A 288,358-nucleotide genomic window follows, 5' to 3' on the forward strand; every position below is an offset into this window, starting at 1 on the left:
GGCATCCCTTCTCTCCACTCCTGCTTCCTGACCAGATCTGTTTCTTCCCCAGGCAGCCCACTGTCCTCAGGAGCCGTAAGCAGTAACTTCTGCTAACGGCACCTGCATCTCCACGTCACCGCTCCGGGGCCTTTGTAAGTGGGATCCCGAGGCTGCAGTTGAGATGGACCAGCCCCCGGGGCCTTTTCAGTCCCTGTTCCCTTTGCCTGCAACGCTCCTCCCTCTACCCACACGGCTTCCTCTCTCGCACTGACGTCTTTGCTCAAATATCACTGCTTCCAAGAAGGTTCCCCTGACCATCCCACCTCACGAACACACCGATCCCTCCCAAATCTGGAAGTCTCTATCCCTTTGTTCTACATTATTTTTCTTAATAGCTCTTACCGCTTCCTGGCTCATTATGTATTTGTTTATTCTGTGTGTTCCCTCACTGTGTCCCAGATGATTTACATTCCATTAGAGTGAGGCATGGATTTTGTTTTAACAACAAAGTTCCTACCACTTAGAACAATGCCCAGCACACAGTGATTACAAAAATAGATATTTCTTAAATGAATACCTTTTCTTTTCGCAGAGCACCTGGTTGGTTAGTGAGTACATGAATGATCTAAATCCCTTCAGATTTACAAGTCTCATTGGGCCAGAGAGCCATGAGAAGCCAGTCCTCTGGGTCAATAGAATATGAATTTCTAAAAGGGAGTCACTGGCTCAAAACACAGCCTGGGTAACCCCAGGATAACACCCCAGGCAAAGGTTTGTGCAATTAATACTGGGGATTAGGAAAAGCGAGCAGTTCCCATTCCTGAATTACCTGGCCCCATGCCATTTCTCTGACGTTACGTTTTGGACTCCGTGACTCTGAGGGGAGAAGGACAATGGCTTTATCAGACAGTAATAGCACCTCGCCCTCTCCTGAGGCCGCGGCTGAGAGTAGGAAGCATCTTAGCAAGCGTTGGCCTGGCACCGTTCAGAGTGCGCTGGGCTCTTTCCCTGCAGACGGAGCCCGAATCGCTCCTCTCTGCGAATGCTGTTCATCGGTTGTACGTTTTGTAGGTTCCAGCTCAACACTAGTTCACACGGGATACGGGCCGTCTTTTTCTCCCAACGATCACAAACAACAGCCAATGCTTTTCAGAGGAAAGCTGCATGTCCACAGGGAGCTTATAGTGCTGTATCTCAAAAAGATACCATTTAAGACAAGACCAAGAGGATGTAACAAGAACGACCAAAACCACAGAAGCTCGGGGAGGAAGAAAGGAATGTCTGCTCTCTCCGAAAGGCCCAGGAACGCACATTCCTCATGGGTGTGCCCCTCGGCCTCTCTGAAAAACACCCCGAAGGATTTGCACGCAGGCTGGCTTGGAGCTGCTCAGCTGTTGGCTTTAAGACGTTTCCATTTACCTAACGCAGGTGCTATCCTTTAGGACTAACATCGGGTCCGTTTTTCTCAGAGTTCAAAGACATTATAAAAAATGACTGAAATGGAGAAAGTTAGAGAAGGGAGAGTCGGTCCTTGTCAGCCTCCCAGCCCGTCTGGCAGACAGTGCTAGCTACGCCCTGGTCTGCAGGTATCCAGGTCAAGTTCTGCCGGAGGCACAGCTCCCTCACGGGCCACCCAGGCTGCTCTGTAACAGCTGAGTCGACAAGGCTGAGGACATAGCTATCTTGCCCTTGACAGAAAGAGCTTGCTGGTCTCTGGTAGCTGTTAAAGGAGCAGGGTGAGTCACCCGGCCATCGTGGTCTGACTGAAGTATTTCTGAGGCCTGTATAAGGCCCTTCCCTTGGATTCCCTCTTTATCAAGCAGCCCTCTGAATGTAATGAGACTTCTCCATGTAAGTCTTCTCGAGTATGTTTCTCTATGAAGAAGGCAATGTGCATACTTGCTACCATAGTTTCCAATCATCCTTGACAGTTATCTTTCTCAGGGTAACTAGAATTGACCTCTGGCACAGTCTCGTATGTTACACGGGGCGCTCTAGTTTTCAGGGGGTGGGCATCCCTTTGATGTCAGGTCCAGACCTGCAGGGCTGGCAGGCCAGGCTCTGGACCTGAGCTGCCCCTCTGGCCTCATAGAGCAGCCTCGCTCTTACCCACTGCGCGAACAGGGAAGAATGTGGGCCAGGGATGTGTTTGGTGTTTGTGAACTTAGTAGGCTGTGTAATACATGAATAAAGTTTCAAAAAATCAAATAGAAGTACAGGGTTAAAACAAAAAATAGTGGTCACCTCCCCAACGCCTTCCTGATTGAAGAATTCCCACTACTAAGAAACAACCATTTACAAATCTTTTCATTGCATTTTTTTATATTTGACTTCATAATTCTAAATAACATGCTAAATGATACTCTTTGAAGTACAGTATAATAAGGAATTAATGAGGTCCTCTGCCCCTTTGGCCACTCTCTATAGTCCTCCCTTAGTTTTTTGGGGTTTTTTTTTAAATCCTCACCAGAGGATATTTTTATTGATTTTTAGAGAGAGAGGAAGGTGAGAGGATGGAGAAAGAGAAACATCCATGTGAGAGAGAAACATCGATTGGTTGCCACCCATAAACACCCTGACCGGGGATCGAACCCCCAACCTGGGTATGTGCCCTGACTGGGAATTAAACCTGTGACCTTTTGGTGGACGGGACCATGCTCCAACGAACTGAGCCACACCAGCCAGGGCCACCCTTGGCCTTGGATTTGAACCTTTTGTTTGAACAGAGGGAAGATCTGGTCATTGCCGCCCTGGACCTCACACTGCGAGCTGCAGGCAGAGCCCGGGCCTGAGCACCCAACCAGGAGGGAGCCCACACTCTAACGCGGTGACCCTGGGCACTGGGCCACTTCTCTGGGCCTGGTTTATAAAGTAAAAGTGGTTCACATAACTTATGTGGACCTTTCTAGCTCTACAATCACTAAATCTGTATCGATGCTTACTGAAGGCAACTATCCCCGGAGGGATGTAGAAACGCAATCTGCTTCTGTAGAGAAACGCCTTCTGGGGAGAGCTGGCCTCGCTCTCCCGACTCCTGTGTCACCCACGGGTGGCGTCCTGAGGGGTGTGATCACTGTCATGCTTCTGTAGGGTTGGTACAGATACCACTCCCTCTTCTCAGATGTCCCAGCCAACAGCTGCACAGTGCGCCTGTGTGCCTTGAGGCCAGCACCAAGCCCTGGCAGTTATGTCCTGGGGTTGTTTTCTCTAAATCCTCAAAAAAGCATCATGATTGTATTTGGACGTGGGGTCATGTTGAGGTCCTGGGACTCCCTCCTCTGAGAGGAAGAGGAAGTAAAGAGCCTGCCCCATAGACGGGTCCCATGAAGCTGCATAGACCAGCTGCAACCGGCTGGCTCCAGTTGATTGTAACGCACTGGACACACACTGTGCGAAATGGGAAATGCGTGCAGGATGTTATGGGTTGAACTGTGTCTCCAAAGAAGACATGTTAAGGTCCTAACCCCCAGTACCTCAGAGTGTGACCTTATTTGGAAATAGGGTCATTGTTGATATGAGTTAAGATGAGGTCGTCCTGGAGCAGGGTGGGCCCTTAATCAAACATGACTGACGGCCTTAAAAAAGGACCCGTGAGAAAACGCAAGGGAAGAAAGAACACCGTGTGGAGATGGAGGCAGAGTCGGAGCTCTACAGCTGCAAACCCACATTGGGAAACCGATGCGCAGGGTTTGCCTGTACAGAGAGCCAAGGTGAACATCGCCTTTGGCCATCCCTTGATTGAAAATGCATCAGAGAAATGTTTAAGCCCGGTAAACATTAGAACATAATTAAATGATCATCAATATTTAAACCCTCAAGATAGCCCAGTCAGTGAAATGGAAAATTCCAGACTCTCCTAGAATCCCTGCCATCAATCCATCTATATTTAACATGTTGGAGGTTGTTTCTCGGGCCTTGTTGACAATCTGACAACAAAATTGCTAGGAATTTATCGTGCGCTAAGAACGGCGCTAGGTGCTGGGAATACGAAGATCAATAGGGAGCAACAAGTGCCCCAGTGCCCCCCTCATAAACGTCACCTTCTGGTGAGAAACCAGACATGCAACACTATTTCAAATAATGAAAGATTACAAGCATGGAAAAAACAAACCGAAAAGTTCAGGGTGCTGAGCCAGCCTGTAATGGGAGACGTGATGGTGGTGTGCTGGAGAACGGTAACACCTGCTCAAAAACACCCTGTGTGGCCTTCGCTCAGTACTCCACCATGGCTGATTGTATCTCTGTCAGCAAAGCAAGAGCTGCTCTGAGATGCACAGTAGCAGACCAGGACATTGTGCTTACACATGGCCTCAAGAGCATGGATAATTGGACAATGTAATAAAATAATTAGGATGTAATGAGTGTCAGTGATAATTACATTTGTTTTTGTGTACTGTGTTTAATTGTGTTTTTATAATTTAATTTCTAATAATGGCTGGTTAACATCCAGCTTGTAAAAGTCCACCTCTCACAAGCTGGAAGGAGTTCGGGGCCAGGGGTTAAGGAAGGCTCCTAAGGAGGTGACACTTAACCTCAAGGATGAATTGAAATGAGCTAAACACAGAGGAGGTGAGGACGACCCTTCCAGGCAGGAACCATGACATGTAAGAAGGTCCTGGGATTAATGAGAGCTGGACATACTTGAGAAACTAAGAACAAAGAAAGTGAGGGAAATGAGACTAAAGAGAAAGATGGGGGCTAAATTATGCAGAGCCTTGTAGACCATGGAGAGGATTTTAGACTTTATTTTAAGTGCAATGGGAAAGTATTGGAGGTGGTAAGCAGGGGAGTGATAATCAGGGATACGTACTTAAATTATTCTGCTCTGCAAATGAATTAAACATGAATGCAAGCCCTGGCTGGCTTGGCTCAGTGGATAGAGTGTCAGCCTGGGGACTGAAGGGTCCCAGGTTCAATTCTAGTCAGGGGCACATGCCCGGGTTGTGCAGGAGGCAGCCAATAGGGGGCGTGCAGGAGGCAGCCAATCAATGATTCTCTCTCTTTAAAAAAAAATACATTTTATTGATTTTTTACAGAGAGGAAGGGAGAGGGATAGAGAGTTAGAAACATCAATGAGAGAGAAACATCGATCAGCTGCCTCTTACACACCTCCTACTGGGGATGTGTCCACAACCAAGGTACATGCCCTTAACCGGAATCAAACCTGGGTCCCTTGAGTTCACAGGCCGATGCTCTATCTACTGAGCTAAACCAGTCAGGGCCAATGATTCTCTCTCATCATTGATGTTTCTATCTCTCTCTCCCTCTCCCTTCCTCTCTGAAATCAATAAAAATATATTTTAAAAATAAATAAATAAACATGAATGCAAGATGACAAAAGTATATGCAACAAAAGAAAAAAATAGACAAATTGGATTTCCTCAAAATGAAAAATTTTGTGCATCAAAGGACACTACCAAGAGAGCAAAAAGATAACCCACAGAAGGAAAAAAAATATTTGCAAATCATATATCTGATATCAGACTCTAATATCCAGAACACATAAAGAACTACTCCAGCTCAGCAACAAGAAACCAAACAGTCAGTTAAACAATGGACAAAATATGTGAGTAGATATTTCTCCAAAGAAGGTATAAAAATGAACAACAAGCTCTTGAAAACATGCTCAATGTCATTAGTCCCTAGGGAAATCCAAGTCAGGACCACCGTGAGATACCACTTCACACTCATTAGGATGGCTACAATTAAAACACAATGACAAGGGTGATGAGGATGCAGAGAAATTCAAACCCTCCAATTTTGGGTGGGAATATAAAACTGTAAAGCTGCTGTTGAAAATTTTGGGCATTTCCTCAAGTTAAATATAGACTACCATATGGCCCAGCAATTACACACACTCATAAGTATCCCCCCCAAAAATGTTAAAAAAAAAAGTGTTCAAACAAAAACGTGTACACAAATGTTCATAGCAACACTATTCCCAGTAGCCAAAAGGTAGAAACAACTAAATATCTCTCAACTGATAAATAGATAAACTAAATGTGGTATATCCACATAATGGAATATTATCCAGCCATAAAAGGGAATGAAGTACTAATACATGCTACAACACGAATACACCTTGAAAATATCACATTATGTGAAAGAAGCCGGGCAGAAAAAGCCACATAGTATGTGAATTTGTTTATGTGAAATAACCAGCACAGACAAATTCATAGAGACAGACAAAAATAGTGGTTACCAGGAGGCAGGAGTAGGGAAGAATAGTAAATACTGCTTAATAGGCATCAGGTTTTCTTTCCGGGTGATAAAAATATTTTAGAACAAGAGAGTGGTGATGTTTGTACACATTATGAGTGTTCTGTCACCAAATTTACACAATAAAATGATAAGTTTTATCATGTGTATTTTGCTACAATAAGAAAAAAGGGAATGCAAGGGGTCTGTATGGAAATATTTGGTTGGTAGTATTGTGGGGACTTAGGAGTGAGGGCATAGCTTCCAAGATTTTTATGCCATTTACCAAAATAGAATATTATTATTTTTTGTATTTAAATTCTGTATTGTTTAAAGTATTACATAAGTCTCTTTTTCCCCCCATTGACCTCTCCCCGGCCACCCCCACCCCCCCAGCACATGCCCTCTTCTCCCCCACTTCCCCCCCTTCCCCCCCCCCCACGTCTGTGTCCATTGGTTATGCTCATATGCATGTATACAAGTCCTTTGGTTGATCTCTTACCCCCTCACCCGCCGCCTTCCCTCATAGGTCGGACAGTCTGTTCGATGCTTCAAAATAGAATATTTTTAAGGTAGAATATTCTTAAGATCCTGAGTTCCCTTCTGGACATGTGTGACAGAGATGCCTGAGAAACAAGCAGAATTTTAGGAATGTAGGTGGTTGCTTGGTATGTCTTCCTCCTGCTTGTTACCTATATTCCAGGTGGCTGATGCACCTCCAGGCCTCCTGTCCACGTGACAGAAAAGAAGAAGGTGTGGAGGAGGGGTTCAGGAAGACGCGGGGGTGGGGGGTGCGGGGAGAGGGGGGAGGAAAGGGAAGCTTTCCCAGAAACTCTTAGCTTCTGGCCCATCGATCAGATGAGTGGCAGTGGCCACCCTTTGCCGCAGGGAAGGAGGAAAAGGAATTTTGCTGGGCACACTGCCCCTTGTAAACAAAACTGTGGTCCTGTTAGTGGGGAAGAAACGGGACTGGCTCTATCGGAGAGGCAAATACCACTGTCTGCCAGGTGAGGTAATGAATGTCATGAACAATTCTAGCAGACTCTGGACAGAAAGGCTGGAAAATAATATCCTCTTAACTTGTCAATGAGGCTGAGCGATTTCAATTCCTTTCATCTCATAGTTCATTCACCTTTTTCAAAATCTCATCACATCCGCAGCTTTTCCCTAAGTTGCTTTGACTTTCCCACATCCCCCGTGGCCCCCGCAGAGGAAGAAGAGTAGACATCAGCCTCCTTCATCTGACAGTTCCGTAAGGTGTACGTGCTGGTGCCAGGCTCTAGAAAAATCAAGTTAAACAGCCACCCCGATGGAAGCTGCAGCCTGTTGTTTGGCACGTAGGCGTGGGGGCCAGTGAGGGTTTCAGTCACCCACGGCTTGGTGAGGCTTTCATTTTCTCATTTCACCTCAGATGGAATGTTCATTGTTTGGCCTTTGCTCAAAGATGAGAACCTTTTACAGAATAAAAGAAACCTCCAGCTCTTCATGACTAAGCCCAACCTAAAATAAATGTAGTTTTGTCACACACACAAATAGACATGCCATTTAAAAATATGTCCCAAGTGACTGCATTTTTACCCTTCAGCTTTAAGTCCCAATTACCCCTGGAAGCATCAGGATTGAAATGGCTGATGCTGTTCCAGGCTCGGGTGCTGGCAGGAGCAGTGGACAGAGGCGGAGGCGAACTCCTGGAAGTGAGTCTGCCTTGGAGAATTATTTAGGGCAGGAGGTATCGCTTTCCTGTGCTTGCCTCAAGAGACCGGTGTTTAATGTTTGCTTTGTGCCTCCAGGGGAAAATATCACCTTTCTCTCCTGCACTACAAGGCTCTGTTGCCTCATTTATAAAGCATGCAGTCGCTCCTCTCGGTAATTATACTTGTAAGCATAAGATTCCACTCTGCATTTTTTCTCCTGGTTGGTTTAAGGAAATATTGAACATTGAACATCGAAATGGCAGAGTGCAGTAGGCCACTCTGGGAAGAGCCTTGCTCTGGAGTCAGGACACTGGGGGTCTCGTGCTGGGCCTCCTAACAGACTGGGCGATCCCTCCACTTGTCTGGGTTTCTGTTTCCTGATCTGTTAAAAGGAAGAAGGAGAAAGTGGTAGGTCGGTGGAGGAGCCTTTGAACAGCTAATTCCCAAGGCCCCCTCAGGCTTAAATTTTCTGTGATTTTATTGTGTAAGCCAAGGTATCGGATAGAGGTAGCAGTACATTTTGTTTCCAGCTGCAAATATGGGGAAAAATAACTTCCTGTGGTGTCATTATTAGATTTTTTTTTCCATAATCAAGTATTTGAGATAGAAAGCTAGCCCACTGGTTAAGTGGTTCAACAATGTGAGAGAGAGCATTTTTTATTTTTTACAGATTTTATAGAGGTATAATGGACACCAACTAAACTTCACATAATTAGAGTGTACAGTGTGGTGAATTTTGACATTTGTACATACCCGTGAAACCATCACAACCTTCAAGACAGTGAACATGTCCGTCACCCTCAAAGGTTCTCTCATTCCCCTTTACCATCCTTCCCATCTCTCTCCACGCTCCTCAGGCAACCACTGACCTGCTTCCTGTCACTACTAGTATAGTTGCATTTTCCAGGTTTTTGTATAAATAGAATCAGTAGTATATACTCATTTTGTCTCGTTTTTTTTTCACTCAGTATAATTACTTTGAGATTCACCCATGATGTAGCATGTATCAATAGTTTATTCCTTTTTATTAGTAAGTAGTATTCCACTGTAGGGCTATCTCACAGGTTACCCATCCACATATTGAAGGGCATTTGGGTTGTTTCCAGTTTTTTACTATTATGACTAAAGTTGCTATAAACATTTGTGTGTAAAAATCTCTGTATGGCCAAAACCGGTTTGGCTCAGTGGATAGAGCGTCGGTCTGTGGACTGAAAGGTCCCAGGTTCGATTCCGGTCAAGGGCATGTACATTGGTTGCAGGCACATCCCCGGTGGGGGGTGTGCAGGAGGCGGCTGGTCGATGTTTCTCTCTCATCGATGTTTCTAGCTCTCTGTCCCTCTCCCTTCCTCCCTGTAAAAAATCAATAAAATATATTTTTTTAAAAAAATCTCTGTATGGACATATATTTCCTTTTCTCTTTGGTATGTATCCTGGGGATGGAATGGCTTGAGCATCTGGTAAATAAACGTTTTGTTTTTTTAAGGAAACTGCCGAACTGTTTCCAACATGGTTGCACCATTTTGCATTCCCACCAGCAGCATCGGAGAGTTCCAGTTTTCCTGCATTCCTGTCAACACTTGGTATGTCATTTCCCCCCTTTTTTTCCTTTAATCATTCTAATATGTCTATAGTGGTATCATATTGTTTTAATTTGTGCTTCCTGATGATTTTTCTTTATGTGCTTATTTACATACATTTTCTTGGAGAAGTGTCTGTCCAAAATGTTGTCCATTGCTTTATTGGGTTGTTTGTTTCCCCATTATCAAGTTTAGACAATTCTTTATGTATCCTGGAAACGCCTTGGATCAGATACATTATTTGCAAATATTTTCTTCCAGTAGGTGGCTTGTCTACTCATTCTCTTGACAGTGTCTTTCAAACAGCAGATGTTTTTTATCTTGATAAAATTCAACTTGTCAGTTATTTGATGGGCTATGCTTTTAGTATTGTGTCTAAGAAATCTCGGTGTAGCCTAAAGTCACAAAGGTTTTTTTACATTTTCTTCTAGAAGCTTTAAAAACAAATTGTTAAAGCCTGGCCAGTGGCTTGGCTGGTTGGAACATCATCCCATGTCCCGAAAGTTTGGGGGGTTTGATCCGCAGTCAGGAGTGTGTGTGAGGGAACTGATCAATGTTTCTCTGTCACATTGATGTTCCTCTCTCTTGCTCTTTCCTTTCCTCTCTCTCTCAAATCAATAAAAATATATCCTCTGTGAGGATTTAAAAAATGTTTTAGATTTTACATTTAGGTCTATGACCCATGTTGAGTTAAATTTTGTATATGGTATCAAGTATAAATCACTTTTTTTTGTATATGGATATTCAGTTGTTCAAATATCATTTGTTGAAAAGACTATCTCTACTAAATTCCTTTTGTAATTTTGTGAAAAATAAGTTGTCAATATATGTATGGGTTCATTTCTGGTCTTCCCATTCTGTTCCATTTATCGACTTGGTGAGCTATTCATTTGTCTTATTTTACCTCAGGTGGAATTTTGTGCCACCCTGTCTTGATTATTATAACTTTATGAGATTTGAAATTGGGTAATATATGTCCTACAATTTTTTTTCAAAGATGGTTGGCTGTTTGGGAGTGGTGGGTGGCATTACAATATGAATTTTAGAATCATTTAGTCAATTTCTATATAAAAGCCTTCTGGTGTTTTAGTTGAGATTCGTCAAATCTATAGATTGGGGAGGAATGGTGTTGCAACTATATTGAATTGAATCTTCAGACCCATGAGCGCAGTTTCTGTCCATTTATTTGGCATCTCTTAATTTTTCTTTCAATAATGTTTGCAGTATATAGATGTTGAACATTTCTGTTAGATTTATCCTTAAACATTTCATAGATTTTATGCTATTGTAATTGGTATTGTTTTAAAATTGTTAAATATCTGAGTGCACATTGCTAGTATAGAGAAATACAATTGATTTTTTTTATATGTTGTGCATGTCTTCAACCATGCCAAAATCACTTATTAATTCTAACAGCTTTTTTATAGATTTCACTGGACTTTCTACAGATCATATTGTCAGTGAATAGACATTTTAATTTATTTCTTTTCAATCTGGATGCTTTTTATGTTTGTCTGTTTGTTGTTGCCTGATTGCACTGGCTGGAACTTTAAAAGCAATGTTGAAGAGAGGTGTTGAGAATGGTCATCCTTGTCTTGTTCCTGATCTTAAGAGGAAAGCACTCAGTCTTTCATCATTATGAAGTTAGCTGTAAATTCTTATAAATGAATTTTATCAAGTTAAGGAAAATTCCTTCTATTCCTAGTTTGCTGAGAGTTTATGAGGACTAGATGGTGAATTTTGTTAAGTGTTTTTTTCTGCATTTATTGAGATGATTATATAGAGTTGTTTTGTTTTTAGTTTGTTTATATAGTGAATTACATTGATAGATTTTTCAAATATTAAACCAATCTCATGTCTATTATCTGTTTAGATTTTAGCATCTATATTTGTGAGGGATAATGGGCATCTCTTTCCTTGCGATGTCTTTGGCTGACTTTTGTCTCAGAATAATGATGGCCATATAGGATGAGTTAGGAAGGATTTTCCTCATCTTCACATTTTGGAGAAAGCATTTCTGTAGGATTGGAATTATTTCTTTCTTAAATATTGGGTAGAATTTGTGAGTAAAGCTATCTGGACTGAAGTTTTATTTATTGGGATATGTTTAACTTCAAATTAATTTCTTCAATAGACAAAGAGCTACTCAGGTTACTTATTATTATTATTATTATTATTTTTTTTTTTTTAGTGAGCTTTGGCAATTTGTGTCTTTCAAAGAATTTTTTTATTTCATCTAAGCTATCAAATTTATTGTATAAAAGTATTAATAATATTCCTTTATTATCTTAGAATCCATAGTGATATTACTTCTATTATTCCTGGTATTAATAATGTGTCTTCTTTCTTTTTCTCCTTAATAGGATTTATTAATTATCTTGTTCTTCCCAAAGAGCTGGCTTTTGGTTTCATTGATCTTCTCTATTTTTTTTTCTGTTTTCTATTTCATTGAGTTCTGCTTAGATGATTATTATTATTTCCTTTCTTCTGTTTACTTTGGGTTTCATTGGCTCTTTTTCTAATTTTTTAAGATGAAAGCTTATACCAAAGATCTCTCATCTTTGCTAATATAGATGTTTAGTGCTAATGATTTTCCCCCTAAGTATTGCCTTTGTGGCACCCCATAACATTTAATATGTTGTAATTTTTTTTATTCAGTTCAAACTCCTTTCTAATTTTCTTTTCTTGGCCCTAAGTAATTTTCATAAATTCATGTGCTGACCAGTACTTGGCTGAAACTCAAGGAGGACCCTCTGCAGGTCTCTGAATTTCTCTCTGTGTGTAGCTCTCTCTCCTCTGGTACTCTGTTCTACAAACTCTATCTGTGTGGTCTCCTCAGACACGTGGCTCTATCACCTCAGCTCAGAGAGTGCTGGGCTCTGCCTGGATTCCCCTCCCTGCTTCCCAGCCTGGGAACTCTGTCCAGCAAGTAATCTGGAGTAATCATAGGACTCAGTGTTGTTTTTTTCCCAAGCATCTTATATATCACTATTTTTCATTACCTGATGTTCTAGTGTCTTGATATCTGTCATTTCATTTTTTTTCTTATTTTATGATGTTCATTTCAGGTTAAAGGATAAATCTGATCCCTGTTACTCCATATAGCCAGAAGTCCGGGGGTGAGGGAGGATGTCCCTAGCATCTTAGTCTTTCTCTCGAAACTCTCCCTCATGGGGCCTAATGATCACAAAATGGCTCCTATATCACTAAGCATTATCTTTACATTTAATACAGGATTTAATCTCAGCCATGTTTGCCCATTTCATTACAAATGAAAAATATTTTCCCAAAAGTTCCCCTAGCAAACTTACCCTTATATCTCATTGGCCATAATGAGGCCATACTTTTCTGCAAGTGAGTCTGAGAAAACAGGAAACAGTATTTCATGATTGGCTTATATTTAGGTAGGATTTAGCACCAAACATTGCTACCCCAAAAGGCTTGAAGAAGGGAAGGGAATGGGACATAGGATACTGGATAGGTAACTAATAGGGTATGCCACTCAGGCAAGTTTTCTATAGAAGGTAAGATCAGCTTTGTGTCTGCCCTGGCACCTCTTTGCCTGCACACAATCCACAGAGGCTTTTCTGACATTAGCTGCTTTCCAACCTCTCTGTAGCTGATAAAGACTCTTGTGTACCCAGGGTAAGGGTGGGGGGATAACATTCTGGTGCTTTCTAAGGGCTACTTTACACCTCAGGGCGGTCTTTGAAGCTCTAACATATTTAGCCAAGGAGATTTTCTGTTATTTCCTTCTAATTAAGTTAAAATAACAAGTGGACATAGCATCCAAGTAACATCTACTTCACTAACTTCAAAAGTCACCTTGTTAGATTTCTGAAAGCACATCTAAGGATCCATTGTTTTGCTTATCTTGTTGGGCTCAGGTCAGAGGTAATTAGAGAGAAGGAAGATCCAGCTAGTTCCTAGCATTCTTCCCAGCGGTGGTGGCCTGGGAGTGGGAGTTTCGGACAGACTGATAGAGCAGGTCACAAGACAGCAAGCCTGGCTTCTAGGCCAAGGATACATTTTATTTGGCCATTTCTGTGCAAATGCTTGGCAGTACAAGTTTCGGTCAGTAGCAGAGCCTCTGGGCACTTAGATGTTAACTTTGCAGAAAAAGAAAAGGCAATCATGAGTTTTACACCAACATTTTTAGCCCTACGATTGACTTCTAGGTGTCAGGGAAAAGGGGAGAGTAGTTCTTATCTTCACCTAGTAAAAATAGACTTGACCTCCTTCACAATTGAGCCAGTTAAAGATACCTATTCAGTGAAGAGAGTCAAGTATTCCCTCTTCTCTGGTAAATAAAACTGTTAATGTAAAAACATTCGAACCTGTAAAGTATTTTTGTGACTTTATTTGAGCCAAAACTGTCGACAGTTGCCAGGAAGCAGTATCTCAACAGATTGGGATAGTGCTCTTGAGAATGGCGGGTTACATCTATTTTTATACATTGCAATCAAAGGAAGGGACATAGGTGGGTTACATGAAATCCATTGGTGATAGACCAGAGAGGCGGGAGAAAGCAAAGCGAGGAGGGGAAGGGGGCCTGGGATTGGATAAAAAGTAAAATGGTAGACACATACTTAGGTGGGTGCAGGATAGTTAACAGTCAACAATGAACATGATAATAATAATAATGAAGGAATTTGTGGTATCTGTCCTGGTGCCCAGGCATGTTAGGTTGTGCCCCAAGGGGTCCGGAAAAGGGCAAGTTACAAGTTACCCATGTGGACGAAAGGGGCCACATGCTAACCTGACAAGCTCAGGGAAGGCCTGTATGACGGTCTTGCAAACTCAGAGACCTAAAGTAACCACAAAGGATGGTCTGAAATTAAACTTTAACTAAAAGCAGTTATGGTGGGTAGTCACCTCCTAGGCTGGTATCTTCACTGACAAGGTCAACCTTTACCTTAACCGAGCCTATCTGTCTTTTTGCATCTACAATAACATTCCTTTGAAATGTCTGGGTAACTTGTAACTTCCCTTTTCCTGGACCCCTTGGGGCACAACCTAATGTGCCTGGGCACTAGGACAGATACCACAAATTCCTTCATTGTATATTAATTGTTCCTGCACCCACCTAAGTATGTGTCTATCATTTTACTTTTTATCCAATCTCAGGGGTTTTCCCTGCTTTGCTTTCTCCCGCCTCTCTAGTCTATCACCAATGGATTTCATGTAACCCTCCTATGTCCCTTCCTTTGATTGCAATGTATAAATATAGATGTAACCCGCCATTCTCGGAAGCATTATCTCAATCCGTTGAGGTTCTGCTTCCTGGCATGTGTGACAGTTTGGCTCAAATAAACTCACAAAAATTCTTTACAGATTTGAATGTTTTTATGTTAACACCCAGATATTTAAAGGATGTTATCATAGATGCAAAAAGACAGATAGGCTCAGTTAAGGTAAAGGTTGACCTGTCAGTGAAGATACCAGCCTAAGAGGTGACTACCTGCTGTAACTGCTTTTAGTTAAAGTTTAATTTCAGACCATCCTTTGTGGTTACTTTAGCTCTTTGAGTTTGCAAGACCGTCATACAGGCCTTCCCTGAGCTTGTCAGGTTAGCATGTGGCCCCTTTCGTCCACAAAACTAATTCTCCATGGGGCTTAAAATTTTTTGTTTCATGTAAATTTTCAGCAGTATTTCCTGTTTAGGCTAATGTGGCAGAGAAAAGCTTCTTGGGTCTGCAGTGTCCTCAGGTTTGAGTGGTTAAGCATGAACTCTACACTGAACAGGGTCTAAGCATGGTTTGGCTGTGGAAGAAAGGCCTGGGAGAGGCAGTGGGCTTGGACTGGACAGAACTGGAAGAGAGAGGTGTAGCTTGGAAGATAGTATTTGACTAAAAGAGGAGAAGGATAGGATCAGAAGAAAATTAAGTTGCTCTATGGAACATTACTTCTTATATTAGTAAGGATGGGTTAAGTTATGCTGCAGTAACAACCCCCCAAATCTTAGAGGCTGAATATAACAAAAGTTTATTTCTCTTTCCATGCAAAGTCCTTTGTGGGCCCAGGTACCTCTCTAGGGCAGTTGTCCTCTGCATGGTAACTGAGTTATCCAGGCTGCTTCAGTTTTGTGGGCCTCTCATCTCAGCATAAGGCTTTCTCCACAATTGCCTCACTGGAACAAGAATCTGGGCATTTCACTGTTTCAGCCTGGAAATGAAGTGGGTCGATACATTGGCCAGTACAACTAGTCACTCTGCCCTGTCCAACTGCAAGGAGACTGAGAAGTGTATTCTTTTATATGCCTGGAATAGGAAAAAAACAGATATTGGTATATACATTGATGCCAACATACTATGCTGGTTCATAAGACTTCTCTTGGGAAAGAATGCTATGTCAGTTTGCCCCCTGATTCAGGATTTTGTTCCAGGAAGTATTTATGGTTGGAAGAGGTGTTGAGGGATTTATTTTGTAGCCACATTTACATAGCAAAAAACAAGTGTTTATAGAAATTAAACGTTTGTTCCAGGAAGATTTGGAGGATGCTGGTGGAGACCATGAGTGAGCAATCCCACCTTTCTTCTTCTCCCCTGCCTTGTCACTTCTTTAAGTGCTTCAGGCATGATGCAGTAAGCACATGCACATTTGGTAGTAGCCAAAACCCAAAATGGGCAGGCCACCGATAGCAGGAAGGCTGGGGAGGTGGTAGGCACTGCTCCCCACAACATGGTACCTCACTCTGGGCGGATAGATTATTGCAACTTCTGTTTCCTGCAATGATCAGCAGCTTCCACACCTTGCAACACAGTAACATGTCTTCTCAGAAAAGGTAATCAGAAAATCACAATCAATAGACTAGATCAGTGATTTTCAACGGGTATGCTGTAAGAATTTTTAAAACATGCAATATCTGACTATTTAGTCAGGGACACTGACCTCTTTTCCCTTTATTGTCAAATAAAAAAATGACAACAGCCAACACAACAATAGCTGTCCAGTGTGAATAAATAAAAATTATACTTTTTTTTGTCAGATCAACAAAAGATATATTTATTGGTGTGGTGCAGAATTTTGGTAATTAGTTCATGTGTGCCATGAAATGAAAAAGGTTGAAAATCGCTGGATTAGATTCGTGCTATGACTCTTGGAGCTCATCTTTTATTTTTTTATTGATTTCAGAGAGGAAAGAAGAGGGAGAGAGAGAGAGAGAAACATCATGATGAGAGAGAATCATTGATTGGCTGCCTCCTGCACACCCCTACTAGGGATCGAGCCCACAACCTGGGCCTATGCCCTGACTGGGAATTGGACCATGATCTCCTGGTTCATAGGCTGATGCTCAACCACTAAGCCATGCCGGTCGGGCAGAGCTCATTTTTTAGAACTGAGTGAGTGCACTTGTGTCTGAAAGAGCAGGAGAGTAAAGAGCAGCACTTGCACAGTTGTCTCAGTGGGAATGTCAGGCTAAGCACTCAGGCCAATCAATGAACTGGGAAGAGGGTAGACAGGAAGCTGTGCAGCCAAATGATTCACAGCCCTCCATCCTGGGAGGCTCTTCTCAGGCTAGGGAATCAGAAATCAAATCATAGAGGGGCCAGGCACGGTGAGAGTTTTATCATCTGAAGCAGCCACATTGGCCCTTCAGGTGACATCGACAGCCATTTTCTGACCTGCCAAGCATGGTAACCAGATGCTGGTGTTGTGTTTTGTGTCTTCTCAAGGCTCAGTCCACCTTGCACACAAAACTGTAATACTTTACAGGTCTGCCTAAGGGAAATTAAGGGAAATAAACGTTTCTTTCTAAATTTCCCTTTGCTAAACGCTCCCTTTGTGCTAGTCCCCAGATAGGCAGGTCTTCCTTTCTCTGAGCTAAATCTCCCGGGACAGCTCTCTCTGATTATAACGCCCAGTCTTGCAATTCTTCTTTAAATGTTCCTGCCTTAGTTTCATCTCCTTAAATGATTCTCTGCTTTCTGAAAATGATTCTAGCAAATGGATAATTAACACATTTTCTGCATTATCAATTAATGAATTAATTATTCAAATCAATGAATTATTTTTAATTCTTCATGTGTATCACTCCAGCCACTTATCTGTGTTCTCCTTCTATGTAATAAATATCCTGTGACTGGTGAACGATGGCAGTGCCCACTTCGCCACGCTACATGGGCACCTGGGCCGCAGCGCCTTCTTGACGAGTTCCAGCCCTCCTGCTGTGGATGCCCTCGAGGGTAGTGGCCAAGGGGTGGTGGACGCTCATGGGAGTGGAAATATGCCTGGAAGTAGGGTCAGAGTTGGAGTCTAGCCACATTCCTAGCCTCTACCATAGGTCCTCAAGCTTTGTACACGGGCACTGATATGATCTCTAGGCAGCAGCACGTACCCCAACGAATTTCACATACAACCCGTAATTTCAGATGTGGTCAAAGTCTTGCTACCAAGATTGAAGGGAAAAGGTGATCTTCTGGTGTTTAATCCCACCTTGTAGCGACTCCATCCAAAGAGGCAGGAAGTCACGGGACGGAAGCAGCTTGAGCTGGTGGCAGGAATGGGCGTGAAAGTCATGCACAGGTGCTTCCCACTGGTTCCACAGCTCCTTCCACCAAGAGGGTTATTCTATTTAGTTATCATTAAAGAAAACAACCCAGAAGAAAATTTGAAAACAATAAAAATGGAAGATCTACAAGGGACTACTGCAATTTCCAGGCACAGGAGTCTCAAGGATGGTGGAAAACTGCCAAGCAGACAAAAGGAAAGGGGGGATCACATCCAAGACCCAGAGTTTCGAAGGAGCATAGCATCCGAAGAATAACATGGGGTTGAGTCTACTCAGAGCACTGGATGAAGTCATGACATACGGAGAAAAGGAAAAGAAGTATGAGTAAGAAGGCAGGGAGGTGGGCACAGGCTAGATGATAAAGGAATGTAAGTAACAAATGAAAGAGTTTTAAGTTTTTCCAGCAGGCCACAGAAAGGTGTGGAAAAGTCTAGCCAGGACAGGGGACTGGTCTGATTTGCACTTTAGAAGTCTGGTAGCCACGGCATGAAGGATGAATTGGAGGTGGGAGCCTGGGTAGGGAGGCTGTTCTAGGTTATTATCATGAGCAAGGAACACTCAATGGAGCTAAAGGAGTTTAGGACAGACCTTGTCTAATGTTTTGCTGAAATCAGTTTATTCTGGGTTGGACTCAAACCAGAGAATTTGTTACTATTTTTGCAAAATATTCACCAAGCCCGATTAAAATTGTCATAACTTCCCAAGTTTTGTAAGAACATATTTCCTTTTGATGATACAGGAGTCACCAAACTCAATCAGAGGGGCTGTGCCATTGCAAAAGAGTAGCCGGCTGAGAACCCTGGGGTCAAGGGCCCGTAGCTCCCTTCTGTCCACCAATTTTGACACATAAACAGCAGTGCACCTTCTCTTGACTAATAAAGACCCTGTTCTTCCTTATCCTCTGCCTAAGTGCATTCTCCTACTTAATTTTTGTTTTTAAATGTTACACTTCTAAACAGATCAATCTTAGCATCACTAAGCGTGGCACAAGTAGACATTATGTGTGTCATAACCTGATGCAATAGGAAATCCAGGCACCACCCATGACAGGTCTTATCTGATTCACTCTGGATCTAACCAGCAGTTTACAGGAAATATGGGAACTACAGGTAACCATAAGGGAGCAGTCAGCCAAATCTAGAATGTAGGACATTTTATAGGACAGGTTATCCGCTTCGTCAATGAATTGCTGACACGAAAGAGATGGGATATTGGTTATGGAATAAAAGACATTTAAAGGAATAACAATCCAATTCTGTGTCTGAACCTTGATTCAAGGAAGCTATTAAAGACATCTTTCCCAACTGGGGAAATCTGAATATGGACTGAATATTAGATGATATTAAACATAATAGACATGATAATGGTGTGGTGTTTCTGTGTTTTTTTTTAAAAATATCCTATGTATTATATTGGCATATTTTGGGTAAAATGGCATGACCTTTGGGATAAATGGAGTGAAAGAAATTTTATTCAATTAAAATGGAAAAAGATGGGCAAACCATTGATAATCATTGGTAAGTTATACTATTGTTGTGCATGTTTTATATTTTCCATAACGGAAAGGTGTGTGTGTGTGTATGTGTTTAATTAGTTCTACTTTAAAATTTCCACTATAAAAATAACATAAGCACTTTAAGGAGTGCAAAAAATATGTAAAGCAATTAATTACATTCCCACCACTCTTAACACCGTCAGTATTTATTGTATTTCGTGGCACCTTTTTCTTTGCACACACTTGATTTTTACATAGTCAGGACTCATTTGTATTTCTAATTTCATTCTTATTTTTCACATAATACCTCTATCATAGCATCTTTCATGTTATTACCTGGGCTTCATACCCAGTGATGTGCAGGTTCTTGAGAGCAATCAGCACTTCTTCCTAACTCTGTGTTCTTGAAATCATCCATGGTGGGAATATTTAAACCATGGAAATCAGCAAACATTACGAATACCAGGTTTGTCCCCATAGAGTGGTTTGTTAAACATTTACCAGCAATCACTGTTTATAACCATGATTTTTAATAGGTCCTCTAATAGCTCTTTGAGTAAATGCCTGATAGTAAACAGTTAGTGATACTTACTACATGCAAGGTACTAAGTACGTTACCCATCTCAGCTCATTTTATCCTAACAATGGCCCCTATGAGGTAGGTGCTATTATCATCCACATTTTGCAGATGAAGAAACGGAGGCAGAAAGCAGTGAAGTAAATTTCCCAGTGTCCCACAGGTAATAAGTGATAGAAGCTGGAGAGCTGGGATTTGAACTCAGGGAGTCTCCCTGCAGCATCTTAGCCTCTATCCCACTCCGCTGCTTTGTACCTCTACGCCAGCCAACACCTGGGCAGCCATCTTCTGAGGCCAGTGCTATTGCTCTGTGGATCATTCAGCAAGTGGAGTGGGCCAGCATCTGTCACCTTCTTCCTGCAGCCTGAGGGCATGCCCCCGGTTTAGATTACTCTCCTGGAACACCACTCCGCTCTCGGACAGAGCAAATGTTGCTTAACAGACACTGCCTTCTTTGATCAGTTTTGGAGCTGAGATGGGTTTGAGGAGGAGGATGGCATACCCAAGTTGCAAGGACCGTTATGACCCCAGGGGCCAGGTGAGCTTTTATATCTTATCAGGGGCAAGGACTCCATGGGTGACCTCTTTTCCTGCCCCAGGGGTCTGCAGAGTTTTATGCTCCTGTAGGGCAGTCAGGAGTACTGGGCAGAAGTCTATTTCTGGTGTAGCCGCTGAGTTGTTGAGTGATAACAAGGCCAGTCATCTGACCTTGGCAATGATCCTTTTGCAGAATAGAGGCATCATAAGACTAGAGAGTTGTCAGAGCACTCAGGAGCTCTTGCAGGCAACATGCTGTGTGTGCAATTTAGCTGCCAGCCCTGCTCTCTGAGGACCCAGCAATTACCTTCATAGGGGCTGAGAGCCCCAGGGTTCCTGGATCTGAGTCCTCATATCAGTGTGTTAAGTGGGAGATGGAGCCATGGGGTGGTTACTCACATGTCCCTGAAGCCTGTCAGCCCAGCTTTGGATAAGGAGCTCACATGAAGCCAAGCATAAACCATTTCATCAAGAAGAGGGAGAGAAGAAATACTGCCTTAGACAGTGTGGGGCTTTAATTATCACACAACAAAAATCATCATTGAAACAGAAAAAGTGTATGTTCTCTACATGCAAAGCCTTGCAACACCATAGGGACTCAACCAATATTTGTTTAATAAATGTCACTGTCTTTCTAAGACCAAGCAAGAGGGGTCTTATAAGCATCTAGGTTCTGTCTGGTTTAGGATTTTCTCCTGATCTTTCAAATGCTCTAACCCAGGGGTGGGGAATGTTTGGCCCGCAGGCCCTATAAGGCCCGCGAAATCATTTGGTCTGGCCCTGCCAAGTTAATTAAATGTTTGACCAAATATAGCAGGCTAATTTTTAAGTTGATAATTTTGTATGGCCTAAGAATGATGTTATAAATATCCAAATGGCCCTTGGCAAAAAAAAGGTTCCCCACCCCGGCCTAATCCAGTAAGTACCAAGTAGGAATCCAACCAGAATTAGAATGCAGCAGATGTCTGTCCATTTTCCGGCAGTGCTTCTGAGGAAGGAGTTCAGGCAGTGTAAATGTATGAGAGAGAGAGAGAGAGAGGAAGGGAGGAAGGGAAGGAAAGACAATCTGTACAGGACATGAAGGAATCATTTACATTTAGGATTCCCTCACCTCTGCATACCTTGATTCTCTTAAGTGCCTTTGATATAGGCTCTGGATGCTTCTGCAATTCCAGATTGCTCCCAGATGTGAAGGTACAGTGGAGGACTAAGACCTGGGTCCCTACACAGGTAGTTGAGGAGAAACAGAGCATCTGGGGAGTGAGAGGCAGCTGTTTTAGCTTCCCTGTGGCAACCATCAACTAATAGAAAGAAGATGTGTGTGGACAAGAGCCACACAACTAAGGTCTATATTGCCATGATTTGTTCTGTAGATGTTGGAAATTATGTGTGATCTCTCCAGTCAGATGCACTTTCTATTCTTTTATATCTCCTGTAGGTCTAATAGCATATGTAAGCACTTTAAAATTTTTTTTATTAAAACATAGTTGATATACAATGTTATATTAGTTTCAGGTGTACAACATCATGACTCTACATTTATATATATCATACTAGAGGCCCAGTGCATGAAATACATGCATGGGGGCAGGGCCCCTCAGCCTGGCCTGCACCCTCTTGCAATCTGGGACCCCTCAGGGGATGTCCGACTGCCGGTTTAGGCCCAATCCCACAGATAGGGCCTAAACCGGCAGTCGGACATCCCTCTCACAATCCAGGACTGCTGGCTCCTAACTGCTCACCTGCCTGCCTGCCTGATCGCCCCTAACCACTCTGCCTGCCTGCCTGATCGCCCCTAACCGCCTCTGCCTCGACCCCGCCACTGTGGCTTCGTTCAGAAGGACGTCCGGAATGATGTCCAGAAGGTCGTTTGGCTGTCTGGTCTAATTGCATATTATGCTTTTATTATTATAGATGATGTGATCACCATGATATGTCTAGTAAGCATCTGTCACCATACAAATTTATTACAATATTATTGACTATATTTTCTGTGATGTACATTATATCCCCGTGACTTATTTATTTTTGTAACTGGATGTTTTTACTTCTTTTTTTTTTTCAATTTTTTTATTAAGGTATTATATGTGTACATATCTTACCATTGCCCTCCCCACACCCCACTCCCATATATGCCCCCACCCCCCAGAGTTTTGCATCCATTGGTTATGCTTATATGCATGCATACAAGTCCTTTGATTGATCTCTTATCTCCCCCACCTCTCCCTAACCTTCCCCTTGTAATTTGACAGTCTGTTTGATGCTTTACTGTCTCTGTATCTATCTTTTTGTTCAAGTTTATAATGTTCTTTATTATCCATAAATGAGTGAGATCATGTGGTATTTTTCTTTCATTGACTGACTTATTTCACTTAACATAATGTTCTCCAATTCCTCCCAGGTTGCTGCAAATGATGAGAATTCCTTCTTTTTTATGGCAGCATAGTATTCCATTGTGTAGATGTACCACAGTTTTCTGATCCAGTCATCTGCTGACGGGCACCTAGGCTGTTTCCAAATCTTAGCTATGGTGAATTGCGCTGCTATGAACATAGGGGTGCATATATCCTTTCTAATTGGTGTTTCTAGTTTCTTCGGATATATTCCCAGGAGTGGGATTACTGGATCAAATGGGAGTTCCATTTTCAGTTTTTTGAGGAAACTCCATACTGTTCTCCACAGTGGCTGCACCAGTCTGCAATCCCACCAGCAGTGCACGAGGGTTCCTTTTTCTCCGCATCCTCGCCAACACTTGTCGTTTGTTGATTTGTTGATGATAGCCATTCTGACAGGTGTGAGATGGTACCGCATTGTTGTTTTGATTTGCATCTCTCGGATAATTAGTGACGTTGAGCATGTTTTCATGTGTCTCTTGGCCTTCCTTCTGTCTTCTTTTGAAAAGATTCTATTTAGGTCTGTTGCCCATTTTTTTATTGGATCATTTATCTTCCTTTTATTAAGTTGTATAAGCTGCCTGTAGATGTTGGAGATTAAACCTTTATCAGTGATGCCATTTGCAAATATGTTCTCCCATGCAGTGGGCCTTCTTGTTGTTTTGTTGATGGTTTCTTTTGCCGTGAAAAAGCTTTTTATTTTGATGTAGTCCCATTTGTTAATTTTCTCTTTAGCTTCCATTGCCCTAGGGGCAGTGTCAGTGAAGAATTTCTTTTGGCATATGTCTGAGATTTTGCTGCCTGTGGATTGCTCTAGTATTTTTATGGTTTCCCGTCTTATGTTTAAGTCCTGTATCCATTTTGAGTTTATTTTTGTGTATGGCGTAAGTTGGTGATCAAGCTTCATTTTTTTGCATGTATCTGTCCAATTTTCCCAACACCATTTATTGAAGAGACTGTCTTTATTCCATTGTATGTTCATGCCTCCTTTGTCAAATATTAATTGAGCATAGTGGTTTGGGTCAATATCTGGATTCTCTATTCTGTTCCATTGATCTATATGTCTGTTCTTGTGCCAGTACCAGGCTGTTTTGAGAACAGTGGCTTTGTAATACAGCTTGAAATCTGGTATTGAGATCCCTCCTACTTTATTCTTCTTTCTCAGGATTGCTGTGGCTATTTGGGGTCTTTTTTTATTCCAGATGAATTTTTGGAGAGTTCTTTCAAGGTCTGTGAAATATGCCGTTGGTATTTTAATGGGGAGTGCATTGAATCTATAGATTGCTTTGGGTAGTATGGACATTTTAATGATGTTGATTCTACCAATCCATGAACATGGTATGTTCTTCCATCTGTTTACGTCTTCCTCTATCTCTTTTTTCAGTGTCCTGTAGTTTTCCGTGTATAGGTCTTTTACCTCCTTAGTTAAGTTTATTCCTAGGTATCTTAATTTTTTTGGCGCGATGGTAAATGGGATTGCCTTTTTAGTCTCTCTGTCTGTAAGTTCACTATTGGTGTAGAGAAAGGCCATAGATTTCTTGGCGTTAATTTTGTATCCTGCTACATTGCCGAATTCATTTATTAAGTCTATTAGTTTTTTGACGGAGTCTTTCGGATTTTTTATGTACAATATCATGTCGTCTGCAAATAAAGACAGCTTTACTTGTTCTATTCCAATCTGGATGCCTTTTATTTCTTCTTCTTGTCTAATTGCAATGGTAATACTTCCAGTACTATGTCAAACAGGAGTGGTGAGAGTGGGCATCCCTGTCTTGTTCCTGTTCTTAGGGGAAATGTCTTTAGTTTTTGTCCATTGAGTATGATGTTTGCTGTGGGTTTATCATATATAGCTTTTATTATGTTGAGGTATGAGCCATCTATTCCCACCTTGTTGAGAGCTTTTATCAAGAAAGGGTGTTGGATTTTGTCAAATGCTTTTTCTGCATCAATTGATATGACTATGTGATTTTTATCTTTCAATTTGTTTATGTGATGTATCACGTTTATTGATTTGCGGATATTGTACCATCCTTGCATTCCTGGGATAAATCCTACTTGGTCATGGTGTATGATCTTTCTGATGTACTGCTGGAGCCGATTTGCTAGAATTTTGTTGAGGATTTTGGCATCTATGTTCATGAGGGATATTGGTCTGTAATTCTCTTTCATTGTGTTGTCTTTATCTGGTTTTGGTATTAGGGTGATGCTGGCTTCATAGAAGGAGCTTGGAAGTGTTCCTTCCACTTGAATTTTTTGGAATAGTCTGAGGAGGATAGGTTTTAGTTCTTCCTTGAATGTTTGGTAAAACTCTCCTGTGAAGCCATCAGGCCCCGGGCTTTTGTTTGCCGGAAGCTTTTTGATGACTGCTTCAATTTCGTCCATAGTTATTGGCCTATTGAGCTGTTTAGATTCTTCTTGATTGATTTTTGGAAGGTTATATTTTTCTAGGAATATGTCCATTTCCTCCAGATTGTCCAGTTTGTTGGAATAGAGTTGTTCGTAGTATTTTGTAACAATCCTTTGTATCTCAGCGGGGTCTGTTGTTATTTCACCTCTTTCATTTCTGATTTTGTTTATTTGGGTCCTCTCTCTTTGCTTCTTGGTGAGCCTGGCTAGAGGTCCATCAATCTTGTTTATCCTTTCAAAGAACCAGCTCTTGGTTTTGTTGATCTTATGTATTGTTTCTTTGGTCTCTATGTCATTTATCTCCGCTCTGATCTTTGTTATTTCCTTCCTTCTGGTTACACTGGGCTTTTCTTGCTGCTCTTTTTCTAGCTCTTTGAGTTGTAGGGTTAAGTAATTTATTACCATTGTTTCTTGTTTTTTTGCAATAGGCCTGTAGAGCTATGAACTTCCCTCTCAAGACTGCTTTCGCTGTGTCCCATAGATTTTGGATTGTTGTGTTTTCATTGTCATTTATTGCCATGATGTTTTTTATTTCTTCCTTGATCTCTCTGGTGACCCAGTCCTTGTTTAATAGCATACTGTTTAGTCTCCATGTGTTTGATTTCTTTGGATTGTATTTATTGTAGTTGATTTCCAGTTTTATGCCACTGTGATTTGAGACGATGCTTGATATAATTTCTATCTTCTTGAATTTGAAGAGACTTTGCCTGTGACCCAGCATATGGTCTATCTTTGAAAATGACCCATGTGCACTTGAGAAGAATGTATATTCTGTGGCTTTGGGGTGAAATGTTCTGAAGATGTCAATTAATTCCATCTGGTCTAGTGAGTCATTTAGGATTGCTGTTTCTTTGCTGATTTTTTGTTTAGAGAATTTGTCCAGTGGTGATAGTGCGGTATTAAAGTCTCCTACTATGATTGTGTTGCTATTAATCTCTCCCTTGATATCCTCCAGGAGTTTTTTTATGTATTTGGGTGCTCCTATATTGGGAGCGTATATGTTTACCAGAATTATTTCTTCTTGTTGGATTTCTCCCTTTAGTATTATGAAGTGGCCTTCCTTATCTCTTGTTATGGCATTTACTTTGAGGTCTATTTTGTCAGATATAAGTATTGCTACCCCAGCTTTTTTTTCATTTCCATTTGCCTGAAAGATATTTTTCCATCCCTTCACTTTCAATCTGTGTGAGTCTCTTGTTCTGAGGTGGGTCTCTTGTAGACAGCATATATATGGGTCGTGTTTTTTTATCCATTCAGCTACTCGATGTCTTTTGATTGGAGCATTTAGTCCGTTTACATTTAAAGTTATTACTGAAAGGTATTTGTTTGCAGTCATATCTATTTTTGTGTCTGTATTCCTTCTTACCTGTTTATTTCTTCTTTTTACAGTATTCCCTTTAGCAATTCTTGCATTGCTGGTTTGGTGGTGATAAACTCCCTGAGGCTTTTTTTGTCTGCAAAGCTCCTGATTTCCCCTTCAATTTTGATTGATAGTCTTGCTGGATATAGTATTCTTGGATTCAGTCCTTTGCTTTGCAACACTTTGTATACCTCCTTCCATTCACTTCTAGCTTGTTGTGTTTCTGATGAGTAATCATTTGACAATCTGATGGGTGTTCCTTTGTAGGTAACTCTCTGTCTCTCTCTTGCCGCCTTTAGGATTCTCTCTTTATCATTTATATTTGCCATTGAAATTATGACATGTCTTGGTGTGGGTCTTTTGGGGTTGATCCTGCTTGGGACTCTCTTTACTTGCGTAACTTTTATCTTTCCCATATCCGGGAAGTTTTCTGTCATTATTTCTTCAAATAGATTTTCTAATCCCTGCTGCTCTTCTTGTCCTTCTGGCAGCCCTATTATACGCATGTTACTTCGTTTCATGTTGTCCCGAAGCTCCCTTAGGCTTTCCTCCTGCTTTTTAATTTTTTTCTCCAATTGCTGTTCAGCTTGAGCTTGTTTCTGTACCTGATCTTCTAACTCACTAATTCGGTCCTCTGCTTCTTGTAATCTACTGTTGAAACTTTCCATGGTGTTTTTGATTGTAGCTATATCACTTTTCATTTCTTCCTGATTCTTGCATAAGTTGTTGATTTTCTCATCCATCCGATGTATAAATTCCAGGACCATTACTCTGAACTCCTTTTCGGTCATGTTGCAAGCTTCATTTTCACTAATTTCCTTTCTTGGCGACTCCACATTTTCTTTCCTCTGTGAGTTATTTCGTTTCCCCATTCTGGCTATTACCAGAAAGCTCAAGCTTCTGTTTGCGTGGACCTGGGCCGTGTGCTGTGGGGACTTCGCTCCACCCTAGTTTCACTGAAGTGCTCTGACACTAGGACGTGTGACTGTCTTTGGTTGGTGGGAACCAAACTTGCCCAGGATCAGTGTCCCCAGTGTTCCGTGTGGTCTCGTGTGCACATTTAGAATCAGGGGCCCTGTCTGCACCACACTGTTGGTATGTGCCAAGAATGAGATCCTTAGCATGTGCCAGGAGTCAGAGTTTCCCTGTGTCTGCACCAAGACTCGAGTGTCAAAGTCTCTGTTGCCTTGTGCGGTTTCTCGTTGAGAATCAGGGTCCCTGTGTGTGCACGCACCAACAATTGGGGTCGCTGGCTCTTAGTGTGAATGCGCTGTGAGTCAGGGATCCCAGGCAGCTGTGTCCGGCGTGCCAAATTCCCTGAAGTGGGGCTGCGTCCTGTGTGTGCTCTCTCTACTGAGCCAAACCGGCTAGAGCGCACATTCTTAAAAACCTGAAGGTGAGCCGGCTCAGTGCACTCTCCCAAAGTCCCAGAAGGGGGGCGGAGTCCGTCCTGCGCGCCAAATTCCCCAAAGGGACGCCCCTCTGTGCACGCTTTTAAGAATCTCCGAAGGGGGAGCTGTGACCCGCGAGCCAAATTCCCCCAAATTCCCCGAAGGGGAGCCCTCTGTGCGCACTGACAGATTTCCCCGACGGGGAGCTGCTTCTGTCCCGTGCGCGAGCGCGCGCCAAATTCCCTAAGAGGGAGCGCGTCCCTGCGCAAAGCTCAGCAGCTTGGGCCAGGGGCGGGTCTATCAGTTACTATGGCGCTGTCTGTGCGCGCGCCTGTGAGCAGCTTGGGCGAGGGGCGCGCCTATCAGTTACTATGGCGCTTTCCGCACGCCTGTGGGCGCTCAGCAGCTTGGGGGAGGGGTGGGTCTATCAGTTACTATGGCGCTATCAGCGCCTGCGAGGAGGGGGATAGGCTCTTTGACTCACGGAAATCTGCCGGGAAGTCTGGATTCTTGTTTGTTTGTCTGAAGCTGTGATAGCAGTTCTCTGTCCCCAGTGGCTGCAGGGTCCTGGTTTGTGTCAGAAGCCAGGATCCGAGTCTCAGGCAGCTCTGTTTCCCAAGATGGCGTGGTCTCTGCGTCCGCACCAGCCGCCGAGAAGTGTCCGCTTTGTGCGCGGGGCTCCGCCGTCTAGGGCTGCCCTGTTCGGGAGCCCCTTGGAAGACCTGCAGAATCTAACTGACCCTATCTCATACACACACACACACACCACACACATCTACACTCTCCTCTGTGGGTTCCTCACTCACACTCTCTCTCTCCCTACCTTCCTGCCGGTCGCCATCTTTTGCATATATCTGTTTTTACTTCTTAATCCCTTCATCTTTTTCATCCATCACATACCCCATCCCCTCTGGCAACCATCAATTTTTCCTCTGTATCTATTAGTCTGTTTCTGCTTTGTTTGTTCATTTGTTTTGATTTTTTTTATTTTAGATTCCAACATAGAAGTGAAATCATATAGTATTTCTCTTTTTCTGTCTGATTTATTTCACTTAGCATAATACCCCCTAGGTCCATCCAAGATTTTATTATTTTTTATTGCTGAATAATATTCCATTGTATATATAAATATACCCCATCACCTTTTTGAGGCTCATTTTTCCTTCCTGTGCTCTCACATGAAGAGGAAAAATTATGAAGACAATGACTTTGTATTTTCTCTTTCTTAATGCATAACTTAAAATAAAAATGATATTGAGCTCCCCTGTAATGCAGTGGTGAATTTCACAATGCAAGTGTGAACTCTGCCATTTGTTCCCCTCACATGGGCCCAGGCACCCAGTCCTCTCAACATGCCCACCAAATGATCCTTACAGCAGAAGGACGGCTGACCCATGGCAGAGGCCTGGGTCATCAATTAGTAGCAATTAGCAGGGCTGACATTTGACTACAGCTAATAGCCTGAGGTCTCCAGGACTCAGTGACTCATACCCTGACCCCTGCCCTATTTTGTCTTTGATGGCAGTACTTCTACCACTCACCCAGACAGCACATTGTACTTGCTCCCTGTGCATTTTGATAGCACACTGGGTTATGTTCCAAACCGGTGACAGTCTTCTCCCTCCCCAGCATTGCAGATCTTGCTATGATTTCATTTAACGTAGAACCACTGGCTCCAGGAGTGGCGCATTCAACCCCTTAAACCTAAGGGAGTTTTTAGTCAAGGCTGCAAGGTGTAGGCACACCAGCCAGAGGAAGCATCATCTTTCAACCGCTACAGGAGCAGGGAGCGAAGCATCAGAAGCATCCAGGAGTGCAGTTTTTTCATGTGAGGAGCCTCAGAAATATTAATGGTGCATCCAGCAGGTCAGCAGGTCAATCCATCTCCATTAGCTGGGCCCATCAGTTCGGCATCAGAGCATAAGGTTCTGATTGGATCCAATGATTTTCTCCTTTCTTATTCCCCTTTGGACTGGAGAGGATTATCATCTGGAGGTGGAATCCCTTCTCCACTTGCTCTTTGTTCTATAAGATTTCAGCCTAATACTGTGACATGTAAACATTTTTTACCTCAACTCAGAGTAGGAAGTGCATCATTCATGGCAACTCAGAGTGTATACACACATACACATGAGATAAACGTTTCAAAGCTGCACTGTGACGCCTCCAGTTTTATTCTGTTTTCTTCCTCCTCCTTTCTAACACTGGCCACGACCACTTAATTGCTTTTATGACTTGCAAATGGATCACCACGCACGTCATGAAAAGCACTCGTCACGTGCACACGTGGACCATTCACCCCCACCCGTTCTCTGTGATGTTTTCATTGTCCTCTAGGTTTTACTATTTCTTCTGCAAGTTTTTTACATTTATCAATTCTCTGAAAACAATTAAGCTTGCCAATTATTTATACATATCTCTAAAAAATCCTTGAACCATTCTCAAACCACCTCAATATTTTTCTTTCATCTCTGCTGCTTCATTTTTTTCCCCTCTCTGCCCCAAAGGCTATGACTATATAGGAAACGCTCTGAAAAGAAATACCCCAAAATGCTAACAGAGTCTCCCTGGGAGGTGACAGTACAAGTAATTTTTTGAAAAACTTTATTTTCTAATACCTGTATGCTATTTGTATAAAAATAGTGCAAGTAGTTAAGATGATCATTGCTATCTTTAATTAGCAGATAAGCTGCTGGAGCTTTTAATAATGCTAGTAAGTTCTCAGAGTCTTGTTCATTTTTTACTTACTGTTATTAATTCAGAAAGAAGTTTGCAAATAGAGCCCAATTAATGGCCTTTGAATAATATCACTGTTTGTAGTAGTTGTTTCCCTTACCGTCCTTTTCCTCTACTCTCTCATCTTTCAAGTCTCTTAGAATATTTATGTGAATATGTTTTTTATCAGGGTGCTAGTGTCAGTCCTCAAGAATGGTAGGAAACTACTGCTCTAAGTTTTATATTTAGGTAACATCATTTCTGTCTTCCCTGGGATTCATAATTCAGCAAAGTTGTCCAGTTTCCAACGTAGTATATTGTGCTTGCATGTATTCTTTGTCTGATCTAGGCTAATTTGCTGATTCTTGGTTAGAGATTAACAGTAATGTTTTTTAATTGGTTCCAAGCTATGTGGACTTTATATTCCACCTGTTACTCATTTCGGTTGTAGATAACAGTTGGTTATTATATGTGTATTTCTTTATAGTTTGAGGAAGTGATATTTACTCAGGGCCTCTGTCAAAATAAAGGCACGAACTACAACCTCTGGGGTATTATTTAGAGCAGATTAAATTGTCAGCCCACAAACATACCTGCTCTCTATCATTTCTGACCCTGCCTTGGAGACCTCCTCGGGAAGCAAGAATAGCGACCTAGGAAGGAAAAGAATAGGGCAATGCAATGCCTTCCCTTTCAGAGAGGGAAGGCAGCTTTTAGTCAAGGCTGCAAGGTGCAGGCACACCAGCCAGAGGAAGCATGATCTTCCAGGTGTTTTCTCATTCCCTCCCCTTCATGTTGAGCACACTCTTGTTACCCTTTAACCCTTTGAAGTTCTTGTTTGCCAAGGCGGTTCATGGAGTCTGCTCAGAGCCAGCCAACCAAAACCATCTGACAACCCATCCTTGCCAACATCAGAATTTATCAGCTGAAATATTAATTAAACTAAATAATAAACTAAATTTGGTAACAGAAGTAGAATATGAATGAAGACCTCCCAATGAAGGCTTCCTCTGTCCATGTAGAATTTTAAAATAGATAGGATTCGCCACTTTTTTATTAGAATCCCTCCCTCTTTGGCACGGCTCCTCTCCGAGGCTAGGCACACAGCACCTTAGTGCTCTTTGCTGTGCCTCATCTCAGTGTACTTCTCTCTCCTCTAGTTCTCAGGCTTTCAGGGGCTACTTCCCTCTTTCAATCATGTTTATCTGTCCAATTTACAGTTCTCAGCTTGTGTGAAGCAGATCTTGGGGTCTGAGTTGACCACACAGTTATCAGCTACCAGTGTGATGTGGCAGCAGTAAGAGTTCCATAGGAGTCCAGCAAGCTTGGGTCTCCCATGGCTGTCCTAGCGCTGTAGGGCCCTCCTCACAACTAAACCGTGACTTCAGAGGAGGCCTGACGATCAGAGCTGGGCTGTAGTAGGCGAGCACATGTGCCCCAAAGAAGCAAGAGGATGATGTCAGTCACTGGCAAGTCTGAAGGCTTCCCTTCTGTCCCATTTCCTAAAACCTCCAAACCACTCCACCTTTTGAGTCTTCCCACACGTGCATTAGATCCCTTCCCTTTTCCCTTACTTAAGACATCACATCAGACATTCTCCCTTCTCGACTGAATAATTTGTATTAACAAACAGGCTGCCATATCTCTCTTTTTAAAAATATATTTTATTGATTTTTTTACAGAGAGGAAGGGAGAGGGATAGAGAGTTAGAAACATCGATGAGAGAGAAACATCGATCAGCTGCCTCCTGCACACCCCCTACTGGGGGATGTGCCCGCAACCAAGGTACATGCCCTTGACCGGAATCGAACCTGGGACCCTTGAGTCCGCAGGCTGGTGCTCTATCCACTGAGCCAAACTGGTTAGGGCAGGCTGCCATATCTCTTATACTTTGAAACCCTCTCTTAATCTCACTTCCCCCTCCAAACATTGCCCCAATTTTCTCCTTTTCCTCGCAGCAAAGCTCCTTAAAGGATAAACCCGCAGTCTCTGATTTCTCTAGAACCCACTTCACCGAAGGTGCTTTTCTCAGTCACCAATGATCTGTACATTTCTAAATCCAACTGTTACTTCTCACTCTTCACCTTACATGCTCCATCGCTAGCATTTAGCACAGCTGATCATCTGAAATACTTGCCTCTTTTAGTTGTTTTTCCTTTTGTGATTCTTCTCAGCCTCCTTTGTTGATTTCTTCTCATCTTCCTGCTCTCAAAATGTTGGAGGGTCCAGAGCCACAACTTTGGTTCTCTGTTGCCATCTTCCTCCCTAGGTGATCTCAACTGGTCTCATTGCTTTACATATCAGCTATACGCAAAAGATTCCTGCATTTATATCTCCTGCCCAGAGCTCTGCTCTTAACTCCAGACCTCTGCATCTTTTGCCTACATATCTTACATTTGACACCGTGGAATGAGCTCCTGATATCCCTGCTGAACCACCTGCTCCTGCGGTCTTCTCTTTCTTGGCTAGTGGCGACACCATACTTGGAATTGCTCAGGTCAACAACCTTGGAGTTAGTCTGATGTTCCTTCTCTCACACCTCAGATTGGATCTTCCAGCAAATCCCATTAACACTACATTCAAAATATAGGTTGTAAATTTGATGACCCGCACGGTCACACCCTAAGGCATCATTTCTTGCCTAAATCATTTCGATCATTTTTTTAATTGTTCTTGGCTTGTTTGTTTCCGCTCTTGCTCCCACATAGTCACTTCTTCACCCCACAGCCAGAGATCCTAGTAAAGCCACTGACCCTAAACATCAGATGATGTCACTCCTGCAGTCAGATCTTCCAGTGGCTCCCATCTCATTTAGCATAGGAGCCAAAGTACTGACCATGACCTACAAGACCATATTTAGCATGACTGTTAACTCTCTGAATTTATCTCCTACTCTACTCCTCTCTCTTCCTCTCCACCTCCTCTCCATTTCAGTTCTACTTGCCACCTTTCTGTTTCTTGAACATGTAAGTCATTGTCTTACATCAGGGCCTTTGCACATGCTGTTCTCTCTACCTATTCCCTTCCCCCAAATAGTTACATGGCTCACTCCTTACTTCCTTAAGGTCCTCACTTAAAACTCACCTTCTCAATGAGACCTCCGTGGCCATCCTACCTAAAATGTTATACAATTCACCTCCTCTGACCCTGCTGTACAACATTTGCTATCCCCCTTTCTTATTTTTGTCTTTTTCCTCTTTGGCACAATTCATTCTAATTTACTTTTTTGTTGTGTTCATAGTCTGTCTTCCACACTGGAATGTAAGATCCAGGAAGGCAGAAATTTCTGTTAATTTTAGTTTCTACTGTCACAAGTGTCTTGGACACTGCCTGAGGGTGCTCAATAGATATATCTGTTGAATGAATAAATGAATCTTGCACAAAAGGGAAAGCCAAGTGTAAATGAATTTTACAGAAAATGTTTTGAAAACTAAGCTGAGATAATAATGACCAAGAAAAGCTTATTGTGTGCCCTACTCAGGTTTTTACAACATAATGGGCTGATCTTTAAGGAGAGTGAGTGGTAAAACTTAAAGAACTCTAAAGGCCAGTGGGAGGCTTCTTTTAGAATAAATAACACAGCATTGGAGCATCTATACCTTCATAGCCTAGTTACTAAAACACATATGCTTAAATTGATGTAATTAAGCACATTTAGTTATTGTTTTTCACACACCTATTCTGTGCCCAGTACTGATTATCACCTAGTTTGTCTCCTCTGTTAGAAGCCCTAGGCAGCGAATCTCCGTTAGTCTGGTTAGAGAGGTTATGAAGCATTATGGATAAAGCTGCTTACTAGATATATAATCTTAGCCATTACTTAAGGTCTCCATGCATTAGTATTCTGTGAAATAGGCATATGAAGGATGGCAGGATATGCCAACCAGAATAGGCCACTTTGTCATTAAGATTATTTTGAGCCAAAGGCACCTGAAAAACAGCAGATTCCAGAAGGGCGTTCTGATCTCCCGCTTTGTTCCTGAAAACAGGAGATAAAAACTCCCCGGTGAAAATGCCCTCCCTGTACAGAAGGAAAGTAGCATTCTTATCGTCAAGGACAAGTGGTGACTAAGAGGAACAAACGGGCCTTGTTAATAATTCCTCTCTTTCATTAGCCTTTCCATGTTAGCCTCCCCACGTAGTTACTTCTCCACAATTACCCTCTTTGTGCATCCTAATATGAAAACATACAGGTTTCAGCCTTTCCTTGGGTCTGCAGTTCCTTATGAGGGCTCCTGGTCACTTAAAACTCTAGGAGGATGGAGGTAAATTTCGCCTCTCTACTCGGAACAGCAGTGCCTCCCTCGGAGAGTTGTGCCACTTAGGAGGTGCCGCTCAGACCCCCTTCAAGAAAGGACTTGCTCCTCAGCCGTGAAGAATACAGACCAGAGAGATGACGACCTCCAGTTCCAGGGACCTGCCACATCATGTGAGACAAGGCCAGGCTCCTCCTGTGTAGAGCTCAGCCAGTGACCAAACAGCAGAGCACTAGAGCTGGCCATGTCTGTCCAAAGTCTCCTGAGCACGCCCACCCCCACCCCTGCTGGCTTGGCCTAGATTTATCAGCTCTGCATGGTGGCCTGGGCCTCTCTCCCTGCCAGTCCATTCCTTTTTTTTTTTTTTTAATGGTTCACAGGTGTTACTTCCCTGATAAACCAGCATCTGGTTATCAGAAGACCCAAACGCAATTATCCTGTAGATTAAATAAGACATCTGGCAGAATGCTTACCCAGAGTTCAGTTTTCATTAAAGATCATTTTGCAACCTTTCTACCGATGAAATACTAGAAATGCAGATAATCCCAAACAGTGCACAATCTGGGAAACTACTGAGATCCAGCTCTAGGGCCCTGATTGCACACAGCCACATGAGGAGAGTTCGCTTCCTCACAGTATGCCAGCACATTGGAGGGGCTCAGAGGATATGTTGAAAGGAATGCAGATTCTAGTCCTATCAGTAAGATGGAAACGCCAAAAATCTCTCTCATATCTTCTTCTGGCGACTTGATTGACTAATTTGATGTGAAATTCTGAAATTCTGACAAGCCTTAGCAAATCACTTGCAGTGCTTGAAGCAGGAATGCCTTCTTTGGGACTTAGCCGGAATGTGGGGCATTGCATCAACACCCATTAAGGGAAATGAAATGCAGCCTTTAACCAATGGATGGGAGACCCTCACTGGTGTTCACAGAGGAGACAGCCCAGAGCACAGAGGGGAGCAAGAGCCTGGAAGTGGCCTGACACCTGCACCAGAGCCACATAGGATTGAGGGGGACCTGGCCCCCAGAAGCGCTGGCAAATTGCAGCCCTCTTGGAGGGATCCCGGGTTTAACCAGCTAGAACCGGTTGGCTCTTTCCGACTTCCACAGAGGATGTTCCGGAGGAGTGGGCAGAAATCAATTGAATTTGTTTTGTGGTCTAAGTTTCTACCAGGAAATGGCTGCTTTGGGTTCCCACTAGCTTCAGTAGGAAGGTTCATGAAATCGTTATCCTGCTGGTTGGCATTTCGCCGGTTGATGCCTTTAATCAGCAGGGCACTTTCAAAAGTGTTCCGCTGAAAGCAGAGTTAAGATGCACTTTGCCCCACTCTTTAATGGCGTCCCACCCCAGGGTCATTAACCGGCCACACCTTCAGACCAGACGGCAGCAGCTTTGAGGAGCTTGCATTCGCTGCCCAGTTTCCTTCCGAGCCTGCTGAGAAGTCATTGACTTTTGGCTCCTTGGTTCCTGTAGCCTTGGAAGAGTTCCGTCAGCAATAGCTGACTCAGGAAACTGGGGGGTGGGGGAGAGGGTGTCCCAGTGCTGATAGGGCATGCTTTGTTTTCCAAGAGCACAAGCAGGAAATGGACACGTGACATCTATTAGTTACATTGTCACTGTTTGTATTTATTATACCTCAGCGTAAGAAAGAGGACATGCAGGGGTCTCGGTGGTCTCCCCGAAATGGTTTTGATCTATAAAGACTTCTTGTCTTATCAGTATGGACGAGATTGTTACAAAAATAGTCACAGGGATGTAAAGTACAGCATAGGGATTATAGCCAATAATATTGCAATGACTTTGTACGGTGCTAGGTGGGTCCTGGAAATATCAGGGGAAACACTTTGTGAAGTATATGACTGTCTAACCACTATGCTGTACACCTGAAACCAATACAGAATAATGTTGAAAGTAAAATGTAATTTAAAAAGAAAAAATATGAAACAGGATTTGTTAAGCTCATTTTTCCAAGAGACTGTTACAGTAATAAAGTGGTACACCAGACATAATATGCCATACTGCCTCTTGTGTGAGAAAAGTTTAAATGGCTGGGTCACCAGTTGGCACAGAGTTTCCGACAGGGTGCTTAATGGCCAACTGCATAAATGATTGAGCAGAGAAATGTAGAGAGTATCCCATTGTACTAGTTTCCCATTGCTACTTGGTGCCTCAACGCAACACAAATGCATTATCCTACAGTTCTGGAGCTCAGAGTCTGAAATGAGTCTCACTGGGCTAAAATGCAGGTGTTGGCAGAGCTTTGTTGCATCTGGGGGCTCTAAAGAAGCATCTGTTTCCTTCCTGTTTCCACCCATCACTCCTCTGCTTCTGTTGTCAAATCTTCTCTGACCCTTCTGCCTCCCTCTTTCCCTGGCCAGGACCCAGTGATGACATTGGGCCACCAGATAACCCAGGATAATGTCCTGTGCTGCAATATCCTTAATTTCATCCCCTCTGAGGACGCCCTTTGCCCTGTAAGGTAACATATTCACAGGCTCCAGGAAGAAGAACATGGACGTCTTTGGGGAGCCATTGTTCTGCCTACTACACCTATTAAGGGAATTGCTGCTTTTCCCTCTCAGTGTTAGAGTTTGTTTTAAACTCCTTTTGCCATAGAAAGACAAAATGCAACGTAGATATGGTCCCTCCGAGAGCCAGAATCCCATCTTCCATCATCAAATTCAATTTCTATTACTCAGGCAATGGCCATTTTAAAGAACCATAAAGATAATGGCACCTCCTGGTTGAACAGATGGCCTCTTGGCACAGCTCTGAGATAGGTACAATAACAGTTTCATAGCTTGGTTGGTGTGTGTGTGTGTGTGTGTGTGTGTGTGTAGGGGTGGAGAGGAGGGTAAACCTCCAAGTAGAATTCTCAGCCTACATGTGCCCTGAATTTCTAGGTTATTTGTGAACCATCCCGCCCTTGGAGAAGTCAGTCAGCCTTGAAAACAAGAACCTCCTATTCCTTAACTGCCCTCCCCACCCTGAAAACCTGAGACAGGGCAGGTCCTCAAAGAGAGGTAACAAAATAGAAGGAGAATGAGCTTTGCAAGACAGAAGGGGCTCCAGTCTTGTTCTGTGTGACTTGGAGCACATTTCTTAATCTCTCTGAACTTTATTATTGTCAGCTGTAAAACAAAAATAGTATCTATATCTAGGGCTGATGTAAAGATCAAAAACAATGCATGTAAAGCTTATAGTACAACTAGAGGCCTGATGCACGAAATTCCTGCAAGGGCCTTGGCCCCGGCCCCCGCCTGCCGTGGCCGTGGGCCCCTGCCACCTCTGCCTCAGCCCCCGCCCGCTGCGGCTTTGTCCGGAAGGAAGGATATCCAGAAGGACGTCTGATCTAATTAGCATATTATGCTTTTATTATTATAGATGGTTGGCTCAAAAATAGCAAGTGCTGCCCGGCCAGTGTGGCTCAGTGGTTGAGCGCTGACCCATGAACCAGGAGGTCATGGTTCGATTCCCGGTCAGGGCACATGCCCAGGTTGGGGGCTCGATCCCCAGTAGGGAGTCTATAGAAGACAGCTGATCAATGATTCTCTCTCATCATTGATGTTTCTATCTCTCTCTCCCTCTTCCTTCCTCTCTCTGAAATCCATAAAAATACCTTTTAAAAAAATCAAGTGTTACTATTACAACAACTACTACTCCTACTACTATTACTACTACTACTAGAGGAAGTAGAGATTGAGGTCCACAAGAAAAATTGTAATTAGTTGGTGTTTCTCACATTGTTACAACCACTAAACATTTGACCAAACCAGATGAGAGAACTTGAGGGCAAGAAAGATGAAGAAAAATGACTCTTTCCCACTCCCTGGGCCCTCCCTACTGAGACCCTGCCCTGGAAGAAGCCTTAGGCTCGAAGGAAAAGAACTGAGCACAGTAACACCCTAAGCCTTGAGGTGTTAAAATGTAGCCAGCAGAGAAGCAATTTAGTGCATCAAATAACTGGCTGGATTACTCTAATTTATTCTCTTCCAGCAAATTTTGAGGCTTGAAGAGGCCCTATCTTCCCCTCCAGCGCTCAGAAGTAGGCAATATGAAAGTCATGTCGATGGCGCTCACAGTACCACTGGAAATGCTGATGGGAGATCATGACTTCGCATCTACAGCCATGTGGGCTTACCGTCATTTCGCCCCAATGAGATGGACGTACCCACCCAGTCACTGGCATAGCTGGACAAGTCACGGACTTCCCAGAGAGCTGGCCCTCTACTCTGGGCCAAACACAGACTAGAATGCCTGCACCCTGGGAAAATGATTGCTCCAAAATAAAACAACTCCTAAGAAACGGACCCCAAATTCACCAACTGGAAACTCCTTTTCCTCCCATGGGCAAGAGTGAGTGGGAAGTAGGCCAGGAGAATTGCTCTAGCAGGAACTCCTTTCATTGCATCAAAACCTGAGGCCAGATCACTTGCTCCGGGGGAAGCCAGGGAGCCCCAGGGAGAGGTCCTTGCGGTGAGGAACTGAAGACTCCTGCCAACAACCAGCACTAACTTGCCAGGCTTGCGTGTGAGCCACTTTGGAAGTGGATCCGTCCCCCAGTCAAGCCTTCAAATGCAGGAGCCTATAGTGAATGACAGGGCCTGTCAGTTAAATCAGATCCCACTTGATGAGAGCCAATCAATGAAACAGATACCTACACTATTGAAAATGGAGGAAGAAGGTACTTTGATATGTTGGGCAGCAAAAACAAGGGGTCTGATAAAAAGAGTACTTTCTTCTTGACCCCAGAACTCAGATGTACAGACAAGGATACATTCTCAGTTAGAAAATAAGAATTTGTTCCCACCATATCCAAATAATCAGAGTTTTGTTTTCTCTAGTCTTTAATTGTCTCTTTCCCATTCATTTATGTGTCTGTGTACCAGTATATCGTGTTTGCTTTTTGTTTTTTAATTTTTTTGTACTAAATGGCCAGTGGTATATTTTTATCAGCATCAAATGGAGATGGGGTGAGAGAAAGCTGTTATTGTTAAAACACCACTTTCTCCATTAATAGCATTCTAATTCAACTTTTATGTCCCCCAAATGTCACCATCTCAGAGGCCTCCCTGACTATCTCAAATAAGAAAATCCCTGTGCACTATCTCCTTTCCTTGCTTGCTTTTTTTTTTTCTTTTCTCTGCATCCATGGTTAACCATAGGCTTGTTCTCGGCATCTATGGGTATTTTGTTTATTTATTTCCATGTGTATGTTTTTAAGATTCCACATGTAAGTAAAATCATATAGTATTTGTCTTTCTCTGTCTGACTTACTTCACTTAGCATAATGCCCTCTAGGTCCATCCATGTTGTAGCAAATGGCAAGACTGCATTCTTTTTTATGGCTGAGTAATATTCCATTATCTGTATTCCATTATATATATGTCATGTCTTCTTTATCCATTCACATATCAATGGACACCTAATTTGCTTTCATATCTTAGTGATGTGTCTTTTTTCCAGATAAATACACTGAGTTTTATGGCAGCTCTGTTTTTAATTTTTTGAGAAATCTTCATACTGTTTTCCGTAGTGGCTGCACCAATTTATAATTCTAGCAGCAGTGCATTTGAGTTCCCTTTTCTCTACATCCTCGCCTGCACTTGTTATTTGTTGACTTTTTTTATGACAGCCATTCCAACAGGTGTAAAGTGTTATCTCATTTTGGTTTTGATTTGTATTTCCCTAATTATTAGTAGTGTTGAGCATCTTTTCCTGTCTGTTGGCTGCCTGAATATCCTCTTTGGAAAAATGTCTATTCAGGTCCTCTGCCCATTTTTTAAAAAAAACCCAAGTAACTAACTTTCATTTTGTTGCTTGTATATATCCAATATTCCCAACACCACTTACTGAAGGGACTGTCTTTACCCCATTGTACATTCTTGCCTCCTTTGTCATGATTAATTGGTCATATAAACCAGGGTTTGTTTCTGGGTTCTTTGTTCTATCCCATTGATTTATACGTATATCTGTTTTTTTGTGTGTTTTTTTTAAAAATATATTTTATTGATTTTTTACAGAGAGGAAGGGAGAGGGATAGAGAGTTAGAAACATCGATGAGAGAGAAACATCAATCAGCTGCCTCCTGCACACCACCCACTGGGGACGTGCCCGCAACCAAGGTACATGCCCTTGACTGGAATCGAACCCGGGACCCTTGAGTCCGCAGGCCGACGCTCTATCCACTGAGCCAAACCGGTCTCGGCTATACATATATCTGTTTTTATGCCAGTACCATATTGCTTTGGTTATCATAATTTTGTAGTCCAGTTGAAATCAGGGGTGGTGATACCTCCCACTTTGTTCTTTCTCAAGATTGCTTTGGCTATTTGGGTCTTTTATGGTTCCATATAAAGTTCAGGGTTATTTCTAGTTCTGAGGAGAATAGGGGTTGCATTAAATCTGTATATTGCTTTACATAGTAAGGATATTTAACAGTATTAATCCTTCCAATCTATTAGCATGTTATTTCCTTTCATTTATTTCTATCCTCTTCAATTTCTTTCCTCAGTATCTTATAATTTTCAGAGTACAGGTTTTCACCTATTTGGTTAAAATTATTTCTAGGTATTTTATGCTTATGACGCAATTGCAAATGGGATTGTTAATTTCTCCTGTTTTTTTGTAATCAGTGTATAAAATGCAACAGATTTCTCATCTTCCTGATATGCCAAGGTTGCATGTTCAATCTCTGATCAGGGCACATACAAGAAGCAACCTATGAATGCATCAACAAGTAGAACAATAAATCGATGTTTCTCTCCCTCTCTCTGAAATAAATAAATTAAAAATAAATAAATAAAATAAGATGCAACAAATTTCTGTATATTGATTTTGTATCCTGAAACTTTACTAAATTCATTTATTAGTTCAAGTAGTTTGGGGTGGAATCATTAGGGTTCTCTATATATAGCATCATGTTTTCTGCAAATAATGAAAGTTTTACTTCTGTCTTTTGACTTGGATACCTTTTATTTCTTTTTCTTGTCTTCTTACTGTGGCTGGGACTTCCAATAGTAAATTGAATAGAAGTGGTGATAGTGGGTGTCCTTGTCTTATTCCTGATTTTAGAGAAAATGTTTTCAGCTTTTCACCATTGAGTATATTAGCTGGGGGATTGTCATATGTGGCCTTTATTATGTTGAAGCATGTGCCTTCTGTACCCATTTTTTGAGAGTTTTTATCATAAAAGGATGTTCAATTTTGCCAAATGCTTTTCTGAATCTATTGAAATGATAATATAACTTTTATCCCTTTTTTTGATGTGATGTATCATGTTCATTAATTTACAAATGTAATTAGTAAAATAGCCCTCCTCTCCATTAATGTGGCATGCTAATTCACCTTTATCTTTACATTATTTGCATTTTTACTAAAGAAAGTAAGGATTTAGGATAAGCTCTGACCCCTGCAGGATTACAGTGCCTTAAGTCCCAAAGATGAAAATTCAAAGAGAAAAACTAATAATAATAAATTATGCTATTTCTTGTGATTTGAGTTTATGTGTGTCAGTTTCTTAGGGAATGAACCCATCATTCTCAAGACACTGGTAGCTAAGATTCACATAATGTTGAATGTCTAGACCTGGAAGGAAACAAAAACAGCAAACAATAACAAAAAACTCAACATGGAGAAAATGCCATCACTCTGGAGGCCTCCTAACATTATAAGTGAAGGGACTCTGTGTGAAACAGAGAAATGGTGAAAGGCAAAACAGGATATACAGAAAAGAAAAACAATAATGATAGAAGAAGATGGGTAGGGAAATAGCTCCTGACTATATGACACATGCCAGACAAACTTTCCTGGGATCATTTTTGGGGGAAAATCTGATTATGAGAACCAGCCACAAAGCACCATTGTTATTGAGCAGGAATGTCATTGGTAGCTCAGGTGGGAGGAAGTGTACTAAACCTTTGATACCTATAGATGGAGTTTACGTATCACCAACAATGTTATCAAGCCAAAAGAGTTGTGGTTTGACTAGAAAATATCAAATCATGGCTTAAAATGCACCTTCTCGTTGTCCACACTTTTATTCCAAGGGAAGAAGACAGTAGCCTTAGCTGGTTTGGCTTAGTGGATAGAGCGTTGGCCTGGGGACTGAAGGGTCCTGGGTTCGATTCTAATCAAGGGCACATGCCTGTGTTGTGGGCTCAGTCCCCAGCAGGGATCACGTAGGAAGCAGCCGATCAATGATTCTCTCATCATTGATGTTTCTATCTCTCTTTCCCTCTCCCTTCCTCTCTGAAATAAATAATAATATTAAATAAAATAAAGACAATTGCTATGGGACTGTGGGAGAGAAATAAACTTTCCACTAATAATCAAATCAATAGGAGAGAGTCAGAGACCCCCATAAATAAATGAGGTTCAGAGACAGAAATTTAAAATGAGGTGTATATGGCATTCTGCGCTAAGGATGAGGAAAGGTATCTTGGGGCCTCAGGGGAGAGAAAGGTCATTTGCAGAATGGTAAAAAGAACAGATATTCAGTACTTAGATGTTTGCCCTGCCCATAGCTAGGTCATAAAAACTTATTTCTGGTAATAACTCTTATTAAGAGCAAAGCCCCAAATTTAAGTTCTTTAAGGGAGAGGTGAAAGTTTCTCACGAGCCACCAGAGTCTTAACTGCCTTCAACTCAAAATAATTCACATGCCAAAGTGGCACATCTTGGGGAGGCCTGCTCTGACCTCTTTCAGAACCAATAATAACAATCAGTCCTGGATGTTGTAGTCCACTTTTATGAAACCCAGAAAAGTCTTGTTTCTTTAAATAGAAGCACACTCTAACAGCACTATCCCGCGTTTCATCTACTCCCTTGTGAATCTGTACACACAGGAAAGCCACTCGGAGGTGGTGGTTCAGGGAGGTACCGTTACATTTTGTGTACAGAGCCTGCGGGCCTCACTGGAGTGAGGAATGACAAGCAGAGTGGGCATTTCCACGAGTTAGAGTTTCCCACCTGCAAGTCCACATCAGTGAATGGGAATTCGCAGTGTCTGCCTTTCCTCAGATAGTCTTATAAAGGTAATTTGGATGATTTCCTAGATTTCCTATTTCCTGTGTCAAGTCAGCGCTAGTGCTTATCAACAACTTGACCGATTTCTCCCTTCACAAAAGAGAAAGACAAAGCCCTGGCTGCTTTCCCTAGTGCTCCTGGTTCACACACAGAAGGTATTTTCATGTTCAGTCTTGGGGCTTGCGGCCGCCCAGAGCAGCTCAGATCACAGGTGGGGCTTCACTAAAACAAGGTGCAACCACTCGGCTCTGTTAGAGCCCAGCAGCCCCCTGAGGCCACATGCCCTCCAGAGCCCTGAACCCTCCAGAGCCCCGAACCCCTCTTTTAATGTCGAGAGGGTGTTCTAGTGCTTCACTGGGTTGCTCCTTCGTTAGCAGAGGAAGGACGACTGTTGAAGGGGGAGGGATGCCCTAGGAGGCAAATCTCCTGCTGGGCCCACCTGGGTGGTGTGCATGCGTCCCTTCAGGAGAGGTGACTCTTCAACCCTCTAGACCCCTGCAGGGTACTGGCCTCCAGGGGGCCCTGCCTTTCACACAGACTCCATGCCACCTCTTCAGATGGAGTAGAAGAAAGAGAACAAGTTTCTCCTGCTGACAAAACAAAAGGCCAAGCCTGTAGGAAGCTTTATACGAATTTATGAGCCAAAGTTTTGAGGACATGCCTGAACGCAAGATCTCAACCGACAGAGAAAATGCTCCTGAGAGTGGCAGTTTTGCAGCCTATTTTATACATTTAGAATCAAAGAAGATGTCATGAATGTTACCTGGATTCTATTGGTGGTGGGAGGCCAGAGAAAGTGAAGAGATGTCTAGGGTTGGTTAAAACACTAAGTGAAGAAACATACTTCTTACATTGGTGGGTGCAGGGTAGTTAGCATTTGACATTTATAGCACATGGAGATGGTATGCAGGTGATAAGATAACAATGGGGAGTTTCGTGGTCTTGTGCTCCCGTGACCATGGTTGTACCTTGGAGGGGCAGGAAAAGAGAACTACTCTGACATTCTAAGATATGCTATCCTAGATGCATGAGGACAATGGACAGAGCTCACTTAAGGTAAAGATTGACCTTTGCTAAGGAAGCAATAGGCCTGGGATGTGACTATCGGCCATGACCTGCCCAGTTAGGAATTTATGACCAGAACATCCTGTGTGGTTACTTTCAGTAACTTGCCAGGCCTGCTATGTAGCTCCAGGAGCTCATTGGTTCTACTATGTTGCCCTGTTTGTTCACACTTCCCCTGAAACCGAACAACCAATGGGTCCGAGCTGCCTGTCACTACTTGAGCCAATAAAGCAGAGACAAGGTTGAATCACATATGAGGGGTTTATTCCAGTACTGCCAGCAGGAAGGGAGAGCAGCAGGTCATACACGAAAATCTGCTCTGCACCCCACCCCCCATAAGCCAGCTGCTTATGTTGGGTAGAAGGACAAAGATTACATGAGGAAGTAGGCAAAAGGAATAAGGATGGGCATGCGAAAGGAATTAAAATGAGTGTAATGGTTACAGATTACAGGCAATGCGGGCTAATCTTTCCATGATGATAGGCAGTTCTTGGGTGAGAATGGGCTGCATTCCAAGGTTAACTCAGGTCCCACTTACAACTCCCAGCCAGATCACAATATGCTTTCTTTAATCAGAACAAAACAGCCTGTTAACAGAGCACGATTAATATTTCTTATAACTATAGCTAGTCTCTACCCCATTTCTTTCTTTCTGTCTCTCTCCTTATCTCTCCTCCTCTCTCTCTCTCTCTCTCTCTCTCTCTCTCTCTCTCTCTCTCTCTCTCACACACACACACACACATAAACTGTGATGTTATAATAAGAAATATATATATATATATATTTGCTTTTCATCCTCAGTTCCTGGCACAGAGCTTCTAAAAGCCTTATAACTTCCTGAGTGGCAAGGGTAAAAGGAGCATATTTTGTTATTCATAATAATCCCCCTTCACCATACCTGAGTTTATGCTAATGATGTGTCTTGGAGGATGTGGGCTGGTGTCAGAGGCACCTACACTTTTGATTAAAAGGTTGGGCTGGGCCCTGGCGTGGCTCAGTGGTTAAGCGTCGGTCCATGAACTAGAAGGTCACAGTTTGATTCCTGTTCAAGGCACATGCCTGGGTTGCAGGTTGCGAGCTCGATCCCCAGTGGCGGGCATGCAGGAGGTGGCCGATCCAGGATTCTCTCTCATCATTGATGTTTCTGTTTCTCTCTCCCTCTCCCTTCCTCTATGAAATCAATAAAAAAAAAAAAATTTTTTAAAAATCAATATCCCAAAAGGCACATTTTGGGGTGGCAAAACTTGGATTCCCTTCAAAGTCTTTTATGGGTTATGGGAGCTGCTGGAAGCTAGATTTCCAGTCGCTTGGAAGAAGCTGACTTGACACAGTGAGGCATCATGATGCAAAAAGAGAAGCAGAGATGGGAAGCGAGGGAGAGTTCCAGCTGCATATAAGTCTCTGGTTCTGAGGGTCACCGAGGCTCATTTTCCCCACTCTCCATTTACATGTACAAATCAACGAGTTTCTTCTTGTATCAAGCAATCAAACTGGGTTTCCATAACTTACAACCAGAAAAGTCTTACCACTTTTGAGCCACCCCATTTCCAAAAAGTATCTATTCCTCCAATCAGCCATACTTCTAACAGAGACTCCACTTGAATTAAAACATCAGGAGCCCACAGCTTTATACAAATACCCCCTATACATTTAACTTCAAAAACCCAGAGGGAAAAATCAGGCAACCTAACATCTTTATAAAACAAAACCAAGTTTAGATTGGTAATGTATGAACTGGCAGATGGTTCTAAGGGCATTGATTAAATCTCAAACCCAAGGCGTTTTATCATACTCTTATAAAACCTTCAGACTTCTAAGAAGATGGACACTTAATTTAAAAACCAAGTAGTGATATAACTTGATATCTGGCATTGTGATTCCTCCAACTTTGCTCTTCTTTCTCAAGATTGCTGTGGCTATTTGAGGTACTTTTGGGTTCCATATAAATTTTTGGAGTGTTTTTTCTAGGTCTGTGAAATATGCCATTGGTATTATAATAGGAATTGCATTGAATCTATAAATTTCATTGGTAGTATGGACATTGTAATGATGTTGATTCTACCAACCCATGAGCACACTATATTTTTCCACTTGTTTATATCTTCCTCTATCTCTTTTTTCAACGTCCTGTAGTTTTCTGAGTACAGGTCTTTTACCTCCTTAGTTAAGTTTATTCCTAAGTATCTTAATTTTTTTGTTGGAATGGTGAATGGGATTTATTTTCTAGAATATATATTAGACCATTTAATATAATTGTTTTGCATTAGAAGTTTAATCAATTGAATCTGATAGAAAATGATTATTAGGAATATTTAGTGAAATATCTCTTCCATATTTATTAGGACTCCTATAGCTTATAGATAACTGTATTAAGAAATGAACTAAGCAAATTATAATAAGTTCAAAAATCCTTTAAATATGGTTATGCAGAAAAAGTAAATCCCAAGGTATTACAAATCATCTCACAGAGCCTAAACCTTGAAAATGAGAAATTACTTTCAGCTTGCACCATCTAGAGGTGGAAACAAATAATTTCCCATGTATCTTAGAAATCTCTCAGATCTTTCTCTTTATCTCATGAAGCTGCTAAAGGTCTTAGACACGTGTATAATCCTATTAACATGCTGCTGAATTCTGCTTCCTGGCATTTTTGTTCAGAATATTTGTAGCAATGATTATGAGATACTAGAGGCCCGGTGCACGAAATTCATGCATGGGGGGCGGGGGTAGTTTCTCAGCCTGGCCTGCACCCTCTCACAATTGGGGACCTTTCGGGGGATGTTCAACTGCCAGTTTAGGCCTGATCCCGCAGGGATCCCTGAGGATTGAGCCTAAACTGGCAGTCAGACATCCCTCTTGCAATCTTGGATTGCTGGCTTCTAACTGCTTGCCTGCCTGCCTGATTGCCCCTAAAGCCCCAGCTTCTTCTTTTTTTATTTTTAATATTTATATTTCTTCTTTATTTTTTATTTTAAAATTCAAGCTTCTTGAGAACATGAGGCATTTAACATTATTCTATATTCCTTAGAGAGTTGAGCATGGTAAACACAGCAAATACTTAATATTTACGGGCTTCTATACAAACACTTTCCAACCAGGAATGTTTTAATAGGCAGTTTCCAAAAACTTGAACTGGAAAATCTAATAGTAGAGTGCTCAGATTTCAGGCATTGGGTGCTATTAGCAGGATTTCTATCCCAATTAAACTCTAATACTGAGCTCTCAACAGTCTGGACAAACTGCCCTTCACTATCTCCCAAGTTTCTTATTTGTCACTATCCCATTTTCCTCCGATGAAACCTTTAATTCTGATCTTCCTCACCACAAGGGAACAGCAAACCTCAATCGAAATAATTTCCCGCCAGAAGTCACGTCCAAATCCTGTGAGACTGAGGACTATAGGGCTGACTATGTACATGCGCAATAACTGGCTCACGTTCTATCGGCAGGCACCCAGGTGTCCTCCACAATCCCACATACTTCCGGTTTTTCTAGCTCCTCCTTAAGTGGTGTTTCCTTCTGTCCCATTGCAACGTCCAGGGCCTCTAGTTGGAGAGGATTTGCTGTTCTTTGACATTGATAGCTGTTTACTATTTGGAATCAGTGAAGTTTCGGGAGGACTGCCGCTGCCATGAACATGTCAGTCCCAAGTCACTCATGAAACAACCGCCCGTTCAGTCCATGGCTGGCGCCATCCCGGTTCGCAGTGAGGAATGTGCTGTGCTGAGCCGTTTTCCATTCGGATCTTCCTCTTCCTTCCCCAGCACAATCCAAACCTACTTGGGGCTGACCACCCCAACCCTGCACACCCTTAAGACCTTCCCCCCTATTTCTTCAACTTTCCCCCATCAAACTTGCACCCTATTGCATTGCCTAGGGGTGCCCCTAACCGCTCCCTGGGGGGCGGGGCCAGCCTGGGCGAGGGTCCATGGTGTTCTGGTCTCTGGTCATTCTGGTCCTTCCACCATTTTGGTCGCTGGGCTTTTATTATATAGGATTGGTCTGTAGTCCTCTTTGCTGGTAATGTCTTTATCTGGCTTTGTATCAGGGTAAGGCTGGCCTCATAGATTGAGTTTAGAAATGTTCCCTCTCTTCAATGTTTTTGAAAAGTTTGGGAAAAATTGGTATCCTTTAAATTTTTGGTGGAATTCACCAGTGAAGCCATCAGGTACAGGCATTTAATTAATTAATTTGTTTGTTTGTTTGTTTATTTATTTATTTATTTATATAGGGATATTTTTGATTACTGATTCAATCTCCTTACTAATTATAGACTATTTAGGTTTCCTACTTCTTTATGAGTTAGTCTAGGTAGATTTTGTGTTTCTAGGAATTTGTCCATTTCATCTATGTTATCTAATCTGTTGGCATATAATTGTTCATGGTACTCTCTTATAATCCTCTTTATTTCTGTAGAATTACTGTAATGAGTCTTTTACATCTGGTTTTAGTAATATGGCTTCTTTTGTTTTTCTTAGTCCACTTACCTAAAGGTTTGTTGACTTTGTTGATCTTCTCAATGAATTAACTTATGGTTTCATTGATTTTTCTCTTCTCTGTTTTGTTTATCTCTAATCTTTTACTTCCTTTTGCTAGCATTGAGTTTAGTTGTTCTTTTCTAGTTCCTTAATGTATAAAGTTAGGTTGTTGATTTGACATCTTTCTTATTCTTTTTTTTTTTTTTTTAGTTTTCCATTACAATTTGCATTCAGCATTTTTTGTTTGTTTGTTTCAAGTGTATAGCACAATGATAGACATTCATACAGGTTACAAAGTGTTCCCTTCAATAATTCAAGTGCCCACCTGGTACCAATCATAGCTATTACGGTATTTATTTACTATATTTCCTATGCTATACTTTACATCCCCATGCCTATTTTGTAACTACCAATTAGTACTTCTTAATCCCATCACCTTGTTTTTACCCCATCCCCCAACACTCCTCCCCTCTGGTCTCCATGAGTTTGATCTCTGAATCTATAAGTCTGTTTCTATTTTATTAGTTCATTTATTTTGTTCTTTAGATTCCACGTATAAGTGATATCATATGCTATTTGTCTTTCTCTGTCCGGTTTATTTTATTTAGCATAATACCCTCTAGATCCATCTATCCTGTCGCAAATGGTAAGGTTTCATTCCTTTTTTATGGCTCAGTAATATTCCATAGTATATATGTACCATTGCTTTTTTATCCACTTGTCTATTGATAGACACTTGTGTTGCTTCCATATCTTTGTTATAGTAAATAATACTGCAATGAACATGGGGGTGTATATATTCTTCCAAATTAGTGTTTTGGGTTTCTTTGGATAAATCCCCAGAAGTGAAATCACTGGGCCATAAGGTAGTTTCATTTTTAACTTTTTGAGGAATCTCCACACTGTTTTCCATAATGACTGCACCATTTCCATTCCCACCAACAGTGCACTAAAGTTCACTTTTATCCATATCCTCTCTAATACTTGTTGTTTATTGATTTATTGAAAAATTTTTTGACACTTGTGAAGTGGTATCTCATTGTGGTTTTGAATTACATTTCTCTGATGATTAGTGATGTGGAGCATATTTTCATATATCTATTGGCCTTCTGTATGTCCTCCTCGGAAATGTGTCTATTCAGGTCTTTTGCCCATTTTTTAATTGGGTTGTTTGCTTTTCTGGTGTTGAATTGTCTGAGTTCTTTATAAATTTTTGATATTAACCCATTCTCAGATGTATCATTGTCAAATATCTTCTCCCATTCAGTAGGTTGTTTTTATTTTGTTGATGGTTTCCCTTGCTGTGCGAAACCCTTTTAGTTTGATATAGTCCCATTTGTTTATTTTTTCTTTTATTTCCTGTGCCCAAGGAGATGTGTCAGAAAAAGTATTGCTATGAGAAATGTGTGAGATTTTACTGTCCATGTTTTCTTCTAGGCCTTTTATGATTTTGAGTCTAACATTTGAGTCTTTAATCCATTTTTAGTTTATTCTTGTATATGGTGTAGAAGGTGTAATTTGCATATATCTGTCCAATTTTCCCATTGAATAGATTGTCTTTACCCCATTGTAAGTTCTTGCTTTCTTTATTATAGATTAACTAGAGGCCCGTTGCATGAAAACTCATGCACTGGAGGGAGGGTTCCTCAGCCGGGCCTGCCCCCTCTCACAGTCTCGGAGCCCTCAGGGGTGGGAGGCGACCCGGTGATCAGGGGAAGGTGACGCCCCATCACACCCCTGCTGCTGCCACTGCCTGCAGCACAAGCCTCGGCTGGCCCTGGTTACCTGAGCCTCAGGTGGCCCTGGGCGGCTGGGCAGCTGCCATCCAAGGCTTGCCTGCATCTCAAGCTGGCCCTGGGCGGCTGGGGGGCTGAGGGCGGGTCTGGCTGCACCATGCGCCTGCCGCCCCCCTGGCTGGGCTGAAAGGACTGGGGGACTCCAGTGGGGCTGAGGGGACTGGGCACTGCCATCTTGTGGCTATGGGTGCCGGCATCTTTGTGACGGCGTGATGGTCAATTTGCATATTCCCTCTTTATTAGATAGTATTGACCATATAGGTATGGGTTTATTTCTGAGCTATTCTATTCCATTGATCTATGTGTCTGTTTTTATGTCAATTTCATGTGTTTTGATTATATGGCCTTGTAGTATAGTTTGATATCAGATAGTGTGATACCTCCTTCTTTGTTCTTTTTCAAGATTGCTGTTCCTATTTGGGGTTATTTATGTTTTCATACAAATTTTTGGTCTATTTCTTCTAGTTCTGTGAAAAACTCACTGGTATTTTGATAGGAATTGCATTGAATCTATAGATTGCTTTGCGTTGTATGGACATTTTAATAATGTTAATTCTTCTTATCCATAAACATGGTACATGCTTCCATTTATTAGTATCTTCATTTTCTTTCATCCATGTGTTATAATTTTCTGAGATTTTTACTTACTTGGTTAAATTTATTTGTAGGTTGTTTTTTTTGATGCAATTATAAATGGGATTTTCTTTTTTAAATATTTTTTTATTGAGTTCAGAGAGGGAGAGAGAAATAGAAACATCAATGATGAGAGAGAATCATTGATTGGCTGCCCCCTGCAGGCCCCCTGCTGGGGATTGAGCAGAAACCTGGGCCCCAACCGGGAATCAAGCCATGACCTTAGGATAATGCTGGTTAATAGGTCAACACTCAACCACTGAGCCACACCTACTGGCCTGGGATTGTTTTCTTAGTTTCTCTGAAGAAAATATACAGATGCCCAATAAGATACTTAACAGAATTAATCATGGGGGAAATGCAAATCAAAATCACAATGAGATATCACTTTACACCCTCTGGGATAGCTATTGTTTTTACACTTGATCTTAGCTAAAAGGCCGAAAAGCAATGACTATTATTTTAAAAAATGCAAAAATGAACATAACAAATGTTGACAGATATGGAGAAATTGAAACCCTTGTGTACTTCTGGTTAGAATGTAAACTGCTATAGTAAAAAAAATTGGCAGTTCCTCAAAAGGTAAACATAGACTTTTCATATGACTCCACAGTTCCACTCCCAGGTACATACCCCAAAGATTTGAAAACATGGACTTAAAAAGATGCTTGTATGCCAATGTTTGTAGCAGCATTATTCACAAAAGCCAAAATATAGAAACAGCTGCCGAAACCGGTTTGGCTCAGTGGATAGAGCGTCGGCCTGCGGACTGAAAGGTCCCGGGTTAGATTCCGGTCAAGGGCATGTACCTTGGTTGCAGGCACATCCCCAGTGGGGGCTGTGCAGGAGGCAGCTGATCAATGTATCTCTCTCATCGATGTTTCTAACTCTCTATCTCTCTCCCTTCCTCTCTGTAAAAAGTCAATAAAATATATTTTTTTAAAAAAACACAAACACACACACACACACACACACACACACACACACACACAAAAAAAAAAATAGAAACAGCCAAAATATCTATCAACACATGAATGGATAAACAAAATGTGGTTCACATGTACAATGGAATATAACTTAGCCATAAAAAGGACTGACGTTCTGTACATGCCACAATATGAATGAATCTTGCTTCATCATGGACAAATACATAGCTAATACATGCTATGAGGATAAATATTCTGATAAGTGAAAAAAGCCAGACATACAAGAACTAAGATTGTATGATTCCACTTATATGAGGTAGCTAGAATGGACAAATTCATAGAGTCAGGGGCTATGAGCAGAGAGGAATGGGGACCTATTTCTTAATGGTTACAATTTATGTTTTAGGTGCTACAGTTTAGGAAATAGTGGTGATAGTTACATAACATTGTGAATGTACTTAATCCCATTGAGTTGTTCCGGAAGCCAGTTCTAGCATGTCATAATTGCAAGAGTTTCATCAAAAGGTTGATGGAACTTGAGGACTCAACAAGGGCTGAGTCACATATGTTGTCACCTGTTGGGAATGGCTAAAGGCATTTCCCCAAAACCTGAATAGGATGATTGTTTGCTGCCAGACAGCTCAGGGCATCTTAATCTACATGTTATTGCCTCCTACTGGCCAAACACCTGAACAGCCATAGGCTATTCCCCAATCTAACAACCTACCCTTTGGAGTTGTATATCTCAACCTTGCCTTAGGACAAATTGTGTTAATAAAAAGAAAGGGGTCCTGAGACAAGGAGAACTTAGCTCCTTTAGCTAAAGCTCCTCTGACCCCCAATGCCTTTCAAAATTATCTTTCGTCTCTGGACTCTTACTTCAGTTACACACAGCCTTTCTCCAGATTGCTGAAACCTTCTTAATGCTGGAACAAGAACCCCGGCAAGTTGTAAATTAAAAATTGTAAAATGGTACATTTTGTGTTATATATATTTTACCACAATTAAAAACAAAACCAAACAAAACAGGCATTCTGTGGTACAGGGATGAGCAGACGCCTTCACTAGAGCCTCCAGCTTCACCACTCACTCGTTTCTCAGGATTCCTACCCTTGTTTCATTTCCCTCACTTTTACCTGTTAAGCATGCATTAAGAATTTGTTTGTATTTTATTTACCATCCATAAGTATTCTATAGCAGAAGTATTTTTAATATATCTATAAATTTGCCAGAAATGTCGTTTTCCAACTTATATTTTCAAATTCTACTAAAGTCCCATTATGTTTTTTCAAAACATGTACACACATATACACACTGTATGTTCAGATGTATACATATATGTATATAAATACATATACCGGGTGAGGGCAAAAGTAGGTTTATAGTTGTGAGGTACAGGAAAGAGTTTATTTTGTATTATTATTTATTAATGATTGTATTATTTTCCATACAAACAACTGTAAATTTACTTTTGCCCCACCATTTATATATATATATACCTAGTATTGATATTATATATATATACCTAGTATTGATAATATATATATATATACACATAATATATATATATATAATATCAATACTAGGTATACTGTTTGATTTTTTTTTAAAATCACATGGTGTCAAAGAATATGTATACATGTGGTATACTTTCACTTGTGTTTTAGTAAAGAGGGACAGATACGTGCGTGTTCATGTTCACTACTTTTATACAAGTAACATACTTCTGGAATAATGCATCAATAACTGCTAACTCCCTCTGGAGAGAGAGAGCATGGGACTAGGGTTCTGAGGTAGGAGGGCAACATTTTTGTGTTGCTTGAATATTTTACTGTGTGTGTGTGGTTTTTAATTTTTAAAATCTACCTAAAATTTTTGAGGAGCTCCTACTTCTAGTTTCCACTGAAAATGCATTAAATTACATATATTTTATAATATATATATATAGTTACCAGTTGCAACCATACTGCTGTGGACAAAAGGGGCCACATGCTAACCTGACAAGCTCAGGGGAGGCCTGCATGGCAGTCTTACAAACTCAGAGACCTAAAATAACCACAAAAGATGGTTTGAAAATGAACTATTAATTACAAACAGGTTATGGTGGGTAGTCATGTCCTAGGCCAGTATTTTCCCTGACAAAGGTCAACTTAGATCTTTCCTGAGCCCATTTGTCTTTTTGCCCCTAAGATAACATATCTGTGAAATGTATGGGTAACTTGTAACTTCCCTTTTTTTCTGGACTCCTCAGAGCACAACAAACATTCCCTCATTGTTATTGTTATCAAGTTAATTGTCAACTGTTAATTATGTAAAACTATCCTGTATTCATCTATGTAAAAGAAGCATATGTCTATCATTTCACTTTTTATCCAATCCCAGAGGTTTCCCCGCTTTGCTTTATCCCACCTCCTTAATCTATCACCAATGGATTTCATGTAACCCACCCACGTCCCTTTCCTTTGATTGCAATGTATAAATACAGATGTAACCCGCCATTCTCCGGAGCATTATCTCAATTCGTTGAGGTTCTGCTTCCCCGGCATATGTCGACAGTTTGGCTCAAATAAAACTCGCAAAATTCTTTACAGGTTTCAATGGCTTTTTTACGTTAACACTGCTTTGGGTTTATACAACCTTCTCCTTTAAGGAACTCGTTTAACTGCTGAACTCTAACCTTGAAGCTTCCTGAAGGTGAGCCTAAACAAGGTGCCTGAGGATTTATCAGAGCCAGGGCAGCTATAGGCAGAAGCAACCTGCTCTCCAGGTCTTTATCTGCTCATTCTTGCTAACAGCTTTCTAAGATGTAATCTTAGATTCTCATTACAGAGGAAATGGCTGACTCATCCAACATCTCATATCCTCTTTGGTGGAACTAGATATTTCCCTGAAAGGATGTATCTGAACTGATAACAACAAATACGTTTTCAGTTTAAAATGGTCTTTTTTCTTCAAATAAAATGTACATTCGTTTGAGTGAGTTTAAACTATCAGGGTTACAGGCCGTGGGGAACAGCACCAGGTAGGTGTCTGACCGGTGGAGTCAGATTAAACCTGAGTTCAGCAACCTCGGTACTTGGGTTCTGGCTAGGAAATAATTCAAGCAAGACCCAAACGGTAAGAGAACAATTACTGGGTAAATTACGGAGGTAGAAGAAATGGGCTAAGGAATCCAGTTATGGTGGCAAAGGAAGGGCCCTTTGGGGCTTGGGAGTGAGGAAGCTAAAGGTGAATGTGCCTGGGGAGGAGGAAGGGAAAGGCGAGAGTGTGCTCCCTGGAGGGAGCGTGCACTGGCCTTCCGTCCTAAGGGTTTTAGAGGAGGTCCCAGGAGAAGATCTTAATAGAATATTCAGTCGCTTTCCAGGTGTGTCCTTTCAGGGTTGTGGTTTCCACTGGTTGATTGGCCGACATCAGGGCAGGTGGTCGTTATTCAATGCAGCTGGTCCTGACAGTCAACCATGGCTGGTTTTGTTGTTTATCGGGCCTGGAGCTGAAATACAACGGAGGCCTAGATGCTATCTCTAGGGAGGAAAGGTTAGGGGTATGCTAGGGGAGGAAAAGTCACCCTGAGAGCAAGGTCCCACCCTACAATTGATTGTCTATTGGTAGGCACCTGGGGCTTTCCACCCTGATGACCTTCGTACCTGGCCCATCGTCCTTGCTCTGCTCATGTCTAACTGCCTATGCAGTGGTCGGCAAACTCATTAGTCAACAGAGCCAAATATCAACAGTACAACGATTGAAATTTCTTTTGAGAGCCAAATTTTTTAAACTTAAACTTCTTCTAACACCACTTCTTCAAAATAGACTTGCCCAGGCTGTGGTATTTTGTGGAAGAGCCACACTCAAGGGGCCAAAGAGCTGCATGTGGCTCGAGAGCTGCAGTTTGCCGACCATTGGCCTATAGCATAAGTCTAAGTCTAAGTCTAAGTCTAAGTCTAAGTAAGTATAAGTACAGCATAAGTCTAAGTACTAGCATAGAAATATATCCAAAACATACAATGGAAAAGCTAGTTTTAGAACAATATATAAATGTGTATATATAATATATATATATATATATATATACACATAGATATAGATATAGATATAGATATAGATATAGATATAGATATAGATATAGATATAGATATAGATATAGATATAATATTGGGTTGTGGCTAGATAAAAAATTTAAAGTCCAAGATAATGTTTTATAGTAAATATATAACTATATTATTTGTCTAATTTTTTAAAATAATGTTCATTGTCTAAATTTATGGTAAATACACAAAACTTTAGGAAGAAGAACTGAAAATTAATCATAGCACTTCTTCACAGAAATAATTCAGATAGTTACTATATTGGTAGATTTCCTTTCAGCCTTTCTCTCTTTTTCTTGTTCTTTTCTTTTTTTTTTCCTTTCTTACTTTCATCTGTCTTTCATACTGTTATGTATATATAAATAAATAGATAGCTATGTATTACTCTGCTTTACTCTTACCATTATATTATAAGCATTCTTCCATGTCAATAAATAGTACTTGAAAACACACAATTTTAAATGTTAGGTAATATTCCTTTATATGGAAATAGTATAATTTATTTAGCTATCTTCCTATTTTTGCACATTTCCTTTTTCTGGTATACAACTTGATGAAAATCCTAATATGCAAAATTTGTCTGTTATCTTCAACTATTTCTGTTGGATTTTCTAGACGTAGAATTATTGAGTCAGGAAATGTGGACATTTTAAAGCAACTTTAACGTGTAATTTCTCTCCAAAAAGTGGTTGTACTAATTGTTGTGTCAATGTCCACTCTCACCAAGCTTACAGGAATACCTATTTTTCTCATCCTGAAATTGGGTATAACTCTCTTTAAAACTTTGTAGTAAACATACGCACACACACAAACACATACATATTCTTTAAATGTCTTAATTTACCGTAATGTCTTTTAAAATAAAAACTATTAGTATTTAAAATTACTTAAACACTAAAATTAGATATTTATTGGCCATCCGTATTTCTACATTTTTAACATTTAACATTAGTACTTATTCTCCAAATAGCATGCGTGAATGTGTGTGTGTGTGTGTGTGTGTGTGTGTGTGTGTGTGTGTGTGTGTTTTAGGTGCTGAGGGATCAAGTACACAGAGTTTACCACAAGAGGTCGCTAGCACATAAATTACATCAAAATCTGAAAAGTATTGGGCTTAAATTCCAACAAATCAGATTTTCATTAATTCTCATTTTAGGGCTTTCAAACGATCGCTGGCCTCATAAGAACAGGCTTCTGAAATTGACAAAAAATATTGAAGAGAGCAAGCGACAGTAGCTCCATAATTCAGAAAGCTAGGCATTGAAGAGTTGAACTCCTCTGCACTCCACCCCCCACCTTCCTTCACTTTTTTGACAAAATCTCCTAAAACTTGATTCTTCTTGTTAGATATATTCACAAGAAGAATATATGGAATGGTATATGTTATGGAATATATTACATTGCAAAAAATACATATAACGAACTTAAATCTGAGATGCTCTTTTATCATTCATTTTGATAGTTCAGCATATATTTATTACTCTCTTCATACATAATACATGGACCCCCTCTCTACACTGATCTACTCTACAAAGAAGCAACAATTCCAGGTGGGGCTGGTTCATTCAGAATGCATTTACTGGTGATTCACCCTGCTGAGAACAGAGAGTTGAGTGAAACATGGCCTCTACCCTTGAGGACTCATGGCCCAGTAAACCAGTGACAACAGTTTAGAGTGAGAAGTTTACTTCTATTAGAAGGAAACTGGGGGAGAGAAAAGAGGACCCAGAAAGGCTTCCGGGAAGAAATTATACCCCCTTGAAGTCTGAAGAAAACTAGGATTGAGCTTGGAAGGAAGGGGGAAAGGCAATTCAGAAAGACAACACATTGAGTGTGTGGGTTTGTAACAGCATCACCGATTCAGGGACCTGAAGGGGTGGCAGGAGCAGTGGGGTGTACAGGACAGAGAGGGGAGGCAGATGCAATGAGAAAGAGGCGGGGCCAGTGCCTGAGGGCCCTGGTGCTAAGTCAGGAGTTGGATTTCTGTCCTGAAAGCCATGGATGACCATGGGTGACCACTGAGGTACTGAGCAAGAGAGGAACACCATCTGAGTTTAGAATGAGGGCTCTGGCAGTCACGGGGGGAAGGCAGGATCAGCAACAGTAAAACCAGTCAGGATGGTGGCAGATCCTACCAGTGACCTACCCTTTATCTACCCTCCAGGTCTTCCTTCTTTTAAAGAAAATAAAGTCTGTTCCTGTCTCTGCCCCAGACAATCATGAACATACTTTTTAAAAATATATATACACTAGAGGCCTGGTGCATGAAAATTCATGCACTGGAGGTGGGGAGTCTCTCAGCCCAGCCTGAACCCTCTCACAGTCCGGGAGCCCTCAGGAGTAGGAGGCAACCCGACTATCAGGGGAAGGCGACGCCCCCATTACACCCCTGCTGCTGCCACTGCTGGCAGTGCAAGCCTCGGCCGGCCCTGGTTACCTGAGCCTTGGGCTGGCCCTGGGCGGCTGGACAGCTGCCATCAGAGGCTTGCCTGCGCCTTGGGCGTCAGCTGGGCAGCTGACATCCAAAGCTTGCCTGCGCCTCAGGCTGGCCCTGGGCGGCTCGGGGGCTGAGGGGCTGGGGGACTCTGGAGGCAGGCGCGAAGCGGCCAGACCCACCTCGGGGCAGGCCCAGCTGTGCCGCCCACCAGCCGCCTCGGCGGGGCTGAGGGGACTGAGCACCGCCATCTTGTGGCTGTGGGCACTGCTATCTTTGAAGGTGTGGCAGTCAATTAGCATATTCCCTCTTTATTAGATAGGATTGTTTTTTCTGTACATTTGTATAAAAGGAATCATGCTGTATGTGATCTTTCATGCCTGGCTTTTTTTACTTAGCATAATTATTTTTAAGTTTGTCTGTGTCTTAGCATCTATCAGTGTTTCAAACCTTTTTTACTTCTGAATACGTATTCCATTATATGATTATAACACATTTTGTGCTTCCATTCATCAGTTGATAAACATTTGGGTTGTTTCCACTTTTTGACTATTATTATTAGTAATAATGCTGCTGTGAACATTCATGTGCAAATCTTTTTTAAAAATATATTTTTATTGATTTCAGAGAGGAAGGGAGAAGGAGAGAGAGATAGGAACATCAATGATGAAAGACAATCATTGATTGGCTGCCTCCTGCACACCCCCTACTGCGGACTGAGTCCACAACCTGGGCATGTGCCCTGACCGGGAATCAAACTGTGACCTAGACTCTCGATTCCAATAATTACAGGCTGTTGTTGTTCCTTGTGATTAAGCCCCCTAGTTTATAGGTCAATGCTCAACCACTGAGCCATGCTGGTTGGGCTCATGTACAAATCTTTGTGGGGAAATAGTTTCACTTCACTTGGGTAAATACAGAGGAATGAAATTGTTGGGTCATATGGCAAGCTTATTGTTTTAAAAAGTTGGATTTTCTGTATTCATGATCAAGAGGTGATTTCCATTGGAAAGATGGACTGTTACAGTTCCCAGGAGAAAGGGTCACGTCACACCATGCAGGGCCACATAGGCAAGCACCGTGTTGGTCAGGAGGCAGAGAGGGGAAACGTGGGCAAGAGCCTTTACTGTGGTTTCTGAGGAAGGAACAGGAGAGGCCAGGTAAGCAGGTTCAGGATGGGCTAGTTCAGTGGTCGGCAAACAGCGGCTCGAAGCCGCGGTCTGCAGCTCTGTTGACTAATGAGTTTGCCAACCACTGGGCTAGTTGAAGTCATTTTGGCGGGCTCTGGGGCCTAGGGGCTGTCTCTGGCTGTGTGGCAGCTGGCGTTGGGGTCATTAGAGCAGGAGGGTACCGGCTCTGCATGTGAGAGCTCCATAAAGGAGGGCAATGCTTTAGATTGGTTGGTTTTCATATGGAAAAGTTGTTTACTCTCCTCAGGAATTGCTGGACCTGGGAAGGGAAGACTCCCTAAGGTCTAATAAGCCGAGGATGTCCAAACGTAAGGGGGAAAAACATGCTTAGTGCACATTTCACTTTTTAAGAGTCTGCCCTACTGTTTTCCAATGTGGTGAATACCATTTTACCTTTACTAGTATTTCAGCCCCTGACCAGAATCGAACCTGGGACCCTTCAGTCCACAAGCCAATGCTCTATCCACTGAGCCAAACCGGTCAGGGCAATACATTGACTATATTGATTTATGTAGGATTTAAAAAATATATATTTCTTTATTGACTTCAGAGAGGAAGGGAGAAGGAGAGAGAGACAGAAACATCAATGATGAGAGAGAATCATTGATCGGCCACCTTCTGCACGACTCCCACCGGGGATTGAGCCCCCAACCCAGGCATGCGCCCTTGGCCGGAATCGAACCCGGGACCCTTGAGTTGGCAGGCTGACGCTCTATCCACTGAGCCAAGCCAGCTAGGGCTGTAGGATTTTTTTTATCCTGGAGGACAGGGGAAGTAGGTGGTACGAACAGACTAAATCATCATCTACCTGATAGGAAGTTAATAGTTTCAAATTGACAAATCCAGAAATAGCAGTATAAACATATTGCTTAGAAATGTGAAGATAAATGCCAGGTTTAAAAAAGAAAAAAAGCTGAATTAGTTCAAAGGGGTTTCCTCCAGGGAATAGGGGACAGATAGTTTCATTAAGACCTTAAGACCTTTCAATACTGTTTTATCACCTACTCTATCCTAGGCATATACCTCCTTCTCCCCAATACCTCAATCATCAGCATAGCCCTCCCTCAAAGAGCCATTTGGTGATCCCTTTTATTGACCCTGCTCCATCTATTACTATTTCTTTCATTTCCATCATCAGTCAATCTCTCCCTCTTCACTGGCTTCTTTCCCTTTGCTTGTAACTTTGGCCAAGAACTCCCAGCCTTGCTAACTGACTGGCCAATGTTGGCTTCATTCCCTGGATTCTGATCTCATTTCTTGGCACAGAATATTGTTGGAATGATATCCACGGCTAATGAGCCCTCGTTGGGCCCAGCTCCAGGACCTCCCACGTATGGGTACTTGTCAGGTACTCTGTACCCTGCAGCTTGGAGCACATAAAGCCAGCCCTACCTGCAGCAAAGGGCATTAGAAGTCTGAAGTAAAATAACTGTGGAAATTACTAAACATGAAACAGAAAGAAGAGTCCGGGGTGACGCCAAAAGATGTTGAGGCCATGATTGATATTAGGAACTCAAGAACAGGACATTTGGTAAGGGTGGTAAAAAAGATGATAAATTTGGCTTTAAACGAATTGAGTTTGAAGCTAATAGAATTGGGAAGTAATCAGGGTAAAGCAAACAGATCAGTCATCATCTAGAAACAGTGAAATATATGGGAAAGGTTTTGGACTTAATATGTACTAGATTTATATCCTGGCTCTACCAGCTACTAACTGAAAGACCATTTGCAAGTTACTAATTTCTCTGAGGCTCAGTTTTCTCATCTGCAAAGTGGGGATTGTACCTTGATTAGAAAGGAGGTGTGACAAATTTGAGATGTCTCCAGGCAAAGGCCACTTGACTCAGGACAATCTGGCTGTAGTATGAAGACTAGATTAGAGATGTCAAGGCTGCAATTCAGTATCCTGATTGTGCAGAAGATCAAGGGTGATGGGATCAAGGGGTACCTGAGCGGGTGGGCAACTAGGGGTAGAGAGAAATAGGACAATCTGGGGACTATTTGGGAGATAGAAGTTGTAGGATGCTCTAATTTACTAGTTTGTGGGGGCGGGGGGCGGGGAGGCAGATGTCAATGCTCCACCTTTAGGCTTCTGGATCCCTCTACCATTCTCATGTTGTGTTTTCTTTTTAATATATTTTTATTGATTTTAGAGAGGAAGGAAGAGAGAGAGAGAAATAGAAACATCAATGCTGAGAATCATTGATTGGCTGCCTCCTACACGCCCCCCAATGGGGATGGAGCCTGCAATCTGGGCATGTGCCCTGGCTGGGAATCGAACTCTGACCTCCTGGTTCATAGGTTCATGCTCAGTCACTGAGCCATGCCGGCCGGGCTCATGTTGTGTTTTCACTTCCAACAGCCAACACCTGCAAGGAGAGCCAGAAATACCCAGGATTCACATCTCCCTGGGGAGAGTCCTGGCAAAGGACTCCTGGTGCGGAAGTAGAGGGACGCCAGCCTCCTTGCCCTGGTCCAGACCGCTCTGAGGTCTGACTGTCTCCAGAAGCCTCATGGAGAGGAGCCTAAATTGCCCTCCATGGGGCTTTGATGTCCAATACTTGCTTTGCTTCCTTCTCTTCCCTGTATCTCTTCCACACACCCTCACTGTGTTTTCCTCACTAATCCAGTTTCCTATGAATCCTCATCTCAGAATCTGCTTCTGGGGAGTCTATCCTATGACAGTATGGTAGTTATTAATGCTACTTATTCATTTTTCTACTCTGTCTTGTGAGCACATGGTAGGGTTGTGCTTCCTGCCCTCTGTGGTTGGGTGATGGGGCTAAGTTCTCAGCTCTAGCAAAGGTGATGTGTATCAAATTGCCAGGATGGTACCCTTCCGAGCTCTTTTCCCTGGGTTGTGACCAAAAATGTTCCAGATAGTGGCTGCTCTGTCAGCCTGGGACCTAGAGTCATTGTGACCCAGTGGAGCAGAACCCCAGCCCTGACTCGGTAGACAGAGTGAGCAGTAAACTTGTTACATTAAGCCATGGCGAGTTGGGGATCCTTAACTCTGTTGCAATATATCCTGGCATATCCAGACAGATACAGAGGGTGAAAAAAGGAGCCGAATCCAGGACCGCTAAGAGTTCTGATGTGGGATATTGGATGGATGGGGTTAACAGTCTTTGGGGTTGTGGGTGGCAAGGACACAGAGCTGGGTTTTGGTTTGTTTTGTTATTGAAGAATAAAGTGCAGTTTTAGACATTTTGAGTTTGAGATTCTTGTGGGAATCTAAATCGAGGTATTGATAAGATGATTAATTCTGAATCTCTGTAGAGTGATCTGGGCTGGAGACAGGCATCTGAGACATAAGTAGTAAATTAGGAAAATAGGAATAAATCAGGGCCAAGGGAAAAATAGAATGCATATGTGCTAATGGTAATCTTTAGCACAGATCCTATGATTGTAATTTAAATTGGGCGTTGAGCTTCCTGGCAGGGAAACAAGGAACACATGTTCTATTATACGGCTCTCACCATTGGGAAGAAATAAGGATATCAGTTCCTTCAAGAAATGAAAAGTTCTCAATGTCCTCCTCCCACTTCAACCAGAGTCGTTTATGAATAGTATTGTCTCAGAGTAAGAACTTCGTGACCAATAAGTAAATAAAAATTGGAGAACTAGAGGTGATCTTCCCTGAGTATCATTTCTTTGGGCTAGATTTCTGACACAAACTGAAGGGCAGAAAATTCAGCATACATTTTCGGAGGCGCTCCAAATGGAAGGGAGTCCTGGGGGCATCTAGGCAAAGCAGACTTTTCCCCACGAAGAAGCTTTGGAGCCTTTCCAGCGTTTACTTTACAATCGACGCTGTCCCGGCCTGTGAAGTCCAGTTCTGTGGCTGAGGGCCCATCTTGATCTCTAGACTTGGGACAGTGCAGCTCTGTGTTTGCCAGCATCTTCCCTGAATAGCGACTGCTACTGCTTTTGTAGCCACAAAAATTTCCCAACAAGTATTATAATGTCGTCAGTAGAGCAGAAGGGAATAAGCGGCCACAGAGGAGCCTGGAAGTGATTTTAATCGTCGTGAATGACACTGCAGGAAGACTATCATAGTTCGCTAATGTGATGCGTAAGGTTTCATTTCACAGGACAGCAGATCAGCTCAGTTCACTGCACAGACATTGTTTTTGCTAAACATTCATGTGTTTGTTGGGGCCTCGTACATTTCATGAGAGTAAAGGAAGAATAATTCTGGAATATATGTAAAATATCAGAATTTGAAAAATAAGTAACCATTGGAAAGAAAATGCAAGGGGGGGATGGGGAGGAATCACTACAAATTTAAAGTTAAAATACCTACAAGAACCACCAATATATGCTCAATAAGATGCCATGATAAATCTTGTTTTATAGAGTGTATTAAATTAAGTGAACTAAGGCATATGTTTGCCATTCATGATAATGTCTAGAAAAGCAACCACCATCCTCGCAAACACACAGGCAATGGTGTAAGTGTTCTCCTTATTCTCCCAAATATAATGGGTTCCAGCACAAGAATAACAAACCAGTGTTGGGCACAAAAAGCACAAACCAAGCAGGAAAAGATTAATACATTTAGACAATAAAACTAAAACTTTCTATTCATTTAAAGACACTATAGTCCCACTAGTGTGGCTCAGTGGTTGAGCATTGACCTGTGAATCACAGGTTTGATTCCTGGTCAGGGCATATGCCTGGGTTGTGGGCTCAAACCCCAGTAGGGGGCATCCAGGAGGTAGCCAATTGATGATTCTCTTCCATCATTGATGTTTCTATCTCTCTCTCCTTCTCCCTTCCTCTCTGAAATCAATAAAAATATATTTTAAAAATAAAATAAAGACATTATAAAATAATTAAAATGTCCTTTCATCAAAAGACACTGAAAAATAATAACAAATATTTATATTGTGCTTCCTATATGCTAAACATTGTTATAAGTATATTACATACATTAATTTGCTTATTGATACTATCTTTGTTTTCTAGATAAATTGAGGCACAGATAGTTTTTTTAAAGTGAAAATACAAGCTGTGGATCAAGAGAATATATCCAACACACACACACACACACACACACACACACACACACACACAGAGAGAGAGAGAGAGAGAGAGAGAGAGAGAGAGAGAGAGAGAGAATAAATAGGATAAAAATAACTCTATAGAAAAATGGGAAAAGGATATGAACAGAAGAGGAGACCTGTGTTTAAAATATGTAAAAAGATGTGTAATCTCAGTAGTAATCAGAGAAATGCATAGAATAATAATGAGACAGCATTTCCATTGCATCCAACTGGGAAACATTTAAGATTGACAATACCAAGGGTTGGTGAGAATGTAGAACTGGAACATTATTACACTGGTGGTGGCAGCATATCTGAGCACTGCCCTTTGAAGACCAATTTGACCTTGTGTAGTAAAATCACCCATTATGATTCAATAATTCCACTCTTAAACATGTACCCTAGAAAATACAAGCTTATGGAGACATGGACAAGGTTGCCCATTGAGCAGAGTTTACAATGACTAGCTATTGGAAACCATCTGAATTTCTACCAATAGAAGACAAATTGTAACTGATTCATATGCTAGACCAGTGGTCGGCAAACTCATTAGTCAACAGAACGGCAAACCGCAGCTTGCGAGCCGCATGTGGCTCGCGAGCCGCAGTTTGCCAACCACTGTGACTAATAGTCATCAGTGAAAGTTATGGTGTGTACCGGCCAGTCTATCTCTGGGCACCTCCTCTCCTTCTCTCCATGGCTTCCTGGGTTTACCAGACCCTTCTCTTCCCATGATCTTACTGTGAACAAGGCAAACACAGTTGTGTTTGTATTTATTAAATTACAGTTATTTTCATATTTTCTACCTGAAATTACCCAACATTACTTTCTCCTTTTTTTGAAATTGGAGTTTCCAAATTCTTCAGTCACACATTTATACACAATTGCTTGTTTTTCTCTTCCAGAAGGTTAATCACACCCATGGTGGGCACTGTTTGCTTGTTTTATCCTGTGGTAGCCTTATTTCTAAATCATCCCATATAATAAAAGGCTAATATGCAAATTGTCCCCTCGGGAGTTCAACTGACAGGGAGTTCGACCACTCACTATGATGTGCGCTGACCACCAGGGGGCAGTGCAAAACAAAGGAAGGCCCCAGCCAGCACCTGGCAGCCAGGGGAAGGAAGGCCCCGGTCAGCAGCCAGAAGGCCCCCATGGGCCCTGATTGCCAGCCAGGCCTAGGGACCCTACCTGTGCATGAATTTCGTGCACCAGGCCTCTAGTTGCATATAAAAAGACAACCTCACACATGCTGAGTTTTGGAAGATGATTAGAGTTGGGCTAGTGAACTGTGGCGGCGAAGGGCATTCCAGCTTGAAGAATGAAAATGTGTGAAAGCACACAAATGTGAACCAGCTGGGCTCGATGAGGTACAATGAGTGGTTTATAAAGCCTTCAGTGTGACTGCAGCAGTGTCAGGGCCACGTCCTGACCTGGGGGTATCAGTCTGGGATGAGCAAGGTCTTGTCTCTTGGGAGTGGGTTAGGGAGCACATAGCACAGGCACTGACTTCCTCTCTGCATATTCACTGTCTTGCTCTCACACTGCTTTCCCAATGGTCTTATCATTATCACCATAACAAGTCATGCCAACATGTTAATCTTGAAAATAACTGCTATAAGGACCCTGGCACGCTTCCTTTTGCTCTCCCACTGTAGATCCCTCTGAAAAGTGGCCAAAGAAATGGAGGAGGAAACTGGAGATGGAGATAGGCAGTGAACTGGCCACAAAGGACTTGGGACAACATGCCAAGAGCTTGGACTTAACTTGGTATGTGATGGGCAGTCAGCAAAAGGAGCACTTAATTTTTGAATTAAAAAATCCACACACATTTGAGAGTAAACACACATGCCCACATGCATACAAACCTATATGCACATGTGTAGAGAAATAGACACACTCTGTTTAGAGACATTGAGATAAATTCTCTATAAATATGTCAAATATATATGTAAGTATATACAAACAATTGCTTAGTTTACAATACTCACATATACGGTGTGTATAAGCACACATATATATGTATGCACATAAATATATATGTATGTACATATAAACAGTCTGGTATGTGTATAAATATAAAGACTATAATAGACATGTATGTACATATGTATTATACACATGTACTAGATGCAGAGAGAAGCAAATAGACAGACAGACAGAGATGGATATCTACCCAACAATTAACAGTGCTTACCTTTGGGATTTGGATTGGAGAGGGTCTTTCACTTCCTAAATTCTTTTTTGAATTTGATACAAAAGCATATATTGGTTTTGTAATAAAAAATCTTATAAAATTTTAGGGAATATTATGTAGATACAGCTTAGTCAATATTAAAATCTCAGCGAAATGCCCAGTGTTCTATGAAAATAAGAGAACTGTGGCAGACGTATGTGGTGGGAGGTGCTGGCGAGAGGCCTGGGCTGCAGGAGGGGTGCGGTGGGTACAGGCTGGAGATCAGCCAGGCGATTGCTGCAGTGACCCAGGAGAAAATGAATTACGTGCACTTTCACTGCTAAGGCTTTGCTCCTCTTTCAAAACCTGGAGTCTGCCCTCACCCCAACTTCCCCACCTACTGAAATTCTGCTCGTCCTCCAAAGCTGAGCGCAAACCCCGGTTTCTCTGTAAAAGCCTCCTATTCCTGGTCTCTCCAGCCACCTTCTCAGGGTTCCCTTGACATTTCTTCCTGCCTTGTTCTGTTATTTGCTATTTATGTTTCTCAACTGGACAGTGACAACTTTGAGGCTAAGAGCCATTTCTCTAGCGAGTAAAAAGAAATCTCATAATTCTAGGATAAGGTTTTGCATGTCATAGTGTCTCAATAAATGCTTTTGGAATGAAAATTGTTCAAAATAACCATATTTTGAGATACAAACCATTCAAAGCTATACTTTCCTTTTGTCTCTGTTGATGTCACTTATCATAAATCAACTTTTCCCTAATTTCATCACATTTACATTTTTAAAAACTGATTATAACAGTACACCCTAAAATAAAAGGTATTTCTCTAAACCATGTAACTTGATGTTCTCCATATCAGCATCTACTTTATGGGATTTTATTCTTGTCCGCCAGAGGAATTTTGTTCATTAAATATAGTTCCCATGCATCATATATTTGAAAGTTGCTAAGAGAGCAGATCTTAAAAGTTCTCATAACAAGAAAAAAAAAAGTGTAACTATGTATGGTGATGGATGTTAACTAGAGTTATTGTGGTGATTACTTCCCAATATATACAAATATTGAATCATTATGTTGTATACCTGAAACTAATCTACTATAATATGTCAATTATATTCTCATTAAGAAAACACCACAGTTCCCCGAGCCACTTCCAGATACTTTGGTTCAATTGGTCTGAGATGGAGCCTAGGCCCTTATCTTAAAGCTTCTCAGGTGATGCTGGCGCGCTCAGGGTTGAAGTTTTACTGGTTTAGTCCATTGACTTATACCCCAAGGGCATTTCCTTTGAAACCCTTTACCAGACAGAGATCAAAGAGTTCATATGAATCCGCTTGAGAGTGATCTCATTTGGCCATCTGACTGACTCTCTGAGTTCCTCTTATTTCCACCAGAATTCTAGCAACCTTTAAACATCCCCACCCACCATTCCTCCACTCCCCCTCATCACACACGCAAGTCAAGAGCTTTATGCTTATTTCAGTAAAAAAAATTTCCCTCAATATGTTTGACAAATTATAATGAATTTTGTCATTTTGGCTTTACAGTTCACTATAACTGTCTTTTAAATAATTCTTCCAACTTTATTTCATGTTCTTTTCAAAAAATAACTTATGCCTATAAAAACATATAGATATGGGTGTATTACATATATGTAAGCATACACACGTGTGCTTATCCCTATATTCACTGTCTTGCACCTTGCTTTTCTTTTTAAACTTGTTCTGGGATCTTTCAAACACGTAGAAGAATATTTATTTGTAAGAAATGAACAGTCAATAAATAGAAGCATAAATCCAAAAGGCCAATAAATATGAAAATATTCTCAGTCTTATGTAATTAGAAAAATGCACATTCAAATCATAGTAACAACACATTTTATATTTATCAGCCTGTAAAAAGCTTAAAAGTGTGAGAAGGGGGGAATAAGGAGCAATGGAATGCTTAAATACTGCTGATTTGAATATGAGTACAACCACTTTGGAGAACAAGTTGGCAGTGTGTAATATATTAGTCAGTCATTGCCGTAATAAAGTTGTGTAACAAAACAAAACATTGCAAGTAAGCAAAGATTTCTTAAACAGTACACAAAAGAAAAATGAAAGAAAACTTTGATAAATTGAACTTCACTTACTATTCACTAGCACTATTAAAAATGTAAAAAGAGCCCTGGTTGGTTTGGCTCAATGGATAGAGAGTCAGCCTTCGGGGGTCCCAGGATTGATTCCAGGCAAGGGCACATGCCTGGGTTGCAGGCTTGATCCCCAGTAGGGGGCATGCAGGAGGCAGCCAATCAATGATTCTCTCTCATTGTTGATGCTTCTATCTCTCTCTCCTCCCTTCCTCTCTAAAATCAATAAAATATATATTTTTAAAAAGTGTAAAAGAGAATCTACAGATTAGGAAAAGACATTTACCATAATATATCCTACAAAGAACTTGTACCCAGAACATATAAAGAACTACAAATGAATAAGAAAAAGACAAAAATTTTAAAAATAGGCAAAGACTTGAACAGGCACAGAAAAAAAGATATTCAGGTGGCCAATAAGCATATAAAAAGATTTTGTTCCTCAAACACATAAGTGGGTTGAAATTAAAAGGATGGAAAAAGATATACCATGCAAACAGCAAAAGAAAACTGGAGTGGCTATACTAATATCAAAGTAGACTTTGATACAAAGAAAGTTACTGGGGCTAAACAGGACATTTTATAATTATAAAAGGATCACTTAGATATAATAAATATGCACATGTTTTCCCTAAAACTGACTCCCAAAGTATAATGAAGCAAAACTTGACAGAAATGAGTGGAGAAATAGGCAATTTAATGATATGTATTGTAAGACTTAATATTGTTAAGATGGCAATACCTCCCAAACTGATCTACAGAGTCAATGTAATCACTATCAAGAATTCAGCTAACTTCCTTTTTTTCAGAAATGGACATGATGATGCTAAAATTTATATGGAAATATCAAAGAATCTTGAAATGATTGATGTCCCTCAATAGGAGAAGGGGCAAAAAAATCATGGAATTTTTATACAATGCGATACTACACAGAAATAAAAAAGAACCTACTTCTATACTCAACAACATAAGTCTCAGACACGTAATGTTTTTTTTTAATTATATTTTATTGATTTTTTACAGAGAGGAAGGGAGAGGGATAGAGAGTTAGAAACATCGATGAGAGAGAAACATGGATCAGCTGCCTCCTGCACACTCCCTACTGGGGATGTGCCCGCAACCAAGGTACACACCCTTGACCGGAATCGAACCTGGGACCCTTCAGTCCGCAGGCCGACGCTCTATCCACTGAGCCAAACCGGTTAGGGCTTAGACACATAATGTTAAGCGAAGGAGGCCAGACACAGAGTTCACACTATATTATTCCATTTACATGAAATTCAAAAACAGGCAAATCAATGATGTCAGAATAACGGTTACCTCTGGGGAGGAGGAAGGGGGGAGCCTGCTGGTGTTTGGGAAATGTTCCATATCTTGATTTGGGTGGTGGTTATCTAGGTGTCTACTCATTAAAAATTCATTGAAGTGTGCGATTACTATTAGAGACCATATGAACTTTCCTGCAAATGTTAAGCCTTAATATAAAATTAAAAATCAGAAGTTTGAATGCCTTTATTTTGCCATAGCTGTATGACACTCTTTGTTGTCTCACCTCAGTTTCTCAGTTGTGTTCATTAATAATCTCACTGTTTATCAAGAGTTTTGATAAAGATAGTACCTTTGGTGCTGATTCAAAATGCAGATTCTTTGGTCCCATTCTAGATCTCCTGGATTGGAATCTTCAGAGGGAAGAGTGCCAGGACTCTGCATTAAAAAACAAAACAAAACAAAACAAAAAACACAAACTCTGAAGCTGGAGAAGCGCTGCAATAGGGAGGCACAGGGAGCCTGCACCACACGGAAGACCTCATTCCACCCATCCCCCACCCCCACCCCGGCTCTAATCAGTTCCACTGTAGCATTTTCAAACCAAGGCCAGGCTGTAAAATCGAGAGACATTGTGCATTGTTTCAGCCTGATGTGGGGGAGGCAGAAGACTGTCCCTCTTCTAAGCCTTGGCAGGACATGCCTTTCAAAGCCGGATGTGGACTGAAAGTTCATCTCTTTTTTGGTTTTTCAATATAAAAGAAATCTTGATCTTTTTTTTTAATATAAAAGAAATCTTGATCTTTTTTAAAAAAATCTAGTTATCCTAGTGGAGCTGGAGTATTTAGAGTTTCACAGAATTTTGTTTGTTTATTTGATTTTTGGTTTTGAAGGTGACGTAAAGGAGTCTTTGCTTTATGTTTGTTTTCTTCATTACAACGTCTATTGCTCCCATATGCTTATTTTTACTTTGAAAGCATTTTTAATTCTAGCATTATCTGCGGGACAGAATTTAGCTGTTCATCAAATCCCTTGTTCAGGTAACTAAGCGGACATGAAGAAAGCCAATGGGTAATGTTGCTGCCTTCAGCTTTGTGGTATTTTTCTAAATCAGCAAATGAAGCTGGCGGTAGGGTTGGGGGTGTTGGACTGGTGCATAGGAAGGTGAATGAGGATGAGAATATGTGTGTGTGACTATAATGCCTCTCTATCTTTATTTTTAAAATATATCTTTATCAATATCAGGAAGGGAGAGGGAGAGATAGAAACATCAATGGTGAGCGACAAACATTGATTGGTTGCCTCCTGCATGCCCCCTACTGAGGTCCGAGCCCGCAACCCAGGCATGTGCCCTGACCAGGAATCAAACTGTGACCTCCTGGTTCATAGGTCGACGTCAACTACTGAGCCACGCTGGCGGGGCATGCCTCTCTGTCTTTAGTAAACACAAGTGGAAGCACTGTGTACAATTTTCGTTTAAAATGTGTTATGTCTTCTTATAGGGCCCCAGAAAGAATGATCTCAAATGATGCTGGGTCTGCTTTTCAGTGTTAAAGATCCCTTACCTAACGTGGTTAGGACACCTTAGCGCAGAAGGGCACTTTGCTTGGTTAAATAGACAGATTAGAAAAAGGTGCCCTCCCTCTGGCTGATGAAGCCTAGAGCTATGGTGCTTGACGTGCGCACAGAGCCCAGGCAGGATCTCAGCCTTTTCTTACGGTCCCCATTGGTGAGTGGCCTGGGGCAAGGTCCGTCTGGGTGTAGGGACCAGCAACAAGGACACCGTGGGCGTGTGACCAGGCCCTCCCTTCCTCCATGAATTGACTCCGTCCAGGCAGTGGGCAGGGATTAAAGTACAGGCACCCCTTTATTAGGAGACTACAGAGGCAGCCGTCTTCACGCAGTTGTGCAGGAAGAGGGCCTACTCAGCATCTCCTGTTTCCGTTCCCACTGGTTGAACTTGGACATGTTGGCCCTGAGAACGGCAGAATCCCCTTCACTGAGAGGCTTGGCAAAACTCTAGCATGGCTTCTAGCAACCTGAGGCCCTGGAAGGACCTAGCCTCCTTATGTTTCTGTCTGGAAAAGCTCAAGGCTGCCAAAATGATTGCCATACGTTCCAGCAACACCAGACCGAAGGCTCTTGACCCCTCCCATTTTTATTTAAAAAAACTTACAACTGTAAATTCTTCCTCTGTCCCTTTAGAATTAGTCAGTATCGCTGACAACCCAGAAGTGTCTCTCAAAGACCTGAAAGCCATTCCTTTGAGGAATAGGGACTCTGTCTCCCAGTCTCTGTGGGAAGGTGGAAACCTAACTGATACATTCCAGTTGGCAGACATTAAACCAACCCTCTTACCTGCTTTTGGTAACTTTTCGCTTTCCTAATTCTGCTCAAATCCCCTCCTGTTGTTCCCCCACCCCACTCCCTCAATCTACTTTTACAACACCCAGTCTCCACTGCACAAATCAGAATTGAGCTCAGTTCTTTCCCCTACCGTGGTAGTTACTTAATATCTGTCTCTACCCATTTTAACTAGTGTGTGGCTTTGTTTAGCTTTGATAGTTCTTATTTCCATTTCTTAACCTGATTCTTTCTAAAAAGTAATATAATGTGTTATAACTTAATGTTCTAGCACACATATTTTTCCATGTTGTTATCTAGTTCCCATAAGTATAATCCTTAATCACTGCATATTATGGGTTATATGCCATAAATTTCTTAACCAAAAAAACACTCCCCTCTGGCTAGTTTGGCTCAGTGGATAGAGTGTTGGCCTGTGGACTGAAGGGTTCCGGGTTCGATTCTGGCCAGGGGCACATGCCCCAGTTGCAGGCTCAATCCCCAGTGTGGGGCATGCAGGAGACAGCCAATCAATGATTCTCTCTCATCATTGATGTTTCTATCTCTCTCTCCCTCTCCCTTCCTCTCTTAAATCAATAAAGAAATATATATAACTGTCTAAACCTTCAATCTAGACAGCTCCCTTAAACACCAATTTGTAAACATCTCACTATTTCAGATGTCCCCACGTGGGTGTCTCCCAGCACATACAGCTCAAAATAGTCAAAATGGAATTCATGATTTTACCTCCCAAATCCTCACTCTGTAGTGATTCTTATTTCAGTGAGCAGCACCCGCCATCTACCCCGTGGTTCAAGCCAGAAACGAGTCTTGCTTGACTTCTCCATCACATTGCACATTTTGCCAAATCCCGTTGATTCTACTTCCACCTTTGAGCTTTAGAATTTATTTATTTCTCTTCATCCTCACTGTGACCTCTAGACCAGATTGTCATCTCTCACCTAGATTCATTAATCAGTTCCATAATTGGCTCGCTGCCTCCAGTCTTATTTTTCCTCAATTCATTTTCCACATGGCAGCCTGAGAAAATTTGCTGATATGCAAATGTGGTCATGCCACTCTGAAACGTAACCTCCTTAAATGGCTCTCCATTGCGTTTGGGATTGAGCCCATACTCCTTACCATGGCTGATCAGTACTTTTTTAAAAGAATAACTTTTAGAAACAGGTGCTGCCTGTTTCTCTAGCTTCTCCAGCCTCCTTTCTTGACCCTCCACACACTGCTGAAAAGCCCTAATTGTCTTCTCAGTTTTGCCAGTAAGCCATTGTTCTAGAGTCCATATCCACGTTTCTTGTTATCTCTGCCTGTCCCATTCTTCCCATTATCACATCACAGGGTCTGTCTAGCACAGTGCCTGGCATAACCAACATTTCAAAAGATGTATGCGAAGCTGGTTATATATTAATTGAGAAGCAGTAAAGTTAAGTCTGTAGACCAGTTTCTAAAGTCTAGAGTAATTCAAAACAATGGTCAAATTCCTGCTTCAACACTTTGGGTCAATTTCTTCACCTCTTTAAACCTTAGTTTGCTCATCTTTGGAATGAGGACATAGTATTTACCTCAAATAGATACTGTGAGGATTAAAGCAGGTAACTTAAGTAAAATATTTAGTACAATGTCTGGCATATAAATGTTTAATAAATCTAATCCAGCAGCAGTGACAACAGTGACCATGATACACTGCCTCTGGATGGGTGTCTCGTGCCAACCTATGAGAGAGTGTGTAGCTGTTTCAGTAAGTCTGGCCAGTTGCTATTAGCAATGAAAAAAGAACACCTCTGACTGCCTGCCATAAGATATGCAAAAATGTTTTATTTCTTTAGTTACTCATACCTATTAGACATTCATAGAATTTATACATTTTGGCTTTCTTTAAAAAAATGCTTCAGTGCCATTCTCACACGCATAACTTTTTTCTTCTTCCTAAAAGTTTCCTTCAGAAAATTCCCAGTAGTAGTATTGTGGGTAACATATTCACATTTTCATCACTTTTGATGTGTCTTGGCAGGTTGCTTTCTATACAGTACATACGATTTATTCTAATTTTAGAATTCCTATCTAAAACCTGATTCTCCTATTTGTTTTTCATTAAAAGTGAAAAACAGAATTCTACTTTTCTGTGTATTCTTTATGTACTTGGCATGGTGATAACTCTGGCCAGTAACTTGTTTCTAGATGACTACTGCTACTTATTATCCTTCCTCACAATGATGTTAGAGACTTACTGAGGTGATATGTAAAATGTGTACAATCAAATGCACTATATGACTAAATATAAGATATTCTTTTCAGAGTCAGGAATTGCTGTGTTTTCTTCACCAAATACTAGGAGGCAAGTCACAGAGAGCACTGATTTCTGCGAAGTGCAATTACTTAAGACAGCAGCATAATTAAAGAATACCACTTTTATAGTATAGTATATTACAAGAGTATATACACTAGCTATATCAAGGAGACAGTGTTTAACTTTGAATTTTAGTTAGGGCTGCATTTGATAGCATGTAACGGAGAGGACTAGAGGGAGGCAGCCTGGAACTGATGTGGCAGCTCCATAAAGTCATGGTTGTCCCAGGTTCCTAATCTTGGCTCTGGTATACTTCATACTACATGGACTTCATTCTCATTACCAGCTCATGGTCACAAGATGGCTGATCCCAAACTTAAGTCTTCCTTCCAGGCAGAAAGAACGAAAACAGTACAAGTGGCAAAAGGCAAAGGGATAGCCAAGCGTCTCCTTAAGCTTTCTTGGAAGTCATATATCTCATTGGCCAAATGATCTTATGCTGGCTACCCATTTGCAAGAGTAACCTGGCAGGAAACAGTTTTAACTCAGCACATTGCCACCCTGAGCAAATGTGGGTCTGTCAAACAGGGTAGAGTGGACATTGACTAGGCAACTTGCTGTATCTGCCATCGATGTAATATGTATGTTATTTTTCATTAGTAATATGAAAAAATACAATGCTATTTCTCTTAAACCCAAACTAAACTTACTGAATACTGTGTCCTTAAACTTCTACCTCATAGGAAACCAAACCAAACCAAACCAAACCAGAGGAAACAAATGTAACTGGCTTCTCAAACCTGTTATTTCTCTTGTTCTTTGGGTCCAATTCTTAGTGCGTAGTATCACACAGAAATCTGCAAAGAAAACCCCGCTAATACTGCTTTTAATCCCCAAAGCATTTATATCCCAGAGGAAGAAATAAAGCATTCTAGGACATGGAGTCCCTTTTCTTTGTCTAGTGCAAGTCGAAAAGATTGCCTTCTCATTTCTCCATTGCTACGGCTGACATTATTAGCTAATTAGTTAACTAATTGGCTAATAGTGCAGATCTAGTTAGAAGTACCTGGGCTGCCTCAGACATTAAAACATTCTCACTGTGATTTTATGAATTTAAAACATATACTGTATATATTGGATCCTAGTTCTACCCTTTTAAGTATAATGGAGGGTCAACGAAGGAAATGTGTTTCTTCCATTCACTAAATAAAACTTCTAACTGCTCCGGAACCTAAAAAAAACCTTGGAGAGCAATTACCCTTATATGATGTGAAAAGTGCCCTCACTTTTGCTCAGTGGTTAGAGTGTTGGCCCACAGATCGAAGGGGTTCAATTCCTGGTCAAGGGCTCCATTGCAGGGTCATCCCTGCCCAGGTGGGGGCACATGCGGGAGGCAACCAATCAATGTGTCTCTCTCACTTAGATGGTTTTCTCTCTCTCTCCTCCTTCCCTCCTACTCTCTCTAAAAGTCAATAGAAAAAAATATCCTCGGGTGAGGATTAAAAAAAAAAAAAAAAGATGTGAAAGGTTGTGGTTTTTTTTTTTAGTTTTCAAAAACTAACAGATTATACAATTTTGCTTATTATATATATCAAAGTCTTACAAGTTTTCTTTCTTAGAGTTTAATTCTCTCTTCATGTCCAGGAAAATAATACTAAATATAAGAAATCTTTTCAACATGAAGACACTGGGTATTTAGTATGTTTTGGGACTTTGAAAGTACAATTCAATCATATGGCAGGCGATTTTGTGCCCATGAAAGGTGGCATTGTATACTGGTTAAGGGAGTGTGCCCTTGAGCCAAACTGCCAGGTTATTAGCTATGTGACTACGGGCAAATTGCTTAGTTTCTCTGTGTGCCTCCGTCTCCTCTTAGGTAAACTGGGGATAACATTAGTAAGTACCTCGAAGGATGGTTATAAAGATTAAATGAATTAACTTCCACAAAGAAGTTAACAAAGTGCTTGGTAATGTGTTAGCAGTCAAAAACAGCCCTTATTTAGCCATTAGGAATTCCTCTTTCCATTGCAATTTAAGGGCTTTCTTCTGGGTCATTTGTACCAGCGACCTCCAAATCTAGTGTTGTGGCAAGCTTCTCTTAAGATGGTCCCAATCTCCTTAAAACATATATTTAAAAAATGCAAGAACTCTTAACATGTTTCCTTCTACTTGTAAGCTAACAAAATAATAAAGCAAGCATATGAAACAAAGCCAAGCAATAATCTTTTACTCTGTGAGAAATTGGCATTAATGGGTCCATTTCAAAAAGGAGTGGGGGGCAGCCATTCCAGAGGAAATGCATTGCATCTCTAACTCCTTGAACCTTTGGAATGCTTGAACTGGGCCTAAAGCAACATTGTATCCCAAACAATGGTTTGCAAATAACAAGAAAGCAGACCTCCTGACTATGCGGACTGATAATTAAAGACATTTTTCAGAATCAGTAAACAGCCATGTACAGCTAAAGAATGACAGCTTATTAGCACAAATAGAAATTCCTTTTTTCTATTCATGTAATTATTTCTCTTCCTTTTCTCATAAAAATCCTTTGCCTTCTTCACCCCATAATTGAAACACTATTTGGGTTTCTCCCTGAATCAGTTCTTCTGGAGTAGCTATTCTTTGATTTCAAATAAAAGCTTGTTGCCTCTCACTTCGCCTTTTTTGTTTTTTGTTTTTTCCTTTTTTTTTCCTTTTAAGTTTAACAACTTTCTGCAAAACTTTTTGGTCATGATTTACAGCATGTATCAATCCGATAAAGACTTTTTTTTTTTTTTTTTTTAGTTCTTTGTCCACTAAGAGCTCATGGATTCTGAGTATGGGTAAACACACAAGCAAGATTTAATGTACCTTAGACAAAGAGGGAAGTGCATGGTTTTTCTTTCTTTAACATGTAAAGCCGCATCCTGTAACACGTGAGATTAATTCTGATGAGTAACTTGAGGCAGAAAAGCCTATTGGATTTTTAAAAAATATCTGAGTCAAATAAACCTCCATCAACAAGTATTGTCTGAGGTAAATTCGTAAAAGGTTGGTATTGTGATTGCTAAATATTGCTTAGGAATGAAAGGAGCAATTTCAATTTACTGGAGGAGCTGTTTATTTCCCAGAGTTTATGCACTAGGAAAGGAAGTCTTAAAATTCTTACATACAATACTCTTCCTCAATGCATTTATGAAACATATGTAAACCCATAGCACTTGTGTTTGTTTTTGTAATTTGTGGACAAAAACTACATACAGGTGCTAAAAATAAAGCCTCTTTTGCAACCCAGAACTCACTTGTTCAGTATGAGTGTTGATACATATAAGAAGGAACATGATAAAAAAACAAACATATTTAAACCTGTGACATGCATTCCTTCTAAGAAATCCACCATGCTTTAAATACTGAAGAGCTTATGGGGCGTCCTCAGCAAAGGGCCTTGGGCGCTCAGGCTGGCGAGGGGCCTTGGAGAAAGGGGAGGGAAGGGAGGTGGGGCCGGCGTCCTCCCGGGTGCGGGTTAGCTCGCGTGGACTAGACGGTGGAAGAGGAAAGGTGGACACAGGAATGTGGTGGGTCCTCGTTTTCTCAAGATGGAAGTCGAGGCTCTCGGGCTCGTCCAGCCTGTGAATGGAGCGCTCTGCTTCCCTCCCGTGCACCCTCCGGGGTGGCAGTGGGTTAGGGAGGCGGTGGCGGGCTGAAGGCCGCATCCCGGACCCGAGGCCGGGATGGTCCCGCCCATCCCGGGCACATCCCCGGAGGGCGGCGCCGGGCTGGGGGCGCTCCCGGGGCTCCGCACCGGTTGACGTTAAAGGGGTACGCAAACCCAGCGCCCAGTCCCCGCAGCTGACCGCACCTATTTCTGTCTCTAAGCCAAGGTCACTCTAACACCGAGCCCTTGCCCTGGGTGGGGGCGTCGCGCTCAGCCCCGGGACGGCGGCCGGGGCGGGGAGAGGGGGCGAGGCGGGGGCAGCTCGAGCCCGCACCTGCCCGCGGCCGGGCCCGGAGGGAGGCCGGGCGGCGTCCCCGGCGCCGAGGAGGGGCCGCGCGGGCGGGCGGGCGGGGGGATTCGCGGTGGGCGCGGCGCCGCGCGGCGGCGAAGGCTCGAGGCGCTGCGGCGCGAGTGCGTCACGCCCGCGGAGGGCTCGGTGGGCTGCGGCCGACCCGCCGACCAGGAGCCGGGCGTCCCGGGCGGAGGGGAGGCGGCCGCACCCTCCCTGGCAGCCGCGAGCGCCGCGGCCAGGGCCCGGCCGGGGGTCGCCGGCGAGCAGGCTCCGGCTCCATTCATTCCCGCGGCTCCGCCTCCTCTCCCGGGCTCCGCGGGCGCGTCCGAGGTGAGTGTGCCGCCCGTGCCCGGCGGGGGCCGCGGGCTGAGGCCGAGGCCGCCCCGTCTGGCCCCGGCCCCCGCCGGCCCCGCGCCCCCGCAGACAGCGACGCCGGCCGTCCTGTGCGGGCTCGGCCTGGCGCAGGCCCACGCCGGCCTCCGGGGCCCGGGACGCGCGTCCTGCTGCCCGCGGCGGGCCGGGCCCCGGGGGAGGGGGGCGCGGGGGGAGGAGGGGGCGTGGGGCGCCCCAGGTGCGTCGGCGCCACCATTTTGTGGGGGATGCCTCCTCCTCCTTCCTTCGCTCGCCCCGGATGCGTTCCGGTCGCGGCTGTGCCTGCTGAGCCCCCTCCCCTCCAGCCTCCCCACCTGGAGCCTCTCCGCTCGCGGGAATCCTCGGCTTGGGGGGAGCCCGACCTGGTCAGGTGTGGAGCTTAAGCTTTCGGCGCTGTGCACCCGCGGAGGTGGTCTCCGGGGATGCGCTGACCCCCTCCCAGACCCTTCACCACTGCTGGCCTAGGTATCGTATAGATTCACTTGTAGAATGCAGCTCTTTGCAATTTTGTTCTAATGCTTAGCTGCCCGTATGCAATTTTTCGAGGCCTGTGCCCCAGGAGATCCGATGGATGGTTTGTGGCCCCGGGATCTGCATACACTCACTCCCGTTATTATCCTTTGGGAGAAATGATGAAGCATCGTACTCGCTTTTCAGCTTCTGGAAATTGGGATGGGTCCCTTACGAGGAGTAGATTTTAGGATAGCCACCTGATGCCTGCCCCTCCCCCCCTCTTAGGGAGATCCTTGCAAAACCTCAATTGAAATGCTCACGTGTGAGGGTTTTTTTTTTAGGGCATTGGGCTACCAGAAAGGAGAAGTTGTAGTTATGATTCTGAACTGTCACACCGTTTGTCATTTTCAAGGTTCCTGAGAATTTGGTAATTCTTGTTTTAATTTATGTCGTAAATGTACGTAAGTACCTAAGCGGATTATAGTCATGCCATTTGTATTTTACCACAGCATCACAGACAGGGATTAAAATCTGGAATGGTGGCTGTTGCATAATACACGTATTTGGGCCCTGGAAGGAATTCACCAAAATGGATCTAGGTTTGATGAGTGTATCCTCTGCTTGCACAGATTTATTTATTGCACGTAAGATGTACAGGTTATATTTGCAAACAATATTTTGTTTTCCTCCTACAAGAGGAAATATTTTTAGTGACTAATATGTACCAGGCTGAGGTGTTTTGTGTGTGTGTGTGTTTTAGTGGAGGGTAAGGGGGAGAGGACAAGGAAATGAGATGGTGAGAGGAACCTGGGAAGTCCATTTGTGAAGACTTCTGTGCAAACAAAGATAAACATCACAGTCTTTCACAGAAAGCTTGTAGCTGACACATTGTACTACTCTCTTGGAATTTATGACGAGGATTGGCTTAGGGAATTTGGAAATATCTTCTAGGAGTAGCAACATTATCCTGCTGCATGAGTAATTATAACGTAAAATGCTTTACCTGTGGACTTTAGATTCTAAAAAGTTCTGAATTAGTCTGACCTTTGAAATAGGATTCGAATCATTATAAATTGTATCATTTCTGTAATAAAGGTACAATATGCATCAAACATAGGGCTTAACTGACTTGGAGAAAACAAAATATTTTATAAGTAGATGCTTTTGAGCGTAAAATTTTAATGTTACCCTCCTAATTAAATTACTGTAAACTTTTCTGATTCGTTGAAGACTCTTCCACTAATTCTTCTACAAAGTGATTCATGTCATGTACCATCCTTCGAAGAAATGTTATGCCTCTCATTAATGACATGTTTGTTCTGTGGGAAGAATTATGGAGGTGAAAGGGACCTTGCACATTGAGAGATGAGTCATGTTTTAGGGAATTTAAGTAAGCAAAGATTGTCTGCTACAGATGGAAGGTGCTATGGTAGGTCGATGGGGAATGAGATCGTTCTGTCCGGCAAGTTCACCGCTGAGTCAAACACACTTTACATTGATTCTGTTAATACACACATCAGAGAGGTTTATAGAATTGGTACTGTTGTATTTAATTGAGTTTGTAAGTGATCTTGGTGTGTTTTTTATCTTTACCATAGCTTGAAATTTTGAGCATTGTTTTACCAGTGATTGAGAAATTGAAAAGAAAAAAATCTTAACATTTTTATCCATTAGCTCCTACCTACGTAACCCTTTTAAAGTCTTATGTGTGTTATGTTCAGTCATCTGCCTAAAAATGCAAAAAGATTTACTTTTTAAAGGTAACGAGAACATAAGAGGATTGAGTATTAGGGCAGATGTTCAAAAAATAGTAAGGATTCTGTAGAAAGGACTGTTGGTTAGGTAAGGAAGTAAACAACACCTTCATGTTTCTTTTCATTTCTAAGATTTTTTAAAATTCTAAATTGAAAAAAGAAGTTGCACGATTGTATTTAAGGTGATTTTCTTTTTACAGGTCGTTAGGCTTCTGATCCTTTGTATATTTAAGCCTGAAATTAAATTCTAAATTTGGTGTGCTTCATTGATAGCAAAGGTATTTCACAATTCTTTCCGACAACAATGAAATTACTGAGGGTTGAATTTATTAAGGAAAAGGTGTGATGATTTAAAAAGAATCAGGGAAAAGCTGATCATTTGCTAGAGACATCATACCATAATTATTAGACGCGTTGAATTTTAGAGCTGCTATGTGAGACTTTATACCAGATACTAGAGGCCCGGTGCACGAAATTCGTGCACTGGAGGGAGGGGCCTCAGCCCGGCCTGCACCCTCTCGCAGTCCAGGACCCCTCGCTCCTTACTGCCCACCTGCTAGCAGCTCCTCACCGCTCTGTTCGCTGCTCCTTATCACTGCCACATATGTGGGAGAGGCTCCTGTCACCACCGCTGCGCTCGCAGCCATGAGCCCAGCTTATGGCTGAGCAGCGCTCCCCCTTTGGGAGCACACTGACCACCAGAGGGCAGCCCCTGCACTGAGCATCTGCCCCTGGTGGTCAGTGCGCATCATAGTGACCAGTCATTCTGGTTGCTTAGGCTTTTATTATATAGACTAGGGACCCATTGCAGGAATATTCCTGCAAGACTTCTGGCGGGCTTCCCTCCTGCCATGGCCACCTCTCCTGCCCCCCCACCTCTCCCGCTGCGGCGGGCAGGGCGGGGCAGGGTGGGGCGGGCAGAATGGGCGGGGCGCCCCCCGCCCGTCCTGCCCACCCAACCCAGCCCGCGGCCACCTCCGCCTCCGCGCGGGGGACACAGCCGCTGCCGCTGCATGCCTCGCCCCGCACTCCTGACCCTCCGTGCCCGCTGACGCAGCTGCCTCTGTGGCTGCGCGCTGCTGCCTCCTCTGAGCACCCCGACCCGTCGCGAGTGCTGCTGTTGCGCGCCCCACCCCGCCCACCCGCCCCTCGCACGCTGCGGCTTCGCACGCCGCTGCCGCCACCACTGCTGCCGCCACCACTGCTGCGGCCGCGCGCAGTCGCTGCCGCGCACACTGCCCGCCACCGCCTCCAAGGCCGCTGCGGCCACGCACACCACCCGCCACACCCCGCCCACTGCCACCACCGCCTCAGAGGCCACCATGGCCGCGTGCTCCACAGCCGCGCCGCTGCCCGCCCGTGCAGCCGCCTTGCTTTCTGCTTTCTTCACTCCTCCCTCCCTCAGCGTATGCAAATTAACCGCCATCTTGTTTGCTCTGATTGGCTGTGGGCGTGGCGAAGGTATGGTCAATTTGCATATTACTCTTTTATTAGTGAAGATTATATAGGTATCTGCTCTGTAGGAGGGATCTACTCATCTAGCCCAACCCATTCTTTGGGCCAGAAAGTTTGTGACTTACCATATACTTTGTTTTTGAAAAAAGAATGTCACTTTAGTTACTACTTCCACCAATGAAATGTTAGTTTTAGGCTACGCAAAAGGTAGCTTTCATTTATTCAACAAACATGGAGTGTCTGTAGTATGTTATGGGGCACAAAAACAAATACACCCCACCCTCATGGAGGTTATAGTTTAGTAAAGTATTGTGGATTAAAATGTTAAAGATTCCATAAAACATAAATGCACAAAGACTTTTATAAATATGAATTGGGAACAAATTCATTTAGTAAATTTCATTTATTTAAAAAGTGCCAGGTTGCATTGTTGAGGGGCTGGGGGCTACATTTATGGCTTGTGCAGAGGAGAGGGTTCAGTTGCTGAAAGAAACTGAGGGGGAAAAAACTACTAAGAAGTAGAATTGGGAGAGAGTGTTGGCCAAGGAAGGAGAGGAACTTGGAAGCAGCAGAAAGTGGTCAGTTTGTCTGGCCTGTCAAGATAAAGGGGGGTGAGAATGAAAATAATCCACTGAATTAGGGAGTTGAGAGGTTATTGGAGGCCTGATGAGGAGTGATATCAGTATAGTGATTGGGGAAGAATCCCATTCAGAAATGAATAGAAGCAGAGCAAAAGTCAATAAATTTTGACTTTTTGTTCCGCTGTGATTGATAAAGTAGTAAGTGGCACTAATGAGGAATTTGAGAGTCTAAAATCTTTTACACATACGAGAGCCAGTGCTTTCAAGGTTGGATCGGCTCCTGATATTCCTGATGGACTAATTCGGATTCTTAAATTAACAGTAGTTATGCGAAGTCAGAGTAGTTCCCCAATTCAAGCCAAATAGACATAACATAGGTTTGAACCCTGGCTTTGCTGTTTCTAGCTGCCTGACTTCTAAGGTAATTAATCTCTCTGGGCCTCAGTTCCCTTCCTCCTTTGTACAAGAGTACAGGCGATCCTTGAACAACACAGGTTTGAACTAAGAGAATCCACTTTTTCTTTTTTTTTGTAAATACCTGTACTGTTTTTGATTGGCATTTGGGAATCAAGGATGCAAATCAAGATTGTATACATTGTCTACACCAATTTACTAGTATATAGGGGACTGCTCATGGTTCATATCAAATCTAGTATCATCTGAATTTCAAGGTTTCCTTTGTCTCTGTCCTGCAGTAATGGATAATGAAACAACTGTAATGCAATTTAGTGGATTCATTTTTCCCCCCTTAGCTGCATTTTATAGTAATTTCTCCAATAAATATTTGGTAGGCATTTTACTTTGTCAGTTTTTATGTTTCTCTTTTATTTTTTAACTTTAAAACAATCAGCTTTGTATTTATTGTGTAGTAACCATTTAACAATGCTGAAGAAAATGGATCATAGTGATTAGAACAGGCATCTAAAGTCTGGAGAGAAGATATTGCAAAATATTTTTTTAATGTACTTTATTGATTTGTAGAAAGAGAGGAAGGGAAAGAGAGATAGAAACATCTATCGGCTGCCTCCTGCACACTTCCTACTGGGGATCGAGCCTCCATATGCCCTGACCGGGAATCGAACCATGTCTTCTTGGTTCATGGGTTGACGCTCAACCACTGAGCCACACCCGTCAGGCACAAAATATTTTTTAAAATATGTTTTTATTGACTTTAGAGAGAGAGAGGAAGAGAGTGGGAGAGAGATAGAAACATTGATGAGAGAGAAACATCGATCACGGTGCTTCCTTCATGCCCCCTATTGGGGATTGAGCCCCAAACCCGAGCACATGTCCTGAACTGGAATCAAACCAGTGGTGACCTCTTGGTGCATGGGACGACTCTCAAACAACTGAGCACACTGGCCGGATGGACATTGCAAGACTTAAAAATCTAACTCCTAAGGTTGATATATTCTATGATAATTGTATAATCAGATGCATCATGGATTTCCTGACCTGGGAAACTGACCACCAGGTGAAATCCCTCGCTAGACAGATTGGTTAGGGGTGGGGCCTGACTGCCACATCCTTGCTGGGTGAACTTGGGTAACTCACTTAACCTCTCCACACCCAAGGCTCCTCATTGAGAATGTGTTTAGGAATGCCTGCCTCAGCCCTGCCGTGGTGCTTGGTTGGTTGAGCATCGTCCCATGCACTGAAAGGTTGTGAGTTTAATTCCTGGTCAGGTTGCATGCCCAGGTTGCAGGCTCAATCCCCAGTAGGGGGTGTGCAGGAGGCAGCCAGTCAATGTTTCTCCCATATCGATGTTTCTCTCTTTCTCTAAAAATCAATCCTATTCTATATAATAAAACTCTAATATGCAGATCGACTGAACAGTGGAACAACTGGTCGCTATGACGCGCACTGACCACCAGGGGGCAGACGCTCAATGCAGGAGCTGCCCCCTGGTGGTCAGTGCACTTCCACAGGGGGAGCACCACTTAGCCAGAAGTCGGGCTAACGGCTGGCGAGCACAGTAGTGGTGGTGGGAGCCTCTCCTACCTCCACTGCAGGCGGGCAGTAAGGAGCGAGGGGTCCCGGACTGTGAGAGCCCCAGACTACAAGAGGGATGTCTGACTGCCAGCTTAGGCCTGAGGGAATCGGGACTAAGCAGGCAGGCGGACATCCCCCGAGGGGTCCCGGACTGTGAGAGGGCGCAGGCTGGGCTGAGAGCCCCCCTCACCCCCCACCCAGTGAATGAATCCATGCCCCGGGCCTCTAGTAAAAATATAAGAAAAAAAAGAATACTTGCCTCATTGAGTCATTTTGAAGAATAAATGAGATAATATTGTAGAATGCTGAGCATAATACCTGGTGCAACTTAATCCAGCAATAAATGGTAGGTGTGTTGTCATAAAACATTCTGAGTTTTAAAAAACAATTATAAATTAATTTCTGATGATACCACCTCTTTGTAAATTACTTCTTCAAGTGTAGACACATAAGTTATTAGTTAGGAGAGACATCAGAGATCTTTTGACACATCCCTACTTTTTATATGTTTGGAAAAAATGGATTATGCTTCCCTGGAGTCTGAGCCTGGTAGGATAGAAAGATGAAGACAAATGCCCTAACCGGTTTGGCTCAGTGGATAGAGCGTCGGCCTGCGGACTCAAGGGATCCAGGTTCGATTCCAGTCAAGGGCATGTACCTTAGTTGCGGGCACATCCCCAGTATGGGGCGTGCAGGAGGCAGCTGATGGATGTTTCTCTCTCATTGATGTTTCCAACTCTCTATCCCTCTCCCTTCCTCTCTGTAAAAAATCAAATATATATATATATATATATATACATATATATATATGTTGTATTGTCATGATAAGTATATTAAAAGAAGTACGCATAAGGTATTTATCATAAGAGTTTCTCAGCTTGTCTCCTTTCAGTTCTTCCTATTAATACATCCTACACACTGTTGGTTAAATTGTCTTAAAACATAGCCTTGAAAGTCTCTTTCCTTAAATTGAATCCTACTTGAGTATCAAAGTCCCGACTCTTAGTTTGTATTCTTGACCTTTTTAATTGAATTTATTGGAGTGACATTGGTTCGTAAAACCATACTGTTTTCTTGGCCTTTAATGTTCTGTTCTCAGTTTATTTTCCTAGCATCCTTTCCACTACTTATCTTCGCACACTTCTCTTAATTCTTTTGGTAAATCCAACTACTTGCCATTCTCAGCATGCTTTCTGGCTTATGTTTAGCATATTCTTTATTTTTAGAGGGCCTTCCCCTCTATCTCTGCCTGTTGAAAGACAGCCTATTGCTTTTCATCTAGCAGCAGAACTTCACACATCTTTCATCTGTGGCAGTGCTTCCTTTTGTTTATTTCCCATCACCATTTATCCCCCCTATACCCTCAGCCACCAAATCCCCACCCTCACCCATCAATCACCATACTGTTGCCAGGTCCATGAGTAATTTCTCTCTTTTTTTTTTTCTCTTCTGCTCAATCACTCCACCCACTCCCAACCCCCACCGTACAAATTTTTGTTCAGTCATGAATTATTTATTCATTTGCTTAGTAAATATGTATTGAAGTCAGATAGGAAGGCCACTGCTGCTGCCAATGAGAGGTAAGAAAAGAATTTTAATTGATCTGGGTAAGCAAACCCACCTGAGTTTGCAAGAGCAAGTGCATGGGCCACAGCTGGAAGTGCAGAGTTGGAGTGGGCCTGAAAGGAAAGAGAATGGCTAGCCTGTGGCTCAGAGGCTGCTGTTTTTCCAGTTGATGTGATACTGGCGGCCGTTGGTTACATGTCTTAGTTGTGTAGTGAGAATATTAGGGAATGTTTCCTAAACATTATGTGAAAATTAAGCACCAAGTTTTGTTTTGTTTTTGCTTTGTTTTGAGCTAGATGTATTTCCTTTAAAACAAAAACATCAGTTTTTCTTCAGGGTTCTAAAAGAGGTAAGCCTCTGTGATACTGTGTGTTAAAGTTATCTGTAATAATGTGCATATTGTTTAGACTGCTGTATCCTTGAAGTTTACTGTACCAAACCCATGTTAACTTGAATAAAGCACTATAAAATCAGATCTATTACATCATGAACCAAGTAAAAAAAAAAAACAACAACGAATTTTAGATTGTCTAATGTTGAAATGGACAAAATTTTATGGTGTATTCATTTAAATAATTCTTAGTTTGTAAACTGCTTTCCTGAGTTTGTAAACTGCTTCTGTGGGATTATGAACAGTATTCAGTAAGCTGGGTCATGAAGTACATATAGCATTGTTGGCTCAGTGTTGGTAACTTCAAAAGATGATTTGGGCTTCTACTTGAAATAAAAACAGGCAGCAGGTATGAACTCCATTTAACTTTTTGCTCCATTACCCATAAACTTGTGGGCAGTCCTTAACCATATGTAATCAAATCTTTTTCATTTACCAGAAGACCAAAAGGATTTTTGAGCAGTGTTGAGCCCACCTGAGATTTGATCATCGTAGCAGTCTGTTCAGTGGTTTCATTTTTGTTGTACTAAAAAACTCAGCTGTGAATGGGGAGAAGGATTAATCTAGGATTTAGGGCCTTGTGTAGGACAGGGATAGAGGAAGTAAGAAGCTAAGTAAGATAGAGATCAGTTGAACTGATGTAGTACAGGAGCTAGGTTAGTTAAGGAAGGAAATGATGTTAGGGAGAAAAGAAAAGAGGAATCAGGAGAAGAATCATAATAAGGTTCAGAAACAGGCTTTTTGTGTACAAGGTTGAGAGCATTGACGATTATGTTGCCTGGATACCTAACCTATATTTTCTGTGTTGGGGAAGCAATCAGGAGAGGTAAGATCATGACTTGGATTGGTTGAGATAATTATTTGTTTTCTAAGAACTTTTTCAGCTCCAACATTTCCAGATTTTTAAAATCTAACCTTTCCCCTAAAACCCTTAAATAATAGCAGTAATGTATAAGAATCTTGAAATAATTTAGGAACTGAACTTATAAAATATGTTCCCCCTTTTTAAGAGTAGTGTTGACATCTAGTAATTAACATCACATAGGGAATAAATCACAATGATAGGAATTATTTTTCTAATTTGTTTTCATATTTTCTTGTTAAGTGTAGTCATTCTGTCCTGGCCCATTTGGCTCAGTTGGAGCGTCGGCCTGTGGACCTAAGGGTCTCGGGTTCAATTCCTGGTCAAGGGCACATACCTTGTACCTCCGTTGCAGGTTCCCCATCCCTGGTGAGGGCTCATGCAGGAGGCAACCAATCAGTGTATCTCTCTCCCATCGATGTTTCTCTTTCTCTCCCACCTTCTCTTTCTCTTCCACTCTCTTTGGAAATCAGTGGAAAAAATATCTTCTGGTGAGGATTAGAGAGAGAGAGAGAGAGAGAGAGAGAGAGAGAGAAGTCATTCTTTCAAATAGTTACATAATTTTTCAGGAAAAGTGAATTTATGAAAAGATGGATGTAAAATAGCTGATGGATATCTGAGAACTCTTACATAAGGAAGCGGTCTGAGTATGTTTTTATATAAGTTAGCCAGGATTGATGAGCTGACCCTTTGCTTAATTTATTAATTAATTTGGACACTTTTTACACTTCATTGTCCATTCTGTGTACATTTTTGATGAGTTCACTGAAGGCAACATTAAGCTTTCTCATTCATGTAGAATCTAGTTAGGCCTTTTGGTTTATCTCATGGGCAGAGAATAAAGTGCTTGACAAAATTTGACCTGACAGCTTTACAGTTATGTAACATAGAATACAAGCTTAAAAACAACAAAAAAGAGGGAGAAGTGCATGATTTACCATAGCAACATAATTTTTCTCCAGAACTTGACCACCCTTCTCTGGCCTCTCTAAACTAGCAGAATCACCATAGGGCTAGTAATTTAGGCACTCTTAAGTTAACCAATATTTTATTGTATTTATTTATTGTCTAAAGTTTTACATACCAGTATGTCTCCTTTTCCCCCCATTGACCACCCCCCCCCCCAGCCATTCCCACGCTGGGCAGGCCCCCACCGCCCCAGTGTCTGTGTCCATTGGTTATGCTAATATGCATGCATACAAGTCCTTTGGTTGCTCTCTAAACACCCCTCCCCCCTGCCATTTGTCTCTGGATCTATTCTTGTCCATCAAATTATGTTGATCATTATATCCCATATATAAGTGAGATGATGTGATATTTATCTTTCTCAAACTGGCTTCTTTCACTTAGCATAATGCTCTCCAGTTCCATCCATGCTGTTGTAAATGGTAAAAGCTCCTTCTTTTTTGTAGCAGCCTAGTATTCCATTGTGTAGATGTACCACAGTTTTTTAATCTACTCATCTGCTGATGGGCACTTAGGTTGTTTCCAAATCTTAGCTATGGTAAATTGTGCTGCTATGAACATAGGGGTGCATATGTCCTTTCTGATTGGTGTTGCTGGTTTCTTGGGATATAGTCCTAGAAGTGGGATTACTGGGAGAGGGAGAGGGAGAGAGAAAGAGATATCAGTTTCCTCCCATATGCGCCCCGACCAGGGATCAAACCTGAAACCTAGGCATGTGCTCTGACCAGGAAACAAACTTGGTGTACTGGAGGATGCCCCAGCCAACTGAACCACCCAGCCAGGGCAGTTGTCAAACTGTATTCAGAAATCACAACTTCTAACTAAAGTGAAGTCCCCCCTGCCCCATAATGTTCTTTATGCAAATTTCAGAATATTTAAATTGTTGGACTTCAGGAACGCAGGATGTGGTTTCATTTTGTTTATATATATGTGTATATACACTGAGTGGCCAGATTATTATGACCACCTGACGTTTGTAGGCAAATTAGCCGCACACTGCATCGTATGGGATATGGAAGCCGAAGGCCTGTTCGAACACCTTTGCTGTCTGCAGTTACCAAGATAAAACGTCTCCATTTCGCACAGGAACACAAGGATTGGACAGTCGAGCATTGGAAAAAAGTCATGTGATCTGATGAATCACGTTTCCAGTTGCATCATGCAGATGGCAGAGTGAGAATTTTGCGGAAACAGCATGGAAGCATGCACCCCACATGCATGAGTACAACCCTTCAAGCTGGTGGGGGCAGTGTTATGGTTTGGGGCATGTTTTACTGTCATGATTTGGGCCCTTTAATTCGTGTGGAACAACGTCTGAATAGCACAACATACCTAAGTATCGTTGCTGATCAAGTTCATCTTACGTTGATGGCATATCCCAATGGAGATGGCTTCTTCCAACAAGACAGTGCGCCATGCCACCATGCTTGTATTGTGCAGGAGTGGTTTCAAGAACATGAGGGAGACTTTACCTTGCTTAGGTGGCCCCCACAATCACCTGATCTCAATCCAATTGAGCATTTGTGGGATGAAGTTAAAAGAGCCATCAGGCAGCTGGTTCCACAACCATCAAATCTCACAGAACTGGACAGTGCTATTTATCAGGCATGGTGTCAGATTCCTCGCATCACCTTTCAACTCTCGTGGAGTCAATGCCAAGAAGAATCGCCGCAGTATTGAAGGCAAAGGTGGCCCAATGAAGTACTGATGGGGTGGTCATAATAATCTGGCCACTCAGTGTATGTATGTGTGTGTGTGTGTGTGTGTGTGTGTGTGTATGAATAATCTTTGACTAGTAATAAACCTAGAAGTGATTATTTCTATTGAAAAATCTCAATATAAGAATGTTTAAGAATGAAAGATAATGAATTTTTGTTTTACACTTTAGTCATACTGTATTTGCCTTTGATCTGCAGAAGTGTCTTATGGTAAGCAATCCCATAGGTAGTAATGTTTTCTAAAGTGTGCAGACATACTACTGGTGATTTAGGAGAGGTCTTTAATTTGTATTCAGGTGAACATTTTAATAATACTTAGAAATCATAAGGCTGATTAGGGAAATGTATAATCTAATATACCAAATTGGTGGTTTTGTAGGTTTTATAGTTTAAAGTGAATGAAATTTTTTTTAAGGTGAGTTTTGCGATTCTGATACAGGCTACAACATGGATGAAGTTTGAAATAAGTGAAATAAGGCAGTCTTTGTTGAGACCAGTAAAAAAGACAATTATTGTGATAACACTTATGAGATTCCTAGAATAGGCAAATTCATAGAGACAGAAAGAATGGTGGTTATCAGGGACTAGGGGGAATAGGAATGGGGAATTATTTAATGGGTACATGGTTCTGGAAAGGGAGAGTGGTGAAGGTTGTACAACAGTGTGAATATTCTTACTGCCGCTGAACTATAAATTTAGAAAGGGTTAAAATGGTAAATGCTATGTGTATACTAGGGGACTGGTGCATGAAATTTGTGCACTCGGGGTGGGGAGGGGTCCCTCAGCCAGGCCTGTACCCTCTCGCAGTCAGTCGGACATCCTTGGCGCTGCTACGGAGGCAGGAGAGGCTCCTGCCACCACCGCGAGCTCGGCTTCTGGCTGAGTGACGTTCCCCCTGTGGGAGTACACTGACCACCAGGGGCAGCTCCTGTGTTGAGCGTCTGCCCCCTGGTGGTCAGTGTGCGTCATAGGTGACCGGTCGTTCCACCGTTTGTTCGATTTGCATATTAGCCTTTTATTATATAGGATTTTACCAAATTAAAAAGGGGGGGATGGGATGAGAGGTGTGGTTTTAAAAAAGTGAGTTGAGGAACATACATATTAAGTAATGATATAGACACTTGACACACTGGAAACATTTTGATGGTGGTATGCAGATAATTGAAGTTCAGCCCACACTAGGACAGAGGAAGGATCAATGGCTTAGGGCCGTGGTTGGCAAACTGCGGCTCACGAGCCACATGCAGCTCTTTGGCCCCTTGAGTGTGGCTCTTCCACAAAATACCACGGCCTGGGCGAGTCTATTTTGAAGAAGTGGCATTAGAAGAAGTTTAAGTTTAAAAAATTTGGCTCTCAAAAGAAATTTCAATCGTTGTACTGTTGATATTTGGCTCTGTTGACTAATGAGTTTGCTGACCACTGGCTTAGGGACACCTGGCCTGTGTTCCAGTCTCGAATTGCCACAAACTAGCAGGACCGGTCAGACATAGTTAAAGCATGTTAGATAAAGAACCATGATACCTCTGACTATTCACAACCATTCTCTCATTCTGGGCTATACTGCTAGGTTCTTTATTCAATATGAATAAAACTAAAACTAAAAAATAAATAAGACTAAAAAAAAAAGAAAATACTATTTAAACATGATAATATTTAAAATCTTTTAAGGACCAGGTTGTAGTAACAGTGGGTGAAAAAGAAAATGACCCATCAATTGCTATTCCATCAGGCTCCTTTTCCTTATATGTCCATTTTGTATTCTTTGTCTAGAATGCCATATTATCTTTATGTGATTGTAATCAACAGTGCTTTTGTATACCAAATTTTTGGCAGCATATGTTAATTTGTATTTCACCCTCATATGTTAATTTGTATTTCACCCTTCATGTCATGGGTATATGGCCCTTGAAATCATTTGGTCTGGCCCTGCCAAGGCATTAGGGGTGAGTTAATTAAATGTTTGACCAAAGATAGCAGGCTAATTTTTAAGTTGATAACTTTGTATGATCCAGGAATGACGTTATAAATATCCACATGGCCCTTGGCAGAAAAAAGGTTCCCCACCTCTGCTTTAGGTCATGATTACTCTTAGCAAATGAAATGCTTAAATGTGTTTCATTCATACCTCATATTCAAGAGAGCCTTTCGAGTTGGTTTAAGGAGAATACTGTGATATTAATCCTTCTTGAGCTTCATCTAGTCAATAGTAAGGGTATATTTAATGCTCTTAATATTTTACTTAGACACAAAGCTGGGATCTTGTCTATAAGAGAGGAAAATAGTTAACTAGTGTCCTAATTATGCTTTTTTCATCGGCTGTTGACCATTTGTTTTTGTTTTTGGTTTCATCTAAAATTTTAATCTTCATTAGAATTGTTGGATCTGACTAGAACATAATGTTCTATTTCCTTAGTTTGCTTTTGAATATTGACTTCGATAGAGATATAAAGATTTGTCCAAAATAACAAATAAGCTTACTTCATAATAGAGCTCTGCTGTTTCGTTTTGATACTTTTCTAACTATAACATCTGATTTACATAAGCTCCTGGTTGATCTCTCTTGAAATTCATAGTTGTTGTTTTCTTTTTATGAGTTGCCTGGAAATCCTGTGGTATTGCTTTTATAAATGTTTCACAATTTTTTCTTGTTTCTCCTTTTATTTAGACATTTATATTTACTAATAGATGGGCTGTTTTTGTGTGTTCTATTTCCAGGTTTTTATTTTATAAAATTTTAAAATCAATTTGATTAAATATATATTTGTATAAAATTAGGTTCCCAATCATATACACCACATTTTAAAGTCCTTAGGACCAGGATTTCAGATTATGGTAAAAAATAAGTTTCTCATTATCATCATATCTTAAAAATTCAGAAAAATATATTTAACCCTAGCCAGGTAGTTCAGTTGTTTGGAGCATTGTCCTGCATACCAAAAAGTTGTGGATTCAATCCTTGGTCGGGGCATGTACAGGAAGCAACTGATCAATGTTTGTCTCACACATCAATGTTTCTCTCCCCCCCCCTTCCTCGCTCTCTAAAAATCAGTAAAAATATCTTTGTGTGAGGATTTAAAAAATAAAAAATATATATTTAACTATATGTAGCTGTCATTATACATCCTGTCTTTTACATGTTTATCTCATATTTCCATTAGATTTTCAGTTTTTTTATCTACTAATATATTTGTTGTGATAAAATAGATTTGATGTGATAAAATGCTTCTCTGAAGAATTACTTCAGAGAAAAATAATTTTTATTTTCTCAGTTTTCTTCTCCCTTTCCCCTTTATTATTTTTTAAATCAAGATTGAAGAGATTATTGACAAATATAGCAGTTGGGCTCTGCAGTTTTGATTTTGGGAAAATGTGAAATAGGGAATTTTTATAACAAGATCATCTATTTTACTTTATATCTCCTTTAAGAAGTAAGTAGCTCAGACTTTGATATAGAGCATATGTTTATTTTTTATTTAACTTTTTATCATGGAAATTTTCAAGAGTACACAAATCAGAATCCTCTCTACAATGCATCTGATTGCTATGTCTCTTAAATGTCTTTAAAAATATATATATTTTATTGATTTTTTAAGAGAGGAAGGGAGAGGGATGGAGAGTCAGAAACATCGATGAGAGAGAAACATCGATCAGCTGCCTCCTGCACACCTCCCACTGGGGATGTGCCCGCAACCAAGGTACATGCCCTTGACCGGAATCGAACCTGGGACCCTTCAGTCCCCAGGCCAACGCTCTATCCACTGAGCCAAACCGGTTAGGGCTTAAATGTCTTTTAATTTACAATAGTTCCCACTCTTTAAACTCCATGCTATATACTTATTGAAGAAACTGGGTTATTCTAAATTTGACTGGCTGTATACTTAAGATGTCATTTCACATGTTTGATGGTTTCATTATGGTAGATTTGGGTTTGATTTCCAAGATACACATGTCTGCTTTGCTTACTTTTTTAAAAAAAATCCTCACCCAAGGACATTTTCCATTGATTTTTAGAGAGTGGAAGAGAGAGGGAAAGACAGAGAAACATTGATGTGAGAGAAACACATTGATTGGTTGCCTCCTGTATGAGCCTGCAAATGAGGTACATGCCCTTGACCAGAATTGAACCTTGGACCCTTTGGTCCCCAGGCTGATGCTTTATCCACTGTAAATGGGGTCTTCTTACCTATTTTTATTTCATTTTTTACATTCCTGATTTCTTTTCACTGATTATTATTGTATATATGAGGGCTGAATTTCTGTGTGTAACTATATCCTGTTTTAGTATATTTTCTTATTGTTTGGAATAGTTTTTCCATTGATTCTTTTGGGTTTTCCAATTAAATATATTATTTGCAAATTGAGGTAAAGAAAGTTCCTTCCACATACACCCATACCCAGTTGTTATGCCTCTAGGCTAATTGCATTGGCAAGTACCTATATAATGTTATACAGTGTGGAGTCATTTTTCCTGACGTTAGTGGGAAAGTGTTTAGTGTTTTACCACTAAAGTGCTGGCTTTTTTTTTTTAAACAGCTTTATGTATGAGAGGTATAATTTACATACTGCAACATTTACCCATTGGAATTGTACAATTCAATGATTTTTTTTTAGTAAATTTATATAGTGGAGCAACCATCACTACAATGCAGTTATAGAACATTTCTATTCCAAAAAGTTCCCTTTTGTCCTTTTATAGTGACTTATAATGTTGGCAAGTATATGAGGATATATTTATGTGTGTGTACTTACTTATATGCAAATATGTATATCCTACACCTGTATAAATATATTTATATCCTTTAAAGAATTACCATTAATTCCTATTTTATTTTTAATTCAAATGAATAATGTTTAAAAGTTTTCTTTTCACGTACATTGTTAAATCAGCAGGCCAAGTTGTAGTCTGACATGGTATAGTGAAGAACTCTTTATAGTAAAACTAGAGGTCTGGTGCACAAAATTTGTGCACTGAGGAGGGGTGTCCCTCAGCCCAGCCTGCACCCTCTTCAATCTGGGACCCCTCGGGATCGGGCCTAAACCACCAGTCAGACATCCCTCTCACAATCTGGGACTGCTGGCTCCCAACCGCTCACCTGCCTGCCAGCCTGATCACTCCCTAACCACTCACCTGCCAGCCTGATCGATGCCTAACTGCTTCCCTGCCAGCCCGATTGCCCCCAATTGCCCTCCCCTGCCAGCCTGGTCGCTCCCAACTGCCCCCCCTGCCGGCCTGGTTGCCCCTCACGGCCTCCCCTGCCAGCCTGGTCGCCCCCAACTCCCCCGCCTCTGCCGGCCTGGTCGCCCCTCACTGCCCCCCTGCCGGCCTGGTCGCCCCATGCAACCTGCTGTTCAGTCTTTTGGTCGTCCCTTACTAACCCTCCTGCCGGCCTGTCGCCCCACCGCAGCCTGCTGCTCCTTCTTTCCTGTGAGGGCGTCTTGACCAATTTGCATATTACCCTTTTATTAGTATAGATATTCCAATATAAAGTTTTTCTATGTGAAAAGGAAGCTAGCATTTCATATTCTGAAACATTTTTGTCCCATGTTGTTTGTTAAAGAGGATGGCATTCCCTGTGGATATGCTGGATAATTGCAGTCACGAGGAATTGGAAAATTCTGCTGAAGATTATATGTCAGATCTAAGGTGTGGGGACCCTGAAAATCCTGAGTGTTTTTCTCTTCTCAATGTAACGGTAAGGTATTCTGCAGTGATTTTTATGAGTCTTTTCAGTTGAGTTCATACATGGAACTAATATCCCTTTATTTTTTATCATTTTAAAGTGCTAACTAAACTTTTGAAATTTGTATGAGAAGACATCAGTAAAATGCATAAATATTAATTGGTTAGTTCAGTAACATGATCAGGTTTTAAAAAGAAACTATAGGTTATTGCTTAATATTTGTGTTGTGTCTTTAAAATTAAGTAGTTTACCAGTTTTGCTAAGACTGGTTTCCATATTTGAGCTAACTCAAATTTTCTTTAGATTTAGAGTTTGTGATATAAGAATTTTTTTTAAATAAAAAGATCAGCAAACCACTAAATTACAAATTTTTGTGTAACAAACCTCCCCTTTTCTAAAATATTAAAATAAAACTTTCAAATTAGTAAGCTGTGATCTGTTGTTAGAATTCCACTGTGAACTAGATGGTAGGCAAAATCTCTAACATCTAGGCCTGAGATTTTTCTTCTGGAAAATTATGTTGATTTAAAGGATTCTTTAAGTCTCCTCTAGTACAATATTTTATAATTCTCTGAATTGTAATATTTTCTGTAAGTGAGGAATTAGCATTGTACTAATGAAGGCAGAAAAAATTTAAAGTATTGTATGTTTCTCCAATTACCTATCTGGTGTCTTTTACTAGAAAATAGAATCCCATCCCCTCCAATAGTTTAAATAACAGATGTAAACTATAGTTGTTTTTTAGTGACTTTATGGACCATAGCTTTATTTTGTTTTTATTTAGACTTTTGGCTAGAACACAGAAATATTTATTGAAATAAACTTTTGTTTTTCCCCTGCAAGGTAATAAACTTCCTACAAAAGGGAATTCTGATTTACTTTTTTCTTTTTTAAAATATATTTTTATTGTTTCAGGGAGGAAGGGAGAAGGAGAGAGAGATAGAAACATCAATGATGAGAGAGAATCATTGATTGGCTGCCTCCTGCTCGCCCCCTACTGGGGATCGAGCCCACAACCTAGTCATGTGCCCTTGACCGGATTTGAACCCGGGACCCTTCAGTCTGCAGGCTGACGCTCTATCCACTGAGCCAAACCAGCTAGGGCTACTTTTTCTCTTTTTTTCTTTTTTTTTTTTTTGAGACTAGAAATATTGTCTGTGAAATGAAGGTATATAATTAGCATTAATGTAGGAAAAGTTAATATTTTGGTAGAATCATGGTGTTTTTGTCCTATATTTTCTTCACAGATTCTTCACTAATGTTTAATCAATTGTCATTTCAGATTCCTATTAGCCTGTCAAATGTAGGCTTTGTACCTCTTTATGGTGGAGATCAGACCCAGAAAATTCTTGCTCTTTTTTCACCTGAGGACTCACTCACAGGTCTCTTTTTTGCTTAATCTTTAAAATTGAGGAGTTTTTCTCCAAACAATTAGAAATTTATTAAAACATAGTTACATGAAGGTATTAAAAAAAAAGAAAACGTGTTTCAAACTTAAATTTAGGAAAATATAATTCTTAATTGCTTACTATTAAATGTTTAATGAGTGAAATAAAAATAGTATAAATGGGGCCACATTGTATTTTAAAAGTATGGGTATACTCAAGGGTATCTATATAACCTTACCAAATAGTAATGCTATACACTTTAAGACTTAAGACTTAAATGTTGATCATTTATTCTATTTTAGCTGTGGCACTTTACCTGGCTGATCAGTGGTGGGCTATTGATGATATTGTGAAAACATCTGTCCCTTCTAGAGAGGGGCTTAAGCAGGTAATACGATCTTATAATTTTAAAAGTTTCTTTCTTAGGCCATTTCACAGTGATGTTTCCTATAAACAGTGATAGTTTTTGAAGTTATTGAGCTCTTCTCCATTTTATTGTAACCAGGTTTTATAAAGCCCTTAGAGTTTCATTGTGCTAAAGGTATGTGAGAATTGGGGGAGGAAGATTGAATGCTTATGGGTTAGTTGAACTGTAGTGATTCATACCAACTTCAGCTTCTGATTTCCTTGTTAGGTAGAGAAAAAGCTAGTTCTTCTCTGTGTGTGGTTGCTTAGGTTCTCTGTCTCTAGGAGACACTGACCAGGAAGGAAACTTGCTTATCAATAGGGTCATTTTGGGAGGTTCTCAGCAGCATACTGCAAAACTTTGTCTTTTTTTTTTTTTTCTGTCCTAATCACTAAGTTTCATAAAATACTTAGAGGAAGACACAGATGGCATGCATGTCCATTCTGCATGCCACAGTGCTGAAGGGGAGAACCAATCTGTGAAAGGCAGAATTAAGAAAAAAAGGAAAGATCTTACATGATGAAAGTAAATAGAGATAAATGTAGAGTAGTACCCATAGGTTCAAAAAATTAACTGCACCATGTATACCATGAGGACTAAACTGAAAGAGCAGCACATAGGAGAAAGAGTGGGTGTTAATTAGAAGCAAATGAAGGTAGGCAAAAAAGCTAACTTAAAAACCTTAAGTTTATGCAGAAAAGCCCCACTCTCTTAGCAATATCTTTAATGTTTATATCTGTAATATCTGCATGCCCATCATGAAGACAGATGTTAGGTGATCTGGAGCAATTTCAAGGAAGAGGACAGGAATGGCAAAAGCACCCAAAGTTGCATTAGTCTTTTCCTTCAATTGTTTAGAATTGGTATGGAATGTAGGGGAATCTTACGGTTGTCTTCAGATATTTGTAGGCTCTGTGGATCCAGAATATCTTTGGGAAATAAATTTTAGCTCAGTATAAGGAATAATTTTATGCTGATCAGAGCTGTTCAAGGGAGTAAAAGATTGCCTTAAAGGCCTGTGAAATCATGTGGTCTGGCCCTGCCAAGGCATTAGGAGTGAGTTAATTAAATGGTTGACCAAATATAGCAGTCCAGTTTTTAAGTTGATAATTTTGTATGGCCCTCGAATGATGTTATAAATAACCAAATGGCCTGTGGCAGAAAAAAGGTTCCCTGCTTTGCAAGCTAACAAGCTTTGTCATTTCATGTGTTTGGTATTGGAAATCTCCCACTAGGGATGTTTTTGAGAGTAGAGTGTATGTTAATGTTTTCTTTCTCCACTTATCTAATTAGAAGGCACTCCTATTTTTCTTTAAGGAGTCTTTATGGATAGAATTCTTGTTTTTAGCAATGAAAGGTGTCTGTTGGGGCAAACCCCACTGTTCGATGCCTGGAAGTTGGTAAGGGGGGTCCTGGTGACCATGTAGCCCTGCCTGTAAGAAGTGAGGCTCAGTTTCCATTCTATGGTTACCCCAAGTATGTTTTCACTAGACTTCCCTGGTGCCACTAACATCCCTCATCTGGTCTGTATATGTGTGTGTGTGGCCGAAGGAGCAGGGGGGTATTCCTTATAGTTAGACAACAAAAACACAACTGTTAAATGAACATTTTACCTGGAAAGGGTGAGACAAATTCCTTTCCCCAGGAGCATTATTATGTCTTTGCTCATCAAATGAGGTAATTGATCTTAAAATCTTCAGGGGATAACATGAAGCCTCCCCCCACCCCTCCTTATTATTACTATTTTTTAATGTGGAAGCTGAAATGGGGTGAAAACGGTTGAAGCAGTAGAAGTGGTGGAGGCAGCAATTAGGGTGGCTGAGCCCCCTGGTATGGGCAGCTGGAAGCAGAAAGAAAACACTGCTAAATAGGAGATGCTGGGGATTGGTGCACTGGAAACTCGTTTTGCCAGTTTTAGAATTTTGTTGAGAGGCAGTATTCATGCATAATATGTGTGTGTAGAAATGGATTGTTATTGGTATGAATGATTAGCCTTGCCTTTGTGATAATAAAATGTTTTACAGATCATTTTGAATGCATTCAAAGTGCTTCGAATGCAGGTAAGAAGCAGGGAGCAAGGTAAATAGCATCTCTGAATTGATGCATATTATAACTGTTGTGCCTGGTGTTTGACTCTCTTTGTAGGTGAGAACTCTTGGGGAGAGAGTGGTTCTGTATGTTCTGAATCGAATTATTTATAGAAAACAGGAAATGGAGAGAAATGAGATCCCATTCCTGTGTCATAGCAGTACTGATTATGCTAAGATTCTGTGGAAGAAAGGAGAGGCCATTGGGTTTTATTCAGTTAAGCCTACAGGTGAGTCTTTAAAAGTTATTTAAACTGTGTATAATAGAAACCTCCTTTTTAGACCCCAACTGTATCAATATTCCTTTTAAATGAATCTTGAGTGCAAATTGAGGTGATTTTACTTAGTATTTTTAGGGGAATATTTAACTCTTTGTTACCTGTGGATCAAATGCATAGCCCTTTTCTGCTCAGTGCTGCTGATTTAGCCTGACATATTAAAGGCAGCTTTGTTAATTACCATGAAAAACTAAGTACTTCAGTATACAGTATTTAGAGAATCCAAACAGCTTTGAAATTGTGAAATCTTCTAAAGTTTGGATTTCTGATCCTAAGACCCAAATATACCCTCCTCTTAAGTGACTAGAGAAACTTCATCTTGTTTTACCTGTTTTCCTGTTCATTTGCTCTCTAATTGTACTGGAGCCAGAAAGATCTAACCTGCTTACTCCATGTAAATAAATAACCAAATAGCGAAGTTGGTCTTGTTCTGTTCTTTGACCAAAAGACCTTTCACTGAGAACGCTCATATTATTTTTCTGTCATTTTTGCATTTCATACCTTCCAGACTTAGCTCATCTGGTCCGGTCCAGTGTAATGATCATATCAAATTCACTGCTGATTTGAAGAACAGTTGTGACCAATATCTTAATCACATAGTTAATACATATTTATCATGAGATTATGCATACCATCAATAAAAGGAAGGTCACTTTTCCTCAAGAATAAAATACTGTGATCTAGAGTTTAAAATGGTTTTGTTGTTTAGTAAATACTCTGGTTCTCCTTTAATATTGTATTTTATTCTTGTATAAATTTGAAATAGAATCAATGATTCATTTAACTCCAGAAAGATATCATTATATAGGGGCAGAATAATAATGTCTGTTAAATGGAAGCTTACTGCTGCATTGCATAAAAGGCTCCATGTTGTTTTTAAAATGTTTTAAAATGGCTGAGGTGTGGTTTAATTTCTTTATGCTTTATTTTATACAAGATAATTCCTATGGGAATTGGAGGCTTTTTGCTTTTCACACTGGCTTCAGGGGATTTTCCTATCTGAAATTAGCTCATAGATATTTTGATCACATATTAGTTTATACTTTTTTGTTTAGAGCTTGCTTTAGATTAAAGACACACAGTTAACGGGCATAGCATTCCCCTTTTAGTATTTCTGATCAGTATTTGATTCCAGGAGTGTGTTCCTCTTCATTTTATGTGCATTTGGGGTTCCTCCTCTCCTGTGAGACTTGGCCTTTATTTTTGCTTGTTCTGGTAGTTAAGTTTTTTAGTTTTATTTTTTGGTTATTCCTCATCCAAAGATTATTTTCCATTGATTTTTATTTTAATTTAATTTAATTTTTTATTGATTTCAGAGAGGAAGGGAGAAGGAGAGAGAGATAGAAACATTAATGATGAGAGAGAACCATTGATTTAGCTGCTTCCTGCACGCCCCACCGTGGGATCAAGCCCACAACCCGGATATGTGTCCTGACTGGACATCAAACCATGACCTCTTGGTTCATAGAGTGACGCTCAACCACTGAGCCACTCTGGCTAGGCTCCATTGAATTTTAGAGAGAGTGGAAGGGAGGGGGGAGACAAAGAGAGACTGAGGAGGTAGAACCTGCAACCCAGGTACGTGCCCTTGACTGGAAATTGAACCCATGATCCTCTGGTGCTTCTCTGCTAATTGCCTTACACCCTATTAATTTTTGTTCTTTCTTGCTTATGCTCTGGCTCCCCTCTCCCAGATAATAATGGAATTAGTTGTGCTTATACTGTACTAGCCTTTGAATCAGTAACCAGTTAATTTAGTCTGGAACTATTTTTTTTTATACAAAGGAAACTCAAACATAAAATATTTTGGAAAAACTGCCCATAACATATACTAAAACACTTTGTGATAGAAATATTTTCTACATACATATCAGGAAAAAGAACTGTACCAGCAAAATGATAAAATCTTTATTAAATAAAGTTCTAGTTGAGTGAAAGCCTTATGCGATTACTTATGATCTTTTAATTAAATAGCAAATCAGTATATGGGGATAATAGTTGGGATATAAAAATAGCCTTGGTATATAAAAGGAGACTTTGTTTATGAGGTTAAATCTTATTACAGTACAGTGAAATTTAAGAAACTATAAATTCTTTTTTGCTTGAAGTAAGAAATCACTGTGAGGAACTTATTTATTTTTTGGATTAGATAGATGTCAGATTATTAAAAAATAGTTTTATACTCTAGTCTATTGTGTGATATTTGGCATATATGTATTGTATTCTGAAGTCAATGAAAAGAGCTGTTTTAGTACTCCAGTGCAAAGAAGTACTTCTGTTAGGAAAGTGGCAGTAGTGATAGAGAAGGAAGCAGATTTGAGGGAGATTTTTGTGTGGTGACTCCGTTGCCTGTGTGGGAAGGGATAGAAGAGTAACCAGTGATGAATCTTGAGGGTTTTGGCTTGGATGCTTAGGTGGGAAACTGTGAACTAAGATTGGGAATACAGAAGGAGTGGACTTGGTAATACTTGAGTTCAGTTTGACATGTGAAGTTCATTGTGCCCGAGGAACATAAAAGTAGGGATAGTACACAGTTAGAAATGTAAGTCGGATCACCTGGGGGAGGTGTGGATGTTTATGTGGGCCACAGAAGTCAACACATTTTTAAACTAAGGATAAGATCTGTCAAAACTGTATAAAGTGAGTATGTGTGTTTGTGAATATTGGCATGGGGATATAAGTAAGTTACTGAAGTCAGCCTGAGGTAACCAAACAAAATAACTGTGGAGGAAGTCTGCCAGCGAAAGGAACTACCTGCTCAAATGTATCATTGATTTCCTAAAAGTTAAAAAGGAGGTGTGTTCACTTCTGCAGCACATATATTAAGTTAAAAAGGAAGTGTTAGTCTGTTGGGAGATAAAAAAGAGGAAAGTTAGCTGAGGCTGCTAGCTAACAAATATTTGTGCTTCCTCTTCTATATTCTAGTCATTGGTCCGCAGCGGCCCAGTCAGAGATTATATTTTCTAGTCACTTGCACAGTTGGGTGGGGCTGTGTGATTAATTCTCCCCAAAGTAATTAAAGAAATTATATGTATGACATCAGGTCAAAGTGGTTAAGATGCATTCTTTTTCCTAATTTGTCTGCTGAATGCAAAGGATTCTGAGGACCTAGGGGACCGGGAAGCCGCAGATAGAAAGAACCTGAGTTCCTGAGGTAGTCCTTTGCATTTCCATATCAATTTTAGGATCCCTTCTCGGTTTCAGGAAAAAAAATCCAGCTGGGATTTTGAGTCTGTAGGTCAATTTGGGGAGTATTGACATCTTAACAATGTTATGTATTCAGATTCATGAACATGAGATGTTTTGCCGTTTATTTAGGTGTTCATTCTTTTAACAATGTTTATACTTCTCAGTTTACAAGTTTTGCACTTCTTTTGTTGAATATACTCATGAGAATTTTATCGTTGCTGCTGTTGTAAATAGAATTATTTTTTAAAAAATATATTTTTATTGATGTCAGAGAGAGGGAAGAGAGGGATAGAAACATCAATGATGAGAGAGAATCATTGATCGGCTGCTCCCTATTGGAGATCAAGCCCTCTACCATGGCATGTGCCCTGACCTGGAATCGAGCCATTACTTCCTGGTCATGGGTGAATACTCAACCACTAAGCTATACCAGTGGGCAGGGATTGTTATCTTAATTTCATTTTTAGATTGTTCATTGTTGGTGTATAGAAATATAGTTGATTTTTGTATGTTGATCCTGCAACCTTACTAAACTTATATGTCAGTTTTAATAAATTTTTAGTGGATTCCTTAAGGTTTTCTAGATATAAGGTTGTGTCATCTGCAAAAATAATTGTACTTTTTTTTTTTCCAACCTGGTGCCTTCTATTTTATTTTCTTGACTAATTACCCAACCTCTAGTACAATGTTGAATAGAAGTGGTGAGAGTAAACATTTTTGTCTTGTTCCTAATCTTACAGGGGAAACATCCAGTGTTTCACCATTAAGTGTGTTGTTAGCTGTGGGTTTTTCATAGATCTCTTTATCAGGTTGAGTATTTTTATCATGAAAGGCGTTGGATTTTATCAAATACTTTTTTCTCCACTTATTGAGATGATCATGTGGTTTTTGTAATATTTACATTTACATGAGGTCTTCCATTGGAGTAAATCTCAGGAATTACCGAAATTAAAGATTAGTGGACATCAGTTTTGGATAAATGGTAGAAGCCCTGGGAGTAGGTGAAATTACCCAGAGAGAGAATGTAGAAAGTGAAGGTGGTCAAAGAGGAAACTTTGAGGAATATAAATATTTAATTACCATGTGCAATAAATTTAATGTAATGAAGACTTCACCTAAGGTAGCAGTTGTGGTTTTGCTCCACTAGGTAATTGTGCTATTGTCTACAGCTGTTGACGTGTCTGAAGATCTCCGGTAACATGACATTTTTCTGCCCTTTATTTGATTGCCTTTGTATAACCCTTATACAAAGTATAACTATTTAAGGTGTAGGCAAAGAAGAGAATCAGCATGGTTTTTTGAAATGAATATGTACAGGTGGAGCCAAAGTAGGTTTACAGTTGTGAGTACATGAAACAGTTTATTCTTGTATTATAATTTACTAATTATTGCATTATTTTCCAAACTGATGACAGTGCTGGGAAGCAAGATCTCAACAGAGAATAATGCTTCCCAGAATGATAGTTTTCAGCTTCTGTATGCATTTGGAATTAAGGAGGGAATGTAAGGAAGATTACATGAAAAGCAAGTTGGGGATTGGGTTATAGGCTAGTTAAGACTACGTCTTCTCTTGAGGGTAGCGAGGCTTCTAAGGGTTCTGAAAATGAGCATTTCAAAGGTATGTTAATATAGATGCGCAAAAACGATGGACAGAGCTTGGTTAAGGCAAAGATAGACCTCTCACTAAAGAAGTTATATGCCTGGGGTGTGACTACCCACCATGACCTGCCCAGTTTGGAATTTTTGATTAGATCACCTTGTGAGGTTACTTTTTGTTAGTTTTATTATAGCACCCCCTTTAAAAATGTTTTAAAAGAGATTATCAAAACAGCTTTATTTATAACCCCCAAATTGTAAACAACACAAATGGCAGGAGCCAGGCCAAGGTGGGCAAAAGGAGAGGAAATGGGGGACATCTGTAATAACCTCAACAACAAAAATAAATTTTAAAAATAGTAAATAGATAAATGTATTTCAGTTAACCCATATCATGCATACTATTAAGTACTGATAGACATAGCATGTACTAGATTTCAGAATCATTGTGTTGGGAGAAAGAAACCAGGCACTAAGAAAACATACTGTATAATTCCATTTATGTTATTCTAGAAAAGTAAAAGCAAATTTGTAGTGGCAGGAATCAAACAGAGACCCGGGAGGGATGGATTGGCCATAAAAGGAGGGAACTTTTGGGATAGCACTCCTTTTTTATCCACTGAAAAACCATTTTTAGAAAGACAGTTAACTCATGTTTTCTAAAAGTATATACATATAGGTCTTTCAATGTGAAAAATTATTGGCTTTCCTTTCTGTTCTTATGATTGCAGGAAGCATATGTGCCTCATTTCTTACCCAAAGCTACCAACTGCCCGTTCTTGATACAATGTTTATAAGAAAAAAATATCGAGGCAAAGATTTTGGGCTTCATATGCTGGAGGACTTTGTTGATTCCTTTACAGAAGATGTACTTGGCTTGCGGTACCCACTGTCCTCTATAATGTACGCAGGTAAATGGAATAAGTGAAAAATGTTAAACTTGTCTCTGACTAGTTTCTGCAGAATATTGTAAATGTGCATATAACAATATTAAATAAATTTTGATTCTTTGATACCCTAGGGCAGTGGTCGGCAAACTGCGGCTCGCGAGCTGCGGTTTGCCACTCTGTTGACTAATGAGTTTGCCGACCACTGCCCTAGGACTTAATTTTGCAAATGTGTCCTTATCTCACATTATATATTTTGTGTTTTTTTTTTTTTTTTGGCTGGGGTGTGTGTGGGGGGGGGTAATGGTAGCTTTTTAAAAGATATGAGCTTTAATTTTTAAAAACTTTTGTTTTTGTTTGTTTTAAATATTTTTTTTGTATTGATTTCTGAGAGGAAGGGAGAGGGAGAGAAAGAGAGAAACATCAATGATGAGTGAGAATCATTGATCAACTGCCTCCTGCACACCCCTTACTGGGGATTGAGCCCACAACTCGGGCATGTGCCCTCACTGGGAATGGAACCATGACTTCCTGGTTCATAGGTCAACACTCAATCACTAAGCCACATGGTCAGGTAGAGCTTTAATTTATATAATAAGTTAAAAATTCACCTTTTAAAAATGTTAATCCTCACCCGAGGATATTTTTTACATTGATTTTTAGAGAGAGTGGAAGGGAGGGTGGGAAGAGAGAGGAGAAAGAGAGAGAGAGAGAGAGAAGGAGAAACATTGATGTGAGAGAGACACATGGATTAGTTGTTTCCTGCATGCACCCCGATGGGGGCTGGGGATTGAACCTCCAACCTAGGCATGTGCCCTTGACCAGTAATCAAACCCAGTCACCATCCATTCCCCCATTTCTCCATTACCTAGTAACCACTAATCTATTTTCTGTCTTTTTGGATTTACCTATTTTGGACATTTCATGTAAATGGAATCATGTGATATCTTCTATAATAATAAAAGATTAATATGCTAATTAAACCAGATGTATCTTCCGGACTTCTTTCTGGACGAAGCTGGGGCTGCGAGGGAAGCCCAGGTGTGGGGTGCCTGCTGGCGGCCGCAGGGAAACCCGGAGGGAAGCCGGTGCCAGCAGCCAGGGGAAGGGAGGCCTACTCTTGCACGAATTTCATGCACCGGGCCTCTAGTGAATATATAATTCCTTTGTGTCTGGCTTCTTTCATTTTGCGCAAATGTTTTCAAGATTCATCTATGCTGTAGCTTGAATCAGTGCTTAATTCCTTTTTATACGTAAATAACGTTTCACTGTATGATATACCACATTTTGTTTATCCATCATCATTGATGGACTTTTAGGTTATTTCTGTATTTTAGCTATTATGAATAATGTTGCTTTGAACATTTGTGTACTTTTTGTTGGGCATTTCTCTTGTGTATGTATCTAGATGTGGATGGAATTCTTGGGTCATATGGTGACTCTAAGTTTAACATTTTGAGGAACTGCCAAACTATTTTCCAAAGCAACTGCACCATTTTACATTCCCATAAACAATGTATGAGGATTACAATTTCTCCCCATCCTTGCCAACACTTATTATTTGCTCTTTATAAGAAATATATTTTTTAATTGATTTCAGAGAGGAAGGGAGAAGGAGAGAGAGATAAAAACATCAATGGTAAGAGATAATCATTTTCTGGTTGCCTCCTGCACGCCCCCTGTTGGGGATCAAGCCCACAACCCGGGCATGTGCCCTTGACTGGAATCGAAACCGGGACCCTTCAGTCCCCAGGCCAACGTTTTATCCACTGAGCCAAACCAGCTAGGGCTCATCTGCCCTTTTTATAATAGTCATCTGAGTGGGTACGAAGTGGCCTCTAGTAGTTTTGGTTTGCATTTGATGTTGAACATCTTTTCATGTGCTTATTGGACATTTGTATGTCTTCTTTGGAGAAATGTCTATTTAGATTATTTGACCACATTTTTTTTGGGGGGGTGTTATTTGTCTGTGGTAGCTTTTATTTTTTATTTTTATTAAATCTTTATTGTTCAATTTATTACAATTGTTCCTCTTTACCCCCCCCCATAGCTCCCCTCCACCCGGTTCCCACCCCACCCTCTGCCCTTACCCCCCCTACTGTCTTCATCCATAGGTGTACAATTTTTGTCCAGTCTCTTCCCGCACCTCCCACACTCCTTTCCCCCCAAGCATTGTCAGTCCACTCCCTTTCTATGCCCCTGATTCTATTATATTCACCAGTTTATTCTGTTCATCAGATTTTTTATTCACTTGATTTTTAGATGCACTTGTTGATAGATATGTATTAGTTCATAATTTTTATCTTTACCTTTTTCTTCTTCTTCCTCTTCTTAAAGAATACCTTTCAGCATTTCATATAATACTTGTTTGGCGGTGATGAACTCCTTTAGCTTTTTCTTATCTGTGAAGCTCTTTATCTGACCTTCAATTCTGAATGATAGCTTTGCTGGGTAGAGTAATCTTGGTTGTAGGTTCTTGCTGTTCATCACTTTGAATATTTCTTGCCACTCCCTTCTGGCCTGCATAGTTTCTGTTGAGAAATCAGCTGACAATCTTATGGGTGCTCCCTTGTAGGTAATTAACTCTTTTTCTCTTGCTGCTTTTAATATTCTCTCTTTGTCCTTTGCTCTTGGCATTTTAATTATGATGTGTCTTGGTGTGGTCCTCTTTGGATTCCTTTTGTTTGGGGTTCTGTGCGCTTCCTGGACTTGTAAGTCTATTTCTTTCACCAGGTGGGGGAAGTTTTCTGTCATTATTTCTTCAAATAGGTTTTCAGTATCTTGCTCTCTCTCTTCTTCTGGAACCCCATAATTCGGATGTTGGTACGCTTGAAGTTGTCCCAGAGGCTCCTTACACTCTCTTCATATTTTTGGATTCTTTTTTCATTTTGCTCTTCCGGTTGGGTGTTTTTTGCTTCTTTGTATTTCAAATCTTTGACTTGATTCTTGTGATCCTCTAGTCTGCTGTTGGATCTCTGTATAATATTTTTTATTCAGTCAGTGTATGCTTAATTTCTAGTTGGTCCTTTTTCATATCCTCGAGGGTCTCGCTAAATTTATCGGCCTTTTCTAGAAAATTCTTGAAAAACCTTATAACCGTGGTTTTGAACTCTATATTCAGTTGTTTGTTTTCCTCCATTTCTTTCGTTTGTGATCTGTTTCTTTGTCTCCGCATTTTGGCTGCTTCCCTGAGTTGATAGAGTGGCTTTGTGTGTTGGTGTCCTATAGGGTCCAGTGGCTCAGCCTCTCCAGTTACCTGAGGTGGACACTCCTGGTGCACCCCTTTGTGGGCTGTATGCACAGTCTTGTTGTAGTTAAGCCTTGATTGTTGTTGGTATCACTGGGAGGAATTGACCTCCAGGCCAATTGGCTGTGAGGATCAGCTGTGTCTACGCTGGGAGAACTTCTGTGCTGGAGATACCCTTATGAGACAAGACTTGCAAAAGCCTCTATGCTCAGCTTGGATGGGGCGAAGTCTCAGGGCAGAGCAGACAGCAATGGCTTCCCGTCAGCCCTGCCCTAAGATGCCCCCAGGTCTCAGTGTCCCACGGTAATCGCTGCATGCACCTCTGAAAGAAAGCCACCCTTGAGTTTCGCCCGCTGCCAGATTGTCCAGTTTCTCCTCGTATGAGTCTGGGTCCCCAGAGTCTCACCCGGAACTGGAGTTCAGAGCCATCAGGAGCTTTTGTCTCCCTTCCGATTGAGAAAGCCCGCCATGTACAGAGCCGTTGGGAGCTTTTGTCTCCCTCCTAATTGATAAGGCCAGCCATGTACTCAGTTGCCAGCCCTCTCCGTGCGCGTGCCTCCGTATCTCTGCCTTCTGCAGCTCCTGTGAGTCTCAGTGTGCTTTTCTCTTCTAGTTGTAGAATTTCCACTCAGCCAGCCTTCCTGTGGTTCTGGATGATGTCCGTTTTGTCTTTTAGTTGTAGTTTTGAAATTGTTGTGCGAGGCAGCAGTTTAGGTGTTTACCTATGCTGCCGTCTTTGTTTCTCTGTGGTAGCTTTTAAATTAAGGAAGGAAGGGAGGGAGGGAAGGAGGGACCTCAGCCATATAAGAAAGTATAAAAAGTAAGGTAAATACTTATGTACCACTAGCATGTACCATCCATGAGAAATGGATCCATTGCCAACGCAGTTGTACTCCTACCCAATTAGCTTACTCCCTTCCCTATAATAAGCATTGTCCTCAATTTGGCATTTTTCTTCATGCATTTCTTAGACTGTTATGACATATGTATATATCCTCCAATAATATGTCATATTATTTTAAATATTTTAAAATTTTATATAAATGAAAGGTACTGTATGAATTCTTCTGTAGTTTGCTTTCTTTACTCATCTTTGTGTTTATTAGATTCATTAATGTGGATTCACATAGCTCTATTCATTTTCAATGCTGTTTAGCATTCTATTGTATGGTTATACTATGTGGTGATGTTTTAAAAACTATTAGTGGATTTATATTTGCATTTATATAAAGCCCAAACAACTATTTTTTCTTAATGTAGAAAGATTTAATCCTGGAAAGTAATTTATTTGAAAACTTTAATAAAATATAATTTACCATCAGATGTTTATTTTCACTAAAAATATATTTTCTAGGTTTCCTCTCTCTCTTTATATTAAAAATCTAGAAAACAAGACCCAAATGTTGCATCCACATTTTGAATTATAGTTTTTCTCTAGACCCATACATGAGAATGGAATGAAACCTTGTATACCCTTTGATAATTTGAACATAGATTATTGCTTTACTAAATTTGGGGAGGAGTGCAGACACATTCTCTATAGGAAGAATCCCTTAATACTTACTCTTTGTTCTTTCATTTCGCATTTGGGACCATGTTTTGTAAAATTCCATTAAAAAGAAACTCTGTTGGGATTTTGTTTAGGATTGCATCAAGTTTACAAAATAATATAGAGATAATTGGTGTTTTTATACTATTGAATCTAACAATCCTTTTATTTAGTTCTTCTTTTATGTCCCTCAATAAAATTTAATAATTTTCTTTTTAAAGGTTAAGCACATCTTTTATTTGAATTTTTATTGCTTGATCACATTAAAACTTTAATATGGAATTTAATTTAGAATTTTTATGTAAATGAGACGACTGTATAATTTTTTAGAGTTGCTTTGGTGTTTTGCTATCAAAAAATTATGCTAGCCCATTAAGTGATTTGGCAGCTTTCTATCTGTTTTCTAAAATAGTTGGTATTTGGGATTTCTAGAAAATTCTAAACATGTTTTTCAGCTTGCAAGCAATACTGTGAAAAGTATCCAGGAGACCATGAACTCCTTTGGGAAGTTGAAGGTGTTGGACACTGGTACCAGAGAATACCTGTCACCAGAGCATTACAGAGAGAAACACTTAAAATTACAGGTAAGAATGTTTTTAGTTTGAACACATGTCCCACTTAAAAATAGCAGTGCCTGATGGTGATGGTGTCTTATACTCCAGAGTAGTAGTGTGCTGTGATGTGATCACTCTAGTAACAGACCCTCTTTCCTAAAGTATGATTTTTTGTTCAGTATTAATATTAACATTTGAGTCACTAAAAATAGCCTAGCAGAATGTAATAATTGGTGTGTAAGAAATACACAGAGATACTGAAACAGTATAGAATAGGCATCAGGAGATCAAAGATAGTCCACAGTCTCATGTATCTCTCCTCAAAGTCACAAAATACAGATGATTATTTAAGACTCTTTATAATTGTAAGGTTTTATTGTAAGATATGGGTGAAGGGGATATATCCTACACCTAGATTTCCAACACCCTTCTATTCATGCTGCTCTATAGGGCTTTTGTGAAAGTCAAAACAATGTTATCAAAACCAAATACTGATTGGGTTACAATTTGTAAAATTCTTCTACACACAGCAGTTCCTCCAAATGAAGCTAAAAGAACTACATCTGGAGAATATGGTCTTGCATCTGTTCCCGAATATGAAGCAGGAACTGAAGACAGTCCGTCTAGTGAGATGCAGCTAACTGTAGGTACACTGTATATTTATTGTAGGAAATAGTTTTTGTTTCTTTAAAATAGATTCAGTGAATATTTAATTTTTTAAATGTTATTGTTCATTCAACAGATTTATGTAATTTCTACTGTATTAGTTTTCTGGCATCTTTTAATTGGTTACTAAGGACTTAATTTTCTTTGAAAAATAATTTGGAATTCACATACAATAATGTAGAAGAAAATAAAAATCTGTAATCCCACTTCTCCAGAGTATAGCAACTGTTAATATCTTGCATATAATATACATGTATCTGCATACATTTATTTTTGTTTTCTTTTATGTTAATTCTAACTGCTTTTCTCACTAACATAACATTTTTTTGGAATCTACAAGGGTGCATAACATAACATTTTAAGCATTTTTCACGGCATTACTGTTTTTCTACTATTTTTAAATATGATTGTTAAACAGCAGCACACTAGCCTTTTATATATAAACTAGAGGCTCAGTGCATGAAATTCATGCAAGGGGCTCAGCCCTTGCAGCCACGGTGGCTTGCCTTAGCCCTTGCAGCCCTGCTTTGTCTGGAAGGTCGTCCGGAAGGTCATTTGGCTGTCTGGTCTAATTAGCATATTACCCTTTTATTATTATAGAAGATTATTATTATAGATGCCATCATTTATTTTCTTAACGTATTATTAACCTTTTGCACTTGGATGTCGAGTGTGACTCAACACGGTTAGCATCGGTAGCAGCTCATATGTCGAATTGTATTGAATGTATCAATAATTTGAAATATAAAAAAATCCAAATAAATAAGTTTGTATGAAAAGAAACTCCAGTTTTTTATTCTACTGCCGCGCTTTGTAAAATCTGGGGTATTTAAAAAATTAAATCCCGAGTAGAATAAAGAAATCAAGAAAAAAGCAAGCGAGTGCAAAGGGTTAAGTTTTACATTTATAATGTAACTAGAGGCCCGGTGCACAACATTCGTGCACTGGGGGTGGGGGGGGGGTGTCCCTCAGCCCGGCCTGTGCTCTCTTGCAGTAAAGTGGGTACCTTGCCAAGTGCTGGGCATACAAATTACGGGTCTGTTAAGCATGGGAAAAGTAGATGGTCCACTCTTGGAACAGATAAGTGAACAATTATACTATCTGTACTAATAAAAGGGTAATATGCTAATTAGACCGGGACATCCTTCCAGACAAAGCCATGATGGTGGGGCTGAGGCAGAGGCGGTTAGGGGCAATCAGGCTGGCAGGGGGGGCAATTGGGGGCGAGCAGGCCAGTAGGGGGGGACAGTTGGGGGCGAGCAGGTTGGCGGGGGGCAGTTGGGGGACATCAGGCTGGCAGGAGGGGCAGTTGGGGGGAGCAGGCTGGCAGGGGGGGGGAGTTAGGGGCGAGCAGGCTGGCAGGGAGGGACAGGTGGGGGTGAGCAGGCCGTCAGGGGGGTCATGTGGGGACAAGTAGGCCTGCAGGTGGGGGCGACCAGGCTGGCTTGGGGGGGCAGATGGGGGCAATCAGGCCAGTGGGGGGGGCAGTTGGGGGCAAGCAGGCCGGCGGGGGGTCAGTTGGGGGCGATCAGGCTGGAAGGGGAGGCAGTGGGGTTGATCAGGCTGGCAGGCAGAGTGGTTAGGGGCGATCAGGCAAGCAGGCAGGTGAGCAGTTAGGAGCCTGTGGTCCTGGATTGCGAAAGGGATGTCCAACTGCCGGTTTAGGCCCGATCACACAGGGATCGGGCCTAAACCAGCAGTTGGACATCCCCCGAGGGGTCCCAGATTGGAGAGGGTGTAGGCTGGGCTGAGGGACACCCCCCTCCTCCATGCACGAATTTTGTGCACTGGGCCACTAGTAGGATAATAATTGTCTTAATAGAGCATACATACAGCAAGTGATTACAGGTACATAAAAGAGTATATATGACTAACTCTATGCAGGGACTGGAATTGGTGAAGTAGTAACTGAGCTGAAATGGCCATTAAAAGGTGTGTGGGAGTTCTGTGTTAGGGCATTCCAAGGGATGACATGTATAAAACACAGAGGTGGAAAGAAAATGGCATGTTGAGTTTGGAAAAATTGAGTTTATATTTTAGGTAGTGATAAGCTATTAAATTTTATTTTTTGTAATGTAAAGGAGTAGCACAATTTGCAGATGGGAAGCATCACTGTCATCAGGGTGGAAAGGATTATGGGGCGTGTGGCTAGAGTGAGGGATGCCAGTGAGGAGGCTATTAGAACAGTTCATGGTGAAGATGAGAAAGGCCTGAACTAAAGCATTGGCAATACAAAGGAGGGGGCAGTTGAGAGATTCTGAAAGTCAGATTTTGACAGGCTTTGTGGTTGATTGAATGCGGCATAGGAAGAAGTCATTACTGTCTCACAGCCATTCTGGTTAGACTGAATTGTTACTATCACTTAACCAAGATAGGGAATGCTATTGGGAAAATATTATTAAAATGATATTGTTCCGTTTGAGACAGGTTGGATGTGAAATTAGATGGAACATCCACTGGGGAGATATTTTATTAGAAATAGAGCTTTGGAAGTTGGGGGAATTAACTTGTATACTAGTAGATGTTGAAGTGAAGATAGGAGATAAAATGACAAAGGGAATGCATGGATTGAAAAGAGAAGGTAGCTGAAGACAGAATACTGGAAACTCCAGTGTTTACCACTATAAGACATGAGATGGCTTGATAAGTTCTTAGGCTCATAATAAACTGGGCTGTACCATAGCCTTTTTATTTCTTAAGTAAGTTTTAACTGATGAATAGTGAGTACAAAAAGTGCTATTTGAAAAATGTTTTAAAAGATTTTCTTTGACACTGAATAAAGTAGATCCACAGGGAGAAAAAATAATCTAAAGCATTTGGTTTTAATTTGTATCTCTATTTTAGATTGATTCTCTAAAAGATGCCTTTGCAAGCACTTCTGAAGGTAAGAAATTCAGCTGATCTATTAGAACGTATTTGAAACACTTAGAATTAGGGTGTGTGTGTGTGTGTGTGTGTGTGTGTGTGTGTGTGTGTGAGCAAGTGAAGACTTATCCAGCTCTAAAGTCTAGTTCTGGGTTCTAATGCAGTGGTCGGCAAACTCATTAGTCAACAGAGCGGCAAACAGCGGCTCGCTAGCCGCATGTGGCTCGCAAGCCACAGTTTGCCGACCACTGTTCTAATGCCACCACTACCACTGATGTTGCTGTGTGAACAGAGTGAGCTAGGGTACCTCTCTTCCTCATTTTCTTACATGTAAAATACGGACAGTAACATCTGCCTTGTTTATTTCCCAAGATTTAACAAGCCCCATTTCTATTATATTGCAGTCCAAATTCCCCAGTCATATTCAGATTCATTTAGTTTGGTCAGATATCATGAAACCAGGAAAAGTAGAAAAATCTAATCTTCCCACATATGCAGTGCAACTAATGTTTTATTTTAATATTAAGCCAAATAATTTTCCCTGTATCATTTAGGGAGAATATATTAAAATTACACTATGTCATAAGGTTGACAGATTATTGGGAGAGAATATAAGTGAAAATGCAAAAACACTTTGTAAAGCTCAAGATAACATGGAAATGTGAGGAATGAATATTGCAAAGTCTGATATGAGAGAAAGGAAGTGTGTAATGGTGGGGATATATATAAACTAGCATAGTTCTTGCATGTCTGCTATTTTTTCTTAGGTCATGATAAAACACCAGTTTCCACTCGTACTCGAAGTAGTCATCTGAAGCGGCCAAAGATTGGAAAGCGGTTTCAGGATTCTGAATTTAGTAGTTCTCAAGGGGAAGATGAAAAGACACCTCAGACTTTACCCACAGCTTCAGTAATTAAGTAAAGTATTGTTTATTATACCCTCATTCTTTTGTTTATTCTTATTTTCATATTATTAATATTTAGTATTATTATATTGTTCATGTAGCAAATGACCTTGGTATAGGAGTTTGTATTTGAAGTTTTCTACAAGATAATTGGTTACACTTACCAGTGGTGTCACTTTGACAATGTTATAGGGAGAATTTGCTAGTAAGAGAGTGGAATAAACTCATAATTTAATCTCATAGGCATGAAAATCCAGGAGAATATTCTATTGATTATCCCAAATGTGTCATTATCACCAACTTTGAATTTGACAGTAGCTGTAATTTTTAGTAATGCTGAGGTGTGGTCAATTGAAAAAACCCTCAATTTTATATTATAACGTATTCATTTCACAGGGGTATTGGATATAACATAAATTAGTGATAACTGTAATGATGCAGTCAACTCCTCTTAATCAACAGAACACTTGGGTCAAAACTTTTCCTCTATCTTCCTTTGAATCTTAAGAAAACAAGATTTTTAATTTTATATTAAAACTACACTCTGCCCTACTAGTCCTACCAACTGTTCCTGAATCAACCATTCATAGTTTTGCCATTTTAGCTATGAAATTATTTTACTCATGTAGAAAATTTTGTATCTATACTAATTTCATTATGTAAATAATTTTTCATTTGTGTAATTGTGTCAATATGTAAATGTTTTATTTTAGTAAGAAATTCATGTTAAAGGCAATATAAATAGATATTTAAATCGAGTAATTTGTGAATAGAATAAGTTTAGATAATTATGGTTTTCTCACTGAGCCACATTTTGATGTAATACACTTTTTAGAAGGAAATGTAACAATGTATTTTAAATTGCACATCTCAGAATTCAGTTTGCTTTTCATAAACTACAGTAACACTAAGGCTATATGCTTGAATGTTTACTCAGACACTACAAAGAACATAATTTTATCTTTGCCCTTGAAGAATACCTAGTGGTTTCTAATACATGTGTCTGTTTGTGGCACAGGTTAAGAGCATTGCAAAGTAGATGGTGATGGTATAATAATAGAAGTGCAAAACACTGTGATGCAGAGGAGAGCGTGACTGACTCTAATTGAGGGGATGGAGACATTTGGTATTTGGGCCAGGGCTTCAGAAATAAGTGGTGACTTAACAAGCAGAGTTGGGAGAGAATTTCTAGTCCAAGGGTTCACAAACTATTGTCCATAGGTCAAATCTGGCTCGCCAACCATTGTAAATAAAATTTTATTGTAACACATCCATTAGTCTACATGTTTATTATTATTGCTTTTGAGTTAAGTGGCAGAGTTGAGTAGTTATTCAGAGATCATGTGGCCCACAAAACATAAAGGAAAAGTTTGCTGAGCCTGGCTCTATACCATGGATGTCCAAAGAACTTCCTGTAATGAAGGAAATGTCCTGTGTCTGCCCTGTCCAGTATGGCAGCCACTACCCAATGTGCCATTTGAGCACTTGAAGTATGGCTAGTGCAATTGAGGAACTGAACTTTTCATTTCATTTACTTTTAATTAACATAAATAGGAACACATGTCTTATGGCTACTGTATTGCATTGTGCAGATCTAGACTACAGGAATAACATGAACGAAGGCACAAAACTAAAGGGAATGTTGATAAGGATATATAAAGTAAATGGTAGTATAACTGAAACCAAGTTTCAACTGCCTGCCGCCACAGAAGCCAAACTTGTGATACAGATGTTGGTGAAAAGGAAAGAGGTTTATTCAAGTGCTGGTCACCTGAGAAGATAGGGGACTCTTTGTCAAAAGCCCATCTCAACATCTCAATGCAGACAGAGGTTTTTATAAGGAGGAACAGGGGAAGCAGAACAAAGAAATCACGATGAGGGAGTTGAGTAATTCTGTACATGCAGGCTATCACAGTCCATTCCGATAAGGATCTCAAAACTGGTGAAGTGATGGTCTGGTGTGCGTCACCCTGGTCTTCATCGTTCTTGTTCTGCATCATCCTTGGTTCTATGGTTAAAGATTAGCATGTTTCCCAGAACTAGGATGACTGAAGGTCAGAGTCTGCATCTTCCGAAGTTAGTTCCTAGGATTCTTATACAAACACTAGAGGCCCGGTGCATGAAATTCGTGCACGGGGGTGGGGGTCCCTCAGCCCAGCTTGCACCCTCTCCAATCTAGGACCCCTCGGGGGATGTCCGACTGCCGGTGCAGCTGCCAAGGTGTTTTCATCAACACGGACTCCAGTCCCTTTACCATGAAAAAATAACTTTCTTTAGGCATTTTCAAGATGTGTCTTCCATAGGATATGACATTTCTTTCTTTCTTTTTTTTATCCTCACCTAAGGATGTTTCCATTGATTTTTAGAGAGTGTGAAAGAGAGAGGGAAAGACAGAGAGAAATATCAGTGTGAGAGGGACACTTTGATTGGTTGCCTCCTGCATAAGCCCTGACCTGGGCCCCGGCCAGGGAGGAGCCTGTAACCTAGGTACATGCCCTTGATCAGAATCAAACCCGGACCCTGCGGTTGGCAGGCTGAGGCTCTATCCACTAAGCCAAACCGGCTAGGGCAGGATATGACATTTCTTAGCCCCTCCAGCAGCGGACCTTCGTTTTTTTCCTCCAGGAGTGTGGTGGAAAAACCCTAGATCACCTTCTTGGATTCTTATTACCCAAGTTACCAAGAACACTGTGAGAGGCAGCTTACAGGGAGCTTAGGCAATGAGCGGTCAGAAAAGGTGTTTATGCTCGAACTGGTTTGGCTCAGTGGATAGAGCGTTGGCCTGCAGACTGAAGGGTCCCAGGTTTGATTCCTGTTAAGGGCATGTACCTTGGTTGGGGACACATCCCCAGTGGGGAGTGTGCAGGAAGCAGCTGATCGATGTTTCTCTCTCATCGATGTTTCCGAGTGTCTATCCCTCTCCCCTCTTCTCTGTAAAAAAATCAATAAAATATATTTTTTAAAAAAGAAAAGGTGTTTCCTCTGCAGCGCATGCACAGAGGACCCCCTGCATTGTGTCCACTGGGCTAGTGGTGTGTCCCCGCCACCCAGGGGGTGGGAGGATGGGGCATGCCCCCGAGGCCGGCAGCCAGCCCCTTGTTGTGGGTGCCGGGCTTGGGGGCATGTGGAGATCCCGGGCCACATGTGCGGCAGCCGCCCGGTCTCCGCATGCCCCTGAGACCGGCAGCCAGCCCTGCGTTTTTGGCGCCAGGCTTGGGGGCGTGTGGAGACCCTAGGCCACCCATGCGACAGCCGCCAGGTCTCCGCACACCCCCAAGGCCGGCAGCCATCCCCGTGTTGTGAGCGCCGGGCTGGGGGCGTGGACCTGGCCGCTGCTTGGCGCCAGCGCAAGTGGTCGCGGGGTGGGAACATCCTCCACATCGCCATGGTGACACGGGGATGTTCCCGCCCCACCCCCAGCTGCTTGGCACCTGCACCCGTAGGCCTGGAGTGGCTGGGGGCGTTCTGGGACCCCAGCAGCTCAGGGCCTATGTGTGGGCCTACAGGCTAGGAATGGCCTGGATCCGAGGATGTTCCTGGGACCCAGGCCACTCAGTGCCTGAGTATTCAAATTAATCTGCCATCTTTGTTGGGTTAATTTGCATACTCACTCCTGATTGGCTGGTGAGCATAGCAGAGGTACGATCAATTTACCTGTTTCTCTTTTATTATATAGGATTCTCTAAGCCATAGAAAACTATCAATTTTCTGAGTGGGGCTGTCACAGGTACAGATATGTATATGAGAAACACAGCTGTGAAAACCATACTAAAGAATAAGTATTAAGATGAATTGGGTGCCCTGGTTGGTGTGGCTAAGTTGGTTGAGTGTTGTCCTGAGCTCCGAAAAGTTGCCGGTTTGATTCCCAGTCAGGGCACATGCCCAGGTTGTGGGTTCAATACTGGTCGAGGTATGAATGAGAGGCAACTGATCGATGTTTCTTTCACATCACTATTTTCCCCAACTCTTTCTCTGTCTGTCTGTCTGTCTGTCTGTCTATCTATCTATCTATCTATCTATCTATCAATACTGGTCGAGGTGTGAATGAGAGGCAACTGATCGATGTTTCTTTCACATCACTATTTTCCCCAACTCTTTCTCTGTCTGTCTGTCTATCTATCTATCTATCTATCTATCTATCTAGAAAAGATAAATTGGGAGAAGTTACTGTGAGAATTCTCCAGAGAGAATTGGGGCCTGAAAATGGTAATAGTAAGTTAGGGATATGTTTGAAAGGCATTTCGGAAGTAGAACTAAACCATATCATATATGGTCCAAACTGATATTTTTGAGAAAGAAAGGGACATTATAATATGCCAATGCTGGGATAAAAGCTTTAAACTCCATGGTCCCAGGTATACTAGGATGTATGTTTACTTTAATAGAATAAGATATTATCAGATATGAATAAAGGGATGGTCTTGTTTACATTTGAAAACATGGTGATGTTATTAATTGAACTGGAGAACAAGATAGGAAGGAGAACCAATTTACAGGATGAAGAGATTGGACTTGGACCTATAAAATTTGAAATTGTTGACTGAACAACACTTAGCTCATTCTCTAAAGTGTTACTTTATTAACAGATTCCTGAAATTCATATTCATCCTTAAGAAAGCATGTAAGAATGGTGTTTTTTTGTTTGTTTGTTTTTAGATTGGAATCTACTGCACACACATCAGAGAGCTCAGAAGAATTACTAGAAGAACATGCACAGAGTGTGATTGAATTTGACGACGGAAGTAGTGATAAAGATGCTCATTCAGCACCTGAAACCCAGTCACATCTGGAGAAGCAAGATGGTGAAAAGGTAGGAGATCACTTAATAAAATGAATGGAAGTATATGAAATTTTAACTTTCTTTATATATATATATTTTATTGATTTTTTACAGAGAGGAAGAGAGAGGGATAGAGAGTTAGAAACATCGATCAGCTGCCTCTTGCACACCCCCTACTGGGGATGTGCCCGCAACCAAGGTACATGCCCTTGACCGGAATCGAACCTGGGACCCTTGAGTCCGCAGGCCGACACTCTATCCACTGAGCCAAACCGGTTTCGGCCGAAATTTTAACTTTCTTAATCTACCTTATAGAACCAGTTAGAATGCTTTAAGGTCCAACAGGTCTTTAATTGCAATCCTATTTTGGTTAGGAGGATATGAATGAGTTTCCCAGAAAAATATATATGACTACAAATTCCTGCTAAAATAACAAAATTCATTTTTTTTTAAACACCAGAAAACATACAGGAAAGTCCTTTGTGACTAAACTCTTTATCTGGCTTGATTTCTTCAGTTCCTCAAATATTTATCCATATCTTCTTTTTTCTTCTCTATTAATTTCCTGTCCTTTTTCTTAAATATCTTTAATCTTCTCCTCTCTACAGATTCCTTATTTCTTCTTTTATATGTGCTGAAGTTTCTTTAAAAATCTTTTACCTGCTTGCTTAATCCAACGCGCAGGTAAACTGGTGAAACTACATTACCAATTTTATTTTCTTAACTTACACCAATTTAGCTTTCTCTGTTTCTTGAAACTCTATTTTTAAATAACTTTTTTTCTTGTAAAAAATTTAGAAAACAAAGTACATATTTTAAAAAGAGACTTAAGGGTTGCTTCCATATCATGGCTCTTGTAAATAATGCTGCAGTGAACATAGGGGTGCATGTATTCTTTCAAATCAATGTTTCAGGTTTCTTCAGATACATTCCCAGAAGTGGGATTGCTGGGTCAATTCCATTTTTAATTTTTTGTTTTGTTAATTCTTACCTGAGGATATTTTTCCATTGATTTTTAGAGAGTGAAAGGAAGGGGGAGAGACAGAGAGAGAGAGAGAAACATTGAAGTTACAGAGACACATCGCTTGGTTGCCTCTCGCATGTGCCTTGACCAGGGCTGGGGATCGAGCCTGCAAGCAAGGTACGTGCCTTGACCAGAATTGAACCCATGACCCTTCAGACTGTGGGCAAACACTCTATTCACAGAGCCAAACTGCATAGGGCTCATTTTTAATTTTTTGAGGAACCTCCACACTCTTTTGCATAGTGGTTGCACCAATCTGCATTCCCACCAACAGTGCATGAGGTTCCTTTTTCTCCACGTGCTCTCTAAGACTTGTTGTTTATTGATTTATTGATAACTTTTTTGATAGGTGTGAGGTGGCATCTCATTGTGGTTTTGATTTGCATTTCTCTGATGATTAGTGATGTTGAGCATCTTTTTATATATCTATTGGCTTTCTGTATGTCCTCTTTGGAGAAGTGTCTAGTCAGGTCTTTTGCTTACTTTTTAATTGGGTTATTTGCTTTTCTGGTGTTGAGTTATCTGTGTTCTTTATAAGTTTTGGATATTAACCAGTTATCAGATATATCACTGTCAAATATCTCCTCCCATTCAGTTGGTTGTCTTTTTTTTCTTGATAGTTTCCCTTACTGTGCAAAACCTTTTTAATTCGATGTAGTCCCATTTATTTTTTTCTCGTGTTTCCCTTACCCAAGAAGATATATCAGAAAACATATTGCTAAGATAAATGTGCGATATTTTACTGCCTATGTTTTCTTATAGTAGTTTTATGGTCTTGGGTCTTACATTTAAGTCTTTAATCCACTTTGAGTTTATTCTTATATATGGTTAAGAAGGTGGTCTAGCAACCCAAATGCTCATCAATAAGTGAGTGGATAAAAAAAGCTGTGGTACATATACATTCACAATAGAATACTATTCAGCCATAAAAAAGAACAAAATTGTACTTTTTGTGACAGCATGAATGGACCTAGGTGGTATTGTATTAAGTGAAATAAGTCAGGCAGAGAAAGATAAATACCATATAATTGCATTTATATGCAGAATCTAATGAACAAAATAAACAAAATTAAAACATACACATAGATAGAGAGAACAAACTGACAGTTGTCAGAGGAGAGGGGGGTAAGGAGGCTGGGTGAAAAAGGTGATGGGATCATACAAACCATACAAATTGGTAGTTACAAATAGTCACAGAGATGTATATTATAGCATAGGGCATATAGTCAGTAATATTGTGATAAACACGTGTGGGGCCAGGTGGGTACTTGAAGCAGTGGGAGGACCACTCTGTAAAGTACATGATTTTTAAAACTACTTTGCTGTACATCTGAAACTAATACAGAATAATATTGAATGTAAATGATATTTGAAAAATAAAAAAGATTTACGTGCACCTAGATCAGTGATGGGCAACCTTTTGAGCTTGGTGTGTCAAACTTCGCCAAAAAACTGAGCATAACTCGGGTAGTGTGTCACTTTGAGGAAAAAACATTATTTCGCGATATTTATAGTTTAAATAACATAAATGTATAATTGTTATATATAATTATATTTAATAAACCAAAAACTAAATATTTAACTTACCTGCTTAGTGACTTCTTTGTTCATCCGTCAGTCGGTTTCTTTTGTTGGTCTTGATATTATTTAGCTTGTGTGGGGTGTCGTGAACTAAGATAAGTGCGGGGGAGGGGGAATTCTTTAACCTGCCTATTAGTGACTTTTTTGTTGCTGAATTTCATTGGCTAAATCTTCAATTGAAGGTTGGTATTTTGTACACTTCAGGCCCAAGCAAGCGCTACTAACTTCATCTGTCAATCTGTTTCATTAGTTGGTTTTGTTATTATTTAACGCTGAGAATAAGGCCTCACAAAAGTATGTAGAGGGAAAAATTGTGAGTAAAGCCATTGCTATATTTTTCAGGGTGCTAAAAGTGTCTGGTAGTCGGTTCCAGGCACTCCAAATTTCCTGTTCGTAGTGGCACGCCTCTTGATTCTCCAAGCGGCACCTTTCCAGATTCTCAAGCTTTGACCTCAAGTCGACAAACACCTGAGCCTAGATACTGTCTTGAAATTTTGCAAGATGCATCTCCAAATCCTCAATTTGCATCCATTGGAAACCATTTAATTCCAAACTACTGTAGACTACTACATCAGGATACTTAATTATTTTCATGGTCTGTTCTAGACTTTTAAATTGACTAAACCTATCACTAAACTGGTCAAGTAACGAGTCTAAAACATGCTGGTACTTCATATGCAAGAGTTCCATTTCATTTTGTACAGCTGCACTGGCCTTCTCAAAATACTTTGTTACTCAAGGAAAATACTTATAAGTTTTAGTTTCTACATCTCGCTTGAAAATTTTAACTTTACTTTCAAAAGCTTTTATGTATCCAAACATAACGTCAATACTTTTGCCAAAACCTTGTAACTTTAAGTTCAGTTCATTAATATGAACAGAGAGATCTGTAAAAAACATCAGGGTGTTGACCCACTTATCATCATTAAGCTGAGGGAAGTTTCCCAGATCCTTATCGTCAAGAATACCTTAATTTCTTCAAAGCACTCCACAAAGCGCTCAAGAACTTTGCCTCGGCTCAGCCATCTTACATTATTGTACATCAGCAGTCCACTGTAGGTGGAATCAACCTCTAGTAAAAGTGCCGAAAATTCTCGCTTGTGAAGGGGGCGAGCAGCTATTAACTATTTTTGTAACAACTGACATTAAGTTGTTTAAGTCGGTGAATCCTGCCTTGGCACATAAAGCCTCCTGATGGATAATACAATGAAAAGGCACAATCGGATGTCCAATAGCTTCTGTAAACAATTTAACAAATCCGACTTTTTTCCCCACCATATTTGGTGCCCCATCTGTCGTCACTGACACAACTTTAGAGATATCAATGCTTAGGTCACGAAATGTTTGTATAACAACCTTACATATTTCGCTTCCTGATTTACTTGTTGACACTGATACTAACTTTATCAATTCTTCTCTCATTGTGAGACCATCAGAATATTGACCAATAATGGCCAACTGAGCATGTGATGTGACATCAGTAGTTTCATCAAGAGAGATCGAAAAATATTTACACTTCCTTATGTCTCTCTTTAATTGATGTTGTACATTTGTGTTCAGTCTCATTATTCGGTCTTTTATGATATTTCTATTGAGTGGTAACTCAGATATTCTCTTAATAATTGCATCTTTATTCTGCATATCGTGAAATAGAACTGGTGCACATCTTAGGAGAGTTTCTTTAATAAATTCTCCCTCACTGAGCGCTTTTCCATGCTGAGCTATAGAGTGAACAATGCTCAAACTTGCAGATGTTAAATTTGTAGAGCCTTTCATAAATTTAAGGATGGAATTAGATTGGCTCTTATACAGGTGTAGCTGCCTGGATATGTATTCCTTTCTGTCATCCTCACTTTTTTCCAAGAGCTGGGAATGATTAGTCTCAAAATGTCTATTTATATTCCACGTTCTGCTTACTACCGTTTCAGTACATAGAACGCAAAATGATCTGCCATTTTTTTCTATAAAGCCATATATCTCGGTCCATGTCTCTTGAAAGAGTCAGCCACTGCTACTACCACTTCCTTTACTTAACCTTAGTTTTTTATTTTTTGGGTTCTCCATCAGGGGGGCAGTGACAGAAGATAGAATTATAGATAGCTTGTTAGGCCTGCAGGCAATTAGGGGTTAACTAGCCTAACTAACCACAAAATGGTGCATATAACTGTCTTTTAGGAAAGGGCAGGATTAATAAGCAGAAATAGGGGTTAATAAGGATGCACAACAGTAATAGTGGTGAAATGGAGTCTGCACTATGGAGCAAGATGGTGTTCCTTATGTGAATTAAAATGGCTGCTGCTATTTCTAATGGCGGGAAACGGCACCCATAGCATGCCACAAACCCTCGCCTCTCCCAGCCTCCCCCTCACTTATCTCAGTAATGATGGATTAGAAATCCATGACACCCCAGAACAGTAGATAATGGTTGCTGTGGTTAACTGTTATTTGGTTACTGGTAATGGCAGGGCCCCCAGAGATGTGTCCCCCGCTGCGTTCCGCTGCTCCCTGCTCTGCCGGTAGAAGTGAGTGCAAAGATCCCGGCTTAACCGGAAGTCCCAGAACTAGATGCTCTGTGCCGGACTTCTGTTGTTTTGGCCTACAGACCTCTGGCACAGAGTGTCTAATAGGGGAGGATGAAACATTTGCGACTAGACTATAGTCGCAAATGTTTCATCCTCAGGAGCAGCAAATGTTTCATCCTCAGCATGCGGCCGCCTCAGCGGCCGCGTGTCATCAGAAATGGCTACACGTGTCAGTGCTGACATGCGTGTCATAGGTTCACCATCACTGACCTAGATGCTTATGGGCATATATATATTTGTGCTTTTTTTCTCTTTTAAAAACTTAATATTAACTGTACATACTTTATTTAACCAGTTTCATTTGTCCAACAATACATTGAGCACATACTATTATAGGTCACCAGTGACACTTTCATTCAATTCCAGTGGATTTCCTGACCTAGATTGACTACTCTCTCTTCAAGATTCTCTAGCTCCCTTGCTTTTTAACACTACTGTATTTTAGTTTCTTGGTTTTCCTGTCTCTTAAATTTTGTTTTATTTATTTTTTGACTGTTCTGCTTTTTCATCTTTGTGGACATTCTAAAAGACTCAGTTCTTGACTTTCTGCTCTTTGGTTCATGCTCTCTCTTTTGAAAATGCATCCAGTCTCATGGCTCAATAAGGGGATGACCAATAACTGTAGACTTTCAATATTGATCCAGAGTGTAGTCTCATAATGTTACTTGCCTTCTGAATATTTCTGTTTAGACAGATGTCTTTTATCATCTTAAATTTAACACAATCTCTATTCTTTCTTATCACTTCTGTATTGAGCCTTTTAAAAAAAATTTTTTTATATCTTTTTTTCTGTTCCCAAAACTAAAACTGGCTGGACTGAGTTGTTCTCTTATGTTGCTTCTCACTTTTAGTTACCAGAATTCTGTTTTTTAAAGCTTTTGTTCTATTTTTCTCATTTTCTTCCTTTTGATATGTCTTCTGCCCTATTGGTCCTTTTATGAGTTTTATTATAATTGCCTTCTTTGTGCAAGTTATTTTGTATATCTAAGCCCCTGATTCCAATAGTCCTATGGAAAATATTCTTTATCTGATTTCAAGGGTTCTATATAATTCAGCCAAATCTATTTCTGAACATTTGAGCGCATCAGTTTTCTTATTTTTAAAATGGTAATAAAATACCTTCTAATCATGAGAATATCAGTAGGATTAGAAATATTAGACTTTAAATAGAAGTCTTTTAAATTGATAAACATTGGAAGATTTTTAGAAATTGCAGGGTTTGTGTTAACAGATCACTTTTTTATATTTTAATGTGAGGTAAGGAGGATTGTTCAGAAATGACCCTAAGTTAACTAGACAGGGAACTGAGATTGGGGGCTCATTTATCCCTGCAGGAACCTGCAGCCAAACTCAGCTTCCCACAGGATTGCTAGTGTTCCTTCCCCTGGCAGGGAAAACTCACTTCCTACAGGCGCCAAAGCTAAGTGCTGAGTAGCTGGCGTTCTGTAAAGAGGTGGCACCACATCTAGACTCTCTCTGGTGCCTTTTTACTGAAAAGGTTCCTCCCATGATTGCCCTTTGAGAAGGAAGAGCAAGAAGGGGCAGGTTCTCATTATTGAATCTCAGACCCACACTGTGTCCATAGCGCATCCAGTTCCTGTCCTCTCTCTCCATGAGAACAGGAGGAGTTTGGGGAACTTATGGATTCTTTTCTTTTATTGACCCTGCCTCATACGTTTCCCCTTTCCCCCAATAACACTATTCTTTAACCCCTGCCCTATAACGTGGTAGAATTTATCTTGAGTCCTGGTACCTGACAGATAGGACTGAGAATGGATCCACATTACATGACAAATAAGTGAGTCTGTAATTATGTCCTGATTTATCCCCCTCCACCTCTGTGTAGGAATCTGAATTAGAGCCTATGAATGGTGAAGTAATGGATGATACTATTAAGACCTCTCCTATAACTGAAGAGGATGACTCTACTAGCGAAGTTTTAGATGAAGAATTTAAATTGCAGTCTTTTAATTCCAGTGAAGACTCTACAAATCTTGTTCCACTGGTGGTAGAATCTTCAAAACCCCCTGAGGCTATTGCACAGGATAAGGTAAGAGGGAAATAACCTAATATTTATTTTGTTTTATTAATCCTCACCCGAGGATATTTTTTCCATTGACTTTTTTAGATAGAGTAGAAGGGAGGGGGGAGAGACAGAAAGAGAGAAACATCGATGTGAGAGAGACAAATTGATTGGTTGCCTCCTGCATGAGCCCCTGGGATTGAGCCTGCAACTGAGGCTGTGCCCTTAACCAGAATTGAACCCTGGACCCTTCAATCCGTGGGCTGACGCTCTAACCACTGAGAAAACTGGCTAGAGCTAACCTAATATTTTATAGTTAACATATTCCAGTGTTGGTGACATGGCAGGGGCAGTGTAGTATGTATATTTTCCTCCTTTAACATGTACAGTCCTTTAGGAAAATTAAATTTTATATTAGAGTTAGTATTTTACAGAGATGCAATCAGTAATATTTCATAAATTAAAATCTTAATAACCTAATTCATTCTTACAAAAGTGAGTTTTACTTTGTAGAGGGAAAAGCTTAGAAAAATGGATAAAAATTTTTTGTCAAATATTTGAGTACCTATTTGCTTACATGATCATTTTAATTTGTTTTAATTGGGAAAACATTAGATTAGTGGGAAAAACTTGGACTATTTTAAAAGAAATGTAATTTTTTATTTTGAATATTTTAATGTAAAGCTAAAAAACTATCGTATAGTATTATTTTATTAGCATCTCGGATAAATAAATGAATAAAATTTCCATTGCCCTCACCTGTCATCTAACAAAACTGTAGTCAAATTTAGTGGGGTGGCACAGTGTCACATCCCAAGGGACTCTTGGTTCTGGCTCCAGTAACACCAAGAAAATAAAAACTTTCGAGCTGAATCATTGCTTTGAAAAATCTTGATATGAAGTTTAAAATATCTTAAGTACTTTTTTGAGTTAAAATTATTCTTTTTATCATATCATTAAAGCAAGAACTTAATGTATGCAAATTATCAAAGACAATTTTAAAGAAATTGACTTGTACTCAGAATATGTACACATGGTTAATGAATACTTTAAAATGCAGTTTAGTGTCATTACATATTGGTTTCTAAGAATAATTTATATAAGGACTATATTGGAAAAGTTTGCTCACCAGGTTTTTATTTTTAGACATCACATGTAACTGACTCAGAAGTGTTGTTAAACGAAGGCCCATCTGATGGAAAGGGGCACACAGAAGAGAAACTGCCACAAGTTCCAAGAAAGAAGGCACATTTTGGGAGTTCAGACAATGTTGCCACTATCCCACATGAAGAACGATCTGACAGTGGTTTTCCAAACTCTGTGGTAGCTGAATTTTCTGAAGAACCGATCTCTGAAAATTTGTCACCCAATACTACTTCCTCATTGGAAGACCAGGTTGAAGAGGGGGTGTCCGAGCCCCAGGAAACATCTCCAGCTCTTCCTCAGAGTTCTTTGATCGAGGTTGAACTTGAAGATGTGCCATTTTCACAGAATGCAGGACAGAAGAACCAGTCAGAGGAGCAGTCGGAAGCATCTTCTGAGCAACTGGATCAGTTTACACAGTCAATAGAAAAAACTGTGGATAGCAGCTCAGAGGAAATAGAAGTGGAAGTGCCTGTTGTAGACAGGCGGAATTTAAGAAGAAAGGCCAAAGGATATAAAGGACCCGCTAAGAAGAAAGCCAAGCTGACCTGAATTGAAGAAATGCGGATCACAAATCCTCTTCTTTGTAACATGATTGTTTTTAAGATACGGTAATAAATAGCACGGGGCACAGGACAAAAATTCCAGAACTTCACTTTGAGCTTATTTATGATGTTGTTTTCCCCTCCTCCTTAGGACTTAGGATTCATCATTGTTTTAATTTTTAGGCTACTTTGTGTAAGTACAGTTTTTTAATTTTTACTAACCATGTTTCAATTTTGGGAAACCAGATCATACTGTATTTTCTTTAGTAGTCGGGGCCATCTCACCATTAATATTTCAGGATATATAAATTAAAAAACTGGAAGTAGTAGGCTTTTCATTGTGAGGATGACAGAAATCTTTTACACTGAGTTTTAAATAGTAAACTTGGGGAGTGTTCTGGAAGTTTTAGCTTAAATATCAAAACTAATCACCATTTAAAAAAATGTAGACATGCCTAAACAAAAATGGCAGTAAATTAGAATAATTTCAACTGAATGAGAGCAAAAATACCAGAAATTTATGGTGAAAGGTTTATGAGGGCGGTATTTTGGCCTCTTAATTCATTGTTGTATAGATGCAGTTTCTTCATTTGACTTTTCTGAATAGGTACAAACTTTCCAACTCCTTATAACATCTAATAGTAACAGTAGTGCTAGGGATTTAACTCTGGCATGTAGGTACTAATAAAGTTGGGGACTATACTTTTGTTTTCACCTAGTTAACATGTATACATTAGAAGTAAGAGGTCCCTTCCTAAGAGTTCTTCTTAATCTTGCTACTGCCCTTATTCTAGAATCTTATTTATATTTCTCTCAGCGTCCATCCATTTCCCTAACTCACGGAGTGAATCCTGTCAAAAGATCTGCCTGCCTGCCAGCTTATGCCCTTGGCATCATTTCTGGGTAGGTATGAAACTGCGCCCCACAACCTTAGATCTGGATGACAGCAATAATGCTGCCCTAGGAGCTGTAGTTACCAGAGCTTAAATCAAATTGGAGGCTTTCTCCCTTTGGTCTTGCTTTTTACTCTTGATTTGTTGTTCTGTGAGGACAGGTTACAAGCCAGCCTGTTCATTGTGTTGCCATAGCAAAGGCCTTTGCCCAGGAAAACTTAAAAAACAACAAAACCCTCAATTGTTAATTTTTGTAATTTATTTAGAAACGAACAAAATGGTTATTCTTAGGATCCAAATAGAATCTCAAAACAATACTGCTCTTTGGAAGAATTATGTATACTCAGATGTGTACTCAGATGTGTACTTAAGTTGAAGAATGCTTTGAGACCACTTGGATTGTTTTTAAAACAGGCTTGGTTCTTTATGAAAAAACGAGTTAGGGCTTTATGTCATTATTTGACGAATAATGCTAAAGATTGATGTTAAATGTTTTTTTAGTCCACAGTCAAGTTATGTCGTTACATTTTTCAGGGGGATGTTGGTATTTTAGAAAGATCTAAGTTCTTTAAGCAGGCAAAAGTGGAAAACCTTTCTATTCATTGTAAAATTTTGAGTACTTGTATCCCCAGATTTTCTTTCATTATTGGTTGGGATAAGCCAGATTTCACACTAAATGAAAATTACAGCACTTTGGCAGTTTTCTCAAAAAATGTAAATAAGTGAAAGAAAAAAGTATGAGTAGTACGAATTCCCTATCAAATGTTTATGTTGTCTTACATGTTTTATGAAAAACATTTGTTAAAACCACAAATAGGGAACTAAAGATTAAGATTTAGTGAGTTCTTATTCTTAACCTTTTCATTTTAAATTTCTTATAATAAAAATCTAACACTTATTTTACTTGGGATTATTCATTTTCTCTTTAAAATACTTTAAAAAGGTGGAATTTAAGAAGGTTGAATGCATTGACAACTCTTGATGTGTGAATATGGTTACTGAGTTTACAAAAAGAAGTGGTTAGTTATTCATGTATGATTGCTAGGGACAAACAGTATAAACTTGTTAAACTTGTTTGGTTTATTCTTAAACAAGATGTGCGTTTTAGGCGATTTTAAAACTTTTTGTTCAGCACACAAGAAAACTTGTTACACGTTGTCTTGCAGAAAATGTTATTTTGGCACTTACAGATAGGAGAAAAAGTAGTCACATGAAAAACACTAATATTCACGTTCAGTAACATGTTCATTTTCAGTAAAGGATGTAACAAAATATATCAACCAGGAAACTAAATAAAACTTAATCAGATACTTGTTTTTGCAAGTCATTAGTAAAACTTTCAGAACTAGAGGACAGAAATTTGATTTCAAACAGCTAGTCCAGTTGTTGAGTATCCAGTCACATTCTGTAATCCTTTGTGGATAGTTTTGTTTAGAAGTCTTATTCGTGGAGAAGGAAGTTCACTTTAGTTTGTGTAAATACATATGTATTTCCTTGTGTAATATAGAGCAGTTAACAAAATTTTAGTTCTACTTTTAAGTTTATTCAATTGCTAGACATCACAGAAATAAGTATATTTAAGAATTTATTATAAAGCTCCTCTGCAGCTTTTAAAGGTTGAGAGGGTCTATTATGATCCTAATATATAAAAACCCGGGTCATAACTACCAGAGGCTGACCAACGGGAAGTCAGTTCTGGCCCTGCCCCCAAGCAAGTGGTAAGGGGCAATCAGGCAGGCAGTCAGAGTGATTAGGGGTGATCAGGTAGGCAGGCCAGCAGTTAAGGGTGATCAGGCAGGTAGGCGAGCGGTTAGGGGAGATCAGGTAGGCAGACGCCCCTTGTAGGGCTGGCCCCGCCCCCTAGCAAAGAAAGAAGGAGGCCCAGGCCAGCCAAGCCATTGCACCCCAGCCTGTCGCCTGCAGAGGGAGGCCACTGGTGGCAGGGGAGGGGGGACAGCGTTGCACAGGTGGCAAGCAGTAGCAGCGGCGGGGGTGGGCCAGCTGCCTGCAGCCAGAGAAAGGAAAGCCCCGATAGGCCCTGATCTCAGTCCAGGCCTAGGGACCCTACCTGAGGGGTCCCGGATTATGAGAGGGTGCAGGCCAGGCTGAGGGATCCCCCCCAAGTGCATGAATTTTCATGCACCAGGCCTCTAGTTTTTTATAAAATCAAATAGCATGACAGAATATCAGTCACTTGCTTAAATTGTGTCTATATTCATGGTGTTTTCCATTAAGTACAGAGAATTATCACAGGAAGGATAACAACTACTAGTGATTAATGGTTCACTTTTTGCTGACCACCAGAACACTATACTACCTAAAATGGATTCAGTGACTTTAGAAAATTATCTTGGTGGGTTATGACTGCATCAAATTGAGTTTACCTAGTATCTGATATCTGCTCTTATGTTCTGCTTTACCCTTAGGGATTACCTTCTAAATTTGGTCACACCAGCAAACAAACAGATTCTTAAAGTGTAAATAAAGAATTTATACTAACATTACTCATCTGTGTAACAGTATTTTACAAATATATTTCTGCCTGGTATGTCCATTAACATCAATATTGTTTAAGGTGTTGCCTGATATTTCATGGATGTGATTAGTTATGTTTGTTAATATCAAGCTTTCTTTGTATAATTTGCTTATTTAAAAAAAATCTGTTCTGTAGCATCATGTACTTACCTTTAGTCAGTGTTTTCTTTCACCTTCCAAAACTTAAGTCATTCATTTCTATTTGTGGCAAAATCATGTTAAAACTAATTGTAAGAAAGGTTAAGCTTCTGTCATTGTGAAGTAATTGTATTATCCTGGATAGTCATTCCCAAGGACTAGCCAGCCTTTCTTTTCCTGTTTGTGTTCTAAACCTTCTATTGTTTTTAGAACTTAGAAAAGATATTGCAATATTTAGAATAGCAAGTCTTAACTGAAATTTTCTTGGTAGGTTTTTTTTTTTAAGTTTAAAAGTAGTAATTAAACATATATTTTGTGATTGTTCTTGGTCTGTGTTTTGAAATTCTTTTCTTTTCCCTAATTTCACTGATGATGTGTTTAGATACTGAATTTGTTCATACGGGTTGTACCTTCAAAACAGATTTTTAAAAATAAACAATTTAAAACTAGGGGCCCGTTGCTGGAAGATTCCTGTAAGCGGCCGCCCCGCCCGCACTTTCCCTCCCTCTTCCTTCTATGCTGTATTCAGTCTTCACTCCTCCCTTCCTCAGTGTATGCAAATTAACCGCCATCTTTGTTGGGTTAATTTGCATACTTGCTCTGATTGCCTGTGGATGTAGTGAAGGTACAGTCAATTAGCATTTTTTCTTTTATTAGTGTAGATATATAGACACCCTAAAGCTCAAAGCCACAAACATAATTTATATCACAAAGGTGCTTTGATAGTTACCTTAAAACATCTTTTTTTAATATTATGTGATTACAAATATATTTGTCTTTTAAGGTTATCAGTGCAGTCTTTTTTTTTTAAAACCATTTTCCTGGAATTATTTATCAAATTTTCAGATTCTAAAAATATAAATATACTACCCTGAATTCAGAATACAGAAAATGCTAAAAGTATAAACATTTTGGTGTTTTTCATGTTGCAAGTAGAAAGCACAGTTCCAAGTAGGTGTGACCATATATGATGAGGAAAAAAAATGTTTAAAATACTAACTACTGACTTACTGTCTGAAGAAATTAAGGATTAAGTATGGGAGAAAAGATTTATCTAAATTCCTTCTGAATTCGACTTACTGTAGTGTACCTTTTGTGGTATGCCTTTAATGTGAATACTTTATAAACTTAACAAACATTACTAGGTGTGTTAATGCTACATTTTTAGGACTAATGATGACTAAATAATGAGGTGAGGTTTTAGATATGATAGTTTTATAGCTTAGGCCCCATATTAAGTGTGCATTAACTCTTAGGATAAAAGGTGTTATCAACTACCGTGGCTTTTCCAGAAATGTTAGATCTGCATTCTGAATACCCACTTACTAATACAGATATTGATGAAGTAGGAAACTGTTATAATTGCTTTTTTTAATCATTCAATTTCATGATAAACAGACCCCAAAATAAAGACCAATTTATAAAACTGGGCCATTTTAATGTTCTTTACAATAGAATAAATAATTCTCTTGATGACTGCAGACATGTAAGCTGTTTGATAGCACTCAGAAACATAGTAAAGGAGTTTTCCTGATTGGTGTATAGTCTTCAACAATTACAAAGTTACTTGAATGAAACGCCTGTCAAACCAGTAAGACTGCATTTATGCACCCATCATTTTCAGGATTGTTGGTAACCTGGGCATATTTTCCTAAGGAAACAAAATGAAGAAAAAGAGGGATGTTAGCTAATAAAAACTTTAAAAAAAGCTTTTAAGAGTTATAGAAGATACTAGAGGCTCAGTGCACAAATTTGTGCATGGGTGGGATCTGGCCGCTGGCCCCGCCCCCCTGGTTGAACTCCCGGTAGAAGGCATATTATATAGGATTATATAGGATTCTTCCCTTTCAAAGAACATTCAAGTTTAGGACTATCTGGGCACTAAAAGCAGAAAAGAAAATGAGGAAAAGGAATTTATAATTACATGACATTTTAGTTTTTCATTACCACTGAAAGAGTGTGACTGTTTGATATATGCCTTCCTTCTCGCACTCATGGTTAATTTATTGTATTTCTTCCAATATTTTTTAGTTATAATCATCTTCCCTGGTAATTAATTTCTTTTTAAATACAGTATGAAAGTCTAACAATGTAGTACATCTCATATAACTAAAACTATTAATAAGTTAAATTATATTCATAACTACCTTTTCTACAAAAAGTATTCTTCCTAAAGATTTAAATCTGATTGATTTACATCAAGTATGAACTTATCTATCTCTTCCACATTACAATTTGCTGTGTACTTTATGTCAATTAGAAAATTTCTGTTTTGAGGATTCCAAGAGCAGCATCCCCAGACTAACCAATTTACTTACCCCAAATAACCTTGCCTCCTTGTGTCACAAGGCCCAACTCACTCACGTTCACCTCGATGACAGTACCTTTGGTAATAACACCCAAGGTTGTATAAAGTGGGGAGGAGGGATTCTTCTTTACACCAAGTATTGGCAGGCAAAAGGTCGCTTTCAGTTCAGGATGTGTTACATGGGCCTTCTTGAAACGTAAGCCCTAGTAAGATAAACACAAGAATGTTTGAGTCCAAAATGTTAACAATGGTCTTTTTTTGCTTATCTTTTCCAAGTCTCAAAAACAAAAAACAAGAGTTGAAAGTAAAATCTTAATGCATCAAATAAAAATATAATTAATTCTACAGACTAAAAATCTCAGTTACAGGATAAATACAATTACTCCTATTTTTTTAAAACAAAGATTAGCAGGCTAAATGACTTGTTCACAGGTTAAACGGTGAATGGCTGGAATCATATTTAAGCATTCTGATTCCAAGTCTTTAAGTACCTCAGCTAACTTCCATGATGGAATTTGTTAGCTTTCTTTGCACTGATGGTGACACTGGTCAAGGACTGGAAGAGACCCCAGTCACCCAGTCACCTCGATGTGGTCTTTAGGAATGTTGCGTGTTAAAAAGCCACAACACTTTGCAGTCTCTTGAATGCGATAATTACCTAAATAGAGGTAGGCAGCAAATTATACTAAATCAAGTTTTAGTAAAGGACTCATTAATCAAGGTGGCAAGAAACCATTCAGAATGCCATCTGATTCACAATAAAATATATATCTGCCAAACAAATGAAAGTCTCTAGAACAACCTGACTGGCATGTTCTCTCCCTGTAGAACTGATAAGATCACCAAAATGTATTTAGAAGATTATGAATATGAAATCAAATAAGGGGAGTCCATAATGTAATCTAGAGATGGGTGGATAGGATGTTTTCCATAAATGACCTAAATGAGTATTTTAGGCTTTGCAGGCCATATTGGTCTCTGTTGAAACTACTCAAATTCTGCAGAAAAAAAATAGCCATGGACAATATGAACAGGCATGACTGTGTTCCAATAGAACTTTATTTATAGAAACAGGCTGTTTGACATTTTAATCCATTGAAAATTATTCAGGTTGAGAGCTAGAGCACACTGCCAACTTTCCTCTGATTCTTTGTTTTTCTAAGCAGGCTGGATACCCAGTTGGGAGAATAATTCAGTCTGTTTAAAATCTTTTGTAAAAATGTATCTTCAATTATATTTGGTTGTGGCAGGGGGGGGAGGGGAGGAATAGGCCGACTGGTTTTGACCATTACTGCTGTCAACAGAAAGTAAAGTCCCACTTTTACATTCAACTTTCTTTATGCAATGTTTGCATACTGAAGGTTTTCAAAGCATTAAGCTACTCCCCTTAGTAAACCAGAATTGACTCTTGAAAACAGCCCTACTCAAGTTTTTTAACTGCTCTCAAACAAGAATCAGGCACACAGTAGATCACTTACTGAATGAGTAAAATTACTTCATATGGAAAATGAAGATCCTAATAAGCCATTTTTAAAAGTGAAGATTCACTGACAATGTAATGAAAATTCTTTTCCATCTCAAATCTCTTATGAAACTGAAGACAAGATTTTGATGATAGTGGGAAAGTCCTAAGCAATCCTTTATCACTAATTTAAAATAACAAAAATAATCTTAAAATGTCTTTCAACCTATATTTTGTATCAATTTAGGAATTTCAGGAAACTGTAATGTACTTTATCTAGTTTAATACAGGAACTAATATTTAGCCACTGCACTCTTGCAAGGGACTTACCATTGGCCTAATGAATCTTTCATATTTAGGTGGTTTTCGAGTAAAGCCATCTCCAACAAAGCAGACTTTAGTAACCATCCTCTTCCATGCTTTTTTCTTTCTCTTTCCCGTTCGAATAACTTTTAATACCTCTGTTTCTCCCTGGGCACGAACTTTGGGCAGAGGGACTTCCCATTTTCCCTAAAAATAGACCACAGTTAAAACTTACATTGTTAGTAAAAGACAATGGGAATAAGAAGTCACGCATGTTTTAGTTGTACAAAGCAGTAATTCACCTTTTTCCTTAACCAACAAGATCATGGCTCCAATGTTTTCTAGAGGTCTGCACCGTTTCCTCACAACCCCCCGAATAATTGAAACTAGTTTATGTATCATAGGTACATCTATATAATAGGTACATCATAGGCCACTATATAATAAAGACGTAATATGCAAATTAAACCAAACGCCCTCGCATCACAAGATGGCCATCCCCATGTCATCACAAGATGGATGCCCCCAAATTGTCACAAGATGGCCTGCAGGGGAGGGCAGTTGGGAGCAATCGGGCCAGCAGGGGAGGGCAGTTGGGGGCAATCGGGCTGGCAGGGGAGCAGTTAGGTGTCAATTGGGCTGGCAGGGGAGCGGTTAGATGTCAATCAGGCTGGCAGGGGAGTGGTTAGGGGGTGATCAGGCTGGCAGGCAGAAGCGGTTAAGGGTAATCAGGCAGGTAAGTGGTTAGGATCCAGTAGTCCCGGATTGTAAGAAGGATCCCAGATTGGAGAGGGTGCAGGCTAGGCTGAGGTGACCTCCCCCCAGTTCATGAATTTCGTGCATGAGGCCTATAGTTATTAAATAAAATCGTTTGCTTAAGCTAAATATCTTAAAGCTTTGTTATGGATGAAAAATACCACCTGTACTAAGGCAATGACTTCTCTAGGCAGTATGTGTGCTTATTACTAAAAGTGTAAAACTGGAAGAGTGTCTTTTAATATCTTTGTATTGCTACCTCAAATGGATTTTTAGAATGCATTACTAGACAAAATCATCACCAGATATTTTGTACTTCCCTAGAATGCACATTAAATCCTATGAAAAAACTGAAGCAGTGCAAGACAGTAGAAAGAATTCTGGACTTCCTACTAACACAAAAGGTCCTAAAGGCTACTCTACCAATTCATAGACACGTGACCATGCAGATGATTTACAAACTCCTAGACGCCAATCTCTTCATCTGTAAAATAAGGAGGGTAGCTAGATAACCTCTAAAGTTTCTTTTGGTGCTAAGTTCTACCATTCTAATTTTGGATAATTCCATAACAAAAAAACCAGCAGTAACATCTTAAAAATGAAATTGGAGAATGTTAGGTTCTTTAAATACAGTTACCACATATCCTACTGTTTCCTGGACTTCTATCAATCTATCACCAGGTGAGTAAAAATTGTATATATGCCTTTTCCTCTGTTTTCAGCAGAATTTAACACTAAGCACAATCCAGAAAAAAAATTGTAACTGCTGAATTTTTATTTGTGTTCAATCACTTGGGGATGTTTCCCACTATCCAACCTTTTTTTTTTTTTAATAAATATATTTTTATTGATTTCAGAGAGGAAGGGAGAGGAGACAGAAATATCAATGATGAAAGAGAATCACTAATCAGCTGCCTCCTGCACGCCCCTCACTGGGAATCGAGCCCGCAACCCGGGCATGACTGGAATCGAACCCGGGACCCTTCAGTCCACAGGCCAATGCTCTATCCACTGAGCCAAACCAGCTAGGGCTCCACTATCTAACTTTTAAACCAATTTTGACACACTGCAGGGCAGCATAAACAAGCAGCAGTTGTATGCTTCACAATAGCACAGTATTAGGAGCTGTCAAGTACAGGAGGCTGTTAAAATACTAAATTTGAGATTCACTGCTTACTCACTTTTTGTTTTTAAATAATTTTTTAAAAACTAAAGATATGTTATTTTCTAATAAATTTTCAAGAAAACTATTTAATACTAAAATGTGCTTGCTGGCTGATGAGAAAGCAATTATATTATTTAAACATTTTACATAAAATGAAATTTACAAAGACTTCAACATCTAAATGAGAATAGTTGGACTTCATGTTTCCAATTAAACTGAAAAAAAAAAAACACACACACACAAAAAAACCCCCCCAAGTCCCTCAAATTTGATTTTAAGTAATTCTCCTGAACAAAAAAGAAGACTTAATTTTTTTATTGCTTACCGCTTTCTCTTTTCGTTTTTGTTTAATCATATTGGAAAGTACTTTAGCTCGGGACTGTCCCTCTCTGTCCAGCAGATATGCAGGTACTGCTCCTTGTGGAGTCTTTTCATCATTCTTTTGTTTGGTGTTTCGTTTTTCATGCATCTTGATACTACCAAAAAGGGAAAAGATTCAAGATTATCTTTTTTAATAACTATTACTCAAAAGTTATTAACTTGCTACAACCAATGATCACTTACGTCTTTTTCATTTGTATTTTCTCAGCATGGCGCTGTTTATGGTAGAGCTTAGCCTTCAGACCAATCATCTTTTTTGCCTTCTTTGAACGTTCGTGAGCCTCTCGACCTTCCTTCTTTCTCTTTTTCTCATGGTAATCCAAACGGTATCCATAGCGCTTCCGGTGTAACTCAATATACTCGTTTTGTGGCTATAACGATACAAAAAATGTTAACTTTAATTTCTTTTGAGCAACATATGAAATATAGAATATTCTATTTCACCCAAACGTTCTCTTCCTTAAATAACACTTGCAGTATTAAGTCTATTGACATGATGTACGTTAAATAAATTTTGATCCTGGATGATATGAGGCATCAGGATATACATCTAATGTGAAAGTTACTGTTCACTGAAGGGAACTGTCCAAAATCCACCTAACTATACAAAAAGGATGATCTGATTCAGGAGCTCACAGTCGTCAGTTTTGACAAACTATATACACTTGTTTAAGCACCAAAATCAAGATAGAAAATATTTCCAACCCCCAGAAAGTTGCCTTGTGCCACTTGGAGGTCATTCCTCTTTTACTGCCTCCAATCTGGTTTCTTTTGCTCTCGTTTTGCCTTTCCCAGAATGAAATGCAAATGGAATCTACAATATTTAGCTTTTGCATCTAGCTTCTTTCACTTAGCATAAGGCTTTTGGGATTCCCCACATTGCATTAGCACTTCCTTTTCTTTGCTGCCAAACAGTATCCATTGTATGGACAGACCACCATTGGTTTATCCATGGACCAGTGACGGGTATGTTTCCTCCTAGTTTTTCCTTTGTTTGGACATATGTCAAATGTTTTGAAGTGGCTGTACTATTTTGCATTTCACCAGCAATGTCTGAGATCCCCTTTGCCTAGTTTATATGCCAATTTTGTTGAAATATGCAGCCCCAGTCCATTTGTATTTTAATACTGCAAAAATAAAATGATACAAAGCCAACTCCACGGAGAATAATGCTAAGTAACAAGGTACTATGCATCAGGTGTGGTGTTTTCAACTGCTATCACGTCAACTTTGTGCAAGGTATGTGGAATGCCATGTTGCACAGAAACAGATTACAGTTGTAGTGGGGTCTGGCAGTCAGGTTTGGCTGTAAGCCGGACTGCGCCACTCATCTGATGCTTGGCCAGGGCCAAGGTATGCCCTCAGTTTCCTCAGCAGTACAATGAGGTGGTGGCGGGATTAATGCCTACACTCTAGGGCAGTGATGGTGAACCTATGACACGCGTGTCAGCACTGACACGCGTAGCCATTTCTGATGACACGCAGCCGAATGCCGAGGATGAAACATTTGCTGCTCCTGAGGATGAAACATTTGCGACTAGAGTCTTGGAGTTAGTTTTTTCCTCAAAGTGACACACTACCCGAGTTATGCTCAGTTTTTTGTCGAAGTTTGACACACCAAGCTCAAAAGGTTGCCCATCACTGCTCTAGGGTTATCGCTAGGTTCTGGCACCTATGGCCACGCCACATGTGGTGAAACCAGGAATTTGACAGCGTGAATCCTGTCTTGCTCTCAAGCTTGTGCTCTGTCTGGCAAATACCCCATCTGTGTCCCCAGTGGTAAGGTTTCTTTTCCTTCCACGGAGCCGACCCCTCGAAGTCTACCCTATTCCCTTCAGCTGAATCTCACTTCCGCCTACCACCTCTTACCCCCAGCCCCAGCGCCCCGGGGACCCTAGACCCCACCAACTCTGACGCCCCACGTCGCGAGGCCCCCTCCTCACCATGGTGACGGCCGCCGGGCCGCCGGGTGCAGTCCCCCGGGCGCGAAGAAGCTCTCAATTCCCGGCTCTCAGAGACTCGCGAACCAACTCTTCGCAACTCGCGACAGGAAAGGGACACTTCTAAAACGACCGACTCCAGCGAAAGCTCCACGCATTCGTTCCGAGCTTCTGTTCTCCGCTTTTGGCGAGAAGAGCGGAAGTTGTTGGTCGGGGGCATTTGAGGGTGACACCACCGGAAGTAGTGTGCTGCCGCGGTCGGGGCCAGTGCGGGCAGAAGCGGGAGGCTGTAGGTTCGGTGCTGGAGGTACCAAGGCGTTCCCCGAGGTAGGCGGACGTTGCGACGTGCGGTCTGTGCAGGCTTTTGCGCGGCCCGGACCCCCGCTCACAACAGCCTGGAGGGAAAAGCTGGCCTCCGGGATGCGCCTGAATGCCAGGTGGGTACCGAACCGCTCGGTGCGACTCCCGCGTGCCTAAGACCTTGCCCGCCTCGGGCACCGCTGACCTTCAAGGATGCAGCGGCCCTAATCATACCATCGGGTGTTAAACAACTTTTGGTGAGCACTTAAGTATTCTCCAAGATCTAAGGATGAATGAATACCTCGATGATATAGAATGAATAACTCAATTGTTAACGCTGGTAAGATACCATTCTTCTTCCCACAGGGAGGAAGAAAATCACTGAGGTGCCGTAAATGACTCTAGGTCAAAAAAATGAGGCATTGTGCGAGGCACCGCTGGTAGAAGATCCCTCCTTTTGGGGAGCTCACAGTAGTGGAGAGAACTTGTAAATATCATATTTGTCATGAATAAATATAAATCCCAAGTGTTATAAAAACACCGAGACGGTAGTATTAAAAACTTTCTGGGAAATTGGGAAAGGCTTCCAGGTTGGAGCTTGGAGATTGAGCAGGAATTGGCCAGGGAGGGGCTTTGGGAATTCCAGGATGCTTTCAGGCAGCGGCAGCGCGCACAGGTGTGAAGGTGTCGGAGCATGGTGTGTCTGGGGAATTGTGGCTAAAGCCCCCCACTACAGAGTAGGGAATCGGAGAGTACGAAGCTGTGAAGGTAGTTGGGGATAGACTTATCATGTTAAAAACCTTAAGGAAGGAGGTGACAAGATGTTGTTTATTTGAAGGTATGTGTTAATGGATTAAAACAGCATTTCCCACTTTAGTGATTTGAGGACTACCTTTTAAGACTGGTCCTAGATGAATGTCACCTGTGCTATTTACTTAATATTTATTATATTATTTACTTAACATTTCCCCATAAATTAATTGTTTTATGTAAATTAATTTAACTTCACATCATCTTAAACAACACTGTCTATAAAATCACAGGATTTGTTGGGTATTTTTTCTAATATTTATTTAGTAAACAATTGTGTGTGTATGTGTGTGTCTATAACCTAAAATAATGATGGGCATTCTCTTCGGGAAGCATGGTGTTGGAATAAGTGCCTCAAAATTTTTGGTCTATAGGAACCCTTCACACTCTTAAAAATGATTCAGAACTCCAGAGAGGTTTGTTTATGTGGGTTATAATTGATATTCAAATATTATAAATTAAAGCAAAACGTTAAAATATTTCAGTCACTCATTAAAAAGTTATACGTCCATTAAATGTTAAGGTAAGTAATAAGTTTTATGAAAAATGCCCATTTTTCAAAACAAAAATAGTTTGAAGAGTGTTTTACATTGGTTTACAATTTTGTAAGTCTCTTTAATGTCTGATTTAGTAGAAAACAGCTGGCATCTCATTCCTGCTTCTGTATTTATGTTACTATACATCTTTTAAAAATTTTTTTTGGTTGAAGTGTAAGAAGATTCAGCCTTATCCTTACATGTATATATGATTGGGAAAGGAAAGATTATTTTAATTATCTTTTCAGAAAATTGTGGACGCTGTAGTAGGCTTGGGCAAGTGATAGTTTCTTTAAGGTTAGTTGCAATGTGAAATCAAATCATATTAGTGAACTTTTTCTGTTCTGTTATGTTAGAATCCATTGTTCTATTTTAGAGATCTAACATACATGATTTTGCAAACATTCTGCACTTTGGTGTTAGAAATGAAGAAGAGGGAATGGATTCAAGATATATTTAGGAAATAAAATCAAAAGGATTTGGTGACTTCCTGAATATGGATAGTGAATATTTCTGTATTAAGATACAGAAAACAGCAAATTTAAGAGGAATAATAGTCATTTAACATGGCTTCTTACATAACATTGGGCACTGGTTTAACCCTATCTGTTTTTGTCTCTCCATCCAATCAGATGTTTCCATGCATTTCTCATAGCTTTGATAGTGTACTCAAAAATAGTGAATATTTAGTAAAAGTTTTAAAACTAAAGATGCTTGGTTTCTATAATTACAGAAGAGGACTTGCTAGAAGAGGACTTGCTTTTGTATATTTTTTACATATTTATGGTAGAAAAATCAGAATATACGGATAAATAAAAAAGTTGTATTACCAATGAGAAATCACCAGCATGCAGGTAGATGCTTAACCTTTCTATACTTAATGCTATACATTTTACATAAAATCTTTGGTTGATAGTATATATTTTTATAATTTCAATAAATCTTTTTCTATACTATCTTTATATATTTTTTTGAAGAATTAAAAGCATGTTGAAAAGAACAAGGAACATTTTAAGCTTGGGACCGTATTCCTCATGTTTAGTCAGAATTTCCATTTTCTGAAAAATGCATTGTTTTTGATAGCTAAAAATATTGTTCCTACTTTTTCAAAGTAATACATTTTTACCACATATCTACATATGCCTTACTTACATATGTATTACTGACATGTAATATGTAAACTTAGTTTTATAATCTTGTATATTTATTTTTCAGAGGATAACAGTTTAGAGGGCCAAGATGTCCAACTTGAGGATATTTGCAGTGAATCGTAAGAAAATATCCAGCTTGCACATTTGTGTAAGTTTTTCTTGTAAAATTAAATATACTGAAACAACTTCATTTACTTCATTTCCCAAAGGCCCCCCATATATATATATATCTTTTTACAGGTATGGGAGAGCCTGTAACCAAGAAGAAGCATGCCTTATCGTTAGTTTATAAATTCATTTTACTGCTTTAAAATCACCTTTGCAGCATTTTGAAGAATATATATTTCTGTATTCCATTTTGAGGTCATTAGTGGCACAAACAATTACAGTTTTTCTTCAGTGTTTTCATTGCTGATGCTTTCAGACTACACACCCTGTCTTACCTTGATCATTACCTTGGTGAAAATGAGTTTCTTCTCAAAAAAGCTTTGAGTTTCTTCTTTACTTTTAAAATATTTTCTTAGGATAATAGTGCTTTATTGCTAGAAACTTGGTAACTAATGAAGAAATAATATAGAAGGCACAAGCTTTTATATTCTATCCTATCTAATAAAGAGGGAATATGCTAATTGACCATCACTCCATCACAAAGATGGCTGAATCCACAGCTGAGGCCAAGTTCCCTTAAGGAGTTTTAATGAGCATTCAGCAGGGACCTGAGGCTACACCCTCCCCCACCCCTGTGGAGCTTGACAGGGGACCTCAGGCCGCGCCCCCCACCCGGAAGGGCTTGACAGGGAACCTCAGGCCTCGCCCCCTGTGCTGGCGCCAGGCCAAGGCACCTGAGGCCACATCCCCCACCTGGCGGAGCTTGACGGTGGACCTCAAGGTGTGCTTCCCATCCTGGTGCTGGGCTAGGGGACCTCTGTCTGCTACCCCCGTCCCAGCGCCAGGCTGGGGGACTTCAGGCCGCGCCCCCCACCCCAGCACCAGGCCAGGGGACCTGAGGCTGTGCCCCCCTGCCTGGTGGGGCTTGACAGGGGACGTCAGGCTGTGCTCCCCACACAGCAAGGCTTGACGGGGGACTTGAGGCTGTGCCCCCCTGCCTGGTGGGGCTTGACGGGGACCTGAGGCTGCGCCCCCTGCCAGTTGGGGCTTGACAAGGGTGGGACTGGCTGGGCCTGGATCTAGCCCAGTGTGGGGGGTGGCCGGGTCTGGGTCTCACACGATTTTGAGGTGCATGTGGGTGGGCGGGGACTTGACTCTGGGTCCCCCTTTTAATGTGCACGAATTTCGTGCACCGAGCCACTAGTGATTATATAAAAGGCAGTTTGTGGCAGCCCCAAATCATTACATACTCTAACTGTAACAATTCCAAATATATTGTCAACCATTAAATGTGTATCTAGTGGTCTAAGTATAAATTGGGATGGAGAATATTCAGTATCTATGTGGGACCATTCAAAGATACCTGGGCAACTTTTTAAAATGCCAGCCCCTTCTTCCCCAACCTCCATTTTTTTAAATTTAATTTTTTTAAATTGATTTCAGAGAGGAAGGGAGAGGGAGAGAGAGATAGAAAACATCAATGATGAGAGAGAATCCTGCACACCCCCCACTCGGGATGGAGCCCGCAACCCGGGCATGTACCCTTGACCGGATTTGAACCTGGGACCCTTCAGTCCACAGGTGGATGCTCTATCCACTGAACCAAACCAGCTAGGGCTCAAATGTTTTTTTAAAAGCTTTCCAGGTAATTCTAATGTGTAGGCATTCTTATAAATCCTGAAAACAGCCAATAGTTTTAGAGTTCATGACCCCCACCAGCTCTTAGCAGTTGTAGAGAAGAACTAAGGAGTAGCCAGGGTGAGAGACCTTTTTAACATTAATGAGTCTCTGGAAACTTCAGGATCTTGGTTCTCAAACTGTAGCTATCAGAATCACCTGGAGAGCTTGTTACAGCACAGGTTGAGTCTGCCCCATCTCCACAGCTTCTGATTTCCTTGTTTGGAGTGGGTCCTGAGAGCTCGTCTTTCTGTCACGTTCTCTGTGATGATAATGCTGCAGGTCTAGGAGAACTGGCGTCTAAGGTCAGCTTAAAATAGCCAACTAGTATTAATTTTATTCTTTGTCTTTCCTGTAGTATAATTTGGGTTGTCACTTTTAAAAAGAATTGGAGTTAATAAATTGGGACTGCTTTAAGGAGATTCAAAGTATTTTGTCCTGTGACAAAGCGTAGTTATAATGTTAAAACTACTGTAATGAGTCATGCTAACAAAGGTAATGTCGTTTCTTTTTCTCCTCACTAGAATATGTATTGCTCTAGAATAAGAGCAAGTTTAAAAAGAATAAAGCCACTTGTGACTCTTGGAAGAAGTTACAGTTCCCTGCCAGGTAATACTGTTAGATTCTTCTCATTTTACTTAAATTGCTTGCTTGCTTTCTTCTCTCTACCTCTCCCCTCATCTTCTCCTTTCTCCCCTCCTTCTCTCGCTGTCCCTCCTTGTCCTCTCTCCCTTCCCCTCTCTTTCTTCTCCTTTCTCCTTTCCCCAGTCTCTCTCTCATTTGTAAGCATCTCCCTTATTAGGGGGCTCCAACCATTTTGGAAATAGTGGCTCCTTTTACTTCTTGGCAATTTCCTTGAGATTATTAGGAGCGGAGAGTATTCCGATAGGTGTCAGGAGGGAATACCAATAGACTTATTCATGCTCTTCATCTGTTGGCCATCCTAATGAAGGGAAAGGCTGAGTCAGCTTTAGTAGGTGGCTCAAAAGTTTAGCAGGTGAGTCTACTTGTAGAGTGATTTTTCTAGTACTTTTCTGGTTAAACATAGAGTTAAACATAGAGTAAGACATTATGGACTTTTTTATTCCAGAAATGCTACTTGGCCTTTTAGAAGTATTAGATTATTATAGCTTCTGTTCAGTAGTGCCTTCCAGCCTGACTCTAAAAGATATTTTGTCCTTGGGATTACTGAAGGAAGGTAGTTCCAAGTTGTACAGAAATTCATCATCAGCTGTTAGGAGGATCACTCTTAGCTTTTCAAGTCTTAACAATGCAGGCTTATAGGACTGCATTTTATATTTTTCTTTAGTTCAAGATATACTGCCTTAAGGTTATTTTTATGAGCATTAATTCTTAATCTACAGCTCTATTATGGAATTGTAGGTGTGGCAGAGATTGGGGTAAATCTGTATTTTTCTAAGGATGTGATTTAGAAATTAATGTTTAAAAACTTTACGTTGTTTTATTTGCATATATAGCCTTTCTTTAGAAGTTTCAGGAAAATAAATTTTAGGTAAAGGAGACTTCTGTTTAGCTTAGGTTTTACTTTAATTAGAATTACAGTATTTGCTTAAAATTATTGTAATTTCATCTGTAAATTAAAGGGAAATTTCCTAAACAGTTTAATTTTAAACCTTTTTTCATTAGGTTTACTAGGAAATGATATCAAATCTCTTCGTTCCATCATCAATCCTCCTATAGCTAAGTAAGTATTGTCTTTTCATTGATATTGTCTTCTCCATAGGCTGCCATGAAAAGTTACAGGTTTCTCTCATGGGCTTAATCAGCATTGTTAGTAAATGCTCTAATTTCTGTTACTTTTGCCCTACCTTATTATAAATACATGTTATGTATCTTAAAAGCTATTTTCACAATTGAAAGATAAAAATTTTAATGTAGGAAGAGCACACTTTTCATAGAAACAAATATAAGATATTCATAAGATTGTAGTTAGCTCTTTGACACGTATTTTGTCAGAATACCGTGGTTGTGATATGTTTTCTATTTTTCTAGTTTTTACACCAGCTTCAAAATTTGCACAGCATATTTGGGTTTTACAGTTTTAGTAATGTCCATCTGATAACACATGTCTTTTTTTTCTCCCTTTTAAACAGAATCCGTAACATTGGAATTATGGCTCATATTGATGCCGGCAAAACTACCACCACAGAAAGAATATTGTACTATTCTGGATACACAAGATCACTGGGAGGTTAGAATGGATTCCTCCTCTCCCTATCCCCCTTTAGTAAAAACATCATTGGAAAATATTTTGATTAAGATGTCAACCTAGAAATCTTGAATATGGCATGGAGGCACTATTATCTAAAGCACAACATAAAAATAAGGTAGTTGCTACACCCACAAAAGGGTCTTTCTAGGTTCAACTAAATATTTAGACTCATGAGACTATCTTAGGCCACAGTGTGGGCAACTGGCCTATTCAAGCTATAGGGCAGAAACCATCACTTACCAGCAGACCAGCAAAAGGTGTTTCTTTTGTAGGAGTTCTTAAAGCAGCCCACATGGCTATCTGGGAACTGTCATCTTTGGCCAGAAGTGATTGCTTAATTGCAAGGTAACAAGATTCATAGGAGGCACTCTGGCTTCGAAGACTTATGCTCTCTAGAAATGAATCTCTCTTCTTCCAGCTCCATGGACTACCTTCAGGGTTTCCCACAAGGGACATGCCGTGCCCTACTCAGGGAAACCTAAAGCTCTGTATCTCCATCAGGTATATATAATTCATTTATAGTTCTTCCCAATTCAGGTGTAGCTTACCAATCAAAATGTTTCCAATAAGTTGTGTTGCCTAGCTACATAGTTGACATACTTCTGTTTTCTAGAAGAAAAGAACCAGAAAGTTAACCAGAGGTCAAATTATCATGCAGAGAAATAAAGGATTTTGTTAATTTTTACCCCACAGTAGTAGTAGTAGTATTTACCTAAGTTTTGGATTTATTTTTTAATTATAACATGTCAAAAACTGTTGTTCTTGACCAGGCATTCACATTTGAAACCCCATGTAGCTTTTTTGTTGTTTTTTTGTTTTTAAATAACCATGACCTTACTCCACTCTGGAAATTAAGCTTCAACAAGTCTGGTATGGCTTGGATGTTCAGCAAGTCTGAGGTATGATGCTTGGATGGTGTATTTGACTCATACACATTTATGATGGTTATATTTCTCTGATGAATCAACCCTTTTATCATTATGAAGTGCCTTTCTTTATCACTGGTAAAATAATTTGTTTTGAAATTTACAAATTATGGTCATTAGGTCCATAATACCAGAAGTGGAAATGAGTATCTTTTTCCAAAGCCCTCCAGTGATTTTGAGGTACACTGTATTGAGAACCATTTCTCTGGACTCTTGTAAATCTTTTCTCAGTAGAGTGCATTTCAAATGAAGATTCTAATCCTCCTCAGTGTTCTTCTCCAACCACTGAGCCAAAGGGTGGTTTGTCAATTTTATTAATCTTTTCAAAGAACCATCTCTTTGCTACATTAATATTTCTATTGTCTTTTTGTTCTCTGTTTCATTTACTTCTCTAGTTTTTATTATTTCCCTCTGACATTGGGCTTTTTTTTTTTTTTTTTTACATTGGTCTTCGTTGTTCTTTTTCTAGTTCTTTTAGGTGAAATGTTAGTGGGGCTCTGGTGAAGGCCGAGTCCACCCTTCTTGTGTGTTGTGTGTGGAGCTGGTTGGGTGGTGCTCCCTTGTGTTCTGAAGCTGGCCACCAGATGTGTGTTTCTTGAAGCTCTTGGGAGAGACTTTGGTGCTGGACAAGGTCAGCTGCAGTTTGTGCCCAGGTTGGATCTACCTGGTAGGAGCTACAAACTAATCTGTGGTTGGTTGGCATTTGTGCTGGGCTTAGAGGCATTTTGGAGAGGCTATGCTGTGAACCTAGGCTAGTGATGGGCAACCTTTTGAGCACGGTGTGTCATACTTCGCCAAAAAACTGAGCATAACTCGGGTAGTGTGTCACTTTGAGGAAAAAACATTATTTCGCAAATGTTTCATCCTCGGCATGCGGCCGCCTTAGCGGCCGCGTGTCATCAGAAATGGCTACACGTGTCAGTGCTGACACGCGTGTCATAGGTTCGCCATCACTGACCTAGGCTGTCTGCCACAAGGCTGGGCTTGGGGCCCTTTGGTGGCACTACGACGTGAGCTGAGGCCAGCTCCACTTGTGCTGGGCTGAGGTCACTTAGTTGAAGCTGTGGTCACTTCTAAAGCAAGACTGGTCACTGTTTATGCCAGACTGTGGTCACCGGATGGGAGTTACAACACAAGCTGAGAACAGTCACCATTTGTGCAGGGCTTGGGGCCACTTAGCCAGGGGTTTCAGGCACACCAAGGCCAGCTGCTGCTTGTTTGGGTTTCTGGACCTTCGAGAGATTTTAGGAAAGTCTGCGGGTCGAACCAAGACAGAACCACTTGTTTAAAAAAGCTGCTGGAAGAGGTTTGGTTGGGTGCACAAGTCAGGTGAGGCAGGTCTCAGGTAATCACCAGGGCAGGGCGAGCAGTGTTAGCCAGGTTGATGGAGAGCACAGATATGGTTCCTGCCTGGGCTATACCTGCTGGTTGGGGGTGGGCTCAACAAAGACACAGTGCGCCTGCCAGCACTTGCATCTCCAAGAGCTTTCCAGACCCCTGCTCCTTCAGCCCTCACCCTAAAGCTAGTCAATTCAGTTCCTCCCAGGTGTTCCTGATGCTTTTTGAGCTGCTGCCCCTGTGTTGGAGCCCAGGGCAAATGCGTTTGTGAGTGAGTGAGTGGAAGTGGGCCCTTCGAGAGGGCGCCTCGGTCTCCAGCTGTCCTCCATCCCACCAGGACACAGTCCCTGCTGGTTTTCACACTGTATGTGATGGGGCCTCCTATTACTGGCGCTGGAGCCCTGGGCTAGGGAGTCTGGTGCTGAGCTGGGACTCCTTGCTCCTCAGGGGGAACCACTTTGGGTGTGGGACCTGCCTATGCTGTGTCTTTCCCCACCCACTAGTCTCAACATGGCTTTATATCCTTAGTTGTAGGGCTTCTGTTTAGCTAGTCTTCAGGTACTTCTCAATGATGGTTATTCTAGAATTTAATTGTAATTTTGATGTCATGGAAAGAGGCAAACAGAGTATTTACCTACTATGCCATCTTGACTGGAAGTCCTTTTATCCATTTATTTTACTGTATAAATTTAATCAGGATAAAATATATGTTAAGAATTTTAGGGCAGGGGCTTGGGGGGCTGGGTGAAAAAGGTGAAGGGATTAAGAAGTACAAATTGGTACTTACAAAATAATCACAGGATGTAAAGTATAGCATAGGGAATATAGCTGGTCATATTGTAATGACTGTGTATGGTGCCAGGTGGTACTGGGAATAACGAGGGGGAACACTGTGAAGTATATGATTGTCTAATCATTATGCTGTACACCTGAAACTAATACAAAAATAATATTGAATATAACTATAATTTAAAAAATAAATTAATCAATGTTGAAAAAGAGTTTACTGCAAATTAATTTTAGTGGCCTCTTCAATTGTCAGGATGAACTTTATTCATGACTATGCTATAGAAGTTCTACCAAGACTTTATTTGGATTTGTATAATTAAATTCCTCCCACCCATCCCCACTCCCCTTTTTTGAAAATTTAGTAATAAGAAGGGTTTATAAAGGATCACTTGGGAGGAATTTTTCTACAGTGTTCCATTTACTTAACACTTACTGAGCTAGGTACTTTATGTATATATAGTCTCATTTCATTCTTGTAATAACCCAGCAAGGTTGTCTTTATTAGCCTGATTTCACAAAGTAGGTTAAGCAACTTGCTCAAGATCACAGAGTAGTAAGTGGTAAAGTTGGGATTTAAATCTGGGTCTGTCTGTGCTCTTTCATTGCACTGCTCTGCCTTGGGTGGGCATCAGATAAAAAAACTAAACGTTAAAAGTTAAACTTAAATAATGTTAAAAAAGAAAAAGTTTAAAAAAAGCTAAACAAGGAAAAAATGAAAAAAGTATGTGGTATATGGTTCAGTAAAATTAAAATATTTAATATATTTTAATCCCAATTGTTACAGAAAAATTATTTTTATGGGAAAGTTGCTAATCATGCTGAAAGAGCTTTTTCTAGAATAAAGATTTGTTTAGAGAATGATTAAGGATTCTTAATATTAAACCAAATATTTTATGAACAATTTTTTAAAGCAAAATTAAATTGTTAGGTAGACATCAGATACCAAGAAAATGCTCTTGTGATTAAGCATAAGTATGTCATCTTTTTCCTTATTAGATGTTGATGACGGAGACACAGTGACAGATTTCATGGCTCAAGAGCGAGAAAGAGGCATAACTATTCAATCAGCTGCTGTTACATTTGATTGGAAGGGGTACAGAGTCAATCTAATTGATACACCAGGTATGGTGCTGTTCTAGCAGTGATGCTGTATCATTTCAGTGTTTTGTTTGTGTATGTGTTTTCTTAAATTGTGGTAAAAAAATATCATAAAATTTATCATCTTAATCATTTTTTAAGTGTATGATTAAGTAGTGTCAAGTGTATTGTGAAACAGATCTTCAGAACTTTTTCATCTTTTAGAACTGAAACTCTGTACCCTTTAAACAATTATTCTTTTTTGTCTCCTACCACTCCTGGTAACCACCATTCTAATTCTGTAGCTATGGAATTGACTACTTTTACATACCTCATATTAGTAGAATCATACAATATCTGCTGTTTTGTGAGTGGCTTACGTTACTTAGCATAAAGTCCTTCAAGGTTCATTTATGCTATAGCATATGATAGTATATCCTTTCTTTTTAAGACTGCATAGTATTCCATTGTACATGGATAACACATTTCATATATATACACAACATTTTGTATATGTACCATTTATCCATCAGTGGACATTAAGGTTGCTGCCACCTCTGGCTATTGTGAATAGTGCTGCTATGAACATAGGTGTGCAGGTAATCTTTTTTATACTCTCAACTAGAGGCCCGTTGCACGAAGATTCGTGCAAGAATAGGCCTTCCTTTCCCTGGCTGCCGGCACCCATTTTCCTCTGGCACCTGAGACCCAGGCCTTCACTCCGGCTGCCACCTTCCGCCTTCGCTCTGGCCGGAGTCTTCGCTCCGGCTGGAGCCTTCAGTCTTCACTCCAGCTGGAGCCTTCAGTCTTCGCTCCAGCCAGAGTGCAGCTCTTGTAGCTCCCTCCGCCCTCTGCCCTCCCCTCATAGCAGGCGTCCTGCCCTGCCCGGCCGCTCCGCACCTGCATATGCAAATTAACCTGCCATCTTTGTTGGGTTAATTTGCATACTCCTGATTGTCTTGTGGGTATTGCAGAGGTACGGTCAATTTGCATATTTCTCTTTTATCAGTGTAGATTCTTTTAATATACTTTTTTTTAATATATATATTTTATTGATTTTTTACAGAGAGGAAGGGAGAGGGATAGAGAGCTAGAAATATCGATGAGAGAGAAACATCGACCAGCTGCCTCCTGCACACCCCCTACTGGGGATGTGCCCGCAATCAATGTACATGCCCCTGACCGGAATCGAACCTGGGACCCTTCAGTCCGCAGACCGACGCTCTACCCACTGAGCCAAACCGGTTTCAGCCTTTTAATATACTTTATTGATTTTTTTACAGAGAGGAAGGGAGAGGGATAGAGAGTTAGAAACATTGATGAGAGAGAAACATCCATCAGCTGCCTCCTGCACACTCCCTACTGGGTATGTGTCTGTAACCAAGGTACATGCCCTTGACCAGAATCGAACCTGGGACCCTTGAGTCCGCAGGCTGACACTCTATCCATTGAGCCAAACCCGTTAGGGCAATACTCTCAATTCTTTTAGATATATCCCAAAAGTGGGATTGCTGAGTAACACATTTTTTTCTTTGTTTTCGTTTTAAGATTTTAAGTGTTATATTTTCCATCTCTTTCTTAGGTCATGTGGACTTTACCTTGGAGGTTGAGCGTTGCCTAAGAGTGCTGGATGGTGCTGTGGCTGTATTTGATGCCTCTGCCGGTGTAGAGGTAAAAAATATGCCGAAGTAAAATAAAAATAGAACAGCATGATTTTTTTTAAATAGTAGAATGTATCAGATTTAGTTTACTATAACCCTTTATTTGGTAAGCTGATGTAAATCAAATTATAATTAAAGGAAGCTGGAATTTAATACTGAGATGTGACCTCAGATATTTCATAAAAAGGAAAGTATGTTTGCTTTTCTATAAGAAATATCAAAGTCAATGTTGAATTGTGATAGGTCTGAGATTCTACCTTATTTTTATGCTAACAAGTTAGCCTGCCATAGTTTTATGGATTTTGGCAGAATATAAAAGACTCCTGAGTTAGAGACAAAAAAAACTTTATTAGTCACAGAAATAGCAATAGCCAGAATATCAGCACTTTCTTGTGCTGGTACCCCAAGCTCTAAGTTCCAGAGGGTGACCAGAGGGAGTCAGGTGACAGCTGCACACAACAATGGAACCTGTGCTTAGAAAAGGCAGGTATGTTACAGTGGGCAATAAGCACACCTGCTCTTAGCTCTGGAGAGAGACATTCCTTCCAGGGTTGTAAGCAAACCTGCCTTTTGCTCTGGAGGGAGACACTGTTTCTGTCTTTCTAATGTTCATTACACAAACATCCCTGAAAATCTAGTTCAGAACAAAAACAGTAAGTGCCGCTCCTAACAAAACATGCAGAAATGTCAGGGGCCCATGAAGAATTGTCTCCCAAAAGTTAATATAAAACTTCTTGAATAAATCCTGAAAATGGACTTAAAATAAATTATTGCTACTGGGATCAGTTATGCTATCTTTAGCTGGTACCTCATTTGTCTTGTAATCTCAAGAATGGTTATATGTTGAATATAGAACTCATGTTAGTTTTTCTAATCTTAAAGTTACTAAAAATAGTATCAATGAAGTGATCAAAATTAACATCCCTAAAAATTGGACAAATTGCTCAGTGGTTGAGCATCAACCTATAAACCGGGAGGCCAGGGTTCGATTCCCAGTCAGGGCACATGCCTGGGTTGCAGGATCATTCCCCTGTGTGGGGCGTATATGAGGCAGCCAATCAATGATTCTCTCTCATCATTGATATTTCTATCTCTCTCTCCCTCTCCCTACCTCTCTGAAATCATTAAAAATATATTTTTAAAAACTGGACAAATTGACACCAAGGGATCGAGCTTGATCTTTAGCTTGATGCTGGATCAAAAAAAAAAAAAAAGTTACAAAGAACATCATTTAGAAATTTGAATATTGAGTGTATGTATTGTGTCAACTTAAATTCTTCTGAATGTGATCATTATAATTGGTTATGTTAGAGAATGTCTTATCTTAGGAAATATATGCTAAAGTATTAGAAATGAAGTGCCATGACACCTACAACTTGCTCTCGTGGTTCAGCTCCCATTCTCTCTCTCTCTCTCTCTCTCTCTCTCTCTCTCTCTCTCGCTCTCTCGCTCTCTCGCTCTCTCACTCTCTCTCGTTAACTCCTAGTTATTAATTCTCTTTGTGTGGTAACCTAGGTCACCCAAAGCATTATTCTAAGTTTGAAGCTTACTTTTTTTCATCACACTTGCTTACATTCTTAGCTATGTTAACCGGATAGCAAAAAAAATAAATAAATAAAAATAAATAAATAAAAAATAAAAATCTAGAAGTGTAAGTGCAGTGGCAACAATTCCATGCTAGAATAGGCCCAATTCCTTGTTATAATAGAGTCTTGGATCTCTTTATTCCATGTGTAGTAACAGTTATTTTTCCCCACATGTGCTCTTTGCTTTAGGCACAAACCCTCACAGTATGGAGGCAAGCTGATAAACACAAAATACCTCGAATCTGTTTTTTAAACAAGATGGACAAAACTGGAGCAAGGTATTTGTTTAAAATTTGTTTAAAGTATATTTCTTTGGCTTATTAAAGTAAGAATTCAATTTGAGCTTCTAATGGACTATAACTTAAATTTAGAAATACCTATTCCCTATAGAGTATAAATATCCCATGAAATCTATTCAGTCTCATTAAAAAGGAGTGAAAGCAGCTAATTCATAGGTTAAGTAATACTGTGAGATTAATAGAGAGCTCATAGATGACAAACCATCCTGATTCTAATGTAGGGAGACTATTTTCTAGGATCCTGACAGTGATTCTTGCTGATTCCATTGGTTCTATTTAGAGCTGTATGGTGTAGTCCCTGTATGTATTGCCGAAGGTTATGGTGCTCCCTATCATTGCTAAAGGTAGAGGTTAGCAAATTGTTTCTTGTAGTTGCCTCAGAGAACAACATTCTTCCTTGTCCCCTGATTTTCTTTGGCTCCTACTGGGTAATATGCTCTCCATTGAAGGGAACTGGAGAGGAGAATGTAGATGTTTAAGACCTGTATATAGTGCAAAGAGTGAATGCTGAAATGTTGTGATAATGCTCGGAGACTTACAGACTTACAGTAATCCAAAATGATACATTATTCTTAGAACATAATTCAGAATTCAGAGAATCAAGAATATATGAAGGATTTGGAGAAATTGTAAAAGGGAGACAATCAAGATTATAAAGGATTCTAGGGAAATCTGACAGGGAGAGGTGCTGGTCTGTGGTGTGAGAATGGCAGAAACAAAACAAACTATTTCTTCCTAAAACCACACAGTATGCTCTCTTTATGTAACTCTTGACAGTAATTCTAAAGGCTGTTGGTTTAAAGGACTTTTGTCTTGATTGGTAAAAGTACAACCTTCAAAATGTGTGAGGCTTAAGTTCTGACCCATTTCTATTTGGAGTTCCTTGAGGTAGATGTAAGTACTACCTCAACTGACTTATAGCAGCTGTGATGATGAGGAGGAAAGTGACTGGATACTAGGCTGGTTGTCAAAGACATTGGTGCCAGAATAAGTCAGCCCATGTGCCAAAGATGACATGTATGCCATAGGTAGCCGACTCCATTGTTAGCACAGAAATGAACCGCATAGCAGCTAACATTAAGAATGCCTGAGATAAAAGTATAGAAAGGCTGGCTCTTGGAAGAAAGCTGGTAGCCGTGTGTAATAGCAAATGCAGTTATTAGAAGAATTCTTGATGTGTAATACCAAATCTTGCATTTGAATCCTAACTGTAATTTATTATCTGTGATCTTGATCAATTCAGGTAACCTTAACTTCAAATTTTAGTTAAGGTGAAGTTAACAAAAATAATACCTTAAATACCTATGTGGCAGGATTCTGGTAGATATTCACTTACTATTTATCTGAAATTGACATTAAAATTTTTTTTCAAAATGTCTTGTGGAAACTGAAGTGGTGAACATTAGAAGCCACGAAAAGGGTTATACTTTTAGAGAACATTCTTAAACTTGTTTTTAAAACTTTAACATTTTTAACTGCTGAATAATTATTTTGCTTTCTACAGTTTTAATTATGCAGTTGAAAGCATCAGAGAGAAGTTGAAGGCAAAGCCTTTGCTTTTACAGGTTGGTTGATTAATATTTGGTTAATCAATAGTAACAACTCAGTTTCCTCATCAGTTTATTTTATTGTGACATACACATTTCTGAAGCTACTTCAAATCATTTTTGGAAGAAGTTGGAATATAAATTTAAAAAATAGGTAAGATTGTGGTAATAATAATGGACATTTGGGGGAAAGTGGGGAAAGATAAGATTTATCACCAATGCCATTCTAATTGAGTGATCATTTAATAATGTTAATCTTACTCTGATTTATAGTTACCAATTGGTGAAGCCAAAACTTTCAAAGGAGTGGTGGATGTAGTAAATAAAGAAAAACTTCTTTGGAATCCCAATTCAGATGATGGAAAAGACTTTGAGAGAAAACCCCTCTTGGAAAAGAGTGATCCTAAATTGCTGAAGGAGGCTACTGAAGCAAGGAATGCCTTAATTGAACAAGTAAAATAATACTTTGAGTTTAAAGTTGCATAAATATTTATAAACTTTCAAAAATATTTTATTGTGAAATTTAATATAAAATTACATATGGAAAATACAAGATATAAGAATAATGAAATGAACACCACCCGGCTTAAGAAATAGAACAATAGCAATACTCTTGAATCTCCATGTGCACTTCCTATTCATCTCTCTCCCTTCCACTAATTATCTATTTTCCCAACCACTGTATTGATTGTAGAGTTTATCTTTCATTTGCTTTTTTTTAATGGTTTACCACAAATGTATATATCCTTAAAGAACGTAGTACAGCTGGTGTAGCTTAGTAGTTGAGTATTGAACTATGATCAGGAGGTTTGATTCCCGATCAGGGCACATGCCTGGGCTGTGGGCTCCATCCCCAAGTAGAAGGTATGCAGGAGGCAGCCAATCAGTGATTTTCTCTCATCATTGATGCTTTTATCTCTATCTCTCTCCCTTCCTCTCTGAAATCAATAAAAATATAAAACAAAAGAACATAGTTTTTCATGGTTTTAAACTTCATATAAATGGAATGATACTTTTTGTATTTTATTACATTGTTCAACATTGTGTTGGAGATTCTTCCATGTTGTTATGTGTGATTATACTTCACTCATTTTCAGTCTTACATAGTGTGCCAATATATGATTATACCATAATTTATTGTCTGTTTTCCTGTGGATAAGCTTTGAGGTTGTTACCTCTTTTTTTTTTTTTTGCTGTTACAAACAGTGTTGCTGTGAACATCTTTGTATGTATGTCCTTGTGCACATATGTAAGAATTTGTTTAGAGTGAAACCTAGGAGTGGAATTGCCAGGTCAAAAGGTATGTCTGTCTTTTACTTGACCAGATGTCAAATTATTTAGAAAATTTTAAAACCATCAATTTTATAGTTGATATATAATTTTAGATCTCATTTCACCCTCAAAATTTTAATAGAAAATAGAAATGTTATTATTTATAATATTTATATGATATTGTTAGTTTAGAGAACAATAAGTAAAACATATCTTAAATAAACTCCCTGAATTTTATGGTAAAGAAGAACATTTGAGTCTGAACTCTGATTTTCTTCTAAATTATAATTAATTATTTTCATTCATCTTTTGTATGAAGTTATTTTTGAAGTAATTCTTTCCCATTATATAGTAATTTTCAACTTTATTATGCACATGATAATGGTCCTTATTAATTTTATTATTGGATAATATTTATTGAAGACTTATGATCTTAAGTGCTTTACATATATTATTTAATCCTCAGAACAGCATATATTATCCCCATTTTACAGATGAGGAAACAGAGGCTTACAATGGTAAAATAAGTTGTCATATAGCTAATAAATAGCAGAGCTGGGATTTGAACCCAGATCTATCTGTTTAGAGCTAGAGTTCATACTGGTTCTCTAATTTGGGGGGGTGGCACATAAAAAGGAAAAAAGTAGAATTGACATTTATTAATCAATAATTGGGTACATAATCGGTTTTCCTTTGAGGTTTTATTTTGTTTTATCATAAAAGGGCTACCAGAATAAACCTAAGGAGGATTTTATAATCTAATTGAGATGTCAACATAAACTTGCATATGCTCTAGGACATTAAAGGCTCAAATTTTCTTTATTTTCATTATATACTATCAGTAGGTAATAAGAGCTAATTATAAGGAATACATACGTATGTGTAGAATTAGAGAGTTAACACCACATCACACCTGTTAGGATGGCTTCTATCAAAAAACGAAATAACTGTTGTAAGAATGTGGAGAAGTTTTAACCCCAGGCATTGCTGGTGGGAATGAAAATGGTGCAGCCATTGTGAAAAACAGTATAGTGGTTCCTCAGAAAATTGAAAATAGAATTAACCTATGACCTAGCAATTCCACTTCTGGGTTTATATCCGAAAGAATTGAAAGCAGGGTTTCAAAGAGATATTTGCACATCCTTGTTCATAGCAGCATTATTTATAATAGCCAAAAGGTAGAAGGTATTTATCAATGGATGGATAAATAAAATGTGGTATATATATACAGTGGGATAGTAGTCAGTGTTATAATGGAAGGAAATTCTGACATGATACATTATTAATGAAACTTGAGGACATTAAACTTGCTAATTGAAATAAGCCAATCACAAAAGGACAAATACTGTATGATTCCATTTATATGAGATAGCTCTAGTAGTTTGGTACATTTTTACAGTAGTTGGCTATTAAAAGTCTGCTTTTCTCCTCAAATTTGCAAGTTTTATTTCTTTATACTATTATAATCTTTTTAAACTGTTTTATTTTATTGTCAGCTGAGTTCTATTTTATAATGGCAAATGATTATGAAAAGGACATTAATTAGATAAATGCATTTTTATTATTGAAATTATGTCTACTACCCCAACTTAAATGTATTTCCTTAGCGCAGGATTAGTTACAATAAGATTAGTCCTTTTAGTTTGACTTTCTCAGAAGATCTTATGAACATTCAGAATATTAGAGGAGTACCAGATAAAACTTTGTTATGAACTAAGACCCCCAAATTTAGCTAAAAACAGCAATCCATTGTATATGTTATCATTGACTATAAATTGTGCATTTTCTTTTGAACACTCTTGAGTAGATAGCAATTTAATGTTATGCTTAATCTGGCTCAGGCTTCCCATGAACTTAGGAAACTCATAATAACATGTCTTCAATTTTCAGTCTCCTTTCCTTTGAAAGAAAAACTCTCTTTTAGGAGATAGGAAGAAGTCCTTGGCCTGGATAAGTTAGATAGATCATGGAGCTGTCTTAAAATATTTGGATAATGTATATTTAGAGTATTTAACTTAAGTTAATAGTTGGACAACAAATACAAGTTATAGAACTAAAGCCTTTCTTTATAGATTGCAGATTTGGATGATGAATTTGCTGACTTGGTTTTAGGAGAATTTAGTGAAAATTTTGATTTGCTCCCAGCTGAAAAGGTAAATTTTATTATTCATTTACTTTGACCAAGTTTTACTAATTGGATGTACTTTGCTTTCTGTGTTTTGTGTTGTTTTTGTTTTTCTAACTTTGCATAGCATTGGAAACTATGCTGGCTTAAACAAAAATTAGAAGAACATTGAGATAAAGCCACTACTAATACAGCTACTTAATAATGGCGTGATTAACTATTTTTTATTATATTTTACAAAATTAGAAATGGAATCTTTTTTACTTGTATTGAATCAGGAGAAGTTAATTGTTCAGTCTCAATCTTTTCTCTTCATTGTAACCATTTCTCTAAGTATTTTTAGGGAAATCAGAGGTTGAAATTTTTTATTTAAAATTCCTGGTTTTTCAAACTACAATCATCATTTTAATCGGAATATTTTTTCTGAATCTCCTTTAATTTTTAGTGGAAACTCATTGCAGATCTTTTTTTGTTTTGTTTTCTTTTGAAAAACATTAAACTAGGCAAGTAAAGTATAGTAATAATTGAATTATGACAGATTTCTTTAAGGCATTCCTGTTTTTTTATTTCCTGCCAGGACCCTTCTCCCATGAATTTGGCAAGCTTACTCTTTTTTTTTTTTTTTCCAACTTTTTAAAAAAATTTCTTTATTGATTAAGGTATCACATATTTGTCCTCTTCCCCCCATCCCCATCCCACACCCCTCCCCACACATGCCCCCACACCCCTGTTGTCCTTAACCGCTGGTCAGGCTCATATGCTTGCACACAAGTCCTTTGGTTGATCTCTCCCCTTTACCCCCACCCTCCCCTACCCTCCCTCTGAGGCCCGACAGTCTGATCCATGCCTCCTTGTTTCTGGGTCTGTTCTTGTTCATCAGTCTATGTTGTTCATTATTTCCCCTAGATGAGTGAGATCATGTGCTATTAGAAATACACTTATAAGAACCGAAAATGAGACAAGCAATAATGGTTATGGTGACAGGCAAATGAATCAGTCTGTAGTGAGTTTCTTTCTGGGCCAACAGTTCTTTTGAGACCCAATTTCAATGTCCAACAGTTCCTTATGTGTACATGTCAGCACTGACATTACAGTTCTGGATGGTGGATAAATGGTGGTAATGCAGGTCCGACTCTCTCTGGTTTGGTCCTGGGCAACCTGCAGTGATGCACAGCTGCTACCTGCTAGTATGGGAAGGCCACGCCAGCATCTTCCATCTCTGGACTGCTTCTCTTCTGTCTTCATGGCTGGAGTAGTCCTGTAGGTTCCTCTCTGTTGCTGGAATCCACATGGTCTCGGAGTTGTTTTCTGAAAATATACGAACATATTCTTGACCAAAAGTTAATAAAGGAATATTTTCTATAAATTTGACTTGGGATCCTATTTCATTTTTTGCCCAAATAATTTTCCTCTGGCTTGTTTTGACAACTTAAAACTTACTCTTTATTTTCCTTGATGAAACATAAGAGTTACCAAAAAAAGTGTTTTTAAGTGGTAATATGTATAATGGGATCCAAGATGAGCCCAGCAAATTCACTTAGTTATTTCCCCAAAAAATAATTAAAGAAAAACACAAGATCTGTAGGTTAATTTTGAGCCATTTGAAATTACTTGAGGTAGAAAAAAAAATATTTTTCTTTTGAATGAAATGCCATAACTTTGACAATATTTTATTGGTTAGTATTTGAGTGCTTAAGTGTGTTGCTTATTATGCCCTACAGTCACATAACATGACTTCTGTTTTCAAAGAGTTTACAGTCTAAAGTAGAACTGACCTACCATTTCTCTTACCAGTAGCTTGGAGGTAAACCCAAGCTTTTCGTGGTTTTTGAGGTCTTTCAAAAATTTCTTTCTACTTTGATTTCTCATTTTCTTTTGGATTTTGTTTAATATGGATCTATGTCATTTGAAGAAATTGTAACTCATATTTATATTTTTAATTCTTACCAGCTTATTAGATTATCAAGGTAAAAATAACAAATATATGAGCTCATCTATTCAATAAATATTTTTAAATACCTACTTTATTTTAAACACTTTTCTAGTTTCTGGGATTTAGCAGTGTTTTCATTGGACCTTACTGTAATTCTTATAAATTTTACATTTAATAGAAGGGGAGATGGACAATAAACTAATAAATATGTATCTAATATACCAGGTAGTAATTAATGTTATAAAGAAAAACAAAGAATAAGGCCATAAAGAATGATGGAAGTATGTTTTACGTGGTTGGTTAGGAAAGACATCTAATTCTGAGCTATTTTGGTTGAGACAAGTATAGTGCATATATGGGACCATCTTATGGTCACATAAAATGCTTATTTATACCTTTGCTTTCTAGCTACAGACTGCAATACACAGAGTCACACTTGCTCAGACAGCAGTACCTGTGCTTTGTGGAAGTGCCCTGAAAAACAAAGGGGTCCAGCCCTTGTTAGATGCTATTACTCTGTACCTGCCTTCACCTGAAGAGCGCAACTATGAATTCCTGTAAGTATGCACGTGCATAGACTAAAATGTTACAGCCTCCAGTCACCATTTTTTAATAACATTGGTGAAAAATGTCATTGTGAATCATATAATACAGTGCCATAGTAATTTTCACTTGGAAGGGACATCTGTTATCTCTTGTAACCTGCTGTGTTTACAGATGGAGCTAAGAATGTGGATTTATTGCTGTGTGAACATATGTTGGCCCTGACATCTTAGTTTTTTTAAAAAAAGGAACGTCTGATAAATATATTTATATCTATTCTAGCTTTCAAGATTTTTTATAAGCTCAAAATACTTTGTGGCTATAAAGAAAGGTCATTGTTTGACTCCTGTTGCCACTAGCAACTTTGAACTTACTATAAATCCTCTAAAATCTGAGTGTTGTGCAAAATGGCAGGTGAAACTGGACTTTAATACTTTTAACTGGGAAATTAACCACTTTTCATATCTCTCAATTGTAGAGGCATTACAATGAAGTGATTGTGAGCATGGACTGTGTTCTACCTGGATTTAAATTCTACCTCTTCCAATTTGCTTGAGCTCTTATCTGTGAAATGCAAAGAGTAGGGCCTATCTCAGAGGATTGTTACAAGAATCAAATGAGTTAATGTTTAAAAAGCACATGGAACAGTGCCTAGTTTAAGCTTTCTATCTAAGGATTTATTGAATAAAGTTAAAAACTGGAGGAATCAGATTGGAGAATTTCTGTAATAGAAATGTCTAACCTACTTTAAAGTAATGAAAATAGAGAGCTTTTCCTAAGAAAAATGTGCTTGTACACAAAATCCTATCAATGAATACCAATTTAAGGACATTATTCTGTAAGAATGTTGGCTTATAAACAAGTTCAAATTTGTAGTGTATATTTATATGGTTACTAGAGGCCTTGGTGCACGAAATTTGTGCACTGGGGGAGGGGAGGGTGTCCTCTCAGCCTGGCCTGCACCCTCTCCAATCTGGGACCTCTTGGGGGACATCCCTCTCACAATCCTGGACCACTGGCTCCTAATTGCTCACCTGCCTGGTCGCCCCTAACTGCCACTGCCCCCCGCCCCCCGCTGGCCTGATTGCCTCTCACTGCCTCTGTGTGCCGGCCTGGTTGCCCCTAACTGCCCCCCACTGCTGGCCAGGTCGCCCCCAACTGCCCCCTCCCTGATGGCCTGGTCACTCCTTACTGCCCCTCCCCTGCCGGCCTGGTTGCCCCCAACTGCCCCCCTCTGCTGGCCTGGTTGCCCCTAACTGCCCCCCCCACCAGCCTGGTCGCCCCTAACTGCCCCCCCCCCGCTGGCCTGGTCGCCCCTAATTGCCCCCCCCCCACTGGCCTAGTCACCCCTCACTGCCCCCCCTGCCAGCCTAATCACCCCCAACTGCTCCCCCCCCCCCACCGGCTTGGTTGCCTCTTACTGCCCGCCCCCTGCTGGCCTGGTCACCCCCAACTGCCCCCGCCTGCTGGCCTGGTCACCCCCAACTGCCGGCCCTGCTGGCCTGGTTGCCCCCAACTGCCCCCGACCCCCCCCCCCCTCCCCCCCCGCCTGCCTGGTCGCCCCATGCAGCCTGCTTGTTTTTTTCAGTTGTTTGGTCAATTTGCATATTACCTCTTTATTATATTGGGTATGACTGGAGAGAAAGTGGGTGGAGAGTGTAAAAACCGTAATTGGAAAGTACTTATTTATTTACCCTGTACAGGTTTTTTTTGAGAAAGTGCTGTGATGTTCCTAGGAATATCTTTTTGAGGAGGAAACTCTCGGTTATGCAATTATTTGCAAATTGAGGTAATATTTGAAAGAGACTCCATTGTTTTTAGTTTTGAGGAATTAATAATTCAGTGGAGGTAGTGGGCTACTGACATTGTTTAATCAGTCTGGGTAGCTAAACTAGAAGATATGAAGGCTCTTTGGAGGACGTCAAGATTAAGTTTGTGCAGTGATTATGATCTGATCTGGATAAATATATTGGAAGTGTATTTTAAAGGCTTTTTTGGAATGTCTCCTTACCTTTTATAGGCAGTGGTATAAGGGTGACTTATGTGCACTGGCATTTAAAGTTCTCCATGACAAGCAGCGGGGACCACTGGTGTTTATGCGCATTTACTCAGGCATGATAAAACCCCAGTTGGCCATCCATAATATTAATGGAAACTGCACGTAAGTAGAAGCTTAGATTATTTTCTGAAACTGTACTTGTTTCTTTAAAAATACTTCTACTAATATAAATCATGCTATTACAGGGAGAGAATAAGTCGTCTGCTTTTGCCATTTGCTGACCAACATGTAGAAATCCCTTCACTGACTGCTGGTAACATTGCTTTGACTGTTGGACTTAAACATGTAAGTGATGAAATGGTTTCTCTAGGAATTGGGTGGAGGGGGACTATGGGGGAAAAAGGGGGACATCTGTAATATTCTCAACAATAAAGATTTTTGAAGTAGGTATTTTACAATAGCAAAAACCCATAAATAATCTAAATGTCCATCAGTAGTAGTGGAATAATGAATATTGTGTAGCATAGTCATTAAATGATTGAATCCAAGTAAAATAATATACTATCCATGTATGCATACATACATTTTACGATTATATAAAACATTGTTATTGCCATTGGATTTTTTTTTTTATTTTGCTCACTGCACACAATTTTTTTTTTTAATATATATTTTATTGATTTTTTTACAGAGAGGAAGGGAGAGGGATAGAGAGCTAGAAACATCGATGAGAGAGAAACATCGATCAGCTGCCTCCTGCACACTCCCTACTGGGTATGTGCCTGCAACCAAGGTACATGCCCTTGACTGGAATCGAACCTGGGACCCTTGAGTCCACAGGCCGATGCTCTATCCACTGAGCCAAACCGGTTAGGGCACTGCACACAATTTCATCTAACCTTATAACAGATGAGGTATTAACTTAGGATATTTTGGCAATGAAGTCTCCATGAGGGCAAGGATTTTTGTCTCTTTCTCTATTCTTAGTCCTTAGACCAGTGAATTTAGGCACTCCATGACTTTTATAGGATGAAAATACGTGATGCTATCTGTATATGCTTTTGATGGGTTAAAACTAAGGACATTCCACTTTTATATGTATTAAATCAAGTACAGTTACTCATTAAACTTTGGTATATTTGGCATTTAGGATAAACATTGTTACTTTTAACATTTTAAACCCTTTATGAAATTGCAAGATTTAAAATCCTTTACAGAAAAATCCCATGGTCCGGAAATTGGACTTCTAGCATCACAGTGGCTTCTCTTTCTGTCTGAAGGCAGAACTCCTTGTATGTATTTGAGAGAGTTACAGAAATCTGAGCTAGTGTTCAGTAAGAATATCTTTACAGAGACAAAAACTGGCACAGAACTCCATAATAGGTAAGTTTTAAAAGTAAAATTACAGTTTTTAAAAATAACTGAAGTCTACAAGGAAGCTACTGTCACTTTTGCATGGTCAGGGTATGTTTAATTGCATACTTTAGTTAATAAAGGATTTTTTTAAAATAGTAATAATTTTTACTGGTGACAAAACACTGTAATGGACTTCTACCTCACTTGTCTTTATATGATTGAAAATTTAGGAAAGTACATTTGTCAAATGAATTTTGGATATGTATTGTGGGTGTGTTGTGTTATTGTTAGACTTATTACAGCAGTATTTTGGATAGAGTTCTTATACAGGTTAAATTAGATTTACCTGTGCAAAGTTATGAGCTTTAGGAATTTGTCTCTTAAGAACTGATGAAAAGAAAGTGTCACATTAAATTTTTTCTTATTTCATGAATCTTGGTGGAAGCTGAGTGCTTGCCTACAGCATGTTTTATTCCAAGGCATCTTCCTTGTTTGCAGACAGCCACTGGAGATACCATTGTTTCCTCCAAGTCCAGCGCAGTAGCTGCAGCTCGTCGAGCCGAAAGGGAGGGAGAAAAGAAGCAGAGACACAACAGTGAAGCAGAGAGACTTTTATTGGCGGGCGTGGAGATTCCAGAACCTGTTTTCTTCTGTACCATAGAACCCCCTTCGGTAGCTAAGCAGCCAGGTACAAATAGTCTTGGTGTATTAATTAATGCCCTGATGATTTAGATAAAATAGTTTAATTTTATCAGAATTTATTGGTAAGTATTTCTTGTGATTGGCCTCGCTTTTTATTTAAGATGTTTTGATTTTTACAAACTCCTTATATTTTTTCTTTTCTTATATCTTGGCCATTTTTTTTAATATCATATTCTTAGTCCTTAGTCTTGTTCTTGTAGTGCTACCTATGGGACTCTAAGTAATTGACCTCAGGACTGCCCTTCCAGTATATTAAATTAGTAGCCAATTCATGATCACAAGATGGCTGCCCTCACGTCATCACAAGATGGCCACCACAAGATGGCCGACAGGGGAGGGCAATTGGGGGCAACCAGGCTGACAGGGGAGGACGGTTGGGGCCACCAAGTTGGCAGGGGAGGGCAGTTGGGGGCAACCAGGCCTGCAGGGGAGGGCAGTTGGGGGTGACTAGGCCTTCAGGGGAGGGTAGTTGGGGTGAAATCAGGCCAGCAGGGGAGGGCAGTTGGGGGCGAAATCAGGCCAGAAGGAGAGGGCAGTTGGGGGTGATCGGGCCGGCAGGGGAGGGCAGTTGAGGGCCATCGGGCCTGCAGGGGAGGGCAATTGGGGGTGATCAGGCTGGCAGGGGAGCAGTTAGGTGTCAATCAGGCTGGCAGGGGAGCGGTTAGGGGGTGATCAGGCTGGCAGGCAAGCAAGTGGTTAGGAGTCAGAAGTCCCAGATTGTGAGAGGGATGTCTGACTGCCTGTTTAGGCCCGATCCCTGAATAGGCAGTCAGACATCCCCCAAGGGGTCCCAGATTGGAGAAGGTGCAGGCCGGGCTGAGGGACACACCCCCTCTGTGCACGAATTTCATGCACCGGGCCTCTAGTCTATAAAGAGGTTAGGATATATGTATCATTTAATATTTGTTTTAAAGTATCACTTTTGATAGTGTATTTAATGAAAATAGTATGTTCTTATTTCAACTCTTTGGCTGTGATTATCATAGAGTGATTACCTTACTACATCTTTATTCATTATGTAATTTAGCTTCCTTTTATCTACTTCTCATTATTGCCTATGTTTCTGAAGGTATTTTGCTTCTGAAGGTATTTTGTCAGCTCTTTGATTGATCTTTTAGAGTATAATCAGATGATGCTACTGTCCACTTAAACCCTTCAGTGGCTGGCTTCTTATTGCAAATCCAAACTCTTCACCATGGCCTCCAGCTGTCCACCCGTGTCACACTACACTGGCCTTCTTGTTGTTTTTCCAATAGCCAGTTATTCCTTGCATAGCCATTTCCTCCGTCTGGAAGTCTTTTTCTTCACCATTTTTTAATGTCACTTTTTTTTTTATGTCTTTACCCAAATCATCCTGGAGAGGCCTTCCCAGATCACCCAATCTCAAGTAACCTCCCATCTCTATCTTATCACCTTATTTTATTCTCTACAAAACATTTATGGCTGTTGGAAACTTTCTTTTTTCAAAATTTGTTTGTTTGTTCATCTATTTTCCTCACTATAATGTTTCCTCACTAGATATTTCATTATCTAAAAAATGAAATGTAAAGACAACCATGTTGTTTTTTTTATCCACCAGATTTGGATCATGCATTGAAATGCCTTCAGCGTGAAGATCCCAGTTTAAAAGTGAGGCTTGATCCTGATTCTGGACAGGTAGGCATATTGTTACTTAATCCCAGATATCTGTCAATAATGTAGCATGCGTGTTGAAGTATGTATATCTGAAACATTGATAGGTCTATGCCCCTGAAAAAGAAACTTTCTTTTTTGGTTCTCATTATAATAAACTTCTAATTATTATGTTGACTATCAACCTAAATAGACAAGTTTTCCTTAATTCCTTAAAATAATTATACCTCACTTATATAAACTACTCTGCAACATTTAGACCATCCAGAAGAGAGCCTTTTGTGAAATTTTCAAATGAGGTTCAACCCCAAGACAAAGCCTTGAATCTCTTATGCTAAGGCTGATAGAAGCAGCAAACTAAAGGGAGGGTATAAAGGGACTTTTAATGATAATGACACACATCAGATGGGTGAGAAGTGATATATTACAACCCAGCAATGTGGGAGGAAATAGAGTTCTAAAGTAGGTACAGAATTGGGCTGTATATGGAGAAGAACAGATGTTTATTCTGTATCTTTTTAGGCAGGCAAGGTAAAGTTTACGTAAGATTTTGGAAAACGTTGCTTAAAACGATAAAAAATGCCAATAGATATATTTTTAAAATATCAGATGACACACAAGTATACAGGTTAAAGAATTAGAGTTTTCCTGTTTCTCAATCCTGTTCTGCACAGGTAACCACTAAAAACTTGAATACCTGTATATCCTTTTACACTTTTTTAAACATCCATTGGTTTGTTGTGCTGTGTTATAAAGCATAGCATATTTTTTCTAAATACATATGTACATACACATAACAAGTAATTCTATTTGTATTATTCTTCAGCTTGCTTTTTTCCAAATAATTTACCTCTTTAACTTTACATTAAAGTATAACAGTCACGTACTGTCTTTTTTGTTGTTGTTCTTTACAATTGAAGTTTTATTATAGCAAAAGGATACAAATTAGAATCAACTAAAGGAAGAGATACAAAGTCTGGGACAGTTCTTTTTTTTTCTCCCTTACCTTAGCTATTAGCTTTTATTATTTATTTATTTATTTTAAGTCTTTATTGTTGAAAGTCCCCTTTTTCCCTCATTGACCTGTCCCAGCCTGCCCCCACCCTCTACCCCAGGCCTTCACCACCCTATTAACTGTGTCCATGGGTTATGTATATATGCATACAAGTTCATTGGTTGATCTCTTCCCACCCTCCCCTGCCTTCCCTCTGAAGTTTGATAGTCTGTTCGATGATTCTGTATCTCTGGATCTATTTTTTTTTCATCAGTTTATGTTGTTCATTAGATTCCACATATGAGTGAGGTCGTGTGATACTTACTTTTCTCTGACTGGCTTATTTCGCTTAGCATAATGTTCTCCAGGTCCATCCATGATGTTGCAAATGGTAAGAGTTCTTTCTTTTTAAGTATTCTATTGTGTAGATGTACCACAGTTTTTTGTTTTTTTTAAATATATTTTATTGATTTTTTACAGAGAGGAAGGGAGAGGGATAGAGAGTTAGAAACATCTATGAGAGAGAAACATCAACCAGCTGCCTCCTGCACACCCCCTACTGGGGATATGCCCACAACCAAGATACATGCCCTTGACCAGAATCGAACCTGGGACCCTTCAGTCCGCAGGCTGACGCTCTATCCACTGAGCCAAATCGGTTAGGGCATGTACCACAGTTTTTAATCCACTCATCTGCTGATGGGCTGTTTCTAAATCTTAGCTATTATAAATTGTGTTGCTATGAACATAGGAGTGCATGTATTCTTTCTGGTTGATGTTTCTGGTTTCTTAGGACATATTCCTAGAAGTGAGATCACTAGGTCAAATGGGAGTTCCATTTTTAATTTGTTTAGGAAACTCCATACTGTTTTCCACAGAGGCTGCACCAGTCTGCATTCCCACCAGCAGTGTATGAGAGGGTTCCCTTTTCTCCACATCCTCACCAACACTTGTCAAGTTTGTTGATTTGTTGATGATAGGCATTCCGACAGGTGGGAGGTGGTACCTCATTGTTTTGTTTTAATCCTCACCTGAGGATATTTTTTCCATTGATTTTTAGAGAGAGTGGAGGGAGAGGGAAAGACAGAGAGAAACACTGATGTGAGAGAGACACATTGATTGCTTGCCTCCCACATGCCCCCGACCAAGGCCGGGAGCCTGCAACCCAGGTATGTGTTCTTGACCGGAGTTGAACCCGGGACTCTTCAGTCTTCAGGCCGACGCTCTATCCACTAAACCAGACTGACTAGGGCCTCATTGTTGTTTTGAATTGCATCTCTCTATGAATAATGACTTGGAGCATTGTTCCTGAGGGCAACTGCCAGAGAGGAACATCATCAATTGGCTGCCTCCTGCTTGGCCCCTACTGGGGATTGAGCCCGCAACCTGGGCATGTGCCCTGATTTTTTGGCCTTCTGTATGTCCACTTTGGAGAAGTGTCTATTTAGGTTCTTTGCCCATTTTTAAATTGGATTGTTACCTTTCTTTTGTTAAGTTGTATGAGTTTCCTATAAATTTTGGAGATTAACCCCTTCTTGGATATATCATTGGCAAATATGTTCTCCCATGCAGTGGGCTTTCTTGTTATTTTGTTAATGGTTTCTTTTGTTGTGCAGAAGCTTTTTATTTTGATGTAGTCCCATTTGTTTATTTTCTCCTTAGTTTCCGTTGTCCTAGGAGACATATCGGTAAACATTGCTATGAGAGATGTCTGAGATTTTGCTGCCTATGGCTTCTTCTAAGATTTTTATGGCTTCACATCTTGCATTTAAGTCTTTTATCCATTTTGTTTATTTTTGTGTATGGTGTAAGTTGGTGTTCTAGTTTCATTTTTTTGCATGTATCTGTCCAATTTTCCCAACACCATTTATTGAAGAGACTGTCTTGACTCCATTGTATGCTCTTGCCTCCTTTGTCATATATTAATTGAGCATAATGGCTTAGATAGATTTCTGGGTTCTCTGTTCTGTTCATTGGTCTATGTGCCTGTTCTTGTGCCAGTACCAGGCTCTTTTGAGTACAGTGGCTTTGTAGTATAACTTGATATTTGATATTGTGATCCCTCCAACTTTGTTTTTCTTTCTCAAGATTGCTGCATCTATTCGGGATCTTTTTTGATTTCATATAAATTTTTGAAGAGTTTGTTCTAGGTTTGTGAAATATGTTGTTGGTATTTTAATAGGGATTGCATTGAATCTATATATTGCTTTGGGTAGTATGGACATTTTAATGGTGTTGATTCTACCAGTCCATTAACATGGTATAGTCTTCCACTTGTTTACATTTTCCTCTGTCTCTTTTTTCAACATGGGACAGTTCTAAATATGAAGGTTTCTTCATCCTCAGGGTTGTATTACCCTCCTGGCAAAGAGTGTTGCCAACCAGGAAGCCATACCTGCCTTTGGTGTCTAGTTTTTTTTTTGTTGTTTTTTTTTAAAATATGTTTTATTGATTTTTAGAGAGAGAAAGGGAAAGGGATAGAAAGATAGAAACATTGATGAAAGAGGAACATCATCAATTGGATGCTTCCTGCTTGGCCCCTACTGTGATTGAGTCCGTTGGCAACCCACACATGTGCCCTGATCAGGAATCAACCCAGCGACCTCTTGGTTCCTTGGTCGACACTCAACTGCTGAGCCATACCGGCCGGGCTGGTGTCTAGTTTTTATTGGGCTCAATCACATACTGCCTGTGTGTTGATCTTTAGCCTACAGCACCTCCTGTAGGTTTGGATTGATACCTTTACTCTCCAGGTTGAAACTGATATGGCTAGTCCAAAACCTGCATTATAAATCACATTGTTTGACTAGCTGGTGGACAGAGCCCCCAAACAAGAAAAGATACTTTGTCAGGCAGCACCTTGACCTAGAGATAATTACTCAGTCGCTGAGGGCAACGGCCAGATCTCTCTTTGGGTAAATTCTTCACTACAGAGATGGCAAATGAATAAAATGGAACAAATATGAACTTCTTGCCCTATATCTCATACACAAGGACCTTCTTTAGGAATAGCCATTGTTGCTTAAAAAAAAAAAAAGCATTTCTTGATTGGTTTTGATACAAATTTGGCTGTTCTAACAAGGGCCCAAAATAACATTGGTTCATAGAAAATAAAAGTCAGTTTCTCTGTCACATAAAGGCCAAAACTAGTCTGGAAGTTTGGACTGCCCAATAAGTTGTAAGGTGGCCAGGATGGTTGGGGATGTTTGGGAGAAAGGTTATTTCCCCCATTTATAAGATGTTGCCCTCATCCACTTTCAAGACAGTTTCCTACCTTTTCCTTAAGAGAATTTTTTCTTTCCTTAAAAGCACAGCCCAGAAGTTGCCAACATCAGTTACACTCAGATCCCATTGGCCAGAGCTTAGCTCTATAGTTGAGAAATGTAGGCCTCACTAGATGCCACTTGCTCAGCTGGTAAGTATCATGGAATAATAATATAATAGAAGAGAATGGCCTAGTAATTCACTTTTAATTAATAATTCCAATCAGAAAAGTTAAAAACAGTGTTTTGGTGTAGGAGCAAAAAAAAAAATTGCAAAAGAAACTCATTTTGTAATTAATGAAAAATAACATAGACTGATACACCTTTATATAGTATTTTGTGGTAAACATAATTTTTCCTTGATGTTTGTTTTTTTTTTTTTTTTTTTTCTTAACCAAGACTGTCTTATGTGGAATGGGGGAGTTACATATTGATATTATTCATGACCGAATCAAGAGGGAATATGGACTGGAAACCTATCTAGGGCCTCTTCAGGTGGCATACCGAGAGACTATCCTAAATTCAGTTCGTGCTACAGGTAAAAAGTAAAACATCTGCTGTTTTTGTTTATCTCTTTCTCTCCAAGATTTGTCTTCTGAATCTCTTGTTTAGTTGCAAGCAGGATTCACAGTCACTAGTATGACAGGTTTTATATGTGTGTTTTCTTGTTTTATTTTTTAGGATTTAAAAATTTTAAACAGCCCTATTCCATTATCACTCATTACATCTACTGGATGAGTGACTCATCAAGCAGATGTGATTCAGTGTCATGGAATAGAATGAGCCATGGAAGTAGGTGGCTCATCCTAGTCCTCACTTCCAGAATGAGTAGTTGGATCAGATGCATTCCAAAGAAAAGGGACAACTGTTTATATGAAGCTTTGTTTTTCATAAACCTAATGGTAACCACACACCCAAAACCTAAGACTGAAACACGTAGCTTAAAAAAGGAGGAAATAGAGGAGTGAAGTTGATGTGTTATTTTTACTTTATAAAGTGAGTGGAAAATAATTTTCACTATTTAATAAGTATAGTAATCCTATACTGATGAAAATACAGTTTTTATATTTCTGTCCAAAATGTAAGAATTCATGGATTCATAGTTTTAATTTGGTTTCCCTTAAGCAAAAGAACATGACATTATTGCTGTTTTTCCTAAGGAGAAAACATGGACAGGTTTGTTAAAAATATATACAGAAAAGATGTTTAATATACCAGGTGCTTTTAGCCACTCAGTGATTTCTACAAAGAGAAACTTTTCACAAAAACTTTAAAAACTAAACGAATAGAATAAAGGAGCAAATGACATATGTATTTCTGTTTTTGAACTTTATACCTGGAAAAACTAAAAATGCTGGGAAAATATAAATAACACTTTTAAAATTAATGTCTGAGCTGGTTAGGACTTAGTGGAAATTTCCAAGGTTGGAAGGAAGCAGGAACCTTGGAAAATAAACCAGCACCAACACCACTAGCTGTGAGGGCCACATCCTCGTGGAAATAATTAACAAGGAAAATCTTCTTTATACAAGAAAACTTGTCTAACTGGCTCTGGGGGCAAAATTTCTAAGAATGTGTAGCCATAGCTTCTGATAGGGTTTTCAGCCTAAATTTATAGTCAGAATGACCTGAAAACCTCCACACCAAGAAGAATTTAGTGTACAGTGCTGTCATGGATTGGCAATATTCCAGGAACCTGGTGACAACAAACAAAGGGCTTCTCTACATAAATGTATCTTCAGCCCATGCCTCAAAGAAAATCCCACAGAAAAACAGCTATGAAGTCGCAATTTTAAAAGTTTTAAAATCATAAAACCATGAGAAAAGGCACAATGAGCAAAAAGGCAATGGAAGCAACAAACATTAGTCAGACCAGCAAAGGCCTCTGAAATTGGAATTATCAGATGCAGAATATAAAATAAGTGTATTTATTGTTTTTTGAAAAAAATAAAAGTGAAAGGAAAGTATTGATAAGGAACAAGACACTATAAAAAATAAGCATGCAATGGAACATCATCTTGTGTAAGAAGGAAAGGAAGTGCTCAAAAAATGATGAGGGCATTCATAAGGACACAGGAACCAACTTGTAGAGGCTCCATTGGCCAAATCTGGATTAATTTGAATACCAGAATAATTAAATACAGTAATTACAGACCACTGAGGAAAAGTAGGAATTTAGGAATCTCTAATCATAATAAACAAATACATGGGAAAGAAGAGAGGGTTCTTCCTTATACTGGAATGCCAAGTGCTGTTAGTTGTCAAGGAGGCAGGAAAATAGTCATTTTGCAACTATTACAAATGCTTAATGTTGGGTACATTGTTGAGTTAGCATATTTGCATTGTTTTAAAATACCTACCCACGGATTGCTTATTAGTTACAAGGTTAAAAAAAAAAAAAGTAGATGCTGCACAATCAGACCACACCTTGACTGGATGATCAAATTACTAGTGATAATGAAGGGCAGATTGACATTGTGTACATCCAGAAAATAGAAAACCATACTGTTCATAGACAAGGAGGCTGAATATCATGATGCTATCAATTCTACCCAAAGAAGTATATCAGACATTAATAGTTATTATAAAGCCATAGTCTTTATGATACTAATCAAGCTATAAACCGACCAGTAGGACAAATCAGAAATCCTAGAAACAGACTCATACATAATGTGGAAATTGGGTTTATGTCAGAGTGATATTGCAGCTCAGTGGGAAAGGAGGGGCTGACTATTCAGTAATGCCCTGAGATAATTATCCATATGGAAAAGGATTTAATTAGATTCCTACTTCATACCATACACAAGTCAATTCCAAATGAGTGTAAAAACCTAAATATGAAAGAAGAGTTGCAAAATATCCCTCAGAGCACAAAATATAAAGGAAATAAGTGCTAATATATACCAAAATAAAAAACCATAAACTTTATTATAGGCAAACCTTCAAATTTTGGGAAGAAAATGTAGGGGAATAACTTTACTAACCAGGATAGGGTTGGACTTATATAATTCCGAACATTGAATGGTGAAATAAAGGTTACTAAGTTTGATGTTATTAAAATTAATAATTTGTTTATTAGAATAGATGATAAAGCAAAAAGATATACCGAAAGCTAAGGGAAGATATTTGTATCATATAAACTAATTAAAGATTAGTTTCCAAAATGTATAAAGAATTTCTAAAGATCAGAAAAACCTGACAACTAAGTAGAAAAATGAGCAAAAAATATTGAACAGATATTTCACAAAAGATGATACCCAAAAGGCCCATGAACTTATTCAATAAAAGATTCTCAATCTCAGTAATGATTAGGATCATGCAAGAATATGAGACACCATTTTATATCAACAAAATTGGCAGGAATTAAAATCTGACAATGCAAAGTGGTGAGATGTTGTGCTTTGGAAACTCTTATAAAAACTTCTGATGGGAGTCTAAATTATATAACCACCATGCAAACAATATGGCAACCTTCTTGTGAGTTGACCATGTTCATACCATACTATTCAGCAATTCTGCTCCTAGGTATATATCCTAGAGAAATGCTTATACATGTGCATGGAAAGACATATAAAAATCTTCACAATAGCACTGTAATAATATTTTTTAAAAAGTAAGTGAAAAAAAAATAGCCCAAATATTTGTGGATAGAAGAATAGATAAATAAATGGTACCATGGCCAGACAGTAGAATATTATATAGCAATGAAAAATAATGGGCTCTATCAATATATATCAGCCTGTGTGACCCACTAATGTGAAGCCAAAAAAGCAAGTTGCAGAATACATAACAAATAAACTAACAAGTTCAGAATGAAGCAGAAATAAATTATATTGTTTAGGGATATATACATATGTGATATACTCTAAAAAAATCATAGTAGTGATTAAATATGATGTCATGATAGTGTTTGCCTCAGAAGGTTTTTAGGTTACTGGTAATGCTCTCTTTCTTTATTAATTATAGGTTTCTTGAATGTTCATTTTATTTTCAGCTTATGCACATATTTGTAAGTATAAAATAATTCACAATATAAAAGTTAGCTTAGAAAGGAATTATGGCCCTAGCTGATTTGGCTCAGTGGATAGAGCGTTGGCCTGCGGACCAAAGGTTCCCAGGTTCGGTTCCAGTCAAGGACCCATACTTCGGTTGCAGGCTCCTCCCCGGCCCGGGCCGGGGCTCGTGTAGGAGGTAACCAATCATGTGCTTCTCTCAGATTAATATTTCTCTCTTTATCTCTCTTTCACTCTCTCTAAAAATAAATGGGAAAATACCCTCAGGTGAGGATTTAAAAAACAAAAGGAATTATGAAGAGGAATTGTAAACTATAATTATTTGTTTTGAATTTGGATCATGAATCACTGCATTACATAGTCACTCACATAAATATAAAAAAAATACTGCAGACTGGTGACAGCTATTGGTTGTTAGCTAATGAGATACTATTTTCAGTATCTCTGAAATTTTCAGTTTTACAAAAAGACATTTCACTAGTTTAGGGGGGAAGCATAAACTTTAAGTACATATAATATTACTAGAAGAATATATGAAATTTAACAGTGTGTATGTTTTATCAGGGTTAATGTCCTTTTAATTTTCATTAGATGACTTTTTGCACTCTAAATGTTTACTTTTAAATAAAACTTTTATAATTAGAGTTTCAGTCACATAAGAAATGTTTCAAAAAGTTTGAGTATAATCTGCATATCAAAATTTGTGTGATCATCTGCCTCAGAGCATCTTAACAGTATTAATTGGTGACTCAGAGCAGATTTATAGTATTGATAAACGTGGAAGCAGGTATTTTTTTGGTAGAATTACTTACTTTGACATTTTCATACTGCATTTAGTGCCATTGTTAGTATTGTCTCGCACTTTATCTTTCATGAGAGCTTGAACTTGTTGATTGCAGTTTTCCCAGTTGTGGCACCGTGACACCTTTTCAGAACAAATCTCTGTATATTCGTTTACAGATACCGTGGATAGAACGTTAGGAGACAAACGGCACCTTGTGACTGTTGAACTGGAAGCAAAGTCAACGGAAACATCATCTGCTGTGCCTGTTATCGAGTATGCTGAGAGCGTTAGTGAAGACATTCTGAAGGACTCCCAAGAGGCCATTGAAAATGGAATTCACAGTGCATGCCTCCAAGGTAAGGTACCTCAGATAAGAGTGAGCATGAATATCACACTCACTCCCAATATTACTGATTATTTCAGTCTCTCTTCCCATCATGTGTATGTTATGCCTTTTATAATTATCCCATTGTTCTGTTTTTCTCAGTCTTATGTTGAGTTTGCTTTTTCAGTTTGGAGGTTTCTGCTGATATATAACTCAGAGAGAAATAGGGGGAGAGAGAGACAGACAGACACATCGATTGGTTACCTCCCATATGTCCCCCGACTGGGGATCGAACTGGTGTACAGGATGATTCTCTAACCAACTGAGCCACCTGGCCAGGGCTGACTCAGAAAATAGTTTCCTCAGCCTGTCCAGTCTACTTGTAAGCTCATCAGAGGCATCCCTATTTCTGTGATGGTGCTTTTGAGCTCCAATATTTGTTTGGTTCTTAATCAGGACTTCCATCTATCTCTGCTTTCATGCCCTTCATTCTTACATGCTGTCGGCTCTCTCTGTCAGAGCCCTTTAGCACATTAATCATGGTTGGTTTACATTCCCGGTCTGATCATTCCAACATCCCTGCTGTGTCTGGTTCTGATGCTTGTTCTGTCTATTTAAATTATGCTTTTTGCTTTTTAATATGCCCTGTAATTTTTTCTTGATAGCCAGACATGGTATACTGGGTAAAAGGAACGGCTGTAAACAGGCATTTAGTAATGTAGTGAGGTGTGGGGACGGGCAGCCTTCTATAGCCTAGGATTAGGTCTCCATCTTTTAATGAACCTTTGCCTCTGGACTGTCAATTGCACTAGTGTTTTAGGGTTTTTTTCACTCCCCTTATGTGGGACAGGATGGCTAGAGTGGACCGGAATAGGGCACTTCCCCCATCAGGCTCTGATGATGGTGATACCCTTGCAGGTTAGGCTTTGGTTAACTAGGTTCCCCTGAGTACAGGCCTTGTTAGGAACAGAGTGCTCTGGCCCTGGTCGGTTAGCTCAGTTCGTTAGAGCATCGTCTGGATACACCAAGGTGGCAGGTTTGATCCCCAATCAGGGCACTTACAAGAGTCAACCAGTGAATGCATCAATACGTGGAACAACAATTCGATGTTTCTCTCTTTCCCTCCCTCCTTTCCTCTCTCCCTCTCTTCCTTTCTCTCTGAGTCAATAAATTAAAAATGAAAAGAGTACTCTGTAGTCTAAAATACTGTTGTTTTTTTAATCTTCACCCAAGGTGTTTTTTTAATTGATTTGAGAGAGAGAAACATTGATGTGAGAGAAACATTGATTGGTTGCCTCCCACACACACCCCAACTGAGGATCGAACCTGCAACCTAACCTAGGTATATGCCTTGACCGGGAATTGAACCCGCAACTTTTCAGTGTACAGGACACTTCCAACCAACCGAGCCACCCAAACAGGGCCGGAAGTGCTGTTTTGATTTGTAGTTGGTTGAATCCAAGGATGCGAAAGCAATGGATACAAAGGGGAAGGGGCCGACTCTAAGTTTTAAAGGAGTCAAGAATTACACGCAGGTTTTTGTCTGCTTGGGGGTCGGTTCCTCTAAATTCCCTGCATTTTCAAGGGTCAGCTGTATTTCAGAATGATTTCTTCCCACACAAAGCACCAGGAGGCTTTTCTCAGATAGTGACTAGTACTGTGAGAACCTGCTTGAGCTCCTGGAGGTAAATCTCACAGAACTGTGTCCCCTTCATGACAGTCCCCCCCCCCCAGCCCCCCCAACATGTCCACACCAAGCCTCAGTCACTGTCGATTACAGTTGTTTTTCTTACGCTGGTGCTGGTGCCTGGGGCGTTTTCTCTAGTGAGTCTTTGCTCCAGGAAGCTGTGACCTGTATTTGCCCTCTCTCCATTCTCGGGGGCAGTGGTTTGTCCTTTGTCCTCCCACCTTATAGATCCAAGAAGAGCTGTTGATTTGTCAGGCTGGTTTCCTTCTCCTTGTTGTTAGGACCGAGGGGTGACTTCCAAGGAAGCTCCTTACGCGCTAAACTGGAAGTGCTCTCCCTGTTTCTTTACATTTCTGTTCCTCCTCACTGCACACTGAGGCCTAATACAAATGTTCCCCCTTGCCTAGGACCATTGCTTGGATCCCCAGTTCAAGATGTGGCAATTACTGTACATTCACTGATCATTCATCCTGGTACCTCCTCAACTATGATTTCTGCCTGTGTCTCAAGATGTGTACAGAAGGTATATAACTACTGATCCTTTCTGCTTTAAGGTGACTCTTCTGACAGTAGTGTACTCTGATCCGCAGGCAGCTGTACTTGTAGTCTTTGCTTCCTGAGCCTTGTAGTCAACGAGAGTTTTTACCATGGAGAATTTTTTATTTTTTTAATCACTGGGTTTTATTTGCAAGAGGATCTAAGAAATCACTGTTTAACATCGATAGCTATGAAATATTCCTTGGTTTTGGCAAATAGTCAAGTTTCCTTAAGTGGCAACTCTGCTTTCTCTATCTCAGACACATAGCCGGTAGAAACAAGCTTGGTAGGTTTGAGTAGAAGACAGCTTGGCCAAAGATGAACTACATATAAAGGACATTGAGGATCTAATTTTGGTTTCAATATTGGAGTTCATATTTATTCAAGTAAGATTACCTGTAATCAAGAATTGCTGCATTCAGGATAAGCATCTTCCCTTCTCAAAGCATAAAGCAACCTGGTCGTCTTGGCATGGTTACCCAGTAACTACTGGGGCTGGATTAACCCCCAGGGTCCTGGTATGCCAAGAAACGGTTCCATGCATTCCTCAGTGTGGGGATGCTTTAGCCTCGTAGGTGACTGATTTTGCATTGAAATACTTGCTTTTATAACCATCTTCTAATATTTTACACTGTGAGACCTGATTTTCTATAGTCTTATTTGAATCCATAATTATAAAATTAACTTTATATACCCCAAGCCTCCTGACTTAAGAAGGCTGAACTTAATCTATCCTAGAAGTTAAAATTCAGATTTTTTGTTGTTAACCCTCACCTGAAGATATTTTTCCATTGATTTTTAGAGAATGGAAGAGAAGGAGGGAGACAGAGAAACATCGATGTGAGAGTTATTGATTAGCTGCCTCCTGCACATCCCCTACTGGGGACAAAGTCTATAATCTGGGCATATGCCCTGACTAGGAATCAAACCGGTGACCTCTTAGTTCCTGGGTCTACGCTCAACCACTGAGCCACACCTGGCTGAGCTAAGGATATTTTTAAACAGAAATTTGACTTCCAATTTAGAAATGGATTGGCATTCTTTAATTTTTTTAGGCTCTGAAGACCGCTGATAAGCAAATTTTGGAGCCCTTGATGAACCTGGAGGTCACGGTGACTAGAGATCACCTCAGCGCTGTCCTGGCAGATCTGGCACAGAGAAGAGGGAGCATCCAGGAGATCCAGACTCGTCAGGACAACAGAGTTGTGGTTGGCTTTGTTCCCTTAGCAGAGACCATGGTAGGTACCTTGTCACTGAAAAGTATAATTTTAATACAGGGACAGATAGGCTGAGCACAGAGAGACAGTCAGTGGCACCTGAAAGGCATCAGGGCTTTAAGGCAGAGGCTGCGTGTCCCGTTTCGCCATTGGGAACTGTTAGGACTTGGGATTTCAATTGTAGGAGGTTCAAGCAGCATGGGGGTCCTTTCGCCCTCCACGGAGGTAGAGGTGTGTTGAACCAAAACCTGGCACCAGCCTACCATTTCTTCCCTTCCAAGCTCTTACACTGTTTCTTTAATCGCCAGTTTTCGGGCAAGTGTCCTTCTCCTCCCCACCAGCCTCTCTGTTCCAGAACAAGCACCCGAGTGCTGGCAGTCCTCTCACCAGAGGCCGGGACCAGGGGCTATACCTGGAGCATACCAGTGTTCTCAGTCCTCCACAGGTTGCAGATTTTTCCTGAGAAAAAGGATTCAATGACCATTTGAAGAAGTGATACGGTTAAGTTACTTAATCAACTTTTCTGCTAATGGTCAAAAGATAAGCGGCAGGAAGAGAAACTTGAGGCTTAATGTGGAAGAGATAACTGATTTAAATGTTTTTGATTAGGGTTATTCAACTGCGCTTCGAACGCTAACATCAGGCTCAGCTACGTTTACCTTAGAACTCTCTAATTACCAAGCCATGAATCCTCAAGACCAAAGTACGCTGCTCAACCGAAGAAGTGGCTTGACCTAAGTGCTTCAAGGTCCTTGGGGAGAAATTCAGGAGCACCTACCTATTCGTTTTTAGTAAGAACAATTTTTATTGCTTTATTTATTGGACAAATGTCACTTAAAACTGACAGTGGCATCGTAGCCGCCATTCTACTTTATGTCATGAGAAATGTGCTTTGATGTTGAGAGTTAATGTACCTGAACTATACGGGTGTACACGAGGTTATTACTGTCAGTAAAGACACAGCCCTTTGGAATATATTGAGTAATATCACCAAGTTACATTGTGATTTTTTTTAAGCTTCTCTCACAAAGATGCCAGTCTTGTATATGTAATGTGTAAGATAGAAGTTCAATCAATACAAAGATACTTTATTTATACACAGTGTACCAAATCTTAATTTTACATCATTTCAAAACCAAGTTGATTGTAGTAGACTGCTCTGGGCCTTTTCCCCTCCTAGTTTCAAATCATTTCAACACATTGTCACAGTATCCAGTAAAAAGAGGTTCTGCAGCTATTCCACGTCTGTAGAACAGATAGAGTATAAATAAAAGATGTTTTAGATATAACTCATTTCCATCTTAAAAACTTAGTAGCTTAAATCAGAATCACCAACCACAGCATTCATTATTTTTAAAAGATAGTTCAAGTGATTCAAGATGGAGGTCCAAATTTAACATAGCTATAAAACAGTTGTAAGTCAAAATATATCTTCTTCTTATAGGTATTATTCCCAATTTTTCCTAATTAAGTCACTACTACTTAGATGATATACATTTTAATTTATAGCAAAAATACCCAAGAAGCAAACTAACAGTATATAAGGTTAAAAGTCACCCTGGACTTAATAATATCCTATCGTGAAAAATAGACTTACCGGACCATTCTGCAGCGGTGAACTGTTAGTCTTTTGTAGGCATCATCTAAACTTCTGACCTCTTTCCGACTCCAGAGTCTCTCACCGATAGCACTTGCCCGAGGCCTAAAATTTAAACCATATGTCTCCCAAAGCATTTTAAATTTGTGCTTTCTTAAATAAGTGAGTATTTAAGTCATATGTGTAGGGGCATTCCTAATGCTTTCCAACTTGGATGGAGAAGGAAAACTAAGGCACCTTAATTCAAATTTACCACTTAAATTCCATACCATAATCTCGGAGAGAGGTTAGTTGCATCCACATATTCTCCCCACAGACAAGCTTCTCCACCAAGGACAAGTTGTTTCTGTTCCTGAGTACCTACATTAAAATCATTGGATTGATGTAAGTTAAGTAGTTGCAGCTTAAGGCTGACAAACAGAAAGATAAGTCAGTATTGCCTGAATCTTTATCCCGGGGCTACATTTTTCTCCTGTAGTCAGCAGAATGTTGGGAGATGTTCATGGTAGTGGCACAAGAAAGGGTGGCAAACTTCATTCCTGCCCCTGACCCTGTGGTTCACACAGTGCTTCTTAGCATGTGTCAACTATGTGGTGGGCCAGTATTAAAGATACCATTTTATATTGGTTTTCTGCAAACTGATTTGGTCACCAGAAACATTTTTCCCCCTGGTTGCCTGTGAATAGTGTACCAGGGAACACAAATTGGAATATTAGTGATCACCACTCCTGTCTTTGATATCTCTCTCTTGGTAGTAAAAAAGAGACCAACTACCTAATCCCTAATCCCAATCAGGGCACATACCTAGTTTGTGGATTTGATCCCCAGTCAAGGTGTGTACAGGAGGCAAGTGATTGCTGTTTCTCTCTCTTCCTTCCTCTCTCTCTAAAATAACTTATCCTCAGGTGAGGATTTAAAAAATGTAGGTGGAGAGTAACAAGACTCATTTGTGAAAATTGAGATAAAATCTAAGGGAATCCACTTTTGAAGTTCTTTTATTTAGGTAAGGATTTGGTTTATTTCACATTTCAAATAATACTGAGGCCTTCCTTTTTAAGTGAATACAAAACCAAGAATCAAACATAAAAGGGAGGAAAGTTAGTAGGTAATACCTAGGTAAGGATTTCCTGGAGGGAGGGGAGTGAAGAAAATTGGGGTAATGATGTTGCTTCACTTACCACTAAAATTAAGAGGTTCCACTGCATAGTATATTCTCCAGTCTTGTCCATAACTGATCCTGTCCAAGTACCACGGAGCAGAGATGATCACAGGGAAGCCAGCTGCTGTGATTGCACTCAGTTCACTAGTATACTTTTCCCCTTTCCATACTTGAACTACAGTGCCTTGCTGAAGCTATTAAAGTTAAAAATTGCAATATATATTATTAGGTCTAGCAAATACAGTAGGTGATACTTAAAGTCCAAGACTTGTAACTAGAAAACTAACTAAGATCCTTGAAAAAACTTACACATTGTCATCTTTACCCTTCCTCTTCAGTTAGTGCCAAATGCTGTTTCTTATAGAGACTTAAATTTAGAAGTTGCATTAACCGTCAGGTTGGATACTTAACTTTTGCCTATTTATGATACCATACAGGTGTAATGAACCAAGGCTTTAGTCCCATCCTACCGCACTATTGTTTTACTTACTTTCAGATTGTGAGAATGCCAACAACCCTTCTGGAAAACTCATACTAATTGCTGGAGTTGCAAATTCTCAGTTGCCCCAAAGGAAAATAAAGGAGTCTGGCTAAGAATTAGATGCCATGTAAAATGAAAAGTGTACATTGGCAATTTTACCTAAAACTACCTTAATAGCAGTAAAGACTCATTTGTTCTTATCTGTTTGTTCTGCCCTTTCCTGAAAAAAAGGAGCTTACTTCAAAGTACTCCCATTTGTGATTAATGAGATGGCAGGGGAAAAATGAGAAGGAGGCAGGAAAGAGTGAAGTAAATGGAAGAAAAGAAACAAACATCATTAATATTGGCCTCAGTGCACAGCTACTGTCTAATAAAAGTTTAAATGGAACAGGAAGCTGATTTCCCCATAGAGTTGGGGAATGGAGATATTAGAACATGAAGCCTGTCATAGTATCAGAATCAAATGTAGTTTTCATACTTCTCACCTTTGCGTTATTATCAAAAACCTCTTGCCAGACTATGGATCCCTTCTTTACAGTTGAAACAATATTCAAAAGCCTACCATTGGGGGGGAAAAAAGTTATTTCAGATCATAAGCTTAACAATATGTTTAAAGCATGCATATTTTCTACCAAGGACGGCAACACTGAGAGATACCTTTCAATATAGCACAGCTTTAGAGCAGAACCCGCTAAATTTGGTGGTAAGCCATGTGGCTACTCCTTCCTAGAACATGGCTCAGAAGCTGACACAGCAGCGGGGTTTAACAATCATTTGCTGATGAATGAGCTAAAAAGCATGTGCCCAAAATTGGAAGACAGGGCAGCTAACAGGGAAATATACAAACAACAATCTCTAGTCATTTCATGGGTATCTTAGAAACTATGATCTAGTCCAGTGGTCGGCAAACTCATTAGTCAACAGAGCCAAATATCAACAGTACAACAATTGAAATTTCTTTTGAGAGCCAAATTTTTTAAACTTCTTCTAACGCCACTTCTTCAAAATAGACTCGCCCAGGCCGTGGTATTTTGTGGAAGAGCCACACTCAAGGTGCCAAAGAGCCGCATGTGGCTCACGAGCCGTGGTTTGCTGACCACTGATCTAGTCTATAATGACACCTACATAACACTTAACAGTTGCTGACAATCGGCCCATAAGTATTTCCTGATATTTAGACAATGCCATGTACTCTGCAGGATAAAAAAAATAAAAAAAAATTAGAATGTATCATACAAAAAGCGAAATAGGAAAAGACTAGAATCCGGGCTTGCCCAGTGCAGGCAAACTACAGCCTGTTTTTGTGTGGCTCATGAGCCAAGAATGGTTTTTACATTTGTAAAGTATTAAAAAAATAAAATAAAAATGTGCAACCGGATGTGGCCCACAAAGCCTAAAATATATTCTTTCTGGCCTTGACAGAAAAAAGTGTCCTGGTCCCTAGTATAGAACAGCACTGCCCAGTAGACCTTTCTGCAGTGGTGGAAGTGTTCTTGTATGTGTACCTTCCAATGTGGGAGCCACTATCAAACCTCATCCAGCTATCGGACACTTGAAATGTGGCTAATGTGACTAAGGAACTGAATTTTTGATTTTCTTTAACTTAAATGCAAATAGCCACATGTGGCCATGGCTACCACACTGGACAGGTATAAAGTAAAAAATGCTCCTGGAAATGAATTACAGGGGCTGGATGGTGGTGAGGACTTCATAGGGTAGCCAAGGGCTTTCAGCTGAGTTCTTAGATCATGACTGCTGTCCTGTAGTTACTGCAAAAGGCTTAGAGTTACCATGTTAACTGATCTGAAGAAAGCAGTGGTTAATGCTTCCTTCTTTATGATTTTTCATGCAAAGTATACAACATCTACACTTTAGCAAGGGGTGGAGAGAAAATAAAGAAATAAAACAGTACTACTAATAGCTAAAACTTTTACAAAAGGCATTGATGAAATTAAGTAGGCTTTCTAGTAACTTACTTTTGAATATAGAAAGATTCTAGTTTTTTAAAGTCAGTGCCGAAGCCTTTCTGCTTCATGAAAGTCTGGATATTTGGATTGGTCTCCCTTAAAAAAAGCACACACACAAAAAAACCCTGATTAAAATTTCATTAGTTTGATAGGCCCAATCTATGTAAAGCAGCGTACATCTTACCACCATTTGTGCCGATTTAAACTATTAAAGTTGTAGAGTAAAAACTTAGTTATGAGTTATCTTTGTTTTCCACAACAAATAATTTTTTCCAGAAGCTGATTTCTTGTAAAAATGGCTTTCCCTACCTCCTGCCTCTCTCCTCCATTTATGGCTATTCGCGAAGAGGATTTTTTATTTGGAACCCCCCTTCCCCCCGCCATTTACTCATTGCCCTCTTTCACTAAAGCTGTTTTCATTCACTACAGTCCTTTTTTGTTTGTTTTTAAATCTCCATTCTCTTCTGCATTTTGATTCTCCTTCCTAAAAGCTTTTACTTTCTCATACCACCCCAAATTCACCATCTCGGGAGTTGTGTTGCCAAATGAAAACCATGCAAGCAGAGATGGTATCCCAAATCTTTCCTTTCCTTGTGGAGACCTTTAAATCTACTTCAAATGCAATGGTTAAAGAAAACAAGGGTTTTAAAGAATTGTCATACCAACAATCATATTCCACTTCATCTCCTCCCAAATGAATGAACTGGTCTGGAAACACCCAACTGATTTCTTTGAAGAGTTTATACAGGAAACTGTAAGTTGTATTCAAAATAGGGTTTATAGGTCCAGAAGTTCCAGGTTGATAGGCATTGTAACATGGAGTCAGGAGATTTTCCTGACCTAGAGAAAAACAAGATTCTTTTCTTAAAAAGTAATTTGATTACAAAGATATGGCTTAGCACATGACTATAAGACTATTTTGTTGGACAATTGTTTCCTGAATCCCATCCCAGTACCTCTTTGTTTCCCTTTCCATCAGCCTCAGAGATTTTATCAAATATTATCTTAACTATTAATGATTCCCAAATCTTCAGTTTGCCCCAACTCTTTCTTGAGCTTCAATCTGAATTTCAGATTCCTTGTTCATTACAATTAAACATCCTATCTGCACTTCAAATACAACCAAAAAAACCCCACAAATTTTCTGTTCCCTAAGCTCCTTCAGTAGCTTCTCTTGATTTTTGTATTCTGGTAAGGGCACCACTACCCTCCCAGTCTATAACTCTTCCCCTTCCTCCTAAAATCAGAAAGTTGCCAAATCCTATGGATTATATTTCCAAAATGTCTCTGAGTTCTGTACATTATTTTCCATTAGGACTTCAGTCTCTTTCCCCTTCCAATCTGTCACTTTCACTTCGGTTTTCCTGATGTGTAGCTCCCTCGTGTCACTCTTCTGCTTTATAACTTTCACTGGTTTCTAGGTATCTTGATGAAGACCACATTCTTCAGGCAAGACCTCTACATTGCACTTTTCCAGATTTATTTCCCACTATTCTCCATGTCCACCATAATATTTATTGAACAATTACGTTAGGTGCTGTACTGTGTGCTTTACATTCATTATTTAATCCTCAAAAAGTTACATGGTAACTACTGCTAACATTCCCATTCTAGAGATGGGGAAACTGAGGATGAGGTGTTTTATAATTTGTCCAAGGTCAGGCAGTCTGGCTCCAGAGCCAGTTCTTAACCACCTTGTAATAAAATTCCTTCTACTCTGCTTCAGTATACTCCAAATAAATGCCTTTTCTTGTGTTATTCCCTCCACTAGAAACACAAATATATTCTTTAATCTCTCAAAAGCATTGTAAGTGTTAGCTCATCCATAAAACCATTTCTTTTTTTTTTTTTTTTTAACTTTTATTGATTTCAGAGAGGAAGGGAAAGAGAGAGAGATAGAAACATCAGTGATGAAAGAGAATCACTGATTGGCCGCCTCCTGCACGCCCCCTACTGGGGATTGAGCCCACAATCCAGGCATGTGCCCTTGACTGGAATCGAACCCAGGACCTTTCAGTCTGCAGGCCGACACTCTATCCATTGAGCCAAACTGACTAGGGCAATAAACCATTTATTGAATTCACTTACTATGTTCTACTTGTCATAGTCACTTTGTATGTTTTCCTTTATCCTATTTTTATACTTTAGGCAGTGCCTAGATACAGCAACTTGCTCACAACAGACACATAATAGTTACTGAATTATATCTGTCAATAGTGCTGTCTTTTGTGTAAGTCATAACAAAGAACAAAATAAGCCAACACCAAGTCATAAAATAAGAGATGCAGGACCTCAAATGTTCACTTTTTGCAACTCATAAAACACTTACCTTTTCCCCAAGACTGTGTATGTCCGGGGCTATCAAATTCTGGTATGACTCGAATCCCCCGTAATCGGGCATATTCAATCACCGCACGGACTTCATTTGGTGTATAAACATGAGACATAGAATAGCTTCCCTGTAAAAGCCACGTTGATTAAAATTTAAATGTATGAAATGCATTTGGTCCTAAAAACTATTAACAGTCCTAATTGCAATTTGATATCTCATAGCTGAATTTTTTCGCTATCACAATGTATTAAATAGTTCCATGTGATGTTGTATGACTCATTTAAATTACTTACCATATCTTATCTCCATAAGCTCTCAGCACACTTTACATTAATTCCACATTTACTGATCTATCTAAAACAACCCCTCATTATTCTGTGTCAATCTCATGTAACCATACAAGACAGAAATAAAATGTTTGACTCCAGAGTGAAAACTCTGAAAATGAAATACATTGCCCTTGGCAACTTAGAATAAAAATTTACAGGTTACTACAAAGCATAACTATTGTCTTTTAAAGTCACTTTAATTACTATCAGCTTTAAAAATTCCCCCAGAAACACTGATAAGTGACCAGCTATTTCTTTAAGGTTACCCTCAGTTTCTTTATAGGTCACTTGAAAAATTAGAACTCAATACTGGTTGTAACTAAAGATAAAGGTCCATTAAAGGTATTACTGTAGCACATTTCTCAAAGTATAAATATCTTCCTATATAATAAAAGCCTAATATGCTAAGTGTCCAGTCGTCTGGTCATCTGTTCAACTTATCAAAGCGTAATATGCTAATGATATACTAAGGCCACTCAACCGCTCGCTATGACATGCACTGACTACATGTTAGCTTGCTGCTGGGGTCTAGCCAATCAGGACTGAGCAAGACGGGCCGGACACACCCTGGAGCCCTCCTGCGGTCCCTCCCCAGCCCCAATCGTGCACCAGTAGGGTCCCTTGGCCTAGCCTGCACCCTCTTTCAATCTGAGACCCCTCGGGGGATGTTGGAGAGCCGGCTTCGGCCCGATCCCGCAGGCCAGGCTGAGGAACCCCACTACACTGGGCCTCTAGTAATATATAAATTCGTGCACCAGGCCTCTAGTAATATATAAATGTATATGTAACATATAAATATAAATGCTCAACTCCTAAAATTAGCCTTGCCCCATCCCCCAAATCAAATTTGTGTCTAATCAAGATTAGATCTAATATCCAGTCCACCAGTTTATAGTAAATACAGAAGAATATGTTAATAGACACTATGGGAATGCAATTAGCAAAACCCAGACTATGGGAAACTATTTGGAAAAATTACTTAATTTCTTCATCAAAAAACAAATTCTAAGGAGAAAAAGCCCAACTGGAGTGGCTCAGGGTTGAGTGTTAACTTATGAACCAGGGGGTCATGATTTATTCCTGGTCAGGGCACATGCCTGGGTTGCGGGCTTGGTCGCTGGTAGGGGGCGTTCAGGAGGCAGCTGATCAATTATTCTCATCATTGATGTTTCTATCTCTCCCTCTCCCTTCCTCTCTGAACTCAAATGTATTTTGAAAATAAAAATGCTAAGTCACACAGCCTATTAGAAAACATTTAAACCACAAATATCTAACTTTTACACTTTAATTCTATCCATAAGAAACATTAAAGCTACAAATTTCTAATGAAGCTACCAAAACTTTTTGTAAACAGACTACAACATAAATTACTCACTTTGTTGCTTAACTCTGGAAAAGTGGTGCTTTGATAAGGGAAAGACTGATCATCGACTATGTGCCAGTGGAGAACATTAAACTTATTAAAAGCCATGGCATCCTGCAAAAAAAAAAAAATGTTAAAAAATGATATATCACAGATATAACACACAATCCAATTTACATATCTCCCACTCAGGATTGTTTTCAATGTGTCTGCTTCCTTTTAAAATTTTCAGCAAAGAAAGAATGTGGGAGCAGTATAAATCCTATGTCTTATGTACTTTATATGGCATGCCATATTTCAAAAAGAAAAGCCTATATAGAATCTAAATAGTGAGCTGTAACTTTGCTTTATGAGAAGGGAGCAAGGTTATAAATTCCCAATAAGTATTAAGGGACCAGCCAAGAATGGAAAATAGTACTTGGCTGCTACTACTATGTTTGAGAATGGAGCAGAAGAAAAAGGAGGCATTCATTCAAGTTCCAGAGCTTGTAATTCCCACCATTCTAAGATCTGAGTGCCCATTCCTTAGAAATAAAAGAAATATGGTACAAATGCAATACAATTCTAATAAAAATATCAGAAGTTTTTAGGGAAATTGACATGTTTACTCTGGAGGAATTAACAACATAATCCTATATAATAAAAGGCCATCCTATATAATAAAAGGCCAGAGACCATAAGTGTCACGACCGGAATGAACAGTCACCATGAGGTGCAGACTGGGGACTGGCTAGCATGGGCAGGCGGTGAGCATGGAGTGTCGTGGGGCAGCAGCGTAGGAGTGTCGCAGGAGCGTCACGGGATGGGGGCGGCAAGCCTGGAGCTTCGTGGGGCGGCGGTGGCGAGCCTGGAGCTTCACGGGGCGGGGGTGGCAGAGGCGGAGGGAGCTTTGCAGGGTGGCGCACATGACCCTGATGGCAGCTAGGCCTAGGGACCCTAACGGTGCACGATTTTGTGCATTGGGCCTCTAGTGTTTATATAAAACATAAGATTATTTTAAAAAGGTAAAAAGTAATAAATGGGGGTATTTTCCCTGCCAGATAACCAAATTTAAAGCCTGCCTTCTCCTTCATCAGGGCGGAAGGGATTTTCTAGTGCATTTGGGAAATGGCTTACATACAAGGGAATTACACACAGGAATATGTTGAGGATAATGGTGGTGAAGGGAGTTCCATCTCCCCAGTCTTGTTTAAAAAACCACAAGGAACTCCCTTCTCTGACAATGCAAATCCTGCCGTTACCCTCAACATATTCAGCACCAGATTAGCAAACAATGTGGCAAAGGTGTACCCCAGTGTTGGCCAAGCATACAATGGCACAGCCTCTCTAGAAGACAGTCTGACAGTCCGTACCAAATATAAAATGTGTAGTCTTGAAGCTCAGAGATTCACATTCTTAGAAATAATCCTGGTGAGTGTACAAATATAGTAATACTTACTCTGCAGTGCTCTTTGTGATAATAATAAACTAACCTAGATGTCCATCAGCAGGAGACTGGTTAAATGCACGTAAGATGGAACATTCAACTGTTTAAAATGATGATATAGATCTTATATATTCTTTCATTAAAAGATGTCCATAACTGTATTTTAAAGATAGCAAAGTATAATCCCATTTAAGTTTTTTAAAAAGTCACATTATTTGATAATATATTTTTTAAGTCTAAAATCAGATAAATGGGACATGAAAACTTATGTTGATCTTTGGTAAATTATGTGATTACTACCTATTTTATTAATATCTATATTGGGTGAAGTTTTTATATTACACTTTTTTTTTTCATAAAAGTGACTGATGTCTTTTGGAGGAAAAAAATCAGGGTATTAATATAAATGCAAAAATAACTTTTTAATAATATGGTGTGGCCCTAGCCAGTTTGGCTTAGTAGATAGAGCATCAGCCTGCGGACTGGAGGGTCTCGGGTTCAATCCCCAGTAGGAGATGTGCAGGAGGCAGCCAATCAATGATTCTCTCTCATCGATGTTTCTATCTCTCTCTCTCTCCCTTCCTCTTTGAAATTAAAATATATTTAAAAATAATAATAATATGGTGTGTTTGTAAATGATCAAGTGAAGGTGCAGAAAAACGTGGGAGGAAAACCTCCCCACTGCTACAAAGTGGCAGTGATGACAGAGATGAACCAATAAAAAGTCCACAGGAGAAAACAGTTATTGTCAGCGTGCACCAGCTCTGACCACCCGAGGTTCCATATTGCTTTGGAACATTTCCCTAGGTATAATGCAGTTCCCAGACTTCTATGTCACTATAAAAAAAAGTGGAGGTCACAAAATTAAAGGGCACTAACTAGAGGTACAGTGACCACATATTCCTAACCAGAAGTCTAGACCCACGATTTGACAGATGGGAGTAGACAAAGAGAGTCAATGGGCACTATTAAAACTGTCCTCTTAATCCTGGCTAACCTTGTGGGTTTCTCTTCTCCCACCCCCACCCCCATCCTCCCATGAAAACAATAGGGTGAGATTCCCTAGGGGAGTCTCTACTTCAGCTGAGGAAATATACTTCACAAGAGAGAGAGAGAGAAGAGAGCCCAGTGCTTACACTTAGTACATAAAAAATGAATCCCCACTCCAACCTATATAATAGCATAGTCAACATAAAGTAACAACATAAAAGGACACATCTTCAGAATGCACAATGGATTAAAATAAAATAATTACCTACCAGAGTTTTAAGAATACTCTTAACTGACAGAAAGTGTCTGGCTGTATCAATTAAAATCCCTCTATGAGGAAACCTTGGAGAATCACTAATGGTGGATTCATTGACGGTGAACTAGAAGACAAAATAAATTTTGACTTATTTTCAGAAATTTCTCTTGACTTGAGCTCAATAAAGACTACATCTATCTATGCAAGTATTTGATACCAAAAAAGTAAAATTTACATTTACCAGCTAATATAAATATTTGGGGAGAAGAAATCTTTAAGAGGTAATAAATAGCTAAAAAGCTTGCATTTTTCTTGTAGTAATATGTCTATCCAAAAATGTTGGTAACATATGATAATTATACTTACAGTCCCATAAGCATCTTGATATATTAACTGGCTAAAGGTCTCCAAACCTAGGGAAAGTAAAATTTATAATTTATTGCATAATTTATAAAATAACAAACTGAAACAATAAGAGTTGTGTTATCCAAACACAGAACTACGACCAGGTAGTGCAAATAAAATTAAATACAGGGTGTCCCAAAAACATGTATACACACTTTACAGCTGCTAGCTCAATTGATGTTTCTGTCTTTTCAGCCAGACTAAGCTTTGAACAAAGGAAATTCGTCCTAAAATGCTACTGGAAGTTTGAAAATCCAGTTGAAACGCAAATACTGCCTTTATAATTATTCAAAGTGTGTATACATTTTTGGGGGGACACAATATACACACTTTAACAGATGGTAACTCCCTGAATTTTCATTCCTTTTCAGGTTTAACTGATTTGAAATAATGGACGAAGCCAGACTAAACTTTGAACAAAGAAAATTTATCCACTAGACTTTTTTATGGGGATACAAAAAAAGGTAACATTTATGGTACAAAAACAGCAACAGTGGATGAATTGAGGGCACACAAATACCAAACAAAATAATTCTTGATTATTTGCGATTCCATTGCTTTGCATTATCAGCAGTGCCTGGACCAGAACCGTCAAAAGTTTGAAAACAGGCGTTGACAAAAAAATTATTATTTTCTGTATTCTTTTAAATTTTGAAAATGAACTGTATATTAATAAACACTTTATAATCATTCAACATGTGTACACATTTTTGGGACACCCTATATAGTGTTTTACCTTTACTCTCCACATATTTTCTAAAATCAAAGCTCAATTTTTAAAAAAATTCCTGTTGCTATAAATAAAGATGCTTTATTTCATTGTTCCCATAGCCTGTTTTGTCTGAATGATAAACACAGAAAATAATAGTGATTTAATAAAACAAAATGCCAGTTCCTAATAAATTTATAGCATTATGAGTAAGAATTTTTATGATAAAATATAAACACTTTGGAAGGTACCTAAACTTAAAAAGAGCAAAAAGGCCCCAAAACCACCATAAAACTATAAAGCCCCAACTTACATCTGGCACCGGGAGGACCCAACCCGCCAGTCAAGCTCTGTGTGTCAGCAGAAACTGCCTGCAGCCAGCAGAAGCTGATAAAAGCCTTGCCCCCCCTTCAGTCGGGGCTGAGTGCACCCAGGTGCTTGAAATAAAATTTCTTTTGATACATTTCAGCCTCATGTCATAGGTGCGTGACCCCGGCCCACTCAACCTTTCAGCCACTGAGTATGGCATGGCAAATCGATGATTAGCACAATTTTAAAGCATAAAGAGGCCATCAAGAGTGCTGATGTTGCTAAGGGCGTGAGAGTGCTCATGAAACAGTGATCACAGGCGATTAAGAAAGGTTAAAACGGGGAATCATTAGGAGTCTGGGATGGATTAGTTCCATTTACATCATTTGTAATGGGAAAAAATGATGCGGTTTTCGAACAAATAGCTTCTCAAACAGCCTTCCGGAACAAATTAAAGTTCCGGAACCAAAGTTCCACCATATATATATATGATCTAGGTGGTGATGATTGCAGTTATGTTTATAGTAAGTATCTATTGATATATTTATGTTCTATTTTGAAATAAGATGATCATGCCATTTTTATTATGACTATAAAACATGATGATTGTTTATTTATATGTGATTATTGTATTTGAGATAATGCTCAACCTGAGTCAAACCCAAAGCTGCCTTTATTTTTAAGTACTATAACTTTGGTTGGTTAGCTCACGTTAAAGAAAATTATCCTTTTTAAAACTTACTATTTGGGCACAGCCCATGTGGCTCATGGTGTGTGCTAGTGACTCTTCCTTACCATGTTTTCTCACAAGACCCTCAGGATCAAGTGATTCCTGGCCAAGAGAGAAAAGCAGAACGGTCCCATTCCCCAGTGCGTTCAGATAAAAATTGGTAGTAAAATCAGATATGACTCCCACGAGAAGACACTGGAGAAGAACCCGGCTGAGCTATAAGGACTCTCATGTGAGATGGCACATGTGTTCATGCTGTGTCAAAATATTTAGCCTCTTACCATATCAAGCTGAAAACATCACCACTATATGGACATATTTTGATTGGGAATATGGTTTTCTCTTTGTATGCTACTGTACTAGGAGGTTGGTTCAGTAATAAATATGGGAGAACTTTTGTTTTAATAACCAAAAATAAATAAAATGGGAGGGGAAAGGCAGCAAGAAGTGACAGTGAAACAAAATCCCCTACTCAGATCAGGTTGGGGCCACTTATAACCCTGGAACATTCCAGCTCTGATAGCATCAATGAATCACAGCACTGCCTGTAATAATCCTCAAGCTTTTTTAAAAGGTCAAATTGAAATCACTCTGGAATATTCAACAAGCCGTTCTGTAAAGTGTCTAAGGAAGCAAAGTTTTGCTGTGCTTGCTTTCCCAAAGCACCAACTGGAAATATTTCTTTACTGGAAAGTAACAATGAAACGACATAGATCTTACCTCGTAATACTCCCCAGACTCTGTTGGCCTTGAGGAAAGCCACTGGTTCTTTTACAACTAAAGAATCTGTATTGGGAATGAAAAAACAAGTTTGTTAATCCCTCAAAGACACACAATAAACGTCCTAAACAAGTAACTGGTGTTTCTAAACCATTCTTTTCTCCTGAGCTCCAGACCTGTTTCTCCAGCTGCCTCCTATACATTGTCACTTAGATGTCTCCTAGATTCCTTTATCGCCACATGCCCAAAACTGAACTCCTCCCTCGTTCCTCTCCATACACTCCCCCGGCCTGTCTCCTCTGCTCTTCTTCTGAGTCACAGCACCCCCTTTAGCCAGCTGAGTTGTTCAGGTCGGGATCTTGGGAATAGTTATCTCCTTGATTCCTAATTTTTCCCTCCAGGAGAGTTATTGCCTCCAACTGCCCTTCAACAGAGTAGGGTTTATGGTTAAGCTGAGACTTTGTCAAAAGTGCAAACATTCCTCAATACCCATAATTCCTTTGTGCCTCTGGTATCACTCAAATCTTCCACTCCCCATAAGACCAGCGTTATCTCTACTCTTTTCCTTCTCCTTCTGTGCTTCTCTGCTTGCCCTGCACCAACCTTTCCCAAATAACACCCTAAATCTGCCTTAAGACTCACTTCCTAACTTCAGCTCAATTCAGCTTTGTCCCACACAATAAAAAGCTCACACTCATCTAGGGGCTCCAATTGGCTGCTACTAGGCCTGGGGTGGGGCTGGGAGGGGTAAATCTTTCAGTCCTTGAAATCACACTCTAGAGGCCAAAGGTGGCCCCAGTGGTCATTTAGTTTTTTACAGTTTGGGGTGGAGCCCCCACAGGTGAAGTAAAGCACCAGCCAGCACAGAAAACTAAAGGGTGACTGATGCAAACTTTGCCACAGTAACGAGCTCAGGGGCTGCAGGTTAATGATTCAATATTGTATCTGGGCTACATCCTCACCCTCCGCGTCCTCCACCACCACCACCCAGACAAAGACAAGATAGTTGGCTGCAGGTAGGGAAGGAGGCTTAGCAGCAGTCAGTAACCATGTGACCCTTTCAGGTGACAGTCTTCTGACAAGGTAGCCTTTTCTATCAGAAGACCAAGTGATGAGTTAGCTAAAGTCCAAGCTAAGAACAGTATCACTATGATGACTACAATCTAATCTTGAGTCTTCTCCAGCTCTATCAGATCTTGACCTAGAGCTCACAGTCCATTGGTCACTGTGTTAACAAAAAACAACATGTTTTGCCATGTTATGTATCGTTTTGAGATCTCCCAGAAATAGCACAGTCATCTAAAAACATTATCATGTTGCATGTACTTGATGCCAATTATTTTCCAATAAACTGAGGAATGGCTGATATAAAAAAGGATTTTGATTCAACTCAATGCAAAAACCACCATTATAAAGCAGAAGGAGAAACTGTTTTCTAAATGAACACATAAGCTACAGAATTTTCAATATTTATTTCAAAACCAAATTTTTAGTTTTAACAATGATTACCTCCCTGATTTGAAATGGAAGTGGCATCTTTGACTTTTCAGTTATCCCTTCCTGTACTTTAAAAAATATATATGTTTTTATTGATTTTTAGGGAGAGGGAGGGAGAAACATCGACCAGTTGCCTCCCACACACACCCCGACTGGGGACCGAATCCGAAACCTGGGCATGTGCTCTGACCGGAATCAAATGGTGCACAGGATGACGCTCAACCAACTGAGCCACACCAGCCAGGGCCCTTTCCTGCACTTTTGTACCATACTTTTGTTTTAAAGGGCACACATACAAATAACATCAATATATTCTCCTTTAAAAACTGTGAAATGTTATAGGTCTCCTTTGAGATGCCCACTCAACTCCCTCTATTGTCCTCAGAAGAAACATCAGGCTTTTCATAGGCATTTTAATACATATAACATGAAAATACAGGATTGCTTTATGTGTGTTCTTACTGACACATAAACACAAAAGTAAACTATCAAACATCCTTGATATATGTAATTATTTATCTACAGTAGAAACTAGTCCACTTTTGTTTCTGAGGGTGTGCAATTTTTATTAGAGAATGATGTAACACTTGTCACTCACTTCCTTTGACATTTCCTCACACTCTGGAACAACAGCTGATAAAACTTATTTCCATTTGTGTGTGTTACTTTTATCATGATCATCATAAACTTGTTTAAACTTAAAACTAGTTTATCCTTCCATGAGGAAATTTCATAACCAGCTTGTCTCAAGAAACTCGCTTTTCAGAATCAAAAGGGTTTGCAAAACTGAATGGAAGATAAGCTCTATTTTCTGGAATGTATGTATTTGTATTACTAACAGTCAGCAAAGATTCCTTGATAATTTAATGACCATTTCTATCTTCATTCAGATTGCAAAACCTAATTCATATATAGTGTCTGAGTGCTGACTGTCAAATCACATGGCTAATGTTGGCAAATTATCCTATTTATCTTCCAAGAACAGCTATAGCATTGAAGAGAAATGTATTAAGAAATCTCATCTTTACCAAGAGGATGGGGCAATCTAAGGACAAAGGAGTCACTCTTTTCTCATATACTGTATCCTTTCTATTTTTATACCCAGCTCACCAGTCTGCTCTCTCTGCACTAATCTGTGTCACCCACGTACTCATATTGCTCCTCTGTGATTCCTTGATATAATTCCACATTATTCCCATTCAGTACACCCTATGGGAAAGGCCTGCACAATTGCTTCTAAACAATTAGGGAAAAGCCATAGAGAATATTTTAGGCAACAAAAAATAACGTAGCTAGCCCTAGCCAGTTTGGCTCAGTGGATAGTGTCAGCCCGCGGACTGAAGGGTCTCAGGTTAAATTCTGGTCAAGGGCATGTACCTCAGTTGCAGGCTTGATCCCCGGCCCTGGTCGGGGCTCCTGTGGGAGACAACCAATCAATATGTCTCTCTCACATTGATGTTTCTCTCTCTATTCCCCTCCCTTCCATTCTCTCTAAAAATCAATGGAAAAATATCCTCAGGTGAGGATTAACTACAACAACAAAATCATGTAGCTATGTGTTGATTATATTATTGAGCAAATGAAATAGCTCCCCACTCCCAGAGTTCTGCATTATCTTTGTGTCAGATTAGATTATAAAGAGAGATCATGAATATAAGCATAGCTCTGTCTTCAAAATAGAAGTTAAGAAATTAGATGTCCAAAAATAAGTGATTAACCAAGTTAGTTATCCAGACAGTGACAGAACATTACTTAGCCATTAAAAATGATGTCCCACCAAACAGAAAAATATTTAGTAAAATACATGTTTATAATGTATTGTTATATAAAAAAAGCAAAATACAAAAATCACATGTACTAAATTAATCCACTTTCATATCACTAGCATGTTTATATATTTGTAAAATGTTTTTAAACTAATTGCTCTTTTACGAAATTTGAGATAACAGTGGTAAACTGAGTGCTGGAGTTATGCGGGATTTATTTCCTCCATTTACAGCACTTTTATCAACAGACTTTAATGGTAATTTTAAAAATAGGAATTATCAATGCACTAACCAAGAACTCACAATAGTTCATGGCATGGGGACTGCTTTTGGCACTTAAATCTTCAGCAGCTTTAAATACACATTCCCATTACATAGGTACTCACAGGACTCATCTGAGGAGATACTGGGATACATTTCACATTCTGAGTCAAGGACAACTGAGACGAGAAGTTGCTGTATGTCCGCTTTAACGTGAACTTTAGTAGGGAGATGATACAACACGTGGTCTCCAAAAATATAGTTATGATATCTGTGTGAGAAATAAATTCAAACAAACTGTAAGCCACTGAAGCTTTAATATGTGGTAGCAGACACTGTCGTTGACCCCTCAAATCCACACTATTTGTTAGTCCAAGTAGAGCAGGAGTGGGGAAACTTTTTTCTGCCAGGGCCATTTGGATATTTATAACACCATTCTCAGGCCACACAAAATTACCAACTTAAAAGTTAGCCTGCTATATTTGGACAAACATTTAATTAACTCACCTATAATGCCTTGGCAGGGCCAGACCAAATGGCTTCAAGGGCCTTAGATGGCCAGCGGGCCAGATGTTCCCCACCCCTGAACTAGAGGCCCTCACCCCACACTGCACATTGAAATCACCGAGGAAGCTTTTTGAAAATACTGATGTCCAGACCTTCAGAATCAGGGTCTTGGAGCGTAGGATCCAGGCATGGGAATTTGCCAAGTTCCCCACACTCCCAGGTGACTCATATGAAGTCCCCAGTAAGAGCCAATAATCAAACCAATGACGGTAATCCAAACTCTGGAATGTACAAGCCAATTCTGACCAGTGATGGGGTGGGGAGGAGGTGTAGTAGCAAGTTTCCTCTCCTATGTGAGCCACAAGAAGAAAACTTAAAAAAAAAAAAAAAAAGAGGGGAAGGGAGGGAGGGTGGGGAGAAAAAAAAAAAAAAGAAAACTTTCTCTGTGAGACCTGGACCAGGTGCACCCACACTAAAGATGGCAGAGCAGAGATGGAAAGAAGACTGATTTCCTAATGATCCTGTTGGGCCAGTTAGCTATGCCTGCAATCCTTCCTCCCTGCCTTTGGACTTCCTGATGTGTGAGATAATAGGTTTTCTTATTGCTAAGCCAGACTGAGTCAGGGTCCTGTTATCGTCCAACAAAACTATGCTAATATAAACCTCCAAGAAATGTCGCCAGACTGCAGAATTCTCACTAGGGCCTTGAAAATGTACCATATGCTATTATTAAGTATCGGAGAAAGAGGATATTAAACACTTAAATGTGATAAAGTTTAGATAGGCTTCAACGCAATTGTTTAAATATTTGTTGTGGCTTTTTTTTTTTTAAGGGCATCTCACTTTTTAAAAAATGCTTCTGTTGATTTCAGAGGGACGAAGGGAGGAGATAGAAACAGCAATGATGAGAGAGAATCATCCATGGGCTGCCTCCTGCACGCCCCCCACTGGGGACTGAGCCTGAAACCCATGCATGTGCCCTGACCAGGGATCGAACCAGCAACCTTTTGGTGAACAGGACGACACCCAACCCACTGAGCCACACTGGCCAGGGCTAAACGTTTTATAGGTGTTGATAAGCCAGAAGGCTGTGTATGCTACCTATGTGTAAGAACGTCTTGTGTTTTTCAAAAGTAAGGAGAGGCAGGAAAGTTCCGGTGAATTTGGAAGTGTCTGGAAGTTAACCAGTGAGCAGGGAATGGAGGAAGAGCTGAGGGCCCTTTTCATAGAAAAGCTTGGACAGATTCAAAAGGAAACTGAGATCACTGATCTATACTTAAAAATGGTTAAAATGGTAATCTTAGGTATATTTTACCAAATTAGGTGCTGGCTTGTCCCAAATAAGGGAAATATTGGCCCTGGGTATTAAAACTCTAGCAGCAAACTCAGAGGGCTCAGAAGCAGTGGTGTCCAAGGTACAGGCATACCTCATTTTTGTGCTTCACAGAAGTTGTTTATTTTTTTTTTTTTACAAATTGAAGGCATAAAGATTACAACTCATTTTACTGTGAGGCTTGCTTTATTTCTGTGGCTGGAACGGAACCCGCAGTATCTCTGAGCTGTGCCTGTATGTGGGTTAATCCAGCCTTTTAGGAACTGAGACTGAAGCTATTTGTTCATTAAAAAAATGACTAGGCCTGGCCGGTGGTGCTCAGTGGTTTCGCATCAACCTATGAACCAGGGGGTAAGGGTTCGATTCCTGGTCAGGGTTCAATTCACCATCAGGGCACATGCCGGGGTTGCAGGCTGGATCCCCAGTGTGGGACGTGCAGGAGGCAGCCAATCAATGATTCTCTCTCATCATTGACGTTTCTCTCTCTCTCTCTCTCTCTCTCTCTCTCTCTCTCTCTCTCTCTCCCCCCTTCCTCTCTGAAATCAATAAAAAAAAAACTTTAAAAAACAACTAGCATGTGACGGACCTCGTTCCAGAAGCTGAGGAAGCAGCCACCCACCAAGCTCTCTGCCCGCAGACTGCTCCGAAGCAGAGCTTGTCCCAGAAGCCGGGCTTCCAGAGACAGGAGCCATGGGCTGCTGAACCATCTGGGGCCCAGGCTGTGTGTGTTCCCGACGGCTGGAAGCTTTGGATCGCCGCCTCTAACTCTTTCCAGCCCCATCGTGCTTTTCCTCTGAAAGAGACACTGCCCCTCCTGAGTTCCTAGAACGCTCACCTGAATGCTTGCAAGTCTTAGCCATAAGGGCTGTTTTACAACCTGCTTCCTAACAAGGCAGGGTATAATTAACAGCTGCTTCACACCCAGGGCACGGGTTAGTTAGGCAAACTCCAGATAATGACCTGCCCTGCCTGGGAATGCCAAGCCTTGTTTTTGCACCATCTCACAGCTGATTCAAGTCCTGGTTATCTAACCATCCTTAATGTGTCACCCATGCTTTCTTGCCATGCTCACCTCACTTCAGCATATTCCCAAGCTCTTGTTTTACTAGTGGTATGGCCCAGAAGGAAACTCCACTCTTAAAAATTGAGTCCCCACGCAAATATGAGGATGTGTGCCCAGCCGTGACCTTCCTTTAGAGACTAAAATTTAGATGACCTTCAGGTACTTTTCCCTTCTCAATACCCAAGACAACCAACCACCTTGTTTTTACTTCTTCACCTGGTCTCTAGCCACCCTGACCTGTGAAGGCTCATTAGGGTATGCGTCTGAAATGAAGGTAACAATATCCATTTAGTTGTACGAAACTCAAGGAGAGAATGAGCCCTCGCTGCTCTCAGCATCTGGGGCCAGCAGGTGTTCTTAAGCTAGTTTTGCGTTTTTCCACCAACTCTTTGGTGTCCTGCAGGTACAGTTAAGCTACAATGCCCACTGGAAACGGAGACAAAATTGGGGGTGGGGGGAGGCAGTACCTAGAGGACCTAGTTACAACCCTTCAGGGCACTAACTCACCTACACACGTCCCACAGTGAGGAGACGGCATGTGGCATGAACTCTCTCCCCAAATGCAATCTGCTTTGTGTGTTGTTAGCAAAGCTAGGCTGTGGGCGGCCTCCCCTTGACACAATTCACCCGGCCCGTGAGCTGCTAAGGAAGGACGCAGAGGTTGGGAGCACGTGACAGCTGCTGGGAAACAAGAAGTGAGATGCTGCGGTTCGCTGACCAAAGCCATTAGATGGAAACATCGGACATCCTGGAACGGGGATTTGGGAAGGGAAAGGGGGTGTTTTAGGCAGTGTGCTCCAACCTACGGGCTTTCCGCCATCTGAGCTGTTACCAGACTGGGGGTGGCTGGGGAGACGGCCTATACATAACAGCCAACTTTGAGGAGCCCCAGGTCCCCAAGCTTTAAGCACTCTTCCTCCCGAACTCCCTTCAGATAACGAAGCTGCCGTTTTCCCTTCCTCTCACCCTCCCTCCCGTCCGTCCGCCCTGTTCTTCCCTCCGAGGGGAACGTGGCCACAGATTCGGAGCAACCTGCTCCACCGAGTACCCCACACGCAAACCAGGGTTCCCGGGCGCCTGGGCTGGCCCGGCGACGGCAGGAGGGGGTGGGGAAGAGCTTGGGCGTCGTTCCGGCTTCGAGCTGGCTCTGCCGCCCGATAGACTTTGGTCAAGTCCCACCGGCTCGGAGACCGTTTCTTCGTCTGTGGAATGGGGACCAGAGCGCCTTCGCGGCTGGGCGGCTGGGCGGCTGTGCAGGTGCCGAGAGGCGCCCAAGTGTCCCTCCCTCGCCCGGCACAGCGCCCCCAGGCGGCCCGCACGGGCCCCGGGCCCCCCGCCGCTCGGCGCGGGGCAGGAGCACTCACCGCCGAAAGGCCTCCTGCAGGATGGTGCAGGAGGTGCTGGCCTTGGACGCGGGGTCGTTGGCGATGTGGAAGTCGTCGGGGGAGAGGTGCAGCACGCGCGGGGACATCTGCACCGACAGCGGCAGGGGCCACAGCGCCGGACCCCGCGTGGCGAAGGCGCGGGGCACGTGCGCCGCCAGCAGCGCCAGCGCCGCCAGCAGCCCGGGCAGCCTCGGAAGCGCCAGCCCGCACAGCTCCATGGCGGATCAGCAGAGGTCCCGTGGGTCCGCCGGGCTCGGCCCCGGCTGCACCTTAAGCCCGGCCCGGCCCCGGAGGAGGAAGCGCGGCGCGGGCGTCACCGACTCAGCTGACCGCGCGCCCCGCCCCGACTCCGCCCCCGGGCGGGTGAGCCCCGGGAGGCCGCCGCCCGCGCCCGCTGCCTCCAGCCCAAGCCCGGACCCTGCGGCCTGCGGTCAGGTCCTCACTGAACTGCGGAGCCCAAGCCACGATCACCCCCCGCCCCCCTGTCCCCCGGGTACCCCACCGCAAACAGCAGATCCCCGCGGCGGTGCTTTCATGTATTTGTTCACAAACCTCGGCTTCGCTCTAACGGCAATCCAGCTTCAATTAAAGCCTCCCACCAAAACTCCCCAGGGCAGCCTTTGGAACAGGTGGGAGGCTGAAAATTATGCAGAAGGTATTCCGTGAGAGAGTATCTTGGGGGTGAGGGTAGAAGGCTTTTTAAAACTTCAAAAGGACACCGTGGGCCAAGTTAATAGGCAGATGATACGAAGAGGGAATATATTTATAACGAGGGGCTAACATTGTCAGTATAATTTTCAGAAAAAGTTATGACCACGACTCTATTACAAAACAGAATGAAAATGTGTCAAATATCTTATTCAACTCATTAATTAGGCAGTTATTATAATGATGCCTGGTTTAAAGGCAGTTTAATAAAGCAAAATAGTTTTAAAATTGGGTAGTTTCATAGTGACTCAGCCCTATGGGTCTGAGACGGGCCACTCCCATCCTCACTCCAGAAAAAAAGGAATTGTTTATAATAAATTCCCAAGAGCAAGGGAAGTATGTATTTCTGACAAGTCTCTATTCTATATAATAAAAGGGTAATATGCAAATTGACCCTAATGGCAGAACGACCAGAAACGACAGGTCGCTATGACACGCACTGACCACCAGATGCTCAACCTGCCCCCTGGTGGTCAGTGCGCTCCCACAGGGGGAGCTCCGCTCAGCCACAAGCTGGGCTGACAGCTGTAAGCACAGCGGTGGTGGTGGGAGCCTCTCCTGCCTCCACAGCTATGCTAAGGATGTCAGACTGTCAGACATACCCCGAGGCCTCCTGTGCTGCCAGAGGAATGTCTGACTGCCAGCTTAGGCCCACTCCCCGGGGGATCGGGCCTAGGTGGGCAGGAGGACATCCCCCGAGGGGTCCTGGACTGCAAGAGGGGCACAGGCCTGGCTGAGGGACCCTCACCCCCAACCAAGTGCATGTGCACTGGGCCTCTAGTATATAATATTTGGAGATAAGTAGCAGATTTAGAGCACGCAGAAACAACGTAATTGTATCCAATGTGGCAGGGATAAAACGTTTCTTTCCCTCTTTCCTCTAATCCAGTCTTCCCAAACCCCATTCCCCTGCCAACCCCTTTCCTTTCATTTCCTCTCCTTATATACCTTTCCCTTTCAACTCAGTTTTCCTGCATTGGCTTAATTCTCCTACAGGCTCTTTCTTCCTTGGGCATCAAGTACAACCCCTCCAGAAAGCTTATGTCCCGCATTCAACCATATTGGTCCTGGTAAAGGATCCCAAATGCCAAGCTTGATTTCACTCCCACCCCTAAGGCAGAGCTAGTAGAGTCACATGACCAATATGAACTAGAGATCCCAACTTCCCCAAGAGGAGAAGAAGTATTTTGTTTCTCAAGAAAAAGAAACTGATATTAGGCCAAAACAACAGATCTACTACAGTTAGTACGTTTCTGAAATGTTGAGGAAAAGCTGTAAGAAAAGACTTCGAATAAACTTTACGGGGCGTGCTTAAAGTTTTATAAAAGCGAGCCTTCATGTCACACTCTTCTTCCCTTTTCATATATTTTATTTGCAGTGCCATTTACTGCCAATTTTTACTGTTAGCTGAAAGCTAACACAGCGTAGTGTTTCTTAGTAGGTGGCAGGAACAGCAACAGGTGTTAGACCCTGGGGTCGGACTGGACCTGGGTTCAGCAACCTTGGTACTTGAGTTCTGGCTAGGAAAGAATTCAGAGCCAAGACTCCAACTATAAGAGAACAACTATATATATAAAAGCCTAAGTGACTGTTACGACCAGTTGACCAAACGACTGGTTGACCGGTCGCTATGATGCACACTGACCACCAGGGGGCAGATGCTCAAGGCAGGAGCTGCCCCCTGGTGGTCAGTGCGCTCCCACAGCCAACCTCCCATGGCCAGCCAACCTCCCACGGTCCCTTCCCCCAGTGGGCCGGCCCTGATCGGCCCCTAACAGGACTGGGCGAGATGGCCCTGATGGGCCCAATCGCCGGCCAGGCCGAGAGCCCCCACCTGTGCATGAATTCGTGCACTCTAGTTTATTTATAAAATTACAGAGGTAGAATAAGTAATTCATAGAAGAGATGGGCTGAGAAAACAAGTTATAGAGACAAAGGAGGGGCCCTAGGAGCTTGGGAGTGAGGAAGGTAATGGTAACTCACCTGGGGGAGGGGAGGGAGGGAAAGGCTCAAGTGTCCTCCATCCTAAGGGTTTTAAGGTGGAGATTTGAGTGGTCAGCACCAGGGCTGGGAGTCATTATTCAATACAGCTGGTCCTGAGGTCAGCCATGGGGTCACTGGTCTGGTTTTGCTGCTTTTCTGGAAATGAAGCTGAAATACAACTGAGGCCTCGATGTTATCTCCAGGGAGGAAAGGTCCCGGGGTCCAAGAGGAATGACCAGCCATATGCTAGGGGAGGAAAGGTCACCCTGAGGGCGAGGTCCCACCATCCAATTGTCCTTTGCTAGGCACCTGGGACTTTCCACCCTGGTAACCTTCTGTACCTGGCCATCCTCCTTGTGATAGGGGGACTCATAATCTAATAGAGCATCTGAGTTAATCTAAAAGATAACCACATTCGTTTGAAATTCTGAAATACATATACGTGTGGGAACAGAGGGTTACGTTTTTTTCTTTTCTAAGTTTCATTTCTCAGGCCAGTGCACCTGCATACTCCCTTTGATCCTGAACAATGTGATGGAAGAGGTGATTCAACTGCAGACAATGTATACGGTACCCAACGCGCAAGCAGAACTGTAAAGCATGACCAGGCCAACCCCACCAGGAGCCAAGCCATCATCTCATTGTCTGACAACCAAGAGCAATGGTTGACGTCTGCTGACGTCCAGGACTGCATGCATTTGCATTCTGTTCCCATCCCCATTTTTCCTATATCCTGTCCCCTGCACCTTACTGTAAGTCAGGTTTTGGATGCTTGTAAGCTCCCTGTCTTCTTGGTTGGCTGGCCTTCTCAATTAACGCCTTATATCAGTGGTCGGCAAAATCATTAGTCAACAGAGCCAAATATCAACAGTACAACGATTGAAATTTCTTTTGAGAGACAAATTTTTTAAACTTAAAAAACTTCTTCTGATGCCACTTCTTCAAAATAGACTCGCCCAGGCCGTGGTATTTTGTGGAAGAGCCACACTCAAGGGGCCAAAGAGCCTCAGGTGGCTCGCGAGCCGCAGTTTGCCAACCACGGCCTTATATGATTCAACCCTGCCTTCGTTATTGGACATTGCGACAGGCAGCCCGAGTCCACCCGGGGGTTTCCGGTAACACTTGCTCTGCTTATGTCTGTCTAACTGCCTCCCACATTTCCAAGAATCAATCTCCAATTCATATTGTTGAAATTACTATATGTTAAATTATTTTACCCTGTGCATCAGTTACTTATTGCTGTGGAAGAAATTACTCCAAAACATAGGAGCTTAAAGCAACAGCAAATAATAAGTTATAAGATAATCAATATCTCAGTTTTTGTGGATCAGGGATTCGGGAGTCTTAGCTGGGGGATTCTGGCTCAGAAGCTCTCCAGAGGTTGCAGTCATCTGAAGGATTTTCTTTGAAAGTTTGGCTGATGCTTGAGGGTCTGATTCTAAGCTAAGGTCCATGCCTGTTGGCAAGAGACCTGTTTTTTGTTTTGTTTTTTTTTTTGTGTGTGTGTGTTTTTTTTCCCTGCTGTTGGCTGAAAGTCTCAGTTACTTGCCACATATGTCTCTCCATAGGACTTCTTGTGGATACTCAGAACATGGCAACTGGAGAGAGAGAGCGAGAGCGAGAGCGAGAGCGAGAGCGAGAGCGAGAGCGAGAGAGAGAGAGAGAGAGAGAGAGAGGACTTTTTTTTTTTTAATTTCTTTATTGATTAAGGTGTCACATATTTGTCCTCATCCCCCCATTCCCATCCCACATCCCTCCCCATGGATGCCCCAACCCCCTGTTGGACTTAACCATTGGTTAGGCTCTTATGCATGCACACAAGACCTTTGGTTGATCTCTCCCCGCTCCCCCCACCCTCCCCTATCCTCCCTCTGAGGCCCGATAGTCCGATCGATGTCTCCTTGTTTCTGGTTCTGTTCTTGTTCATCAGTCCATGTTGTTCATCATTTCCCCTAGATGAGCAAAATCATGTGTCACTAGAGATGTACTTATAAGAATTGAATGTGCGACGAGCAATAATAGTTATGCTGACAGGCAAATGAATCAGTCAGTAGTGAGTTTCTTTCTGGACCAACAGTTCTTTTGAGACCCAATATCAATGTCCACCAGTTCCTTATGAGTATATGTTGGCACTGACCCCTCAGGTCTGGATGGTGGACAAATGGTGGTATTGCAGGTTCGACTCCCTCTGGTTTGGTCTCGGCCGGACCCGGGGCCAGGCTCACCCGGATCCAGGGGCCCGCGGCCTCACCCGGACCCGGGGCCAGGCTCACCCGGATCCAGGGGTCCACGACCCGGGGCCAGGCTCACCCGGATCCACGGGCCCACAGCCTCACCCGGACCCAGGGTCAGGCTCACCCGTATCCGGGGGCCCACGGCCTCACCCGGACCCGGGGCCAGGCTCTCCCGGATCCAGGGGCCCACGGCCTCACCCGGACCCGGGGCCAGGCTCACCCGGATCCAGGGGCCCAGGGCCTCACCCGGACCCGGGGCCAGGCTCACCCGGATCCAGGGGCCCACGGCCTCACCCGGATCCAGGGGCCCAGGGCCTCACCCGGACCCGGGGCCAGGCTCACCCGGATCCAGGGGCCCACGGCCTCACCCGGACCCGGGGCCAGGCTCACCCGGATCCTGGGGCCCACGGCCTCACCCGGACCCGGGGCCAGGCTCACCCGGATCCTGGGGCCCACGGCCTCACCCGGACCCGGGGCCAGGCTCACCCGGATCCAGGGGCCCAGGGCCTCACCCGGACCCGGGGCCAGGCTCACCCGGATCCAGGGACCCACGGCCCCACCCGGACCCGGGGGAGAGAGAGGACTTAATATCATTAGTGACACTTCTTCCACCTTCTATCCCTTAGAAATGAGTACTAAGTACAGCCTGCATTCAAGGGAGGAAAATTAGGCTTCACCTTTTGAAGGGAGGAGTCCATTCTCTGGCCACAAATTATTTATATTCCCTCCACAAGCAAAATACATTCCCTTCTCAAGAACCCCCCAAGTCTCATCCCTTCAGAACCTTGGCTTCAAGTCCAGGATGTTGGCTTCTAGCGTAGCTTTTGGTATGGATAAGTCTCCTTGGATGTATCAACTCTCCTCCAGTAAAGTTCTCTTAATCTAAAGACCTGTGAACTAAAGGGACAAGTTATTTGCCCCTCCACCCCCATGCATGTAAACTATGAGGTGGGACAGAGATAACCACGACAGACAGTTCTGCTCAAAAGAGGCGTCAGGGAATCTGTAGCAATTCCAGAATCCAGCCAGGCAAAGGTTGGAAGTTCCTTGATTCGGTTACAAAGCCTGGAAATAATCTCTATGGCTCTTGACCCCATTCTCTGGGCTTTGGGTTCTGCCTTCTGATTTATCTTTTCTTTTTCATGAAAAGTAGTATGTGTTTGCAGCTAGATTTCTCAGTCTGTCTTCTACTTGTGGAATTTTGGGACTGCAAAGACCTTTTTTCTTTCTTTTTTTTAAAAAAAAATATTTTATTAATTTTTTACAGAGAGGAAGGGAGAGGGATAGAGAGTTAGAAACATCGATGAGAGAGAAACATCGACCAGCTGCCTCCTTCCTGCACACCCCCTATTGGGGATGTGCCCGCAACCACGGTACATGCCCTTGACCGGAATCGAACCTGGGACCCTTCAGTCTGCAGGCCGACGCTCTATCCACTGAGCAACACCAGTTAGGGCACAAAGACCTTCTTTTATTTGGTACTATTCCGATCCCTTTCAATTCAAACTAGCAGTGTTTCTGCTGATATCATTCTGTTAAAAACTGTTGATTCCCTGTGCATTTCACTGACATTCAGGCCTCTGGACAAAAACTACACCCACCAATATCTTCTGGGTATGCCCTTCTCTACTGTGAGCTTCTCCTGAGGGATAGCATCCTTAGAAACCCTTTAGTTTAATTGAAAGGATCTGTCAGGCACACCCTTCAAATATTTAGATGACCTTGTCTCATTGACAGATACTCTGAGGCACCACCATAGCGCTTCCGGAGTGTTAGGGTGTTTTGGCTCCTGACCAGGCTGTGAAAGAATTCACAACAGAGAGAAGAAATAGATGCAGAGAGGAAGTTTATTTTTACTTCCCCCAAGGGAAGGGGCCAGTGCATTGCTAATCAATACCAGGGCAAAGAACAAAAGCTGCTCCCCCTTTTAAAACCTTGGCTGCTGTTGCTAGGTGACAAGGAAGAGAGGTGGACTTGGGGGCTGATATTGAGCAGACATCAGAGGGGTTGTCTTTGAAAAGTTTGTTTGCTTTTTCAGTCCAGGCAGATGTCCTAGGGAGGTGTCTTTGTCAGTATCTTCACAAGCCTGCAAAACATCCTTGGAGTGAAAGTTACAAAGAGTTTGAAAGAGGCCTATTTGAAGGGGAGGAGAGAAGGGAACTTTCTAATAATTATCCCCTGAGTTGTAAAACCAGCAGGGAGGAGGGGTATGTATACAAGAATGTAGCCTTGAAAGTAATTTATCTTGTCTTTTGCAGTTTGAACAGAGGGGCTGTTTGAACCAGAGGAGCGAACGATCTTGGGGTTTAATTACCAGATGCTTCCCATAAGTTGTGGAAGGCTGCAACAAAGAAAAAGAAAGGCCTTTTTTTTTCTTGTTCTCACACTCACACTGAGGTCTTAAGCGATTTTACAATCACAACCTTGGTTTAGACCATGTTTTCCTGAGAGTGCCTGGACTTGATCTTCGCCTGAAGGCCACATCTTCATTTTAGTGTCATTGGCTGCCTAGAGAGTCTGGAAATTAAAAACACACACAATCAAGCCATGGCTCCTTTATGTTTGCTTATCTTGCTTCTTTCACATTTTAGTAGAGCAGAAAGATGAAGTTAGGAGGCACCTTGAACACTCTAGCTGAAATCTTAGACACACATGCACAGATTCTACTTTACCCATCACTGCAGGCCGTTGTGTTGCTCATTTTTCCTCCATGACAGAAAGAACAGGATCTCATGTGCTCCGGTTTCCAGTAGGATTTTCCTCACTCTTCTTTAAGTGAGCTTCCTCGAGTCCATGCGCTGGAGTGACTCGGAGGACAGGATTAGAGGAAGCACAGAGTACCCTGAGAACTGGGTACTCTGTGCTTCTCAGGGTACTCTGTGCAGTTCTCAGGGTACTCTGTGCTTCCTCTAATCCTGTCTTCCGAGTCACTCCAGCTTCTATTGTCTAATTCCAGAGTCACACTCACATTTTAGGTCTTTGCTATGGCAGCATCCCACTTCCAGGTATCAAAATTGGTATTTATTACCTATTGCTGTGTAACAAATGACAAACATTTAAAGGATGAATACAATTAAAACTTTGATAGTTAGTGCCAAATTTCCCTCCAAAACAAGTGAAAGGGTAGGACTGTCCATTTCCCACAACCTCATCTCACAGTATTATTAATCTGTTTCAATTTTGTAGACTGCTTTTTAAGTACTTTATTTATTTACTAGGGACCCAGTGAATGAATCCGTGCACCTTGAAAGGAACTGTGGGCCACAAGGCTGGGGGGTGGGGGGGCGGTTTCGGCCCATCCTCCGCACCCCGCCCCAGGCCTGGCTCCTTCTGCCACTGCCCCCCTCCCCCTGTCCCCTGTCTGCCTGGAGCCCTGCTCCTGCTGCTGCCACTCCTACACACTGACGCTGCCGCGCCTCCCCCCGCCCCCGCCCCCCCCTCCCCCCGCACCTGCTGACAGCGCAGAAAGATTGGGGCCAGCACCAGCAGCAGGTGTGAGCAGTGGCTGCTGCCCCGATCGCCCCTCAGGATCAGGGGAGGTGGAGAAGCCCTCAGTGGTGATCAGGGCTGGCAGCTGCTGCTCACACTCGCTGTTGGCGCTGAGTGATCAGGACCAGCGTCGGGCACCGGCAGTGGGTGCGAGCAGTGGCTTCAGTGCCAGCAGCAGGTGCGAGCACCAGGCAGGACCGCAGCGCATGGGAGCAAAGAATTTTCAGTAACCACCAGAGGCCCGCCCGAATGACAGCAACCAGCGCCCCCTTGGTCTGGCGCCTCGGGTCACCTGCTCCACAATCCTGCCGTGGCCAACACCCGCCATGTTCCGCACATGCCCCCTGGTGGTCAGTGCACATCATAGCGACCAGTTGTTCAGTTGTTTGGTTGTTCCAGTTGTTCCACCATTTGGTCTATTTGCATATTAGCCTTTTCTTATATAGGATTTATTTATTTATTTATTTTCTGTGAATTTAACATATTTTTCATTAAATTTATTAGAATGAGATTGGTTAATAAAATTAATTAGGTTTTCAGGTGTACAATTCTTTAATACACCATCTGTATATTGTATTGTGTTTTAATTTGTACTTAATTACTTGTCAGATTGAATAAAATAACCACTTTATATCTTCTAGTAAGAGCCTCTTCATATCTTTTGGGTTGTTTACTTTCTCTAATGATTTGTATGGGTGATTTTTAAATTATAGATATTCATCTGTCCTGTATATTGCAAATATTTTCTCTTGGGCCATCAATTTTCTTTTATCTTTATTTATATGATATTTTGTCTTACAGTGATTTTAACTTCTTTTGAGATCTAACTTGTCACTCTTCCTTTTATGGCTTCAAAATTTATCTTGATTAGGATTCACATACAATAAAAATTCTCCTTTTATTCTAATCCTTTTACAGTTTTGTTTTTGAGTTGCATGCTTTACTCCAGGCGATATTGCTTTTTGTGCATAGTTAAGGTAAGGCTGGAGTTAGGAACCATATAAAATGGAGTCATTTTAAGCCACCATTATGAAGGTTGGGGCATGAGGAAAGATTCTGTTCTTGCTCTAACTTTTTGAACTTTCCAGTCCTGTGTTGTTGCCTGGATACACATCTGGACCAACACTAGATCTCTAGATAGCCCTCTGGTCAACCCCTTGAAGGGCTCTGAGAACCAAGAAGCAGCTCTGATATTACCAGGTCCAGGGGTTCTCGCCTCATGCTGTATCAGGCTCACCTTGGGAGCTTAGGAAAAACACCAATGGTTGTGTGCTGACCCAGATCATTTAATAAGAATCAGCAAGTGTAAGAGAAGGGTGATTTTTTTTCCTACAACTTTGTTGAGCTCAATTGGCATACAATAAACTACATATATTTAAAGTGTACAGTTTGGTAAGTTTTAAGTAACAGTGGAACAATCACTACAAGCAAGAAAAGGGACATTTCCATCATCTCCAAATGTGTCTTCTGTCCCTTCCCCCTGCCCCTGCCCTTCCTATCCCCATCTCACCCACCTCACCTCCTCTTCGGACAACTGCCTACGTCTTTCTGTCAACAAAGATTAGTTTGCATTTTCTAGAATTTTATAGAAGTGGAATCATATGTTCTCTTCTTTGGTCTTGCTTTTTTACTTAGCATAATCATTTTGAGGCTCATGGTGTTGCAGCATGTATCAATAGTTCATTCCTCTTTATTGCTGACTAGTACTCCATTGCATGGGTATACCACAATTTGTTTATTCATTTACCATTTGATGGACACTTGGGCTATTGCCAGTCCTGCAGGGGGTCAGCAGAGGTGAAGTCCCATCTGGGTAGGATGAATGAGGAGACGCTTATTATTTCTACTGGCCCTGGAGCACGTGGCTGGTGAAGCTCACGTGGCACTGTCATCCCTTCTCACAGTTGGTATTTTACCATCAGCATTTCTGTGTGCTGCTCTAGCCCCTGGGGACAGCAATAAACACCTCCACAGCTGTAGATCCCTCCTAGCAATGCAGAGGTAAGTTCTTGTTACTTGGGGCTCCAGCCATCACACTCTGCATCCCCCACCACATGCTCATTCTTCTTTTCCTCAGTCCCTTACTCATTTCCCCCAGACTCCAAATGAGTTACTTTTCACCCTCCTATGAGGCCTTGAACTTCCCCTTTATGCTGTTTATGTTCAGACCCCACTGCCTATCCTGAAAGTTTCCCTCTCTTCTCTGTCAGCTCCCTTGGTCCCCTCCATGCCCCAACTCTGCTTACCAACACTTGACAGTCAGCATGGTGCTGGTTCAGGAACGGGCAACCAGGTCAATGCCATAGGATTGATAGCCCTGATACAGGCCTAGTAGATAGAAGGATTTAATCAACGCCGGAGGAGGCACCACAGGTTGGGGCAGAAGAGAAGGATAATCAATAAATGACACAGGAACAATTGATGAGCTCCTTTGGGAAAAATCAATTCAGGTAATTATCTCAGCCCTTCCAAAATGAATTCCAGATTTATTAGTGAGGTAAGTTTTAGAAACCTAGAAGAAATCGAAAGCGAATATTATTAAATTTCGACAGAGGACACTGTCTCCCTCTCAGCTTAGATTTGGGTGATGCTCATAAAAAGAAAAAGTCAGTAGTTTTAAAAAATCTATTAAACTTTTGCATTTCAAAAAAGTAACCCAAATTAAGATGTACTCTTTGAACTTTAAAACAATATTTTGGCAAATACAGTTAGTAATGGCATAATATACTGGTATTCCCTATATAAAGTGCTCACATAGACCAATAAACATTTTATAGGAAAATTGCCAGAGGATGTGTCTAAATAAGGAGATGCAGTTGGTTAATGAACATATGGACAAAAGTTCAACCTTCTTTTCTGCACTCAAATATGTGTACAATGAAAAAGAAATGAGACATGGCCCTTTGTTGATTAAACTGTTCAAGATTAAAAACAATTTGAACATCTAATGACTGACACTATAGTTGCCTACGCTTGCTCATGACTTGTGTGTATTGTGTCTCTGTAGGTACTCTGCTCACAGCAGGAGGCTCCTGGGGGCTGAGAGGAGCTATCCCTTTAAAAGCCCTGCTATATGCCACCTCACCCCCCCCCCCCCCCCCCTTACACACAGGTTCTGCAACCATTATGACAGCCTTGCAAGGCACACAGGGTTGGTCTGATTTCACAGATGAGAAAAGTGAGGCTCAGAAAGGCTCGGCCAGGAAGTCTGACAGCCAGGATTTGGACTCCACGTGGCCTAACTACACATTCTGTTCTCACCCCACCAGGGCAGGCTGCCTCTCTGAGATTCTCTTACCTGGCAAAGAAGAAGGCAGCTACTGCTGTAGGCCTGAATCTGAAAGAGCTGCTTCCACTTCCCCTCCCTCTCTAACCCCCCAGCCAGAAGAAAGATGAGCAAGAAGCTATAACATAGCAGAATAAGGACCAAGAAGGAAAAAGGAGAATTTAAAGGACAAAGTTCAGAGAAAACGAAAAGTAGCTGCTGGAAGAGGCACATCCCTACAGCTCTTGGGATTTCACCCCCACCCCAGCCACCTCCACCCCCAGCCCAAACACACACACCACCTCCAGGTAATGGTTTCCCGTGGTCAGGCAGTTCCCTGCCTGGACTGGGCCCAGCCTCCCAACAGATCATATGAAGGCATTTTACAGCTGGATATCAAAGAGCCAGGCTCCACCCCTTCGTGGAGCACCAGGGCGGGTTGTCTGTCCTCTGAGGGCCTTTGTCCCCTCCCAATCCACCCCTTGTGGACAGTGGATGTCCTATAACCTGTGGTCAATAACCAGTGTGACACGTGTGGGGGCTGTTAGTATTTGAGGACTCCTAAGGAGGACTCCACACTTCAGGGATGACTGTGAGCCTCTGAAGTACCCCCATCAAGAAGATACACCCCAAAACTAGGGATGCCAATACTGGTTTTGAAATCTAACAACAGAGGGCTGTTAACTAGCATAGGGAATGGCCAGAATGATTTCCCACTGGTGAAATGCAGAGTTGAAACCTGTGGCAGACTAGATAGACCTTCCGGGCCCTGCTGCCCTCCCCCAAGCAAGTGTGAGAATCCGACAAGCCCAGCCCGAAGCCTCTGGAGCCGCACTGGACCCCCAGACGCTCACTTGACCTGGGTTCTTCCTCCTCCCCAAGGCCTCTGCTGCCAGACCCAACTAGAGAGGTGGCTAATCCTGCCCTGAAAGTACCGTTCCTCCTTGGAGGGACTCTCTCAAGCCAAGAGCCAGCTGGAATGCCTGAGAGAGATGGGGCCTTTCCCCAACTCGCAAGAATGAACTGTATGATCATGCTTATATCTGCCTTTTCACACACACGGTAATATTTAGAAGAATTTGGTCTCAGGCTCTCTTTTACTGATATAAACCGGGTAGCAAGGTTGTCATGGAGAGGATGTACGGACCACACTGTCTCTACTGCCCAGAGTACCATCATTTAAGAGCAACAACAGCAACCACAGATTATGTGACACTCTCATGAGGACGCATGGCTTGGGTCGGTTGCCAGGTGGCCCTTTTGGCCTGAGAACCCAGCTCCAGGATGCCCTGGGAGCTTTTCCCTACATGTATGTGTGAAGCAAAGACAGAGATGCTGATTTCAGAGATGGGAAGCTAAAAATTCCACTCCCCGCTCAAATCCCCGCTTTGATTGATGGGAGGAGAGAGTTGACCACAGCGAGGTGCCTTCTCTTTAGCTGCAATGACTGTGGCTGTGAGGGCCAGCTGCCCTAAGGCCCCAGGGCTAGTGGTGCTCTGCAGGCTCTGAGTGTGTGTGTTGGGGGAGGGAGGATATTGTTGGGGAAAAGGTAGGGGAAGTGACACCTGCTCCTGCTGACCCTGATCTTGTCTTCATAAGGACAAGCATTCCAACTGGTCCAAGGGAGAATTTTGCCTCCCTGTAGACAATGAGAACCAGGCCTCCAATCACCACCAACCTGGGCCATTCTCAATGTCACTGCCAACTTGACCCACTATTATGGGAATTGCTCCAATTACAACCATAACATTTGCATGTGAAATGACAACTAAGCACTTGCCTAAGAGGCAATTTTTGTAAATGAAGCTGGGTGTTACTAAAATTGGGTCCTTTGTCCTTTGTTGGGGCTATTTGTGACCTGATTAGAAGACAGCTCCCTTCAGCATTGCCTCGTGGCCTGTCATAAATTACTTGTCCCTCAAATGCTTCCTATGGCTTGCAGACAAGCTCCTTGAAATAAATGGGCTTCAATCACCAGTTTCAACAATTCTCCTGTCTCCAAGTAATAAAACATCTGGAAAATTGGGCTAAATGGATAAAACAGTCCTCTGTAATAAGTATCTGGCATCCTTACAACTCTGTATAATGCATTTTTTTATGAGCAGATGTGGTACTTTGCTGCTATGAAGAACAGAGGCATGTTTTGTCATGCTTTTTATTGCATTTCAAATGCAAGGTATATTTTCATAGCTCCCTGGAGAACGCTATCCCATTGATTGGGAAATGTTGATGTGTTGGTTTACAAACTTGAAAAGTAAGTGAACCGCTCAGAAAATTGCAGATATAATTTAAACAGCCATTAAACTGGACACTCACAGGGAACTGGCTTAGGAAAAGGAATTCAGTCTATAAATTTCCCCTTCTTTCCTAGTGTGTTTGTGCCATGGGGCCTTTGATCTCGTGGTCATTTAAGTTCTTATCTCTCTTCTGTAATATTTGTGGCTTTCTGAAGAAATGATTTAATCAAACTGGCTATTCACTTCTTCCCAATTTCTCATTGAGAAAGCTTAGCTGGTAACCCACCTGTGTAGTCTCCATTTTATAGTTCTTTGTGGGGTTCCCACAAGATGTTTTTAACATGTGTGTGTGGGGGGGGAGTTGGGGGGGCGGTGATGGAGATCTAGAACATAGTCCACTGGGCTACTATTCTACAAATCTTCCCAAACACCACATCAAACACACACACAATTTTTAAAATAAAGTTTGGAAAGCACAGAAAAGTACAAAAAAAACAACAACCTAAAAACATCTGTAACTATATTCAGTTATTACCACTGATAATGTATGTACTTTTGATTGTGTAAAATTACAATCCTGCTCTATATACTGTTGTCACTTCAAATACCAGAGACATTTTCCCTTTTATTAAATATTTATTTAAAATATGTCTTGATGGATAGACCATGTTTACTGAACTAGTTTACTTTGGGACATTTAAAACTTTCAGAAACGTTTACCACTATACATATGATAAATCTTAAGTAAAAATCATTTTATAGGTTTCTGATTCTTTTCTAGCAGTAAAATTACTGGATGAAAGCATATGAGCTTTTGTTTTTAAGACTTTATTTTATTTTTTTAAAAATATTTTTTATTGATTTCAGAGAGGAAGGGAGAGGGAGAGAGAGATGGAAACATCAATGATGAGAAAGAATCACTGATCAGCTGCCTTTGCATGCCCCACACTGGGGACTGAGCCCACCACCCCGGGCATGTGCCCTCTCCGGGAATCGAACCGTGTCCTCCTGGTTCATAGGCCAACACTCAACCACTGAGCCACGCCAGCCAGGCTATTTTTAAGACTTTAATACATACTGTCCCCAGTGCTCTTCAAAAGGGTGTAATGGTGTATGTCGTACACTCCCACCACGAAGATGTAAGCGTCTCGGCTTCCATGCACGCTGGGTCCTCTCATTAGTAACAGTTCCAGAGCAAAGAATCCTCTGCCTGCGTCCGAGTTGTATTGTTCCCTAGTTTGATGTTTACCTTTTAACTTGGATGATGAGCTGGAAAATTTCAGTTGTTTTGCCAAGTTTTCTTTTCCCCTCCCCATTTAAAACAAAAAAGTTTTAAAATCCCTTTCTCTCAATCTTTTTGTTTACGGCGTCTTCTTTGGCTTTTAAGTTTTCCCAGCTTGAAATCAGATTCTAGATTTTGGCTTTACTTATACTTGTGTTTTCCTAGTTCTTTGATGGTTTTATTTTTATATTTAACACAAATCTATCCAGAACTGATTTTGGCCTAGTTCTTTCTAGTTGGACAATGGATTCCAGGTCTGCAACAGAAGCCCATGTGAATCTGTGGGCCTCAGTTTACGCAATTGTAAATTGGCTGAGGAGCTTATGAGCTTGAAAGATGTGATTTAAAAAGTACTTATTTTGTTAAATATTGCAGTAGCGCTGAGGGGTTAAAAAAAAGTAGTGATGGTAGAAAGGGGAAATTACTTCAGCAGGCCTCAAAAAGCCTGAGTCAGAGTCCTCACTTAGCCATTCTAATCTCTGTGTAGCCTTGGGGAAACGGTTTAACTTTGGCTAGCTTTTCCCCCTTTGTGAGTAAAATGAGGCCTTTTCTGACATAGGACCAAATCATTCAGAAATAATACCAACCTCAGTGGTAACCCAAAAATATGTAAATTAATATAATAATGAGATACAATGTGCTACTGTATATACAGTATATCAGTAATATAAACTGTATATATATATATATATATATATATATATATATATATCAGTAAATATGTATATATATATATATCCTATTAATAAAAGCCTATGTGGTTGTGACACCCTCACGCCGTAACGCCCTCATGCCATAACGAGTGGTCACCAGGAGGCTGTGTGCACAGCAGGTGCACGTGGGTGGGTGGGGGCTTGACGCTGCGTGCCTGGTGCGGAGGCGAGTCCTGCGGCTCCAGCCTACCTCTTTGGGGCACTCCATTGAGGACCCCCAGATGGGTGGGCGGGGCCTACCTCTTTGGGCCAATTGATCGCGGGGCACCCGCACTGTGAGAGGGCATAGGCCAGGCTGGGGGAACCCTCCCCCCCAGTGCAAGAATTTCATGCACCGGGCCTCTAGTATATATATAAATCCTCACCTGAGGATATTTTTTCCATTGATCTTTAGGGAGATAGTGAAAGAGAATGAGAAGGGGGGAGAGAGAGAGAGAGAGAGAGAGAGAGAGAGAGAGAGAGGTGAGAGAGACACATCTACTGGTTTCCTCCCGCATGCACTCCAACTGGGATCAAACCTGCAATCGAGGTATGTGCCCTTGACTGGAAATCGAACCCATGACCCTTCAGTCCATGGGCTGATGCTCTAAGCACCTGCTCTAACCACTGAGCAACTAGCCAGGGCTAAATAAATATTTTTAAAATGCCCACTCAGTGCTGGTGAGGGTGTGGTTAAATGGACACTTTGGGAGTGTAGAGTGGCATAATCCTTTTGGGATGCAATTTTGCAATTAAGCACCTTAAAACATGTATTCCTTTTGGACCAGTAGTTTCACCTCTAGTAAGTTGGTCTAAAAAAATTTACCTTAGATACAGATAAAGATTTATATATAAAGATGTTCAACACAGAGTAATCAACAAGTGGGAAATCTCAATACTGGGGAGAATGATTATCTTGACAGTATGGCAGGATAGTAAGAACCTAGGAAAATTCCTGGGCAAAGGGAATGGGGAAACTGAGAAAAGAAAATTAAACAAGGCCAAACAGTTTGGGCAGCTTGAAACCAGCTTGTGAATCACAAGACCTTATCTTCCCCAAACAAGGACACTTGGGAGCAAATGGCTTATCCCTCTCCTACCTGACCAGAGAATATATAGCTTAAATCATCCTGGCCTGAAAATAGAGAACAGAGACCCAAGTAATGCTATTTGTGCCAGATAAACCCAAGGACAGATGAAGTTTGAGGGGACAAATAGCAAAATCCCCCAAAGCACCTGGAAGGCATCAGTTGAGGGGGGAATGTTAGGCAGAATAAATAGCTGCTATGGCAGGAGGAGGAGAATGGGGGGAGAGTTGGGGAGAGTTTATTTCACCTACTGAACAAAGAAGTAGCAGTTTTGGGACTTGCCAAGATAAAATTGCCAAATGTTCTCATAAATTCTGGGAAAGCCACAGAAATGTAAAAGGGGAACTTTGAAATCTAGTCTATTGGGCAGGGAACCTTGAAACCTATAGGAGGAAAATTTTAAACCCTTGAACCGGTGGGGCACTCAGATTAGTTGAGTTGCCCACTTGTGCTTTATGGCAAGTATATTCTTTTAAAAAAATTTCATATATGGCACTTGCCATACCTTGCTTTTTAAAATTTTTTAAAAGATATTTTTATTGATTTCAGAGAGGAAGGATGAGGGAGAGAGAGATAGAAACATCAATGATGAGAGAGTGTCGTTTGTTTTCCTCCATTTCTTTCGTTTGTGATCTGTTTCTTTGTCTCCGCATTTTGGCTGCATCCCTGAGTTGATAGAGTGGCTTTGTGTGCTAGGTGTCCTATAGGACCCAGTGGCTCAGCCTCCCCAGTTACCTGAGGTGGACACTTTTGGTGCAACCCTTTTTGAGCTGTGTGCACAGTCTTGTTGTAGTTAAGCCTTGATTGTTGTTGGTATCACTGAGAGGAATTGATCTCCAGGCCAATTGGCTGTGGGGATCAGCTGTGTCTACGCTGGGAGAACTTCTGTGCTGGAGACACCCTTATGAGGCAAGACTTGCTTCAGTGGGGCTTTGGTACTCACTGAGTCTCCCCCCTAAGTGTGTCCCTTATGGATCTGAGAAGTTGTAATCTGGATGGTCCTACTCTGACCTCTGGGTACACTGGTTCTTGGATATCCAAGGAGGTGATAATTTAGCCTCTGCCTGAGGCCACTCAGCAGGAGCTATGGAGAGATCTTCAGATTCCTCTTCCTTGTTTGGCTTTTGGAGGTGCCCAGATGAGGCCCAGCTGTGAAGCAATGCAAGCTGCTGTGGGGTCTTGGGCCTTCTTTTGGATGTTCTGGGTCTCACTGACTCAGCTGCAGTTTGTTAGGTAAGTTTAGATTTCAAAGGATCAGGTTATTCATATGCAAAAGCCTCTGCGCACAGCTTGGATGGGGTGGAGTCTCAGGGTGGAGCAAACAGCAATGGCTTCCCAACAGGCCTGCCCTAAGAGGCCCCCGGGTCTCAGAGTCCCTTGGTAATCGCTGCAAGCACCTCTGAGAGAAAGCCTCCCTCGAGTTCTGCCTGATGCCAGACAGTCCAGTTTCTCCCCGTATGAGTCTGGGTCCCCAGAATCTCGCCCGGAACTGGAGTTCAGAGCAGTCGGGAGCTTGTGTCTCCCTCCTGATTGAAAAAGCCAGCCGAATACTCAGTTGCCAGCCCTCTCTACATGCACGCCTCCATAACTCTGCACTTTACTTCCACAGCTCTTCTGAGCCTCAGTGTGCTTTTCTCTTTCCTTATAGTTGTAGAATTTCCACTTAGCCAGCCTTCCTGTGGTTCTGGATGATGTCCGTTTTGTCTTTTAGTTGTAGTTTTGAAGTTGTTGTGCGAGGCAGCAAGTTCAGGTGTTTACCTATGTCGCCATCTTGGTTTCTCTCTGGTCTTGGTTTCTTGAGGTGACCCTTTTCTTCCAGGCAATGCCTCCTCATTCTTGCCCTGGCTGTGACTGCGTCTCTAGCTTCATTTAGTTCCCATACTGGAGTTCATGGAGCCTGGAGGATCAGAGAACTCTCTGATGGGGTCCATAAGCTCTAAGACAACTAAACTAATTGTTTGTGGGGTTTTTTTCCGTGATAATCTAAAATATGATTTTATTAGTTATAGAGGCAATAATTCAAGATGGAAAGACATGTTCTTGGGAAAAGACTTTTGTATGAAGGCTGCATTCAGTGGCCGCTAGGAAGAGCAGACACAACCTAGGTAGCTTGAGCAGACAAGTTCTAATTTTTCTCACCTACCACGAAGGCTGGAGATGGCAGCTGCTGGCTCAACTCAGTGGCTTTATGAGGTCAGAGCTGCTGTCTCTGCAATTCTCTGGTCTTGTCCCTCAGAGCAGCAGCTTCAGCATCAAGGTCTGTGCTGGAGGCAGGAAGAGGAGGGAAAGAGGTGGGTGGCATCAGCCATATTGGTCTCTTTGAACAGAAAAGAAAAACATTTTCCAGAAACCACTTAGCAGGCTTCCTTCTACATTCCATTGGCACCAACTAAGTCACATAGCTACTCTATTTAAGAAGGGGGCTGGGAAATCAACTGCTTGGTAAAAAGAACAGAGTAGCTATGATTAGCTTAGACTGACCACGACTCATTACTTGGGGCTGTACACACCATTTGGAATAAAATCCAGTTTTTTTTTTTGTTTGTTTGTTTTTAAAAAAACACACATGTTTTTATTGATTTTAGAGAGGAAGGGAGAGGAAGAGAGAGAGAGAAACATCAATGATGAGAGAAAATCATTGATCAGCTGCCTCCTGCATGCCCCCAACTGGGGATTGTGCCCCACAACCTGGGCACGTGTCCTGACTGGGAATCAAACCTGGGACCCTTCAGTCTGCAGGCCGACAGACACTCTAGCCACTGAGCTAGACCAGCTAGGGCAAAATCCAGGTCTTTTTAGAAATGTATTTTTATTGATTTTTTAAATAGAGAGGGGAGAGAGAGAGAAACATCGATGAGAGAGAAACACCAATTGATTGACTGCCTCCTTTACAGCCCCCTACTAGGGATTGTGCCCTGAATGGGAATTGAATCAGCGACCTCTGGTGCATGGAACAACACTCAACTAACTGAGCCACACTGGCCAGGACAAAAATCCAGGTCTGAATGGCTGTTGGGCAAGTGTGGGCCCGCTAGGTGGAGGCCTCTGTACCACCTGTGCCCTTTCCTCTTGCTTCCCTCTCAAATGACCCTGGTTTCCTTGACAAAGATCAGAATCTCTCCTCTCCCTTTGCTTCTGGCTCATTGTGGCAATTTCCCCTCTGCTTTTGGGCTCCCACCTCCTTCTCCATTCCATCAATTATGCACAGAAAATTACTGGTCATTGCCCCCCACCCCACCCTTCACCGTAGGGGGCAAAAGAACATTATTTCTAAGATAAGAGCCTTCTTTGACTTTGGAGGTATGATACTAAACTCCAGATATTTATCAAGCTTTTAAGGTTTAGATTTCACTTATTCTCATCAAAATGCAATTTCCTGGGCTGAGGAAGAGCTGTTCATGCTCAGATGACAATGAGGCAATGCTGGCTTGAGTGTTAAGTGTTGGCTGATTGAAAAGATAAGAAAGAAAAGGATTTAGTACCAATCCTGGTGTTTCCCAGAGCAGGAGTGAGCTGGGCTTATTCCATGGTTCTCAGAGGCTCACACCCCACTGCTGGGATCCCCGCCCCCCCTTTTCCTCTGTATTCACATTTACTAAGGGCCTCAGGGTCCTTCCTCATCCTTGCTTTCTTCTTTGTGCTTCTCCTCTCCTGTGGGCCAGGACCTCATATTGCACCTTGTGATCCCTTGGAGTTCAGACTTGCCTGGGGCACCCCCTTTGTGAGGCAGACAAGTCCCTTTGTTCCTTCCTGGCTCAGCCCCTTCACCTGCTCCTTCTGGGGACCATGTGCTTGCCAGTGTGTTCTAGGATTAATGTGCCCCTAGCCCTGACCATGGCCAGGTGGGCAGACGGAGAAATCAGGCATTGCATGTCCTGTTCCTAGTTTTGCTATGAACTTTGTGAGGTCTTAGCAGGTGACTTAATTATGCTGACAAAATTAATAGTGTGCTAGGAAATCATTTTGAAATTCAATATTTCTAAAGTACCGTGGGATTTACATAAATATTACATAAGTACCAAAGGCATACTTTCCTCCTGTTCTAAAAGTACCTTTCGTCCATGAAAGCTTTTAAATATGATGTAAAAGAAATATTAACATACAACCCAACACTAAAAGAACAATTGACTAAAAAAATGGGTGGAGGACCTGAATGGTCATTTTTCCAAAGAGGACCTACAGATGGCCAACAGACATATAAAAAGATACTCAGCTTCACTAATCACCTGGGAAATGCAAATTAAAACCGCAATGAGATACCACCTCACACCTGTCAGAGTGGCTATCATCAATAAATCAACAAACAAGTGCTGGTGAGCATTTGGAAAAAAGGGAACCCTTGTACACTGTTGGTGGGATTGTAAGTTGGTGCAATCACTATGGAAAACAATATGGATGTTCCTCAAAATATTAAAAATAGCCCAGCCAATGTGGCTCAGTGGTTGAGCCGGACCTATCAGGACACATGCCTGGGTTTTGGGCTTGATCCCCAGTAGGGGGATGCAAGAGACAGCTGGAAAAGAAGTGAATTCTGAAAGGCACTGGAGGCGGGGTGGCCATCAAAGGGGCAGGTGGGGGCTGAGAGAGGGGGGCTGAGGGGTCTTTGGGGGAAGAGCAATGTCAGGGGAGCAGCTATTGAGATGAGGGCAACTTTGGGGAAAAGACTAAGGTGACCAGATGTCCCGCTTTTGGCGGGACAGTCCCGATTTTTAACAATTTGTCCCGCATCCCGCGGCGTTTTAAAAAAGTCCCGATTTTTGGAAAGAATGCACGACAAGCTAGGGAACGGCGGGAGAACGGGAAGGGAATATACGGTTTTTGGCGGCCATGTGGCTATTTAGCCAGGATATGAGTTTTATATTATTTTTGTTAATTTTATAATGTTAAACTTTAATAATAACAAATAATTGTTGAGAACTGATTATCAAGAACTGCTTACCAAAGTTTGCATTGTTGATCAGTTGTTAGAATTCGACCACCATTGTTTGGACTTAATGAACAATGGCATTTTTTGGGATTGGCAACGATGAAAACATTTTGTAACTGTCTCTCAGACGATACACATCGTACTGTGTGCTAGTAAGCTAGTTAAACAAGTGATGTCATTACAAATCAGCTATTCAGATAATTTAGGTAAGTAATTTATTTATTTATTTCATAAATACATAAATTTTCTTGAATTTAACAGACAGTACTCATATTATTTATATTTTATAGTGGCGGCAAAAAGTCTAACGCCGGCCTTGAAAGTGACACTTATGACTTACGTTACGGCAAATTCAGAGGAAAAATAATACAAGTTAGTATTGTTATTATTTAGAAAGAAATATAGGATTAAAATAATTTTTTAAAATATAGTTACTTTATAACAATCAAATTAATTTAATTTATAAACTAACAATAAAATATGTTCATGTAATTATGTACCTACTTACTGTGTTTTTAAGCAATATGTATATAATTTTAAATTAATTTTTTTAGATTTTTAACATAATGAGTAAGAAAAGAGGATGCAAATTCAACGATGATCTAAGAAGTGAATTTCCTTTTATTAAAAAAACCAAAAGCGATTACAATATAGACCAAATTTTTAATCAAGAACCCCCCCCCCCCAGCCGAAACCGGTGTGGCTCAGTGGATAGAGCGTCGGCCTGCGGACTCAAGGATCCCAGGTTTGATTCCGGTCAAGGGCATGTACCTTGGTTGTGGGCACATCCCCAGTAGGGGGTGTGCAAGAGGCAGCTGATCGATGTTTCTCTCTCATCGATGTTTCTAACTCTCTATCCCTCTCTCTTCCTCTCTGTAAAAAATCAATAAAATATATTAAAAAAAAAAAAAAAAAGAACCGCCCCCCCCCCCCCCCCCGCCCTTGTCAATGGTGTCCAGCTTTACCGATGTTAAAATCTGGTCACCTTAGAAAAGACTGTAGAATGTTCCGCTGTGTGTCATCAGTGCGGTCCCCCTTTGCTGCTTCTCTTCCTAAGTTGAGTTGCGAGACGTTTTTGGAGTTGGTTTCTTGTTTCTTTTGCAAACAATACTCTGTCCAGACCAGCCCCAAAGTGGCCCAGCTTCATTCAGGCTTCATTTCTATTCGCAGTATCCATGAAGTGATTAATGAACTAGCTATTTAATAGCTTTTTCTAGTCATCTATCTCTAAGTATGTTTTTCTTCGAATAAAGACGACTCTCTGTGTAACTCTAGGATATTTATGCAATTGTCATCATGCAGCAGGCAACCAGCTGGAGTCTTAAATTTGCTATTGACAACCACGTTGTCTCAGGTAAGTCACCTGATCTTTCTAAGCTCCGGTGGTCTGATCTGTAAATGGAGATTTTTTGTTAATGATTTGGGTGTTCATTAAAAAAAAATTTATTGATTTGAGAGAGAGAGAGAGAGAGAGAGAGAGAGAGAGAGGAAAATCAATGTGAGAAACATTGATGGGCTGCTTCCTGCATGCCCCGTACTGGGGAGTGAGCCTGAAACTCAGGCATGTGCCCTGACTGGGAATAGAACCAGTGACCCCATTTACCGGGGCCGGGGCTGTAAATGGAGATAAAAAAAGTTTTTTTTTCTACACAGAATTTTTTAAAAAGCAAATAGAAGATTGAAATCTGTAAGTGGCAACTATTTCACTTGCTCTTTTAAATATGTATATTTTTATTTCAGAGACTAAGGGAGAGGGAGAGACAGAAAAATCGGAGAGAGAATCATTGATTGGCTGCCTCCTGCACTCCCTCTACTGGAGATTGAGCCCACAGCCTGGGCATATGCTCTGGTTCAGAATTGAACTGTGACCTCCTGCCACGCTGGCCGAGCTCTACACAGAATTTTGAGAATTAAATGACCCTGTGCATGTAAAAATAATGCAAATGACAGTCATAATTTTAACTGATCATTTTTCTTTTAATTACCAGTTTGGATATGAACATGTTCTCACTACATATATGTGGAATAAATTTAATAAATAATTAAAATGAATGCATAAAACCTCATTAATAATGCATAAAACTTCCATAAAACATCAACTTAGCTGCTCCTAAGTTCAGTAGATGATGCATTTGACCAGAAGAGACAGCATGTACACATCAGAGTGCAGTAACTGATCACATTGCTGGAATCTCTTATCCTACATGAGTCAAGATAGACAGGAAGTGTTGCTTCTCTTTCTTATTTCAGAGTATGCGTGCAGTCCTGAGGATAAGTTTCCCTTATTAATAATCAAAATAAATCCTTCCAAATTATAGCATATAACAAAGTCCCTCCCCTCCCAAAGTTACATAGTAGTTATTGAAATTACAACAACAAGCCATCAGTAAGATATGTACTTCCATGAAAAAACAATCTATTAGGTAGAAGTTCTGGAAAATAACACACAAAGCAGCAAGAGTAATCATTGTACAAAGTGGCTTTGCTGTGGAAAGGAAATTCGGCTCCTTTAAAACTCTGATTTTGTTTTTCATTGCTTCAAGTCACTTGCATTTAATAACAGCGCAGTGCCTAATTGTGTGAATTAGCATAAAGTCTGAGTGCTGACTAGTTCTAGCTGGCTTTGCTACACAATAATGAATGCAGATTTTTATAGATTCTGAGAGATCAATGGTCAATCGCCTAACACTCTATTCAAAGTTTAAAAAATTCCAGCGCTTTAAGGGTTGTATCTCCAATGCTTATCTGGATGTTGGTTAGAACCTTCTTAAAGCTTGATGTTCTTATCACAGCCCTTATTAGTGCCTGGCATAAACAACTGTGTGATTTTATATCCTTATGTTAACAGATATTTGGTGCTGGTGCTGATTTGAAAGGGCACCCAGTGCCACTGTACCTCCGGCCTCCCTGGGAGGACCCCCCACCTCCTCCCCCCACTCACATGTGGGATCCAGATCCATCCTCCAGGTCAAACTCCAGCTTCAGATCACTGGTGCCCATCTCTAAGACATTAACCCCACCTAGCCTCGCACCTGCACAGCAATGTTCTTATCTCCCCCTCCCACCACTGTCCGTCAAGGGCACAAGGCACTGCATCCCCAGGTCATGGGAATCCTGCTTCTCTGCTCTCTGCTTAGTCCAGACCCTCACTCTCTTTTCCATTAGACTCGGCTGTCTCCCTGGTCCCGGCCTTCCTCCTCTCTAGCTGACTCCCCACACAGCAGCCAGAGGACTCTGTCTAAAATATATGTTCAGTTATGTCTTTCCAGTTAACCTTTAACGTGGGTCGTGCTGTGTGTGAGTGACTCACCTTCTGTGTCTGTTTCTCCTCTCTACCCTCTGAACTCTTGACACACCCAGCTCAGAAGTCACTTCCCCCTGGAAGCCTTCCCTGACCTCCCTAGAGAGCCTTTCATTCTTGTACAGTCTATGCCAGTGGTCGGCAAACTCATTAGTCAACAGAGTCAAATATCAACAGTACAACGATTGAAATTTCTTTTGAGAGCCAAATTTTTTAAACTTCAACTTCTTCTAATGCCACTTCTTCAAACTAGACTCGCCCAGGCCATGGTATTTTGGGAAGAGCCACACTCAAGGGGCCAAAGAGCCGCATGTGGCTCTCGAGCCGCAGTTTGCCAACCATGGGTCTATGCAACACATTTATTTACTCCTTGATCCCCTTACCTAAGGAAGGAGAGCTAACCTTCTCTCCAACAAGCCATAGTCCCAGGAGATGAAAGAGCTGTTCCTGTAACTCATGGCAGGTTCTTTGTGATTCTGTGGTTACCACTGGCTTCGCTAATACTGTATCTTGAAAGGCCTCACTCACTACTCGGGTATGGCCTGCAGCTCAGCGGCATGGGCATCACCTGGGAGCTTGTTAGAAATGCAAATCTCTGTTCCCACCCCACCCCTCTGAATCAGAACCTGCACTTTAACAAGGTCCCCAAGTAGTTTGTATGCATGTTTAAGCGTAAGAAGCACTGGTTTAAGGGTTATTGATATCAAGAGTTAAACCACAAAGGATAAAGCCCTGTTGATTCCTGGGGACCGAGGTTTTAAATGGGCCACATTCCGGAGATGCGTTGGCTCCTCACCCTCAGTCCTGGGCACCGGTGTGAGCTGGCGACACCTGGGTCCACAAGCATGTGCCTGAGTGTGGCCCCGGGGGAGCTCACCACCTACTCCCCGGAACCATCCAGGCGGGTGTCCACAGGATATGTGACATCTCTATCTTTTGTCTCATAGGAAACTGAGATGTTCGGCACGGGGTGGTCTTATTGCTGATTAAGAACCCTTAGACTAGAACACCCCCTACTACTCTCTGAGCTCCCTGAAGGTGTGTCCTATTGACCGTCCATAACCAGACACAGCAGGTGCTCAATAACTGTTCCTGGTTGGACTTTGGCTTCAGTGATGTACAGAGTGCTTTCCCATGCCTCCCAGGTCAGCACAGTGTGGAATCCCACCAATTTTAACAGGGACAATGTAATCATGACAGAATTCCAGGAACTTTATCGGGACTTAAAGTTATTTCTTTTAGCCAAAATTATCTACAAGGTCAACATCAACATTACTACAACTCCTGGGAAACTTCACTCAGGACATTGTAAATACATACCTGGACTTTCAAGCAAAGAGAAAGGATGTACTTACTAGTAACGTTTTAGATGGAGGTCCTATAGGAATAGTCCTGCGGGGAGGTTGGACGTTGGCCTGTCAGGTTGGCTTCTGTTGCTTAATGACCCAATGTCTTGAAGACCCTTGTTTCATATACTTTGTCTGGTTTTAGTTATTTCAGGGGGGAAGGTGAATCTGGCCCCTTTTACTTTATCCTGGCCAGGAGTGGATGTTTCCCACTTTATGTATAATCACACAGTATTTTTATGGTGTCTTAGTACTCACTGAATTATCCGGGAGTGGGGCTACTATTAACATGGAGGGACCACTCTTCTGTGCTTTGTTTGGGACCTTAGCAAGAATTGATCATCACAGTGTAAAATCACGATGCCGATGCCATGTGAGTCCTGGTACTTGAGTGGCCAGTACATCACGCAGTTCCAGTCTACAGTTGGAAATGCATGTTCACAATGACTCTTCATATGTGTGCAACCATCTGGCTCCTTTGTAATGTTTTTTTAGTGTAGTCCTGCTAGAACATTTACACATTTAAGGGCGTAGGATTCTATTACAATTTTCCATTTGTTTCTCCTTTATATTACAGTTAAGAGATTTTACTGAGCGTTGTGAAGTTATATTTGATAGATTATGCTAGCTATAAATCCCACTTCAGGAAAGCAAAGTGGGCCTTAGAAATGATTGACGGAAAAAGGGAGGTTGTGTCCCTGGTGTAGATGCGGGTTGTTCCTGAGAAGGAGGCTTTCCCCTTGTTCCTAATGGGACGGGCCTGGGGCTGCGGCCAGACCTCAGAGGGAGAGCGCTGTGTGGTGCGCTCAGGCTGAAAGGCCTTAGACAGCCCAGCAGAGCCCCCGCCATGGAGCAGGAACGGTGACACCGAGTAACCGAGGGGCGGGGAGGTTGACAGCTCAGTAACCATCCAGTGAAATCAGAAGGGGTGACGGGTGTCGTGGTGGGGGTGCCATTGTGGATCATATGATGAAGAGGACCACTTCGGCCTCCATCCTAGACCTTTTGGCTCCTCAGAGCACTTTGGAATTTGCACACAACCTCATGGAAAAGCAGGGGGAGGAGCAAGGGCGGTTGCAAATTAAGTTTCCACCAACCAGTGGGTTAGGGGCTTATAATAAAAATGAAGCTCTTATTCTAGAGAAATTGGATTGCTTTTCTTACATTTCTAAGTTTGTGTCCTAAGCTTCATAATTACTACCAAGTATAAGGACCCCCTTCAGTGTAAAACATTGGGCAGGATCTCCCCTAACCTGAGAGCTGCTCTAATGTTAATATCCTTTCATTGAGAAAACACATGCAGGCCATAAGCCGTTCTGCCCACCGGAGCTGCTTGCTTGCTGCACAAGTGGGTTTCCTGATCAGGAGGCCCACAAACGAGGAAGAACACAGGTTCTGAATAAGAAAGCCTGGGGTTTGGAGTTTGCCACTCACTGTGGGCTCTCGGGCAAGTTATAATACATTGTTACCCCTGTTTCCTCATTAACAAAACAGGATAATGATAGTATCTACCTCACAGCATGATCAAGAGGATTCGGTCTCTAAGCCATGGAGTGATTATAAATGGACATTAATTATTATTTATAGATGATTCATGTACATGTATTAACTATGGGCATAAAAGTGATCATTAATTTAATGTCTGTGTGGACTTCTTACTCCAGACTTAAGTAGTAGACCAAGCAAAATAATTTTAGGTTAGACTTTTTAGAAAATGCCTAATTTTTATGGCATAAGGGTAGTTTTACATAGAGCTGGGGAACAGACTTACCGACCCAACCACAGGCCAGGAGGACTCGTGCCGGCAGGTATGAATGAACAACCCACTGCCGACCGTGACCCTTCCCACTGGGAGACAGGCTCTGGTTTCCCATTACCTAAGTCTCATTATTTCTAGTACCAAGGAACACAGACCAATTAATCACCAAGGAGCAGAAGTGATTTGACTCACCTTTGGGTGACTTGGTTTTGGGGTAACTTGACACTTCTTATCTCGAGAGGAAAAGCACAGAGATGCTGGTTCGTTCACAAATGGTCCTTGCTTCTGAGGAGACCCAAGCTGCTTGCGAAAGCTTCATTCCTCATGTGCTGATGACTGTCCTTGCTTGGAGATTTGGAGAAACTTTCTTCTAATCCATGGCTCTGAATGTGGTTCTACTTCGTAAGGCATCCAGAGAAATTCCGATTAAGCAAAACATCTTGGAAATGGGATTTCCAGGTTATGTAAACCAAATCATCTGGGTTTCACTCAAGTTGAAAATCTGTTTAAAATGCTTTGCTAGAGCCCTGGCCGGTGTGGCTGTTAGTTGAGTTTCATCCCATGTACCGAGAGGTTCCCTGTTGGACTCTGGTCAGGGCACATGCCTGGGTTTTGGGCTCGATCCCTAGGAGTCAACCGATCGATAGTTTTCTTCTCTCAGCGATGTTTCTCTCTCCCTCTCCCTTACTCTCTTTCTCTCAAATCAATAAAAACCCATTTTAAAAAAAAAGGAAATTAGAAAGTATTTTCAATTGAATGAAAATAAAGACAATATATCGGTATGAACGCAGCTAAAGCAGTATTTAGAAGGTAAGTTTTAGCACTAATGCTTATATTAGGAAAAAGAAGTCTTGTTGACCTTAAAAATAAAAGTTAATTGCCAGCAAACAAAACAAAACCCCCCCGTAATTTTAGTTAATTCCAGCTTCTCATTGGTCACACTTTTATCAGACCTGTCAGCATAAAGCAAAATAAACCAAGCAAGTCATATCTTCTCCTCTTGTAAATTCACTGCATATGTGCCAGGTGTCCTACACGGGCATTCCAGGGGACAGAGAAACAGAGGCCATAGCTGATCAGGAAAAGAGAGGAGGCAGTGTATGTCAGTGGTTAGGATCTCAACTCTAGTGAAATAAAAACCACTTTGGGTTCTGTGGGGATTAAATGAAATGGGCATATGTAGTGCTTAGCACATGATAAGACTACATACCTAGTAGGGATTCTAGTCATTTTTAATAGCTCCAACAGTATCCTAGTGGACAAATGGGTCTTGTCCAGCAGCCCTTGAGGACAACTTGCATTAGCATCATATGCAGATGAGGCCTGGCACTGGGTCAGCCCGTTGGGATTGACCAATCTGTGCTGAGGAGACAGGTGGTCCAGGTGTGCCCTCTGCTTGCCAGTCTGTGGAGCAAAGGAGTGGCATCACATTGTTGCAGGCTGGCTGGACCCCAGAGTACACTCGACATTGCTCACTTGAAACATAGCCTTTAGGCTGTATAATGACTCAAACGACTCCATAGCGGTTTATACACCATGTTCACTTTCTTTTTCAACATGTTGCACTTATTTTTTACTTAAAAAAAGAAACCACTTTATTGAGGTATGATTGACATTCAAAATCTGTATAGATTTAATGTATACAACTTATGAGTTTGGGGATAAGTATGTATCTGTGGACCCATCACCACAACCTATGCCATAAACATATCCATCATCTCTAAGTTTTCTCCTGCCATTTTTATTTACTATTATTATTGTGATAAGAACACAGTATACGACCTACCCTCTTGGCAAATTTTTAAGCACACAGTACGGTATTGTTAACTGGGGGCGCTATGCTCTACACAGATCTCTAGGACTTAATCATGTTGAATTTTGTCAAATTCCTCTGTAATTGGTTCTTGTAGCCAGAAGAGGGCACTGTTGCATCACCCAAATTCTGCACTGTGGCCTGTAGAACCCTGCATCTGAGTCCTATGCTCAAGTGTCCCAATTCTGGCTTTGTTGAAGGCAGCGGTTTCATTTTTTAGTAATCAGCAAGGGAAAAAACAGAACAAAAACAAACAAGAAAACCTTTTGTCTGTGGCAGGACATATACAAAAAATATTGAGACTTGACAAATGTTTTATATTTTTTTAAGTTATGCAAAATTGTGTATGGAATTTTGAAATAATGCAAGTGAGACAGAGAAAAGACATTCTGCTGAAATTGAAAGGTATTCTGCCAAAATTGATCAAGGACCTGCCTGGAAAACCACCTTCTGAAAGCTTCGAGTGTAACTTGGTGTTCCTGTTAATTTTGGGCATCATAAAGTGACTCAAAAAGACACAGAAGAAATTGACACGGCGTTTGAGAACCCTGGGATGCTTCCTCCCACAGTCACAAAGCTCAGACCCGAGGTGAAAACTTAAGTCCTTGTGAAGGAGAAGGAGAAGGAGGGTGGAATGTTGACACTCACCCCCTACTTCTGCCTGTGAGGTTTGCCTTTTCCTTTCTTGGCCAAGGTCATTATGAGCCACGTTGCCGTTTTTAACAGGCAAGTTTTTAATAAGGCAATAATGGCTTCATTTGTAATCCTTGGGTGGGAAATGGCAACCGAAGACCATTTCACCACCCAGGCGGTCTGCGTTCATTCTGGTCCTCTTCTAGACTCACAGTCTAAGGAGGGTGACAGACATGGAGCTCTTTTTCCCCCCTATGTTTATGTTTTTTTCTCCTCGCTCCTCTCAGGTTTCCCTATATATGACTTCTTTCCATGGTTTCAGAGTTGGAAGGAGACACATTTGAAATGCAAATACATGTATGCTGATGGCAAGCCAAGCCTGCACATTGTAAAATCACAGCGAAAGGCTGCAAGAAACCTAATGGAACTGGGGAATACCCCCAGCACCAAGTATTAATACGATACCAATAAATAAATATTTGCTGGATGATTGACTGATTGATTGGCTGAGTGAATGAATGAATAAAACCATAACTTCACAGATAATTACAGGTATAAAAAGTGATTTATAACTATTTGAATATACATAATTTTGAAAAAATGTTACCATTTCCTCCTAATATTTCCAAATATCCTCAAAGAAATAGCAAGTCTCCTAACTTTATTTGGGATTTTATAGTGAATGCTTTCTAAAATTACTCACGAGGCTGAGGGAATTTTGTGAATGCTTGTGTATGTGAGTCTATCCTTGCTCCTGCTATATTTTCAAAATGATGAGGAGAAACAGTCCTGGGAACTTTAAGGCAACACACACACATCAGCACCCCTCTTTTTCACTCTTTCTTCATTCTGCTAACGTTAACGGGCAGCTTCCTAAGGTTGTTTTTCAGACTCCTGTCGGAGCTGAACTGTATGCAGTGAGTCAAGTCTGTGCTCCCAGAGTGCCATAAAGTCCTTTTAATATTCACTCAAAGGTACCAGCTCTTGGGCCACAAAGGTCCCTTCTTCTGGTCCCTTCTTCATGCCCAGACATGCTCAGAGACTTGGCATCTTGCCCTGGAAGCAAAGCGTATAGGCCAAACAAAACCTTCATTTTCACTGCTCGGAACAAGGGTCAATTCTTAATGTAATTACTCAGAGCAAATTAAGAGTTTAGATCCAGGAGCCTCCAGGCACCCAAAGGATTATGGAAAATGGGAGGGAGATGGTTTAAGATGCCCCAGGGCTGTGAAAGGCCGCACCCCACGAAGGCCTGGTGCGATGCTGATGGACGTGAGTGAGCTTTTACCAAGAGCAGCCTACAAGACATGGGGCAGGAAACAGGCCTATATTTGTGTCTTGGCAGGCTCTGTCTCGGCGGCGGCCTTCTTTTGTAAATTCGTGATTTCTTAAATGCTTTCCCCTCTGCAGCAGCTTCATCTTTTAAGGTAATGAAGATTAAAGAGTCATTTCTCCATCATCAATTGAAGACCCATGGCCCCAGGACAAACCATGAAGACTGTATCCGTGAGAGATGGAAGGAAACAGGCCAATCCCATGAATCTGAGCGGTTATTGCCAGGCTGTCAGGTTCCTGGGTGTGCAAGAAGAACGGCCTCTCAAATTCACACTCCCAGAGGGTGAAGTCATCCAAGGCAGGACGTGCCCCTGACCCAGGGCTACTGGGCAGATATGGAAAGGGGAACTTTGAAAAGGACTCCAGTTATATATATTTATAGAGAGGGGGGTGGGGGGAAAGGAGAGCAAAACAAACATCAATTGGTTGCTGGGAATTGGATAACAAACAACGGAGCTGCACCGGCCAGGGCTCAAGTCACTTTTATTTAGGAGTTACTAGGAAATAGTTAGGGGACTGTAGGACCCTTCTCCTTAAACAGCTTACTAAGGAATCATAGAAGCAAGCGTTACAGAGCATAGCACAAGCCAGGCACTGCTCTCTGTGCTGCTGTACATGTGCTGGTTTATTTCATCTGAAAAGCAGTCCTCTGGGTCTGGTACTGTCATTGTCCCATATTACAAACTGGGAAACGAAGGCACCAGGATATAACAATACCTGCTCCCAAACACCCCGCCAGTAACTGTAGAAGCAGGAATTCTGGTTTGGTTCTAGAGATTCTGCCCTTAACCATGTAGATGCTAAAAATAAAAATACAACATGGACACAGAAAGACTAGAGTTTAAATTAAGTGTCATTCTCTCCAAGTGATGGGTTTATGGTTCATTTTTTTTTCTTTTACTTTTCTGTTTACTCCAAATTTGTACCACACATTGCTTTTGTAATGAGAGAGAAAATAATACATGCTGCTTTGAAATCCTGACCCTAAAATCTAAAATTTACAACAGGCTGTGAAGTTCATTGTCTTGAAGGGTCCTGGCGTAGAAATAACGTAAGCAGCCTGGGCTGATTTACTAATGGCCAGACTTGACAGAGTAAATAGTCACCGAGGAAAAGTGACTCAGTGTGTCCCTCTGCAGTCCTGTAAGCAGCTAGTAACCTGCCTACCCCTTCCTTGCAAGGCCACTTGGGACTTTGTAAGGTGACAGAGTCTCAAAGGGAGAATGGATTTTCCAGCCCTAACAGCTCTGAACGCAGGAGTTCAATACAATGGTGGAGCTTAGCAATGAGAGGACACAAGCACACACAACTTTCCATTAAAAGTCATGATAGAGAAGTCGATTGTATATGATACCAGCACGGAACAACTGGAATTTAAAAGTCATGCCATAATCCAATTTAATTAACAAAATGCATGTAAAGGATGTAGGAAGCAAAGGAAAATTTAAGTCTGACCAAGCCAATGTGGATACAGTTTTAAGAATACTCTCAAGGTTTATTATAACAGATATTTCACACAAGTAGAGTTAAAAAGGCATAAATACCAAAGGTGGCAAACTAAAATTTAGAAAACTATCAGTTAAGCTCTCCTGTTTGTCCCCAGAGAGAAAAATAACTGACTGATACAATGCTCATAACTGCTTGTATCAATGGATTATCTTACTTCCCCCCTTATCCTTGTCTTAAAAAAAAATCCCTCTTTTTGAAAGTAAGGGGGTTGCTGACAGGAACTGAGGTCTCATTCCCCCACATGTGTGCGTCTGTGTTAGGGTGAGGTGTGGAAGGGGGTCCTTCGCTGGGCCCCAGACCTGCACTAGCATTCCTGTGGGAAAGAAGGTCTTCTCCCCCCAGCTGCTGGGGTGCTGGCAGCGGGACACCCGGCTGTCTGCCCTCTTTAGAACCGCCTCTGAAGAGTGCCCCTGGGCCAAGGCCGCTGTCCCTCTCCAGGGCAGCCTGCATTCAGAAACTGGAGCCACTGCCCTAGGAACCTGGCCTCGCCTGCTCTGGGGACCATCTGCAGGGTCATTCCCACTTGGCTGAGACTGACCGGGGCTCAGCGCCTCCTTCTGCCCATCCTCCTCCCTTCCCTTTTCCTTCCACAAGCGTGGATCCCAGGACATAAGTGCAGCCAGAGGGATGAGGCCCTGGCTGGGTGTCCACTTCCCAGCACGCACCTGACGCGAGGGAGGAAGAACACAGATCTGTGCGGGCAACGGGCCCCTCGGCCACACGGACTCCACAGGCCACGGCCTTGAAGCCCATCTCACAAGTAACACAGGCAGGAAGGAAAGCTGGGCCGTCTTCCTCGCACAGATGCCGGAAGCGGCCGGTAGAACAAAGAGGACGCTTTTGGAAGACTGGCAGGGAGCACATCGGAAGTTGGGGTGGGGCTTCAGGAGACCCAGGGAGGCCCGAGGGCAGCTGCTCAGCCCACTCTTCGGGCTGCCTGTCCCTGGTACCACGGTCGCACCATGTTAATTACATCATGCTCATTAATTCAGCCCGAGTGTAAATTAGGAAGGAATGAAGATAAATTAGGTTTGAAGGCAGCTAATACATTTAACCCCATGCTGCTTATTTTGCAGCCGAACAAAATAACGTTGTTAAGGGAGATAACAAGGCCAAAGCCTTGGGCACAGCTTCTTAATAGCATTAAAAATGAGGCACTGGTTTGGTGTCACAAGGCAGCACGGAAGACAGCTCCCAGGGGCGGACAGGACGGGCCTACCATCTTGCGTGAGGTGGTGGCCATTGAATAACACGGATGTCTGCAGCATTTCCTGAGTTGTGTGTGACTCAGATATCTGCTATGACTACCATCGTCCAGTTTGACCACAGGCCAGTCTGGAGAGGTCTTCTCGCACAGATGTAAGACTTGCTCATTTTTCTTCCTTGTGCGTGAAGTGACAAGAATTACCTTCAGGATTGGCTGAGAAATGTTGGAGAAGTCACACAGGTTTTGTTGCTGTGGTCATAACTATGCTAAATTGCAAACCGCTTTCAGCTGGGAAATGAACATTAGCCACTGCACACTGGCTGAAAACTTTTCACACGTTGGTTCAAGCAAACCAGTGTGCCGTTCGTAGGAGGCCATGGGCAGCAAACACGTTTCCCCCCAGATGCAAGTTTAGTTCCTGGGTCTTTCAGCGGGAAAATGTTTTCCCATTTTATAACCTACTTACGCTCATTTCTTTTCCCTGCCTCAGGTTGCTCATCTCCCCCAGGCAGAGGAAGCAAATGTATATGGTCACTGAATACATTTCAAGGTCTTCCAGGTTACAGCTATTTTCCTTCTCTTTCCTTGAAGCACAGAGAGGTAGCAACATTAGGTCGAAGCAGACACAGGAAACTGGCATTCGTGGATGATGACACAAGGCATAGCTATTTTCAAAGAGAAGTAAACTTTGCGGTCTCCTTGGTTAAAGACACTTTGTGTCCAGGTGGTGCAGATGCAACACAGATTGGCCTGTTCCTAGCTCAGTGGCCTCCTCTGACCAAATCTCCACTGCACCAACTGAGCTGTGTGTGTGTTTTAAATATATTTTTATTTATTTCAGAGAGGAAGAAGGGAGAGGGAGAGAGAGATAGAAACTTCAATGATGAGAGAGAATCATTGATGCGCTGCCTCCTCCACACCTCACACTGGGGATAGAGCCCACAACCCTGGCATATGCCCTGACCAGGAATCAAACTGTGATCTCCTGGTTTGCAGGTCAACACCCAACTACTGAGCCGCGCTGGCTGGGCTGTTCTTTTTTTAATATAGCTTTATTGATTTCAGAGAGGAAGAGGGGGGGGAGAGAGAGAGAAACATCAATGATGAAAGAGAATCATGGATAGGCTGCCTCCTGCATGCTTCCTACCCCCCCCCCGGTCCCCCCCCCTCCCCCCAGTACTGGGGTTCGAGTCCGAAAACCCGGCCATGGCCCCGCTGGGGAATGGAACCCTGACCTCCCCGTTCATAGGTCCACGCTCAATCACTGACCCACACCAGCCAGGCCTGAGCTGTGTTTTATTTCTAGGCAGGGCCCCCTAGGTGAAGTTTTAGGTAGATAAGGTGCCAGACAGCAGTAGGAGGAAATACTTCTTACAGAGAAGAAATGTTAATCTCTTAATTTAAACACAATATTTCCTCCCGAAGGAAGACAATAACGTTTGGTCTTCAAAACCAGCGTGGCTTGCTTTTGACCTACCACCTAGGCAGACAATACATTCCTATAAAGCGCCCTGAGGCCACCCTGATCTGCTTCCCCCACACCTTGCTGCAGGCTTACAGAAGCATGCCGTTAAAAGACCTGTGCAATAGCTACACATTCCCACCTCCCACCTTCCCAGCACCCATCTCTGGCGTCCACAGCGTTTCCATTCTTTCAGTCTCCACGGGTTTTATCCACGGCTCGGTCAGGAGCAGGGTCTGCGCACGTGGTTCTCACCAGCCGCCGCCGGCTTGGTGAAGCAGTCTCGAGCTGCGACTCTACGTACAAATTTAAAATATGAAACAGATTTGTAAAGGCTCACGGTGAGGCTGATGACTTAATGCTAACAAAGGACTTCAGAGGGCACTGTCTTTCTTTGTTTGCAAGGAGCGAAATTTCTCAGCGCGAATACCGGGAGAAACCGCGGGGAAAGAGAAGTGGGGTTAGAATCAAGAACCGACAGTTCTGGTGTCAGCAGCTTCTGGGCTCTGGGGGAGCCCGGCGGGGCCGTCTGAGCCTGTAGGGATCCTTTCTGCGTCCAGCATTTGACAGAAAGCTGGGGGATGGGGTGTGGGGAGGCTGAGCTGCAGGGCTGGGCCCCTGATGCGTGTCTGTGCTGTCTCGATTTGGACAATTTACATTTACCTGGGCCTCCGTTTCCTAACCTGTAAAACAAGTGGGCTGGACTGGTCATCTGTACAGGTCACTTATAGATTTAATTCCAAATCCTAATTAAAAAAACACACACAAGCGGATGTTTTTAGCTCCCTTTCTTTCTCCTGGCCCGCGGCGCTGCAGACACGTGTGTGCCGGGCCATTTCTTCGCTGAACTCCGAACGGACACAACCGAGCGATAAAAGACCGGAAGGGTCCCGGCTGAGGGCGACGGAGGCTCCCTCGCTAGTGAGCGGGGGCGGCGCCGCGGCTCCTGGGAGCAGCTCGCTTTGAATCAAGCGGCCGCGGCGATTGGCTGCGAAGCGCCTGGGCACGCCCCGCCGGACCGCGCCGGGCGGCGGCCGGGCTCCGGGCCGCGTGGGGCAGAGTCCGGCTCCGGCTGCCCCTCGGGTCGGGCGTCGAGCGGGAGGGCACCGGGGAAACGCCTGGGGCTCGGGTCTGTCTGGCCCTGCCGCCAGCGAGAAACTCTACAGCCGGCTTTGCCCCACACACAGTGTCTCCGGGGTGTCCAAACGCGCGCCCCTTCTCACGCCACTGTCCTCCCTCCGGGTGTCCCCTCCGGCGCGCGGACTGTGCGCGCCCAGGGCGCGTGCCGCGGGCCGCCGCTCGCTCCTCGCCACCCTTTTCTAGAGCATCTCGGGGGCTGCAGCAGCGCGGAACGCACAGCCCGGGGCTGCACTCCCCGGCCGAGGGTGCCTCCGCTTCGGGTCTATCCATTAAACGGGCTGGGCCAAGGTGGCTCAGACACTCTGACCCGGGAAAACTTTGCACTCGCGGTCCCCGGGGGTTGCAGCTGCTCGCTAATGGCTGAGATACTGCGTCCGCTTTGTCTCCCCTCTCCGCAGTCCCCCACCCCCGCTTCCTTTCTCGATTAACTCCCCCGACACGCTCTTCTCCAGCTTTCTCCTCCACCTCCTCCTCCTCCTCCTCTTCCACCTCCGAAGGCTGCCTCCAAGCGCTTCCTCCCTCCCTCTCCGGGTGTCACTCACAGCACACCCACCGGCTCCCCTCCCCGCCCCTCCGCACCGCCCCACTTATAGCCGGCGCACCGCGGCCCGGCGCAGACTGCTCGGGCAGCCGGAGAGGCGGCGCGGCTGGTCGGTGCGGAGACCCAGTGCAGACGCCAGGCGGCTGCCGGCGCGCTCGGCGCTTCCTAGCTCCCTCCCCCCGTGCACAGCCCGCCTCCTTCCGCGGCGCCTGCAGCCGCGGGCTTGCTCTCCCCTCCCGAGATTCGCTCCGGGAGACGCTCCGTGGGTCGCGGGCACAGAGTCCGCGGCGTGGGGATCGCGAGGCCGAGGCGAACCGCCAGCGGTAGCCGGCCCGAGCCAGCCGCCCCGGGCGCGTTCCTCCCCACGGCCGGCGCCCGGTACGCAGTCCTTTCGCCCGGGCAATCGCTCCCGCTCCCCGGCGCTGAGACGTCCGCTTCGTCGCCTCCCCGCCCGGTGACCGAGGCCAGAGCCCAGCTAGTTGTTCACTGAGGCCGGTCGTCGCTGCTGTAAGTTTCCCCCACTGCCCCGGACCTGTTGCGGGCTCCGCGGGTTTCAGGACGCGCTTGGCCTGTGGGGGTGTGTTCGCGAGGGGTGTGCGCAGCCCCCCGAGTCCGGAGCTCCGACTTAGGCGGAGATGGGGAGCTCTTGTTGGGGTGGAGACCTCAGTGTTTCCCGATGCCCTCCCGCAACAAGCAGGAGCCGGGCACCGCCGGAAGGGCCTGCCCTGGGCGGCACCGCGCCCCGGAGAGCGGTGGGGGATCGAGGAGCACCGCCTGGGAATGATACCCCCCCGCCCCCCCGCCCTCGGAAAGCGGCGCTTCCCTGGGGGTGGATTTCCCGCGGCCTCGGACTTCACAGTCTCCGGGGTTGGTGGCCCACGTTGCGCCCTGTCCGGCAGAGGGAACATTGGGGCCGCGCGCGGACATCCCTCCCGAGGACACGTTCCCTTTTGCGAAATGTCTAGGAAATGAATGGAAACTGCAATTTTTTCCCCCTGAAAAATTAATTTCTTCCCATGCAAGTACGGTATTTGGCCATTAGTGTAACATTATTAGTTTCAAAGGACAGGAATTGGTGGGCGGGGTGGAGGTGAACCATTGAACTTGTTGGGCTTGTAATTTGCTGTCGCTCTGAAACCCGGCCAGCCTGTTAAAGAGCATGGCGAGTGTTTTGAGTGTTTTAGGGGGCTGCATGGTGAAATGCTTTTCTTGTTAAAAGATCTTTTCATAATGTTGTTTCCAATAACGTAAATACCCTCCCCCCCCCCCCCAAATCTGCTTAGTTTCTCCTTTGATTGCATTGAGATCAGGTTCAAAACCAAAAGAGATGTGACGGGGACACCCAGAATTGGAGGCAGAGAGCGTAGGTAAGGAGCTTTAAGTGAACTGAAGTTACTATACCTAGGAGCCCTTTTGATGTTCAGGGTAATAGCAGCCCTTTTCTCATCTTTGTAGGTGCAGGTTAAGTATATGTGTGCATTTTTTGGACACTTACTTGGCATGCAAATATTTCTCTGGGGGCTTAGAAAATGCCAGAAGGATGATTCATTTTAGGTTGAAGGTGTGCTTAGTGACTGTATAAATGATTCCTGATGGTATTTGGATGTTTGCTAATTTTAAGCCAGAAAGCAACCTTTTCCATGGGTCTTCAAATATACCTTTTATTTTAATCAAGTATTGCTGCAAGAATATTGGGTTTCGATGGTGACATGTTTCTCCATCTGGATGTTATCCAAGATGACAGGCTAGGTTCTTCCTTCTGGCTTTAAGGGCCAACCAGGAAAATGCAGGTGCATCAACACAGGATGCATAAAGATACAGATCCTCAGGTCTTCTTCACTTTTCTTAAGTATGGGGCCTGGTCGTGAGTCGTGTTTGACATTACCAGGTATTTAATGCTCAGGGAAACGTGCTCTGGGCTCCTGGGATTCCTGCCCCATGTGCTTCTGGTGTTTATGCACCTTGTGTAGGGGTCCCTCATTCTTCAGCCAGCGCTGCATTTGCTCTTAGCCTGAATGGAGACAGCTTTTGAGGTTGCTTTGGAAGTATTTGCTTTAAAAAACAAAGCTATCGCTACTCATTTGGAATTTTTGTAAGTTTTTATAGCATCTTTTGATCTTAAAATCTTCCTCAATGTGCTTCAGATGGAATGTACTATTTCAAATGACAAGCTGCAGTGGTAGAGCTTCAGTGATACCAGTAGATGTTTTAGCACTTTGGAAACCTGGTGCATTCAGGTAGGATCATACCCGTTGTTCTTTGCAACATTGAGCACTGGTGAGAAAAAGGACCAGGCTTGTAGAGGCTTGGCTTGAGATGGGGGTGAAACTTGGCTCCTTACTATTTGTTATATCTGGGAGACTAATAGGAGACTAATGGGTGTTTGTAAAGTCTTTGTAACACCAGACTTGGTTGCTTATTTTCCTCCACTAAGCCATGTTTACGCGTAATGAAAAGTTACATTCTGAAAATAAAGTTGCATCACCCAATGGTATGCTGCCTGTGTGTTAAGGGCAAGTTAGGCACCTGCTTTTGTTTTGTGTGACACAGGTGGACAGGGAAGTGCAGCTTAGTATCTGTGGTAAGTAACTCATTTGCATTTATTCATAATTCCTGGGATATAAATTAAACATAAATATCCGAATGGTTGAAGGAAATAAGCAGGCCATAGGTTTCAGCTGTGCTATAAGGACTGGCTGTTCTGAGCTTGGAATAGATACTGTAACCACCCAGCTTACTCTCCTGGGATAAACAACTTCCTTAGGAATCCTTTGACAGGCAGATGCTTAAAGCCTTTATTCCTTTGAAGTAAAAGAGAGGTAGAGTGTTGTGAGTCTGTGTGTGTGTGTGTGTGTGTGTGTGTTTGTGTTTTAAGCATGTGATTCAATTTTTGAAGATTGGTGATAGGGATTTCCTACATCTTTAGCCTACAATTTACTTACTGAGGTAAGCTAAAGATAGCATTAGATTCTGCTATAATTTCAATTTAGATACTGAGAAAAAGAACACTTTAGTCAGCAAATAAATTCTAGGGTGGCCCGAAATTAACAATGGCTGGCAAAATACACACGCATGCATAGTCCATGCACATACGTGTGTGTATGTGTGTATTTTTTGATTTAGATAAGGCAATGTTTGCATCTCGAACTCCCTATTTGCAGATGCCAGCATTAGCAGGTAATAAGAATGGTCCTGGTGATGCATTACTAAATCAAAAGAGAGGGGCAGATAGATCCTTTGTTCTTGCAACTGGTTTTCCAAGAATTGATATAAAGCAGGAAGAACAGAAAAACAGCACTCCTGAGTATGCTAAAAAATATTCTTTATTTTATGTGCCTAAACCCTCATTTTGGAAGCTGTCCAGAGCAAGAAAGATGGGTGGGTGATTGTGGTCAGAATCTATTCTGTGTTTTCACTAAAGCCTGCTGATCAATATATGGTAATGTGTCTATTAGGCCACTTTTAGGGTTCTGTAGTGGTAGAGCTGTCTGATTGGAAATAATCTGTAACTTTAAATAAGGATCCTATCATTGGAGAAGTTGCCGAAGCCTGTGCCTTTCATGTTACATTTCCTACTTATTGTGTATTGCAGGGAGACCGGATCTTACCAAAGGAATTCTTAATGGAATTAATTAGCAGGTATTTGTTTTACACATGGCTTTATGTTGCATAGGGCATTATAGCTGGTGCCTCTCCTGGCGTTACGAGAGCTGGAGGCCTGGCATTTTAAGTGGCCCGCAGTGAATCAGCTGGACAGGGACAGGGAGCTGTGAGAATGAGACCTCGCTTTTCCTGGCTTATGCTGACATACAGTTCTCCAGGACTTCAATATCCTGAAAGTTGGCAGTCAGGTTTTCCAAGATGAACCTGCTTTCAAGCAGTGATTTTTTTTTTTTTAACAGTGTATAGTTCAAACAGCTCAACAGTATGGCCGGGAATGCCTCTCCTTATAGGCAGTTGTCTCTGACTTGGTACAGGAATGGCCATCCGTGATTCAGAACAGGAGGCAGCAGAGCTAAGAGCAACACATTCTGTTTCTTCTGGCCAAAAGGATCGCTACTTTGTTCTGCTGTCTTACACACGGGGAGCACCCCTCAGTGGTTTTGCTTTGTTTTCCAGGAGTGGAAACAAAATGTCAGTCAGTGTGCACGAGAACCGCAAGTCCCGGGCCAGCAGCGGCTCCATCAACATCTACCTGTTCCACAAGTCTTCCTACGCCGACAGCGTCCTCACTCACCTGAACCTTCTCCGGCAGCAGCGCCTCTTCACCGATGTCCTCCTCCACGCGGGAAACAGGACCTTCCCTTGTCACCGGGCCGTGCTGGCTGCCTGCAGCCGCTACTTTGAAGCCATGTTCAGTGGCGGCCTGAAGGAGAGCCAGGACAGCGAAGTCAATTTCGACAACTCCATCCACCCAGAAGTCTTGGAGCTGCTTCTCGACTACGCGTACTCCTCCCGGGTCATCATCAATGAAGAAAACGCAGAATCGCTCCTGGAAGCTGGCGACATGCTGGAGTTTCAAGACATCCGGGATGCCTGTGCCGAGTTCCTGGAAAAGAACCTGCATCCCACCAACTGCCTGGGCATGCTGCTGCTGTCCGACGCGCACCAGTGCACCAAGCTCTACGAGCTCTCCTGGAGAATGTGTCTCAGCAATTTCCAAACCATCCGGAAGAACGAAGACTTCCTCCAGCTGCCCCAGGACATGGTGGTGCAGCTCTTGTCCAGCGAAGAGCTGGAGACGGAAGATGAAAGGCTCGTGTACGAGTCTGCAATTAACTGGATCAGCTACGACCTGAAGAAGCGCTACTGCTACCTCCCGGAGCTGCTGCAGACGGTGAGGTTGGCTCTCCTGCCAGCCATCTACCTCATGGAGAACGTGGCCATGGAGGAACTCATCACCAAGCAGAGGAAGAGCAAGGAGATTGTGGAAGAGGCCATCAGGTGCAAGCTGAAGATCCTGCAGAACGATGGCGTGGTGACCAGCCTCTGTGCCCGGCCTCGGAAGACGGGCCACGCCCTCTTCCTCTTGGGAGGGCAGACTTTCATGTGTGACAAGCTGTATCTAGTAGACCAGAAGGCCAAAGAGATCATTCCTAAGGCCGACATCCCCAGCCCCAGAAAAGAGTTCAGTGCGTGTGCCATCGGCTGCAAAGTGTACATTACTGGGGGGCGGGGGTCTGAAAACGGAGTCTCGAAAGATGTCTGGGTTTACGACACCCTGCACGAGGAGTGGTCCAAAGCCGCCCCCATGCTGGTAGCCAGGTTTGGCCATGGCTCTGCTGAACTGAAGCACTGCTTATATGTGGTCGGGGGGCACACGGCCGCAACTGGCTGCCTCCCAGCCTCCCCCTCGGTCTCTCTGAAGCAAGTAGAACATTATGACCCCACGACCAACAAATGGACCATGGTGGCCCCACTCCGAGAAGGCGTCAGCAATGCAGCAGTAGTGAGCGCTAAGCTCAAGCTGTTTGCTTTCGGAGGTACCAGCGTCAGTCATGACAAGCTCCCCAAGGTCCAGTGTTATGATCAATGTGAAAACAGGTGGACGGTGCCGGCCACCTGTCCCCAGCCCTGGCGTTACACGGCAGCAGCTGTGCTGGGGAACCAGATTTTCATTATGGGGGGAGATACAGAGTTCTCCGCCTGCTCTGCTTACAAATTCAACAGTGAGACTTACCAGTGGACCAAGGTGGGAGACGTGACAGCAAAGCGCATGAGCTGTCACGCTGTGGCCTCCGGAAACAAACTCTACGTGGTGGGAGGGTACTTTGGCATTCAGCGATGCAAAACTTTGGACTGCTACGACCCAACGTTGGATGTGTGGAACAGCATAACCACAGTCCCGTACTCCCTGATACCGACTGCGTTTGTCAGCACCTGGAAGCACCTGCCTTCTTAAACGCAGTACATCTTACAGAAAGTGAGCTCGAGGTAAGAAGCCAGTTAAGCTGTAAGTATGCATATAATTAAGGTAGCTGTGCAAGTTTGCATGTAGAGTGAGGCATGGTCCATATAGCCTATCCCAGTGGTCGGCAAACTGCGGCTCGCGAGCTGCGGTTTGCTGCTCTGTTGACTAATGAGTTTGCTGACCACTGGATAGGGGCTTGCTTAATCACAAGGAACAAACAATAGCCTGTAATTATTGAAATTGAGAGTCTAGGTCAGTGGTCGGCAAACTCATTAGTCAACAGAGCGGCAAACCGTGACTCGCGAGCCACAGTTTGCCGACCACTGGCCTATCCTATGGAAGTACTACAAAAAACTATAAAAATAAAATAACTTGTATCCCAGAACTTAAAACACTTGTATTGACCACAGTTACACTCTAACATATGTAAGCCAGTGGTTCTCAGCCTTTACTGAGCCTCAGCATCTCCCAAAGAGCTTTGCAAAAGCTGCCCAGCCTAGAGAAGACTTGGTTTCATGAGATCTGAGTGGAGCCCGGGAATCAGCATGTTAGAAAGTTTCCCGTGATTCCAATGTACACCAGGTTGAGAAACCCTGACCTATGCTTATAATGCCAACTAGTATTTAGGGAGCCCTCGCTGTGTGTCTGGAGCTGGGCTGTGTTCACAAGGATCATTTCATTTAATCCTCAAAGCAACCTTGTGAGATATTATTACTAGTGCCCTTCACAGATCAAAACACCTCATGCACACAGAGGTTAAGTTGCCCAAGGTCATAGAGCTTAGTAGGTGCAAGAATTGGTCCAGAAATGCACCCAGGCAGCCTGGCTCCAGAGGGTGCTAACTCTGAAAGGCTGCTGTAAGAGCAGTTTAACTCGAGCATCATGCTGAACTGCCACTTCATAAACTTGACTCCATATCGGTGTCACCCCCAGGAGATACTTGTTGAGATACATTTTGCTTCCTCAAACCCTTTCTGGAATGAAATATGGTTTTAAAAAAAAATCGAATGCTTAAATTTATTCTTAGTTTATTCTCTCCAAAAGTATTTATTAGGTTATTTAATTTTTTTTCTTCAAATTTGTTAGCTGTGGAGGGACATTTAGGTCTGCCCCTGTAAAAGGCTGCACCTGCATTGTATGCGTTGGTCTGATGTGTGGACACTCTGAGCCATCTAAACTGCTCTAGCAGCAGCCTTTCAGAGTTAATCACACAGGCCGACCCTATTGTCAGCGCCAACAAAAGTTGTGCTTCTGTGTCATATATCTGAGTACATAATGGTTGTCTTGTGTACTTAAGAGTATATAATACTCTTGGCTCAAATAATTAATAGGCCTGCACAGTTCGGTGTTCGCAAGCTAATGGCCGTGTTGCTGCTGTTGGCAGTCTTAGGATCAGCCCAGGAATGACAGGATCAGCCCAGGAATGACTTCCGCAGGTCTGCGGGCAGCACAGAGCACAGTGTGTTGATTTGTTTTGGTGATTCCTGGGCTCATTCATTACAATGACTAATAATAGACTAAAATTAAAATGCTGCTTCGGAGGGACTCCAATGAAAACTAAACTCCTTACTTGGAAACCTTTGGCTCTGTTTTTTCTAGCAGGTTTCACACCTTTGAAGGGAACTTTCAAAAGGAAAAAAGGAAGCTAGGGGTCGTGGCAACCTAAGCAAAGTGGGGTTTTGACTCATTTGTCTTCTTTCCTCATCTCTCACAGCTCATTTAAAAACACCATGAAAACTGGCCTCACTTTCACACTTAATCTTTCTATTTATTTCATTTCTGCAGTTATCTCCTCCAGCCTATTCCAGTTAGTAGCGTTCTTAGCAATGTAATGTTTCCTCGGAATGAAACTCCTTCAGAGGCGCAGGAACAGCCAGGAGCCTCTCTGGGGAGCGACTTGGCTAACAGCGCCCCACACCAAACTGGTTTTTGCAGCCTTGCTGGCATCTCAGTAATCCTGAATAAACAAATGCTCTGAGAGTGGTTATTTCATTTGTGATACGAATGCATGACTCACCTCTAAAGCTAGTTTAAAGAACCTCCGAGGGTAAAGCATCAATTAACAGCACACTAAGTTGGGTGTTAGTCCAGAACCGATTCTGTTTGCACAGGGGAGCCATAAAAATTGCCAAATTGCCAGCGGTGGCGGTACTTCAAAATGCTAACTGGTGGAATGGTTGGCATCCTTGGAACAAGGTAAGGAAGTTGAGGCAGAAAGAGATCCCATGTGCATTCTGGTTCTGGTTCTATGCTGGAGTCTGGACCTTTCTGGATTTGGCTCCTTTGTCCAGTGAGTGGTTTGCATTCTACTTCCCCTAAGATCTGTTCCCAGTTCAGGCTTGGGTAAATTGATAAATGGGGTGGGGGACCCGAAAATACCTAGCCCAGTGCCTGGCATATACCATCAGTGTTCAAGTCAATAGTCTTAGGTTTCTTTCCTCCCTTCCATTTAGACCTCAGCTTGCAATGGAATTAGCTTTGTGTGTGGTGGGGAAAATGAGATGTCTTTGACTATTATATTCTTGTTCTCTTTAGACTTCATTTTTGGTGCCTCATTTTCCTCAGCCCAGAGTATGCAAACACTTGAATTCATCCTATCCTGAAAAATTGAACCCTATCACACACTTCTACAATAGAGTGTTAGGTTCTACGTGAAATAACATCTTCTTCACCCTCGGTGCTGCCAGCCAGAGTCCAGCATATACCAGTGAAATTTGACAGGGCCAGGTCGCCTTTAGGCCTGATCAAAGCCACTCTTGCAGCTTCCCACAGGGAGGGTGTTGCTTTAAATTGGCTAAAGGTTACTACACGCAGACAGCGTTAAAACGCTTGAGCTACACGGAGTGAAAAGAGGTGCTGTGTAGGTATCCGTCCACAGCCGCAAAAACTTCGGGACATTTCTTTGCTCTCCAAATGGAGGTGTTAAAGGAATTAATACAGTATTAGCAAAAAGTTTGCCCTGCTCTAAAAACTCATCCATCAAGGAGATTTTAACTGACTCCTGCTGCTCTGACAACGGGTGGGATGGGCAAAAAGGAAATTACTTTTGATTAGTCTGCATTTTCATGGTGCTGTGTGGCCCCAACCTGAGAGCATTTAGGTTTTGCTTTGTTTTGTTTCTTCCTTTTTTAGAGTTTTCCTTTTCTTTTGGTAGTTTCTCTCTCCCACCCCCCCACCCCCCAGTAGGCAACATCTTGAAATTTTATATTATTTCAAGATACATTCTTTTGGCCTAATGTTGATATATAGATTATAAGGAGGTGGGGGTAGGGGCATGACACTGTAGTCTAAAGAATGCCTTGAAAGCTTGAATCACTGTTATGAAACTGCCTAAAGAAACAGCTAAAGAAATGAATCGGAGCCCTAAACACACAAAAGAAAGAAGAATTCAAGAGTGGCCCCTCCCGAGTTCCCTTTGTCAATGGAGTGATAGCAGTCGGGATGCGGATTCCTACCAGGGCTGGAAATGTGCTTCGTGAGGGTGAGCGTGTGAAAGACGCACCATTTGCAAAATTCCCCTGTATCAAATTAGACATAGACGAATGGGGAGGGTGGGTGGTGCGAGGAAACACCAGCTCCCACGAAAAGTGCAGGCTTCCTGGTTGTGGCACCTTGAATTTGTATTCACACTTGACGTTGGTAGATTCCGTAGGTAATAACACTGCATACCATAGCTGGTGCCTCCCAAGTGTGGACTGATGCACTTTGAGAATAAACTCCAGCCTTGGGCTATTGAAGCCAGGGATGTTGTCATACGGAAGGAAGCGAGACTGATTTCTGCCATAATGAATAGCAGAGATGCATTTAAATGAGAGGATTAATACGTCTGCCGTCTATATGGTGAATAAATTGCATTTGGAATCCTTTACGGTAAATGGGCAAAGGAAGGTTTGCACTGGAATCTTGACCCCCTGGCGATTCCTGCACGGTGGCTCTGCTTTGCCACGGAGAGGAATTGCAGGTGGTGGAAGCGGAAGATGGCAACGGATAGCAGCACCGAGACGTATAGGTTTGAATTTGAACGAATACGTTTAGGAAAGAAGGGGAGGCCCTTCTGTGGACCCCATTGTGTCCGTCGGGCCAGCCATCTGCATACATGCGTGCATGTGTGTGTGCATTTATAACAAACACTTCACATATCTTTGCACGGTTTCTACTGAACATGTAATTAAGACCTTGAGAAGCAATATTGACCAGCTCTGTCCTGAGTTTTAATTTAATTAATTAATTTATTTTTTCAGATTTTGAGCTTATTAACAAAAATCTTTTCCCTCTTTTTTAGCTCAAGAAGTGATTTCTGTTTTGGAGAGGCCAAACTTAATGAAGAGAAAGGGGAAAAAAAAAAAAAGGAGAAGAAGTTGCTACAAGACCTGGATTGTACGATTGGCTGCACCTTGTCAATGCTCCAACTGGACATGAAGGAAGGGGGTGGGGGAGGGGTGGGATTTTCAGTGCAAGTAGCACATGGTTTAAATATGAATGAATGAACCTGTGATCTAGTCCTTGTCTTGTAATTGTGGATTAATGTCAGCATTAATCAGCCCCTCAAAGGGAGAGAAAAGCCGGGCCCTTTGCCTTGCTGTACCATATTCAGCATTTGATTTCCATGGGCTCCACCATTTATGTGTAAAATTTGAAATGGTTGTCACCTCTCTCTGAGGAGCAAGCTTGAAGCCTCCTCGCCAGCTGCTGTTGGAGATTGAAAGCCCGTCTGTAGGGCCGGGAGGGAAGCTGGTGCTGGCTGCAGAGAGGAGCCCTGGGCTCCGCCAGTCTCCGAGGGGTTTCCCTCACCCCCCCCCCCCCCCCCCAGGAAGGTTCTGAACAATGGGGGCGGTGTTGGTAGCTGTTTGGTAGACGATCTTTTCTATTTATAAGTGACTTTAAACTTTCCCTGGGCTGGTAAGAAATGTGTTATAGATTTAGCTATTTATTGTTGGATGCCTGCATGCTGAAACGATGCTTACAGTTGTGTTCACGTGTGTGGCCGTGTGTGATGGTTGTATGTTTTGCACAATTTTTGTGGCTGTTGTGATGTGCTTTGCTGCACACAAAGGAAAACTGGGGAGTTGCAGTTTGCAATATAACTGGAGGGTGGGATGGGAAGGGGAGGGGTTTTGTAAATGTCAAGACAGGGAAGGATTACAAAACAGAAACTTAAATGACACCCAGGAGGTAGGGAAGGCATGGAGGTCACATTTCTTAGACTCGCCAGCTTCTCATGGGGTCTCGTGGGCTCTGGGCATGCTGATGGCTCCTGGGGCGAGGGAAGGCTTCTTTCTGCCCCCTTCCTTCCCACCTGAGTCACCTCCTTCAGTCTCGGCTACTGAAATTTGGAAAGGACCAAATCGCTTTGCAGGTTTTTTTTTTTTTCCTTTGTGTAATATCCTGAAACCCTGGAAAATTCTATGGAATAGTTCTGTATATAGGGCACAGGTAAAGACATAGTCCAAAGTTTATATATTTATTTATTTATTACCCTGCGAGAAGGCTTTGCCATAACCACAGTTAACGGGGGAAAGACTGCATTATCACCGACATAAGTTAATTCAGTCACCCGATTTGCTGGGCCTGGATTTGTTGTTATTCTTGCTGTACCATTTAGCAAGTGTGCCAAGTCCTCCAAGACAATGTGAACATTGGTACAATGTATGCCCCGGTGCTCACCTGCAGGTGAGTCTCTGAAAGGACGCTGTGGTGCACAAAACGGACACATTTGGTCACGAAACACCAAAGAATTGTGAGCAGTGGCCGCCGTTGAGATTTTCCGGGATAGTTGGGAATTGGTTGTGAATACATTCTTTGCTAGTTTGTGGGCTTGTTTACTAAACTAAACATGTGCTGTGATAGGTGTTAGTATTAGACTCAAAGAGGCACTTCCTCAGCGGTGTCTGGGGAAGACCAGAGTTTGTAACTCTGGCATGCTTTCATTGATGTTCCTCACGTGACTGTACTTTAGAAAATAAGGTTTAAGACTGATAACAGCCCTTTACATTGTGAGTGTGTTTGCATTGTCTAATGACAGATAAATCCTTAACATTTCTCTGCACCTGAAAACTTTAGACTAATTGTACATGTCCGTCCATGCCATGAGTACGTGGGCTATAGTTGGACCAAAATAAATGAGCCCTTGGAATAAAAGCATCCCAGTACTTCCTGGCAGTCAGTCTTTCGCTCTTAGATGTGTGGTAAGCAATGCAAATGTCTAATTGTACCATGGCGGCATGCATAGTCGGGTGGCGTTACATTGTGGCAGTTACAGCTCTGTAGTTTATGATGCAAATAGGCTGAGATGTGTGTCGCTGCATGGCTTCTGAAAGCAGGGTGAATTTTCTGCAGCTGTTTCAGAGTTGTGCTCTGTCCTCGAATCCTCTATTAATTACTGTGTGCGAGCCAGAGGGAGCCGTGGCCAGGGTGGGCCCCCAGCCTGCAGGGAACTTTCTGGACTCCCGCTCTTTGGATTGATGGAGGCATTGGGCTCACTACTTGACCATTCTTCACCCTGTGAAACGTCCCACACTTTGAAGCAAATACAATTCACACCACAGTGCACACAAAGACCTTGGCATGAGACGGAGAAGGTTCTTCTCATTCTGCGGACGGGTTGCCGTGGAAACGGATAACAAAGGGCGGCCTTCCACTTCTGGTCTAATTGTGCAGCCCCCTTTCTCTGGGCTTGACACCTGTCTGAGTAAGAGTGATTAGAGCTGAATAATATCCCTCTCGTGGCGGTTGGGTATGTGGTTCACGTACGGAGCTCTGTGTAAGTTGAAGAAGTGAAGTGTTCATGTTCATGTGTACTTGTTTCCTGCTACTACATGTTTGAGGTTTTGTAAAACTTATTTTTTTTTCACAATGTGAAACTGAAGGTCAAATAAATTATTAGAGATTTTCTCTTCATTGTGTGTGTGTGTGTATCTTTATTTGAATACGATGTAATTTTAGCCATTGAAAATGTGCACCTTTTCTAGTTCAATCAAAAGGAGGATTATTTCAAATATTTTTTGAATGTCCTTTATTTCACCGTGAAGTCGCATACTTTTAGTAAAGCAGTTTTACACGTTAAATAATTAAAAACTTTCACCATTTAGGATATTTCTTTAAGCAAGGCAAAATATGGGTTATTCATAGCTTAGAATATAAAAAGTCATGTGCCATGCCAGTATGGAGGCAACATACTTTATGTTGGAAGGAATTTAGTTTTTGTCTTCCTCGCGGATTAGATTTTGACTGGAGTTCAATCCTCTTTTCATCTGATCTTGCTTTAGAAATCATTTAAAGTAAGTGGAAATATGGACATGTTATTTCCCCGTAACAGCACAAAGCCACCAGTTGAACCCCGTTGGTACACTTAGCTTCCTCCAAGTGGAAAGGCGCCATCCCAGCTGGCCCAGCCCAAAGCGGACGAAGCCTCTGCCCCACCTCGTGATCGCTGTGTCACGGTGAGATGCTCCTTTGTCACTTGGGTCAGACCCCTGGCTGTGCTAGCGTGCAGAGGAACGTTGGGCATAATCTTTTTCGGGTAGGAAATAAACACTACCTAATTAGAACTCGGGGAGAGCTCACAAGCAGGCTGAGTGCAAGTAGGGCCTTTGGACTTTGACCGAGATGCCGGGCAGATGCCTCAGGTTTTACAGAAGCCTCGCCGAGTTCCGTGTTGGGTGAGGCTGGCCTGGAGCCAAGCCTTGGGAACACGTGTCCTCAGACCTCAAGCGCATGATGCTGAGGACCCATGGGAACCCTGTTGGTGACACCATGTATGACACCGTGTGACGGGGAAGAAGGGAGAGTGTGATTGGGACTCGGACCCTCGGATGTTCAGGAAAAGCTTTGATGTGATTTCTCAGAAGGACTGAGAATGACTCATGTAGAGACCACTGGGAACCAACCTTTCATTCTCTGGAGTTCTTTTTCTTTGTCATCTCCATTGAAACATGTAGACAGATGGAAGGAAAGAAGATACTTCAAATTCTTAATTTCCGTTCATTTGGAAATTTTATTTAATTCAGACAGATCGCCCAAACAGGGCCTGGATTAGTTTGGATTGCCTTCAGCTGCAGGTAGTAGAAAGCCGGCCATGGTGGCTTAACCACAGTGGGGAAACCGTTTGGAGGCTGGCGGTCCAGGGCTGGGGCAGGACCCCGAGTGGGCCATTGGGGGTCTGGGCTCTTCTTCCCACGTTGCCCTCCTGGACATGGGCCTTTGGGCTTCATGCCTGCAGGATGGCAGCTGTACTTGGTGGTGTCCTTGTGCTTTCCAGGCAGTGAGGACAGAGACAGACAAAAGGGAAAAGGCATGTGCCAGATGAAGCCCATTTTGGGGGGACAATAATAGTTTTCCAAAAAAGACCCACTTAGGAGACTTCCCATTATCTCTCATTGGCCAGAACTAGGCCACATGAACTTCCAAAGAAATAAGGGCGACTGAGGAAAATGGGGTCCATTGCCACCTCACATGAAACTGATTTTGTAAGGATGAAAGGGAGAACATATGTTGGATGGGCAACTGCTGCATAGAGTCTGTGATGGTGGATAATCAAAGGGTCATCCTATATAATAAAAGCCTCGGTGGTGCCACGCCCTTGCGTGACATCATCACAAGATGGCCACCACAAGATGGCCGCATGCACAGTGGAGGCGGGGCCTGGTGGCTGCTCTTCGCAGTGAGGCCTAAGGGTCCCGTGGCTCTGTGTGGTGCAGAGGAGGCCAGTCCCAGCATCTCCGCCACCTCACATGGAGGAGGCAGGTCCTGGCAGAGGAGGCGGGTTGTGGCAGGGGAGGGCAGTTGGGGGTAATCAGGCTGGCAAGGGAAGGGCAGTTGGGGGCGATCAGGCCAGCAGGGGAGCAGTTAGGCATCAATCAGGCCAGCAGGGGAGCAGTTAGGGGGCAATCAGGCTGGCAGGCAGGCGAGCAGTTAGGAGCCAGTGGTCCCAGATTGTGAAAGGATGTCCGACTGCCGGTTTAGGCCCGATCCCTGTGGGACATCCCCCGAGGTGTCACAGATTGGAGAGGGTGCAGGCCGGGTTGAGGGACACCCCCCCACCGCTACATGAATTTTGTGCACTGGGCCTCTAGTTTTCAATAATAGCCCTGTTGATGGAGTGCTCTAGACTATACTAAGGACATGCTTTACAATCTCATTTAATTCTCACAACCAGTGGAGGTAAGGATAGAGAAGTTTCTTAGGATCTCTGAGCCTCAGCTTCTGTAAAATAAGGATGATTAATATTCTCTATCTAATAGAAAGATTTAATAATAACATAAACTTAAGAGGAAGCACCAAACTCAGTGCCTGGCACATAATGGGTTTTCAATAATTTTCAGCTGCCATTTTTTAAACATGGGGAGAAATACACCCAATATATCTAAATCTGAGTATTTATTCTGTGGGAGGGATTGTGTTAAAAGTCTGTATGCCCATTGCCTTACTTCATCCTCACGGCAACCCTAGGAGAGCCGGCATGAGTATTAGCCCCATTTTGTAGATGAAGAAACAGATTTTGAGAGATTATTATTTCCCAAAGGGAGTGGTGGAACTGGATTTCCAGGCGTGCTCTCTGACTTGCCCCTCTCGGTCCAGGAATGTGGAGGAAGGTGATTCATGGGGCAGACGCTGACTGTGGGAACCTGGGCTGCTGTCCGTTGTGTCTGCGAAGACTGGACTTCATTGAGAAGGTCCGAGGAGGCCCGCAGCTGGTGAGCCCCACCTGGACACCAGGATTAAAGAAGCACATGGAAAGAGTCCATTCAGCAACTCAAAATGCTCCTTGACCACAGGTTTCTGAAGAAAAGAATGTGCAGAATATAAAAATGAATGCGGGCCCCTGTGTGGTTGTTACACTCAATCGTTCAGTGAACTGTGCACTGATGCTTTGTGTACCTTTTTTGTGTGTAGAGTGACTATGGACTAACAGATTGAATATGCAAATGCACACTGGGCAGACCATAATAAAAGTAGAACTCTGACCCACAACATGCAGAAACCAGCCCAGGAAGTCAGCCTGCGATCTACCAGTCAGACTTGCAGGAAGTCAGACCACTATCTCTAACAACTGGTCCAGCAAGCCTAACAGTAACCCCCATAACAATGAGCACAAAACAGCCAGGACTTGATTAATAACTAAATATGCACCCCTGGCCATCATAGGAGCCCCCCTTTGCCCGCCTCCAATCAGGGCTCACCTGGAGCCTGCCCTCCTTCCACCATAAAGCTTCCCCATCCCTCTTCTTGACACCGAGTCCCTGGCCAAAACACAAGTGACACTGGCTGACTCTCTTGCTATTGCATTTGCCTGTTCTCATTCGTCTGGTCTTTATTTCCACAAATGTTTAGTGAATAAAATAATTAAATATTTCCTCTAAAAAGGTTCATAAACATGAAATGGGGACTAATATTGTGGGCTCTGGGTAAGCTGGGTTTTCAGAGGACACTGTTTTCATGTCAAATGTCAAAGTAAATGAAATATACACAATACATATAGTATGAGAAAAATGGATTTTGAGTTAATGGGGTTGAGATTAGGGCATCTGGTTTGCCAAAAGGAGAGCAGTTGCTTTGTTTGGGAATATTTTAAATAAAGTGAGAACACTTAAATAAGTTTTACAGCCGTATTCCTGGCGCACATGATTGTATGAATAAATGCGAAAACGTAGCAGTTAATTCCTGGTCTTGCTTGTCACAAATCTTAGGTGCTCTGCCTGTCTGACACATACTCAGACAAGCCATCTGTCCTGCATTTGATTTTAATCATAGACAATGAATGTTAAGGCTCTGTTATTTGTCAGACATTGGACAGCTATGTGCAGGACCTAACTTTCAGAGAAAAAAACATATACAAGGAGGCCTGACTATGAATTAAAAGCAATTTGACTAAGTAAATTATAAATCTACCATAATCTCATCCAGCTCTGCTTACAGCCGGTCTTGCTTTGTGAGTCTGGGGGAAACCAAATGAGACAAAGTTTCTGCCTTTCTCTCTGGTCTGTTTCCTTGGCAACCATAATCTTCATCTGCACAAAGATGCGGGACTGCATCGCGGAAAGGCAGTTGGAATTTCAGCAAAGTCTCTAATCCTTCGCTTGTGTTATCAGATGATTTGTTTTGTTATGAGAAGTTATTTTACACCCACTTTTTAGACGGTGCTGGGAGTGTGTATCAGATACCCTAGCAAGGCTGAGAGGATCTTTTCCCCCACAATATACGCTAACATTGTAACCGCAAGGCAGATGAAATCAGCCTCTTTGTAGACATACACTAGGCACCTGCAAAGTGAGAACTAAAATGTCTCTCTCTGAGGTTCTAACATATACACCACCTCTAAGTGGCAAACAGCCCTGTTCCACTCAGCCACCCACATACATTCTGGCCAAGGCATTGCTGCGAGCAGGGAACCATTCTGAGAGAATGAATCTTGGAATGTTGAAATCCTTTGCATACTCGGGAGGGAAGGAAGGAAGAAGGGAAGGAAGGAAGGCCGGCTGAGGATACCCTCAGGGAGATGTGTCTGGTATGTTGGGTGGCTCACCTCACATCCGTTCCTGGGACTTCCTGAGAGTGCACCTGTGCAAGGGATGCCGGGGGTTCAACCTCCTCTTTTTCAAAATGGAAATACCTAAGCCCCATTTGGGGGGCTGTTAGTCATGCACACATCCACATCATCGGGCCACTCTGAAGGGTGGGTGGGGGTTGGGAATGCTGATAAGCTTCATCAGGGACCCTGGGGGCACTAGCTGAGTGAGGCTCAGACGCTGAGGCACATGCAGGGGAACCCCAGGGGTTAGAGGGCCTGTGGATGGGTAGTAGCAGGTGGGAGAAGAATGAGAAAGGCAAAATTTTACTTCAAAATATTATGGTTAGGGAGGAGGGAATGATGAATATGCAGAGAACAGAAGACTTTTAGGGTCATGAAACTGTTCTCTGGGCACTGTAATGGAGGGTACATGTCACTCATTTGTAATCCCATACATTTGTGAGCCCTTACATGAACTAGGGACTTCGGGTGATAGCGATGTGTCAATTCACCACTGTGCAGGGTGTTGGCAGATGGGGAGGCTGTGTGTGTGTGTGTGTGAACTCTGTACTTTGTTCTCATTTTTGCTGTGACTTAAAACTGCTCTTTAAAAATGTCTATTAAATGTTCCCACTCCCATTTACATTAAAAACAAGTCTCTTTGGGATATCAGATAAATTCTTTTTTTAAAAATATTTTTAATTGATTTTTTTTTTTTTTTAGAGAGAGAGAAAGGAAGGGAGGGAGAGAGAAATATTGATGTGAGAGCAAAACATTGATTGGCTGCTTCCTGCACCCCCTACCAGGGATTGAGCCCACAACCAGGGCATGTGCCCTGACCAGGAATTTAACCGGGAACCTTTCAGTGCATGAGTCAATATCCAACCAACTGAGCCAAACCAGCCAGGGCTCAAATAAATTCTTTAATAAAGCATACAGTGTGTGTGTGTGTGTATATATATATATATATTCTAGAGGCCCGGTGCACGAAATTCGTGCACGGGGGAGTGTGTCCCTCAGCCCAGCCTGCACCCTCTCCAATCCAGGACTGCTGGCTCCCAACTGCTTGCCTGCCTGCTTTCCTGATTGCCCCTAACTGCTTCTGTCTGCCAGCTTGCACCCCCTAACCTTTCCCCTGCCAGCCTGATTGCCCCTAACTGCCCTCCCCTGCAGGCCTGGTCCCCCCCAACTGCCCTCCCCTGCAGGCCTGGTCACCCCTAACTTCCCTCCCCTGCAGGCTTGATCACCCCCAACTGCCCTCCCTTGCAGGCCTGGTCCCTCCCAACTGCCCTCCCCTGCTGACCATCTTGTGGCGGCCATCTTGTGTTCACATGGGGGCAGCCATCTTGTGTGTTGGAGTGATGGTCAATTTGCATATTACTCTTTTATTAGATAGGATATCTTACCATGGGTGGACGTGTGCTGGAAAGAGAGAAGACTTCCTCCCACTCCTGCATTCATTGTCCTAGGACCTGGAACCAGGCCAGCACCAGTGGAGGCTCAGGAAGTGGAGTCGTGATGGCTAACTGGGGAACCCAACCACCAATTGAAACATCGTCACTAGGAGGATGTATGTCCCACATTCCAAGCCACCAACTTACTACTCACACTGTCAGAAACAAATCACTCATAACTTAATGACAGTCTGGATCTTGGCAAATACCTACACATGATTATCTGCACTCACAGCGTAAGTGCTGACTCAGGGATTTTTATGTCTGCAATTTCCCCCCCTCCACAATACTTAGCGTTCAAAATTTAATATATTTTTCTTTTTCTTTTCAGGGATTTCTCTGAGCAGAACGCTTACTTTATAAATGGCAGCGTGGGTGTAGAAATGCCCATATGTGACTAGAAATTCATTTCTTCATTCATTGGTTTACTTGTTAGAAAAAAAAATAAATAGGGAAGGGATAATAATCCCAGGTGGAAAGTAGAAATGTTTAAAGAGATAAACCCAACGATCTGGGAAGAACAACGGGTCTTTCAAAGAGTTCTAGAGCCGATGAAAGGGAGTTGGGGGAAGGAGCATTTCTCTTAGATGACAGAAGGCGGCCTTGCTGGTCTGGGCTGCGGCAGGGCTCCTCGGATTTTCTGTGAAGAGGCACCTTTCACCTTTGGGACCCCTAAGGGTGGAGAAGCTGGGGGTACAGAGGCACAATGAGGGTGGGGATGAGGGTACATGTTGCTGGCTGCTTTTTGCTACCCAGCAAACTAGAATGAAAGCTGTTAGGAGGAGGGGTCTAGGGCAGTGACTACCTGTACAATCTTTGAATATCCCCCCCAAACCCCGTTCAAAAGCAGAGCACGGAACTGCTAATGCTCTGATGTTCAACACTGGGTGAGTTCCGAATGACTCCTCCCTCTGCATCTCTGAGATGTAGGTGCTTTCTTGGAAACAGAGAGGGAAGAGGGAGGAAGGGGCTGCTGTAATTGCACCTGGAAAGCAGGGACCAGGCATTAGCCCTCCGTGGGGAGTAGAAAGGGGGAAATTAGAGACAGAGAAAGGAGAAGATCTGCCCATGTCTCCTCCCTCTGGGTTTGGCTTACCCACAGACAGCCTTGTTTACAGGTGGGCCTAGAGAGGCGTGAGAGAGTCTCTGACACTAATCTGGACAGAGCCTCCAGGGAAGGTAAGGTGAGAGAGGTGAGTAGATGGAGCAGCTCATGCCCAGCACAGGAGCCTCACTACCAAAGGGAAACGTGTTTAGAAAAGTGTGTTCTATCCTTCCTCCCTTCCTGCACAAGGCTCAGACCTGCACTGTGGGCTGAATGCTCTCCCCCTTCTCTGGTCCTTTCCACTTACCAGTCTTCAGGGCCTTTCTCCCTGTGCATCTCTTGCTTGTCTAATCCTCTGGTATCTGGAGACTCCAAACTAACTCATTAGGGTGACAGTTGAAGACTAAGATCGGAATTACCCCCGCCTATCATCTCAGAGTATGGCCCTATGATTTCATGTGGGCAAGGCAGATGGGTACAGGTGACAGGAAGGGTTTAGAAGGGAAGAGATCACCCCAGTGGGCCAGCTTTTAGCATCTCTGTTGCAGATGGCTAGCTTCTTCACTTTCCTTTTTATATTTGGGGAGATGACTATATGTTTTTGAAAACCCCTTAGTATTTGGCAACAATCCGCAGGAGCATAGGGATATGATTGCTCTGTTCACAACTAAGCTGCAATTTTAGGTGGAATTTTCAAAGCATCCCAGCATCGAACAGCTCAGGAAAACTTGGTGGTAATTTCAGGACACATTGCATCTGCTTATTTCATTTTGTTACAAGTCACCTGGGCAACAGCTCTTCCTGACTCTGCCTCATAAATGAGCTAATATCCAATTAGAACCCTCCGGTTAATAGCAACAGCACGCATCCTGCAGCTTTCCATAACAAAGCCTTAAAGGTAATGGCACTTCTCCATGCTAACAAAACCAAACCATTACTTCTCTTTGTAGCTCGAATGGGCTGTTTGCTAATGTTTTACCAGCTCTAATAGCTTATTCTCTGAGGAGAAAGTAGTCTTGGTTTCTTTAAGAAGAAATTACTTCTTTTATCTTCGGATTTTGAATAAAAGGCTTTGGGAGCCATTTAACGTGCATTTAAAAATAACGTGGTTCTGTAATAACACCACGGCCCATCCTTTCTGATCGTTTGAACAAACGTGGCTGTTGCATCTATTCAAGACTGCCCAAAGGAGACCTTTGAGCATTGTTATGAAATAAATATGGAGCACCTGATTTCTATAGTTATTTTTTCTCCAATCTCCCCCCCTGCCCCTCCCCCCCACCCATCTTCTATAATGTTACTCAGGGAAAGTACGTTGATTGAACGTATTTGTAAGCAACTTCCTGCTTTGGAAGCAGCAGGAAACCCACAGGGGTCACTTTGGGTTTATTAATATCCTGATCCCCTAGCAATGCCTTTCTTTAAGGCCCGTTTTCTGCTCTGGTATGTACTTTTGGAAGATGACCACAGGACATTGCTTTGGAAAAGACCACTAATGGATGCCAATGTCTTGATACCTTCAGTCGGGACCAGCTTTGCAGGCTGCAGCTTCCATCCTGCCTGCAGGTGCCTCAACCAAATTAGAAGAGGGCAGGAAATGACTGGAAATAGTCTCAACTGGGGACAACCGAGAAGTGGACGGTCCGGTCAGTGCCCAGCACAGGTTTTCTGTGAACTCTCCCTTTACCCCGAACACAAAGCTCTCACAATGTCATGGGATCAGAACTATTACCAGTCAGGGCTTTACAGCTGACCTGGAATCCTGACTCTCAACCCGTGCTTAATTTTCTGTGGTGACAATAAAGCTTATTAAAAAGCTGACGCATTGCTTTCAGCCTTTAGCTCGTCTCTGTGATTCACTGAAAGGTCTTAAGGAAGAAGGAGAAGAAACCATATTAGTCACAGGAAAAAAAAGTTTGAAGCCTTGTTTATGTCATAAAGTTATTTGTGATGGAGAGTTATTAAATGACGAAGAGCCCCTTCTGTGGAAATGTTAACAGCAGGAGATGAAGTTAAACCTTGTCGGTGTGCTGTCCTTCATCCACTTGAAATGTTACTGAAGAGCTAAAATAGAATCACTGACAGTCTCATGCCGCTTGCAAATTCATCCTTAGAATTTAAGTGCGGGGGAAATGACAGATGATGAAGAAGAAGTTTTTTTTTTTAAATCCAGAAAAAGTTGACTGGAGAGTTTTCATGTTTCAGCTTGATAAAAATAATTTCAAACTTCTTTTCACCAAATTAAAATAAATTAAAATATCTAAGTAACTTGACGGGGCTGTTCCTTTTATAGTGCGATGGTAAAACTAGATTTATTTAAATAGTAATAAATATTCAACTTGTTATTTAACCTAGAAGTCATAGTTCTGAATGAGAATATTTTCTAGGGAATTTGAAGAAACATTTTTGGAGATGAGGTGTGGATCGTCATGGGGGACTTAGGGTAGAAGGTCCCCAGAAATGTGTCAAAGGCCCAAATGAAAAATGATGAGAACATGTTAACTTGCTATTGGAAGGTACTTTTTTAAACTACCCAGCTTTTGAAAAATAACAATCAAGGTAGATTCACAGTTAAACCATTTATTATGTACCAAATTTTTGAAAGCCTTTAAGAATGACTTATGCTGAAGAGCTATTAAGCAAGAATTGTTTGAAATTTGGGAGACATCTTCCACAGAGAGGGTGTTACTCTTGATGAGTGACGTTTTGGCCTCTGTGATGGCCTCTACATTTTTGTGGTCCAAACATAGTTGATCCCCAATGCCATACTTGCTTGGTTTCTGATCAATTTGGTCATGGGGTGAAGCAAGGAGGATTAATCGTACTCTACTTGTTAATCTGAAACTTGCATTTTTCTCTTCATATGTCATTGAGTTCTCTCCATGTGAATATTTTTCTAATTGTGTTCTCTTTTTCTCTGGAAGGGAGTTGGACATGTGGACATTAGGCACGGAGTAGGCACCCTGACCACACCTATGTATCACTCACTCAGCAGATATAGCCAATCAGGACCAGTCCTTGTTCTTTCCTGTTTCACATTCTATTAGCCTCTTCAATCCAAGCTGCCTAATAAACACTTGACTTCACTTCTCACTGCCTTTTTTGGTTCCTTTGTCAGTTTAGACCTGGAACTCCAAACATATTTGAATGGATGAAGTCAGAAAGCATATTCTCAGTGGCTTGGCAATGAATAGACCTTCTTAATACAATCTCTCATAAGTATTTTTTTTTTAAACAGAAGTACATTCTGTTGGCAAAGAGCTCAGACCTCCAAACTATTTTTCTTGATATCTTTGCAGTGCATTTGATACCACCATTGCGGTTTGCAGCTTTGGCACTGCTAAACCTCTCTCAGCGATGTGCTGGGATCCATGTCAGATGTTCAGTTAAGAGCTGATGTGATCATCAGCACAACAGATGTGCCACCAATTATATATGTGCCAATAATATAATGGGAGAGAAGAAAATAACACACATAGCATTTACCTGGTTAACTGGTGGACCTTACTTAGTCTTCCTGTCTTTAATAGCAACATGAATATTTTTATAAATGCTCTCTCAAAGTACAAGTGACATGATGAACAAATAGCTGTCATTTATCTTTAAATCTGGAATAGAATTATACACATTTGTCAATAAAATGAAAGTTGAATGGGTGAAAGCATTTCTTTCTCAACCTGATGCCTTCTTTTCTGAGCACTGGGGCTGCTGTTTACATTGAGGCAGGCAGGCCTTAAGTCAAGGAGAGTGCGGCATATGGCAATACTGTTCTCCTGCAATAGGCTTAATCTTATTTTCCTAGCTTGCAATTATATCAAGCTATGTCACTAGAAGCAGAATGTGTTCAATTATGTAGTGTCTTTAATCTGGAATGTCTCTGTAGTTGAAAAACATTATTGCTTTAATTATCACCACACCCCTAGGAGGAACCAGAGGTGGAAACTCTGGCCCGAATCCCAGTATTACAGGTGAAGAAGTTAAAGAAGAGATACTGAGTGTCTAGGAAGCCTCGAATACTTGGACAGCCTGGAGGCAGCATGCCAGTAGTAAGGAGTGGGCTCAAACTTCCAGACACTGATCTGTATTTCTGTGCTGAATGTCCAATGACTAAGATAGTTGATGACGCCTGGCCGGTGTAGCTCAGCGGTTGAGCGTCAACCCAGGAACCAAGAGGTCACTGGTTGGATTCCCAGTCAGGGCACATGCCCGGGTTTTGGGCTTGGTCCCCTGTGGGGGATGTTCAGAGGCAGCTGATCGATGATGTTTCTATCTCTCTATCCTTCTCCCTTCCTCTCTCTCTAAAAAAAATCAATAAAAACATATTAAAAAAAGATAGTTAATGACACTTTGGCACACTGAAGTATATCAATAATAGATTTGAATGGAGTCCCAGAACCAGCTAAATACAGTCGTCCCTTGTTATCCTGACCCCCAAGAACTCCAGTGGATGGATGGCTGAAAACCTACATAGTACCAAACTCTATATATACTATGTTCTTTCCTACATATCCATACTGATGGTGAAGGTTAATTTATAAGTTAGGCACAGTAAGAGATTAACAATAATGACTAGTAATAAAATAGAAAGTTATAATGATATACTGCAAATTATGTAAATGTGGTCTCTCTTTCTTTTAAAATCTACCTTATTGTACTGTACTTACCTTTTCACGTAAAGGAAGCACTTTACAGCTTCTCTTTGGGATATCCAAATTGCCAACATCAGTACTCTTTGGAGCCATTATTGAGTACAATAAGGGCTACTTGAACACAAGCACGGCCATATCTCAACAGTTGATCTGATAACCTAGACGGCCACTAAGTGACTAATGGGTGGGAGCGTATGCAGCGTGGATACCTGGACAAAAGGTTGATTCACGTCCCCGGCAGAACAGAACAGGACAGCTTGCGATTTCATCATGCTACTCAGAATGGCAAGCAATTTAAAACTTATGAATTGTTTATTTCTGGAATTTCCCATTTAATATTTTTAGACCACAGATGACCGTGGTTAATTGAAACCTTGGAAAGCAAAATCATGGAGAAGGGGGGAACAACTGTAAGTCTCATTCTGCTTTACTGAGTATAAAAGAACACTTTCTTGGCATGAGGGGAAATTAAGTACTTTCAAAGGATTTTGAATCATTGCTTTACAGCGGTCTGTTTAGAAAGTTAGACCAGAGGAACAAAAGTACTCACTGCTCTTGCTTTTGGATTGTCCTCTATGGTCTCAGCAAGCACTCTCTCCTACACAGATACACAGGGCACCTGCAGACAGACAGACAGACAGACAGACACACTCACACACACACACACCCCACATGCACACACACACACACACCCCGCAGCTTTGTGGATCTTTTTCAGTTGAAGAAGAACTGCAATACTATGATATTAAGAATTAAATTAAAACTGTATTTCATCTAAAAAATCTCGAAGGACAAAGTGCCTGGTGCTGTGGAGCCGGCTTGTTATGGTCTCTCAGAGCTAAGGATGCACTTGGCCGTTTGCATGTAAGGCCTCAGGACTGTCCAAGAGGCACACACTGCTGGGTTTGCTGGTCACATCACATATAGCATGTACTTACTGAGGAGTACATGGCATGGTGGGTGGATAATATGGAAAAAAAGTGCTGATATGAAGTGAGACTGTACAGGACTGCCTTTTTTTTTTTTTTTTTAAGTCAAGTGCATGAGAAACAGTTGCATAAGGTGTCATTTCGAGTTATTGGCAGCCCATCTGGGGCCAGCAGTGTTTTTGTCCTAAAGGAGAAGGTCTTCAAGTGGAGGGGCCTTGAAGGGCTCACCTAGCACACAGGTTCTCATGCCCATCAGATACACTGCCTCTTTTCTTTTAATTACAAATATTCTATAATTTCCCTCTTTACTACCTTAAATCAAAATTCCCAGATAATATACCACCCAATGTTCAAAACCCATTACAGTGCTCTAATTGGGTCAGGTTCCCTAGGAAACAGGACTTGAGGTGGCATCAGGGGGCAGAAAGCAGACTGAACTTGCTTTCAGGATCCACACTGTGGGAGAGAAGCAGGACTGGGCAGAGGAAGAGATTGGGCTGTGCTTTGAACAGTCCCACAGATGACTCCAAGATCCCACAGGGCGCTCTGGAGTTGGGGTGATTCGCAGAATTGTGCCTAATCAGAGCCTTAGGACCCCCTGGGGACCAGTCCATGGATGCAGACAGCTCCTAGGGACAGTCATGACATGGGACCTGGAAAGAGGCTGTGCTCTTGAGATCAGAGGGATTGTTGGGATGGGGTGCTGGCACTCAGCTGTGTGCTGTCAGCAGTCTAGGGATCCTCTAGCATCTGAGGATCCCTGCAGCAGGCATCTGGGTGGGGCACATGGGATACAGTACAAACTGTAATAGAAAGGAAAATAATCTATATATATAAAAGCCTAAGCCACCGGAATGACCAGAATGACTAGAACGACCAGTCACTATGATGCGCACTGACCACCAGGGGGCAGAGGCTCAATGCAGGAGCTGTCCGCTGGTGGTCAGTGTGCTCCCACAGCCAACCTCCCCCGGCTGGCCAACCTCCTGCAGTTCCTCCCCCCTGGCTGGCAGGCCCTGATCACCCGATCGGGGCCAGCCCCCAGGCTGGGTCGGGGAACCAGGGGTGGGTGGCAGTGGATATGGCCCCTTTCCCAGGGGGACTGAGGGCCGGCTCCCCCCTTGGGACTGGCCACCAACCTCCTGTGCCCTGTCCCTCCTCCAAACCAGCAGGCCCTGATTGGTCCACCACCTGCCTGCCGCGGTGGCGGGGTGGTGGCGAGGCAAGGAGGAGGGGCGGAGGGGGGAACCATGTGGTGGCGGGGTGCTGACGGCGATGTTGGCATCTAGCGTCCATTCCTTTCACACCTGGCCTGGTGACCATCGCCTCCTCTCCGGCCTGGTCCTGATCGGACTGGCCCTGATCAACCCTGATCGCTGACCAGGCCTAGGGACCCCACCCGAGCACAAATTTTGTGCACTGGGCCTCTAGTTTATGATAAAAGCATATGGCCTGGCTGGTGTGGTTCAGTGGTTGAACATTGACCTATGAACCAGGAGGTCATGGCTTGATTCCAGTCAGGGCACATGCCAGGGTTTTGGGTTCAATACCCAGTAGGGGGCATGCAGGAGGCAGCTGATCGATGATTCTCTCTCATCATTGAAGTTTCTCTCTCTCCCTCTCATTTCCTCTCTCTGAAATCAATAAAAAAACATATTTTTAAGAAAAAAAAGAAATAAGGGCTAGTATATTTATCTATACTTGAATGTGACAGTTACATATGCAGATGGATACATTGTCATCAGACATTTACCAGAAAGTTGATTAATTCCAAACAAAACAAGTATTTACACACAGTGATTTCATTCTTGAAAAACTCAATGTATATTAAAGCTGTCAAAAATAATTTGTATTTATATGTTAAATGGAGTTAGATATAAGGCTCAGATAATTTTATCAAGTTTTTCACTTATGCAGTTGGGCAGTCATTTGAAATCAGAGCAGGATGTGGGAAAATCCTTTGTTGGGAGACCAAATCCCACACTCTGCAAGGTGTTTACCACCTCCGGCTCCACCCACTAAATGCTAATGGTGCTTCCCAGTCAGAGCAACAATCAAAAATACTCCCACAAATTTCCATACTTCCCCAGGGGGTCATATCCCTTCCTGGGAGAACTGAGTTGTCAGTTCTCTGCTAACCTAAACACAACTGTTCTCTTAACTCAAGATTGGAGGTGGGAGGTAGGCAAAGATGGGGGAAATGGGGACGGAAAGAGATTTTGCTTGGGGTAATGAGCACACGATGCAGTGTGCTGATGATGTTTTGTTGAGTTGTACTCTTAAAACCTGTATGGTTTTGTTAACCAATGTCACCCCAATAAACTCAATTTAAAAAAAAGAAACATCTGGGTGACAAGTTTTTAAGGCTGGCCTACAGACAAAAGCCAGCCAAACTCTCAATCGCAGTGCTGTGGCCTCGTGAACCATAAACCTAGTTATAGACATTGTTGAGGGCTTCAGTTATTTAGCTTAATATAAAAAGAAATAAAAAAAAAAGACTTTTTTAAAAGCAAGAGATGTGGCAACCTGTGTTAGGTCCCTATTCAACGAAGCAGTACAAATTAAAGAGGCTGCACAGCTATGGCTACCTGCACACATGGGCAAGACCCAGAGTCACACCTGGGATCCGCCACTGTGAATGCGGGCCTTCCTGGTTCGCCCAGAAGGCCTGGGATGTCTCCCTCAGGTGTTTGAACCCCGACCAGTTTGTGAAAGCCACAGTGTGGTTTGTGGCTGACTAACTCCCGCCCTGACTCACACCCAGGAAGGGCTGTGTGCAGCTTGAGCTCTCTTTACTTAGCAGGGTTTTTATTGCCCACTGTGTCTGCTCAGCTGCTTCTTGCTCTGGTAAAACTGAATTTCTGGAGAAGACAGTGAATTCCCGGGGGAAATAAATCTATCATACTTGTGTAAATACAAGCAAAGAAATGGTTATTTCTTCATGAGATTGATTTGACCTTTAGCGGGGACAGACTTTGTGATCCCTTTCCTCCTGCATCAAACAGTGGGTGTTAGGCTTGCCGGAGGAGGAATGCACGAGGCTAAGGTGGTAAGGGAGCATAAATTTATCAGGTCACCTGGAGACCAGATGGGCTGAGCCTCAAAATGGCACCAGCCCCCAGGGGTGGGGAGCCAGAGGCTTTAAAGGACTCTAGGTGGGCTTTTTCAGCAGCGAACTCTCTGGGCGGGTCGGGATCCTGGGAAAGTCTGGAGGGGAAAGATAATGGTCTTAGCAAGTGGAATGTGGTCTTAGCAAGTGGAATGTGGACTAAGTGAAAGGGAATGTTGGCTGGGAAGTGGTCTAAAGGTCAGTTCCCAGGGGAGGGGTATCCATTCAATTATTTGATCATACCTAATACTGGGCCTTCGAAAGCACAGCAGAAATAGCCGGCCTGATGCGGATGGTAAGCAATGTCAGGACAAGGACCAAGGAAATGGGATTACAGAGAAGAGGAAGGATTTCTAAGCTGATTCAAGACAACAGCAACGCCATTTTGGAAATCGACAGGGAAAGCCTCTAATGTAAATTACTTTGCACAGAATGTTTTATGCTAATTCAGATGTTCGGATTTTATTATAAAGTGCTTATACAGCAAAACTGCTGACATCAATGACAGTCCAGCCTGCATAAGGAATGACAAGACTAGAAATGACTGCCTGAGCCTTAGAGTAATTTGCATCCAGAAAAGTCGATGCTAAGGAGATGGATGTGTTTTAGCTGTGCACCTGAATAACATACAGACAAGTGTTAGTCATTTGTTTATGAATATTTTCCATTACCACTCATCTCCCAACATATGGCAAGCATTTCTTATTGTTTTCTTCTGTCCCCTCTGTAAGGGGCTGCCAGAAACAGCTGGCATATATCTTTTTTAGCTTTTGCTGATGACTTTTCTGATGCACTGGCTTTCTTGTGATTAGAGAAAAGTTATTGATCTACCAAAGACATTAGTTCATTGTTGCTGAGATGCCCAAGTGTTTTCTTAAATAAACAATCAATCATGCTGCTGAATCTCAGAAAATGAGCACCATAGGACATTCTGAACAAATGTATGTTGATATAAGCGCCATTCTATATTCAAAGGATCACAGTGTGATACTTTTCTAAATAGTGGTAGAACACCTTTGTAGATTTGACTAGTTCACATTTCATCAGAAAAAGCAGTGCTCAAAATTGTGCGCACCTAGTTAATTAGGACAAAACCTTGTTAAATCTCATATGGCACAGCCTTAATAATTTTAGTTTAACCTTGATTTTATGCAATTTTTTTCTTAGTTGTTTAAAAAAATAAAAGCAATTCTGGGTATTTGAATTTCAAGTAAGGGCTCCAAATGGACTTTCAAATGCACATTTGAGAAGCAGGGCCATCGAATTCATTGGTTCTGGTTGTAGAGGGCACACCTGCTCACAGGGACCCCCCACCAGAACCAACATATGCAGATGCACCTGGACTCTGTCAAAGCAGGCACCTCTAAATGCTTTATTTTAAACATAGATATATTTTTATTTTATTGATTTCAGAGAGGAAGGGAGATGGAGAGAGAGATAGAAACATCGATGATGAAAGAGAATCATTGATCGGCTGCCTCCTGCATGCTCCCCACTGCAGGTCAAGCCTACAACCTGGGCATGTGCCCTGACTGGGAATTGAACTGTGACCTTCTGGCTCATAGGTCGATGCTCAACCACTGAGCCACACTGGTTGGGCCTAAATGCCCTATAATTCTTCCAAGAATGTTCTATGACCCCAAGCCTCCTCCCTACTTTGGTTTTGAGTCTTAAAGTCTTGGGAATATAGACTGATGTGGACAGATGCATGTGGCAATCCTCTAGTCCTTGAGCTGAGAGAAACTTCATCATTGGGATGCTCTCAAAATAGGTTAGGCCAAAATAGGTGAATAAGATTCTTAATCACCCTGGGTAACAGCATTGGCAGTAAAAACGAAGGAGACTCAGAAACTAATTCTGAAGGCAATTTCAGATGAGGAGTCTAAAACAATGTGAGCTCAGTTTGCCTCAGTCCACCAGCCCGCCTTCTTTGGCCTGCCCACGTGTCCCCTCCTCTTTACTAGGGAAGCCAGGCTCCTGGACACTTCCACAGAATGGTGGATGGAACAGCCACTCTCAGGCCATTCTGCGTTTTTAATTCTAGTGACTCAGTTAGGCCCAGTTTTATCAGGTCTGATATTTCTTTGTTCTCTTACAATTATACCTGCAGCTACCAGTAACATTATAATCAGAAAAATAAAGAAATCTTAGCTACAACAAACTAACTGATGTAGGGATCTTCATGGTTTGGAGGGAGAAAGGCATTAAAAAGCAATAGCTTTCTCCCTAACCGTTTTGGCTCAGTGGATAGAGTGTCGGCCTACGGACTGAAAGGTCCCAGGTTCGATTCCAGTCAAGGGCATGTACCTTGGTTGCGGACACATCCCCAGTAGGAGGTGTGCAGGAGGCAGCTGATCGATGTTTCTAACTCTCTCTCCCTCTCCCTTCCTCTCTCTGTAAAAAATCAATAAAATATATTTTTTTAAAAAAGGCAATAGCTTTGGAAACTCCTTTTGTATTGTTTGCCTGGAGAAAAGACTCCCCCTCCCCCCACCCCCTCCCCATCTCTGAGCTATTAATGCCTACTCATACTTAAGGTCTCAGGTCTCAGATTAAGCATTACTTCCTCATAGATGCTTGACTCCTGAACTACCATAGACCCCACATGCTCACACGCTCCATGGTATGCTGCCACTCTCTTTCCCAGGACTTGCAAGTAGTGCTTGTATTAGTAATCATAATTAATACTTGAAAGTATTAGTAATCTCTATTTCCTGTTGGACTCTGAGTCCATGAGAGCAAAGGCCTTATCCATTTTATTTGTCATCATGTCCCCAGTGCCAAGATCAGGAGCGTGGTATGCACTGGGTGCTGAATAAATATTTGTTTAATGAGTGAATTTTCCGGTGTGATCAACTAAGGTAGAGAAAGAATGGCTGGCCCAAAACCAAATAGTAGAGGAGTTGGAAACATAAATACTGGAAGCTTTATTATTTTTTCAGTTAAATTTTTTACAGATATACAATCTCATATTACTGCTGCCGTGTTTATCGGACTTGGCTTTTTGTGCTTTCTGTGTGTTTGAAAGTGATGAACTCATAGTTTGGTTCTCTACTGTGAGAATAGCAGACATCTGGAACCCCTCCAGGAATTTAGGATAAAAACTCCTTAGATAACTTCACCCACTTGAGCAGTGCTTTTATGTAAATAAGGTTTAGCACAACCTAAGAAATGCACCGGAAGGCATTCTACCACTTGGCCTGTCTGTGGATTGAGAGACCCCTAAGTCCCTCTTTCCTGAAGTTCAGGATCAGTTGCTTCACTTAGCACATCTGTGGTTCAGCCACCTTCACTTCCTTGCCTTTTATAAAAGCAAAATTCTTGGAATTTATCTTACAGGCACAAATCACCTTGTAATTCTTTGTACTTAGTAGCTATTGAGCATGTAACTACAGAGCTTAACAATTACTATATACTGTAATCATGCAAAGATTTTAATCTTTCAAATTAGATCTCACCTCCACACTGGGGGAGAAAAGGAAATTTACAGGATAATTAGCTTATGGGCCAGTCCACACTTCCAGGGATTGCCAGGAAGTCGCCTGGATGAACGGTCTGAAGGTACTATTTATTTTTTATGAAGTGCCTTTCATTAAAACCACCCTACATGCTTTGCATTGAAGAGAAAAATGCTTTCCACAAGTGGAGTCAAACCGTCTTTGGTAATGGACCTTCTGCTACCCTTTGAGGGAAATAGTTGGTCTTCATGTATATAGCCAGGGAGCCAAGTCAAAATTTTAAAGTGAGATGCAAAAAAACAAAAACAAACAAACAAACAAAAAAGGCCAATCTATGTCCATTTTGCATGAGTTGTTTTCACAGAAGCTTTGGGAGAGTTTTGAGTTGCCTACTTTTACCCCAAACCGGAGCCAGCCTCACCCTGCTCGCCGGCGCGGATTGCACCCACCTCTTTTCACCTCTGCGCAGTGACGTCACGTTCCGAACCTGAACGCGGCCTTGGTGGTACTGCTGACACCGCGAAGATCAGCCAACGCTACAGATCAGGGCTCACTCGGGCGGCTCCACATTTACCTGCACCTCACTTCCCCGGACCTGTCTACCTTCATGAGAGAGAAGGAGCGAGAGGGTGGGAGGCAGAGACTGGGTGGGGGTGGGAGAGGTTTGGGAAGAAATACATACACACACACACACACACACACACACACACCACACACACACCACACACTCCACACACACACTCACCCACCCCCACCCCCACCCCCACCCCCACACACCACACACACACACACACACACACACACACCACACACCACACACACACACACACCACACACCCACACACACACCACACCACACACACCACACACTCCACACACACACACACACCACACACCCACACACACACACACACCACACACCCACACACACACACACACCACCCACACACACACACCACACACTCCACACACACACACACACACACACCACACACTCCACACACACACACACCACACACCCACACCCACACACTCCACACACACACACACACACACACCACACACACCACACACACACACACACACACACACACACCACACACACCACACACACACACACACACACACACACACCACACACTCCACACACACACACACCACACACCCACACACACACCACACCACACACACCACACACTCCACACACACACACACACCACACACCCACACACACACACACACCACCCACACACACACACCACACACTCCACACACACACACACACACACACACACCACACACCCACACCCACACACACACCACCCACACACACACCACACACTCCACACACACACACACACACACCACACACCACACACACACACTACACACACACACACACACACACCACACACCCACACACACACACCACCCACACACACACCACACACTCCACACACACACACACACACACACACACACACACCACACACCCACACCCACACACACACCACCCACACACACACCACACACTCCACACACACACCACACCACACCACACCACACCACACCACACCACACAGACTTTGTAAAGCATCTCGAGGAGGAATCCCGGGCCCAGAGCAGGTCTGTGTAAATGAAGGGAACTGCCTTTTCCCTGTAGCCGCAGACAAGAGGAGTGAGACCCCGGCTGTCCTGCGGTCTGTCTGTGGCGGTGGGCGGGGGTGTCCTTGTGCTATCGTCTCAGATAAGTGTGGCACGTTCAGGGGTTGACCTACACAAGTGAGAAGGTTGGAGAGGAGTGTGGCCAGGAAACGCCGGTGCGTGGAAGAGAGACCTGCTCGGGCGGGGCACCCACTCCCGAGAGCAGGAGCCCGGCAGGAGCAGGGAAATCCCACGGAATTCACAGGGATTGTTGGGAACCGGGTTCAAGGTTGTCGGAGGGTTTGGAGCAACTTATTTCCCAGAGATACACACAAAAAGGGGGGTTAAACTTAATAATTTTTCAATGTGCAATCTCATTAAAGTCATAAAATACCCTTTGTTCACAGTGATAAAGAGAACCATCAGGAAGAAGTACTGCTAATCAGAAGTGCTGCTGAGGACCAACCGAGGAGTCCTGGAGTTGGTGCTGCGGAGGTTCAGGAGGAAATGAGCTTTATTTCCAAGGGTCTCATAATCTCATTGGGCCTGAGCGAACCCACCTGGAGTGGTAAGAGAAAAATTAGTTGCTGGGCAGTTTGATACTTGCTGAAAATAAAAGTCCAGTAGGGTTTAGAGAAGGTAGGGAGCGTAGTAGGCAGATAGTACTTAAAGACCATGATAATGGAGCCTTTCTGAGCTAATGTATTTCTTTATATTATTATGAGCATCATTAACATCATCAGTAAAATTATAGTACTGCTAAAAGAGATCCATAATAATAAATTCTTTACTATGGTTATAGACTCATTCATCCTTGGAGCTATGCTCCAAAGTGGATAAATGCCAAGTATTTTAAACCCTTGCTTTATACTCACTGAGAGAGTCAACTTCAATACCTTGTCTCCAGCATTTTATCATGTCAGTAGCAGAGCCAGGGGAAAAACAAAGCAAAACGCAAGTCTCCACATGTGTCACTGGCTCTAAGGAAACAACGTGAAGAGCCGTATCAGATTTGAAGAAAGAAGCTAGTCTGGAGAAGTCCCAAATGTCAGAGGAGATAAGGACAACAAGGAAGTGATCTATGCACGTCTCGGATGTGGAACAGACAGGGTTTACATCTGTAGACCTTCAGACAATAGGGAGGTATGTGGACCATATATGGAAAATTGGAACTGTCAAGATAAGTCAAGATTAAGGTGTGTGAGTGGGTATCTATCTCAGCAAGGAGCAATTCCAGGAATGTTTTAAAGATAGTGGAAGGCAGGCCAGCCAAGGAAGTGGCATGGGGACTCAGTGTAGATTTAGGGGTCAAGGACAGCTTTTAGACCTGAAGTCTTGGGAACAATTTACAGACAGAGAGAGAGAAAGAAACACACACACACACACACACACACACACACACACACACACGTGCGCGCGCTTTCTAAAGGAGAAATTTAATTAGAACTATATCGGGCAGTAAAGACCAGAAGTATTGGTGTGTTTTAAAAGTGACAGCAAAGAGAAGTAGGGGAGAAATGCACATTTAAGGAAGTTCATCACATCAGAAAGAAAATATTTAGTATTTGGAAGAAGGGGATGTTAAATATCAAGGTATAAAAAGCGAAACTAAGCTCAATATTGAATGTGCTATAAAGTTTAGTTCAACTCTTCAGGAAAGTCAGGGCAGAGCAAATGTCTAAGACCTAGAAATACCAGTTGTTGCCTGTCACGCTGCGGTGCAGACAGGTTATGATAACCAGTGCGACCAAGAGATGATGTTAGAATAGTTCCTGGATTTACCAGACCTCCTTGTCCAGAAGAAGTTAGGGATTCAAATCTTGAATTCTTTCTTTCCTTCTTTATTCATTCATTAGTTTTCCATTCATTCATTGAACAAATGTATACTAAGTGCCCACTTTGTGTCGGTCTCTGTGCTGGCTGTTGGGGATATGACGATAAATAAGGCCCACACAGCTCACGCCTTTGAGGAGCTCTCAGTCAAGCAGACAAAACAGAAGGCTTGGAAAATATGTAATTACAAAATAATGTAATGATGTGTTGTAATAAAAGAAAGCTCATAGACAAGTGTGCTGTCGTTTGAAAAGGGGCTTCCATTTCATTTCTGAAATTATATGTTGCTTACCCTGCATTAGAGAATTATCCAAGTCCCTTCCTCCGCTCCGGGAGGACTCTGAGGGCAAAGGAAGGCTATGTCAGAATCACCCGTCATCGTGCCGAGACGGCACAGATGTGACAGGGAGATATGAAACTTGCATCTGAAGGAGACTTTTTTGTTGTTGGAGAAGCTTTCATTTTTACAGCGTTCAACATAGTTCAGTATTGAGCATCGCTGCTGTAAGAATACCGGCATTCTTCCTTATCTAGCAGAGCAGCTCTTGCCAGATGGCCTTTCCATTCTGCACAATGACATATGTCATCATCAGACAGAAAGGCAAACTATGCAATTGAAAAGTCAAAGATTCAGTCAATCAATAGGTTACTTGTTAAAATGATATCAAACAGGAAATTTTATTAATTTTGGAATTGAAAAGACATCTTTTTATTCAGAGAATTAACTAAATTAGAGGTGTTTCAGGGCATTATATGGACAAAGTATACTTTCAAAATCTTATTCAAGAAGAGCAAAGACAAAACTTGTAAGCATTCTGAATTATGTTGGAAAGATACACCAAGTGAAATAGACATCTAAAATATTTTATCCTGGATTTAAAGTAGTTTACTCTTTGTTAATACTATAGTAGGAGGTAGAACTATCAAGCATGTTATAGTTTGAAATAAGATGAGAACTGACTGTAATTAAAATAAATATGACAGACTTGATCAAATAGATTTTTTTAAAAATACATTTTTATTGATTTGAGAAAGGAAGGGAGCGGGAGAGATAGAAACATCAGTGATGAGAGAGAATCACTGTTTAGCTGCCTCCTGCACACCCCCTGCTGGGGATCGAGCTGCAACCTGGGTCTGTGCCCTGAATGGAATTGAACTGTGACCTCCTGGTTCATAGGTCGATGCTCAACCATTGAGCCACACTGGCCTGGCTCAAATAGATTTTAAATGACTTCCTGAAATGCTGTTTGAATCAGAAAGAATTTAAATAGAATTCTTTATTGTGGGCTTTATCTTTTAAAAGTTGGCAATTCTAGGGAACATCCAAGGAACATTTGAATGGTCAATGTCACTAATTTACACTGAGTGGCCAGATTATTATGATCTCTGAACGAATAATAATCTGGCCACTCAATATATATATATATATATATATATATATATATATATATATATATATATATATTTTAGAGGCCTGGTGCATGAATTCGTGCATGGGTGGGGTCCTGCCAGCCTGGCTAGGGGGAGGGGACATGGGCGGTTGGCCAGCCTGCCTGCTGGTCGAACTCCTGGTTGAGGGGACAATTTGCATATTAGCCTTTTATTATATGGGATATACACTGAGTGGCCAGATTATTATGTGTTCAGAGAGCATAATAATCTGGCCACTCAGAGTATATTGCACAGATTATTCCGAATTCAGAACCTCCCTCAAAGATCAAGTTTCATCCTTAACAGAAGGAACCAAGATGTCAAGCAAAGACAGAAAATCCACATGTCTAAGATGCCTTGATGAATCAATAACCCACCATAGAAATATTTGGCAAGGGTGAAGGGGGTATGGCTTTATTTTACAAGTGTGATTTGGGTTATCAGGCAGTTTTAGAAAAAAGGACATACATATAGAAAGAAGTTGAGGATCCAGAAATTGATTCCCTCCAATTATCCATTTAGCATATGTACATTCTGGAAAGTCTTGGTGGATCCACAGGGTGTGAGGACCTCTGTTTGAAGACCCCTTGCTGTAGAGCACAATTCTGGGTGCTGCTGACACCGCATTGAGCAGTCATATCCAAATTGGTCTCTTGCCTAAGTCTCTTCTTGCCCTCAACTCAGTTACTTCCATCACCCCAAACCCTTTTTTTCTATAGAATGAAACAAATTGCTCAGCTGGTGGGAAAGCCCCTCCAAATATCGTCTTTGCTCATGTTTTCTTCCCTCCTCTTAGCCCTGTGCCCTAAGAATCCTTTGCTTCAGCTCATGGATCTCCATACTCTTTTTCCCTCTCTTTTAGAGAAAGTCTGGGATTTTATTGATTTTATTTTTTAGAGAGAGGAAGAGAGAGAGAGAGAGAGAGAGAGAGAGAGAGATCTATGTGAGAAAGAAACATACATGCCCTGACTGGGAATTGAACCTGCAACCTTTTGGTGTACCAGAGGATTGGTTGGATTGCTCCAACCAACTGAGCCACACTGGCCAGGGCTCCATACTCTTTCTTGAATATGCATTGCTCCTTCCTGCCACTGTGTCCTTGTTCTCTCTGTCTGGGAGTATTATTGTCCAGATATCTGCTTCTGTCTTGAGGAAGAGCTTGACTCAGACCTCCAGGAGGGCTTCTCATTCCGCCTCTCTCCCCTTACTCCATTCTCATTGTCCTTAGCTTGTACCTCTACATCTTCCATGTCTGAGTGCCTTGCGGGAGTGTTACCTGGACAAGTGTTTGTCTTCTTCATTAGGGTCAAGTGTCTGAGCAGCAAGGACTCTACTGTGCTCACCTGCGCACCTGGCACAAGGCTGGTTAAGTGTTGATTGAGTGGTCAATCTAACCAGTTAAAACCCATTTAGTATAGGAGAGGCATGTGGAATCTGCAAGGGGACTGTTGCTCTTCTCTGTACTTGGGGGAGGGGGGAAGCGGGGGGACTCTGCCTAAGGAGTTTGACATTTTGGCACCAGCCATCACTTGGGAAACCACAGAAACAAGACATCTGTGCTACCCTAGCTGCAATGGCAGGGGTAGACGGGTGACTTGCCAGCTGGCTTATATTTGTGGAACAGCAGTGACATTTGCAAGGCTACCCACAGCAACACAATGGCAAATAAGTATATCTTTTTGTTAAAAGAAAAAAAAGGTCTGCACGCCCAAAGTATTTTAGGTGAATGAAGGAAGACCCGGTTTTCCCTAAGGGGCCTAACGAAGAATTTCAGTCCCCATTGTCAGTGATGTCTTTGAGGAGGTCCCTAATCTCTTCTTTTTCAAATTTCCTTCAAAGGATGGTTAAAGAGTCTTTAATTAACTATTAAAATGGGTGTTCTAACATGGAGGGCAAGATTTAGAAAATCCCTTTAGTTACTGGAACTAGATTTTCTCCTGATTTTTAAATACCAGTTTACTCCTCAACCAAATTGGGCTTTAATTAAACTGGGGTTGGGGGGCCGAAGTACTGAAAAGTGCCTTAATTTGTATCACCCCCCTCCACCCCTTTCAATGAAGTTGGCTTAAGGGTGAGGATGAGAGACTCCTATGGTTTATTGTTTAAACTGGAAAATCAGGCAAAATAGGATTTGCTTTCCATACAGGAACTCATGGAAATTAGACACACCCCTGCCACCTCTGATTTATTCAAATGCCATTGCTATAGGATTACCACAGGGTCTCTCAGTGGTATGAGTTTATGAATCAGCCATGCGTTTCTTTCTTTCTTTTTTGTCCCCCTCTGGATACATGAATCAGGCAAAGCTAGGCTTATGGTTTCTTTTCTTTTCAAGGAAAGAAAAACCAGAGCTTGCTCTACCCCTCCCTCGATTTAATGTTTAACATTCAATATGGTGCACAGTTTGTTGAGAAAATAAGCTACATGTTTTGTCATTCCCCTTATGGGTTTCAGTCAACACATGGAGGTGTTTGAAATGATCTGCTAATCCAGTTTCCTTTCCTTGAACCATCTGGTTCGAATTCTGTCTACCTGCGTGGAGTACACCAGTCTCGCCTGCATGTACATATAAGGAAGTCACAACTCATTAACTGTTTAGGGAAAATCCCTGTGGAAATATACAACTTCACTATTGTGGTAGGTTTCCTCTTGGGAGCAAATTAGATGGGACTTTGATGTAAACCAAAGAAACTTGAGGGTTTTTGGAGCACATGCGTGGGCCTAAACAATTAAACTAATTTAAAGGTTTTTTTAAAATTTATTTTAAATGGGAACAAAGTCAGTGTATACCATTGGCTCACAAACACATCACTTAACTATAAGTGGTCAAGTGTAGCGATGAGCAGAATGTGGCTTTACTAGCTTCAGGAGGGGGCCCTCGATCTAATTTCAGGAATGAGATTCCAGTGAAAATAAAATTAATGGATAATAATCCTGTGGCAAATGCTTAACATTGGCTCAACCAATAGACCTACCCAATCTTCTTCTTGCCTCCATTTCTGAAGCTGAAAAAACGTCACCCTTGTTTCCAGACTTCCTTCAAGGTAGACATGTCTCTGTCTCATGGTTTTGGCCAATGAATGCTAAGTCAAAGCTTGCTGGCGGCTTCTGGAAAACATTTCTCTTTTCTGATCAAAGGGAAAGACATCTCTGCAACTATGTCCTTCTCCTTCTCCTTAGACCCTAACCGAAAGATTGAATGTAGATGTGATGTCTAGAGCACAGGCAATCATCTTTTGACCATTGGGAAAGCCTATAACCATTGAAGGCATCAACCTGACTTGGGTCAGGTATTGAACCAAACCAACAGCTGCCTCTCTCTAGACTTCTTCCTATCTATTTAAACCGCTTTATTGGTTACTTGTAGCTGAGAGCAATCATAACCAATCACTATAAATCCTATACACTTGTATGTGCTTTGAGAAAGGTCTTCCTGAGTAACTCAATCAACCTTCCTCTGCTGTGGAACCTGGGTCTCCAGTGGGTCGGGACATCCAAGCAGGTCTGGGAAGTGAGCACAGGGAGGATGATATAGCGTGAGTTGAAGCAACAAGTCAAAGACCCAAGAAGAAAGAATAAAGATGACTTCCCAGCCTCCACTACACACATGGGTAAGTGATGCAATAAGAATGTTGCAATCTATCTCTTATGTTGTGAGTGAAAATGAAAAGTCAGCTCTTTGTATAGTACTTGTCACCTCCCCCCCTCACAGGCCTATCTCTGATTCCCTCAGATACCCCTCTTTCCCTCTCCTTCTCTTCCTACTTCTCCAGCACCTGGAATCTCCCGATTCAGTCAATGTGATGATTTATGTTCTTATTTGTTTATTTCTTACGGCTGAACTTTGATGCCAACTGACACTTCCTTCTCAGTTCCCCTCACCATTTCATTTTTCTTAAGCACTTTCCCTTAGCACCCGGTCTCATCTTTCACAAAGTTAGTTCCAAGGAACAAGCAAATTTATGCCTGACGTTTTAGCCACGCCTCCCCCCCTAACCCCCCCCCCCACAGCCCCCAAAAACTCCGGTGATGAGGAAATAAAAAGAGAATCCTTAAGAGCAGATGCAGATGTTGCATTTTCTGAATTAAAATGGGATGTAATATCTAAGAGCAAAAAACTGTCATAAACATTTTTACTTTTCCTGAACTGGATTGTGTTTTGTTTTTTAAAGAGTGTTTCCTCTTGATCTAATATACAGGATAGAATAGAAAATAAGGCTACAAAAATCTGACTGCATTTTTTTTATTTTTATTTTTCCCGGGAGATGTACTACTCAAAGACAAAGAATCTTTTCTGAGAGGAGTTTCTCCTCTGTCCTGGAATAATTCCAAAGACAGACCCCCAATTCAGTGGGTCAAAGGCCCACTTCACCAAAAGCGCTGCTTGGGCAGGAAATGGTGGATTTCCTCTTCACTAGGAGCCTCTCCCAGCGCAGGGCAAGTCTGGGGGGAGGAGAGGCAGCTGTTTTTGACCACTCAGATTCAGAATTTGAATTGGGAAAGACTGCCCAGAGGTGCTATCCTCTCCCCAGGTCTGTGGGGATGGGAGAATGCGCTGCCTCTTTTTACAAATCCCAGTGAGCCCTGAGAGAAATGCCACGAGGGAGGCTCTAGTAACTCCGCAGAGCGGTATCCAAAAGCCCTGAAGACAGTGTTTCCCAAAATGCATTTGGCTTTTCATAAGACCGTAAGATCATAATTAGAGCGCTATGAAGTGAAGTTTCCTTGGCCAAATAAATTTGGGGAAACACTGATTTAAATAAAGTTCAATAAGTTTCTTTACTACTGTGATTCCCTAAAAGGGGGGTTAGTTTTCAGTATTCTCCAAACTTTTTTGGTGTCACAAAAGAAAAATAAGTTTCCATCTACCCTTCTAACTCCTTTTGGATGGTCTAATAATCAAATTAATATGAGGCAGATCAATAGAAGAAAATAACCAAACTTATTACATATGTGCATGCAGAGGTTCCCTAAGAATAGGGGACCCCAAGGCAAACTGGGCAGTTGAGGCTTATATGCTATTCTGGACTAAGGAGAGGGAGGCAGGAGTCTGGGACTTCAAAGGGAAAGTAGACCGTTCACGGGGAGAGGAGAGCGAGCAAATGTTTGGTAAACAGATTCCTGCTGGGGCCACTCGGAAACAATGGGACACAGAGGCGGAGTCTATCCAACAGCTGCTAGGTTCCTTCCTGTCGGCACCACTTGTTCAGGTTATGCTGAGGTGATAGCTCCCTTCCTTTGAGTGGATTTTCTATCTGAATTCCTTTAGGCAGGTAAGAGGGAAGGTCAAACTTTCTTTCTGAGTCTTTTGTTTTTTAAAAAGAATCAAAATCTCGCTAACCGGTTTGGCTCAGTGGATAGAGCATCAGCCTGCGGACTAAAGGGTCCCAGGTTCGATTCCAGTCAAGGGCATGTACCTTGGTTGCGGGCACATCTCCAGTAGGGGATGTGCAGGAGGCAGCTGACGGATGTTTCTCTCTCATCAATGTTTCTAACTCTCTATCCCTCTCCCTTCCTCTCTGTAAAAAATCAATAAAATATATTAAAAAAAAAAAAGAATCAAAATCCCTAAAAGGCATTTTTGTGGGGTGGCAGACTCAGCGTCCGCTCAGTGGCCAGCATACTGTTTCTGTTTTTCTTTCTCGTGGAGTAGCAAAATGTGCCTGAAACAGTAGTAGCAAACAATCTCCAATGTAGGGAAACGCTACAGTGAGAACTCTGTGGCTAGGATCCATCTACCTTGCCCTCCTCAGTCTTCATCAGCTACATCAGTAATAACAGCTAATTGTGTTTGGCCACTTGTACTTAACATGTTTCTAACCCAGTTCTCCAGCGAATAAGTAACCAATTCATTTACTATCTGAAGACTGCTAAAAGAACCTGGTCTTACCCAGAAAGAATGTGCAGACTGAGTACATTGTTCTGCCCCCCACTTATTGGCAAAGCAAAGTTTACCTTTTTGAAGGGGGAAAAGGCTTCAGAGAATATGGTACTGTTTACACAGGCACAGGAAATTATTGGCAAAACTGCCGCTGTATTTTTCAGAGCCTCATGAATTGCCCATTGCATTCATGAAGAAAGCCAATGGCTTCCCCCTGTTTGTTTGGTCTTGAAACAAACCCTTGGCTAATTCCTTTGTTGGGAGAGAAGAGAATTTGAAAATGATGTTTGTTTTAAAAAAGAAATGACTTAAAAAAATTTTTTTTTTACCAGCTGGGATGATCCATGATTAAGATCTCTATTCTTTTTAATATTCCCACAGCTTGCAAGTTGAGTTCTCTAGCCCAGAACTTTTCCTTTGAGCTCCAAACCAAAGTATGCAACCACCCACTGGACAGCCATTCCAGGATGTCCCAGAGGCACCACAAATTCATCACTGTTACTCCTGTTCTCCTCTGACTCCATCCCCCATCCCGACTAGTGGTACGGCCACAGGCCAAAACCTGGATCTCTCTCTCTCTCTCTCTCTCTCTCTCTCTCTCTCTCTCTCTCTCTCTCTCTCCAGAATAGCTCTCAAAGATGTTTTCTCTTCTCCACTTTCTTTCCCTTAGTTTGCAATGACAGCCCTACCTTGCTTATTATCCTTCAAGATCTGACTTTTCCAGCCCTACCTCACCCTGTACTTTGTCTCACTAGTTTTTAGTCAGTTCCTCTAACTCACCCCATTGTTTCATATTGCTGTTTCCCTTTCTTTAAGTGCCCCCACTTTGCCTGATGAATGTCTGACGTTTGAGAGCTCCACCAAGTGCTTCTCTTTTCAGACCCTTTCCTGAGCTCCCCAAACGGAAGGCCACTCCTAGCTCCGTGCCACCGCCGTCTTCGTCAGAATCCTTGATTTGTAGCTGGGTGTGCAGAATTGTGAGAAATGATGCATGCTTGTTGTTTTGGGGTGAACTGGTGTGCAGCAAAAGCAAGCTGATGCAGCCTGGCATATAATAGGTGCTTAATAAGTGTTCAATGAATAAGCAAGTTGTGAATGCCTGAGGGTATTTTATTTTCCTCTATAACATGAAAGAAAAGAAGATACTATTTGTGGTCAAGGTGTCTAAGTTAGAAGTGGACTACTGGAGAAGGAAGTTCCTGGGGGAATGCCAGGGACTTAATTATTCTTTCTTTAACATCTTAGAAAGTTCAGTGGGCAGATGGCAGTGGGCTGCCTGCTCCGTCAGGACCCTTCTGTGCAAGCATTTTTGATGCCCTGAACTCCAGCTTCGCAGAGCTGGGACCAGATGTTGCCCAGCTGACAGCTCACCCCTGTAGCCAGCTGAGCATCTGAGACATTTAAATGATCCATTAAGTGTTAAATTTTCTGGTACAAAGCCTGACACAGAATACCCACTCACTAAGTGTGAGTTTTCTTGTCTTGACATTCTTTGAAAGGCAAAAATACAAAACTAATTTTTTTTTTCCTGAAAATGGGTGTGTGGGATGCGGTCAGAGGATGATGGCTGAGGTGCAGGATGTGTTGCTATAGGTTT

The 288,358-nt window shown here is 41.8% G+C and overlaps 5 protein-coding genes across 13 annotated transcripts; 3 read left to right on the forward strand and 2 right to left on the reverse strand.

Moving 5' to 3' along the window:
- The first annotated feature begins 1,704 nt into the window (after window positions 1–1,704).
- FAM169A (family with sequence similarity 169 member A) lies at window positions 1,705–135,852 on the forward strand. 4 transcript variants are annotated; one of them, XM_079788097.1, is made up of 14 exons: window positions 1,705–1,718; window positions 9,358–9,454; window positions 97,657–97,791; window positions 99,062–99,161; window positions 99,470–99,555; window positions 101,719–101,890; window positions 107,455–107,634; window positions 112,862–112,990; window positions 113,491–113,603; window positions 116,471–116,510; window positions 117,259–117,409; window positions 122,053–122,206; window positions 129,210–129,413; window positions 130,533–135,852. In XM_079788097.1, exons 3-14 carry the CDS (start codon window positions 97,660–97,662, stop codon window positions 131,079–131,081), a joined length of 2,010 nt encoding a protein of 669 aa, XP_079644223.1. In that variant the 5' UTR covers window positions 1,705–1,718; window positions 9,358–9,454; window positions 97,657–97,659; the 3' UTR covers window positions 131,082–135,852. The 4 variants fall into 4 exon arrangements, with proteins under 4 accessions (XP_079644223.1, XP_079644225.1, XP_079644224.1 ...); XM_079788099.1 differs by having other exon boundaries at window positions 113,494–113,603; XM_079788098.1 differs by lacking the exons at window positions 1,705–1,718; window positions 9,358–9,454 and adding an exon at window positions 79,821–79,862.
- Window positions 135,853–135,991: 139 nt separating this feature from the next.
- Window positions 135,992–143,111, reverse strand: NSA2 (NSA2 ribosome biogenesis factor). The gene is made up of 6 exons (XM_079788138.1): window positions 142,959–143,111; window positions 141,199–141,386; window positions 140,960–141,110; window positions 138,741–138,920; window positions 136,959–137,151; window positions 135,992–136,291 (listed from the first exon to the last, which is right to left on the reverse strand). The coding sequence occupies exons 1-6, from the start codon at window positions 142,959–142,961 to the stop codon at window positions 136,224–136,226; spliced, it is 783 nt and encodes a 260-aa protein (XP_079644264.1). The 5' UTR covers window positions 142,962–143,111; the 3' UTR covers window positions 135,992–136,223.
- Window positions 143,112–143,222: 111 nt separating this feature from the next.
- Window positions 143,223–198,142, forward strand: GFM2 (GTP dependent ribosome recycling factor mitochondrial 2). 5 transcript variants are annotated; one of them, XR_013814948.1, is made up of 22 exons: window positions 143,223–143,392; window positions 145,817–145,900; window positions 148,062–148,146; window positions 149,185–149,242; window positions 149,652–149,749; window positions 153,820–153,945; window positions 155,483–155,571; window positions 157,337–157,425; window positions 158,951–159,011; window positions 159,267–159,446; window positions 162,338–162,418; window positions 164,732–164,880; window positions 166,887–167,027; window positions 167,111–167,210; window positions 168,720–168,909; window positions 170,503–170,579; window positions 175,212–175,350; window positions 179,786–179,965; window positions 182,029–182,144; window positions 183,214–183,396; window positions 183,985–184,166; window positions 196,052–198,142. XR_013814948.1 is itself a non-coding variant. In XM_079796405.1 (21 exons), exons 2-21 carry the CDS (start codon window positions 145,841–145,843, stop codon window positions 184,111–184,113), a joined length of 2,331 nt encoding a protein of 776 aa, XP_079652531.1. In that variant the 5' UTR covers window positions 143,223–143,392; window positions 145,817–145,840; the 3' UTR covers window positions 184,114–184,295. The 5 variants fall into 5 exon arrangements, 1 of the variants encoding a protein (XP_079652531.1); XR_013814949.1 differs by lacking the exon at window positions 196,052–198,142 and adding an exon at window positions 186,628–187,089; XR_013814950.1 differs by having other exon boundaries at window positions 143,239–143,282.
- On the reverse strand, window positions 184,443–206,266 carry HEXB (hexosaminidase subunit beta). The gene is made up of 14 exons (XM_079796430.1): window positions 205,940–206,266; window positions 201,798–201,943; window positions 198,149–198,214; window positions 195,642–195,688; window positions 195,289–195,399; window positions 192,616–192,717; window positions 190,909–191,038; window positions 189,242–189,419; window positions 188,589–188,675; window positions 187,098–187,170; window positions 186,151–186,325; window positions 185,242–185,332; window positions 184,973–185,077; window positions 184,443–184,620 (listed from the first exon to the last, which is right to left on the reverse strand). The coding sequence occupies exons 1-14, from the start codon at window positions 206,176–206,178 to the stop codon at window positions 184,563–184,565; spliced, it is 1,608 nt and encodes a 535-aa protein (XP_079652556.1). The 5' UTR covers window positions 206,179–206,266; the 3' UTR covers window positions 184,443–184,562.
- Window positions 206,267–243,972: 37,706 nt separating this feature from the next.
- On the forward strand, window positions 243,973–256,713 carry ENC1 (ectodermal-neural cortex 1). 2 transcript variants are annotated; one of them, XM_079780404.1, is made up of 4 exons: window positions 243,973–244,418; window positions 247,504–247,550; window positions 248,031–249,845; window positions 254,105–256,713. In XM_079780404.1, the coding sequence occupies exons 2-3, from the start codon at window positions 247,534–247,536 to the stop codon at window positions 249,811–249,813; spliced, it is 1,800 nt and encodes a 599-aa protein (XP_079636530.1). In that variant the 5' UTR covers window positions 243,973–244,418; window positions 247,504–247,533; the 3' UTR covers window positions 249,814–249,845; window positions 254,105–256,713. The 2 variants fall into 2 exon arrangements, with proteins under 2 accessions (XP_079636530.1, XP_079636531.1); XM_079780405.1 differs by lacking the exon at window positions 247,504–247,550.
- Window positions 256,714–288,358: the final 31,645 nt, after the last annotated feature.

Source organism: Cnephaeus nilssonii, assembly GCF_951640355.1.
Source record: "Cnephaeus nilssonii genome assembly, chromosome: 2".
NCBI classification, from domain to species: Eukaryota; Metazoa; Chordata; class Mammalia; order Chiroptera; family Vespertilionidae; genus Cnephaeus; species Cnephaeus nilssonii.

What these genes read in the sequence shown, in the direction of transcription:
- FAM169A (XM_079788097.1), top strand. Translation starts at nt 97,660, where the DNA reads ATGGCATTCCCTGTGGATATGCTGGATAATTGCAGTCACGAGGAATTG. An exon ending in CTAGTGAGATGCAGCTAACT is followed by an intron (nt 113,604 to 116,470) that starts GTAGGTACACTG and finishes TCTCTATTTTAG; the next exon opens with ATTGATTCTCTAAAAGATGC. An exon ending in CTTTGCAAGCACTTCTGAAG is followed by an intron (nt 116,511 to 117,258) that starts GTAAGAAATTCA and finishes ATTTTTTCTTAG; the next exon opens with GTCATGATAAAACACCAGTT.
- NSA2 (XM_079788138.1), bottom strand. An exon ending in AAAATACAAATGAAAAAGAC is followed by an intron (nt 141,111 to 141,198) that starts GTAAGTGATCAT and finishes CCTTTTTGGTAG; the next exon opens with TATCAAGATGCATGAAAAAC. An exon ending in AAAAACGAAAAGAGAAAGCG is followed by an intron (nt 138,921 to 140,959) that starts GTAAGCAATAAA and finishes GTCTATTTTTAG; the next exon opens with GGAAAATGGGAAGTCCCTCT.
- GFM2 (XM_079796405.1), top strand. Translation starts at nt 145,841, where the DNA reads ATGTCCAACTTGAGGATATTTGCAGTGAATCGTAAGAAAATATCCAGC. An exon ending in GGAATGCCTTAATTGAACAA is followed by an intron (nt 159,447 to 162,337) that starts GTAAAATAATAC and finishes CTTTCTTTATAG; the next exon opens with ATTGCAGATTTGGATGATGA. An exon ending in AATATTAATGGAAACTGCAC is followed by an intron (nt 167,028 to 167,110) that starts GTAAGTAGAAGC and finishes ATGCTATTACAG; the next exon opens with GGAGAGAATAAGTCGTCTGC.
- HEXB (XM_079796430.1), bottom strand. Translation starts at nt 206,178, where the DNA reads ATGGAGCTGTGCGGGCTGGCGCTTCCGAGGCTGCCCGGGCTGCTGGCG. An exon ending in CTGCAGGAGGCCTTTCGGCG is followed by an intron (nt 201,944 to 205,939) that starts GTGAGTGCTCCT and finishes TTTCTCACACAG; the next exon opens with ATATCATAACTATATTTTTG. An exon ending in CACCGCTGCAGAATGGTCCG is followed by an intron (nt 184,621 to 184,972) that starts GTAAGTCTATTT and finishes TCTGTTCTACAG; the next exon opens with ACGTGGAATAGCTGCAGAAC.